This window comes from Taudactylus pleione, unplaced genomic scaffold (assembly GCF_031769625.1).
Source record: "Taudactylus pleione unplaced genomic scaffold, aTauple2 ptg000218l, whole genome shotgun sequence".
Classification (NCBI taxonomy): Eukaryota; Metazoa; Chordata; class Amphibia; order Anura; family Myobatrachidae; genus Taudactylus; species Taudactylus pleione.
The window spans coordinates 1,470,858-1,759,215 of record NW_028284620.1 but is presented as its reverse complement, the minus strand read 5'-3'; the positions used below and the strand labels follow the sequence as shown (position 1 = coordinate 1,759,215).

Below are 288,358 nucleotides of genomic sequence, written 5' to 3'. Positions count from 1 at the left end.
TAATGGTGAGGAGAAGGTATGCAGACTGGTAAATTGATCAATGGCAACAGTGCACACAGAGTGGACCAGCAGACAAAAATCTAGGTCTGAGCACAAGGTCTGTGGTCGTAAACTGGATGCTTGAGCAGAATAGAGAGTGGGCAACTTGTGCAGTCCCACAGACGGGCAAAAGTGCATCGAATTATAGATAATCTGAATCAGGGACCAATACAGATGTCCTCTCAACGAATAGTACGTGGAATATAATATCTGGGCTACAGAAGCAGAAGGCCTGTCCATTTACATTTAACATACCGAAAGTTAGTAGGATCCATGCCTAGTAGAATTCAAGCTGTGTTTAGGGCAAAAGGTGGCCCAACAAAATACTAACCCTGTGGTCATAATAATTTGGTCACTCAGTGTATATATATTTGTGCATTATATGAGGGGCGTTGGACTACATAAACATTGTAAAGTATATTGGGAGTTAAACAGATAATATTGGGGGAGATGTACTAAGCTCTGAAAAGTGATAAAGTGCAGAGTGATAAACTGCCAGCCACTCAGCTCCCAACTGTCATCTTACAGGCTGTGGGCCTGATTCAGAGCCGCTCGTAAGCGGCCATCTGCGCATGCGTATGGGTCGTAATGCGCATGCGCCAACCAGTCATTGCGGTCAGAAATCGAGCGCTCGCAAAATAGCGAGTGCCTGCTAATTTGAGTGACAGGATGAGGAGTTTGTGGGCGGTAACAGGGGAAGGTGCTTGAAAACGGGGAGTGGTGATCCGAACGCAGGCATGCCAAACGGTCAAAACGGGCATTTTAAGGGTGTACATAATTAACAAAGCAGCGTCATCGACCACGTCACTTGGTTGTTTCTTAGCCTGAACTGTTCGCATGATTGCGGTAGGAAAATCCTACCACAAGCACTGCGAGCAGTTCAGACGCCTTTCGATGTACACGATTAATCAAATAATTAGCGGAGATGACGTAAGATGCGAGCGGCCAGGGGGCGTCTTTACAAAATAGCGAGCGCATGTTTCGTTCGCTCGCTCAGACATAGAGGCGTCAACAGACCGCAAAGAGCGAGTGCTCAATTTAAACAGACGTTCAAGTAATATTTTCTTCATATATGGACTCATCAGAAAAAACATCCATGTGTTGTACTAGTGTTAAGGATACCATGCAGGGGGTGAGCTAGAAGTCCCTAATTTGTCCGCTTTCCATTCTGCATGTCTAATATCTCAAATAAGCGACTGGGTACTCCCTCCTAATTGTAAGCCATGGTTCGACCTAGAATGGACAATGTTACCCGTTTATGCTCTTAGTGACCTACTTTGGACACCCAAACAGTTGCATAACAGACAAATATTAGAAAAATTAGTTGTGTCAGAAAAGGCGCCTTGGCAGGATTCCCAATTGTTTATACTTTCTAGTGACCCAGCCAGTTGCGCGCCTTGCCCCCAAATGCCCCTAAAGCTGTATAGGACGTTTGGAGGAAAGGAGGAGGAGTGGCCCCTTAAGGTGTGGGATGCTATGGTATATACATCTGAATGCACCATCCTGCCTTCTAGTGCCATCTCACTGTCTGTGCTTTCTCGTTTGATTCCGTTCCTTGGGGTCTTGGCTTGGTGCTGTAGCGGGTTTACGTGTCGCAGACATTCTGTGTAGTGCTATTTGAAGCCCCTTTCCCACTTACAGTCTCAATACAATCTTTCCTGTAGTGAACTGTTCACAAACTATGGCATTATAGATAGGGTGTCCAGCTTGGTTAAGGTGAGCGGCCCAATACATATGACCGCACCTGAATTTCTTTCTAAGGTGATCTGTGATAACTCAAGGGGGGCACATCCGTTTTTGGTATTCCCATTGTCTCTGCAATAGTTCTGCAGACAAAACCAAACTCTGACCTGCAAACATCTTTCACTCCCCAGCAATGGGAATCCTCCGGCAGGCGCTGCTGGGATGGAGCCAGGCACCCGCTGGTAACAAAGGGCGTCCGGCAAATGGAGCCTCCCTGCGGTGCCAGGCTAAGGTGGGCGGAGGCGGAACTGGTTCCGTCTCCAAACAGAAGTGACGGAACGCAGTTCCACCCCACTTTAACCCCTGCTTATAGATACATTGCCTGGATCGCACATAGCCAACAGGTGCAGTGCTGGGGGTAGAGAGGGGGAAAGGGCAGACAGAAGTTGGGACAGTCCCGGTAGTCGGGTCAGGTGGTAGCTTGGGCACTGCTGGGGACAGGTAGCAGTTGGGGTATAGCTGGGGATGGAGGCAGGCAGCAGTTTCAGCAGAGAGGGGGACTTTAGGGGAGGCAATAGCTGGGGCAGTCCTGGTCAGGCAGCAGTTTTGGAAGCGTTGGGGACAGGCAGCAGTAGCGGTAAATGGGGTAGCGGCATGCAGCAGTTGGGGCCAGTAAGGAGTACGGGTAGATAGTAGTTGGAGCAGTACTGGTGGCAAGGAGGGAATTAGGGGAAGGCAGTACTGTGTCCTGTGCTGGGGTAGGGAGGGGGTGTCAGGACTGCGACTATTTCAGTAGATAGACTACTTTTGCCAAAGTTCCATTGTGGTCGTTGGAGGAGCTATCCTGCTTGCTGGCGTGCTTCTCATTCAGGGGATAGAGTGTTAAAGTGATCATCTGTTTTCCAGGTGTCGTCAGGTTGTGGGATTCCTAGATTGCTCATTATTTCAAACCTGATTCCATTTGGGTCACATGTTCTGAAACTTCCTATGGATCACAGACCTCTAGTATAAAGCCTGTTAATAACTGTGTCTCAGTGTCTGTGCAACGTTGTTTCAGGTCTTTTCTTGGACTCCTGCCAGATCCCCGCTGTGCCTGTGGATTGCTGTGGACTTTGTTGTATTCTAGATGAACTTCTGATGTCAGTCACCCGCTGCACTACAGGGCCCAGCATTCCTATTGGCTAAGTATTGCTGATTGCTCCATCACTGCAGTTTCACCATTTTTTTGCACTATTTACTTTGCCTGTTGTCTTTCCGTTCTGCATCCCGGGGCTCAACCCCGCTACAATCTTCTCCGCGTCACGGGGCTTAACCCCGCTATAATCTTCTCCACATCACGGGGCTCAACCCCAGTACAATCCTCTCTGCATCACGGGGCTCAACCCTGCTCCGAACTCTAGCCACGCCGCAGGGCTCAACCATGTCCTGGAATCTCAACGTCTTACAGGGCTTAACCCTGCTCCGACTTCACTACTCCACAAGGCTCAAGTTTGCTTCATCTCTCACTGCACCGCATGGCTCGGTCCTGTCCCGGAACTATATTATTCTGCAGGGCCCGCTCTGCTCCGGATTTCCATTACTACAGGGTTCTACCCTGGCAAAGGTCCTTAATGTCATCCTGAGGTGTTAGCCTCATTCTGGACTCGGGGTTCCCTACCACGTTAGTTCTTATATGCTAAAGACTGCTTATATATATTTGGGGATTCTCTCCTATACATATTATTGCATATGTGAACCTCTGTGCTGTTTGAGACTTTATTTGAGACCTTGCTGTTTATAATTCTTATGTGAATAAATTCTATTTTACTTTTATCCTGTGCTACTGAGTTTCATGGAAAGGTTATTCCTTAGATCACCCCAGTTTATTGTGCCCAGTAGGCCTGCCTCCCTCCAGGAGTCTCAAGTGTCGGCAGCCGTGACAAGGGGTAAGTGTAGATAGCAGTTGAGGCAATACTGGGGGCAAGGAGGGGGTTAGCCATGAGCTATCTATGCCACCAGATTACACAGGACACTCCCAGACCTGTACAATGCACAGTATAACAGACTGCCTTAGAATAAGCCAATACAGGTTGAGTCTCCCATATCCAAAATGCTGGGGACCAGGGGTATTTGGATATTGGATTTTTCCGTATTTTGGAATATTTGCATACCATAATGAAATATCTTGGAAATGGGACCCAAATCTAAACACAGTAAGCATTTGTGTTTTATATACACCTTATACACAGCCTGAAGATGATCTTCTACAATATTTATAATAATTTTGTGCATTGACCCATCAGAAAGCAAAGGTGTCACTATCTCAGTCATGCTAAAACAATTCAGTATTTTGGAATATCCCGTATTTTGGAATATTTGAATATGAGAGACTCAACCTGTACAATACATGTGTCCCATCACGGCAAATAAACTGGTTATTTACACTGGGCCTATTTACGAAGCAGCGGCTTACAATCGCGGCGGCGCACAGTCAGATCATATAGGTTCATCACAGTGCATCCTTATCTCTCACTGTCAACAGTGCGTAAAAGATGTGCTATAGTGCGTAGGTGCTATCCCTGGTGGTGGGTAATATTTACCATATAATCTGAGGGTGTCCTTATGGGGTACAGTTATCAACCTGATCTTTAAAGTTTAAGTATTGGAATACATCACTTCTCCCTCACTTCTTCTCCATGTCTATTCCGGTGATTTACTCAAATTGGACTGTTATGTATTGGGGCATATTCTGGTTGCGACCGAAACTGCTATAGCCCAGTTTTGGGAAAAACAATTTTCCACCTGCCCAATGTAAGATTGTCCATAAATCTGATGGAGACAATAATCGTCCCCTATTCTACATCTGCCTCATCACTATTGATGAAATAGTTTAAGTGGCACAAATTTACTGCTTACGGCGAAGGCGCGGCTTTAATGCTAAAGCCGGGTATACACTATACAATTATCAAAGCAAATCGCCCAATATCAGAGGACCCCCCCCCTGATAATTGTACTGTGTGTGCGGGCGACCAAGGGTAAAATATCGATCGGTCGGGCATGCCGGATTGTCCAGCATGCCCGTCCGATGCAATATTTTGTAAGTTAAATGTTGGCCACATCGGGCGGTGTATGCCCAGCCGCGGCCAACTGACAGACATTTCCCCTGTTCTTTCACAGAGAAGGAACGGGGAAATGTCTCCTCCCCTGGGGCTGAGCGCAGATATTGGGGCCAATACACTGTGAGATATCTCAGTGTATGCCTTTGGTATCTGCAGGGTGACAGGCTGCCAGATAAAATGTATTTCGGTCTGACAGGCATTTTAAGTGATTCCTCTCAGTCCTCCTGAATTTCGCTAATATGTCTCTACACCTGGACACAATTGTATAATTTGCCCTGTTGCCTTGCACACTATAAACTGCATAGGTTCCATATTGTGTTATATAAAAATATTTGCATATGTGGATTATGCACACATCCCCCTTCCCCTTCTCTTTCCTGTACCTTCCCTCCTCCCCCTCTTTTCTGCCTTCTGTTATTTCTTTTAAAAATATTCAATAAAAACTATTACTGAAAAAACACTAGCAGGAAAATAATGACAGTGGTATGAGGCAGCCCATGCACAGAGGTTCGTACACATTAAGGGCAGACATGGACGTAAGAAAAGGACATCATATATTTCCTCATTGTATAAAGTAATCCATATACAGTCAGGTCAATAAATATTGGGACATTGACAGAATTTTCATATTTTGTCCTCTATTCACCACTACAACGGCTTTGAAATGAAACAAACAAGATGTGATTTAACTGCAGACTTTCAGATTTAATTTGAGGGTAATTACATCCAAATCAGGTGAACGGTGCAGGAATTACAACGGTTTCTATATGTGCCTCCCACTTTTTAAGGGGCCAAAAGTAATGGGACAAACTAAACAATCCTAAATCTAACTTTCACTTTTTAATACTTTGTTGCAAATCCTTTGCAGGCAATTACAGCCTGAAGTCTGGAACGCATAGACATCACCAGACCCTGGGTTTCATCCCTGGTGATGCTCTGCCAGGCCTCTACTGCAAATGTCTTCAGTTCCTGCTTGTTCTTGGGGCATTTTCCCTTCAGTTTTGTCTTCATCAAGTGCGATGCATGCTCAATCGGATTCGGGTCAGGGGATTGACTTGGCCATTGCATAACATTCCACTTTTTAGCCTTAAAAAACTCTTTGGTTGCTTTTGCAGTATGCTTCGGGTCATTGTTCATCTGCACAGTGAAGCGCCGTCCAATGAGTTCTGAAGCATTTGACTGAATATGAGCATATAATATTGCCCGAAACACTTCAGAATTCATTCTGCTGCTTTTGTCAGCAGTCACATCATCAATAAATACAAGGGAACCAGTTCCATTGGCAGCCATACATGCCCACGCCATGACACTACCACCACCATGCTTCACTGATGAGGTGGTATGTTTTGGATCATGAGCAGTTCCTTTCCTTCTCTTCCCATCACTCTGGTACAAGTTGATCTTTGTCTCATCTGTCAATAGGATGTTGTTCCAGAACTGTAATGGCTTTTTTAGATGTTTGGCAAACTCTAATCTGGTCTTCCTGTTTTTGTGACTCACCAATGGTTTGAATCTTGTGATGAACCCTCTATATTCACTCTTGTGAAGTATTCTCTTGATTGTTGACTTTGACACATATACATCTACCTCCTGGAGAGTGTTCTTGATTTGGCCAACTGTTGTGAAGGGGTTTTTCTTCACCAGGGAAATAATTCTTCTGTCATCCACCACAGTTGTTTTCCGTTTTCTTCCGGGTCTTTTGGTGTTGCTGAGCTCTTCGGTGCGTTCTTTCTTTTTAAGAATGTTCCAAACAGTTGATTTGGCCACACCTAATGTTTTTGCTATCGCTCTGATGGGTTTGTTTTGATTTTTCAGCCTAATGATGGCTTGCTTTACTGATAGTGACAGCTCTTTGGATCTCATATTGAAAGCTGACAGCAACTGATTCCAAATGCAAATGTCACACCTAGAATCAACTCCAGACCTTTTACCTGCTTAATTGATAATGAAATAACGAGGGAATAGCCCACACTTGTCCATGAAATAGCTTTTGAGTTGATAGTCCCATTACTATTGGCCCCTTAAAAAGTGGGAGGCACATATTGAAACTGTTGTAATTCCTACATCGTTCACCCGATTTGGATGTAATTACCTTCAAATTAAATCTGAAAGTCTGCAGTTAAAGCACATCTTGTTTGTTTCATTTCAAAGCCATTGTGGTGGTGAATAGAGGCCAAAATATGAAAATTCTGTCAATGTCCCAATATTTATGGACCTGACTGTATGTATGGGTTCGGTTTTCCTTTTAAATATCAATGGCTCTTACAATGCCAGTATTTCTCCTCATCTACCACACATGGCATCACTGGTGGATTGTGCACTTAGCATCATGGCAGCCAAACTTTTCTGCTTCCTGAGGCTTCCTGTGAATGAGTGAATCACTGTGCTACTGGGAAATCCTCAACTCACATGGGTCGCTTCCCTTATTTTTATTTCAAACTGATGACAGTCCTATTTAAATCAAACTCACCATTATGGTGCATACACACGGTCAGACCTGTCAGATGAACGATTGAACAATTTCAGACAGTATTAACATTAATGAAATCGTCAAAATCTGAGTGCAAACACAGATGATGTCAGATATCGTTATCTGACATGCGGGAACACGCATCATTCATCGTTGCAGGCCCACATGTCAGATTTTCTTTCAGATATGAACCATTGAACGACTTTTAAAATCGCTATCGTTCATATCTGACAACAAATCTGACCGTGTGTATGCACCATGAGTTTTCAGGGAGGTCAGCATTTAAAGTCAGGTTTTATGGATATTTAGAAATGTACATGATAAAGACATCAAGGGATCTATTTACCACTCCCTCTGAACACTCTGTATCGCTGCATACCGTAGCAAAACAAAAAGTTATACTGCTGCAATTTAACAAAATAGACCTCCTGTGCTATGTGTAACAAAATAGACCTCCTGTGCTATGTGTAACAAAATAGACCTCCTGTGCTATGTGTAACAAAATAGACCTCCTGTGCTATGTGTAACAAAATAGACCTCCTGTGCTAAGTGTAACAAATAGGAAGGGGGTGTCTAAGCAAAGCCATGCAAGAGGTTTGTGAAGTATAATAAAGCTGCGTACACACGGAGCGATAAAACTGAACGATATGAACGATAACGATATCATTCATATCGTTATCGTTCATATTTATGTACTTACCAACCTGTCAACAACCAACGATGTGCGTTCCCGTATGGGCAATATCTTTCATCGTCCATGCATGCAGGCCAACCTGGATGATATCGTCAACTTTGCCTGTTCAGAGATGTGGCAGGATAACTTCACTGAAAGATATCTTTGAAGTCGTTGGTGGTACAGATAGTCCCATGTGTATGCAGCATTACGCTACCCATCCACTACTAGATGCGGCGACGGCACGATTACGTCATCGTAATGGTGCCGTCGTCCTCCTAGGGGTGAAGTGCATACACTGAACGTTCAGACGTTCAGTGTATGCAGATCAATCATCCCCGAACATGGCGACCTGACGACGGTCGTCAGGATGACCGTCATGTTCGGGTGATGATAGATGTTAAAAACGACCAGCGGGCACACACATCGCTGGTCGTTTTTAACATTTTACTGCCTGATTTGCAGGCGATTACTGAGCGATTGCACGATTACGATGTCGTAATCTGCATGGCAATAACCTAACAATTCCTTATTTGCATGGGTAAGCTGGGGCTGGGTATGTGAGCTGGACAGTTAAAATACTGACACCGTGAGTTCGAACCTGGCATACCGACATGCTAGTAATGCGATTTACAGCATATTATAACAGGGTCGGTTTTACAACTTCAAACATTATTCAAACTTATTATGCTGTAAATCGCATTATTAATATGTCAGCATAAGTGCCGACATTTCAACTGTCAAAACTGCCTACAACATATTGATAAACTAATGGTGCATACACACAGTCAGATTTGTCAGATATTTTATATCGTTTAGCGATTTTTTTATAAACGATAACGATGAACGATTTGACCAACGATCATGAACGGCCGTCGGCGGCTGTGTGTTTGTTATAGCAGCCAATGAGAGTCATACAGACTCTCATTGGCTGCTGCGTCCACGGAGGGAGCCGGCTGGAGCACACTGCGGAAGGCAGGAGTGGACGGCAACGGTCGCAGCAGGAGCGGGGATTCAGGTAAGTTTTTTTTTCTTTGTGTGTGTGTAAGGGGCCGCTACTGGGGGCACGGTATGGGGGGAGGGTCACTACTGGGGGAAATGCAGCATATGGGGACTACTAAGGGGGCAATGCAGCATAACGGGGACTACTAAGGGGGCAATGCAGCATAAGGGGGACTACTAAAGGGGCAATGCAGCATAAGGGTTATACTATGGGGCAATGCAGCATAATGGGGACTACTAAGGGGGCAATGCAGCATAAGGAGGACTACTAAGGGGGCAATGCAGCATAAGGGGGGCTACTAAGGGGGCAGCAATGCAGCATAGGAACATAAAGCGATACAACCAGGTTCAAAGTTTGACCCCATTTCGAATAACCACTCTATAAACACTTTTTCCAAATTCGGTACTAAAAGAGAAAAGTGATTATCATCATTCTAATTTGAATAAAACAGACCAACAAGCCCTTAAGGATCTGAGCAGCTACAGTGATATTGTCATTAGACCATCCGACAAGGGGTCATCCATTACAGTACAGGATATAACGGACTACAAAGAGGAGATATATAGTTAGCTTTCCGACTTGACAACCTATAAGAAACATAGGGGTGATCCCACACTTATTTTTAAAAAAGAACTGGATGGCATTAACAACACAAGCAGTGGCAGATGGCAGATTAAGTTCTGAGTTACAAAGAGCTATGACCCTGTATTTCCCGTTTTCGCCTCTACTATATACAGTTCCAAAAGTTCACAAGTCGCTGACAAAACCACCAGGGAAACCGATCATTTCGGACAAAGGCTCCCTTTATCAACCAGTCTCCATTTACCTGGACAGTCTGTTACAACCTTGTGTACAACACGAGAAAGCCTTTCTATAGGATACCACAACGTTATTACGGATTTTGCAAGATTTACCAGAATTACCCGAGTCCGTACTTCTGTGTACAGCAGACGTGAAAAGCTTGTACATGAGTATCCCCCACCAAAGTGGTTTAGCAGCAGTGATACAGCTTTTGACCAACAATTCCAAATATTGGGGACCTGACATCGACCTGGTTATCACCTTATTGGAACTGACTCCCACGCGGAACAACTTCTACTTCGATGGCAATTATTACCTTCAACTAGCTAGATGTGCAATGGGCTCATCGGTGGTACCGTCGTTTGCAAACTGCTATATAGAAAAAGATTTTTTTTTAGCCAGTAATGATATCAGTCAACATCTTTTTTTGTATTTAAGATACGTAGACGATCTATTGATATTTTGGGATGGTCCGTTAGACAAATTTTGTAACTTACTAACAGCTCATAATATTAGTGAACATCCAATTAAGTTCATCTTTGAACACCAATCTCAGTCAATTAGTTATCTAGATGTTACCATCCCCAAAAAACGGAACAAAGATTAAGACCTCTTTATTTACTAAAGTAGCGGGTAGAAATAATTTGTTACATTCTAAAAGCTTCCATTCATAAAGTCTCAAACAGGGGCTTCCCTATTCGCAGTTTTTGCGAGTCTGCATAATCACCAGCAATAGGGATGAAATAGAACCCCAACTAGATATTATGGTAACCAAGTTCTTGCAGAGGGGTTACAAATTATGCGATCTTTTGAAACAAAAAGAAAAGGCATTAAAACTGATGCGTTAGCTATTGCTAAAATCTAACCCAAAAAAACATACTGACAATCGGATTATTTGGGTTAATCATTTTATTCCTGAAAGTATTAATATCAAATGACATACTGCACGATTATGGCCCATTATTTCCAGTGACAAAAACCTCTTGAGCTTAAACAACAAGAAAGTTATGCCATGTTATAGAAGGGGAAGAAATCTAAAAGACATACTTGTCAAATCGGATGTCACTTCTAGTGTACATAGGGGGTCATTCAGACCCAGTCGCAAGCACCGATGTGCTCGCAACCAGGTCGATGGGTAGCCCTGCGCACGCTATTTGTAGGCGGGCCAGGGGGTGGTTTCCAAAACTGAGGCGTTCCTTAAGGAACGCCTACCGTTTTGTGGGCGGCCACATTGACATCATCAGTGATGTCAGCTGGGAACTTCCTGCTCCATCAGAGGAGAAAGCTCCCTGGGGCTTGCTAGTGCCCAGACCCAACCTTAGGGTCTGGTTGTAAGCCCCGATGGTCGCGATGGTGATCACCATCGCGACCATCACCCTGGTCGCTAGCTAAGCTGTGGGTGGTAACCCACAGCTCAGCTTGCGACCAGGAGGCCGCACCAAAAAAAAAGAAGCGCCATTCAGAGAGAGCAATCGCTTCTTGCGACCGCCTCTGAATGAGGTCCATAATCCTGTAGGCAATTTTCTGGGCATTAAAAAACAGGGCTGCTTCAAATGTGCCAACTGCATTACATGCAGATACTTGATTAGTGGTACATGCTTTCATCATCCCCTAACAGGTAAAATTTATTCTATTAGACATTTTTTGACCTGTACTACTAGATTCGTAATCTATGTAATAACATGTCCCTGCAGTAAGAACTATGTTGGCAAAACCGACAGGATGTTCAAAGAGCGGATGGCTCTCCATCGGAGTGCCATCAGGTTAGCTTTGGAAAGGGGGCATAGTGATCAACCGATGGCCAAACATTTCCTAGAGGCCAGGCACAATTTGGCATCTATTAGATACAGGACCATTGATCACGTACCCCGGAATTTAAGAGGGGGTGACCGCTAACGTCAATTATTAAAAATGGAGTCCAAATGGATATTTGTACTTGATACACTTGCCCCTAAGGGTTTAAATGAGCAGTTAGGCTTACAGAGCTTTTTATAACTATTTAGGGGTGTTACCTGGGTCTGTGTGACCGCTACCTAGATTTACCTTCTTTTAACTTAGTGCATTTCTAATGGTTATGTTATACAATTCAATGCAGCAAAGTGAGATTTGCATTGGCTTTTTATTTTAAGAAACCGTTATATAGTAGCAATGTACAGTGATGCTATTCTAACTTTACTCATTGTCTTTAACATTTGCTTAATGCACTACTGTGTACCCTTTAGGCTTCTGTATCTCTGTGTATGTACTGTTTTAATGGTGATGGGTTTGTCACATGTTGATGATGTCAGAGGCATCCCGCGTCTGCGACAGGCTCCCAGTGTTTGCTCACTCGTGGTGCAACGTATTTAAGGTAAGATGTGCTTGTTATTCTCTTTCTATATCCTGACGAAAGGGCCATTAAAGACCCTGAAACGTTGATACGCTACCAACGGGTTATTGCTTGTTTATTTAGTCGTCGTGAGTGCCGCCTTCCCTGTGTACATATGACCTCACCTGTCAAGGAGAGGTAAAACGGAGGACGCAAGTATTCTTTTACAGCACAGGAGTGCCAGCTATCCACAAGTATATATGGCATGGGACAACATCTCTCCAGACGTCTTCTGTCAACTTGTTGAATTGCGTCAAGTTGCTGCACTATGCAGAGGGAGTCCTACACGATACTCAGGCATCTATCCCATATAGTGCAATAAAAATTTATTTAATACAACACCTAAGCGCATCAAGGGAAAGCAGCCAACAGTGGGAACACTAGGGTACCTTAAACCCCTAAAGTGAAACTGGTGACAAAAATTGTAATACGTGTAACCACCATGTGGCGCTATAACCAACCAATCAAGAAAGAAACAAATGGTTAACTACTTTCCTTTCCTGCTCCCTCTTTAGACGGTGTGTCAGGAAAAATTCTCGCAATTATTGGTCGTCCTGGGGGTTTGGTTTCACTCTTGTGTATTTTAGGTAATACATAAATGGTGGGTACCAGAGGACTGGGAGTGTCTACAAAGTTCTTCTCATCTTTGGTTATCATAGTGACCCCCAGTACCGGTGTTCGTTGGTTAGTCACTGCTGGACTTGATCCGGACGGTCAGCATTGCACTTACAAACGCTTTTTTACATCTTGGATCTGGTACACAGGGCATATGGGCCCCCCTCTCTATTTTAAAGATAACTATACTATGTCCTAACAGGCATTGTTGTGGCTATATTAAGCCTATTTTATGTTTGTGTGTTTTGATGAATAAATTCACCCATTGTTTTCAATATCACACTATTGTGTGTATCTTTCTCCACATATTGAGAATTTTTCCTGACACACCGTCTAAAGAGGGAGCAGGAAAGGAAAGTAGTTAACCATTTGTTTCTTTCTTGATTGGTTGGTCATAGACCCACATGGTGGTTACACGTATTACAATTTTTGTCACCATCTATCCCATATATCCCGTAGAGCGGTACTCCAATAATGAAAAGTATCCAAGCCCGTTGCCCTCCGTAAGGACTGCCACAGGGAAGTCCCAATATATACCAGTCACGGCAGCACTCAGGTAAAGAAAATCTCGGCAGACTCACAGGATAAACACCAATGTTTTGGAGTCCTTTATTACTCTGTCTTCAAGGTCAAACATATACATAAATAACACATTACTTACTTTATACATGTACCACACCTCGTGCACCCAATCAGCCGTCAGGGAGCAGAGTCACACGCCGATGACGTCATCATCCCCCTGCCGCAGCCATAGCAACCTGCTAAGGAACTACGGAAGGAGGAGAGAGGCACCCGCTGCATCCCCGCCCCCACAGTCATGGCAACCATATCAAACAAAAACAATAACAATAAAACGCTAAAAAGTAGACATCATGCGGTTATGGAAATCCATGTACATGCTGCAGCATATATCTGATATCATCCTACATTATAATCAGACTCAGAACACCATATAGGACACGCCCCATATGCTATATGCAACATGTTATATCAAAACTATACACTACTAAAACACTAGAAAATAGTTATCTTCAAAAAGTTTTTTACATATCATGATCCTACCAACACAAGGTCTATAATCATGTAATCACTAACACCCCTACCACAATGCTACAAATACAGAGGTAGAAGACTCTTAATAAAACAGCAGCTAATAATATATAAAGGGAACAGCTATTGATATATGAAACCGTTATTAATATATAAATATATAAGCAGTTGTTAATACATGAGCAACTCTAATTTCAGGCCTAATATATCAATTCCTAATGTTATATCCTGTATACTAGTTTTCACAAAAAGCAGTGTAGACCTAAACAATCGTTCAACCCTCTTGGTGCCAGAGAGTCAAGTCTATAAATCCATCTATAAATCCTCTAAATTGAGGGACCTATTGCCCTCTCGTCTAAATTTTGGCACATGATCAATGATCATGTAGCGCAGGGTAGACAAATTATGTCCTTTTATGAAAAATGGCGCGCCACCGGCTGTTCACTTCCACCAGACTCAATAGCCACCCGAATGGCCGACCGGTGTAGCGCCATTCTCTCTCTTAAAGTCCTGTCCTTCTTGCCCACATATACCAGCGGACAGGAACCAGTAATCATGTAGACAATGAACCTCGTTGTACATGTGACTCGATGTCGTATGAAGAATTTCCTGCCACTATATGGATGACAAAAACTGTTACCAGTAGTAAGATAACGACACGTCAGGCAGTTGATGCATTTAAAACAGCCCAACTTGGGTCGCAGAAAATGTTCACTGGATTCCCGATTAAGGCCCGTAATGTTAGTTTTCATCACCCAGTCACGTATGTTCCGGCCTCTAGTATAACAGAACATTAGTCTCAACCCAGTTCGGGTCCACCCCTTCCAATATCTCGAGTTTGTACTGGCCACATGGATCCGTCTGGTACCTAGAGCCCTGGGCCTGGATCTGTACAGGATCTACTGAATCGCCTGGGTATACAATAGTCGGCTCAAGTGCAGTTGATGCAATATGTTCAGGATATATCTACTCGTCTGGATAATGTTCAAGCTCTCCGCTCAGGAATATCTAGAGCGGACCCCCAGTCCAGTAATCCTACTTCTGTAAACACTCCCGCGGTAGCCTCTGCCCCAGTGCCTCATCTTCAACTACCTCTTCCCAATAAATTCGATGGGAATCCAAAGCTCTGTTGTGGATTTTTAAATCAATGCGAGATTCATTTCAAGTTGCAGGCGGCGAGCTTCCCTACTTCCAGAACTCGAGTAGCATACATCATATCACTACTGACCGGTCAAGCCTTGGACTGGGTCTCTCCTCTCCGTCTAGGAAGCAGGACTGTCAGCCAATATGTGATTCAGTTTCGCACTTTAGCCTCAGAGCTGACCTGGAATGAGGATGCCCTACTTGCAGCCTTTTGGAATGGGTTGTTAGAGAGAATTAAGGATGACCTAGCTTCCCGTGAGCTGCCTTCATCATTGGACGCCTTGATTTCTTTATGTAATAAAGTCGACCTGTGCCACAGAGAGCGAGCCATGTAAAGAAGTTGTTTCGACCGCCCTAAAAATCGTTCTGTTCCTTGAGTTGCTTCGCCCTCTACTCCCCCTGATGAACCTATGCAAGTGAATCTTTCTCGACTCTCTGCTGAAGAACGTCAAAGGAGACGTCTAGAAAATCTCTGCCTGTACTGTGCTTCTTCGCACCACTACCTCAAGTCTTGTCCTTCCTGTCCGGAAACTGTCCCCTCCTAACCTATGACAGAGGGGTTAGGTTAGGAGTATCTATGGAATCACACAAGGAAACTGACCCTACTCTCACTGCCTTGTTGGAAGTGAACCAAGTCTTTCTAAGTATTCTCACCTTGTTTGACTCAGGAGCTGGCGGGAATTTCCTCACTTCGGACTTCGTTCACAGACATCGCATATCCACCGAGTGGCTACCACAACCAGTCTCTTTAACTGCTATAGATGGTAGTCGAATCATCGGTGGGAGAATTACTCATCGCACCCAACCTTTGAAGCTCAAAGTAGGGGTGCTTCACGTGGAAACCATGTCCTTCCTTCTCATTCCTAAAGCCTCTCATGAAATGATTATGGGCCTCCCATGAATCAAAGACATAACCCTCGTATCAATTGGACGTCCTTGCAAATTGTCTCCTGGAGTCCATTCTGTTTTCAGGACTGTCTTCCTCAAATTATTCCTATCCGAAATGCCTGTGTGAAATCTCTAGAAGGTCTTCCTGAGACCTATCAGGACTTCTCCGACGTCTTCAGTAAACAAGGAGCTGACACTCTCCCCCCACATCGTGAATGGGACTGTCCTATTGACTTGGTGCCTGGGAAAACTCCACCGCGTGGACGAGTCTATCCCCTCTCACTTCCAGAGACCCAATCCATGTCCGAGTATATTAGAACTTGGAGAAAGGGTTTATCCGTCCCTCCAGCTCGCCTGCGGGAGCAGGTTTCTTTTCGTGAAGAAAAAAGACGGTGGCCTTCGCCCCTGCATCAATTATCGTGGACTCAACGCCATTACCATCAAGAATCGTTATCCACTCCCACTCATTACAGAACTGTTCGATAGAGTGAAAGGTGCTTCTGTGTTCACCAAACTTGACCTAAGGGGTGCGTATAATCTGATCCGTATACACGAAGGAGATGAATGGAAGACTGCGTTCAAAACCAGGGACGGGCACTATGAATATCTAGTGATGCCCTTCGGCCTCAGCAATGCCCCGGCAGTCTTCCAACATTTCGTAAATGAGATCTTCCGAGACCTTTTGTACAAGTCAGTTGTAGTTTACTTGGATGATATTTTAATCTTCTCCCAAGACCTTCAGACGCAACGATCCCAAGTCAAGGAAGTTTTGCTTCGCCTAAGAAAAAAACCTGTTTTTCTGTAAGTTAGAGAAATGCACCTTCAAGACCTCAACCATTCCCTTCCTAGGATATATTATCTCTGGAACCGGTCTACAAATGGATCCACAGAAGTTGCAAGTCGTTCTCGACTGGTCTTTGCCTACCACCTTGAAATCCATTCAGCGGTTTTTGGGATTCGCAAACTACTAAAACAAGTTCATCAAGGGCTTCTCTTCGATGGTGGCTGCTATTACAGTTCTCACCCGAAAAGGTGCTAACCGCGGTGTGTGGTCTCCTGAGGCTATTTCGGCTTTCCACCAGCTGAAGCAAGCTTCCATCTCAGCGCCGGTGTTGAAACAGCCTGACGTGATCCGTGCCTTCATCCTTGAAGTAGATGCCTCTATGAAGGGGGTGGGAGCTGTTCTCTCGTAACGATCCGATGTTGGCAAGTTACAACCCTGCTGCTTCTCCTCTAGAAGATTCCTACCTGCAGAGAGGAATTACCCCATTGGAGACCAAGAACTCTTGGCGATTAAGCTGGCGCTAGAGGAATGGCGTTATTTGCTAGAAGGAGCCTCGTACCCCATTTCAGTCTTCGCAGACCATAAGAATCTGCTTTACCTACAGACAGCCCGGTGTCTAAACTCCAGACAGGTCAGATGGGCGCTGTTTTTCTGCCGTTTTGATTTTAAACTCTCCTACCGTCCAGGTCCTCAGAATACTAAGGCCGATGCCTTATCTCGCTCCCTGGATTCTGAACAAGAGAATATGTCGGAACCTCCTCCTCCAATTCTGGACCCCACATCCTTTTCCTCTACCAGGCTTACGTCTGATCCTCCACAGGGAAAGACCTTTGTGACTCTGGATCTTCATAAGAAGCTACTTAATTGGGCCCATGCTTCACGATTTTCTGGACATACGGGGGTAGAGAAGACTTTCAAGTTCATTTAATGGTCTTATTGGTGGCCTACGCTATAAACCGATGTCAAAGATTTTGTTGCTTCCTGCATCAAGTGTGCTCAACACAAAATTTCTAGAAGAACATCTCCCGGTCTTTTGCATCCGTTGACTGTCCCTCGACAGCCCTGGTCCCATTTATCCATGGACTTTATTACGGACTTGCCTCCATCTCAGGGCCACAATACCATATGGGTAGTCGTCGACAGGTTCTCTAAAATGTCTAAGTTTTTGCCTTTAACAGGTCTGCCTTCAGTGTCCCAGCTTGCACAGCTCTTCATTAAGGAGATTTTCCATTTGCACGGCCTACCTCAAGATATTGTCTCCAACAGAGGAGTCCAGTTCGTGGCCAAGTTTTGGAGGTCCCTGTGTTCAGCCCTGCAAGTGAAACTTAAATACTCAATGGCCTATCACCCTCAGACCAATGAGCAGTTCCTGCGTCTCTTCATTTCATGTTCACAAGACGACTAGTTGGAACTACTTCCTTGGGCCGAGTTTGCTCATAATGATCGCTATCACTCCTCCACTGAGAACACACCCTTTTATACTGTGTATGGTCAACACCCTCGTCTCCCTGAGTTTCCACTGGTTCCAACTATTGATGTACAGCTGTTAAAGACACTCTCCAGCATCTGACGGCTATCTGGGACAAGGTCCAGTCTTCATTGTTAAGGGCCTCCATACGCTACAAAAAGTTTGCAGACCGTAAGAGACGAGCCGTCCCGAAAATTCCAACCTGGGGACAGAGTATGGTTGTCTAAACCCGAAATCTGAGACTTCGCATTCCGTCTATGAAAGTTACCTCCTGTCTTACGAATCCCTAATTCGTTCCATGTATCTCTCCTGAAACCTCTGGTTTTGAATAAATTTCAAAGAGCTCTGTCTAAGACACGTAGTATCCACACTCAGCATGGACAGGAATTCGAGATCCAAAAGATTCTGGATTCCCGCTGTCGCTATGGACGACTTCAATACCTCATTGACTGGAAGGGCTATGGCCCAGAAGAAAGAACTTGGATTTTCTCTACTGATGTCCATGCCCCTGCTCTTCTGAAAACCTTCCACGTTAAGTTTCCTGACAAGCCTAGGAAGTGTCCGGAGTCCACTTTTAAAAGGGGGGGTACTGTCACAAACCATGCTAGAGACCTCCGGCTGAGACCCCTACAACTCCCCATGCACTTATGTCATCGCGCCTTGCTGAGTCGCCGGTCGCTCCTGTCAGTGGAATCCAGAGTGGGGCCTATGCCTGAAGGTGGTTTCCTGCATCCCCGCTGTTGCCTAGATGTCCCAGCCACACTTCCATGCACTTCCTGCACTTCAGTGTGTCAGACCTCCGGATCATAGGCGCAGCCATCTTGGATCAAGTCAGGTGGTCCAGATCCATCCAGTCAGCAGCACTCTCCAGTTGCTCCAGACAATCACCATCCCACCAGGGGGATAAAAGCCCTTCCCTGACTCTGTTTCATTGCCAGTACAATAGTGCTCTTTGCTACAGCAAGACCTATGTTCCTGAGCTCCACTGGTTTCCTTTCCAGTTTGCCTGCCTTAGGTTCCTGTATACTCCTGCACCCAATCCAGCACACTCCATCCCGGAGTCCTATTCAAAGTGCTTCACCCAATCCAGCACACTCCATCCCGGAGTCCTACTTAAGTGCTCATCCCATCCAGCGTACTCCGTCCCGGAGTCTGACTCAAGTTCATATAGCAATTCTGCATACTCCATCCAGGAGTTATTTTCAAATACCCTCCAGTATTGCTATCCTTCTTCAATACCTACAATTCCTCTCCACAGTACCCCCTGAACCTCAGAGACTTTTATCTTTTGTTTACAGTGTCTTCAGTTGTGGATCTCTGCACCAAAGACTATAATTATTATCTCACGTTAGTCCTCATTTTACTGTATGCAAAGGAATTACAGTAAACCATCTAAATTCCAACTCTCTCCTGGTCCTGGTGTCTTTGCATCTCAACCCAGTTCGGGTCCACCCCTTCCAATATCTCGAGCCGTGACACAATGTACATGCAGCAGCATATATCTGATATCATCCTACATTATAATCAGACTCAGAACACCATATAGGACACACTCCATATGCTATTTCCAACATGTTATATCAAAACTATAGACTACTAAAACACTTGAAAATAGTTATAATGTAGGATGATATCAGATATATGCTGCCACATGTACATTGATTTCTATAACCGCATGATGTTTACTTTTTAGTGTTTTATTGTTACTGTTTTAGTTTGATATGGTTGCCAGGAATTGATATATTAGGCCTGAAATTAGAGTTGCTCATGTATTAACAACTGCTTATATATTTATACATTAATAACTGTTTCATATATCAATAGCTGTTCCCTTTATATATTATTAGCTGCTGCTTTATTAAGAGTCTTCTACCTCTGTATTTGTAGTATTGTGGTAGGGGTGTTAGTGATTACATGATTATAGACCTTGTGTTGGTAGGATCATGATATGTAAAAAACTTTTTGAAGATAACTATTTTCTAGTGTTTTAGTAGTGTATAGTTTTGATATAACATGTTGCATATAGCATATGGGGCGTGTCCTATATGGTGTTCTGAGTCTGATTATAATGTAGGATGATATCAGATATATGCTGCAGCATGTACATGGATTTCCATAACCGCATGATGTCTACTTTCTAGCGTTTTATTGTTATTGTTTTTGTTTGATATGGTTGCCATGACTGTGGGGGCGGGGATGCAGCGGGTGCCTCTCTCCTCCTTCCGTAGTTCCTTAGCAGGTTGCTATGGCTGTGGCAGGGGGATTATGACGTCATCGGCGTGCAACTCTGCTCCCGGATGCTGGGCTGATTGGGTGCACGAGGTGTGGTACATGTATAAAGTAAATAATGTGTTATTTATGTATATGTTTGACCTTGAAGACGGAGTAATAAAGGACTCCAAAACGTTGTTGTTTATCCTGTGAGTCTGCAGAGATTTTCTTTACCTGAGTGCCTCCGCGACTGGTATATATATATATATATATATATATATATATATATATATATATATAACCAAAAGATAACTTCACGGGTTGTGGAGATTAAGGCACTCTCCAGACTTGTTTATTCACAATAATACACAAGCTTTATTAGCTTGTGTAGAAATAGTTGGAAAGTGCAGCAACTTGACGTGCGTGGCAATTCCACAAGTTGACAGAAGACCTCTGGAGAGATGTTGTCCCATGCCATCTGGATAGCTTCCCACAGCTCCCTGATATCTGTAGGTGCAAGATCTTGGGTGCGAATGGACCTCTCCATCATGTCCCATTAATGCTCAATTGGGTTCATGTCAGGCGAACGTGGTGGCCACACCATTCGTAACTCTCCAGAATGCTCCTTGAACCAATTCTGGACCACTTAGGCCTGATGACAAGGTGCATAATCCTGCTGGAATATTCTATCATTGTGGGGCTACATGAAGTTCATGAAGAGCTCCAAATGGTCATCAAGCAATGCAACGTAGTAGTTACCGGTCAATTACGTTGTCAGGCTGACCATTGGACCCAACCCATGCCATGTGAACACATCCCATACCATTATAGAAGCACCACCAGCCTACACGGTGCCTTGTTGACAACTGGGGTCCATGGCCTCATAGGGTCTGCACCACACTCGAACTCTACCATCAGCCCAAAATAACTGGAATCGATGACACAACATGTTGCCAGTCCTCCAGGGTCCAATTAGCGACATCACGTGCCCAGGTGAGGCGCTGTGTACGCACACAGCTCTGTCTATAGGAGTCCGCTGAACATATCTACACACATGCACACAGGTTTAGTACTTTACTATAAGATACAAATGGACTAGTTACCAACACATTCAGCCAAAAGCCTCAGCACATACATTAACAAAGTAAGAGGAGTATTTTGCAGTAAACTGTATATGACTTGAAAGAGTCTAAAAAGAAAACAACAACCAAAACAACAACAAGCCATCCCTGTGAAGGAAAGTAGAGCTTAAACAAACAATTTCTTTGCATTATGGTCAGGGGGCAACCAAGAAATGATTATTTTGTGTATATCTGTACTGTATGCTGCTAATGGCCTGTTACTGATATTTCTTGCGAGGTTCATGCAGAATTGCCAAATTATCTGTTTTCTGTAAAAAAGCTACATAAGAAAAATAATGTATATATATATATATTTTAGTATATTTATCTTTTACCCAGGAAATATATTATTTGATGAAGATCACTGCTCAGAATGCATAAGGTTGTATTAGAATACAGTTACTATTGTTCATGAGTATATTAGCATCCAGTGAAAGAATCCTTATAAATGTGTAGTAAACATCCCTTCTATACGGAGGTTTATGGGGAACACAAAGACGAGTTAATGAATTGAAAATTAGCAGAGGAATATTTACTAGCTGCCTTCCAGCCATAAACAGCACTTACCCTTTCTATCTGTCCACCCCCCTCCAAAACTCCCACTAGCAGATCAGTTTCCCAGCCATTATTGAGGAGGCATTAAATTTTCACAAAGCATGGAGGCAGATACTAGGTTTCTTTTAACTCTTTAGGTAGACACTGCTTCCAGTTACCCATTATAATGTGTCAACAAAACATTTCTTGCTTTTCTGTACAGCAGGCCCTTTTAATGATGGAGCCTACGACCCCTATTTATTCAGCGTAATAGTCTGCTATTGATCACACCAACTGCAGTATTATTTCATCCTCATCTCTTCTAGGTAAAATTCATCAATATTCACTGAGAAAATTATCATTTTTTGTAGCTACTGATAATAAACAAGTTCTTTGTACGTCTGTTTTTAGGACCTGTTCATCTCCTGGTAGCGCTCTGAAATAGTATACAATCATTTTATTTAAATATAGGTATTAAACATAATGAATATATATGGACTGAAAGGTTTGCTTGTTGTTAATGAATTCTATGCACCCACAGAATTCAGCGTGACAGGGTACAGAATGTACCCCTATGTGTTCAGAATGAAGTAGAGCTGAGTGGTTCGGTTCTACCCGGTTATTTTCGCCAAATTAGCACAAGTTCGGATTTATCTTATTGGCTATTTAAGGCTGGGAACACACTTGGTGATGTATCACTGGTTCTATCGATCAGCGATATATTACGAGTGCTTCGGCGGGTGTATACACCTGATATATCTGTGAACGACATCGTTCACAGACATATCATGTCGGCCCTACAGCACAGCCAATGCCATATATATATATATAGGACAGATATATCATTGTATCTGGCTGTATGTACGGGCGTCCTGCCGACCACCCGTACATGCTGACTGTTGTACACTGGCTGCAGACACCACCGACACTGACATCTCAATTGGGTCGGCAAATTTAAATACCCAGCCAATTGTGATGTCAGTTCAGACACATAAAGCCAGGGGCGTATCTATAATGGGTGCAGAGTATGCGGGGCACACAAGCCCCTGGGTCCAGGGGAGCACCGCACACTCTGCACCCATAGCATACTTACCTCTCCGGAGTCTCACGTCGGAGCGGGGGTCCGGCGCTCTAATAATGACTGGAAATTGGCCGCCGCGGCCATTTTCTAGTCGTTTGTGGATACGCAGTACAGGGAAAATGGCCGCCATGGCCATTTTCCCGGTGACCTGTGCATACTCTATAGACTCTGGGCGCACTCTAGTGCCCAGAGTCTATAACTCCGGCGCTGGCCGTGCACAGCTCAGTGCGCTGTCGGCTGCCGAACAGAGAGGAGGGGGCCCGTGTCGGAGACAGCACACGGGCCCCCTCCTCTCTAGAAACGCCCCTGCATAAGCGGCCAATTGGTAAGTGTGTATAGCTTACCAACCGGCCACTCTGATGGCACACTGGTCTGCTTACCGATCCGTCGTCAAAAGATGTGTACTAAGCAAAAACGTGAGAGTCGGATAGCCAATAAGATGCCATTTTTCAGATCCGAACGTAAACAAGTAGAACCAAACCACTCATCTCTAGAATAAAGGGCCTATATGTGAAGCAGTAAAAAGTTTATTCTCCAACAAAACCTCCTGCTCTTCAAAAATTTAACACAGGTGAAATCAGAGATTTCTCCAACCTTAACCCATTTACCTGCACTTACCCTCAATGTGGACGGCAGAATCAGGCAATTTACCAATCAGTTAAAAACCTAGCTTTTCAGCACTAAGTTAAGACAACATGAGATAGCGTCACCTATGCCCGGCAATGGGGAACAGCGAATCCGAAGAGGCTTTGCCGGATCCCTGCATGGTTAAACTATACATATGTACATTTCACATTAACCTGACTTAGAGAACAACCAAGGAGGGAGATACCACCGAACGTCACAGAACAGGTCAAATATGAGAAAGACTCTCAGTACCTGAGTATATATCCGCAGCGATAAAAAACTAGAAGGCACCGCCTCTTGAGGCTATATTGAAAAATATATCCCTAAACATAATATATAACATATGACTTGCTGGTAACCACTAGGTCAGGGGTGGGGAACGTTTTTTATGGCGAGGGCCATTTTGATATATATATAACTATATATATTATTCATGGGCCCGGTGCAGGCCATGCCCCTCCGTGTGATGTCACACGGGGCAAGGCCACAATCGACAGTGATTACAGCAATACCCGGAGCATCCAGAGGATGCTCCGGGGAGCTGTAAGGGCAGCAGTGTGACCGTCTGAAGCGTCCTAAGGACACTCCAGACAGCACTGCTGCATAGATTCTGGCTGCAGGGTTCCATTCTAGGCACCCTGCTAGCCAGATGAGGCTAGCAGGAAGAGCTCCGAGGGCCAATAAAATGATCCCGTCCGCCTTATACGACCCCCGGGCCTGAGGTTCCCCATCCCTGCACTAGGTTATGTACTTAAAAGCTACAGAGTCTTATCAGGTAAAAGAAAGAACATAGAAAATAAAAATATCTAGTTAAAAGCCAAATCCTTAGTTGTTACGTAAGTACACTTACAAATGGAAATATTCCCAGCTACAAATCCTTAGAGGGCTACTGCACTGACATGTACTGTATGCTGTATAAACAGTTAGTGACAGATAAAGATAATGCAATTCTGCTGAATATACAGTACTAAAGCTGCAAAGAACAACACATTTTAAATTCATCTCCCCCTGTGAACAGAAGAGAACTCCATTGCTGACAATGAATAGGAGCTATGAGAAAGCTATAATAGTGTGTAGCAGTTCCAAGGTTAGGAAGCCTGTGTCATTTGGGGGAAGCCTTGTGCTCACTACAAACCACTGCCGTCATCTGCAGCCTGCTCCAGCCCCAGCAATCACATAGATATACTAAATGCACACACCAGAGGAGGTGGATCCTATCAATGATTGTACACAATAGAATAATTCCAGCATACACTTGAATTAAACTCATTCAATAACAAAACATCATGCAGAGACCTCAGGACAGTTACCCCTATATAACCCCCATGCTCTGCACAAGGTTACAGTAAGAACAAATAGTACAAATCAGGAGGTGAAATTGATAATGGACATTAATGGCGAAAATATCCTATGCATTACTAACACAGCCTCAGCATAACGTTGCGAAGTGTCAGCTCCATTACAATAGCAGGCGTTCTAGCAGTCCCGATCTTATCTATGCAATCTATTGCTAAGGTGATGCATCTGAATGCATCCGGCGAGCAGACAACAAAGCAGCCGTCTCACATGGGGACATACAGGGAATGAAGCCATACACCTTGCACCGGGCATGTAATAAAGCAAGCCTACCGTGCATAGACGGGTGCAGCCAGGTCTCTGTTCACATAGATCTCCCGGCAGTCTGACTGCTGCTGCCTGCAGGAGCAGGGTGTCTCCAGTCTCCGTTCCTGTCTGTCATTGCTCTGCTTACAGCTGATGCTGGCTGCCACACCATGGCACTGTCAGAGCAGTCACATGGATCCCGCACATCTCCCCAGCCGGCACTAGCACACACCCAGTATACTCAGGCACCAATCTCACCCAGACCCCTTACCTCTCCTGGGGAAGTGTGTAATGCAGCAGCATCCATGTGTGAATGTGTCTGTGCACATAGGAATCTCTACATCAGCCCAGTAGAACCGAACCTCAATCGTTCGGTGACCATATTATTAACCTTGGTGTGGACTATCTGGGCAGCTAGAGGCATATATTATTAAAGTCCTCCCTGGTGCTATTATATATATTAGGGGTGTGCACCGTTTTGGATCTGGATTGGTTTTGCCAAAACCACCCTTCCGTGTTTTGGGTTCTGTGTTTTGGATCTGTATTTATTTATTTTTTTAATGCATAAAAACAGCTAAAATCACAGAATTTGTGGGTTTTTCTGCTCCTATGCTATTATTAACCTCAATAACCTTAATTTACACTCATTTCCAGTCTATTCTGAACACCTCACAATAGTGTTTTTATGTCCAAAAGGTTGCCCCGAGGTAGCTGGATGACTATGCTAAGCGACACGAGTGGGCGGCACAAACACGTGGCCCATCTAGGAGTGACATTGCAGTGGCAGTTTGAAAAACTAGGCCCCAAGCAGTACATAATGCAAAGAAAAAAAGAGGTGCAAGATGGAATTGTCCTTGGGCCCTCCCATCCACCCTTATGTTGTATAAACAGGACATGCACACTTTAGTAAACCAATCATTTCAGCGCCAGGGTCTGCCACACAACTGGCTGAAATGATTAGTTCGTTTGGGCCCCCACAAAACAAGCTGGCAATTAATCTGTCCCTGCACAAACTGGCTCTACGGAGGCAAGATGTCGTCCTCATCCACCGATTCCTCACCCTCTTCAGTGTTGTGTACATCCTCATCCTCACAGAGTATTAATTCGTCCCCACTGGAATCCACCACCACAGGTCCCTCTGTACATTCTGGAGGCTGGTCTCCCTGGAAGAGTTGATAATTAATTTTTATGAACATCATCTCCACATTTTGTGGAAGCAACCTCCTACGCCTTTCGCTGACAAGGTTCCCGACTGCACTAAACACTCTTTCGGAGTACACACTGGAGGGGGGGCAACTCAGGTAAAATAGAGCCAGGTTGTACAGGGGCCTCCAAATTGCCTCTTTTTCCTGCCAGTACAGGTACGGACTGGCTGACACGCCTACTTGGATGCTGTCACCGATGTAATCCTCCACCATTCTGTCAGTGGTGACAGTATCATATGCAGTGACAGTAGACATGTCAGAAATTGTTGCCAGGTCCTTCAGTCCTGACTAGATGTCCAAATAGGTCTTGCCTGCCCTGCATCACCGCCAGCGGGATGCTTAGGATACCTACGTTTTTTCTGGCAGCCCCAGTTGCGGGAGAAAATGAAGAAGGAGCTGTTGACGGGTCACGTTCCGCTTCAGCTGACAGTGTTTTCAACAGCAGGTCTTTGCACCTCTGCAGGCTTGTGTCGGCCGGAAAGAGAGACACCACATAGGCTTTAAACCTAGGATCGAGCACGGTGGCCAAAATGTAGTGGTCTGATTTCAACAGATTGACCACCCTGGAATCCTGGCAAAGCGAATGAAGGGCTTCATCCACAAGTCCCACATGCCGAGCGGAATCGCTCCGTCTTAGCTCCTCCTTCACTTTCTCCAGCGGCTTCTGCAAAAGCCTGATGAGGGGAATGACCTGACTCAAGCTGGCAGTGTCTGAACTGACTTCACGTGTGGCAAGTTCGAAGGGCTGGAGAACCTTGCACAACACGGAAATCATTCCCCACTGCGCTTGAGTCAGGTGCATATCCCCTCCTTTGCCTATGTCATAGGTGGATGTATAGGCTTGAATGGCCTTTTGCTGCTCCTCCATCCTCTGAAGCATATAGAGGGTTGAGTTCCACCGCGTCACAACCTCTTGCTTCAGGTGATGGTGGGGAAGGTTCAAGAGTGTTTGCTGGCGCTCCAGTCTTTGGCACGCAGTCGCTGAATGGCGAAAGTGGCCAGAAATTTTTCGGGCCACCCAAAGCATCTCCTGCACGCCCCTGTCGCTTTTCAGAAAATTCTTCACCACCAAGATTCGTGTGTGAGCAAAACATGGGACGTGCTGGAATTTGCCCAGATGTAATGCCCGCACAATATTGGTGGCATTGTCAGATATCACAAATCCCCAGGAGAGTCTAAGTGGGGTAAGCCAATGGGCGATGATTTCCCTCAGTTTCTCTAAGAGGTTGTCGGCAGTGTGCCTCTTACTGAAACTGGTGATACACAGCGTAGCCTGCCTTGGAACGAGCTGGTGTTTCTGAGATGCTGCTACTGGTGACGCTGCTGTTGTTGCTACGTAAGGTGATACATCTACCCAGTGGGCTGTCACAGTCATATAGTCCTTAGTTTGCCCTGTTCCACTTGTCCACATGTCCGTGGTTAAGTGGACATTGGGTATAACCGCATTTTTCAGGACACTGAGGACACTTTTTCTGACGTTTCTGTACAGTCTCGGTATCGCCTGCCTAGTGAAGTGGAATCTAGACGGGATTTGGAACCGGGGACACACTACCTCCATCAATTGTCTAAATCCCACTGCACTAATGGCGGATACCGGACGCACGTCTAACACCAACATAGCAGTCAAGGCCTCAGTTATACGTTTTGCTTCAGGATGACTGCTGTCGTACTTCAACCTCCTCGCTAAGGACTGTTGGAGGGTCAATTGTTTAGTAAAAGTAGTGGTGTTCCTACTTCCTCTCTGGGATGATGAACGACTCCCAGCAGCAGGAACAGCAGCAGCGGCAGCAGTAGGCGTAACAATGCAGGATCCTCCGGAGGAATCCCGGATAGGAGAGTCAGTCATGCCAGTGACATGGCCTGCTGGACTACTTCCGATCCTTACTAAGGAGGAAATTGACGAGGAGGGAGTTGACGGTGCGGTTTGCAGGCGCTTGGATACAACAGGACAACGGGATTTAGGTGTCCCTGGACTGCTTACGGTCTTAGCCAAAGTTTCTGAACTTGACAGTAACTTTTTATGAACGCGCTGCAGGTGCCGTATAAGGGAGGATGTTCCTAGGTGGTTAACGTCCCTTCCCCTACTTATTTCACCTTTACATATGGTACATATGGCAAGACAATTGTTGTCTGGATTTGGATAGAAATATTGCCAGACCAAAGAGGTGGAATGTTTGGTCTTCTGCCCAGGCATGACCGTGATGGGCTTTTTCATCCCACGGACAACAACTGTCTCCCCCGGAGCCTGATTTAAACAAACCACATCACCATCAGAATCCTCCTCGCCAACTTCCTCCTCAGCGCCAGCTACACCAGTACTGTTGTACTTCAACAGTGACATCTTCAATTTGCATATCAGCAAGTGGACTGTGGGTGCTCTTTTCAGCACTTGCAGGGGGCGTGCAAATGGTGGAAAGAGCCACCTCTTCCCGTCCAGTGCTGGGAAGGTCAGGCATCGCAACCGCCACCACACTTGGACTCTCCTTGGGGATTTGTGATATCTTCTTAGAACGCACAGTTCTTCGCTGTGCTTTTGCCAGCTTAACTTGTTTGATTTTTTTTAGCGGGAGGAGGGCTTCCATCGTCATGTGAAGCTGAACCACTAGTCATGAACATAGAGAAAGACCTTAGCCGTTCCTTGCCACTCCGTGTCGTAAATGGCATATTGGCAAGTTTATGTTTCTCCTCAGATGATTTAAATGTTTTTTTAAGGTCATTTTCCTGAACTTTGTCATTTGGGATTGTATGTGCCCTCTACTATGACACTGGGCATCGGCATTGGCAGACGACGTTGATGGCATATTATCGTGTCATGACTAGTGGCAGCAGCTTCAGCACTAGGAGGAAGTGGTTCTTGATCTTTCCCTATTTTATTTTTATCGGAGAAAGTTTGGTCCTCCATTTATGTTATATTGATGTATACGTGCGGCTAAGGCGCACACAAACAGAAAATAATTTTTTATTTTTGTTGGAGACTAGTGCACTTTGTGGGTTACACCACCCTTTAAGAAATGAGCCAGCCGGCTCTTTACTTATGGGACACAGGCGCACGCTTGGTGCTGCTCCTTTGTTGATGCACATGCAGCTACAGTGCACACAATTCACAAAGACAGAAAAAAAAAGAATTTTTTATTCTTTGTTGAGCGCACTTTGAGGGTTACACCACCCTTTAACAGACAAACGCACGCTTGGCGCTGCTGCTTTGAGGATGCAGGTGCGGCTATAGCCCACACAATTCACAAAGACAGAAAAAAAAGAATTTTTTATTCTTTGTGGAGCGCACTTTGAGGGTTACACCACCCTTTAACAGACAGACGCATGCTTGGCGCTGCTGCTGAGGATGCACGTACAGTGCAGACAATTCACAAACACAGAAGAAAATATTTTATTTTTGTTGGAGTGCACTTTGGGGGTTACAGCACCCTTTAACGGACAAGCCAGCTGGCCCTTTACTTATGGAACACAGGTGCACGCTTGGCGCTGCTCCTTTGTTGATGCACGTGCAGCCACAGTGCACACAATTCACACAGAAAATATATTTTTATTTGGTTTGGAGTGCACTTTGGGGGTTACAACACCCTTTAACGGTCAAGCCAGCCGGCCCTTTACCTATGACACAGGCGCACGCTTGGCACTACTTTGTTGATGCACGTGCGGCTACTGCACACACAATTCACAAACACAAAAAAATATATATTTTTATTTTGTTTGGAGTGCACTTTGGGGGTTACAGCACCCTTTAACGGACAAGCCAGCCGGCCCTTTACTTATCGGACACAGGCGCACGCTTGACGCTGCTCCTTTGTTGATGCACGTGCAGCCACAGTGCACACAATTCACAAACACAGAAGAAAATATTTTTTTATTTGGTTTGGAGTGCCCTTTGGGGGTTACAGCACCCTTTAACGGTCAAGCCAGCCAGCCCTTTACCTATGACACAGGCGCACGCTTGGCGCTACTTTGTTGATGCACGTGCGGCTACTGCACACACAATTCACAAACACAAAAAAATATATATTTTTATTTTGTTTGGAGTGCACTTTGGGGGTTACAGCACCCTTTAACGGACAAGCCAGCCGGCCCTTTACTTATGGGACACAGGCGCACGCTTGGCGCTGCTCCTTTGTTGATGCACTTGCAGCCACAGTGCACACAATTCACAAACACAGAAAAAAATTATTTTATTTGCACTTGGGGGGAGGACCCCTGATGGACAGAGCACCCCCTGGACAACACTACAGCACCCCTTTAGGACTGGGACACTACACAGGACTTTGGGGTGGACACAGCCCCTATGGACAACTGACTGCACAACACAGTACAGCCAGCCCCTATGGACTTTGGAGGAGTGGACACAGCCCCTATGGACAACAGCAACACAGCACAACACAGCCAGCCCCTATGGACTTTGGAGGGGTGGACACAGCCCCTATGGACAACAGCAGCACAGCACAACACAGCCAGCCCCTATGGACTTTGGAGGAGTGGACACAGGGCCTGATTCAGAGCCGCTCGTAAGCAGCCGCTCGTTCGCTCCGAGCGATGTTCGCACAACTGCGCATGCCTATGGGTTGTAATACGCATGCGCGAACCAGCCATTGCGGTCGGAAATTGTGTGCTCGCAAAATAGCGAATGCCTGCTAATTTGAGTGACAGAATGAGGCGTTTGTGGGTGGTAACAGGGGAAGGTGCTTGAAAACGGGGAGTGGCGATCCGAACGCAGGCGTGCCAAACGGTCAAAACGGGCGTTTTAAGGGTGTGCATAATTAACAAAGCAGCGTCATCGACCACGTCACTTGGTTGGTTGTCTTTTAGCCTGAACTGCTCGCATGATTGCGGTAGGAAAATCCTACCACAAGCACTGCGAGCAGTTCATACGCCTTTCGATGTACTCGATTAATCTAATAAATAGCGGAGATGACGTAGGATGTGAGCGGCCAGGGGGCATTTTTTTAAAAATAGCGAGCGCAAGTTTCGTTCGCTCGTTCAGACAGAGGCGTCAACAGACCGCAAAGAGCGAGTGCTCTATTTAAATATCCGGCCCCTTTTTCTGAACGAGCGAGCGCAAATAGTGTCCGGCTCTGAATCAGGCCCACAGCCCCTATGGACAACAGCAGCACAACACTACACTGCACTACACAGCCCAGCCAGCCCTAACTCCCACCCTCCCTCTTCACTGTCCACAGCCGAGTGAGAAAATGGCGCAGACGCGGGTACCTTATATAGAATCCAAAACCCGCGAGACCCGGAAGGCGGGATGATGACGTTTTGCCTCAATTTCAGATCCGAGTCAGGCGGGAAAAGTTGAGCCTGACTCAGATCGGCCTTGAAATCCGAACCCGCTCACCCCTAATATATATATATATATATATAGACAAAGATAAAAGAGGGGAACGATATATAGTGAAGTATAGTTTAAAACATTTAATGATAGTACATAAAAACATACATCAAAGTAAGAAAAATATGAGATATGGTATTTCTACGAAGTGCATAGGGTTCCACAGGATACCTTGGGGTATAGGTGATGACGTCAGGCATCGGGCACCATAGAGTTAAAGCTTTCAGCCTCCCAGGATGCACTAGGGTCCCCCTCCTATACCCCGCCCCCGAGCCAAGGCATCTCAGTTTCGTACCAAGCCATAGGCCGGAGGAGGAGAAGGAAGAGAGAGAAAAAAGATCTGGACACACACAAGAATCACATTCTCACCAAAGGGAGACGGAAAAACCGGTGACCAGAGCAAAGCCCATCTGCAGCACAGGTGCGACAGGGCGGGAGTCCTGTGGAACCCTATGGACTTCGTAGAAATAGAGATAACAAGGGTAAGTTCTTACCATATCTCATATTTTCTACTTCAGGGTCCATAGGGTATCCACAGGATACCTTGGGGATGTCCCAAAGCAGTATCCTTTAAGGGTGGGGACGCTCCTGTGCTGAAAGGAGAATCCGCCGCCCGAAGGAAGCATCCTGAGAGGCAAAGGTGTCAAATGTGTAATACCTCACAAAGGTGTGGACAGAGGACCACGCGGCCGCCTTGCAGATCTGGACTGCAGAGGCACCACGTCGAGCTGCCCACGAAGGACCCACAGACCTAGTGGAATGAGCCTTCACAGAAGGAGGAACTGGCAGGCCTTCATGAAGATAAGCTTCTGAAATCGCCATACGGATCCAGGTTGCCAAAGTTTGCTTTGAAGCAGGCCAACCCTTTTTACAGAACCCATAGAGGACAAACAAGGCGTTCGACTTCCTAAACGAAGTGCGGTCAACATAAGTCCTTAAGGCCCGCGCAACATCCAAAGTGGCCTCACCCACAGAAAGGCCAGGTGAGTTAAAAGCCGGTACAACTATTTCCTCATTAACATGAAACCGGGAAACAACTTTGGGAAGAAATTCAGGTCGAGTGCGTAGCACTGCCCTGTTCCCATGAAAAATCAAGAAAGGGGTTCTACAAGAGAGAGCTCCTAAATCAGAAACACGTCTGGCCGAAGCTATGGCCAGAAGGAAAACAGTCTTAGCTGTTAGCCATTTAAGATCCACTGAGCCCAGTGGTTCAAACGGCGGTCCCTGGAGAGCCCTCAGGACCACAGCCAAGTCCTAAGGCGCCACAGGTGGAACAAATGGCGGCTGAATTCGCAGAACACCTTGCATAAAGGTGCGCACATCAGGGATTGTAGCAATCCTATGATGAAACCAGACAGACAGAGCAGAAACCTGCACCTTCAAAGAAGCAAGGCGAAGCCCATGGTCTAGTCCCGCTTGTAGGAAGGCTAGCACTCTAGACAGACGAAACTCCCGCGGTGCATAACCTCTCGGTCGACACCACTGGAAGAAAGTATGCCACACGCGATGGTATATTCTCGTGGAAGACGGTTTCCGAGCTCTTAGCATGGTTCGCACTACAGAGCTGGAAAACCCCCTGGACCTCAACATGGTCGTCTCAACAGCCACGCCGTCAAAGACAGCCGAGTCAGGTCCGGGTGAAGACAAGGACCCTGTGACAGATGGTCCGGTCGTAACGGTAACTGCAGAGGACTGTCCATGGACAAACCCTGCAGGTCTGAGAACCAGTGCCGTCTGGGCCATGCGGGAGCTACCAACAGGAGCGTCCCTCCTTCCTGTTTCAATTTCCGGATCACTTGCGGAAGAAGGGAAACCGGAGGAAACAGATAAGCGAACCAGAACGTCCACCGGACGGACAGAGCATCCACCAGAGACGCCTTTTCGTCTCTTGTGCGAGACCCGTACACCGGTAACTTGTTGTTGTGCCGGGACGCCATGAGGTCGATCTCTGGAAGACCCCACCTGTCCACCAGTAGTTGAAAAACGTCCGGGTGCAGTGACCATTCCCCCGGATGAACGTCCTGGCGACTGAGAAAGTCCGCCTCCCAGTTTAGCACTCCCGGGATGAAGACTGCTGATATGGCCGGAAGATTGCGCTCCGCCCATACCAGGATTGGGGACACCTCTACGAGAGCCGCCCGACTTCGGGTTCCTCCTTGCCGATTTATGTAGGCCACGGTGGTAGCGTTGTCCGACTGGACCTGCACTGGGTGACCTTGGAGAATCCGGTGTGCCTGCTGGAGAGCATTGAATACCACTCGGAGTTCCAAGATGTTTATTGGAAGCTCTATTTCTGCCGGAGTCTACCTGCCCTGGAACAAGTGTGGACCCGAGACTGCTCCCCAGCCCCGAAGACTGGCGTCCGTTGTTAACAGGACCCAATTCGCCACCCAGAACGGATGACCCTCGTTGAGATGGGTCGTCTGCAACCACCAGGCAAGAGACAGGCGAACCTACGGAGTAAGCACCGTCTGGGACTTTAGGCTCTGAGGCAGTCCATTCCATTTGGACAGGATCAGGTGCTGCAGAGGTCTGGAGTGAAACTGGGCATATTCCACCATGTCGAAAACAGACACCATGGAACCCAGTAACCTCATCGCCGAGTGTAGAGACACCCGGCGGCTCTGCAGACAACTGCGCACCCGCAACTGCAAGGCAGAGATCTTTTCCCCCGTCACAAAGATCCTTTGCTGTCCGGAGTCCAATAAGGCTCCGAGGTGCAGAATCCGCTGAGATGGGATCAGGGTGGACTTCTGCCAGTTTATTAACCAGCCGTGCCGTTGCAGTACCGCAATGGTCAGGTCCAAGTGGCGTAGAAGGAGCTCCGGAGATCCTGCCACTAAGAGAAGGTCGTCCAAGTACGGCAACATGCGGACTCCCTGCAGCCGCAGGGAAGCCGCCATGACCGCCATCACCTTGGTGAAAACACGTGGTGCTGTCACCAGGCCAAAAGGTAACGCCCGGAACTGAAAGTGGTCGCTGCGGATTGCAAAACTGAGGGACTGTTGATGGCGCAAAAGAATAGGGACATGCAGGTAAGCGTCCTGTATGTCCAACGACACCATATAGTCCCCAGGTTCCAGCGCCAGAATGATGGACCGCAGGGTCTCCATCCGAAACTTTGGGACCCGCAAAGACTTGTTGAGAGTTTTGAGGTTGAGTATCGGACGATACGACCCATTGGGTTTCTGCACCAAAAAGAGATTGGAATAGAAACCTTGGCCCTTCTGGAAGAATGGAACAGGCACTATAACTCCAGCCTGGAGCATAGTGTGCAAAACTTTCCGCAGTTCCAAGGCTTTGTTCCGGTCTGATGGTAGACCCGTGGTGAAGAATCGAGATGGGGGTCTGTGCTGGAAGGAGAGGGCGTACCCGTGAGAAACCGCTAGCTGTGACCCCAGATGCTTACCAGCATCCCCGGATCGGTACCAGCGTTCTGGTACCGGCAGGGGTGTAGGGAAGACAGCATGGATGTCAGGACTGACTGTCCATGCTGTACTTCCAGATGTGCAGCCACAGCTGCAAAAACTTCAGGGGCTCTTCATGGCCCCCCTCTAACAGGTGCATCCGACTCCGGCCGGGCACCAAACTAAACTGAGATGCCTTGGCTCGGGGGCGGGGTATAGGAGGGGGACCCTAGTGCATTCTGGGAGGCTGAAAGCTTTAACTCTATGGTGCCCGATGCCTGATGTCATCACCTATACCCCAAGGTATCCTGTGGATACCCTATGGACCCTGAAGTAGAAATATCAGCATCAATGGATTGTTTGTCATCGGTCAGCGGCTAACCAAACATCACTCTGTCTTTCAATGAGTAGCACTTCTCTTTTCTGCCTCACCAGCACCTGTGTGGTCCCGCTTCCTGGTTCATGCGTGACGTAATGCATCACCGTACCACGCGCCATTATTTATTTATAAAGGGGCCCAGACCATGCACTTTCTAATGGTTAGCCTCTGTGGAGGCTGGCTACACCCTTAAAGCATGGGCCCCTAACACTGTATTACCCATATGGGCCCTTCATACCCCAGTTCAACATTGCTTGCAGCGTTGTCAGGCAGTCCTGATCCCCTCTCCACATAAGTGAACTGGCAGAGGGTACCAAGTGAAAAAGTGCAGCATCTTTTAAGTCTGTGTTCTCACACATTAGGAAATAATTAAAATCTTGTGACTAACAACCGCTTCCTACTACTCCTGCTGCTCTTTCTGAGAGGGAACTGCTGCCATCTTCTATGTGCTCCCGTAAGAGCACATAGAAGAGGTAATTGAAGCATAGCGTATAAGAACTCTTATGGCCTGTACACACGGGTCGATCAGACAATGGACAGATATCATTGTCTGATCAACCAGCATGTGCTGGATGATCGTTAACGAACATCCAACACATGCAGCATCCCCCAAACGACTTATCGAACCCGCAATCAACGATAGCGGGTCGCTATAGTAAACAGGTTAACCTGGTCAATATCGACCAGGTTGGCCTGCATGCACGGATGATGGTCGATATCGATCATCCGTGCCCACGTATCGGCCATTGTTTGGTCATTGATAGGAGATAATATTCTGGTCGATATAAACGATCGAACAATAAATTGTTAGTGACCAGAATATCTGAACGTGTGTACGCACTATTATAGTATACGATCATTATTTACAGATAGGACAATAGTCTAGGTCCCTTGACATTATATTTTAATAATACTAATAACAGCGCCATAACTAGTGGTCCCAGCGCTCGGTGCAGGCCATGCCTCCATCCATGTGATGTCATACAGAGGGGACCTCAATCGCTAGGAATTACAGCAATGCCCGGATGCTCCAGGGGGCTGTAAGGGCATCAGAGTGCACGTCTGAAGTGTCCTAAGGATGTTCTAGGCAGCACTGCTGCAGAGATGCTGGCTGCAGGTTGCCTTTTCAGACACCCTGCTAGCCAGACGCAGGGGGCGTGAGTGAGCAGCGGTGCTGTCCATAGAGCTCTGCGCTCTGTGTGGGGGCACCACTTTGCACACCCCTAGTTATGGTCCTGGCTAATAAAACTGTTTGCCTTTGCCCCTATGGTCCATTTACTTTTTAACCTAATTGCACAACTAGGGGTAAATTTACTAAGATGGAAGTTCTATTTAAGAAGTGATGTTGCCCATAGCAACCAATCAGATTCTACTTCTCATTTATCTAGCACCTTGTAGAAGATAATACCTGGAATCTGATTGGTTACTATGGGCAACATCACTTCTTAAATAGAACTCCCATCTTAGTAAATTTACCCTCTAGCCTTTATAATAGTGCTAATGTGTGTGTAACGTGTGTAATAGTGAGAGACTGTGCTGACATATACATGTTGTTTATGCCTGGATTCCAGCAAAATCTTTTAAATAAATCTGTAGGCAGAACTTGTACAATGACCGTAAAAAATTACAATATAAAAAAAAAAAAAATGGGATTAAACAATGTCGAACTATGTTTACAGTTTTAAACCAGTTTATGAATGGTGTCACATGCTAATGAGCATCCTACATTGCTTTAACAGGATAACAAAAGCACCAGTATTCTATTATATTCAATGTGGGAGGTTAAACAAGTGACTTACAGAACTGTTAACTTAACAAGTAATTTTGTATCATTTGCAACAATAAGGCATTCTATACATTCAAAGTAAATGTTTCAGGCTCCATTGAAAATGTTTCAAGCTCTGTTAAAACATACAGCCAGGTCCATAAATATTGGGACATTGACAGAATTTTCATATTTTGGCCTCTATTCACCACCACAATGGCTTTGAAATGAAACAAACAAGATGTGCTTTAACTGCAGGCTTTCAGATTTCATTTGAGGGTAATTACATCGAAATCAGGTGAACGGTGTAGGAATTACAACGGTTTCTATATGTGCCTCCCACTTTTTAAGGGGCCAAAAGTAATGGGACAAACTAAACAATCCTAACTCTAACTTTCACTTTTTAATACATTGTTGCAAATCCTTTGCAGGCAATTACAGCCTGAAGTCTGGAACGCATAGACATCACCCCCGCTGGGTTTCATCCCTTTTGATGCTCTGCCAGGCCTCTACTGCAAATGTCTTCAGTTCCTGCTTGTTCTTGGGGCATTTTCCCTTCAGTTTTGTCTTCATCAAGTGAAATGCATGCTCAGTCGGATTCAGGTCAGGGGATTGACTTGGCCATTGCATAACATTCCACTTTTTAGCCTTAAAAAACTCTTTGGTTGCTTTTGCAGTATGCTTCGGGTCATTGTCCATCTGCACTGTGAAGCGCCATCCAATGAGTTCTGAAGCATTTGACTGAATATGAGCATATAATATTGCCCAAAACACTTCAGAATTCATTCTGCTGCTTTTGTCAGCAGTCACATCATCAATAAATACAAGGGAACCAGTTCCATTGGCAGCCATACATGCCCACGCCATGACACTACCACCACCATGCTTCACTGATGAGGTGGTATGTTTTGGATCATGAGCAGTTCCTTTCCTTCTCCATACTCTTCTCTTTCCATCACTGTGGTACAAGTTGGTCTTTGTCTCATCTGTCCATAGGATGTTGTTCCAGAACTGTAATGGCTTTTTTAGATGTTGTTTGGCAAACTGTAATCTGGTCTTTCTGTTTTTGTGGCTCACCAATGGTTTACATCTTGTGATGAACCCTCTATATTCACTCTTGTGAAGTCTTCTCTTGATTGTTGACTTTGACACATATACACCTACCTCCTGGAGAGTGTTCTTGATTTGGCCAACTGTTGTGAAGGGGTTTTTCCTCACCAGGGAAATAATTCTTCTGTCATCCACCACAGTTGTTTTCCATGGTCTTCCGGGTCTTTTGGTGTTGCTGAGCTCTCTGATGCGTTCTTTCTTTTTAAGAATGTTCCAAACAGTTGATTTGGCCACACCTAATGTTTTTGCTATCTCTCTGATGGATTTGTTTTGATTTTTCAGCCTAATGATGGCTTGCTTCACTGATAGTGACAGCTCTTTGGATCTCATATTGAGAGTCGACAGCAACTGATTCCAAAAGCAAATGTCACACCTAGAATCAAGTCCAGACCTTTTACCTGCTTAATTGATAATGAAATAACGAGGGAATAGCCCACACCTGTCCATGCAATAGCTTTTGAGTTGATAGTCCCATTACTTTTGGCCACTTAAAAAGTGGGAGGCACCTATAGAAACCGTTGTAATTCCTACACCGTTCACATGATTTGGATGTAATTACCCTCAAATTAAATCTGAAAGTCTGCAGTTAAAGCACATCTTGTTTGTTTCATTTCAAAGCCATTGTGGTGGTGAATAGAGGCCAAAATATGAAAATTCTGTCAATATCCCAATATTTATGGACCTGACTGTACTTACAGTATGTGGGATGCATAAGCAACACTGTGCAGCACATCAAAGCAGGTGACTGTCGCTAGCGACTGCGGGAGCATGCAATCATGCGTACACACTGAGCGATGTAGGCGATATGTTGTTACGAAACGGCATATAGGCCTGACATCGGTCCAGTGTGTACCCAGCTTTGCTTTATTTGAATTCAAAGTGATAGCACTACAATTGCCAACAGTGAAAACTACCCCATGCCTCAGCCGAATCACTTTAAAGCAATAATTAACAGCTGTATATTCCTATTTATAATATATCATTATTTTTTAGTAAGTGCACCTATACTGTACCATTATTTATAGCTATTTATTGATGTGCATATTCATCACATGCATTTGTTTTACTACATGCTGCATATTTGTTAACACTTGTTTTATGTAAAATGCATTAATCATTGTTTTAATTTAATTGCATATTATCGCATTTTGGATATAGATAGAGCCCCCAACTGTAAATTGTCCAGATGAAGTCTGTAATGATGCAACCAGAAGGGCCCGCTATTGGGTTTCCGGATGGAAGATCTAAAGTGTCTAGATAGACAGTCAATAGGTGAACACCAGATGGTCAACAGACAATAAGTAGACAGGGTCAAATGGTCAACAATTAAAAGGTCAGTATGGACTTAGGTTGACAAGGTCAAATGGTCGATATGATCAAAAGGTAGACACAGACATGGGCGACACATAAAAGGTCAACAAATAGATTTTCATGCTTTATGGTTAGGCACTTGGTGGAGGGTTAGGGTTCGGCTGCAGAAGAGAACGGTTAGAGTTAGGCACCAGGGTGAGGGTGAGGCACTACAGGGAGGGTTATGGTTAGGCACCAGGGGGAGGGTTAGGATTAGGCACTAGGGGGAAGGTTAGGAAATTGAGTTAGGGTGAGAATTAGGGTTAAAATAAAAATAATGTCTCGACCATTTGACCCTGTAGGCCTTTTGACAGTGTCGAACTATTGCCTGTCGACGATCTGGTAGATCGGTTATCTATACACTGTTGTTCCTTTGTACCACACCCCCACTATTGAAACAAGGCAATATGCTGCTGGGGAGCTTGCCTAATAACCTTATGCTTATGTTTACCACATCATACTGTAACCAGGAAATACCCGTGAGCATGGAGAGGCATCATAATACCTAAAATTCTTACTATAACTACAATACTAGTTTTGATTTTTATGCCATTGCAGTTCCCGCCACAGATGTATTAAATAAATGATGTATATTTTGCATTAAATGCTCACAGCATGATGGAACTGCTCATCTTAGCATTACTTACACTGTATTGTACATTATATTTGTATTGTAAATTATTTCAATTTAAAGCATTCACTCTTTATACAACAGATGTTATAAATAAATATATAATTTTAGTTTGCAATTCAAGTCAGAGGCTATTTCATGTAGAAAATAGAGCAATTGCTCATCTTGAATGACGTTCATATTACTCATCACCCTGACTTGAGGAATATGTTTGGTGTATATGACATGGACTGTGCTCATGCTCCAGGATATATTATTGCTCATGTGTGTAATTAGCTTCATCTCCTAGCATAATACACTGCCATTTCCTTATTTACTGTAAATAGTACATCATTTAAAAACTTAAAAAAACAGAAACCACCATATAGATTTGCTTCACCAACCGTTGTATACTATATGGAAACCTGAATACATATACAGTATGAAATATTGACAACAAAGAAAAAGCAAGGTATCTTGTCTGGTGCACTCATGTTTGAGGGTTATAAATAATTAGTATTGATAAGGTTAACACATAAATCTGCGTATTTAGTGATGACAAGAATTATTACACTAATTAAAATAAAGATGCCATACTGATTTCTGTTGTAATACTACATAGTAATATAATAGGATATACACGAAAATGAGTGTCTGTTTACCTAATAAACAAATGAATCGGAGGGTATAATTAGAATCTAATATTCTTTTAATGAGAATATATGAAATATTGACATAATAGCGTAATCCATTATTTATTAGGATTTGTGTATTACTAACCAAGATATTTTAGAGTGGTGATAAAGTAAAAAATCCTAAATCTCAATTATTTATTGATAATTGATTGATTGATGAGATCGAATGGAACATATATCCTTACAGCTATATAAAACAGTATCCATATGATAATAAGAATATTAACAATGAGATTATGAGATCATTCATAAATAAAACAAAACTGATGCATTGGCAATTAATAACAAATCCACTTTTGTCTTTAAGTATGTTTAATTGACGGACACGCTAGTCCAGGTATGCTGCCATAGAAATGGTAGGAGAACCTATCAAATAGAAGTATAAAGCAGCTACATTAAAATTGACCTATGAGAGACACTAGCGGGGTATATCAACAGGATACGGGAGACATTCGGGTTGCACTGCTTTGATAAAGCCGCTTACAGGCGAAACACGCGTCAGCACCACACGCTGCCGCCGGTCTTAACAGCACAATTGTATGCTGTATATGCACAATATATATGTTGATTATTTAGCCTGGATGTATTTTTGCTGTCTGTATAACCTTGTGCACATATGCTAAGCGGCGTATTTAAAGCCGATATGAAGCAAAATTAGCGGGTACACGAGACTGTATAAGTTATACACAGTTGTATGTGACATCTGAAAGTAGATTCCGGGGACTGAGAATCCCTAACTCTCTGTGTAAATATACAGTAACTCCCAAAGGGAGCTGATTATTTGTATTAAAAACTAATGTATGTATGAATCAACACAAATGGAAACATAATTGTAGTATGATTGTTCCAATGATTGACACTATCGAATGGATTAAAACTTAGGGCCTGATTCAGAGCCACTCGTAAGTGGCAGCTCGTTCGCTCCGAGCGATGTTTGCCCAACTGCGCATGCGTACGGATCGTTATACGCATGCGCGAACCAGTCAGTGCGGCCGAAATTCATGTGCTCGCAAAATAGCGAATGCCTGCTAATTTGAGTGACAGGATGAGGCGTATGTGGGTGGTAACAGGGGAAGGTGCTTGAAAACGGGGAGTGGAGATCCGATCGCAGGCGTGCTTAAAGGTCTAAAATGGGCGTTTTATGGGTGTGCATATTTAAAACAGCAGCGTCATTGACCACGTCACTGGGTTATTTTATTGCCAGAACTGCTCGCAAAATTGTGGTAGCAAAAACCAACCCCAAGAATAGCGAGCAGTTCATACCCTGTTCGATGTACTCGATTAATCTAATAAATAGCGGACATGACGTAGGATGCGAGCGGACAGGGGGCGTAGTTTCCCAAAAAACGACCGCAAGTTTTGTTCGCTCGTTCAGACCTAGAGGCGTGAACAGACAGCAAACAGCGAACGGTTCATTTGAATAGCCACCCGTATTTTCTGGACGAGCGAGCGCAAATAGCGACCGGCTCTGAATCAGGCCCTTAGTCATTCTTTAAAGTGGCTAATGCTTATAGTGAAAATAAATAAAGATACATTTGAAACATTGTTGTTCCAGTGCGAATACACTGGTTGATTATAAGATCAGTTTGTGTGTTGAGCCTAAAGAGGTTTTTTTAACCGATTATTAATCGGTATGAGTAAGGTATTAAACCAATAATTAATTAAACTTCTTGAGATTTATACTAACTTACACACTTGTGGGATCTTATCTAATTGAAGAGAGATTAGTGTCAATTAATTGTAAACAAAGAACGGATATCTGATTTTAGACTGTGATATACAGTATTGATTCAGACAGCATTGAGAGAGATATTCCCTAAGATAATAAAATGTACTAAAAGAAATACAATACGTAAACGATTAGGGATAAATATATCATACATGAACCCCGGCTAATATTTATCCGCATACATTAGACTGACGACAGGTGATATTTTAATATCACTTTTTTCTTTCTATATATTCACTATATCTTACTCTATTCATTTTAAATACTTCGCCTCTTATTTTCTTGGACCAAAGATTACTTTTTAATCAATTAAAATAAAAGTTATATTTTATTATGTTATCAGAGACAAGAAATATAATTATTGTGATCCCCTAAGTGCACCAGACAAGATACCTTGCTTTTTCTTTGTCTGTTGTTAGTATCCACACATTCCCAAGAAGGTACGAATTTGCTGCTGGTTCTGCGGTAGTGTCATGTTCTGTATGGCCTGGATTCTGTCATTTGTGAGATGTCGTAACCCCTGAGTTAGGCAGTGTCCCAAATATTTTACTCTGGATTGGCACGTCTGTAGTTTGTCCTTAGCAACTTTGTGTCCTGTGTGCGAGAGGTGAAGCAACAAAAGTTTAGTATCATTCAGACATGACATAAACAAATCAGAACATAGCAATAAATCGTCCACATATTGAATTAGAACAGACCCATTGGCAGGTTGAAAATATTGTAAACAGTCGTGCAAGGCCTGGGAGAAGATACTGGGGCTGTCTATGAAACCTTGGGGCAACCGTGTCCATGTGTATTGTACACCTCTGTATGTGAATGCAAATAAATACTGACAGTCAGGGTGGAGAGGCACAGAGAAGAAAGCAGAACAGAGGTCAATGACAGTGAAATGGGTTGCATTTGGTGAGATCTGCATGAGAATGACAGCTGGATTTGGCACTACGGGGAATTGGCTCTCTACTACCTTATTAACACCTCTAAGGTCCTGTACCAGCCTATAACCCCTCCCACCACTCTTCTTCACTGGAAAGATGGGACTGTTGGCTACACTAGCTGTACGAACTAAAACTCCCCGATGCAATAATCGCTAATACCTTGCTTTTTCTTTGTCTGTTGTTAGTTTGAATTTAGGTTGTCAGGTAGCACCTTCATATACAATTACATGAATTTTGAGAAAATATGAATTAAGTCTTTTGGGGGTATTGGAGAATTATTAGTAACTCATCTCTGTAACATTCAAAATAATAGATATATTTTGGTGCGAGGTCATACTTTGTGTGTGTTTCAGTATGAAATATTGGTGTGTCCTTTTCTGGTGACATCATTATACCACAAACAATTTGATAGAATAGAAGTATTTCACAACATTCTCTTAAAAGTAACGTGAAAATGCTTGCTCATTATAAAATATAATAGAAGTAATATTAATAGGTTATTGAACTACAGACTGCGCTAATGTGGAACTCTTTACTGTGAGATGGCAGAACACACACAAATGAATATAACAGTCACGGCTCCGTAAAATATAAAAATGTATACATTTTTTAATCATAAGTCACTCCCAGGTACTTTGTATCCATATTACTGCGCCGATTCAGCTTGTCCATTACCATTGATACTTTTGGATATGTCTATGAAACTTTAACTGGACCAGTCAGTATACTATTGGAGCCAATTATCTATTCAATCCATTAGTTCAAACTAAGTGATGTGTGCACACACAAGAGACTTCTTAATTGGTGTTCTTAGTATGTAATATTGTTGTATTATTATTATTTTTAAATACAGGTTGAGTCTCCCATATCCAAATATTCCGAAATACGGAATAATTTTGGCATTACTGAGATAATGAAACCTTTGATTTTTAATGGTTCAATGTACACAAACTATTAAAAATATTGTATACAATTACCTTCAGGCTGTGTGTATAAGGTGTATATGAAACTTAAATTAATTTAATTTCTGTGCACAAACTTTGCTTGAGCCACAAAATTATTGAAAATATTGTATAAAATTACCTGCAGGCTGTGTGTATAAGGTGTATATAACACATTAATGCATTCTGTGTGTATATTGGGGTCCCATTCCCAAGATATTTTATTATGATATGCAATTATTCCAAAATACGGAATATTTCGTTATCCAAAATACCCCTGGTCCCAAGCATTTTGGATATGGGAGACTCAACCTGTATATATACAGCCAGGTCCATAAATATTGGGACATTGACAGAATTTTCATATTTTGGCCTCTATTCACCACCACAATGGCTTTGAAATGAAACAAACAAGATGTGCTTTAACTGCAGACTTTCAGATTTAATTTGAGGGCAATTACATCCAAATCAGGTGAACGGTGTAGAAATTACAACGGTTTCTATATGTGCCTCCCACTTTTTAAGAGGCCAAAAGTAATGGGACAAACTAAACAATCCTAACTTTCACTTTTTAATACATTGTTGCAAATCCTTTGCAGGCAATTACAGCCTGAAGTCTGGAATGCATAGACATCACCCCCGCTGGGTTTCATCCCTTTTGATGCTCTGCCAGGCCTCTACTGCAAATGTCTTCAGTTCCTGCTTGTTCTTGGGGCATTTTCCCTTCAGTTTTGTCTTCATCAAGTGAAATGCTTGCTCAATCGGATTCAGGTCAGGGGATTGACTTGGCCATTGCATAACATTCCACTTTTTAGCCTTAAAAAACTCTTTGGTTGCTTTTGCAGTATGCTTCGGATCATTGTCCATCTGCACTGTGAAGTGCCGTCCAACGAGTTCTGAAGCATTTCACTGAATATGAGCATATAATATTGCCCGAAACACTTCAGAATTCATTATGCTGCTTTTGTCAGCAGTCACATCATCAATAAATATAAGGGAACCAGTTCCATTGGCAGCCATACATGCCCACGCCATGACACTACCACCACCATGCTTCACTGATGAGGTGGTATGTTTTGGATCATGAGCAGTTCCTTTCCTTCTCTTCCCATGACTCTGGTACAAGTTGATCTTTGTCTCATCTGTCCATAGGATGTTGTTCCAGAACTGTAATTGCTTTTTTAGATGTTGTTTGGCAAACTCTAATCTGGTCTTCCTGTTTTTGTGGCTCACCAATGGTTTGCATCTTCTGGTGAACCCTCTATATTTACTCTTGTGAAGTCTTCTCTTGATTATTGACTTTGACACATATACACCTACCTCCTGGAGAGTGTTCTTGATTTGGCCAACTGTTGTGAAGGGGTTTTTCTTCACCAGGGAAATAATTCTTTTGTCAGCCACCACAGTTGTTTTCCGTGGTCTTCCGGGTCTTTTGGTGTTGCTGAGCTCTCCGGTGCATTCTTTCTTTTTAAGAATGTTCCAAACAGTTGATTTGGCCACACCTAATGTTTTTGCTATCTCTCTGATGGGTTTGTTTTGAATTTTCAGCCTAATGATGGCTTGCTTCACTGAAAGTGACAGCTCTTTGGATCTCATATTGAGAGTTGACAGCAACTGATTCCAAATGCAAATGTCACACCTAGAATCAAGTCCAGACCTTTTACCTGCTTAATTGATAATGAAATAACGAGGGAATAGCCCACACCTGTCCATGAAATAGCTTTTGAGTTGATAGTCCCATTACTTTTGGCCCCTTAAAAAGTGGGAGGCACATATTGAAACTGTTGTAATTCCTACACCGTTCACCCGATTTGGATGTAATTACCCTCAAATTAAATCTGAAAGTCTGCAGTTAAAGCACATCTTGTTTGTTTCATTTCAAAACCATTGTGGTGGTGAATAGAGGCCAAAATCTGAAAATTCTGTCAATGTCCCAATATTTATGGACCTGACTGTATATATATGTATATATATATATATATATATATATATATAAATATATATATATTAATTAGCACCCTTGTGAGATTATCAGTCCTGGACAGTCCTTTTTGTCCCAAAGTAAATGAGAAACAGCGCCTCCTAGTGCAATAAAACCAAAAAATATTATTCCACCACCAATAATTGAACACCCTTAAGATTAAAGGTGTACCTATTAAAGTGGTAAATACCACTATCTTGGTGACAATTGAAAATATCTTCCCTCCAATGATGTTCACATTCTCATAATGAATTATATGGTCCCAGTAAGGAAAAAAAGCATCATAGTGTGATATCGTTTAACCAAACAACATTTATTACACACAAAGCCAAAATAGAATGCCCGTACATAAAAATAAAGAATTTTTGCTTAACTGAAGGGAGACCTTCCCCTGAGCCCACAGAGTTTCCACTGTCTCCTGGACCAACCTCAACGCGTTTCGTCCTTGTATAGATAACTGGACTTCATCAGGAGGTATGAGGATATGTATGGAGGTTGCCTCTTAAATACCCTAACTCATTAACATTGTTGGGGGCGTGTGTACCGCCCAATTGTGATTGACACCTGACCCGGAAGTTACATCACTTTGCCCTCACATGGGCTACAGCACTTATGACGCTGGAAGTTACATCACTTTGCCCTCATATGGGCTATATCACAAGAAGCCGAAAGTGTATCGGTCGTGCATTTAACCAAGAATACCCGCGATCCGCCTTGTTCGCGGTCGCCGGATGTCCTTGATGCAGACGTTATAGTTAGGCGCCGGAAGTTTGACACCCGCCACTTTCGGGTTTCACCGCACATGTGTGGAGTTACCCAAGCACACCCGTGATCTGTCTTATTCGCGGTCGCCAGATGGCCTTATTGCAGACGTTATAACCAGGCGCCAGAAGTCTAACTCCCACGACTTTCAGGTTCCGCCGCACATGCGTGGAGAGGTCCAACTGGTCACACTGCCAGAATACCTATCCCACAAGTGCGGCATTCTCCGTTCCATCATTAGTTCTATTTAGTAGCAGCGCCATTTTGCTGTAGTCCATTTACAAATAGTCTGTATTTCTTACAGACGGTGGCCATTTTGTTGTGGTCAGGTAGCATCATGTATTTAATATAAATATAGTAAACTATTATTAAAAATCACAAAAAGGTTAAAGCATCAGAATATAAGCAGTAATATAATCATAATCCATAAAAAAGAAGAACAACTTTAAAAAAAGAAATTCATTACTAAAATTAACATTTGGCTAAAATCGACCTTCCATCTAAAATCTCAAACAATAACCATTTTGTTATAGTCTAAATTACCCTATTAATACGAAATTGCCCAGCTTACATATAGTGTGAATTAATTATCTTAATAAATAATCTTAATATCTAACACTACATTATATAGGCATACATATATTATAAAATGCAGTGACAAAAAATCATCTATTAGTACTAATAATAATGTTTGCAACATGGATATTGATATTTAAATATTAAAAAATCATAACTTATTAAAAACCTATTTAAAACGGTATAAATTAACTTAAAAATGGAGTGATCTCATAATTGTCATTCAGACCTCTAGGGACCAGGGTGTCTAATTCATAAATCCAGAACATCTCCCATCTAGATAATTTATTTTCCAAGTCACCACCTCGTTCACCTAGGGTGACATGCTCGATAGCTTTAAATTTTAAAAGTTCTGCATCCGAATTATGAAATAACTTAAAATGTCTAGGGACAATATGTGCTTCCAGCTAATTATTTATGTTACGAATATGCTCTTGTATTCTAATTTTTCTAATATATATATATTTCCATGTATACTGTGAGAGATTTATATATCTTTAAATATTTGACTTATGATTAAAATATGTATACATTTTTATATTTAACAGAGCCGTGACTGTTATATGCATTTGTGTGTGTTCTGCCATCTCACAGTAAAGAGTTCCATATTAGCGCAGTCTGTAGTTCAATAGAATTTTGTGTGTTTTATGGGTATTCACAAAGCCCATGTTTGAAGACTTTCTGCTATAATCTAATATATTTCTTTAAATTAGATTTTGTATTGGTTCATAGAGTATAATTCGATACATTTTTAATAAGCGCCGAGATCATTAGATTGTTTCGTAATATTAATGTATTTAAAAACTAGGAGTTGACGACAACCTTTGTCAGAAAGACAGGTGTCTCTTTATCAAACTCCTCTTCACTACATATACACTCTCAATAAATCAAGTTACAGCCTTCAGGGTTGTGGACACATCTTACCATCTGCTCTTATGGTTATGTCAGACCAATATTTCAGAAGGCTGCATTTCTCTCCCTAGTGCTTGCAGTAGACAGGGGCGTAGCTAGTGGAGCAGGAGCTCCAGGCGCCAGCAGCTGTTAGGGACAGGGCCTGCCCTGGGAATAGATGACCTATGCACTTGCCTAGGGTGACCTTGCTCCGGAGAGGGTGCCTCGGGTTACCACCTATTAAGGACTACTCTAGATATTCCAGATATCCACCAGACTGTCGGGAGTCTGGATGGGTGTAAAGATGTGCCCCGCATTTGTGGTTGGCGCTGGGATAGGGTATCAGATCCCATTGCCGTGGAAACGCTGCGGCTTTTCAAATTTGACGCCAGCCGTGAGCCACTCAGGAGCACCCGCAGCGAGTCAATAGCAGCTTGATGCGTCATCACTCTGCCTACTCGTTCTGGTTTTGATTAACAAGCGCACCAAATTGGTCAGGGCTGGTTCTGGGTGGGGGCACTGGAATGGATCCACCTGTATTTTTTATAGTGATCAGTCACTTTCACAAGCAACGATTTTGTGTCGTGTGTAACGTTAATGTTGTGTTTTCAATCTCTTTTCAATTTTTAAAACTGAAGACCGTGGACGGCAGCCATCCTAGTCAGTGGTTATCACAGCTGTAACACGGTGTGAAACCCCTAATGTATTTATAACGTCCACTGAAATTAAACAACGGAAAAAAAAATGTCAGGTTTTTTTCTCGGACGGATAAATCCATGGTGTGTGAAATTGCCTATTACTGCTAGGGCGGTTGAGACATCAGGGCATAAGTGGCAGCATGGTATTAACACAGACAGCGCAGATCTTCCTGTACTTATGCTGAGCCCCCTGACCTCACCTCTGATCCTACCCATGACCCCTCCCCCTCCTCCCCCAGTGACTGGTCTCTTAATTCCCCTACACATCTACTTAGGGAAGGCCATCGACCATCGATAAATCATAATCATCGATGGTTTATGGACGATGTCGAATGCTTTTGCCATCAATGGGGGAGAACCAGATGGTTTCCCTCCTTCGATGACTAGGCATAACTGAATGTGTTTTTTTATTTAACAAGGTGTCGGGACACGGAGCATAGCTCCGCCCTTGGCACTCGCGAAGCCCCATCCTCAGGTTCTGATTGGCCCAGTCACTAAAAAACACCAGGGATGACCATCGGTTGGTGAGACCATCGATGGTCATCCATTGAATAGTTTACCATCGATGGTTACTTACTATTTTGCCATCAATAGTAACACCACCGATGGCCATCCCTACTTCTGCTCCTCCCCCTGCTGTCTTATACTAGAGGAGCACTTGGCACTGTTCATAAGACTGATTGCTGCTTCTTACGCCAGTAAACTGATTGTTACCATCGATGATTACTTACTATTTTGCCATCGATAGTAATATCACCGATGGCCATCCCTACTTCTGCTCCTCCCCCTTTTTACTCTCATTTTCTATTACATGTCATTGCCGCTATTCAGAAAAACTGCCTGTTAAACAAGTACAGTATCATCTTTTTTATTTCTTACGCATTAATTAGCACCCGAGGCACTATACCAGTGGTCGGGGAAAAGGGGTAAATTACCCCATTTGGGGTAAAACTGAAATTCCTTGGGGTAATGGAAGGACAGCCGGGCCTGCATATGAATCATTGCATGCCCGGCTGTCTGTCCATTACCCCCAGGAATGGAGGTCACTGGCGCCGGGTGCAGCGGCGCACCCGCTGCACCCGATGTCAGTGACCTCCAGCCCGGAGCCGCAGGGAGGCTCTAAGCCGGATGCCCGCTGGGATATTATTACAAGCGGGTGCCCGGCTCCTTCCCTGCAGCGCCACATTAGCCGGAGGCTGGAGTTCTCTACTGAACTCCTGTTTCCGGCTCTATTCTAGCATACATATGCTCTATATGGACTTTTATCCTATCCCACTGTGATCCAGAGAATCCTGTGAAAATACCAGGTTTCACTCTTATGCACAAGGAGACTATCGTGGAGACATCTTTACCTACCACCAGCATTGCAGTGATCTGCACAGTGGATTTTATCCTGAGGGTTCTTCCTGTGGACTGAAGAATACATACCAGTCTCACCATATTACCATCGATCTCAATCTTGCAGTTATCTGCTAATTGGACTGCCAGCCCGAAGGACCATCAATTGGTAATTATCTGTGGGTATTGAACCCTAATAACATTGTCTCCTGACTCCACCGTCTGGACTTATAATTCACATCTATATCCAGGATATCCATAGATAGAGAATAATGTTTTGACTCACCATCGATGCTCCATTATCAGCGATTTTTATCGATATACTATTACATTTTTTGATGTAATTTTTATTTTATATATATTGTGTATGACGTGTATGTTTCATTTGTATTAAATGTGTTTAATTTGCTTAATAGAGTTCCGCTGCTTACTCCTATTTCTATAATCATCATATGATAGTAATATAGCGCCAGTTATTTCATTTTTTTTATACATTGGTTCAGAGGCTGACTACCTCTGTCTGGCTGCAATAGTGATAGCGCACCAAAATATTTTGCTTATTACTATTCATGCGCACAATGGGATGGACGTCATGATGTCTCTCCCATAGTGCAGAGGAGCAGCTGGGCGGACAGGATGGCGGCGGATGCAGGAGCGGGGATTAAGGTAAGTTTTTTTTTTGTACTACAGGGGCATAACTATGGGGGCACTGCTACAGGGGCATAACTATGGGGGCACTGCTACAGGGGCATAACTAGGGAGGCACTGCTACAGGGGCATAACTAGGGGGGCACTGCTACAGAAGCATAACTATGAGGGCACTACTACAGGGGCATAACTATGGGAGCACTGCTACAGAGGCATAACTATGGGGGCACTGCTACAGGGGCATAACTATGGGGGCACTGCTACAGGGGCATAACTATGGGGGCACTGCTACAGGGGCATAACTATGGGGGCACTGCTACAGGGGCATAACTATGGGGGCACTGCTACAGGGGCATAACTATGAGGGCACTGTTACAGGGGCATAACTATGAGGGCACTGCTACAGGGGCATTATATGGGGGCACTACTATAGGATTTCCTTCCTTTCAAATCAAGGGGGTAACGTCGGCGTATCTAAATATATTTTGGGGTAAAAGGTAAAAAAGTTCCGACCCCTGCACTATACTATTGTTTATTCACTACTTCATTTGTATCCACCTGGGATACGGGACATAAGACCTCATTCAGAGTCGGTCGCAAGCGTAACCGACTCGATGGTTAGTCCTGCGCATGCGCAGCGGCTGCACTGCGTGTGTGCAAGCCCCGGAGTGTCAGAGAAACACTGTCGCTCCGGAGCTCGCTACCAAAGGGGCGGCTGTCAATGTTGATCGACAGCTGCCCCCGTTTGGTAGGCGGGCTGGGGGGGGTGTGGTTTCCAAAACGGAGGCGTTCCTTTACGAACGCCTGCCGTTTTGTGGGCGGCCACACTGACATCATCAGTGATGTCAGTGGGGAGCTTCCTGCTCCATCAGAGCAGAAAGCTCCCTGGGGCTTACGAGTGCCCAGACCAAACCTTAGGGTCTGGTCGTAAGCCCCGATGGTTGCGATGGTGATCACCATCACGACCATCAACCTGGTCGGTCGTTAAGCTTAACGATCAACAAGGAGGCAGCCGTTCGGGATGCAAGCGGCCGCCCTGATTCAGGGCGACCGCTTGCAACTAACGACCACCTCTGAATGAGGTCCATAATACCCCTGGGCTGCTTTTTATTTTTGCGCACTTTTGATATTTAGCATACCTGTTATTTCAAACGCAGATCAGGAGTGACCAAAGACGCATTAAGGGTCACATAAGCCTTGAGCTGAAAATGATCAAGGGCATATTGGGCCTGATTCGGATTTGTATGTACAAATCTGATGGTTCTGGGTTTGTGCAGGCGCAGAATAGGTTCTGCATGATCGCTCGCAGTCCCTCCTTGGCCGTAGCATGATTGACATGCTGCTGCATTTGAGGGTCGGCGACCAGGACCATTCTAGGCGTTCTGAGCCCAGGGTCTGCGTCACCGGATGCAGACTTCCTAGACCCAGTAGAGGGGTTCTGATGGCCAAGCTCAGTAAGTTTCAGCTTAAGCAGACTGACAGAAGGCAGTGACCATCGTGACCAATGGTCACGATGGTCGCAATGGTGATCCAAAGCTGCGTCTTCGGATGCTGCACTCGGATCGCAGATGCATGCAGGAAATCTCTATTTCCTACAGACACCTAATGCTGCATATGCATTTTAGTTGGAAGGTATTGCACAGCTGCTGCTGTGGGTAATTACATTGCGAGTAGGGGGCAGGGCAGGCAGCACCGATAAGTGCAGCACTGATTGCAGCATCCTGAGGATGCTCCAGAATAGCTGCACACACTGCAGGGTGCCTGTCTGGAGTGCCTAAAGGACCCTCCGGTGGCACTGCAGCAGTGATCCTGGCTGAAGGATGCCAATCCAGACACCCTGCTAGCCAGAAGCAAGGGTGAATGTGCCACCCACAGAGTCCTGAGCTCTGTGCAGTGGCACCGGTCGCACACCCCTAGTTACGGCCCTGGTGGTGATCATTAAATGTAATGGGGTGGAGGAATGGGGCAAGTACTTATTTATAAGTGTGGTGGGGGCTAAATATTAAGTGTAATTGGGGTGGGGGCTGTTTTATCATACCTCCCAACTTTTGTAAAGGGGAGGTCAGGACTTTTGCATACGCAAGGGCATGGCCGCCTGACAAGGAGTGTGACCTCACATGAAATTGTGCCCTTGTTGAGAAGGGACAGCGCTACTGTGCAGACTTCATGTTGATCCTCCAGGAAGGCTTCATTCCCTATTCCAAGCTGGCCGCTGACCTAGGTACTGAGCATGTGCTTTGTCGTTTTGGTATTGTGTTTAGTGCCACAGTGGCAGACAGTTGTCTTTTACTTAGCTCCAGTGAACCCCAGTATCACCGCTAACCAGAAGGCTGTTCCAACATGTTTGCACAACTACCTGCATTCGCATACACTCACCGGCTGGTGAGCTGTATGTCAACTCTCTCGGCTCCATATACCGGAGTGTGTAACAGTATATTTCCAAAAGCACCCAATTTCGTTACTCTGGAGGCATTCCCAGCACTCCTGGAGCTGCTTAGCATGCCCCCAGTCCCTCTGTCCAAAAAATAGACGCTGAGTGCATGCACGCAGCATCTATTCACTGCTTGCCCTGCTAAGCAGAGCAGCCGATGAAAGAAAGTACCCCCCCCTCCCCCCCACCGGGGGAAACTGCTAGGAGGCATGTTTTATTTATTTGTGTGGTGGAGAATAATTAATTGTAAATGTTGCGAGGGCTGTTTTATTTATTTGTGTGGTGGGGTTTAATCATTAAACTTAATGGTGGTGGAGGATGTGTTATTTATTTAATAGTATGGTGAGGATTAATCATAAACTGCCATAGGTGTGGGTCTTAAGAGAGGAGGGGGCACGTGTGCAGTCTCTGGTTTTTATTACTTTATTGCCAGTTTTTAAAAAATGTAACAGTTAACAGTGGGTAGGAATTGTGTATTGGAGAGGGCTATTTAAAATAATAATGGCATCTTGGAGGTAAAATAAATATTAAATATGAATACTATTAATTAAATGTGCTGATTGCAGAGTTGGAGGCCATATTAAATATTATTGCTATTGAATTAATGTTGTACTGGTTAGTAGGAGAAAAATCTTCAAGATTCAGTGCTAGGATTTGCATATTTCATGCACCTATCGTTTTTCCAAACAGGGCCATAATATTCCAGATTAAGAGTCAAATAGCAGCTCTCATGGTCACTGGGGTTTTGCAGATTCGGATCAGGACCCCTGGAGTCAGCTTGAGTAGCAGGAAAGTAATGGAAGCTGGAAGCCTTGATTATGCTGCTTCTTATAAAGGGCCTGATTCAGCAAGGATCGCTATTGCGATTACGCAGGCAATTGGCTGATTGTTGAGTTCTGCGAAAGCATCGCAGTGCGCGAAGACTCCTATGCGATCGGAAATGCAATCACTGTGACTACGCAGACCCATCACAGAGTGATTGACAGGAAGCACCATTTGGGGGTGGTGACTGGGGGGGGGGTCGCCAAAATGCAGGCGTTCCAGTGTGTTTCAACGCAGTTGCAGGGGCGTGCATGAATTAGCCACCGCGATGCCATACGCAGCATGGGCTTCCATTGTGTGCAATGAGGTTTGCAATCTCTGAGTAAAGTCAGACCTTCGTGAAGGCTCCGATTGTACTCAGTGTTACCGATGGTTTTGCAGTTTTGCTAAGTATTACGGATGTGTGTATGGTGAGGTGGGCATCCTTATGTTAGGATGTGTGTGGCATTGCGATTGCAATCATTAGCATATTTTCGCAGCCAGACTGCATGCGTAATCACTATTGTGATTGCAATAGCAATCTTTGCTGAATCAGGCCCAGAGTCTGATCATGTCACGGTTTGGATGGCAGGCACTGGAATAACACCCTGAGCGGAGGATAAACACAGATACAGTCTGTAGTACCTGTGATGGCCTGCAGGGGGCTCAGAACTGGTATAGATGTGAAGCGCAAAACATCCCTGGAAGTGAAGGGCTGGAATGGATGCAGACTATGGGGGTGATTCAGCTTCGGACGGAATTTCAAAGCTGCATGCGGGCAGCTTGGCAATTCCGTCCTTGCTAATATGCAAATGCAGCAGGAGGTGTATGACACCCCCTGCTGCATTTGCAATCCCAGAACTGCGACCAAGGTCGCAGGCTGGGATCACCATCACCCCGCTCTGGGGGCTGAACACGCGATCTTGCGATGCTTGCGAGATCCTGCGGATGCCCAGTGGAGCTGGCCGGGAGTGAGAGACAGTGCATCAGCACTACGCTGATGCATTGTGGGCTCTAGCAGGGATTGCCAGAGGGGGGAGTTTTCACTCCCCTGTTCTGGCAGATGAGATGTTCTTACATCTCATCATTACTGCTTCCTGCTTCTCCTAGGTAAGAAGGCGAAGCAGGAAGAGTTATAGCGGCATGATAATGAGAGCTATGGTAAGAACTTACCTTTATTAACTATCTTTCTTCGAAGTCCATAGGGTCCAGAGGGAGACCTTGGGGTGTAGATGATAGAACTGAATCCGGGCACCACGCAGTTAAAGCTTTCAGCTCCCAGGATGCACTGGGTCCACTCTCCCTAAATCCCGCCCCCGAGCCAGAGGCCCCTCAGTTCGTATTAAATCATAAGGAAGACTGGTACACTCAAGAATCACATTCTCACACAGAAGACGAAAAACCGGTGACCAGCAACATAACCCATATGAAGCCAGGTGCATCAGGGCGGGTGCCCTGTGGACCCTATGGACCTCGAAGAAAGGGAGTTAACAAAGGCAAGTTCTTACCATGAATCTAATTTTCTTCTTCAGGTCCATAGGCTCCACAGGGAGAACTTGGGGATGTCCCAAAGCAGTCCTTTTAAGGGTGGGGATGCTCCAACACTGAGGAGAAACCGGCGCCCAAAGGAATCATCCTGAGAGGCGAAGGTATCAAAGGCATAGAACTTTAGAAAGGTCTGGACAGAAGACCACGTGGCCACCTTACACAGCTGAACAGTTGAGGCTCCATGGCGAGCTGCCCACGAGGGACCCACAGACCGAGCATTAACAGAAGCCGTAACAGGCAAGCCAACCTGCGCGTGAGCCTCTGAGATAGTCATACGAAGCCATCTAGCCAATGTTTGCTTATTGGCTGGCCATCCCTTTTTGTGAAATCCATAGAGCACAAATAAGGAGTCTGATTTCCGAAGGGATCTGGTATGGTCCACATAAATCCTGTGGGTGTGTACCACATCCAAGGAAGCCTCACCTGCCGAGAGGTCTGGTAATTGAAAGACCGGGACTATAATTTCCTCATTAACGTGGAAACTAGAAACAACTTTAGGAAGGGCGAGTATGAAGCACAGCCCTGTCCTGATGAAATATCAGGAAGGGGGAGTGACAGGAGAGCGCCCCCAACTCTGACACTCTCCTGGCAGATGCAATTGCCAGAAGAAAGAGTTTTAGCTGTTAACCACTTAAGATGTATCGAGCTAGTGGTTCAAATGGAGGACCCTGGAGCACCCGAAGAACTACTGCCAAATCCCTAGGAGCCACTGGGGGGACAAAGGGAGGTAGAATCCGGAAAACACCCTGGAGGAAGGTGTGAATATCTGGAAGTGGAGCAATTCTACGTTGGAACCACAGTGCAGAGATATGCACTTTCAGCAAAGCCAGGCGGAGTCAGAGGTCCAATCCAGCTTGAAGGAAGGCCAGGACTCTGGAGATCCGAAACACCTGGGGGTTGTAATTCCTAGGATGATATCACTGGAAATATGTATGCTACACTCTGTGGTAGATCCTAGTAGTAGCCGGTTTACGCACTCTAAGCATCATGTTGACGACAGAGCGAGAGAATCCTTTGGACCTTAGGAGGGTCAAAGACAGACGATCCATGTCCTGGTAAAGGCAAAGACACTGAGACAACAGGTCCGAACGTTGAGGCAATAGGAACGAAGAGTCGATGGAGACATCTGAGTACAATGACGCCTGGGCCAGGCCAGAGCCACCAGCAGGACAGTGCCTCCGTCTTGTTTGAACTTCCAAAGAACTCGAGGAAGAATGGAGAGTGGAGGAAACAGGTACGCAACTGGAAGGTCCACTTCACTGACAGAGCATCCACCAAGGTTGCCTCAGCATCTCTTGTTCTGGACCCGTACACTGTTAATTTGTGATTGTGTCGGGAGGCCATGGAGGTCCACCTCTGGGGGAGGCCCCATTTGTTCACTAGGAGTTGAAACACCTCTTGGTGAAGGGACCATTCCCCTGGATGTACGTCATGAAAGCTGAGGAAGTCTGCTTTCCAATTGAGAACTCCCGGAATGAACACTGCCCAAGTGGCCTGGAGGTGACACTCTGCCCATGTCAGAATGCGTGACATTGCTGCCCGACTTCGAGTGGCTCCTTGATGGTTGATGTAAGCTACTGTGGTGGCGTTGTCAGACTAAACCTGCACTAGTTTTCCGAGAAATATGTGTTTGGCCATCTCGAGGACCCTGTACACGGCGCGAAGTTCCAATATGTTGACTGGAAGTGTTGCTTCGACTGCTGTCTAATGACCCTGAAAAGAGTGCGGACCGCTAACTGCTCCCCAGCCCCGAAGACTGGCATCTGTTGTTATGAGTACTCCGTCTGGGATCCAAAAGGGGTGACCCTTGATTAGATGAGACGTCAGTAGCCACCAAGACAGAGACAGACGCACCTCCGGGGAGAGCACTATTGTCTAAGCTTTGATCCGGTGGGGCAATCCATTCCATCTGGAGAGAATCAGCCCCTGCAGAGGCCTGGAGTGAAATTGAGTATGTTCCACCATGTCGAAGGTGGACATCATGGATCCCAGAACCTGCATCGCCGAGTGTATTGACACCCGGTGACTGTGGAAGCACCTGTGTATCCGTAGTTGTAACGTGGAGATGTTGTCTGAAGTCAGAAAAATTCTCTGCTGTTGAGAATCCACGAGGGTCCCCAGATGAATCATCCTCTGCGAGGGATTCAGGGAGGACTTCTTCCAATTGATTAACCACCCGTGCACCTGTAGAAAAGCAATTGTCAGTTGCAAGTAGTGGCGAAGCACTTCTGTAGAAGCTGCCAACAGAAGGAGGTCGTCCAGGTATGGTAGTAGCCGGATACCCTGATTCCACAAATGGGCCGCCATGATGGCCATAACTTTAGTAAACACCCTTGGAGCTGTGGATAGGCCAAACGGTAGCACCCTGAACTGGAAGTGTTGCTGTAGTATAGCAAACCGGAGATAACACTGATGAGAAGGCGTCATAGGAACATGTAGGTATCTGTCCTGAATATCCAGTGATACCATAAAATCCCCAGGTTCCATAGCCAGTATGATGGAAAGTAAGGTTTCCATCCTGAACCTGGGTACACTGAGGAATCTGTTCAGGGATTTGAGGTTACGAATAGGCAGATGAGATCCATTCAGCTTCTGCATCAGAAAGATAGTAGAATAGTAACAAGTCCCTCGCTGGGATAGTGGGACTGGCACAATTACCCCTGCCTGCAGCAAGGACTGTATGGCTTTCTGGATCTGTAAGGCCTTGTTCTTGTCTGAAGAAGGGCCTGTGCAGAAAAACTGGTGAGGAGGTCTTCGAAGGAATGAGAGGGCGTATCCGTGAGAGACCACTTCTCTTACCCAAGCGTCCTTGGTGGTTTGACACCAGTACTGGACGAACTGAAGAAGTCGGCCTCCCACTCTTGGGGAGGTCCGCACGAGGGTTTATCCTCTGGTTTGGAGGCCGGACGTCTTGTGCTCCAGGCCTGTTTCTTAGGTTTGGCGGTCTTCTTGGCAGTGGACTAGGAAAGGACTGCCCTTTAAATTTACCTTGGGGACGAAAGGACCTAAAGGAGAAGAAGAAACGCAGATTTTGATTTTGCCAACGTGTCCACAATTTTGTCCAGGTCTGGACCAAACTAAGTGTCCCCACTATAGGGTAAGGCCTCCAGGCCTTATTTAGAATTGGCATCCGCACTCCAAGAGCGCAGCCACATGGAACAGCGAGCAGACACGGCTGCGGCCGAGACCCTGGAGGTCAGCAGACTAGTATCTAGAGCGGCCTCACCGATATATGCAGCCACATTCCGGATGTGATCAACCATCGACACCTGATTCTCTGGAGCTTCTGCTGGGAAGGAGTCCTCAAGTGCATCTGCCCAACACTCTATAGCCTTACCCAGGAGATAGCCATGGGATGGGTGGGCAACAGCTCCTGAAAGAGAGTATATTGATTTCAGGCAAGTTTCCACTTTCCTATCTGTAAGATCTTTCAAGGAACTAATGGAAGGCATAGGTAACTTTGCACTTCTAATCGATCTTGTAACGTGGGAATCCACTGCAGGGGGTGTTCCCACTTTTTACGATGAGCCTCAGGACATGGGTAACATGAGGCCATACGGTTTTGAGGTTGAAACCTCTTACCTGGCGATTGCCAGGCCTCAGCCATGTGATCCACTAGCTGATCTGACAGAGGGAATACTGCCGAAGTCACCTTTATCTGTTTAAACAGAGGTTGTTTGGATTTAGGGGCTGGCTCATCATCCTCTATAACCAATACGGATCTGGCCGCACGCACCAAGGCAGTAATATTAAACCTTGATTTAGTCTCCACCTCTTGCAAAGGGGAGTCTGGGTTAGATGGGTCAGCTACTTCTCCGTCATCAGATGACATTTCAGACTCTGGGCCTGATTCAGACCTGCTCGCGAGCGCTCAGCGCTCGCGAGCGGGTCGATGTTGGCCCAGTGCGCATGCGCACGACGGAGCTGGCTCTGTCGTGCGCATGCGCGAGACCCGGATAGCGATGGGCAAACCGTCACTCCAGGTCTCGTACCAAAGGGAGCGTGCTGTCGATGTTGAGTGACAGCACGCCCCCTTTGGTGGGTGTGCTGGGGGCGTGGCGGCCCATGGGAACGCCTACCATCTGGGGCCGGCCCCACTGACATCACCAGTGATGTCAGTGGGAGTGCTCTCGGCACTGCTTGAGCCGAAAGCATTCCAGGGCTTGCGGCAACGAGACCCTACCACAAGGTCTTGACCATCGCGACCATCTTCCTGGCTGCTCGTTATAGCTGTGGGTGGTAACCCACAGCTATACGAGTGGCCAGGAGGCCGCTCTAAAAATCCAGAAGGACGGCCCTGATTCAGAGCGAGCGCTCTGTCAGAGTGTCCGGCTCTGAATCAGGGCCTCTGATAGCTGAGTGGATTGAGATGACACCACAGTACACTTAGCTGGCGTACAGGTCTCTCACTCTGCAACATGGTCTGAATGGCCGTAGATGAAGCTGCCAGATTCTGCACTGAAGTAGAGAAAACATCCACCCATGGTGGAGATAAACCCTGTGGTAATCCCGGAGTGGGAATGACAGCCTGCTGTGACACAGGAGGGGTATGCATAATGAGCGGTAGTCCCTGTGATAGAATTACAGGCTGCTGTGGCAGTCCCATAGAAGGAAAAGCAGCCAGGACCGCTAGATGGCCCACAATGGAGGCCAACATCTGTGAAAAGACCGCTCAAGGTCGCTCCTGTACCGATGTCAGGGGGTTTGAGGTACCCGGTGGATTATAACACCTCACACAACCCATCCCGAACCAAATCCTCCTCACTGAAATCTGCAGTACATAATCTGCATTGCAGAATGGGTGCAGAAAGTGTACCCTTGTCTGACATCTCTGCAGAGTAAGATGACACGCAATATGGCACTGGGTACAATGCAACCACGAGTATGTAAAAATACTAGGAGTGAAGCAATATACTGGTCCTGTCTTATGCTTGGGTAAGCTGCAGGGAGCTGCTGCCTAAATATGGCACAGTGCAGCACGCAACAGTATGTGACCAACCTCACAAATATTGTTTATATGTATAAGGTTATTAATGAACCACCCTAACAACACCTGTATTAGGGCATGAAATAGAGAAAGGGTATAGCCATATGCTGACAGAAAAAAGAGACACAGACAGGCAGCGCTAGCACAAGTCACACACAACGCATGCAGGAATTACTGCAAATTGGCACAACATTCGACTACACAAACTCAGTGTCTGGTAGGAAATAGTGCTACATACGCTGACCCTGGGGAGAGGTATGTGGGGGGACCAGACCACGCGCTGTCCTGGGAGATCGGCGACTGCACCATGAAGAAAATGGCTACCAGAGACCTCAGAGGAGGCGTGGCCGGAGGAGGAGAACAGCTCAGAGAAGCCAGGCCTCAGAGGAAAGGTGCCTTGAGCTTAGAGGAGGAGCCGCTTAAACAGGGAAGCTGTCTCCCCATGCCGATTATTAACCCCTGGGACGTTGGTTTCCCGCACCAAAATGTCCTCGGTGGTCTAGTGGATCGCAATGGCTGGTGCCTGCGTCCACACTCAGCCACCTCCAATCCATCCCCGCGCCTTAACGTGAGGGTCACCGCAAGTGGCAACCCGCCTTACCTGTACCCTAAAGTCCGGTTGCAGTCTGGGTCCTCTCCGGGGGCCCTGGCTAGCGTGGACCACGGAATGCCCGCCGAGTTCCCCAGATCGGTACTGGGGTTGTGGCCTGGAGGGGTGACGGAGCGGCAGCGCAAACGTTCCTCGCCACAGTCTGCTGCTGCGTGGTTTATGAAGAAAAGATAAAAGAAATCAAATCATAAAAATAATAGCTTAAGGGCTGCTTAAGCAGCCCCCTGTGTAATGGTGACCCGACTCCGGCCGGGCACTAACGAAACTGAGGTGCCTCTGGCTCGGGGTATAGGGAGAGTGGACCCAGTCCATCCTGGGAGCTGAAAGTTTTAACTGTGTGGTGCCCGGATTCAGTTCCATCACCTACACCCCAAGGTCTCCCTGTGGAGCTTATGGACCCTGAAAAAGAAAAGTGCAGCTATAATACATCTCCCCTCCCTATGTCATACAGTCCAAGTGCTCTCATGAATCAGTACAGCAGGAACAGCATGTTTGCAGATGTGACACAAGTCTCAGGGATAACGCAGTGACGTGACACTGCCGGAACCGGGTGCTAATACCCCGATGTGTGACAGCAGCCTGATTCACTGCGGATCGCTATTGCGATCGTAGCTGCAATTACGCATGCAGTTCTGCTGCGAAAATATGCTAATGTCTGCAACTGCTCAGCTGGCATTGTCATGCCTCCAGCATAGGGTTTGTTATGTTGCACTAATTCACATTAGCAGCCCCACCTAGTGGTCAGGACAGCAGCAGTTAAATCTGATCTATTTTGTCCTTCTTAACATTCCATAGCAGTCTAGCAATGCATTCTGGGCTAAAGGAGCTGTAAGTTGCCATTTCCTTTTTCACATGGTCCTAGACAGTCATCATTACATATGCTCAACCTAGTACAGCATCCGATGGTGAGTTCTAAGCTTCAACTGTGCCATTATATTGTAGATCTGCTTAGTCAGTAATGCATGTTAGCTGTACTATGTGACATTGCAGCCTGTACTTTGCATACTGTATGTTTCATGTTGTTTGCATATCCCATGTTATGTATATGTTTGCCTTGCATTCCCATGTACATATAGTAATCACTTTTTATTGTTTGTTTACAGTTTTACCATTACTTATCATCACTCATCATCTCATTACTTATCATCACACACATGTGCACACTTGTTTATACGCATCGATCTGTGTACGTTCACGCAAGTTCCTCTATCGAATAATAAACTCAGTTCTTCAGATCACATCTGACTGGATTATTGGAAGATAGAGTATTGGTTATGCTGGCTGCTCCAAATTTGTCAGACACTTAGTGCAAGGCAGTACAGGCATAGAGACGCCAACTATCGCTTTTGCACATCTGTGAGACCTCACAATCCTGTGTATACATCGGAGCCTCATGCGGAATTACAGCAGGTCTGAGCTGACTCAGAAATTGCAACTGTTGTCGCACGCAGTGAGTAAGCTATGAATGCCGTTGCAGTGGTTAAATTATGCACACCCAGGAAAACGGCATTCAAATGGACAGGCACGCCATCCCCACCCACAAACGCAGACGTCCTGTCACTCACTCTGCGATGGCTTTCTATCTGCGTAAGAGATTGCAGTGAGATCGCAATGCTAACCCAAGCACACGCACTGCGACAATAGTGACAGTTGGGAGTACGGTTGCCACCTTTGTTCTGGGAAAATACAGGACCCCCCAAATACTATGCAGTGTTACACACTGCAATGGGAGACATTTGTCCCCCTCAGCATTCGACCCCCTTGGAGGGTGGAAGCCGATTTATGGAAGAGCATTACATGCTTAAGAAGGAAAAAGAAACCCATTGATAAGCAAATATACTGTACATCGGCATTGGATAAATTTATAGTGGTGGACACATTATAATTATATTTATAAAAAGACTACACACTAGATGGTGCTATCGTCTCACCTATTTCTACAGATATACATATTTATATAAATATATATATCTATATCTAGCTAGCTATGTTTGTATGTATGTACTGTATATAGATAGGTAAATAGATCTGAGGTAGATATATATGATGTAGATAGATATGATGTACTGTAGATAGATATGAGATAGATACAGGGGCAGAACTATAGGAGACAATGGAGGTGCCTGCACTGAAGGGGCACCTCCAGGGGCGTATCTATAATGGGTGCAGTGTGTGCTGGGCACACGGGCCCCTGGGTCTAGGGGGGTCCCACACTGCACACTCTGGGTCTGATTCAGACCCGCTCGCAAGCAGGTAGATGGTGGCCCAGTGCGCACGCGTGGCATGTGCACTGCGTGTGCCCCGGAGCGAGTGCAAAAAGCACTCGCTCCAGGACTCACTACAAAAGGGGCGACTAACGATGTTGATCGACAGCTCGCTCCATTTTGTAGGCGTGGCTTTGCAAACGGAGGCGTTCCCATGCGAACGCCTGCCATTTGTGGGCGGCCCCACTGACATCACCAGTGATATCAGTGGGAGAGCTTCCGGCTCTATTTGAGCCAGAAGCTCTCTGGGGCTTGCGGCCACGAGACCCTACCACAAGGGTCTCGTCGCAAGCCCGATGGTCGTGATGGTCTTGACCATCATCATGGCCGCTCGGTATAGCTGTGGGTCGTCACCCACAGCTATGCGAGCGGCCAGCGCCCGCCCTGATTCAGAACGAGCACTCGCTTTTTGCGAGCGCCTCTGAATCAGGCCTACTGCACCCATAGTATACTTACCTCTCGTCCGTCGGCGCGGGGAGCTGGCGCTGTAAAAACAGCTGGAAAATGGCCGCCACGGCCATTTTCCCGTCGTTTGTGCATGCGCTATAGACTCCAGGCACACTATAGTGCTCAGAGCCTATAAGTGCAGCTGCCGGCCGTTGGAGGGAGAGGTGGGGGCCCGTGTCGGACACGGGCCTACCCCTCTGTAGAAATGCCCCTGGGCACCTGCTCCACTGCCCACAATATATTCACCGCACTTAGGACTGTAAATATGTACCCAGAGTGTACTGTCACGGCCAGGGGCGTTTCTTCAGAGGAGTGGGCCCTTGTGCAGTCTCCGACACGGGCGCCCTCCTCTCTGTTCGGCGGCCAGCAGCACACTGAGCTGTGCGCGGCAAGCGCCGGAGTTATAGACTCTGGGCACTAGAGTGCGGCCAAAGTCTATAGAGTATGCTGCGCAGGTCACCGGGAAAAAGGCAGCGGCGGCCATTTTCCAGTCATTTTTACAGCGCCGACATGGGACTCCGGAGAGGTAATACTATGGGTGCAGGGTGTGCGATGCGGGGCCCCCCTGGACCCAGGGGTCTGTGTGCCCTGCACCCATTATAGATATGCCCCTGGTCACGGCCGCCCAATACATGGCACCTCTTCCTGGAACCTGAGAAGCTACCATAATCATATACTATGAGATAGTAGAAAGATAGATATGAGATGTATAGATATGCACCATATTTATTTTCCCTTTTTTGGGGGGGAGGGGGAGGCGGCACCAAATTATAACTCGCCTCCGGGATGAATTTACACCACTGGATAGATATAGCTATGAGATATAGCTAGATAAGAGATAGTTAGATAGATATGGGATAGATATATAGATATTAGATAGATATATAATGTTCAGGACTAATAAGCAATGTTTTGTGTGCAATGTGAAAAATATCGCTACTGCAGACGTTTTTTCCCGATGTCCCATCTCATACCCTCTGACACTCCCTGAGCCGGTAAGGGGGTGGGGGGCGGACCCGGAAGCGTTGCTATGAGGACCGTGGGCGCTGTGCAAGCTCTAGGCCCGGGTCGGGCTTCCTTCCTGCGCGCCATTTTCAAACCGCCTCCGTGCCCACCGCTGTTGCTCTGTGCGCCCTGACAACCATCATATTCCGTCATCCGCCCTCCATGTCCGTCTCGGGCCAGCTGGAGACATGAGGACGTAAGTGTGCGCTGGAGTTCGAGGAACGCAGTACGGAAGCCTCAGAGCCCTTCTCAGCAGTAAGTCCCCTGTGTCATTATAGCAGCAATCGTTCTTGTCGCCGTTACCCAGTGACAGGAGTGCTGGTGATATCTGTGACTTCACTGATGACGTCATGTGCAGCTCTCATGCAGTGATGCCATTTGGACACAGTGTGACACGTCAGTAGCGTCCTGTCAGGACGGGTGGGTTCTATCCGTATGATGGTTGTTTTGGGTCAATTGATACAATGTAATGGCCAGGGTATAGGTTATATAAATGTATGAGAAACCCCATATAACGTGCAGATTGCTGTATAAATTCATTAGGGCCAAATAGGGCTGGTAATGACGTATAACATCAGTTCCTATGGCTTTGTAGCTGTCACATTTGGCATTAGGTCAGGGGTGGGAAACCTCTGGCATGTCAGCTGTTGTGGAACTATACCTCCCAGCATGTCCTGCCACAGCACAGTAAGAATATACCGTAACTGCGACTGGGTATGCTGAGATGTGTAGTTCCACAGCAGCTGGAATTGCTTCAGATTACTGGCAAGCTCTCCACTTTGGCAGCAGCGCACAACCCTGGATTTTGCCCAGGACTGTGAGATGAGCCCATGTAAATTAAGCTGCATGAATTGGGTTTAAGAGAGGAAAAGGAATGTTTGTGGATCCATAGTAACATATCTCTAATGTAGATTAGTTTGTTAAATGTGAAAATTGTGTTATGAAAGTAGGGTTCAATAAAGTGAAAATAACAATGAAACAAAGATAGGATACTCTGTTTTGTTTGCGAAAATTTCTCGCTCATAGCCTGTGTATACTGAAGTAAGCATATTTAAATATAAATATTGTAAATACTTATGTAGTTTAGACAACTGTGCCCTCATATTAGCACAATGCAATCGGTATGTAATGCCGGCTTTCGGGATGCCTTTGGTCAAAATACTGACAGTGGCATCCCAATGATTGGTATCCTGACAGGGGTCGGGTAAGTATACTTACCCTCCCTCCTCTCCCTAACCCTCCCTTCTTAGCCGCACCCCAACCCTCCCCGTTAGTGTCTAAACTAAGTCTCCCCCTCCTCCTTTGTGCTTAACCCTAACCTCCCGACCCCTAAAACCTAACCCTGCTCTGCTGCCTAAACCCAATGGCTAACGCTAAGGGCTCTCCGAACTTACCTCGTTCGGGCTGGCATCCTTCTGGATTCCGGCATCAGGATTAAGATAGGTGACGGTATTTCGATGCCTTTAAGTCCCATGTCCGACTTTCAGCGTTGGGATTCAGACCGGCGGAATGCCGTCCGCTAGTCTGATAACTACATCCCAGCACAACATCCATTAATACATTTTAATTATTAGCTAACCCATATCAGGATACAGACTTTGAGCGTTATCCACTTAGCGCTAATTGACCCCCGCGGTCGGTTATAAATTGGGGTTTTTCGCCGATTATTCGTGATTTTTGCCAATGTATCTTTCCACCCTAGCCTGTTATTTCAGTTGAAGTAATAGGATGGTTCTCACGAAAACTCATATGTGCCGCGATAAGCTTGCGGACCTATGTGCTTTTGCCTTATTTCAGGTGAAAAAACGGCAGTTATCGTGGATTCTTCTTCGGGACACATCAGATCCCCAAAAAAATCCCCTGATAAGTGCTGTCGTGAGGACGACTTTGGGGCTAATTGGACACCCCGGGTGAGGTAATTAGCCGCGGCTATTGCATACCCCCTGTGACGGGAGAAGTCTGAATATCTTTTTATTCAGTACATGACCGTTACCAAGCTTAGGAACTGAAATTGTTAGGGCAAGTACTCTGAAAACGCACCCTTAACCTAACCCTCCCCCCCCCCCCCCCTTAGTGCCTAACCTTAACCCTCCCCCTAACCCCACTACTTACCTCCGGAATTCCGGCAAGTGGATGCAGGCACCTGGATTCTGACAGGTGGCAGGATTCCGGCACCATCATTCTGACCGCCGGAATGCCCTTTGTCGGTATATAAACCACATCCTGATACAGGATATGTTTGTGAAGTTACGTTATAATTGTTGATATTATCTAGGTAAGTTTATATTATTTTGAAGTGATGCTGGAGTTATGCTTTATTAAAAAGAGATTCATACCAAGAGCTGAAGCATCTGGTGGATGTGCAGGGAACGTAGATGGCTTTTCCTCTAGCAGGCAGCATCTTGCATGGACCAGATTCGGGTGGGTTGACTGGTCTACGTCCAATCTGTTCTGGTGGTTGCTGTCAGGTCTAATGTGACTTATCTTGGGTCATAGAAATTAAATAGCAGGAATTCATTACACAGTACCAATAGTTTTAAATTTGGGTTTCCAGTTGTAAAGTACACAAGCTGCCACTGGAGTGGCTGTACTCTTTCAGTTGTCATCATTTGATAGTGTAGCTGTCATAACTAACTAGTTACATTTGCTACAGTATTTTTTTTTTTTCTCCATAATGTCTATCTCATTCACAGTACACTAGATTAGTGACCATGTCTAATGGTGTGATATGAATTGAGTAGTGCTTTGGCAGGTCCAGAGATGCCTGGATATGTGACAGAACAGGCTTCCGGTGACAGTCACAACTCCGTGATCTGTTCTGTGCTTCAACTCAGCAGCAGATTGATGGAAAGTTTACCTTTTGGATCTGCTGCGGTATAGAGGTTTGAAATCCGATGGGTATTGACGTCTGGTTTCAAATTACAGTCAAAACAGATAATAGTAATGCTAGTTTATTAGACTGCAATCCGATATCCGTCTGTTTTGAAAACAATCCAAAACCAATCTTTAGTAAATTTACCCCTTAGTTCCTTGGTGCACTCTAGTCTGAAATCGGGCACAGTAATACCCTGCCTGTGTATACAGTATAAGGGCTTTATTTTGTAAAGGTATTCTTACTGTCTCAGGGAATAATACTGCCATAAAAATACCATAAATTTTAGGTAATCCCCTTTATGTAACTTAGTACAAGTTTTTGTCCTCTTGTATTAGCCTTTTTAGGCTCTAAAAGGCTTCATGTAAAATTATACCTCTATGTTTCAGGATCACCAGTAGCTTTTTTTTTTTTAATAATGAAAAGCAGCTTACACTTTCTTGTTGGTGGTACTCTACATTAAAGTATTACTATTTCTGTGTTAATACATCCTGCAGATATTCTGTCATCCTTTGAATCCCTCTGTAGGGGAAATTTGCACCAGAAAAATAATTACACCAGGGCTCCAAAAATGTTTTTGAAAATCTAGGAGCCAGCTTAAAAGTTTAGGAGCCAGACTATCGTCTGTAACCAAAATGACTGAACTTCTATATAACACCATTCATTCCCTTTCAATGCCCCTCAGTCTTCCCACTCATGCCCTCGGGCCCCAATATGGGCCCTTTTCTGACGCCCAATTCATAGTATGCCACACTACAGTGCCTCCAATACATAGTATGCCACACCACGGTGTCTCTAATACATAGAGCGGTATCCAATTAGCCCCGAACATTGTTCCAGCGCTAATTGACCCCCGCAATCGTTGAAAAACGGGGATTTTTTGCCGATTTTTTTTTTTTTTTTTTTTTAACCCTATCCTATTATTTTGGTCGAAATAATAGGATAGTTCTCCCGAAAACACGTAGGTGCTGCGGTAAGCTCACGGACCTCCAGTGCATCCGGGAAGTATTCACAACGCTTCACTTTTTTTCACATTTTGTTATGTTACAACCTTATTCCAAAAATGAATAAATTCATTTTTGTCCTCAAATTCTACACACAATACCCCATAATGACAACGTGTAAAATTTGTCTCAAGATTTTTGCAAATTTTAATAAAAAAAAAAAAAAGCTAGCCTCGGGCGAGGTAATTAGCCGTGGTAATTTACCACGGCTAATTGATACCCCCTTAAGTATGCTTCACCATATTGCTTCTAAAATTTGTCATTGTGTATAATTTAAATTAATGTGATCAGGGAGGTCAGACTGCTGTCCCTGCATCTCCTAACTGGACGGGGATCTGGGACACCAGCAGAATGACCTGGCTAGATCTCATTGTCACTTCATAAGTGGGCAAGTAACTTACTTGGAGCTGGGCAGCTGCAGAAACACCGGGGAGGAGATGATGTCAAGCTCATTTTGGTGAAGGCTTCTGTCATGGTTTATCAAGGAGTCCTGGGAGCTGGTCTCATTCAGCTGGCTCTGCCTCCGCTGTTGCTAGCAAGTGTACATTCGTGCAGTGCTGAAAGACCCCCTGCAGTATGAGCAGCCCAGAGAGCTCCCTGGCAAACCAGCCAACACTGTCCAGCAAGTGTGGAAGCGCAGCAAGCTGCATTTGGTCTGGTGAGTTACAATTGCACAGCACCCCCCCCCCCCTCCCCGCACAACAGGTCTCTGTGGTTCCAGCATATCTGGGACTCTGCACTGCTGTGATCCTCAGGGACCCTTCTGGGAAGCCCCACAATTACCTAGTTCAACACAGGTGTCTGCAATCATAAATTAGGTGGGAAGTCTGGGAACAGAGCATTTTGTACCTGGTGGAACGGGTCATGTTGGAGGGTAGGTAATTTGCGTGACTATAGCTGGATGCGATAGTCATGCCGTGTGCAGTGGACGGAGCAGAGTTTTGTTTCTTGTGGGGTCTCTACAAATCAAATCCGGTTGCCAGGTGTAAAATCTTAGTTGGTTTGGTGCCAGGTATTTGTCGATCCTTGTATTACCTTACTTATTACTTTTTATAATAAAGAAAACTAATGTCAATTGTTCATTTACATTTGGGTGGTGCACCCCAAATAGGGCGGTATCTCACAACCGCGAGTACGTGTGGCTGTATGTCGCACTTACAGTAGCTCCCATGCATAGAAAAATCAGTGAGTTCAGGGAGAGATCAGGGCGAGATAAGGTGCAGCTGCTGGCGTTTCCATGCTGTTGCCCTTCCCTCGTAGCTAATTAAATTAACCCCAATGGAAGCAAGATAAGACATTAGTGGAGGCACTTCTGGGGTTATTCGGTTTGAAACGTTTAAAATGTATTACTATGTTTAGTGTTGCCACTTACCTTAAGGCAAAATATTAAAATGATATGTGAATGAAGATTTAAAACCACTCTTATGTATGGCCTATTAATGCTCACATAAATATAATTTCTACATCAGCTTCCATAGGGTATCCACAGGATACCTTGGGGTATAGGTGATGACGTCAGGCATCGGGCACCATAGAGTTAAGTTTTCAGCCTCCCAGGATGCACTAGGGTCCCCCTCCTATACCCCGCCCCCGAGCCAATGCATCTCAGTTTCGTTGGTGCCCGGCTCGGAGTCGGAGCACCTGTTTAGAGGGGGCTAAGTATTAGCCCCTGAAGTTTTCTTCAAGGCAGCTGTGGCTGCCCATCTGGAAGTACAGCATGGACGGTCACTACTGACGTCCATGCTGTCTTCCCTACACCCCGCCAGTACCAGAACACCGGTACTGATCCGGGGATGCTGGTAAGCATCTGGGGTCACAGCTAGCGGTTACCCCAGATGTTTTGGACCATGGCCGGATTCAAGGGGGGCAGCAGGTAAGCAGCGGGGTCCTGCGGCGGGTCCCTGCTGAAACATGGTCCTGAGTCCCCAGGCAGGGGGCTCCCTGGGGACTGGCTGCAGCATGGAGCGAGGTAACAAACCTGCGCTTCCACTACCCCCCTTGGACAGCGGACCGCAGCTGAGCGGTAGCGCTGCGGCGTCCCAGGGGTTAATTGCATGCCAGGGGAGCGCACCTTCCATGTATACAGCCGGCGCCTCCCCCGCTGCACACAGCCCTCTCTGCACTGCCGATTGGCCCTGTGGCAGCGCTCCTCCCCCAGGTCGGCCTCCTCTCTGCTCCTCGGTGACTATCTTTATGGAAGCATGGTGAACGCTGCTGATCGGTGGCATCGTGGTCTGGGTCCCCCGGCATACCTGTCCTCCGTTGGAACAGGTCTGTGTATGCAGCACTGTGTCCTACCAGGCCCTGTGTCTGCGTAGTTGAGGATCAGCGCTGATAGTGCAGGGATTGATTTCTTTGCATTGTATGTGTCTGCTGCTAGCGTCTGCTGCCTGTACTTTCACTTTCTACTGTCAGCTTTTTCACTGTCCCTGCTCTGCTGCTAAATCCCTTGCGGTGCGGTGATTGCATGGCGGTTCTCCCACTATACTAACGAGTATCAGTGAGAGGGGTCACATACTTGCCATCATGTCTGAGAGTGATTTTCCTCTCCAGCTTCTGTGACTACGTGCAAGGTACCTACAGAGGAGGGGGAGGGTAGCGCGGAGGGGCTATGTCGGCAGTGTTTTTTTATTGGCTCGACCAATTACTGTCACGGCTCCGGTACAGGAACCGCCCTGGGCTTGTTTCGCCAAAGCGCTTACAACCCTAGTGGGCCAGTTAGCTCCGCAACCTGCGTTCTCTCAGATGGGATTGTCCCAGCAGTCAGTGGTGTCGTCACCCATGCAGGGGTTCCCGAGACAACTGATGGTACCCCACAGTCTCCCTATTTCCCCTTCTCAGGTCTCTCAGGAGCCTGCGTGGGTTAATTCGCTGACAAGCTCTGTACAACATTTGTCGGACGTGTTACAAGGGGAGTCTGTGTTGCGGCCTCACAAGCGGTCGGTGGTGTCTCTGTCTGCTCCTTATGAGGATGACGACGGGACGTCCGATGATGGGGAGATTCTGGATCTTTCTGACTAAGAACCTCTCTGTACTAAAGAGTCGGACGCTAAGTCTAAGGTTTATATTCCTGGCCTTATTCGGGCAGTCCGCACGGCTTTAGTTATTGAGGATGATGATCCTCCGGTGTCAAAGTCCAAATATGCCTTTTTCAAGGATATTAAGGGTGACGCCACAGTGTTTCCTCTTTCGGGTCAGTTAGTAGACCATTTAGAGGAGGCGTGGAAACATCCTGGCAAATGGTATCAGCCTCAAAGACGTTTAGCGGTGGCTCATCCGTTTGCGGACAATTATTTCTCTAAGTGGGAATCCCCTCAGGAGGATTCTCCTGTGACACGCCTAGTTCGAAGTGCCACATTGCCCATGCCCTCCATGTCCTCCTTGAAGGATGCTACGGACCGTAAGGTGGAGACCTGCCTGAAGTCCATTTATTCCCTTGCGGGGGGGGGGGGGGGGCATCCAGACCGGCTATGGCCGTATGTTGGGTAGCCAGAGCTATGGAGCGCTCGGCCGATAGTTTGGAGGCGTCTTTGGATTTCGACTGTTCGGCTGAACAGTCCGAGTTGATAGGCAATCTCCGGGATTCGGCCACTTACATCAATGAAGCGGCCTTGGATATTAGTACCCTCACTTCTCGCATTTCTGTGGCTGCTCGTCGCACCTTATGGTTGCGATCCTGGAAGACGGGCGCTGATTCCAAAAAGAGATTGGAAGCTTTGCCATTTAATGGAGAAGTCCTCTTTGGTCCGGGTCTGGACAAAATTGTGGCCACGCTGTCTTTGTGACGGGGGAAAAGATCTCTGCCTTGCAGTTGAGGGTGCGCAGTTGTCTGCAGAGTCGCCGTGTGTCTCTACACTCGGCGATGAGGTTACTGGGCTCCATGGTGTCTGTACTCAACATGGTGGAATATGCCCAGTTTCACTCCAGACCTCTACAGCAATTGATCCTGTCCAAATGGAATGGACTGCCTCAGAGTCTAAAATCCCAGACGATGCTGCTCACTCCGGAGGTTCACCTGCCCCTTACCTGGTGGTTGCAGACGACCCATCTCAACAAGGGTCGTCCGTTTTGGGTGGAGAACTGGGTCCTATTGACAACGGACGCCAGCCTGCGGGGCTGGGGAGCGGTCACGGGTCCACACTTGTTCCAGGGAAGATGGACTCAGGCGGAAACGGAGCTTCCAATAAACATCTTGGAACTCCGCGCCGTTTTCATTGCTCTCCAGCAGGCACAGCGGGTTCTTCAAGGTCACCCCGTGCAGGTCCAGTCGGACAACGCTATCACCGTGGCCTACATAAATCGACAAGGAGGAACCCGAAGTCGGGCGGCTCTCGTAGAGGTGTCCCGCATTCTGTTCTGGGCGGAGCACAATCTCCCGGCCATATCAGCAGTATTTATCCCGGGAGCTCTCAACTGGGAGGCGGACTTTCTCAGTCGTCAGGACGTTCATCCGGGGGAGTGGTCCCTGCACCAGGACGTCTTTCAACTTCTGGTGGACAGATGGGGTCTTCCAGAGATCGACCTCATGGCACAACAACAAGTTGCCGGTGTACGGGTCTCGCACAAGAGACGAAAAGGTGTCTCTGGTGGATGCTCTGGCTGTCCAGTGGACGTTCCGGGTTGCTTATGTATTTCTTCCGTTTTCCCTTCTTCCTCGGGTAATCCGGAAATTCAAACGGGAAGGAGGAACGCTCCTGTTGATAGCTCCCGCGTGGCCCAGTAGGCACTGGCCCTTCAGGGTCTGTCTGTGGACAGTCCTATGCGGTTGCCGCTGCGACCTGACCTACTGTCTCAGGGTCCTTGTCTTCACCCGGACCTGACTCGGCTGTCTTTGACAGCGTGGCTGTTGAGACGGCCATGTTAAGGTCCAGGGGGTTTTCCAGCTCTGTAGTACGAACTATGCTAAGAGCTCGGAAGCCTTCTTCTGCAAGAATATACCATCGTGTGTGGCATACGTTCTTCCAGTGGTGTTGACTGAGAGGTTATGCACCTCGGGAGTTCTGTCTGTCTAGAGCAGTGATTCCCAACCTCTGTCCTCAAGGCACACTAACAGTCCTGGTTTTGGTGATATCCATGCTAAAGCACAGATGGTTTAATCAAAATAACTGAGGTACTAATTAAGTTGCCTGTGCTTAAGTATGGCTATCCTTAAAACCTGGACTGTTAGTGTGCCTTGAGGACCGTGGTTGGGAATCCCTGGTCTAGAGTGTTGGCTTTCCTACAGGCAGGACTAGACCATGGGCTTCACCTTGCTTCTCTGAAGGTGCAGGTGTCTGCCCTGTCTGTCTGGTTCCATTGTAGGATTGCTACAATCCCTGATGTGCGCACCTTTATGCAAGGTGTTCTTCGAATTCAGCCGCCTTTTGTTCCACCTGTGGCGCCTTGGGATTTAGCTGTGGTCCTGAGGGCTCTCCAGGGACCGCCGTTTGAACCACTGGGCTCAGTGGACCTTAAATGGCTGACAGCTAAAACAATTTTCCTTCTGGCCATCGCTTCGGCTAGACGTGTTTCTGACTTAGGTACTCTATCCTGTAGACCCCTTTCCTGATTGTTCATGGGAACAGGGCAGTGCTGCGCACTCGTCCTGAGTTTCTTCCCAAAGTTGTTTCACGTTTCCATATCAACGAGGAAATCGTTGTGCCGGCTTTAACTCACCCGACCTTTCAGTGGGTGAGGCCACTTTGGACGTTGTGCGGGCCTTAAGGATTTATGTTGACCGCACTTCCTCGTTTCGGAATTCGGACGCCTTGTTTGTCCTCTATGGCTTCTGTAAAAAGGGTTGGCCTGCTTCAAAGCAAACTTTGGCAGGTTGGATTCGTATGGCAATTTCAGAAGTTTATCTTCATGAAGGCCTTCCGGTTCCATCCTCTGTGAGGGCTCATTCTACTAGGTCTGTGGGTCCTTCGTGGGCAGCTCGACGTGGTGCCTATGCAGTCCAGATCTGCAAGGCTGCCACGTGGTCCTCTGTCCATACCTTTTGTGAGGTATTACGCGTTTGACACCTTTGCCTCTCAGGATGTTTTCTTCGGGCGGCGGATTCTCCTTTCAGCACAGGAGCGTCCCCACCCTTGAAGGATACTGCTTTGGGACATGCCCAAGGTATCCTGTGGATACTCTATGGACCCTGATGTAGAAAATATGAGATATGGTAAGAACTTACCCTTGTTATCTCTCTTTCTACGAAGTCCATAGGGTTCCACAGGACTCCCGCCCTGTCGCACCTGTGCTGCAGATGGGCTTTACTCTGGTCACCGGTTTTTCCGTCTCCCTCTGGTGAGAATGTGATTCTTGTGTGTGTGTGTGTGTGTGTGTCCAGATCTTTTTTTCTCTCCCTTCCTTCTCCTCCTCCGGCCTATAGCTTGGTACGTAACTGAGATGCCTTGGCTCGGGGGCGGGGTATAGGAGGGGGACCCTAGTGCATCCTGGGAGGCTGAAAAGCTTAACTCTATGGTGCCCGATGCCTGACGTCATCACCTATACCCCAAGGCATCCTGTGGAACCCTATGGACTTCGTAGAAATAGAGATAACAAAGGTAAGTTCTTACCATATCTCATATGCTATGAGAAATCTCATAGCATAGACAACAGAGCAAGGGAAATACAATATACTGTATTTTTATCAAGCTCTCACGTATTTCCTAGATGTTTATTTGGATCGCGCTGAACCGAAAAAAAAAGTGCTACCCAGGGACCCCGCACTTTAAAAAATTGGCCTGACCTTTTCTGGGTCCCATATACATTATGCTTTTCTGTACATCTAACAACTGCGCAACTACAGCCTATTGGAGCATACACATGGTCAGATTTTTATTTTGAACGATATCGTTTGAACGATTTTTTTATTTGAACCATTTTGCTAACTATTTACGATTTGAACGATATTTGACAAATCTGACTGGAAACATGTCAGATAACGTTCTATAACAAACGCTCATCGTTCATGCTTGTACACATGAACGATTTTTTTCATCAGATTTGAACGATTTTTAAAATCGTTTTCGTTCAAATCTGATGAAAAATCTGACCGTGTGTATGCACCATATGAAGCATGTACTGCAGCTGATGACATTGGCCCAGATAGGAAAAAAAAACATACACATTGGCCCCCACATGCAGAAAAATACACACATTGGACCCCACATGCAGCAAAATACACACATTGGCCCCGATAGGATGATAAAAATAAAATAAGACAATTTGGTTCCCACAGGAAAAAATAAAAAACAATTGCCTTTAACAGGGAAAAAACCCCCACCAAACATCAGCTACATGATGTCATGTCACACGCATCATCATCTCTGGGTTCAGACTGCGCCTGAGCCACGTGGAATAGTCCAGCGCTGCCAGACTTACATGATGCAGCACAGTGGATAGACAATTAAAGCTCCCCAATCAGAGATACAGATAGGGGGAAGCGGGCAGATGCTCACAAAGGCTGGGTGGGCAGAGACATATAAGGGGAGGGTGGGAAGGGGGCATGCAGAAGCACACTGTGGGTGGGTGGACGCACAGGGGGGGTTGGGGCAGAGGCACACATTGGGGGTTGGGGCAGAGGGAGTTACAAGTAAATATATAAAAAAAAAATGTAAGCATTAACAGACATACCTGGTGGTGAGAATGGGGGTGGGGAAGTCAAAGAAATAATTTTATATACTACCAGCTGCAGGGAGTGTGTTGGGGGCAGCTCCATATATTCATCAGGGCTCGGCAGTAACATCAGATTGGCTGCCTGTCATTATAGTGCGCCGGCTGCAGGGAGCTCTCAGTTGACTCTGCAGTACTTTATAAATCAGTGTGGTGAGCAGTCTCGGGACCTTCCCTGCTCACCACACTTAGCTCCGCACAGCCGCCGCACTGAAATGACAGACAGCCAACCTGATTCACAGGCTGCCTGTCACACAATGCTGCCAGGCTGGCGAGTATGGTCGGGTATATTATTTATGTAAAGCAACCAGTCACTACAAGCACTTAGGTCACACATACATATGAGTGGGCTTGTGGAATAGTCCTGATATAATCCTAAAACAGATAGTCATGGGTGCCCTCCCTATAATGTCAACTACAGATATTGGCGGTGACCATCATACTGATTTTCCCCCCATGGGTGTCAGCACTCACACTCACCACAGGCAGGGGTGAGGGACCCCACATCTAGTAGACAGGCAGGGGTGAGGGACCCCACATCTAGTAGACAGGCAGGGGTGAGGGACCCCACATCTAGTAGACAGGCAGGGGTGAGGGTCCCCACATACAATACAGTACACACATAGGGCGCCCCCTCCCACCTGTACCGGACTGTATATGTGCTCTGGGCCAGTCTTTCACCTCCGCCTATTGACTCCACTGGATGAGGAGGTCACCAACCAGGGGTCCAGGATGTATATGCAGCGCACACAGCGCGACACCCGCATGGAGGCCTGCAGAGCCAGATTATCATGCAGCTGCAGCTCCTTCTGGAACTGGTGTACCAAGCTCCCCGCAGGGGTGTATGTACCGGACCTGCGCTGCTGTGAACCGGGCGGTGTACCAAGTATCTGGGATCCATGCTGTGTATGTTCCGGTCGTTGCACCTGACAGTTGTCGGGTACCACTCCTTCCCCCGGTACAGATACCAGTGGAGTTCCCACTCAGGCCGCTTACACATCCTGATGGCCCTGGGTGCGGGTCCCGGCAGCAGCTCTGTGCTCACTACTGTACTGTACAGTAGTGAGTGCTGTGCTGCTGCCGGGACCCGCACCCAGGGCCATCAGGATGTGTGCCACCCGACAATTCCGGGCGTTGCACCTGGCAGCATACACAGCATGGATCCCCGGTGCACAACATACACCTGACACTGTCTTAATTCCGGGTGCAGGGCGCCGGGTCACCGTGACGCATATGTAGTAGTGCCGCTGGCTGGCCTGACTCCGCCCTCTATTTTTATCATAGCCTGCAGCTGGCCAGTCTCTTCGATCCCTTAATGAGGAGACGGGATTGGTTGCAGCGGAGCGTGTTCCCTGGACCCGCCCATTCTAGAAAAGTGTGTCCTTGGTCCTTAATACTGGGTAAAATACGCGCTGTAGCGCGTATTTGCGAACACTGACAAATGCGCTGATGTCTCCACAGTCGCCGGGTGTCTCCACTCAGCAATGCAGGTTCTGGGATCCAAGGTGTCAACCTTCGACATGGTGGAGTATGCTCCGTTCCACTCCAGGACTTTGCAAAGGCTGATCCTCTCCAGGTGGAACGGGTTACCCCATCAAAGCGAAGACCATGGTACTCTCTCCGGAGGTGCGTCTGTCCCTCTCTTGGTGGCTACAGACCTCTCATCTAACCAATGGTCGCTCCTTTTGGATCCCGGACTGGGTAATCCTAACAACGGACGCCAGTCTCCGGGGTTGGGGTGTAGTGACCGGTCCACACTCCTTTCAGGGCCGCTGGTCATCGGTCGATCAACCCTGCCAATTAACATATTGGAACTTCTAGCTGTCTACAGGCCCCTCATACTGGCCCAGAACATACTTCACGGAAAACCTGTCCAGGTACAGTCCGACAATGCCACAACAGTGGCTTACGTCAACAATCAAGGAGGCACTCGAAGTCTGGCAGCAATGACAGAAGTGTCATGTATTCTGACAAGGGCCGAGGGTCACCTCCCGTCCATCTCTGCAGTGTTCATTCCGGGAGTTCTCAATTGGGAAGCAGACTTTATCAGTCGTCATGACATGCATCCCTGGGAATGGTCTCTTCACCAAGAGGTTTTTCGACTCATAGTGAGCAGATGGGGCCTCCCAAAGGGGGACCTCATGGCCTCCTGACACAATCACAAACTGCCCATTCTGTCACATGGAATGGCCCAAAAGCATCCAGGGGACGTCTTTCTACTAGAGATGCCTCCTGTGGTTTTTTTTTTTGTCTTTTTATTGAAGTTTCACCTTTTTATAAACATAGAGGAAACAATCTTCAATGCACAAGCATAAAGGGTAAGAAAAATATTCATGACAAATAAATAAGAGCAGTAAATTTTCATTGTATCAGAATGACATAAGAAGGTCTGAAAGCGATAAGCCGCAAGAGAAAGGTCTGTTTACCTTTTCTAGGCACACTGACAAAAGAGAAAAAATATATGGTCCTTAATTACAAATGGTGAAGAAGGAAAAAAAAAAAAAAGAAGTACGAACTAACAGGGAAATTAAGACTGTGACACATGAGGAGAGGATAAGGTGGGTAGCAAGGAAAACTAGAAGAAAAGAAATGCAACATATTCAAATAAACAAATTAACCAATGGAAAAATAAGAGTTATGGTAGACTTAACATGGTGTTGGAGAGATCCAGGCACCAAACAGTTAAAGCTTTCAGCTCCCAGGATGCCTCGGGTCCTCCTCCATATATGCCACAGGCCTTCAGTTTTGTAAACAAGCCTCAAGGCAGGAGAAGGAAGAACAATTGTACACCAGAAGCACTCTCTCACAAGATGAGCGAATTTCTTGACCGAAAGGAAAAAATACGCAATGCAGCCAGTTGTGTCAGGATGGGTGCCCTGTGGACCCTATGAACCTCAAAGAAAAATAGTTATCAATGGTAAGTCTACCATAACTCCTACTTTTCTTCTTCAGAGTCCATAGGGATCCACAGGGATACCATGGGGATGTCCTAAAGCAGTACTTTTAATGGTGGGGATGCTTCTGCGATGCGAGGAGAATCCGGCGCCCAAATGAAGCATCCTGAGAGGCGAAGGTATCAAGGGCCTAGAACCTTAGAAAGGTCTCGACAGAAGATCACATATTCGCCTTACACAGCTGAACAGCTGAGGCTCCACGGCGAACTGCACGAGGGACCCACAGACAGAGTAGTATGAGCATTAACAGAAGCCGGAACAGACAGGCCAACCTGCGCGTAAGCCTCTGAGATAGTCAGTCATACGAAGCCATCTAGCCAATGTTTGCTTATTGGCTGGCCATCCCTTCTTGTGAAATCCATAGGGTGGGGGACACTCCTGAGCAGAAAGGAGAACTCTTTGCCCAAAGGAAGCATCCTTGGAGGCAAAATTAGCAAAGGTGTAGAAGCTAAGAGAAGTGTGGACAGAAGACCACGTGGCTACCTTGCACAATTGTTCAGCAGAGGCACCACGACTAAATGCCCACGATGAAGCTACAGACTGAATAGAATGTGCTGTCACCGTGTTTGGGACAGGGAGATTAGTCTTTGTGTACACCTGAGAGATGTCACAACCGGGCACTAGGAATACCTCTGTTGGGTTCCAGACTATAGACAGACAGTAATTAGTAAGACAATGACTAGATAGACACCAGATTTTAGACAGTTAATAGTTAGACAAGGATAAAAGTTCGACACAGACAAAAGTTAGACATGTAAAAAGTTTGACAGGTTCAAAAGATCGACATGAAAAAGATCGACACAATTTTTTTTTTTGGTTAGGGTTAGGCACTTACCCCCACGGTTAGGGTTAGGCACTTAACCAGACGGGTTAGGGTTAGGCAGCAGGAGGGAGTGTTAGCGTGAAGATTAGGGCTAAAAAAAGAAAATAATTATCGACCTTTTGTACCTGTCGACCTTTAATGTGTCTGACTTTTGTTTGTCGAACTTTTATCCTTGTCTAACTATTTACTGTCTAACATCTGGTGTCTATCTAGACATTGTCTAACTAATTACTGTCTATCTCTTATACCACACCCACCTCTGCTGAGGTCAAGACCCGGGGGGGGGGGGGTGTTAGGATAGCCGTGAAGCAATGACAGGGGTGACAGACGAAGACTTCTAATTGCGGCCAAACCCAGGTTTGGCTAGACCTGCCCAGAGGCGTGGAGTCTAACTCACTGGTTTTCTCCAGTGATGCCTCCAGTTGGTGCAGCGAAAACCAAATCCCAAGTGAGCAGGTTGCGGCCCTCTGGACAGGTACCTAGGAGTGACAGAAGACTCCTACAAATATAACGAGAAAATCACTAACCTTGGGAACACTAGAAATAACACAGGGAGACTGGGGCTGGATTAACACTACAAAGGAACTGAAATAAAGAGGCACTAGAAGCACTGGGAGAGGATGATCCAGAGGTAGGCTAGCTAAGGAAAACACAGGGAATAACCTCAGAGTTGCACTTGAGACACATTGGAGCTCTTGACACAAACTGGTAAAGGTACACGGGGGTGAGTACGCTGGAATACACTTGAGATGCACGGGAGGAGCAGGGATGAACTTGTTCTGTGATCCGGGTATTGAGTACACAAAGATACACTGGGGGTGCAGAGACAAACTTGTACAGAGGTCCGGGTAATGAGTACACAAAGATGCATTGGGGACATACTGGAGGTGCAGATATGAACTTGTACTGAGACACAGGAACTGAGTACACAAAGTTGCTACTTGAGACGCATCGGACATGCGGACACATACTGGTACAGGAACACAGGTAGTGAGTACACGGAGGTCACAGAAGACAATATGAAGCCAGGAACACTGAGAAAAGTAATACAGCCTCTGGAACATAAGAAGGTTGTCACAGGGAAACAGTGACATAAAGTCATACAGTGATGTTGATCAGGCAACTTCCTGTTGCAGGAGTGAGACCTAAAAACCCCTAGGCATTTGGTTATTGGATCGTGAGATCAATTGATAGACCACAGGACTGCCATTGGAGGAGACTGATCAGGTGAGATGGACCAACATGGCTGCGCCCATGCCCAGCACCCCGGGAACCAGGACACACGCACAGAAGCCCTAGCAGACCCCGGGGAGACTACTCAGCCACCTTTCACCTCCACTCCCAGCGACTGAACACCTAAACCCAAGGACGCCGGCGCGGAGGTGAGTAGCAGCTGATCCCAGGCCGCATCCAGACAAAAGATGGTGATACGTAACCAACGAGCCAGGGTCTGCTTGTTAGCTGGTCATCCTCATTTGTGAAAACCATATAATACGTGTTATGATATCCAATGCCTACTCCATGTGAAAAATCTAGAACCAGGCTAGCGAGATCTTCTGCCAATAACATCCGCCAGTTGTTCCCTTAGAACTGGGATACGTTCACAGTTACTTGCAGGTCGAGGTAGTAGCAGTTCACTTGGAGGAGCAAAAGGATACAATGGTGAGAGCAGTAGTTGGAATGGAGACTAAATCGTGGATAGTAGATATGAGAATAGAACCAGAGCAGAAAGTGGTACTCTATAAATGCGGCAAGAAGCTGGTTCAGGATGCTGTTGGTAGTAAATGTGGTATGGTTATAAGAATAGAAAAGGCGGCTTGAGGCCCGAACTGAAGAGTCAAATAATTGATTTGGCTTTGAGAGCCGTTGTTGTGGCTTGGAGCCCGTGCTGAGGAGTGGAAGATATTTGAGTTGGCTTTGAGAGCCGATGGTGCGGCTTGGAGCCGATGCTGAATAGTTTGACAATTGATTTGGTTTGGAGAGCCGATGTTGTGGCTTGAGCACTGAACTAGATACAATGTCCTGATGAACTCAAATCTGTGTACTATTCGAGTTTGTGTATAAATTAGCATCCAAAGTCCTGATGGACAATACATAAATTTGAGTACAAATTAGCGTCCACTGACCTGCCGAGAAATGCGATTCGGCTTGGAGGGCCGTCACTGCCAGTAGAGCTAGGAAGCTGCTGGTGGAATAACAAAGTTGATGGTGCGGCTAGGGAGCCATAGGGGGAGGCCACAAGAGCCGGAGACAAAACCAAGGAGACTGAGATCCTTCCAGCAGAGTCGACAAGATACTGCTCGCGCCGCTGAGCCTAAAGAACCCACAGGAACGTGTGTACAAATAGACGGACGGACTAATCAAGCTGCACTGAGGATAATGTATCGCTTCCTGAGGCATGCCAATCGCCTAGCAACAGAAGAAACTGGAGTAACCCCGTCCTGACTGGTTAATCTGCTTGAAGGAGACAAGTCATGACCGCGACTTGTAACCGTTTTAACGCTCCACATATATACAGAGAGCATGAACTACATCCAGGGAGGCTTCACCTACAGAGAGGTATGGATCCTGAACAGCTGGAACTACAATTTCTTCATTTACATGAAAATGGGACACTACCTTAGGAAGGTAACCCTCCCTTGTACGAAGAATCGTTCTATCCTGGTGAAAAATCAAAAATTGGGAGCGACAAAGCGCTGCCAAATCAGAGACTCAGCGTGCAGATAGCACGGAGAAAGTGTCTTCACTGTCAACCATTTCAAGTCTACAGAGTCCAGAGGTTCAAATGGGGGAGCTTGTAGCCCCTTAAGGACCAAACACAGATCACATGGTGCTACCAGTGGGACAAAAGGAGGCTGAACTTGCAGAACTCCCTGGAAAAAAAAATTGTAACATCTGGTAATGAAGCAATCTTTCACTGGAACCAGACTGACAATGCAGAAACCTGCATTCTGAGTGGACAGACGGAGACCAAAGTCTAAACCAGCCTGGAGAAAAGCCAGTGCCTGGGAAACCCTAAACGCCTTGGCGTCAAGGCTAGACTAGTTTAATCCGGATGCCAGCAGGTACCCTGCGGTAGCAGATCCTGCCATAGAGGAAGAGGTTATGGACTGTCTATGGATAGACTCTATATGTCTGTGAATCAATTATGTCTAGGCCAAGCCGGAGCCACTAGTATTACAGTTCCGCCTTCCTGCTTGAATTTCCTGAGGACTCTTTGGAGGAGGGAAATTGGAGGAAAGCGATACGCCAGCTTGAAGTCCCATCTTGCTGCCAGTGTGTCCACGAATGCTGCTGATGGGTCCCTGGACCAGTATTTGGGGACCTTGTAGTTGTGATGTGATGCCATGAGGTCTATGTCTGGTAGACCCCATATGTTCACCAAGAGCTGAAACACTCCCGGGTGGAGAGACCACTCCAGCGTGTATGTCCTGACAACTGCTTCCCAATTGAGGTGTTTTGGTATGAATATTGCAGATATGGCTGGAAGACGTTCTACCCAAATCAGAACCTTTGTCACTTTCTTCATGGCTGCATGACTTCTCGTGACTCCCTGATGATTGAGATGGGCCACTGTAGTTGCACTGTCGGACTGGACCGGCTTGCCTTGGAGCAGGTCCTGTGCCTGTGCCTAAAAGTGCTTTGTATAGTGCTCGCAGTTCCAGAATGTTTATTGGCAGATGACTTTCTTGATTTGTCCATCTTCCCTGAAAGGTGTGATGACCTGTCACTGCCCCCCATCCGCGAAGACTGACGTCCGTAGTGAGGAGCACCCAATTTGAAATCCGGAATAAGCGCCCTTTGTCCAGATCTTTTTTCATCCACCACGGGAGTGAGAAGGATCCTCTGGGACCTTATTAGCTGATACTGTCCGTTCCACCTGGAGAGAATCAATCTTTGCAGAGGCTTGGAATGGAACTGAGCATTCCCCACCAAGTCGAAGGTGGATATCATTGATCCCAGGACCTGCATCGCTGATAGAATGGATACCCTTTGCTTGCGTAGCAGATTGCGTACTTGCAATGATAGGGCCGCAATCTTGTCCTCTGGTAGAAACTCCCTTTGTACCTGAGAATCCAGATGTGCTCCCAGATGTATCATCTGCTGTGTTTGAGAAAGAGAAGATTTCTTCCAATTGATGATCCAGCCGTGCTTTTGTAGGCAGGCTATGGTCTATTGAAGATGGTTTTGTAAAATAACTGGAGTTTGTGCCAATATCAGAAGATCGTACAGATATGGTAGTATTCTGATTTCCCGATGCCTGAGAGAGGCCGTCATGACTGCCATTATCTCATTATCTTGGTAAATACCCGGGGGGCTGTTGATAGGCCAAAGGGCAGTGCCTGAAATTGGTAATGTTGTTTTAGGACAGCAAACCATAGAAATTGTTGGTGGGATGGCGTAATAAGAACATGCAGATATGCATCCTGAATGTCCAGGGAAACCATAAAATCCCCAGGCTCCATTGTCAAAATAATTGACCGGAGAGTTTCCGTACGGCACTTTGGTACATGGATAAACCCCTGTTGAGGGTATTTAGATTTTAGAATAGGGCGATGAGACCAATTTTGGTTTCTGAACCAAAAATAGATTGAAATAATAACCCTCTCCTGCAGCAGGGAGTAAATGGCCTCCTGAAGAGCCAAGCCCTTGGCCGCACCTGATGAAGGATCTGTGCAAAAAAACTTTTGGGGAGGACGCCTCTGGAAAGTGATGGCATATCCCTGAGAGACCATTTCTCACACCCAGGCATCTGTTTGATGTCCGTTATCCGCTAACTGAAGAAGTCTGCCTTCCACCCTGGGATCCACAAGGAGGAGGCCTGCCCCATCAAGCTGAGGGTTTATCTGGCTTAGAAGCTGGACATCTTGCCGGCCCAGACCTCTTAGTTTGTCGCCTGGATGTCCTGCAAAAACTAGACGGCTTGGAGGAAGATTGTTCCTTTGTTCGTCCCTGTGGACGAAAGGACCGAAAAAAGAAAAAAAAAAACTGCCTAGATTTTATTGTACCTGTAGATGGCAGACCTGCAGAGTTTGAGGCCGCCAGAGTAGCTATTATCTTAAGGTAAGGTTTCCAGAGCTGCCTTTTGATCCTGTATCAGCTTTTCAGGATCTTAACCAAAGGACCCTGTGCACCACCACTGAAGCTGCTAAAGCCTCTGATTCTTTAGACACTAAAATACCAGTATCTGCTGCATCTCATCCCAAATAGGAGGCCGCTTCCCGTATGTGGGAGATATATACATCATCTGGTACAGAGTCTTCCAATGCCTCCATCCATTCTTCAACAGCTTTGGCAACCAAGGCTCCAGCCATAGCTGGACGAGTAATAGCTCCCGATGCTGAAAATATTGTCTTTTAAAACATGCTTCAATTTTCCTATCTGTAGAATCCTTAAGAGAAGATGCTGACTGAATAGGCAACGTAGCATTTCTAACTAAGTGCGTCATGTGAGCATCCACGGTAGGAGGTACCTCCCACTTAGTACATTCAGAAGCTGGGAAAGGATACAACGATGTTAATATTTTATTCACATAAAACAGTTTATCCGGTTTACCCCATGCATCTTCCATAAGCTCAGTGAGCTGCTCGGATTTAGGAAACTCCGTTTTGGCCACCTTCCGGCGGTGATTAAACACTGGATCTTTCTTACTAGGGGCTGGTTCATCATCCTGCATATCTGGGATTGATTTAACCGCCTTCACCAAGGAAGGAACATCCACTGAGGACTGATGGTCCTCCTCTCCCGAGCTAGACGCTGGAGAAGAACCCTGTGCGTCATATGATTCCCCTGATGATGCGACTGAATCCATATGCTGAACAGACCGATTAAAAAGATAACTTTCGCTTAGGCGTCTTAGTAACTACCGTTCTGCTTGCAACAGCTGACTGAGATATACTCTGACTTGAGTGGGCATAAGCATCCATCCAGGAAGGATGTATAGGAGGTGCAAAAATAGCATGCTGTGGATATCCCATACAAGGAGGCAGTATGGGAGTAGCCATATGATCCACAAACTGCTTCATAACCTGAAACAAGGAGAACAGCCAAGATGGATCTTGTACAGGGACTGGTATACTGGACTGGGGAGGTGGTTCTTTGTAAAGGATGGTTTGTGTGCTGTCTGTTATACAGGGACCTCCCCCTCCTGATTCCCTTTTACTTTTTGACATATCAATTATAAAGTTATCAATGTAATGTGACAACCTTCGCAAATAAATGTGAAGTATAAAGAAAAACCCCACCCACCTGCAACAGAGTGAGAAGAAAAACTGTGATAGTTATATCTGAAAGTCAGATATAAAAGGCAGTATTAACACAGCAGCTAGCAAACAGTCCCATACAATACATATGCAAATTTAGTTGCACTGGGCTCTGAATCAACTACTCAAAACACAATGCTTGGTAGGATATAGAGCACTATATACCTGGCCCAAAGGCAAGGTATACAGGGAGACTGACCCAAAACCTCCTGTGACCAATCGCTACAGCAGCGCACTGTAAGCGTCTGATATACACAAGGTGGGTAGGAGGAGCGACCCAGACGTACAAAAACCTTTTTGAAGGGGCTGGGTCGGGGGAGGAGCTGCTGGGGGAGTGCCTACCTACCCTAAGCTGCGTCAAGGTCCGGGTACGCTGGCCTCGTGGCAGACGAAGTGTCTGTTGCCGATTTTCTGGCATCACACGATAAAGCCCTGGTGGTCTAGTGAGGACGTGGATTCTCCTGGACCTGACTGCAGTGGCTTCCGGAGCGTCTCAAGAAAGGACTGCCGCGCGTGACTCCCCGTAAGTGAGGAATTTCCTTACCTGACATTCCGTGCGTCCTGTTGCAGCGCAGGTCCCAGCATAGCTGCTAGCAAGCTCAGCCAAGACCCGCCAAAATAACCAGCCCTGTTACTGGTGTTGCTGCCCCGGCGGAGGTAAACTGAGTTGCAGTACATGCGTCTTAATTCAGACACTCAGTACTGCCAACCCAAAAAAATAGAAAACAAAATAAAACATAGAATATAAGAGCTTAGGAATGCCTGAGCAGTCCCCTGTTACAAAGGTGCGTCTTTATCCTGTCACACCAAATGAACAACTGATGGCCTGGGCGTGGGGTATATATGGAGGAGGACCCAAGGCATCCTGGGAGCTGAAAGATTTAATGGTTTGGTGTCTGGATCTCTCCATCCACATTACCCATGGTATCCCTGTGGATCCCTATGGACCCTGAAGAAGAAATAGTGGTGTAAAATCTGACAAAACACAAGTGAATTACATCAAACTTAATTCATCTAGAGTTTTTGATGTATATACCACTCAGTGGACTCAAATTGTCTGAGTATGTATAGCTGGTCATTAGGATCCATATGTTCAATGTAGGTGCCCCACTTTCTGTAGACATTTGTCACTTCTGTCTCTATATTAGGCAGGGAGGTACGTCTATCACAATAAATCGGCTGTAGTTTGACCTCATTAATAGATGGAGCAGATCTAGATGTCCAATGACTGAGAATCCTTTTTTTTTTTGCAAATGTCACAAGTGAGAATTGGGATGAGATTGATTTTGTCTGGACCTAATGGCCAATTAGAAAAATTCAAGCATAAACAATCCGGGGCAGGTGTAAAGCGAGGGTGACCGTCCTGCTGCTTTTACATCTTTCGCACAGCAGCAGCTGTGTGTACTGCGTCCAACTCTTAAGGTGCCTACACAATAAGCGATATTTTACACGATTTGCCCGATTCCGACTCATCGTGACAACAAATCGTGTAAAATATCACGATGCCGATACTCGTCCCCGCAGGTCGTACATTGCATCTTCAGATCTGCTGTGCTGTAGGGCAGATTTGACAATCTCGGTCACAATGCACTGGAATAGTTAGGAGGCACGATAGATCGTTTGTCACATTGGACAGTTTTTTTTTAACACCAAATCGTGCCCACAACTGCTGGGGAGCTGCTGGGAAGAGTTCAAGGGGAAATCAGACACAATGTCTGATCGTGAGCACATCGCCAAGTGTGTAGGCACCTTTAGTCCAGCCCAGAGATGGAGATATCTAGGTGTTCCTAAAACGGGTTAAGTACTAATAGTGAACCCAGTTGTCTGTATTACATTTCTATTCACCATCATTTGTCATTCATGTATACATAAGATTATGCATAACTCACCCATTATGTTTTGAATCCCTTTAGAAACACTATTTCTCTTCATTGGTGAGAACTTAGTACAGGTTGAGTATCCCATATCCAAAATGCTTGGGACCAGGGGTATTTTGGATATCGGAAAGTCCGTATTTTGGAATAATTGCATACCATATTGAAATGTCTTCGGAATAAGGCCCAAATCTAAACACAGAATGCATTTATGATTCATCTACACATTATACACACAGCCTGAAGGTAATTTTATAAGATACTTTCAATAATTTTGTGCATCAAAGTTTGTGTACATACATGAAATTCATTTGTTTCATATACACATTGTAAACACAGCCTATGTCATTTTATACTTTATTTTAAATAATTTGTGCCTTAAACAAAGTTTATGTACATTGAACCATCAAAAATCAAAGATTTCACTATCTCAGTCATGCTAAAAATATTCCGTATTTTGGAATATTTGGATATAGGAGACTCAACCTGTATTTACCTTTTTATATCTATATGTTTGCATAGAAATGTTGTTATTGTTTGAGGTGGGAGGAGTATTTGCATGTGGAAGTGAAAGCTGTGATGTTACAGGGCACTTCCTGTGTAAAGACTTGCCGTTTAGCATGTCCTCTGTCTACAAAGAGAAAGCATTATACAGATTTTCTGAAGGGTCTTGTGTAGGAGTGACTGGCATAAAAATGGTTTATCTTGTTGTAAATTAATTTGGTTTATTGCAGCACACACTATTTTTGTAATTATGGACTGTTAGTTTTGCTCTAAGATGTGTGAAAGCTGATTAATCTTGTACCAGCAACATGTTACATTTGACATCATGCAATAGTTACAATTTGTAATGACAAGACCTTATTAACCATGTGTTCTTGTTTGTATTCATGTACAGGCACTGAATCTAGATTCTAGAAGTTGCTACAATGAGTACTGCTGCAGAAAGAAAATTCATCAAACTGCGTAAACGCCTTGACCAGCTGGGCTACAAGCAGCCGCTGGGCATCGAGTCGTTGCCACTTGTTGAAAAACTGTTCAGGTATTTTGGAACTGGATAGGAGATGAAATGTGATGTAATCCTAGGTGGTATTAACTACACTATTTTTTTTCAGTTGCAGCAACTTGTGTTCTTTCATCATTTCCTGGCTTACCTCATATATTGTTACTGTACTGCCATACGAGCTAGCCTATGCTATATGAGCTACCATGCTGTACCTTGGGGTTCAGAGGGTGCTGGAGCAGAGTACAACTACACTACAGACTTCTGTACTCATGGAGTAAGGCATGGTTTTCTCCTGTGTAGAATTCTTTTACATTTTTTATTATTCACTACATTAGGGTGTAATTCCTGCACTGAGAGCGCGGGCTCCGGCGCTGATGGCAGCTGTTCTGCCTCTCATGCTCTCCATCAATAGACTCCCGGCAGTTTAGGTCACCAGGCCCACAAAGTGAGTTGGAACTGGGGACCTGTGGTTGGTAATAGCATCTGGCCATGCAGACCATGCTTAGGGAGTGAGGCAAGTGTATAATCAGCTGTCTGTCATCCCCCAAGCATGGCGGGGACAGGACTTGTAAGCGGTCCGCTTGGCGCAGTGGCTATATCCCTCTGTGAAGAGAAGAAGCGCATACTGAAAAGGTAACCGACATTAACATAACATGAGTGCTGCTCTTACACCTAAGGAAGGTGAGAGCTGTACACTTTTGCTGATTTTGAGTCAGAAGTTCAGTGCATAGCAACTGTTGAGAGTACCCTCCCCTAGGGGTAGCTTTAGAACGTCCCCCAAGGTACAACAGTGATCCCCAAAATGGATGAAAAAGAAAATAAGATTTTTATACTTCACATAAAATCTGTTTCTCTGAACCCATTTAGGAGGCACTGCGATCTCTCCCCGGTTTGTCTAATATTTTATTTGGTCTGGTTGTTTGATTGTGTAATGGTTTAAGTCCTTCTCATGGGTTTTGTTAGTGAGAAACTGAAGCCTTTCCAGGGAAGGGGAATAGATGGGGGGAGGAGTCGGGGACCAACAAATCTGTAGTGTATTTGCGGCCTGCCCTAGCGTCCTCTATACCCCATTTTACAGCAGTGTTCCCTAAATGGATTCAGAGAAACAGATTTTATGGTCTGTACAAAAATCCTATTGCCTTTTTTTTTTACCGCTTAAATTGTCATGGTGGCTCTAATGTTTGTGTAAATGTCTCATATCTTGAAGTCATTAAATCCTCTCAGCTACTTTTATTGACATTTATAGGTGAATTTTATTTTCATTATGTGGTGTTTCAACCGATGTCATGACATTCTGGTTTGTCTGCCTTCAGTGACCTGGTTCATACTACAGAAAGCCTACGCAATGCAAAGTTAAGTGCTGGCAAGCAGGAGAAGGAGAACAAGAATGTTGACTCCGTAATAGAGCCTTACAAAGCAGAAAATGCCAGGCTTGTCAGGGAAAACAATGACCTGCACTTGGAGCTGTTAAAGATCAAAGAAGAATCTGATCGTCACATTAAAGGTCAGACACCTTGCTTTAGTATTTGAGTAGTATTCACAGCAATGACTCTTAAGAACAATTATAATTTGTCTCTTAGCTTGGTGGGCCAGAATAATATGGGCAAGAATTTACATTAATCGAAAAGACTCATTTAAAAAACCTATTATTCTTGAACATATTTTCTTATAGTGCGTGTTTGGGGTTGACTTTGAATATTTGCGATTAGCTCATATGTTTTTTGTGTGTAGAAGTAGGTTGTGTAAAATTATGGATTTTATATTGAAATTTTGCATTTTTGGAGAAGTAACTGATATAATATTAATTATTATAATTAATAACTATTTAGAATAACCACAATAACACTTGCTTCATTTTTCCTGAAGACTTGAAAGCTTCTCTAAGAAAACTTGAACATCAAACTGCCGACCTGAAATTCTTAAATAACCAGTATGTCCATAAAATCCGGTCAATGGAAAAAGAAACCAAAGCAAAGACTGACAGAATTCAGCAACTTCAAGAGAAGAACCTGCAAGCTGTGGTACAAACTCCAGGTCAGTTCCTGCTCATGCACAATGTAGATTGGTCTGCTGTCCTTTTCTGCAAATGTAGTCGCCCTTCTTCTCAGTGTTGTGTACTATAGATGAGGTATTTTGGGGAACACATGAGCTATTGGTCCTGCAACTGGGAAGTTGAACATAGAGTTGAGGAAAGTAGGCCATACCCAAACTATGCTGGACGGTTTTAGCTTAGTGTCCTTTGGAAGTGGGACTTTTTTTTTAACATCTTCATTAAATTTAGTAATTGGTTAGTGTTCCATTCAGCAAGCATTAAAACCTATAGATTACATTTTATTTATAGGGCGCCACAAGTGCTTCGCAGCGGTGTACAGAGAGCAAAACAATAAGACAATACAGGTTAAAACAGTACAGTATAAATAGCACTACAAATTTCGACACAGCCACTGATGCAATTGAAAAGTACAGAATCACCTGAAACCTGTAGCTGTCAGATTGAATGCAAATGGTAGGTCTAGTTCGACTGAAAAAACAAAAACAGATGATTGGGGTCCAGGGGCAGACAGCCCAAGGAGGACGTGTAGCTGGTGTGCAAGAGAAGTAGTTGATGAGAACAGGAGGAAGAAGGCCCTGCTCATGGAGCTTACAGTCTAGAGGGACGGGGGAGACAAACGGAAGACATGAGGAGTGAGCCAGTGCAAGGGGAATTAAGAGGTGTAGACTATGTGGTGGCATGGTTAAGTGGTAGACGGATATGTTCTTATGAATAGGTGGGTTTTCAGCTCCCCTTTGAAGCAATGCAGGCTGGGGGACAGTCTGATGGAACGAGGGAGATCGTTCCAATGGTGGGGGCAGCTCGGGAGAAATCTTGAGTTCTGGAGTGAGATCTCTTTTAGTGCTGGATAAAATACTTTTTATGTGCCCTGAAAGGTTATGGGAAATGTGATGGTCAGGGCACTGTAGAGTGGTAAATATCTTCGGTAATATTTCAACTATTGCTCAAAGGATAATTGTTTATATGAACTGGCTTTTGCAAATGTAAGGTCATTGAGGTCAGGTAATCTGAATGTTTCATATTATTAGGGGTATTCAATATGGGTGCGATAAGTCAGTTTTTGCGTTAATATCGCACTTTTTAACATTTTTGCGTTAATATCACTGATTTTAGTTTTATACCGTATTCAATTTCAAAGACTTATCGCAGTTTTGAAAAGTCTTTGCTAAAAAACGGGGATAAGTTTTCACCATTGAATAGGTGTCGAAAAAAAGTGCAGAATTGGGGTTTAGGGGTGCAGGCTTAAAAAAAATAGCCTGCACCCTTCAGAATGACCCCTTGAAATGATCTGTGTCAAAAAAAAAAAAATCGGGACACCCCAAAAAAAGCACTTTGAATTTGGGGGCCAAAAAAAAAAATGTTGGGGAAAGTTAAAAAATAGCGAACTTGACTCTGGGGGGGTCCCCAAGTATGCCCCAGGTGTTTTTTTTCATTGCAGCTCCTTGCGCAAGTGGGTTTTTCACGATTTTTTCAAGTCTGTTTAGCAACTTTAAAATATGCTGACCCCCATTTTCAAGTACCCCAAATTTGCTGGGCATAGTTATTTTTCCCCAAAAAAACTCTAAATGCTCTTCTGCACCACTTTCTTCAAAGTCGCATTTATGCACTTGCCGCGGCTATTAGAAAGCCCGACTTCCTTCAGGAGTTAAAAATGGGGGTACCCATAGTGATCCCCCATGTCTAGACATCATTAGGGGGGTCCCTAGAATATTTCCCGAAAATTCCCGTTTTGTTAACCTTTTAAAAATTTAGAAAAAAAATGACATCCCCCCCCCCCCCCCCAAAAGCCAAACCAGCCCCAGGCTAGCCAGCCAGTGGTGGTTTCTAAAAATACGGGGAACAAAATGTGTAGGGTTCCACCGTATTTTAGAAACCAACACCAGGCTGCAGGGACTAGTGCTGGTTTTAAATATAGGGGGCAAAAACGACGTGGGGTACCCCCTATATTTAAGACCAGCACCAGACCCAACCGACCGACACACCAAGTCTGTCAGCGCAAGCCGGTGATCTCGGGGGAGTTTGGGACCCCCCCAAAAAAGGGTCCCCCCTCTCCCGAGCACCACAGGCTTACGCTGAAGCCTGGGGCTCATCCCCATACCCCTGGAGCGGTGGGTATGGGGGTATGGGGATGGGGCTGACTCACCCACGTGGGAACTGTCAGTTGCCGGAGCCTATCAGCGGCCGCGCTACAGTCAGCGCTGCCGCTGATTGGCTGATGGGACTGCAATACCCCATGAAGTCCCGGCAGCGGCCATTCGGGAGCTATGTGTATGTGTGACAACACACATACACATAGCTAGTAGTGTGGATCGGGTAACACGTTTTTTTGTTTTAAAACACCCATGGATTACTGCGGAGACCAGCGCAGGATGTAGGGGAGTATGAAATCTTCCTTGCAGGGCCAAGTTGTAAGGATCTACTGGACAAGGGGACAGAAACTTCTGGTATAGGTAAGTATGTGTGAATGGGTAGGTGTATGTAATAAACTTATACTGGGCACGGTGTGTGTGTTTTGTCTTTTTTTAACTATTTATTTTACAGTGAAATTACAGGTGCCGCATGTCTGCTGGCACTTGTAGTTCCACAAGTACAAAATGGCAGGCATGCTGGCACTTGTAGTTCCACTGTAAAGTACAATAGTCTTACATTATTTGGCCCCCCCTATTTCCCCCATACCCACCGCTCCAGGGGTATGGGGATGAGCCCCAGGCTTCAGCGTAAGCCTGTGGTGCTCGGGAGAGGGGGGACCCTTTTTTGGGGGGTCCCCAACTCCCCCGAGATCACCGGCTTGCGCTGACCGACTTGGGGTGTAATGCTTTGGACCTGGAGCCCCGGTGATTGGGTCTCCGAGCTGTGGCATTAAACCCCGGTCGGTTGGGTCTGGTGCTGGCCTTAAATATAGGGGGTACCCCACGTCGTTTTTGCCCCCTATATTTAAAACCTGCACTAGTCCCTGCAGCCTGGTGTTGGTTTCTAAAATACGGTGGAACCCTACACATTTTGTTCCCCGTATTTTTAGAAACCACAACTGGCTGGCTAGCCTGGGGCTGGTTTGGCTTTTGGGGGGGACTTTGTCATTTTTTTTCTAAATTTTTACAATTTTTTTTTTTTTTTTAAAGGTTAACAAAAACGGGAATTTTCGGGAAATATTCTAGGGACCCCCCTAATGATGTCTAGACATGGGGGATCACTATGGGTACCCCCATTTTTAACTCCTAAAGGAAGTCAGGCTTTCTAATAGCCGCGGCAGGGAAAAACACCTTGCAAAGCTATTTAAAAACCCGACTTTCTTAAGCAGGCAATAACGGGGTTTCCCATAGTGATCCCCCATGTCAGGACATCTTTAGGGGGGTCCCAGGCATATTTCCCGAAAATTCCTGTTTTTTTCCTTTAAATGGGCTCAAGGGTCATTTTTTGAAAAACAGGGATAATTTTTCTAAGCACTAATATAGCAAGTGAAAAAAAATGCAGAATAGGGGTTTGGGGGTGTAGGCTTATAAAAAATATCCTGTAGTTTTGGGAATGTCCCCTTAAAAGGAAATGTTCAAAAAAAAATGTCCTACAAAAAATCGGGACACCCTTTAAAAAATAAACTTGGGTTTAAAAAAAAAAATAGGGACACCCCAAAAAATTAATTTAAAAATAGGGGTGAAAAAAAATAAATGGGAAAAAATTGTTTAACAATAGGGAAATAGGTTCAGGGCTGTTCTGCAAGTATGCGGCAGATGTTTTGAAGAATAGATTTATAGCGGCAGGTGCACAAATGCAGAATTTTTAAAAACTTACTTTAGGGACTTAAAAATATACTAGTACCCATTTTCACGTACCCCAAATTTGATGGGACCACTTAAAAAAACGAAAAAAATAACCTAAGTGCTCTTCTGCAACACTTCTTCAATGTCGGGAAAAAAACACCTGCTGCGGCTATTTAAATCCCCGACTTTCATTTAAAGGCTAAAACGGGGGTACCCATAGTGATCCCCCATGTTTTTACAACTTTAGGGGGGTCTTACAAATTTTTTATGGAAAAAATCGTAACTTTACGCAAATCCAACTTCGGAGGTTCCCGTTTTCGACTGTTTCAAATTGAATACGGGGATACGCGGGAGCGCGCCCGATACTTTACCGCAGAGAAAAAACTCCGATATGAAACGTTAACTTCGGCAGTGAAGTTAACGTTTCATATTGAATACCCCTCTATATTGTTATGATGTTATCACATTTGTCTTACGAGCAGTAACGTGTGTGTGTGTGTGTGTGTATATATAAACAAGTGCTTTCCTGTATGTGTGTATGTGGTTAATGTGTTTTGGGGTTCACGATAAATGCAATGCATAAAATTCCTTTTACTATGAAACCAGTGTGTTTATAGCCCTATTAAAGGGGTTGATGGAGAGTCCATTCCGTTATGATCGTGGCAGCCAATGTTAACTATAATGGAGTCTGGTGATGGAGGTGCTGCCTTTCCCTAGACTCTCCCTGTCTTACCTCCTGGCATCCTGTGCTTGTCAGTATGTCTTCTGGTTGCTGCTGCGATCGTGAGTTCCAGGTCCGACTAACCGCGCTGCTAGCGGCCCGGGAAGACGTCACTTAGGAGCGCCTGGACACGGGACTCCTCTATTAACTCCAGTGCGTTTAAGTATCTTAACTGATACTTTGTCTAGATGTTTAGGCTCTCAGTTGGAGTTGTATTTATCTTGAAAAACAAGGTTGAAAAACATTTGTTTTTATTACAGATTTGTCCAGAAATTAGTTTTAAAAAGAGCGGCATGCTCATGGTAAAAACGTCTATGCAAAGCATGTTTATGGAATCTTATAAAATGTAAAATTGTGTGTATAAAAATATATATAGTAAAATGTATAAAAGTGTGGAGTGTATTTGTAAAATACAGATATATATAATCTAATATGTAAAACTGTCACTTTAAATATATAGAATAATATATCTAGAGTTATACATAAAAACAATTGTCCCCATATTTGAGAGAGAGAGAGAGAGATATATATATATATATATCTCTCTCTCTAAGTGGCTTTTATGGAGGAAAATCTAAACCAACATATAGGTATGGACATACATATATGTTGATGTGTATATTTGTTGATGTTAAGAGATTAAACTTCTCTTATATTGTATTTGGGTTGTGTAACTTGTATGTGTTTGTTTGCTTTGTAAAGGTAGAAGCCACAGCAGGGGAGCAGCACTCAAGGGAGATATAACTTTAGCATGGGGGAAGAAGCTGCTGGTGAGATATATACTAGGAGTTACTAGAAGTGCACGAGCTGCTCTGAGTGGCAGTTGATGTAGTTCGTGCGGCAGGGGGAGAGGCTATATAGGGGCGTAGTCTATTAGGGGAAACAGTCGGGAAGCCGATAGACGGAATGCCGACCGCCGGCTTCCCGACTGTACAATCCTGGCAAGGGTTAAATGACAGGCGTCGAAATCCCGACTCCTGTCAATTTCCCTACAACAGGAGACCGACACCCGGCTTACCGTTCAAAGGTAAGCCTGGTGCGGAGAGCCGCGCAGGGGGGAGGGTTAGGTTTAGGGTTCCCCGGGGGGGGGACTTGGGGTTAGGCACCCTCCCCGGGAGGTTGGGGTCAGGCTAGGGGAAGGAGGGGATTAGGCCTCCCTGGGGGGAGGTTAGGGTTAGGCCCCCCCCCCCCCTGGGGACTTGAATTTAGGCGGCGGGGAAGGGGGGATTAGGTCTGTAAAACCTGTGTGTTTTCGCGATCGCCGCCACAAAATGGGGTCTGTTTTCGGGGATTTTGTTTTGCCTGCCTGAGGCAGGTGAAACACAATCTCCGATAAGTGCCAGCTTTCGGGGGGCTAATTGGTTCGCCCCGGGCGATCCGTTAGTGCCGCATAATGTTCGGGGCTAATAGGATACTGGTCAAAGAATTGCATCCAAATTTTTCTCCTAAAGAAAAAATTTGAAGAATGATAACGTATGTAAATGGAATGAATATATCTAATGGGTATAAACATGCTGTGTATAACCACTTTACCATTATTCACCATGTGGACACCACTAGATGGAACTATCACTTAAATGTGTTCATTCGACTTCTGTATCTCATGGACCATGAAAAATATAATGTGCAGAGTGAAGGGCCTTAGTTGGTCTCCTAAATTGCACACTTAGTCATAGAGCATCAAACAAGCATGTACTGTAGTGGTGTCTTTGATCATCAAATGTATTCCTCCTGCAGTCAGGAGAAGAGCTCCAATATTTGACCAAACGAGCACATCTAGTGCATTTTCCTTAAAATATTTATTATCCACATAAATAAGTGTAATGCAGTAAAAAGATTGAACTGTAGTTTCCAAATTTTCCCTTATTGCGGAAAAGTTGGCTTCTCGCCAGAAACTCGCTGATGTGAACATATCGGATACAATGTCAGTTGCTTAAGCTGGGTACACACTATACAATATCGTATACATCGTATAGTGTGTACGGCTGATTCGTCATTCACCGCATCGCCCCATCCGCTGTTCTGCATGGCAGATGGGATGATGCAATGAGCGACGCCATGCCGTTACATGCAGCATGTAAACTTTTATATTGAGCCATTGTACGCCGGCTCGTGCAGTGTGTACAGCGCTTGATGTATAGTTACATCGCATTGTTCCATCTGCTCGCTTACACCATTGTATGGTGTGTACCCAGCTTTAGAGTCCCAGGAGGCGACAAAGAATATCAGCAGCTCGTCAGATGGTGAAACGATACCTGAGCTAGGTCCGTCCTCAAAGATAGTTCTACATTCTGCATGTAAGGGACAGATCCGGGTTACAGAGATCGATATACATAGATCAATCCTTATATATAAACCATACGGGATAGCCGATTGTACAGTGTCCACAAGTATATAACAATATGAAACCTATGAAAGAACCATGAATAAGTATTGATGTGAAACGTCTCAATGCAATTATAAAGTAATGTCTATCTACTGATCCTTTCAGTAACCACTAACAATGGGTGGTGGGGGTGGCTTACAGGCAACATCTTGGGGTGTATTTACTATGGTTCAATTTTGATTTTAGAGTGATCTCACATTCGATTTTCTTTCTATTTTTCATTCGATTTTACATTTTGAAGATTTACTAAAGGCAAAATCAAAAGTCAAATCGAACATAAAACCGCGTAGGGTTCCCCAGTAATTCCCACAACCAGCACCGGACCCTATCACCGGGTTCCCCAGCTGAAATATTACTCCTGGCCGCTAGTCAACCCAGGCTGGGGATCCCCGGTGAGTTGGAGCCCCCCTCACCAGGCCTAGGATGATAAGCCAGGGGTTATCCCCGCCACCCGTGGGCGGTGGGTTGATGGTGTAAGTGTAGTGTAATAAAGATAAGTGTAAACATTGTCTTTACGAGTAGAAGTGCAGATCCCAGCAAGCGTCCCCCGCATGCTGGTACTTGGAGAACCACAAGTACCAGCATGTGGGGCATTAAGGGCCCGCTGGTACCTGTAGTTCACCTGTAAAGAAATGTTTAAATAAACACAATACACACACACTGTGATAGTAAAGTTTTATTACATACATACACTCACACATACTCCTACATTACCTGGACTGGTTCACTTCTCCCTATAGGCATTCTAGGTCTTCGTAAAATAAAAAAATGCGAAAACCTTAGCCACGCAACAGGTAACAACCACGATGGTTGTTACCTCCCGAATGAAGAGCTCAGACGTGGCTCTTCCCTTTTGTAGGCCTGTGACTGAGTGTTCATTGGCTGAGAGAGGTCAGCCCCCGCCTCTCAGCCAATGATCGGCTCCCACCATTGAACTCAATGGTGAGAGACGCAGGGTTACTAAAGGTGATTCTAAGGTTCCCACCAATTTCTTCAATGGTGGGAGCCGTTCATTGGCTGAGAGAGGCGGGGGTTAACCTCTTTCAGCCAATGAACGCTCAGATACGGCCCTACAAAAGGGAAGAGCCGCGTCTGAGCTCTTCATTCGGGAGGCAACAGCCATCATGGTTGTTACCTGTTGCGTTGGTCAGATTTTCGCATTTTTTTATTTTATGCAGACCTAGGTTGCCTACAGAGAGAAGTGGACCAGTCCATGTAATGTAGGTGAGTATGTATATATGTATGTATTAAACCTATACTGTCACGGGGTGTGTGTGTATTGTGTTTATTTAAACATTTCTTTACAGGTGAACTACAGGTACCAGCATGCGGGGGAGGCTTGCTGAGACCTGCAGTTCTACTCATAAAGACAATGTTTACACTTATCTTTTTTTACACTATCAGCCTGGGCTGTCCTGGCGAGGGGGACCCCTTTTTTGGGGTGACTAGCGGTCAGGAGTAATGTTTTGGCTGGGGAACCTGGTGATAGGGTTTCCCTAGCTGTGACATTATCCCCACGCTAGAAAGGGTCCGGTGCTGGTTGTGGGAATTACAGGGGAACCCTACGCATTTTTTTCCCCTGTAATTCCAGAACCAGGACCCGATCTGAGCCTGGTGCTGGTTGTGCAAAAGTGCAGGGATACGCTACGCAATTTTTTTCCCTGTACTTACACAACCAGGACTGGCCATGCAAAGTCTGGGGCTGTTCGTGTATTTAGGGAGGGGGGGTTCCACGTAATTTTTTTAAAAATGAACACTTAACAAGCATTTTACATTAAGATACATGCATGCATCTCACTGATGTATGCATGTATCTATGTCAAAATGAACTGCTCATGCTGAAAATTAAAGCATTAAGCAGTTCTATTCATTTAGGGCTTTGAAGTTCGTTTTAAGTGGGATTTGGTGTTCGATTTGTACATGAACATGCAAAATCGAACATCAAATCACTGTTCAAAATCGAACCAAATTGAATTCGATTTTAGAAAAGGCTTCTAAAATCGAATTTTAGTAAATGTGGGATTTGAAGAGGGATTTGTACATTCGATTTGAGGAGTTAAATTGAACATGAGATCGAAAGTAAAAATTAACTTTGATAAATATACGCCCTAGTCTCAGGTGCCATATGTACGAATGCAGGACATTTCTTTGGTATTCCATGTAGAGGCGGCCAGTGATGAGTCCTCCCTGGAGAAACCTCACAGCGTTTCAGGCAAGAGTCTGTTGTGCTGAGTGAACCAGGGTTCCCATACCTTATGACACGCTGCAACATTGTTATGGAGGAGAGCTTTTATGTATTCTATTGAAGAAATATTCCGTACTTTGACTAGGGCAGAGAGAGTGGGCTTGGCAGGCTGCCTCCAATTCGTGGCAATGTGAAGTTTAACCACATTACAAGCATGTCCAAAAAGTTTATTGCGTGGTTTAGAGACACCGTGCTGCAGTTTACAAAGCAGGACATTTGGGTAGCATTGATCATTCTACCTATCGAGTTTCGGGACCATATCCCAGAATTTCGACATGTACGGACATTCCGAACACCAGATGTGTAAGAAGGTACCTTTGTGTCCACATTGTCGCCAACAAAGGTCAGATGACACTGGGTATATCAACTGTAGTTTCGTAGGGACCAAGGGGTCTATGTACAAATCCTTGGAGAGAGAGAAAATACCAACCAATCTGCTCCTAACTGTCATTTTTTTTTAAACACGGCATGTAACGTGACAGGAGCCGATTGGTTGGTACTTTATCTTAATCCACTTTCTCTCTAACGCTTACTACATCAAATAGATGGCAAAGGGGACGGGTATGGTGCCAAATCCATGCATTTGTTCACTTTATCCCATACAGTCAATGTAAACCGTACGCAGGCAACCATTTGTACAAAGGCTGGTCTTAGGTGTGGTGGAAACCAAGGGAAGAACCCAACCTGCTGATCCCAGAATCAGAACACACACAATATTTACCAATTATTTGGAGTCCCGAGTCAACGTGACTCAACTGAGTAGCATGGTAATACCTTTCAAAGATGGGTAGGCCTAAACCTCCATCAACCGTAGATTTATCAAGACAAGGTCTGTGGTTCTTCCCCTGCCATACAAACGTACTACTTTTTTTTTTTTTTTAGCAGTTGTCTAAAACTATACTCACTGCGCACAATAAAGCACCCATTTCCACTGTGTAATACACTCATAACTTTATCTAGGTGGAAAAAAGAGAAACATTCCCTTTAGACGTCAACGCATGCAGATTGACCAGCCCCTCCCACCATCTGGCATGTGCAACCACCCTGTACCTCAGCCAGATGATCCTTATGTAGCTGATCTTCTTCAAGTGGCTGATGATAGGTATGTCCGGTCTATATTACTTTAAATGTAGTTAAGTCCATATTAAATATAATGTAAAAAACCCAATCAAAACACATTACACTTGTCTTGCGTGTTCTGCTGTTGCATACACTACTTTTACTTTCAAATGGGCAAACGTTCAGGTAACCAATGTTCTCCTTTATTTTGCGAATATTAGAATTCGAGAGCTTCGGCAAGATGTGACTACTCTACAGGAAAAACTGGAACTTTCCGAGAGAGCAGTAAAACACCTTACCAATCAGGTTTTTATTTTATTTATATTTTTGTTTACTCTTTAATGATAAAAGCACCTTTAATGTGCAGTTGCTGTGGGTGTGATGCTAGGATCTATTCTATTTACAGTACAGATCTAACCCACCCCATTTACTATTGATTAACTCTGTTCCCTTCCATCCTCTAACATTTCCAATATTTAAGTTTTCACATTGTAACAGATGGTCAACAACATTATTCCCTCATAGATTATTAGACTTATTGTTTGTGTGTCTACGTTTATATTTATTTATTGTATTATGAAGGTTGAAGTGAGAGACAAGGAAGTTGAGCGTTTGGCACTTGCTCTGGATGGTGGGCGTTCTCACGATGTTATTTCCCTTGAAGCCAGATACAGAAGTAATGAGAAGATTGTTGCCCATCTAAATATTCAGGTAACATTGCACTATATTTTAGGCTCATTTACACAGCTTGAAAGCATTGCAGGACTTTATAATGGATCTTGCACAAAGCAATTAAGGTTCTTAAGTAGACAAACAAACTAGAAAGCGATGCACAGGGGCACTGCACTGCAACTGCTAAATTAAAATATAAAGAAATGTTTTAATAATATAGGGTTGTTCCCCATCTAAGACTCATATAATACAAAGACCAATAAAACACTACAGAGATCTGTCTATAAATATGCAAATGCTGTCTAAACATCTGTGGCCGAAGAACCCATATAAAGTCCAATAAATTGTATAGAGCAGGGATAACATGTAATTTTTTTTTTTTTTAAATAAACCAATTGTGTTAGTGGCAGTTTTTAGGGACTCCGACACTGTGAAAGCAGGATGAAATTATTGACAGTGATGGAGGAATGCTTATGTTGGATAATGAGTAAATCTGTTTTTAGATACTGTATGTATTTTTTGATGTCTCTCTACCAGCCATTTTGAAATGGCTGAGAGGAAAGAAGGTATAAGCAGTTGTAATGAAGAAGAGCAGATAGTTATGCAATATCTGATCTACAAGTAAAGGAGGGTAGAGATTGTACATGTCAGAAAGTTTTATCTTCTGGTCAGTTCCTCAACCTCCTGCACCGTAGCATGCACCTTAAGTTATCAGCAACTTTATATTACAATATTGGTGAAAATTTTTCTCTATCATTCATAGGGGACTTTGGGAACCGTGGGTATAGAGTGGAGAAGGGTAGCCTGGTCACCAACTAGTTAAAATGTTTTATGCCGCAGCACAGCTCCTTCTCTCCTATATTCCGCTCCCTCTGCTTGAGAGCCAGTTTTAGTTTGGTGCCTAAGTAGTGGCCACGTTTTTAGGGGCTGCTACTGCAGCCTCTGGTTAGTTTGTTTCATTTTATTTTCATCTATTAAGCAGGCAGCCAGTCATTGTTAAAGACACCCCTGTCACTGCTTCTCCTGTTCTGGTTGGCGGAGCACTGGCGACAGGGTCAATGACCCTGGTCGACCGTGATACACAGAGACCGGAACCCAACCGCGACCAACTCCGGTGACAAATAAGGCAGCTCTTTGCTTGCAGAGAGCCGCATCTTAGTGGCTACTCGTCTAGCTGGTCAGGGAGTTGGATGTCTATGGGGTCCCGGTCGTCTTCCACTAAACCACCGGGGAAGCGGCTATAACGGGAGGTTCTCTTTCTGAGCAGTACACATTTCTTGTGGTTGGCCAGAGAGGGGGAGACCATCTTAACCCGTTAGCCCCCCCCACACCCCTGGCACGTCTCCTGCTCTAGGATTCCTGCTTCTCCTAGTCTCTTCCCCTTTGCAGACGCTGGGCAGCCATTTCCATATTGCCTGCCTAGCAAGGAGAGAGAGAGAGAGCGAGAGAGACAGACACGGGCTACTGCCTCCCCTATACCTCACAACCAGGTGCCAGATTATAATAGACTTCTTTCTCCCCTGTTGCCCTGTTGGTAGTGTACCCACTAGGCTGTTTTAGCGGGGCGCAGTGCCCTGTCTGATTTTTAGAGTGGCAAAACGCACCCTGGCCATATGGCTGCACCGAGCCCTGTGCCACCCCCACCCATGGCAATCAAAACCACAACGTGGGAAAAGTTGTGGTTTTGATTGCTGCTGGGTGAATAGATGCCATGTGCATGCGCAAGGTATCTATTCACAGTGAGGGGAGCGCTTGGGGGAAGCCCAGCACCTCCGTAAGTGCTGGGCACGCCCCAAGAGTGATGAATTGGGGTTTCATTGCTGAGCACTCATTGCCCATTATTTGCATTGTTGCATTTATCATAATACCAGTATAATCTCTGTGGTTAGTTGAGTTTGGAGTACACATTTATTTATAAGGTTCCCATTATTTCAATGTTTAACTGCGCTTAACTGTGTTATACTGTAGGGTACCACTTATTTTCTTTGGTGGTCCTTTAAACATTGTGTATTTTCCCTCAATTACACACACTTATTGTTGTGGTGGTTGTTCCAAATTGTGTTGGGGTATTTCCTGGAACACATTCCTATGTCTTCCAAAGGTCGGGCAGCGAAAGTCTCTAGGGAGGGGGGGAGCTGCTGTTTTGCGCACACTTTCATGTCAGAACTGCTCTGTCTTTCTCCTCTGTCCCAAGATCACAATGGTTTGTGTGAGACTTACTTTGTAGGGACGCAGTGTGGAAGCACTTCGGCTGTGGGTTCACTTCAAGAACCAGCATGGACATCCACCCTGTCACAGGCTATGTTACAATTGGCCACCCAGCTGCAGGCCTCTTGGCCCCCTCCTCCTTTCCTTTGCCTACAGCAGCATTACCTGAACTGGCATGGGTTCAAGGTTTGTCTCAGTTGGTCCAGGGCTTATTGCAGGTATCAATCTCGCTACAACAGAGGCTGGATCAACCGTCTACACTGTAGTCGTCTAGGCAAGAACCATCTGTTCCTCTCCTTTGAGGCTTCCACTCAGTCAGGTGACTCCTCGTGTCCTGAGGATGATGTGTCTGTGACATTGAATGTGGAAACCTTGTCTGTTCCAGAGTACTAATATTGCCAGGTAGATGTGGATGCTTTGGTCAAGGCAGTCAAGTCTGCTCTCTTACTTAAGGCGTTTTTAAACGGAAGAAAAAGGAGGCGGCAGTATTTCCTCCTTCCTTCTCAATTGGAGTATCTCCTGGCAGAGGCTTTGACACACCCTAACAAGCATATTTTAATTACCCAAACGCGTTTTTAACCTTTATCCACTCTCGGCTGCGGATAGGGCTAAGTGGGAGTCCCCACCTCTGATGGATGCCCACATTGCCCGTTTGGTCAAGTCCACTATCCTACCTATCCCGAATGCAGCTTCTCTTAAGGAACCTAAAGAAATTTTTTTGAAATCCATATTTTCCAAAGCAGGTGAAGTTTTTCGTTCAGCTCTCGCTACTGCTTGGGTGGCCAGTTGGATAGACTCTCTTGAGGAAGGTCTTCTTAATACGGGTACCCACTGATCTGAATTGCTATCCAGGGTGCACCTCATTCGTGAGGCCAGTGTTTATCTGGAGGAAGCAGCCATTGACTCTGGCCTCCTTTCCTTCAAGGTCTCTGCTTCCGCAGTAGTTGCTAGCTGAGCACTCTGGATGTCTACTTGGTGGGCGGACCCGGAATCCAAAAAGGTTCTGGAAGCCTTTCCTTTCTCAGGTAATATCTTGTTCAGGCCTGAACTGGATAAAGTTGTGTCTACAGTAGCTGCTTCCAAGACAGCGCCTAAGTCCAAAGGGTTTTTCCTTTTGTGCGCAGGACAAAGCCAAGGGACAGTCCTACTCAAGGTCACAGGGCCCCTCCTCTAAAGGTTCCAGGTGTGGAGGCCACTAGTCCTCTTCGACCCATCGTCCAGCTTCCAAGCCAACTGACAAACCAGTGGCTTGATGGGCGGGCCCCCTCCTGGTACATTCCGGCATGGGGGGGGCCATCTTCTGCTCTTTGCAAAGACCTGGCTGTTGACCACTTTACACGCTTGGGTTAGAGGCGTAATTTCCCAGGCATACACTCACTTTCCGTGTTCGTCCTCAAAGCCAGTTCTTTTCCACAGGTCTTCGATCAGAACCCAGAAATGCAGTGGCTTTGAGGAACTCAATCTGGTCTCTGCTGGCCTCCCATGTCATCCTACAGCCATGGCCAAAAGTATTGAGAATGACGCAAGTATTGGTTTTCACAAAGTCTGCTGCTTCAGTTTGCATCTGGAAAAACGCTTGTCCGGAGAAGGAAATGTGAGCGCTACCATCAGTCCTGTGTCATGCCAACAATAAAGCATCCCGAGACCATTCATGTGTGGGGTTGCTTCTCCGGCAAAATTGTGAGTGAGCCCGCTCCCTTGGCTAACAACACAGCCATGAATAAAGAATGGTACCAAAACATCCTCCAAGAGCAACTTCTCCCAAACATCCAAGAACAGTTTGGTGAGGAACAATGCCTTTTCCAGCATGATGGAGCACCTTGCCATAAGGCCAAAGTGATAACTAAGTGGCTCGGGGAACAAAACATCAACATTTTGGGTCCATGGCCAGGAAACTCCCCAGACCTTAATCCCGTTTAGAACTTGTGGTCAATCCTCAAGAGGTGGGTGGACAAACAAAAACCAACAAATTCTGACAAACTCCAAGCATTAGGCAAGAATGAGTGGCCATCAGTCAGTATGTGGCCCAGAAGTTGATTGACAGGATGTCAAGGCGAATTGCAGAGGTCTTGAAAAAGAAGGGTCAACACTGCAAATATTGACTCTTAGCATATACTTAATGTAATTGTCAATATAAGCCTCTGGTACTTATGAAATGCTAGTTTTACTTCAGTATACCATAGTAACGTACGACAAAAAGGTCTAAAAATACTGAAGCAGTAAACTTTGTGAAAACCAATACTTGTGTCATTCTCAAAACTTTCGGCCATGGCTGTAGTTGCTCCTCTTCAAATAGGAACAAGTTTCTATACTAACCTGCTTCTCGTTCAGAAGCCGGACGGCCCCTTATGCTCAATCTGCAACTGGAAATCGCCCAGCAGGTACCTACCAAGTTCGATGATTCCAGATGAAATCTCTTCTCTCTTTCATTCTGGAAATGAAACCTGGAGACTAAATGGCCTCCTTGGATATCCAAGATATCTATTTGCACTTTCCCATACAACTGAATCATCAGCATTTCCTCAGGTTTGCGGTGTGCAAGGATCACTACCAATTCCGAACAGTGCCCGCTTGTGCTTTCTACGGCTTCTCGAGTGTAATGGCAGCGCAAGGAGTCCCGTATCCTTCCTTCCTTACATGGACAACCTTCTTCTAGCGCAGTCTCGGGATATCTCTGGCTAATGATCGGCCTCCTTCACTCTCACATATGGCTGATCAACTGGAAGAAGTCCCCACACGCCATCTCAGGAGATGCTTCACTTGGAAGCCGTGCTGGACTCGAGACAACATCTTAGAGTTCTGGTAGGATACAGTTCTTTCTCCAGCACAAACCTGTGAAGGTTCAGTCCGAAAATGCAATGGCTGTTGCATATGTAAACCCTCATGGTGGAACCTGCAGCAAAAGAGCCATGAGAGTGGAAAGACCTGGAAGGAAGCAGTTCCTTCCAGCTCTGTCGGCAGTTCACATCCCAGGGATCCACAATTGGGAAGTGGTCTTCCTAAGCCACCAGGATTTGCACTCTGGATGTGTGGTCTCTTCACCCAGAAGTGTTCCAGATGTTTGTGCGTCAATGTGATTGTCTGGACATCAACATGATTGTCTCTCATCACAACACCAAACTTCCTCTATATTGCTCCTGCACCAGGATCTGGGAGCTTTTCTGGTGGACACCCTAGCAGGCACGTGGACCATGCTGTTCCTCTACATCTTACTTCCGATCTTGCTGATCCTGTGTTTTTCCGCGAACTGAATTTGGAAGGTGGCACCACAATTCTTGTCGCTCCAGATTGGCCATAGCGAACTTGATATTCCGACGTTTCTTCTGTCCACAAACTCACTGTGGCATCTCCCTCTATGGCCGAACCTTCTGTCTCAGGGTCAGTGTCTGCACCCAGACCTTGTCCTTTTTACTAGTGGGATTAGATTTGGGCCTTTGGCTTTCGTCCCTTAAGGTTGAGGTCTCCACGCTCTTTCTATTTTAGAAAAAAAGCCTCTTTGCTGGATGTCCAACCTTTCTACATGGTGTGCTTCACCTTCAACCACCATTTTGTTCCTCTCGTGGCCTTGTGGGATTTGGCTTTGGTGTTGACGGCCCTTAAGGCTTTCCCCTTTGAGCTTTGGAAATGATGGACCTCCATTGGCTTACCTTTTAAAAACTCTTTCTTCTTACTCGCCATTGCCTCGCCTGGCGAGTATCTGATTTGAGTGAGTTTTTTTTAATTGATTATTCCTTCCTTGTCTTCCACCCGGATCAGGCGGTTCTCAGGATGCACCTTGGCTTCCTGCGGAAGTTAGTGTCCCATTTCCACATTAATTACACTTCTCTGGAGTTCTCCCTAGATGTGGTTTGGGCCCTTCATTTTTACATGAAAACCTGATTTCCTCTTTGTCCTTTATGACTTCAGCAAATGCTGTTGGCCTGCCTCCAAACAGACATTGGACCTCCTGGCTTCTCTTCACTATCCGTTATGCCTACCTTTTGGCGGACCAACTGGCCCCGGCCTCGGTGTGTGCCCATCCCATCAAGTCAGTGGGGATTTCATGGGCAGCTTGGTGTGGTGCCTTTGCTGAGCTGCTTTGTAGGGCGGCCAAGTGGTTTTCCACTCACATTCATAGTCTTATTGCATTTGGTATTTTTGTCTCCTTGGATGTTGGGTTCGGGCATAGAGTATTGAGCGTAGCACTAGAGCGTCATCTCCTTTTTAGATGGAGTACTTTTGGGATGTGTCCTATGGTTCCTAGTGTCCCCCATAGTTGATAGACAAAATTATTGTTTTCCTTATTTGTAAAATCCTTTTCTCTGAGTCCATGGGGGACACTGGACGCCCACCCTGACGCCCCTGGCTGGTGGCGGTTTTCTTTGGTTCTTTCCTGCCTCTCTACTCAACAGCTGTTTGTGTGCTTGAGGTGTGTCCTGGTTTTCCTTCTCCCTCTTCTTGGGGTTATCAACTAAACTGGCTCTGGCTGAGGTTGCAGGGTATAGCGGAGAGGAAGAATGTGCTGCTGGGTAGAACATTTTAACTAGTTGGTGCCCAGGCTTCACTCTTTACCCACGATTCCCAGAATCCCCCATGGACTCTGAGAGAAGGATTTATCAGGTAAGGACAAATATATCTTTCTTTTTTTTTGGGGGGGGGGGGGGGGGGGGGAGGGGTCGTTTTTTAATTTTAATCTTTTTTGCAAAAACCACAATAAACACATTTCAAAACACATGTATAAATACATTTGTAGATCGAATATCTTCAACAAGCCAATCAAGATCTTGAAAAACGAGTACAAGGTCTCCTAGAGACAAGACAAAATGTCACCAGTGAAGTGGTAAATCTAAGCACCAAAAATGAAGAACTCTGTAAAGAACTCTCTGAGATAGACCAAATGGCACAGCAGCTGGAGCGAGACAAAGAAATGGTACTGGAAACAGCAGATGCTGAAATTGAAGAAGCAAAGGTAAGTGTCATTGCTCCATCATGAGAGAACTAAATAAAAACAAAATATCTAGTATGTTAGATGCACATTACTCCCACTTTATAGCTTAATAAATAATGTTCAAGGTAACTATTATATTGATTGAGCAATTATAATAAGCTCTATAGGAGTCATATGGCATCAGTATGTTAATATATACATTTCTCTTGCATCCTATGAACAGCATGGATGATGGGGATATAGTTTGTTAGAAGTTTTGCACTTCAGTCTACACAAAACTATTGAGCCCCTTGTGTGTTGTAATACCGCGGTAATTAGCTTATATAACTATGCAGCATCAAGATAAAATTGCATTCTGCTTTTTCTATCGGACACAAGGGGCTTATTGGCCATTCTTCTAGGTGGAATTAGTTTGGCTGGTAATTTGGCTTAACAATAATATGTTGAATGTGTTCTCCATCTTGGTTTATTCACTTCCGGTCGGATGATGCCTGTTTTTACTGGAATAGACTTAAATTCTATGGTGGTCACTGGAGTACTCTGGGGTATATGAGGAAATTTGAGGAGCCTTGGGCACTTTAAAAAAATAAAAAAAAAATGCAGCAGCTTAGGCTCCTCCACCTCTAAAATTCCACTGGCCCAACCGCTCCTCAGTTGTTTTTAGTGCCCGTTGGAACCAGGTGTCTGCAAACTACGGTAAGTACTCTGCTCCTATCGGTGCAGAGACTATTATTTTTTAAAGTCGCGGTTTGCCCCTGCACCATTAAGGAGAAGAGACTTGGTCAAAGTGTCAAAGCCTTCGGTCACACAGGAGATTACCGAGCGGCCAACATTTCCCTTGTTCCTTCACAGGGGAGGAGCACAGATATTTTGTGGCCATACACTGTGAGAAATATGTCTGTTGGTCTGACTGACATTTTATCTGACATTTATGCGTCGTTTAAGATTTTCAGATTGAAGCTGTTTTTTTTTTTTCTCCTCTTCTACTCCCTCTCTATACTGCTAGTCAGGGACAAAGGGTTATTATAGATAAATCATGTTAATCTTGTAGTGAATATTTAAAAACATACAACCAAAAAAACCCCAGCTTTTACTCTGTATCTAAGGAAAGGGACTGTGACAGATTATCTCACTCAATGTGTGTATTTTGCTCTCTGCCTATTTTCTTTCTTATTATGGGGGCCATTCAATGCAATGTTGCATAGCTCTGGGAGGGAGCTCCCCAAGTTATTCAATTCAACGCAATGTATGGGCGGGCTAAAGAATTTCTTCTTGCACCCTCCTGGGATGTGAGGAGAAATCCGCCAAAACTGTTAGCCGCGCGGCTGTTTTTATGGCTCCTCGCGGCTGGCACTTTAGTTGGAGAATGCCGGTTATTGCCACTAGACACCCAGGTTAAGTCGCAAGAACCGGCATTCTCCGACTTAACAGCGCACTGAATTGCATAGCTCCGGGGGCTTCCTCCCGGGGCTATTCAACATCGCATTGAATTGGATCACTCTCATTGTGTCCCTTCTTTCCAAATGTCTGGGAAGGGTAATACCACTTAGAGCCTGCTGGAAAACATTTTGTCTGTAAAAAATGTCAGACAAAATTGTCAAGTACCAGAATAGACCAGAGGGCTCTTGGCAAGGCTTGTAAGGTGGGTGCCCAGACTGCGTGTCTGCCGGCCACACACGAGCTAGCCTGGGTTAACTCTATTACCCAGGCCATGTTATAGCTTGCTAAGCAACTTGCTGCTAATAAGTAACTTTTATGTCAGCTGCTCCTCAGGCTCCTATTACCATGTCCTCGCCTCTGGCTGACAATCTGGAACAGATAGTTCCAACACCGACCACCAATGAAACTAGTTGGGTTCATGGTTTTAACCCGTTCTCTAGAAGGTTTAGTTAACTTATCTTTCCTACAGATAATTAGGGATGTGCGCCGGACCATTTTTGCCGGAATTGGATTTGGTTCTAATTCGTCGTCTGGATTTGGATTTGCCAAACTGCAGTGACTGGATTTGGATTTTTTTACAAAAATTGAGAAAAACAAAGCTAAAATCACATAAATTGGTCTTTTTTTTTTTTTTTTTTTTCTTCCTAGAGTATTATTAACCTCAATAACATTAATTTCCAGTCAACCGGTCAATTTAGAACACCTCACAGCTTATAATATTGTTTTCAACATAATTGGCCAAAGGTTGCAGTGAGCTGAATGGTTACTAAGCGACAGAGCAGCGGCACAACGACACAGACACCACAGTATAAAGCACATCTATGACACATTGCCACACAGCAGTGGCAGAAATTAAAAGTAGTGCACCCACCCAGTGGGGTACGGCCAGCAGAATCACAGTAATTGTTTACAAAGTGGGCTACGGCCCAAGGAGCCACAGTGCACAATCTTATTCACATTACACCGCACATAGTGCCCCTGATTCACATTGCACCATAAAGTAGTGTCTCTTATTTATGTTACGACACACAGTAGTGACCCTTTTACACAATGCCCCCAGCAGTGGTGTCCCTTACACAGTGCCCCCAGCAGTGGTGTCCCTTACACAGTGCCCCCAGCAGTGGTGTCCCTTACACAGTGCCCCCAGCAGTGGTGTCCCTTACACAGTGCCCCCAGCAGTGGTGTCCCTTACACAGTGCCCCCAGCAGTGGTGTCCCTTACACAGTGCCCCCAGCAGTGGTGTCCCTTACACAGTGCCCCCAGCAGTGGTGTCCCTTACGCAATGCCCCCAGCAGTGGTGTCCCTTACGCAATGCCCCCAGCAGAGGTGTCCCTTACGCAATGCCCCCAGCAGAGGTGTCCCTTACGCAATGCCCCCCAGCAGTGGTGTCCCTTACGCAATGCCCCCCAGCAGTGGTGTCCCTTACACTATGCCCCCCAGCAGTAGTATGCCCCCCCCAGTAGTAGGCCCCCCCCCAGTAGTATGCCCCCCCCAGTAGTATGCCCCCCTATTAGCAGGCCCCCATACACACATAAAAAACAAAAACTTACCTGTATCCCCGCTCCAGCCGCCGTCCGCTCTGCTGCCACGCGACGAGTAGGGAGCCGGAAGACTGAGCTCCTGAGTGAGCTCCAGCCGGCTCCCTCCGTGCAGCAGCCAATGAGAGTCTGTGTGACTCTCATTGGCTGCTGTAACAAACACACAGCCGCTGGCGGCTGCGTGTTTGTTCTGTGTAGGGCAGACCGCTATCAAAGCGGTCTGCCCTACACTCGAGGAGCCCTCATGTCGGATTCTCTAGCGAGAATCCGACATCGGGCGGCCATCGTTCGGCCCCGAACGGGGATCCGAGTCAGGCGGGGAACACCCGAACAGGGTTCGGGTGGACTCGGATCCCCTATGTTCGGAGTGGTTCGAATTCCACAGAATCCGTACCGCTCGTCTCTACAGATAATACTAGAAGCACTTTCCACATCTAGGGCACAGGAACGCCAGCTCCCTGATGTTTTACAGTCTTGGTATGAATCTGCTTCTGATGTTGAAGACTATTTTTCTCATGACTCTCATATCGCCCCTATTAGTACTATGAGGCATTAATACATGCCGTTAAGAAGATCCTAATATTACAGATGCCAAACAGGCAGAAACTCCTGATATAGCTCTTTTTAAGATGAAAAAGAAGCAAATTGTCTCTGTTCCCTCCTCTCCACAATTAGAGGCCTTATTAACAGAAGTGTGGCCTAAGCTGACTAAGAGATTTCAGATTTCCAAAAAATTTAATTCTATTGATCTTTTACCTGATAAAGACAGATCTAGATGGGGAGTCTTATCCTCTATTAGACATCCCTTATTGCCTGCCTTTCTACCATTCCACTTCCCAATGTGGGGCTGAAGAAAGATAGAAACTATTTTAAAGTCCATAGAGTGTTTCAGCTCCTCTTCACTTTAGGTTATAACGAATGTGCGCGTAAAAATCTGGGAAGGCTACAAATGCCTCAGATTTGCAGTAGAATGCATCATTTAAAATTTCAGGCTGTATCTGGCGAAAGCTTACAGAGACAATGGTGGTTATGGCTGCTGTTGTAGGTGCTAGGGGGATGACTACTATTCCTTACTTGGACAATCTGTCCATAGACAGCTTAGACTATAAAAACTCAAGGGTGACTCATCAACAACCAAAAATCCAAGCTAGTACCATCCCAGATTGTTTGCAGGTGTTCTTCGTGGAAGACAAATAGATTTATTACAGAGACTAGTAAAATCTCTATTGACTCTAAGATAGACGTCTGTTCCATTTCGCACAAAGATCTTTGCAAATCTCAAAACCTTTAAAGGTCAAGCCTATATGCCCACAGTGCCACAAAAGCAATCAGAACAAGATCATATTGAAATAGAATAAGTCTGGCCATCAATTGATCAGCCAGTTCAACAGTCTCTCTACAGGGATGCGACGGTAGCTTCTCTGGTAGCTGATACTCAACAAAGGTTTCTCCTTTGTGATTATGGGACTGGAAAATTGTAATGCTGAGGCTAAACATACATTCTGGAAGGGAGTAAAATGTCATACAGGTTTTTATTGTATCATGGTAAATAACAGAGTGTGCACCTGAGATAGGGGTGGGTAGGGTAAGTAGTTGAAAGATGCTTGGATAATAAATGGCTCATTAGAGAGTGCCCATGCACTGCAAAACTCAGGTGCATGAGGTGGGGGGTAACGAGCTCATAGAAGAATAATTGAATTTTGTGCTAGCAGTATTTTTCTTCCTCAGTGGGGAACACTGAAAACCATGGTATATAATGGAGCTGCAGGAATCCTGGGCATCAAAGCGTTAACATCTTTTTGGACAGCAGTAGCACAGGTTCCTCCTTCCCTATACTCCGCCCCCAGCCCAGGGAAGCCATTTTTGTCTCTGGTGCCCAAGCAGCTGGGCACGTTTTCATGGGCTGCCTGAAACAGCCTGACTTTTTTTTTTATTTTAACTTTATTATTTTACATTCACTTTTGGGCTGTCAGGCGGTCCTCGCTGCCGGCTCCATAACCCTGTTCCAGTGGCTGGCACACTGGTGAGCGGGTCAGTGCTCACCTCCTGCACAGGAACTGGGAGCAGCCGGATCAAGGAACAGGTAAGTGGCTCACTGCACTCCGGGGACTGCAGTGGCTGACACCACCAGCAGATCTGGACAGTGGTGCTCGGTCTTCTCAGCTCTACCACTAGACCACCAGGGATGCGGACTGCAATAGGGTGCCATTACGATGGCGAAAGGTCCCTGTTCCCTATAATCCTCAGCATTTGAATAATTCTTGTGCCTGTTTGTTTGATTCTTGCATACTTAGTTATCTTAACTCTGCTAGATAGGTTTGGCATAGCCTCACTGCAAGGTTGATTACTTCACATAATTATCCTGTTATATATTTTAAACTATGGCTTCCTGCTAAATTAGTTTAATTCTGCAGACTGTTATTTTTCTTGTGTGCGTACTTATTTGTTTGTTAGTTATTGCACTGTAATTGGTGTCTTACAGTAACAAAACCACAGGACCACTTATTCTTTTATTTGTGGACTCACAGTATTCATTGCTCTTGCCCCCGCACTACTTGGGCCACAATCGCTGGCGTATCAGCTAGCAGTATCCCGGTCTTCTCTGCCATTATTCTCGCAACCGCTCAGTCAATTCCAGTGGAACCCCAGCCACCTCTCTCAGAACCAGCTTGGGTTCAGGGTTTGTCCCACTCCGTCCAGGGCCTGGTTTAGGTTTCTAGCTCCCTAGAATCTTCGGCTAAGTGCATTCCTCCAGGCAGGATTGCTCCACACTTCTGCATTCAGGTGACGACCCTTAGTCAGACAAGTCTTCAGACCTAGAGGATGACTTGTCAACTCTTCCTCAGCACAGGAAGATCGCTTGACCCAGGTCAATGTTGATTCCTTAGTAAAGGCAGTTCGAGCTGCATTACTTATCAAGGATACCGAAGTCTCCCCGACTCCAGAAGCGCCTCTCTTTAAACAAAAGCAGGGGCTGGCAATTTTCCCTTCCTCTGCTTAGTTAAATATCCTAGCGGAGGCCCGGTCGCATCCGACAAGAAGTTCTTTGTTTCTAAACAATCTTTGCTAATGCAGGTGCTGCCTTACTCCCGACCCTTGCTTCTGCCTCTCTTCGCTTGAGAACCCGTAGGTCCGATATAGTGTCTGTTTTGGACAATATCTGGGAGGCTTGTGTGTACCCGGGTGAGGCCCCTGTTGACTGGCGTACTCTCTAAGGTGTCTGCTTCGGCCGTAGCAGCCAGACAGGCACTATGGCTTCACACCTGGTTGGGCGGACAGCAAGTCCAAAAAGACCCTAGGTGCTCCCCCTTTCTCTGGTGAGGTTCTCTACCCCTACGTGGGTAGGAGGGTACGCCCTCTTTACAAGGGCCTTACAGATCCAGAAAGCTATGCAGTTGTTGCGGTAAGCGGAGCTAATTAGGCCATCCCCACTATCTCAGTGAGGGACTGGTTGTTCTGCTTTCTTTCTGGTGCAGTGGCTGAATGGTCCTCTTTGGCCTATTCTCTGTCTCAATTCCCTGAACCAGTTCCTAAAGCTACCTGGGCTCAGGAGGAAATCCCTATGCTCCATCATACGATGTTTGGAACCTGGGGACTTTATGGTATCACTGGATATACAGGACGAGTGCCTACGGGTACTTACAGAGACCTTTCCTCAGCATGGGCTGAGGTTTGCTGTATCACAGCAACACTTACAATTTTTCGGGCTCTGCCTGTTGGGACTGTCCTCAGCCCCACAGGGGTTTACCAGCGTTTTGGATTTTCTGACAGTTCTTCTGTTCAGTATATCCCAATGCTCCTGTACCTGGACGGCCTCCTGCTCTTAGCGGGATGACCGGGGTACTTTACGGCCAGGTCAGGATGACTGTGGCTTCTTCAGGGTGCAGACGTTTAATCAACGGGGAAAAAGTCCTCCCTGCATCCCTCTCTGGGTATTCTTCATCTAGGATCCCTGCTGGATTCTCAGAATCTGAGAATTCTTCTGGCGTAAGACAGAATCTCCTCTCTTCCATTAGGAGTACATGGTTGTCTGCGCAGTCGACAGATGTCTTTACACTCTGGGATGCATGGTGGAATGGGCTCAGTTCCATTCCAGGCCTTTCCATAATTGGCTCATCTCCAGATGGAACGAGTTTTTTCTGTCGGATAACTGTTCAAACGATGATGCTCTCTCCGGAGGCAAATCGGTCCCTGTCCGGGTGGCTATGGCCATCTCGTCCAGGGTTTTCTTTGCTATGGACAGTGTCTGGATCGAATCCTTTTCAGTGCAGTTGGACGTCTGTCGATTCCACCCTGTCAATTAACTTACTCTGGCATAACTCTTGTTTCCCGGTGAACCTGAAAAGGTTCAGTCCGACAGGGTCAGGACAGTGGCTTCCTTTTTAGCAACACTGTTCGTTGGGTGGCAATGACAGGTATGTCACATATTCGGACATAGTCCGAGGGTCTCCTCCCGACCATCTCGGCAGCGTTCATTTCAGGAGCTCTCCATTGGGAAGCGGGAGTCCTCAGCCGTCACGACGTGCATCCCGGGAACTAGTCTCTTCTCCAAGAGAGGTTTCATCTCCTGGTGAGCAGGGGGGGCCCCCCTGAGGTGACCCTCATGGCCTTCTGACTTTATCACACTATGGTGTTACAGTCCAGCTCTGGGGATTCTGAAGCAACCTTCAGCGACTCTTTGTCGGTGAAGTGGTCCTTCCACTTTGTGTACCTGTGTTCTCCGGTCTCCCTTCTTCCTCGAGGTCTTTGGAAGTGTTTTCAATCGAGACGGAGATGCTTTCCTGCTGATGGCTCCTGATTGCCCCAGATGTCAGGGGTACTTGGATCTTTGGAGTCTCTACATCGATACTCCATCCCTGATGCTTCACTGCCCGGACCTGTTGTCTCAGGGTCCTTGGTTTTGCCTTGGACCTGGGTCGTTTGTCTTTGACTGTGTCCTTACAGTGGTCTTACGGCTTCCCTGGCTTTGTCATCGTTGGAATGATTAGAGCACATGGATCAGCTTTTGCTGGGACCTACCACAAACTGTGGCAGCCATAAATCTTATGGTATTGTACCTGTCGATACAATCCTCCGGTGTCCAGGATTTCCAGATATTCTGGCATTCCTTCCGGCTGGCTTGGGTTTCACACTTGGCCTGGTCTTCCTGACAGTGCGGATCTCTACACTGTCAGTATGGTTAAGATATGGAATTGCTCCACTCTGGTATCCAGTTCATCCTTTGGAGTGTTTTCTTGATTATGCCTCCATTTGTCCTCCCTAGGGACTCCTTGGGAGTAAGTAGTGGTTCTTCGTTACCTCCGGGGACAGTCAATGGAACCGCTGGTTGTGATAGACATTACATGGTCTATTGCTTAGGCTCTCTCTTTCTCTCAGGGTGTTTATATCAACCAGGAGAGTGTCTGAATTGGGAGCGTTCTCATGTGGCTCCCTCTTCTGGAGGGCATCATGTCAGGGTGGGAGTTGCTCTCGCCCTGTGTTTCTTCTTAGTGGTTTTCAGGTTCCATATTATTCTGGAACTTAGGGTACGGCCATTCTGTCCCCAGTCCTCTCGGCTGGTGTGGCCTCATTGACTGTGGTCTGGCCTCTTTGGATTTATGTGATCCGTTCAGGTTCCTTACGGAAATCGGACTCCTTATTGGTGGTCTGAGATTTCTGGTTTTCACAGGAAAGGATGGCCGGCCTATAACCAAATGTTGGCTGGATGGCCTCGTAGGTCTTCCTCAGGGGCCTACCCATGGGTAGGCCTTCCTGTTGTTGATGCTTGTTTTTTCTCGGGCCATGTGACCCTCGTGTGCGGCTCGCTGTGGCGCCTCGGCTGTTTTGCCTTACTAGGTGGCCACGTGGTCTTCTGTCCACACCTTTTTAAGGTTCTAGGCATTGGTTTCCTTTGCCTCTCAGGATGCTTCCTTTTTGGCGACGGATTCTCCTCTCAGCACAGGAGCGTCCCCACCCTTGGTTGAACTGCTTTGGGACATCCCCAAGGTCAACCCTGTGGACCCCCTATGGACCCTGAAGTAGAAAACAAGAGATATGGTAAGAACTTACCTTTGTTATCTCTGTTTCTACGAAGTCCATAGGGTCCACAGGGCGCCCGCCCTGACGCACCTGGCTTCATATGGGCTGTGTGGCTGGTCACCGGTTTTCCGTCTCCCATTTCTGTGAGTATGGTTATTGAGTGTTCCAGTTTTCTCTCTCTTTTTCTCTCCTCCTCCGGCCTTTGGCTACTTACAAACTGAGGTGCCTCTGGCTTGGGGGTGGGGTTATAGGGAGAGTGGACCCAGTGCATCCTGGGAGCTAAAAGCTTTAACTGCGTGGTGCCCGGATTTGGTTCCCAACCTATACCCCAAGGTCAACCCTGTGGACCCTATGGACTTCGTAGAAACAGAGATAACAAAGGTAAGTTCTTACCATATCTCTTGTTTTTCCCTCCCCAGAGAGGAACAGTGTTTTATTCCAACCTGTTTCTCATTCAGAAACCATATTCCTTTCTTCCCATCCTTGACCTGAAGACTCTCAACCTGTTCCTCAGGGTTCCCAGATCATGAAACCAGGTGATTTCATGGCCTCCTTGGATATTCAGGATGCCTACTTACATATTCCCATTCGGCAGGATAATCAATGGCTTCTTCAGTTTGCGGTACAGATGGATCACTCCCAGTTTTGTGTGTTTGTGCTTTTTGGCACCTCATGTCTTCACATATATCTTGACAGTGATGACAGACGCCCAACCTTCGCTGCGGAGGGATCCGAATTCTGCCATACTTGGATGATCTTCTACTGGCCCAGTCTCTGGACATTCTTAAAGAGCATCTGGACTTCACCGTCACCTTGCTGCAAACCCACGGCTGGCTGACATATTGGTGCAAGTGCAGCCTTGCTTCGTTTCGGGAAATACTCCATCTAGGTGCTCTTCTGTACTCCAAAGCTCAGAGGGTTTTACTTCTCACGGACAAGCTGTTCTCCACCTTTGATATGGTGGAATATGCTCCGTTCCATTTGAGGCCATGCTACTGGAACTCTTGAAGCAGTGGTCGGCTTTCCCCTCCATCTCAAGTCTCAGACAACTGTTCTGTCTTGGGAAGTGCAGCACTCTCTCTTGTGGTGTCTCGAGTTCTCCCACCTGGGCAAGCGTCTCTTTCCAATCCAGAATTTGGTTCTTCTCAACATGGATGCAAGTCTCCGCGTTAGGGATGCTGTGACTGGATGCCAGACATTCTAGTGGCATTGGTCAGATGAGGAAGCAACTCTACCGATAAACTGTCTGGAACTTCAGGAAGTTTACTGCGTGCTTTGCCAAGTATGGCCCTTAATTCAGCACAAATCAGTGAAGGTACAGTCAGACCACTTCACAGTCGCTTATATCAACCATCATGGCAGTACCAAAAGGTGCCATGCGAGAAGTCAGCCGCCACCCTCGGTGGGTGTATAGTAGATTAGCGAGAACGTCCCGCCCAAAGCAATAAATTATTGCGGATATGCCATCGTCCAGGAGGGAAAGAAGGACAGGAACACCCGCTGAATTACGTTGAAGCAAATTGTCCAAACCGGAGTGCACCTCTGCTGTGCAATTGGTTACCCATTTTTCTGACAAGACAGTGGTGTACAGGAGTTGTTGAGTAGTGTCCAGCTCGCAAGATGGAGAGCCAAAAGCCTGAGAAATCTTTATCCTGTAATAAAACTATAAGTTTCACAAGCAGGCATGCCACAGTCGGGCAGCACCGAAAACCTAACACTAACTCCCGACATAAAAGTAGAAGACTGTACTGGCGGGTGGAGAATCCCACAACAGCAGACTGGTAAGTATTACTCCTCCTGAGCAGCTGGTAAAGCGAGGAACGTAAGGGACCGAATACCACAGAATGGCACCCAAGGCAGTAATGGTGTACATCAAAGGGCCTGGGTGTCCAGAGGATGAGCAGGCCTAGACCCTCCAACACAGCAGTCCGGAAAACCGATGAGACTCCACAAGACCAAAACCCCACAGTGGAAGGAAATCTCACAAATAGTTGAAGGTTTAAGCTTGTTTTCCTGATGTATATCTCACAAACCCGCATCCTATTATGTGCCTGACCAGACCACGCCCAAATTTTGCCAAAATTGTAACAAACACTCACTAAGCTACATCTGCAATGCACCCTACAATTTATTTTGTACAAGCTGTAGTTTAAGAGAATATTATAAGGGTCCAATATTGTGTATTTAAAATTGACTCAGGTCATGAAGGTGCACAATACCCTAGTCATGAACAGATTACTGCATGGCTATAAGACTTGATTTCTAAGCTTTTCTAACCAAAACCATATCTGTGTTTCAGAGTGAAATAAAAAGGCTACACCTGGAAGTCCACAAACTTGAATGCACCATATCTCAGTATAAAGTTGTAAGTAACTTCCTCATATTATGCAACATTTTATGTCTGTCTGCATAGGCTTTTTTGTAACTATAAATGACAGAAAAACACAAATAATATCACCCACTTCCCCAGCCCCACCCAAGATGCATTTAGGTTTTTTTTATAGCCTCAATTATTGTTGCATTGTAGCGGGGAATAACTGCCATTTTCTAACAATCTTCACTGACCTCTATGTCACACTCTTGTACAACTGCACATTTACCTACAGAATATTCTGTATTTGGCACTCTAGTACATGAAATATATTTATAGCAGAGATGGAGTGTTTGGGGGATTGTGTTATTTCTTGTTTGTTTTGTTTTTTTATTTAACTTCTCATCTCAAATAATATATGGGAATGTTTTGGTCCGTTCTTTTATTTATTTTTAAATGCAAACAATTTAGCTTAAAAGTCCACTAACAATGCAATTAACATGTTTTTTTTTTTTCCTCAGGACCTAAGTACATGTGAATTTGAGAAGAACAAGCTGGCTGATGAACTAGAAACTAGAAAAGATGAAGGCCGCAAGTTGGAATCCCTCTTGAGCCATGTAGAGAATGAAAAACAGAGGTTTTCAAATAAACTTGAAAAACAGATGGTGACAGGTCATTCTTTTGTGCATATCTTTAATGTTTTGTAAGGGGAGAATTTCTAAGAATCGTGTTTTTACTTCAGATCCAAAATGTATGATATTGTCGGAACGTTTTGCTCTCAATCTCAAATTTACTATGAATCGTGTTTGCCTGCTGTTCTTGACTATAAGCGTATTGGGTTGTTTTTTTTTTTTAATTTAACTTTCAAATCAAGCAATTCTCCCGAAGCAAATTCAGTTCAGAATTGAATCCATTTCAGGCAAGTTGTTGGATTTGCTAGTTCAAATTAAAAAGACAAATATGATTGTAATCCCAACACTTTTTCAAAAAAGTATCCTTATTGCTCCTGCGTCCTATCAGTCCAAATCTAAAATAGAGCTTTGCCCAAATACCGCAAAATGGCCTGTTTCTGCCATGTTTAAATCCAACACTGATGCAGCTGCATTTTGTCTCCTTATTATAAGCATCATGATAAAAGCTAGAGGAATAGAAAAACTTTCCACATCCAAACACTACTGATTTGGTCGTCTATTGATTTTGCATTTTGAGAAGTGATTTAGATGCGATTTAAAAGATCCAAAAGTTTTGTATAGATAAAAGTGGGGTCCCTCTTAGTGGAGCGGGTTAAAAGGTGAACAGAAAGGGTATACGTGTAACTAAATATATGGCTAGTTTTCGGTAGTTTAGTAACACTAATCTGCTCCTTACCATCTTCAGAAAGAGAGCTGGTGTTGGAAGTGGAGAGAATGAGGACACAATATGGCATTTTGCGCACTGATCGCTCACCTTCTCGACTGGACTCTTTTGTAAAATCCCTGGAGGAAGAAAGGGATCATTATAGAACAGAGATGGAGAAACTGGAGCGGACAGTTAATCTAAAATCCAGCTTTCAAAATCGATCCAGACAGGACACCAGCAAAATGCACAGTTCCTCAGATAAGGTATTTGGGCTTGTTATATTGGTATAAATTCCCTTCTCCAAGACAGATAAATAGATAACTGCTTATTTAAACCAAAAAAATACAATTAAAATGTTTTGACTTTTATTAGTGTACTTCTACCAGAATGCTAAAAGCGATTTATATGTTGCTTTATTTTACTACCCATTTATGCTCTTTACTATATGTTTTTAAACTGGCACAAGTGATTGGTAGCCATCTAGTATTCCTAAATAAAATTGCATGGTTATTAAAAATATTTGTAGCTTATATCCTTTGTGTTTGTGAGCTGTAACTAGTAAATATTTAACTTCACCAGTATTTGTGTAATTTTACTTCTTATTTGTCCACGCCAATGCTTAGAAATCTATCTGACGGAAACTATTGAATAAGAGAGATTCATGTTGGTGCAAGTCTATAAGGTGGGACAGACTATGGTCAGGGAACCTTTTTCTTCATCTTCTGCATGTTAACATGTCAGAGTTTTGATGTGTCTGAGGCAGTGGCGTCACTAGGGTATTTGGAGCCCAGGACAAGATGGAAAATGGAGCCCCCTTCCCCCATCTGCTCACATCAAAGTGGGCATGTCAACTTGACACCTTGTTTCTCATCACTCTGGGAACATTCCATTCCATATGCACCTTAATGCCCCCAGTAATAGTGCCCCTCTTGCAATGCCACTGTAGTAGTGCCCCTTATGCAATGTCCCCAGTAGTGCACTTTATACAAAGTAGTGGCGCAAGTCTTCTTTCACACTAATGCAGGAAAATGATGATGTGAAGCTCTCTTCTATACTCATGGGTCTAATTCAAAGTAGGCAGCAAAGCAAAAACAGCAAATCCCTTTGCACCTTGGTAAAAACATGTTCAACTGCAGTTGGGTTAGATTTAAATTGTGCAGAGAGATTTAGATTTGGGAGGAACGTGTCCAAACGTATTTAAATTGCAATGTAAAAAAGTTGTCCAGGATTTGAGAGCTACATGCAAAAGCAGCCAGTATTTACCACATCTGCAAAAAAAAGAAATGTATTTGTACACCTTGTATTGCAATATGGTTTCCTCCAGGTTACTTGCTGTTTTTGCTTTGCTACCAACTCAGAATCATCTCCAATATATCCAGCTTTAAACCTTAGTGACTCTAGGTTTGTGATGTATTTATGAATTTGTAATGTTATTAAATGACATTTAGGGCCATATTCAATTTGCGACGAAAACTGTTTATTTCGCCATTGGTGAAATTGTCCGTTTTCCTTTAAAAAAAAAAAAAAAGTTGCATACTTCGGTGAAAAACAACCGCGCAAATTTTTTTGCCAAAAATTTTGCAGTTTTTTGGCGAAAACGTCCGTTTCGTGGCTAATTGAATACGGCCCTTAGTTTCAATTTCATCATTTTTAGTGTTAAGCTTTTAGGGGTCTACAAAAAACAAATTTTTATAGATTATTTTCAAGCCGTTAGTGTGAGATATCCTAAAATATGGTTCCATACTTCAGAAAATTACACACATTAGCAATGAAAAAAAATCTGAAGTTTAGGAAACATTATAGTATCTGAAATGGTGCTTTAACCGACTCTGCAGCAAGGTACGCTGCTAAATCTAAGACCACCACATACAGTATTAAGATTTATGCCATAACCTGCTCTAGTTGACACTCACAGATGTGTCCAAATACATCTAGCCTCAATATTCCACTCAGCGCAACTTGCCAAGTGTGTGCGCCACCAGGTCCCATTGAACTCTGCTAACATATGTCATCTTTTTTTGCCGAAAATGTGTCTAAGTCGCAGTGCGATGCAGCTAGGATGCACCAGCAGACTGTGCTGATTAATTTGATATGTGACACTTCTATATCTGTGTGCCCCTGATTCTGTCTTTGAAGCACAACTAAACTTGGAATGAAAAAAGCTGCAGTTGCTAAATTGTATCTCTTTGTATACAGATTCAGAGGGGGCTTTTTAGCACGACTGCAGCAAATATTTGTAAGGACACATCTGTACAACAAACTTTGGTATGTATGAAAGCAGATAACGTAGAGAAAAGTGATTTTTCTCTACGTTATCTGGAAACCTGGTTGGTTAGTTGCGGTAACTGGCATTCTCTGACTGCTGTTGGCACCATGCTGAGCCGGAAAACAGCCTCGTGGCTGGCACTAAGGAGGGTGCAAGAAGAAATCCTTTAGTCGGCTTAACAGCGCACTAAATTGACTAGCTCCAGGACCAACTTCCCGGAGATATTCACAGCACGCTGAATTGAATCTGCCCCTTTGTTTCTTATGCTGGGTACACACTAAACTGTGTGTACCTAGCACGATCTAGATACACACTTGCCGATGCCGGGAGTGATGGTGGGGGCCTTGCTGCCAAATGCACACTGACCATATTGGCCGTCGTATGTCGCTGACTACACGCGGTAGCACTCATCGTCTGCAACATAGCCGGTACACACTGGCCGATGTTGAAGAAATGTCATGCGATCCTCATATCGTCTAGTGTGTACATGGCTTTAGCATATTTTTCAAATTACTGACAAGATTCTTGCCGGTAAATGTACATAGCTACGTTGGCTGGGCGGCATATCCAGGGGTCTCAGGCTGCACACAAGATCTTGCGGTGTTCTGGCTAGGAGAAAAGAGACAGCGCACCAGCATTAGGCTGAAGTGCTGTGGGTCTTAAACCGATTGCCTCCTACTGTGGCTCCAGAGATGTTAATACATCTCTGTGTTGGGGCGTGGCTTAGAGGCCTAAGATGGTGGACGCTTTTCCCTGTGCTCCACATTGACTTCTCCATCTGTGGGCTTTACTTGCTTGCTATCTGGGCATATATTATCCAGTCGCTACCTGGTGCCCTGCTGACGGCGTGGCCGACTGGTTGAGCCTGTTTGGGGAGCTCCGTGTGCCCTGCTGACGCCAGCGCTGTGGTTCCCCTGACTGAGACCTCTCCTGGGAGGCCTCCACCGCCATCTCCCTCACTGCCTGGCCCTGACCGGCGCGGCTTACCACTCCTGCGAGGATTGATTCCCCTGCTCGCGGCTGATACCTCAGACGCTGCCGGGGATCCTGCTGCAGCATCTCCGACCCGGCGCGTGTCCTCCTCCGCTGCCTCTCACTACTCGTCCAGTGTCCAGACGCTGCCGCGTACTGTGGCCGCACCAACACTTACCCCGCAGCGGGTCCCGCAGCCGGCACATGACCGCATCCTCTTCCTGCAGATCCGCTGCCTCCCGCTGACACAGCAGCCTCAGCTATACCAGCAAATACCTGAGGTAATCTCCCTCATACTGGTTCCCCTTGAATTACAAGCATCCTAACTTGCTGCATGACTGTTCCCCCTCTGCCAGTGCTGGAGCTCCATCTGGTGGCCAAATATAACTACATCCCCACTGCACACTTACAGTTCTGCAAATATTGCTGTGGATATTAGTGGGATCAAATTTCCATATGCTACAACTGCGGGGCCTATAAGGTGCGGCCGCACATTATACTATTTGATCTAGTGACTTTGTTGCTACAGTACTAGATATATGTAGTTTTCACTTACAATGGGTTAACTCATACCAATCAAGTTCCAGGTGTGCCTCGTTAAGAAGTTACAACACATCCTCCTACGCTTTAATATACATACATATTTACTCTCTGACCTCATTCGCCATCATGCCTGGTAAGCACAAGAAATCAGGTTCTCAAGCCTTGTATCCTACTTTAAAGCAGCCCAAGCAAATGACTCTCAGAAACCGCCCTCTACTCTGTCACTAGGCGATGTCTCTTAGGTGAATTCAGAAGTGGAAGACTCGGCAGCCCCATCTACCGAAGCAGATATCGCTGCTATCCTAGTTGAGATGCGAGGCTTCCGTCAAGCTATTCACGATGAGGTCCACAAAGCTCTCTCCGGCCTCCAGGCAGAGGTCACTGACCTAGGTTCCCGTGTAGATGCTCTCGAGAGGAAACAAGAAGAGATCATCAGTTTTCAACAGATGTCTGAACAGGACAACATCCAACTAACTCGGGATCTTGTGTTGATTGCTGACAAACAAGAAGACCTTGATAACAGGTGACGTAGAAATAATATCCGGATTCGTAATATTCCTGAGTCTGTGGAGTCTACTCATCTTGAGGATTATCTTTTACGTCTCTTCCGCTCTCTTGCCCCTTCCATTCCGGATGATATGCTTCTCCTCGACCGAGCCCACCGGGCCTTTCGACCTCGCTCTCAAGTTTCGGGCTCGCCAAGAGACGTAATACTTAGGTTCCACTACTTTAAGGCGAAAGACCAGGTCTACTCCCAGGCGAGGCGTTCTCCCGACATTGCCTTTGAGGGTGCCAACCTTTTGATCTTCCAAGACCTCTCCCCTCTTACCCTGGCTAAGAGACGTGAAATGAGACCACCAAGATACTACGGGATCATGACATCCGCTATCGCTGGGGCTTCCCCTTTAGTTTACAGATTCGAGCAGATGGCAAGCTCCTTTCAGCAAGGTCCCCAGATGAGGCTTTACAACTGCTTTCGCAATTGCATCTTCCATTTCCTGCCACGAATAGCTCTCCCAAGGATGGCACGAGACCCTCACCCTCAAAGGCCGCTGGTCCTCCGGAAACTAGTGTGAGGTCCCTCCCTCAACGAGCTCCGAAGAACGTCTGGCGCACAGTTGGTGCTAGTCCTCATCCTGCTGCAATAACCTGATTTACCTACTGTTCCCCCTTTTTGTCACTAATATTTTTCCCTTTGTGGGAACTAGGTCCCTTTATTGGACTTCTTTTTCTACTGTTCAATTGTTTGCTCTTGCTGATACTGATTTTAGTTTCAAATTGATATTTGGTTACCTTACACTGTGTAATGCTTTGTAACAATGTTTCCATTTCCTTACTTTTTCTAACTCCATAGGTCACCAATTTGTCCTCCCATCTTTGGTGTTGACTATTTTCCTGACCTGGTCCGCCCAACGTCTTATCTCGTATTAATTAAATTATTAATATAGACGCTAGGGCAATGTATAGTTTTTATGCTAGTTGCTTTATATACCTTGTTGTTAACACTGTGGTATGCTAAATTCTATTTTACTGTATTTTATGCTATACCTTAACACACTCTATGTTTACTTAACATGGTAAATGACCTTTTTTCACCATCCTTTCTATGGAGGTTGCATTGCCTTCCTTCTTTCCTTAACCTACATACATGCCCCCTCTTCTCCTCCTCCTTTTAAGTAACTTCTTGTCACCACGATGTTTTCTTGTATTGTTTTTACTACTAGTTCACACCTGGAGCTTGTCTTCTCCTCTATTGTATCCCTCTAACATTGCGCTCCCCCTTGGCATCTTTGACTACTCACCCCCGTGCGGTCATAATGACCGGCCTCGGACGCTCTAGGCTTCTTAGCCAACTTCTTCCATGGGTCCGACCACAAGGACGGGGCCTTCCCCGTTCTTTACCCTCTTTTTTCCTCCTTTTTCTCTCTTCTCTCTTTTCTCTTTTTTGTTTTCCTGAGGCTGAAATCCGGGCCTTTTGGTTTATTACTCGCCTATTCACTTTTGACCACTTTTTCGCTCGTCACTCTCTATAACCCTCCATGACTACCAAATTTATAACATTTAATGTTAGAAGTCTAAATAGCCCGCAGCGGCGATCCACTCTATTTCACACTCTCCGCCAACTTCAAGGCAATATTATATTTTTACAGGAGACCCATTTTGCTGGTACTCATCACTCAGAACTTAAATCTAAATACTTCCCCTCCACTTATCATGCATGTGACCCTACACGTAAAAAGAAGGGTGTTTCTATACTATTCTCTCGTCGTGTCACCTTTGTTCCCTCCTCAGTCATTAGGGACCCAGAGGGGCGCTATCTTCTTTTGATTGGGGAATTAGATGGTATTCTTTTTACGTTTGATAATGTGTACGCCCCCAACTCTGCCCAACCATGTTTTTTTCGCACTCAGTTCGTTGTTGTCCCAACATAGAGGAGGTAGAGTGGTCGTGGCAGGTGATTTTAACACTACCCTAGATTCTCGCCTTGATAGATCTAAACCTCCCCCACGCTCATCTGTTAGCGCTATCCGTGCTAATTCGGAAGCCTTACAACAATTCCTTTCTCAACACCTCCTATTTGATGCATGGCGCGTAAAAGAGCCTACTGCTAAGGACTATACCTTTTACTCACCTGTCCATGTCGTCCACACAAGACTAGACATGATTTTTCTTGGTATTGACCCTGCACAATTAATATTAGATGTCAGTTTTCACCCCAGCACCTGGTCAGACCACTCCCCACTCATAGTAGATATTGAATCTCCTGTCCCTCGTAATAGCTCTTATGTTTGGCGCCTTAATGATAGGCTCCTTGTAAATCCGGCCCTACGATCACAGCTGACCTCTGAGATTACAGAGTATTTCTCTCTTAACTCAGTCCTACTGTATCTCCACAGCTTCTCTGGGATGCCCATAAGGCCGTGATACCGGGATCCCTGATTAAGTCAGCAGCTTTTGCCAGGAAGACTAGGACTAAGAGGCTTCTTGAACTCATGGACCTCATTGCCCAATTAGATAGAACTCATAAAGCCTCAGGCGCAGCGGATGATTATCATAAACTTGTGGCTGCCAGAGGAGAGTTGGGCCTCCTTCTTACGGCAAAAGCTGAGACTTCTCTTAAATGGCTTAACCAAACATTTTATGAAAAAGGAGACAAAGCCGATAGAATACTGGCGTCTAGATTGCGATCTAAACTCTCACAGAACAATGTTTTGTTGATTAACTCTCGCGCTGGCGACCCTATTAAAGATCCCTTACGTATCACTGAAGAGTTTCGTAAATTTTATAACAAGCTGTATAATCTCTCATCTTCTTTGAATAGTCCCCTCCCTACTGAGGACTCTCTACAAAATTTTTTAACCAGCTGTAATTTACCTAAACTATCTTCCTCGGCCCTTGAATCCATAAGTGTTGAAATTGAGGCGCAGGAGATCTCAGAAGTGATAAAGAACCTTAAGGCCAATAAGGCTCCTGGCCCAGACGGCTTTAAGGCCACATATTATAAATCCTTGAACTCCTTACTGTCCCCCTATCTTGCTAAGGTGTTCAATGGTGTGATGTCGGGAGGCTCTTTCTCCAAAGAGGCACTGGAAGCTAGGATTTTTGTCATTCCCAAAGAGGGAAAAGATCACTCCAGCTGTGCCCATTATAGACCTATCTCGCTGTTGAACACTGACGCTAAGATTTATGCTAAGATGCTTGCAAACCGCCTGAACTCTGTATTGCCCAGCTTAGTTCATAACGATCACGTTGACTTTATACCGGGGAGACAGGCCAGGGACAATACTAGACGGGTTATTAGCCTCATTCACTCCATTAATTCTACTCGTACCCTAGCCCTGGTGCTTTCCCTAGACGCTGAGAAGGCCTTTGACCGGATTTGTTGGCCCTTTATGATCCAAACACTAAGGGCCTTTGGCTTAGGTGGTAATTTTCTCCAGGGCATCCAGGCCCTATATACTACCCCTTCAGCTAGGGTCTCCGTGAACGGCCTTCTCTCGTCCCCCTTCCCCATAACCAATGGCACTAGACAGGGGTGCCCTTTGTCACCCCTGATCTTTGCTTTGGTTATTGAACCTCTTGCAGCTCAAATTCGCCTTAATTCAAATATTAGAGGTACCTTACTAGGAAAGGCAGAATATAAAGTGTCCCTTTTTGCCGATGACGTTCTTTTAACTTTAACTTCTCCCCATACGTCTCTTCCGAAACTCTTTCAAGTTTTGTCTGAATACGGATCTCTTTCGGGCTGCAAGATTAACCTTTCTAAAACGGAATCTCTTGCGCTTAATATATCACCTACGGCCCTGGATCTCCTGCGTCACAATTATAACTTTGCCTGGCGCCCCTTTAAAATTAAATATCTAGGAGTATATATTACAAGCAGATATGACACCTTATTTTCTGCAAACTTTCCCCCTTTGCTCAAAACAATTAAACTAGATCTCCTCCGATGGCGAGATCTAATTATTTCCTGGTTAGGTAGAATAGTGGCAGTTAAGATGAACCTCGTACCTAGACTACTCTACCTCTTTCAGACCCTCTCTGTTGCTGTTCCCAAATCGACTTTAGTACAATTACACAGGTGGTTTGTTCAATTTGTATGGAAATCCAAGCCTCCCCGTATTAGTTTTCTCACTCTTTGTTGCCCCACTACCAATGGGGGCAACGGGTTTCCTGATGTTAGTCTCTATTATTACGCTACCCATTTAAGCCAGGCAATAACAAGAGATATGGTAAGAACTTACCTTTGTTATCTCTGTTTCTACGAAGTCCATAGGGTCCACAGGGTTGACCTTGGGGTATAGGTTGGGAACCAAATCCGGGCACCACGCAGTTAAAGCTTTTAGCTCCCAGGATGCACTTGGGTCCACTCTCCCTATAACCCCACCCCCCAGCCAGAGGCACCTCAGTTTGTAAGTAGCCAAAGGCCGGAGGAGGAGAGAAAAAGAGAGAGAAAACTGGAACACTCTAGAACCATACTCACAGAAAAGGAGACGGGAAACCGGTGACCAGTAACACAGCCCATATGAAGCCAGGTGCGTCAGGGCGGGCGCCCTGTGGACCCTATGGACTTCGTAGAAACAGAGATAACAAAGGTAAGTTCTTACCATATCTCTTGTTTTCTACTTCAGGGTCCATAGGGGGTCCACAGGGTTGACCTTGGGGATGTCCCAAAGCAGTTCAACCAAGGGTGGGGACGCTCCTGTGCTGAGAGGAGAATCCGTCGCCAAAAAGGAAGCATCCTGAGAGGCAAAGGAAACCAATGCCTAGAACCTTAAAAAAAAAGGTTTGGACAGAAGACCACGTGGACACCTAGTAAGGCAAAACAGCCGAGGCGCCACAACGAGCCGCCCACGAGGGTTACATGACCCGAGAAAAAACAAGCCTCAACGACAGAAATGCCTACCTATGGGTAGGCCCCTGAGGAAGACATACGAGGCCATCCAGCCAACATTTCATTATAGGCCGGCCATCGTTTCCTGTGAAAACCAGAAACCGCAGACCACCAATAAGGAGTCCGATTACCATAAGGAACTTGAACGGATCATATAAAGCCAAAGAGGCCGGACCACAGTCAATGAGGCCACACCAGCCGAGAAGACTGGGGACTGAATGGCCGTACCATAAGTTCCAGAATAATATGGAACCTAAAAACCACTCTAAGAAGAAATACAGGGCGAGAGCAATTCGCACCCTGACATGATGCCCTCCAGAAGAGGGAGCCACATGAGAACGCTCCCAATTCAGACACTCTCCTGGTTGATTTAAACACCCTGAGAGAGAGAGAGCTTAAACAATAGACCATGTAATGGCTATCACAACCAGCAGTTCCATTGACTGTCCCCGGACGGAACAAAGAACCACTACTAACTCCCCAGGAGTCCCTAGGGAGGACAAGTGGAGGCATAATCCAGAAAACACTCCAAAGGATGAACTGGATACCAGAGCGGAGCAATTCCATATCTTAACCATACCGACAGTGTAGAGATCCGCACTGTCAGGAAGGCCAGGCCAAGGGTGAAACCCAAGCCAGCCGGAAGGAATGCCAGAATATCTGAAAATCCTGGACACCGGAGGATCGTATCGACAGGTACGATACCATAAGAATTATGTATGCCACAGTCCGTGGCAGATCCCAGCAAAGTCTGGCCTATCTGCTCTAAACATCTCAATGAAGACAGAGCCAGGGAAGCCCTAGGACCACAGTAGGGGCGCAGTCAAAGACAAACGATCCAGGTCCAGGGAAAAACAAGGACCCTGAGACAACAGGTCCAGATAGTGAAGCAGTAGGAACGGAGTATCGATGAGGAGACTCCGAAAATCTCAGTACCAGTGATGTCTGGGACGAACTGGAGCCCCCAGAAGGAAAGCCTCTCCGTCTCGAATTAAACTTCCGAAGACCTCGAGGAAGAAGGGAGACCGGAGGACACAGGTACACAAAGTGGAAGGACCACTTCACTGACAAAGAGTCACTGAAGGTAGCTTCAGTACTCCTGGAGCTGGACTGTAATGTGTGATCAAGTCAGAAGGCCATGAGGATCAATCCCCTCAGGGAGGCCCCCTCTGCTCACCAGGAGTTGAAACCTCTCTTGGAGAAGAGACTAGTCCCCGGGATGCACGTCGCAACAGCTGAGGAAGCCCGCTTCCCAATGGAGAGCTCCGGGAATAAACACTGCAGAGTTGGCCAGGAGAAGACCCTTGGACTATGCCAGAATGGATGACATACCTGACATTGCCACCCAACTACCAGTGTTGCCTAGATGGAAGTCACTGTTGTGACACTGTCGGACTGAACCTATTCAGGTTTACCGTGACATATGGGTTAGGCCAGAGTGAAGGTTCAAGACAGCCTAAAGTATCAACAAGTTAAGTGGCAGGACAGAAACGACAGACGTCCAACTGCCCCGAAACGAATGCGGACCAGACACTGTCTGTAGCAAAGAACACCCTGGACGAGATGGCCATAGCCACCCGGACAGAGACCAACTCGCCTCTGGAGAAAGTATCATCGTTCGAACATCGATCCGATGGGAAAAACTCGATCCATCTGGAGGGGAGTCAATTATGGCAAGGTCTGGAATGGAACTGAGCACATTCCACCCTACCAAAAGGTAGACACTCTGGTAGACCGCGCATCACAAAGAGTAATGACATATGTCGAATGCGTAGATATCCGCACACTCCAAGTTGAAGAGTGGAAATCTTGTCTTACGCCAGAAAAATTCTCAGAGTCTGAGAATCCAGCAGTGCTCCCAGATGAAGAAAACCCTGTGAGGGATGTAGGGAGGACTTTTTCTCCGTTGACTAATTATCTGTGCCGAGAAGAAGCCACGGTTATCCTGACCTGGCGGTAAAGTACCTTGGTGATCCTGCTAAAAGCAGGAGACCGTCCAGAGAAAGGAGCATTCGGATACCCTGAACAGGTGAACTGTCAGAAAATCCATAAGGCTGGTAAACCCCGGTGGAGTTGAGGACAGTCCCAAAAGGCAGAGCCCGAAACTTACAAGTGTTGCTGTGGCACAGCAAACCTGAACCCCTGCTGATGAGATGGCTCTGTACGTACCCGTAGGTACGTATCCTGAATACTCAGATATACCCTAAAATCCCCAGGTTCCAAACGTCGGATGATGGAGCATGGACGATTCCACCTGAGTCCAGGCACCGTTGGAATCTGATTCAGGGATTTGAGACAGAGTATAGGCAAATGAGGACCAGTCGGTCACCGCCCCAGAAAGAAAGTAGAACAACCAGTCCCTCACTGAGATAGTGAGGTTGGCCGAAATAGCTCTGCTTACCACAAAGACTGTATAGCTTTCTGGGATTGTAAGGCCCTGATCAGGTCTGAAGAAGGGCCCGTGTAACAATGCCTGTGAGGAGGCTGCCTGAGCAATGAGAGGCCGTTGAGAATCAGTACCTGACTCTGGAAATTCCCCAGATGTAGACCTGTCCCGTCAGGCTGAGGGTATATCCTCAGGTGTAGAAACAGGGTCGTCCGGAAGTCCAGGACTGCTCGGTACTGGATATGGTGGCCCCCATGGAGGCCGACAGCCTAGGAAAAAACAGGCCTTTAGGCTGACCCTGAGGACAAAAAGACTTAACAGAGTTAGTCCGAATGTAGTGGGAGTAGCTAAAGACAGTATCTCCCCATTAGTGATACTGCCAATGATGCAACGATCTTGTCAAGGTCAGGACCAAACAAGATCTTCCCCATGGAAGGAGTGTGCACCTCTGCTTTCCCATAACGCAGCCATAGGGTACTGCGGCGGATACAGACGCCGCCGCAACCCTGAAAGTTAGAAGACCGGCATCCCATGAGGTAATCCCACATATGACCACTGCATATTTTATGTGAGCGGCAAAAGATATTTGAACCTCAGGACGTGTTGGAGGGGAAAAACGTCACAAAAGCATCACCATGCGATGGCCATGGTAGGACAGGCAACAGGCCCTGAAAACGAGTACATTGATTTCAGGCAAAGTTACCACCTACGGATCCGTAAAATCCGTCCAGGCCGGGATGGGAGGCGTATTAATGCCTGTAACCCGATGATTAACATACAAATCCATCCCAGAAGGGGATTTCCATTACTTGTGAGGACCCTCAGGGAATGGGAAACAGGAGGCCTTTGTGACTCCTCGTATCTGGCGACAGCCAGACTCCCGCTATGAGATCCACCCGCTGGGCAGAAAACGGGAGATGTATGATACAGGTGCAGGATCGACATGCTCTATATCCAGAATGAACCTGGCTACCAGCCCCAAAGCAGGGATAATAATACTTGAAATCGGCTCCCCCCATGTGAGAGGGAAAGAGCCGAATATACCATCCAGTTCACGGCAGAGCCACTGGTCAGTAACCACAGGGCATATATCACGCCAATTAGTATTTCTATAAAACAACATCCACCAGGGTGGCCGTTGTGGTAATCCCTGCAAGGGGAATGACAGACCGATGTGGTATCAGAGGTAATTCATGTACTGTGAAAAACCCCGGCGGGGAGCGACAGTCTGTTGCACAGGGGTAAATTGCAAGAAATTGCGAGATACCCCGAGTTCAAAAGGGCAGTATGGTGAAGTAACTCCAAGCGAGTGACGACAATGGGGCCCGCCCGGCGATCCTCAAAGGAGAGGATCCTGAGAAACAAACCGCCCTTTAAGGGGGTCGTGCAAGGGGCCCCGCACCAGATGGTGCCGCATACATAAACCTTTCTGAGTTAAAATCCTCCGCACTAATTCCTGCAGGCTATGACTTGCAGGATCGCAATAATGGGTGCAGTATCGTGTGCAATCTCCTGGTCAGATATATCTGACTATCTTGACGGAAATATTAAGCAGCGCCATACCGGTCCTGACTGACGCTAAGATTAGCTGCAGGGACCCATTATCAGCGTATGCAACTCACAGTTCCATCTAAAATATGGCAACGTGCAGCACGTAACAGTATGTGACAAACCTCACAGATATTAACAAATATATATATGTGAGGTCTCAGAACCACCCCAGGTACACCTGTATTAGGGCAGATAAAGAAAAGGGATAGATATACACTGACAGGTGAGAGAAAAAGCAGACAGTCAGCACTAGCAAAAGTCACATACAATGCAGAAAAATATATATACATACATAAGCATGACATATAATATACTGCACAATGTCGCTACATTCAACTGCCCAGATTCAGTGTCTGGGAAGGCTATAGCGCTGTGTACACTCACCCAAATGGCCAGGTACGCAGGGGGACTGGGCTCACTGACATCCTAGGAGTTCTGCAGCACCACAGAGAGAAAATGGCCGCTGGAGACCTCAGAAGAAGCGTGGCCCGCGGAGGAAGCAGCTCAGCGACACCAGACTGTAGTATTGAAAGGCGCGCTGAGCTGAGGGGAGGATCCGCTAGACAGGGAAGGCTTCCTCCCCTGGCTAGCAATTAACCCCCCGGGATGCCGGCTCCCGCTGCCGCTATAATCCCTGGTGGGCTAGTGGACACGCGGGGTATGCCTCCATGGAGGGGGAGCCCGCCGCCACCGCTAGCGCCTCCGGTCTGTCCCCAGAGACCGGAGGCATAAGGCTGCATATTCACACGTGGATCACCGCAAGCGGTGACCACGCGACTTACCTGTCCCCGTCGATCCGGCAGCAGCCCAGGGATTCCTCCAGAGCCCGGCTAGTACAGACTCTGGGGTCCCGCTGCGATCCCCAGATCTGTACTGGCGTCGCAGCGCCGGCGGGGTGTAGGAGCGGCAGCTCAGACGTCCATTGGACAGTCTGATGCTGCCGCTCTGAAGAGTAGTAAAAAATAATAAAATAAAACTCTTTTAAGCTTAGGGGCTGCTAAGCAGCCCCCCTGCAGTAACGGTGACCCGACTCCGGCCGGGCACCAGCTTAAACTGAGGTGCCTCTGGCTGGGGGGTGGGGTTATAGGGAGAGTGGACCCAAGTGCATCCTGGGAGCTAAAAGCTTTAACTGCGTGGTGCCCGGATTTGGTTCCCAACCTATACCCCAAGGTCAACCCTGTGGACCCCCTATGGACCCTGAAGTAGAAAGCTTGGTTTGCTCCCTCCCAGGTACCTAGGTGGCTAGAAGTCGAAGCTAACTCGTGCAATATCCCTTTTATGTCCGCTATCGTAGGTTTGGCTGCACCTGACAGACCTCAATCTGTTCGCTTACATCCGGTTATTTCATTTACATGCTCCATTTGGGATCACTGTACATCTCACTATAATATTACTTCCTACCCATCCCCTGTTACCCCTATATGGTTTAATCCGTCGTTTTCCCCGGGTTTTAATCTCGCCCGCTTCTCTCCATGGATTAAAGGTGGGATTAGGGTGGTATCTGATATCCTCGACTCGGGTGGGTGCGCCTCTCTGGGTTCCTTACAGAATAAATTCAACATATCTTCTATCAACACTTTTACCTATATTCAAGTCCGACATTTTATCAATTCCCTCCCTCCTAATTCAATTGATAGATCTTTAACGTAATTTGAGTCTTTGTGTCTCCATAACCCCCTCATGAAAGGTATCATATCTGTTGTTTATAACTCTTTGCTTTCTGTTAAACTCCCAGATACGCCAAATAATGAACTTCAATGGGAAAAAGATTTAGGGAGTTCACCAGATGAGAATACATGGTCTGTGGTGTGGGAGAGGGTGTCCAAGTCTTCTGTCTCTTTCTTAATTAAGGAAAATGCCTACAAGGTGTATTATAGATGGTACCTGGTACCTGCCCGTTTGCACAAAATGTATCATTTGGCCTCTGATCAATGTTGGAGAGGTTGTGGCGAGATAGGTACTTTCATACACGTGGTGGTCATGCCCTAAAATAGTCCAATTCTGGGATGGGGTTACCAGCCTCCTCTCGGAAATTTTTAAAATACCACTGATTAAGTCTCCCTGGTCTTTCCTCCTTGGCGATCCACTTGAGGGCCTAAATAATCATGCCGATAAGCTCTCTTCACACATTTTAAATGCTGCCCGATGTCTAATTGCTAGACACTGGAAGGATATTGACCCTCCCCCTCCCCAACAGCTCATAAATAAAATCTGGCACGTGGCGGCCATGGAGAAGATATCAGCTTATATCCACAATACCTCTCCTAGGTTCCTCATGATTTGGTGTGACTGGTTCCTCTACAACAACACCACGCCACATGGGACCCTGCCCTCAGGCTTTTCGAACCTCCTACTCTAACGTTCATAATTGATTTATATTAGTTATTTGTTTATTTTCTCTCCATTTTACTATGACGACTTCTATTTAAGTTTTTCCAATATACAACGTAGACCCGGATTCAGCCTCTTTCTCACTTACCCTGTTCCCCATCTTATTCTTCCTCCTTTTTCTTACTTTTCTTTCTCTCCATTTCTCCCTTCTCTCTTTTACATGTTTTTCTGTTTCTTACTTGTTCTCTTGTGTATTTTGTACTATTATTTGCAAGGTATTTTGAAAATGTGCTATGATATATAGCAATGTTTTTATCTTTTCAGTTTCATCTGTTTTCAGATTGGTTTATTGCTATATGTGTACTTTGGATACGTTATTATCCTATATTTCTGCCTCTGTAATAGGCTAAATATTTCTCTTATTCATGCATATACTGTTGTACCTTATTTATGTAAAATTCAAAATAAATTCCGTTAAAAAAAAAAATACATCTCGGTGTTAATGCTTCTCCTTCGCCTCAAAGCAGGAAGAGCTATAGTGGCACGATAGTACATTTCCCACTATATGTCCAAAGACTGTGTATTCTGGAAGTGAATATTAACTGGAGTGTTAATACTTAACCCTATAGCATGTCTGATTAGGGTTAATATATTACAGTCCTTGTTCTTGTCTGAGAAATTTTGGAGGTGATAATTGGTCCTCTTAAAGTCAGCATCTAAAGCTTTGCCGAAAAGGTAATGTGTTGCACTAATCTGTTTCCAGTTCTTATCCTACATAGGGAGTTGTATTGTGGTACTGACTAGCAAAATTGCAGAAAGTAACATTTTCTAAAAGAAAATAAGTTTGCTATAGTACTGACCCATTGGCAAGCCTAATTTTTTAAATATACAATTATATATTGTTTTTTTTTCCTTTTTTGATTGCTTGCTCTATTCTTGAATGTTGTTCTGTTTTTCTGTAGAGCGTGGAGTACAGTTCGGATATTCGACGTATCACCAGGGAAAGGGATGATCTCCAGATTATGTTAGATAGATTTGAAAAACACATGGTGGAGATCCAGTCCAATGTTAAAGTGCTAACAAAGGAGCGAGACAAGCAGCGTTTTCTATACGAGCAGGTAAGATGTATATTTCACTTTGTAACTCACTGTAAGCCATTTCCAGTCTTATAAGATGCTTATATGGAAATCCACAGCAACAAAAGACACCAGTTATCTCTTATGCACTTTTTCTCAGTAGCTTTCCCTGATGTTACACCTGGCAAATCATGTCATCTAGAATTTTTGAAGTGAGAATTTGCATAAATTCGCCAATTTTCTATTCCGTTGCTGCCCTACATGAATGGGTTAAAACTTTCTAGTTGGCTGAGTAAAGTCCAGAAAGAGAAACTCCTTCGGAAGTTAAGCCGCATACACACTGGCCGATAAAGTGAATGATAACTAAATCGTTATCGTTCATACCATTCAATATCGTTCTGTGTGTATGCAAGACATCGTTAACGATGCGCTCTCCCGCGGATCGTTAAGGATATCTTTCATCTCAATACTCAGGGCCATGTAGAGAAAAGCAGCAGGTCTCATTATCAATCATAGTATATTTGAAGCATGTGACAAGCCTTTGCCTGAGAATTGGGGTGGCTTTCTTTGTGATCTGTATTCCTCAACCCAAAGCAACCACTCCTGAACAGTTTGCTGAATAATGTCTTTGATTAGACTATGGAGGATTATCAGTCCTCCATAATGACACTACGGAGGATTTATATACCATTTGGGGTCAAAGTCAGATCAGAATGTGGAGCTGAATGATGTATGTATTGGTACTTCTGCTTGGGGAGTCCTTGGGTTCTCTTGTTTAACCTAAATGGGCATTTAGCAGAGGAATTAAAGGAAGATCCTTTAACCCTGACAGAGTTTATATCCTCCTCAAACACATTAAGAAAACCATGCGGATTGATGACGCACACTATCGCACTCCTTGGAACAACCTTGGCCTCTTCCACTTCGTTTAGAGCTTCTGCGCCATGTACCACGTCCAGATGGCCATTCTTTGATGGTGTGAAAATTGATTGTTCAATGATTGTTGAGCTGCAAGGGAAGGGTGATTTGATGTTCTTTGTCAAGCTAGGAAGCAAAACTCTTCCAATGTTTACTATAGTATTTGCAATAGTATCATCCCTAACTGGATTATCATACTTTTCCAGTGTTCAGCATATTATTGTTTTTATTGAGGATGACTTCTGCAGGGGTTTTGCTCTGATTACAGTGAAGGTTTAGATGTCTGCATTTAGTGATTTTCTTTGTCACCCAATTATTAAAGAGAATTGATCCTTTGTATCAAGCCATTTGTGGCACCTTGGGATCTCACCGGTGTCCTGGATACCTTAATGTCTGATCCCTTTGAGCATTTACAAGATGTCGTTTTTTTTTTTTTTTTTTTAAGTGGCTCACACTTAATGTGTTATGGAGCGTACACACGGTCAGATTTGTCAGACTTGTCAGATTTGTCAGATGAACGACTGAACGATTTTACCAAAGTTTTGAACGATTTGAACGATTGAACGATTTTTGCCTGCATTAAAATGAATGGAATCGTCCAAGTCTGACTGCAAACCCATCAGATGTCAGATATCGTTATCTGACAAACGGGAACGCGCATCGTTGATCGTCCATCGTTCAGGCATGTCAGATATATCAGATTTTCCTTCAGATATGAACGACTGAACGATTTTTAAATCGTTATCGTTCATATCTGAAGGAAAAATCTGACCGTGTGTATGCACCATTACTGGAAACAAAAACGTCTGGAGTTATATTCCCTGTGTATGGAGCCATTTCTTTACATCTATATGGACAAGTGTCCTAATCCTACTTTCTCTATCATTCATTGGGGAGACTGGAACTGTGAGTATAGGTAGAGCTGAAGGGGTCTGGGCAGTAAAGAGTAATGTTTGTAGCAGCAGGCACTGCTCCTCCCCTATACCCACCCCCTGCCTACTGCAATCAGTTTTTTCTTTGATGCCCAAGTAGCTGAAAACGTTTTTCTGCTGCAGTTATACAGCTATTTCTGTGTCCTCTGACACACAGCAGGGACCCAGCCACAGCAGGAGAGAGGCTCCCTGCACTCAGGGGCTGTTCACCTCCGGCGGGTGAAGTCACCGGATGGGTTGGCTCAATAGTGCCTGGTTATCTCCACTCTCCCACTGAACCACCAGGAACAATATTTGTAATGTGGACGTGGGAATAACTGCAGCTAGTCCATGGGGCCAGCCTTGGGGGAGGAGTATTAGCCCGGTTACCTCCTCCCCCAACCTTTGGCACGTTCCCTGTTTTAGGCTGCTCGCCAGAGCTCCCTCTTCTCACAGACGCCTCTTCAAAAACTCCTCTCCTCTCTATCTACCATGGTAGTGATAGTACACTGCATGAAGCAAACTTCAGCATATGAATTGAAGGTTTGACAAGGGGGAGTCCCAAATAACAAGGTGATCATGTGCACAGTTGTATAGGTCTCCTGGAATCTTTGTGAATTGCTGTGTCCCATATTGAAGCTGGGGAGCAGTGGTGAGCGTATTAAGCAGTTGATGATAAAATAGATGCAATCCTCATAGATTCCAGGAGAACTATACAACTGTGCAAAGGATCACCTTGCTAATTTGCGATTCCCCCTTGTCATGCCTGGTAATATCCCTTTAATTTATATGCTGCCGTTGGCTTCATGCGGTGTACTGTGAGCCCCAATCCATTAACGTTCAAAAGAGTCACTGGGCTCCTTTTCCATAGAAAAGGGAATGGGGAGTTGCCAGATGAATAAAAGCTGTGAGCCTCTGATGAAGCTGTCTGGTACAGGGACACGCTTAGGCTCATGTTCCACTGAGCTTTGATGTATATACTTATGTGGCTGTGACTACTCTTTTTTCACCGCTGGATCATTGGAATATTGGTATATCCTCAAAGAACTTTTCTTGCTTCACGAAGGTCCTAATCACAGGTATTCTACCATTCGCCTGGGGATTTCTCAACACCCTCATGGGACTGCACATAGCTGCTTGAAAGCTTTTATTCATCTTTCAATTAACCATTGCCTTTTCTATGGACTGCGTATGTTGAACTAGTATTTTATTAGTATATTTCCTTTTGGTTTTATGATCTGCATAGTATTAGTTACATTGTATTGTGCTGTTATTGTTTGTTCTAAACCAGTGGTTCTCAAACTCTGCCCTCAGGACCCCACACAGGTCACGTTTTCCAGGTCACCCAGCAGGTGTACAGATGTAGTCATTACTCACGGACACATTTTAAAAGATCCACAGGTGGAGATAATTATTTAACTTGTAATTCTGTGAGGAGACCTGGAAAACATGCACTGTTTGGGGTCCTGAGGACCGAGTTTGAGAACCTGTGTTCTTCCAATTCAGTTTTCTTCTAGTGACACGTGACTATCCTGTATCCAACGGCAGCAGTCTGTGCGCCCACAATTTTTTTTTTTTTAACTTGTAGAATTGTATTAGACCTTTTGAGTCAACTTGTCAATTACAGCATCGGTACAATATAAACAAAAGGCAAGAAAGGAGGAGGGGATAGGGGTACAATCCAGATTCATCCGAGCTAAAAAGATGGGCAAAAATTAACATCATATCTTATATATTAGGTACAGTATACAATAAAGGCAATATAACAGAAATGGCTAGAAAAATTCCTGTATAATTCTGTAAATCAAGGGCCCCAAAACATTATAAGGACACACAATTTTTAACAAATATTTGTTAGTATTTTTATCTCATTTTTATATCTGATTAGTACAATTTTTAACATTAACTATGTATACATCTATTTTTTAATTTGTTTGACCTACACTGTAATACCTATTGCATTGAAACTAGAAACCTTTAATTTCATATAACTTTGTTTTAGTCTTGATACATTTTCTGTACTTTTAGCCTTTTACCAGACATTTTGTGGATGTGATGTATTTTGCAGATGCTCATATTACAAGAATAAATAATTACAGCAGCTATTCAATACATTTACTTTGCACAGTCGATGCCCTCTTTTTGTATAGATTGGGTAATTTTATGTCTTTATTAGTTAATATCTACCATGGAATATCATTTCCTTGAAACACTTTGTGTCAACCCAATATTATAATAGTATGTACTGTTTTTTTGTTAGGGACTTCTTGGGATGGCGACCAGGGGAATGAGTCACAGCATTATACATGCATACATAATACCTTTCAGTATTTATTTTCCCTGTCTTTGCTCTGCTTAGCTAGGGAGTTAACTTCTTCACTGCAAAGGACGCTGTGAAGTTGGACTGTCTTCCACAATCTACCTGTTTTATCTGGAGAACAAGTGGTTCTTGTTCTCCAGATAAAAGAGCTAGATTGTGGAAGACAAGTCCAACTTCACAGCATCGGGTATAGCTCCCTTAAACTATCAATTGCCTTGTCCCCATTGGTCCAAGTGGCCGGTGGGAACTCCCTGCAGTCAATGGCTCGATTATTGGAAACTCAGCTGTGTGCGCATGCACTGTTTAAAAAAAATAAATTTAAACTGGTGGTGGGACAGACTTTGTCCCTCTAGCTCACCCACCGTATACTGTAAAGTAAAAACATGAGGATACCCTTCTTTGAAAGAGGGGTATGCCCACATAAAGGTTAATGTCTGGTGATCACACTGAAAAAATCATTTTCATTGTCAGTGCAAATTTTTTTTGTAAAAACCTACACATAGAATTTTGCTGTTTACTACTTCGGAAAAGGTGAATTTTTTAGCAAAACAAAAAATAAAGACAAAAAAAAAAATGTTTACTTTTGGTATCCCTTCTTGAAATTTCAGCAAAAAATTTTTTTTTTACCATTTGTATTATATTTATTTTGATGATAGAATGAGTTAAAAGAGTAATGGTGCATTATTTTCTAGAAACACAAACTACAATTTGTATGGGTAATGCCTAAAAAAATTTATATTGATTTTGAAATGTGACGAGAACAAGTGAAAAAATGACCTTGGCACAAGGGGGAGAAAAACCTCGTCAGCAAAGGGGTTACCCTATTCGTGTACAACTGCCATGGAGCTTTTCAAGAAAACAAAATTAATGGTTAAACTGTAATTTCTCCAGTTTAATATTTACATGGACCACTGTACCCACCCCAATTTTAAGACCATCAACACCTATATTCAATAGGATCAACAGGTTGAAAAATGAAATGGAATGTTCCAATCTTGGAAAATCGCCAATGTTTTATCAGATTTGCTGTTCAGTCCCACCAGGGCTCTCCCTTTACGTTTGGCAACAACTTCACTGGTGTTCATAAATATGGATGCTCTTTTGAGGTTCAGTGATTATTATTCCCTACCTGGATGACCTCTTGCTTAATGTAGCATCTCTGACTTTTGCTTCAGCTGTATTACTGAGAGAGAGCACAGATTTTTGAAGCCCCATGGTTGAATTGTTAACTTCCAGAAATTCAGTCTGGTTCCTTACTCCTCAGACTGGTCTTCCTTGGTCTGCTGTTCAGCACTTGACAGATGTTTTTTTTTTTTAGACAAAATAGACTCCTTACAGATTAGTATGGTGTTTACTGGTTCTCAGACAGACATCTGCTTTTTTCTAAGACCTGGGTAGGATGGTTTGGATTTTCAAGGCCTCACAGTTTGTGTAGTTCCATTTGGGAGCATTACAGTTCTACTGCCTCTCATATTGTGATCGGTCAACTCGTCATTTGACCATATAACACAGCACTTTGTCTCCAAGAACATATCGGCTGCGTCTTTGACTTAAGGAAGACTACCAAATGCTCCAGTTAAATAACATATTCAGCATCTGGGAAATCCTCATAAGAATTCAGTTCAACCATGCCATCGCGGTAACATACATTAACCATTGCACAAACAGCAGGATCATGCGTTAGTCAGGACAAAATGTTACTTCGATATCTGCAGTTTTAATCCCAGAGGTGGAAAATTGGGAGGCCAGTTGACTCTGAGGGCACACCCTGCATCCAGAAGATTGGTCTCTCAACCTGGGCATTTTTACAGCATATTGGGTAGAGATGAGGTCAGCCAGACATTGACAAGATTGCATCCCAGTTTATCCGTAAGTTGGAGCAATGCTGATACAGAACAATGTAACAACAAGTGTTCTTATCAACACTATGGGCCTGATTCGGAGGTGGACGCAATGCCGATATTTACGGATTTGATTAGACTGTGGTCACATTGAGGATTTGGATGCAAAGTGAGTACTTCCTTGTGAATCTCCACGTTACCACATGGTTTTATATGATTTTATAAACTTGTAGCCTAATGCCAGAGTTTTTATATCGTTTGGTCAGAGGATTGAATGTATGGTGCATCTTTATACGCAAGTGGCGGTTCATAGATGCCATTGATGGGTGTCTCTGCAAAAATCCCAGAGGCAACAACATTTTGTATATATTTGCAGTTTTTCTGTGTACGGTAATGCAATCACAACAGGACTTGCTCTCACCTCTGAATCAGGCCCTATGTTCTGTGGGATTTTTTCCTGTTTCCTCCAGTTGTGATGCTTCTGTGCTTTTCGCAAAAAGGCAAAATGAAAAGAGGTGCAGTGCTGTTGGTGTCACCAGGTTATGCTGCAAGGACAAGCTAGGAATGGCTCCATCTGCCATGAACCCCCCACCCCCCCAAGATTGGATCCTGTTCTCTCCAACAACTTTACTACCCTGGATTTACCCTGGCTACCTTTAACAGTTTGGCAATTGAAGCTAAGATCTCTAAGAAAATGGGGCTCTCTGACCATGCTCAGAGCTGAAAAAAAAAAAAAAAGGCCGATCTCTGCAAAGTTTTGGAGGGCAGTGTAAAAAGAAAGTTTCCTGCAGCTTCTTCCCAGTTAGCCCACTTGCTCTTAGTTTTTTAATACATTATCCAAACTATAGTGCAAAAATTAGTTAATTAAATGTCTTTTTCTGTCTTCTGTTTTCTTTCAGAATAGGGTGAGCGCTCTAACCTGAGGGGCAGACTATTTTTGTGACGTATTTTCAACCAATATTATCCTCCATCAGTGACTTGAAATTAGTGTTTACTGCATTGCAACAGCCCTTTTTTCAACCCTTCGAGGACACTGCGTTTCAGACATAATACTGGAATCTTTCTACAAAAGAAGCAGGAACTCTTCACTCATTTAAGGGCATATTTCATTAGCTGGTAGCTCGCATTGCGCATTTTTCAACCCATTACAGTACTGTCTTCTGTTCGCAGTGAAATAGGCTGCGAGCATAATCTGTCTTCTGCGGCTTCCGCACCCTTTTGAATCTGCCTCCTAATGTTGCTAAGGCATTGAAAATTTGTCTGCAACATCTTAAATTCTTTGTTTGCTTATATCTAATGGTTAAGATTCTCTTTTGTCAAAGCTTTAATTCACTGCACAAGCGGCGGTTATCCGTCTCCACTTTCCACCAGCATAAAGCTAATATTGTGGCCTTACAAGAGACGCATTTTTCATCTTCAGCAGCACCCTATATTTAAAGGTGATACCCCATATGGTATACTGCCAACGGCCCTTCCATAACGTAATGGTGTTGTCATTTTGTTCCATGCAAACACCTTGAACTTCAAAATTGAGGATAAAAATGGTAGATTTCTTATTCTCATGGATATAGTTGAAGACACCCCGGCTGCCTTAGTCTCCCTATATGCTCCCAACTCCGATCAGGTCCCCTTTCTACGAGAAGCTTTTGAAGAAATACAGAAAGTTTGCCATGGCGCACTTATCATCTTGGGTGATTTTGATTTGGTCCTCGACCCCAAAATTGATACAACCTCTCCCTGAGACTACACCCTTTCCTCATGTTATAGGTCCTTCCCTTACTTTAAAAAAAAAAAAAAAAGACTGACAGAATTTGATTCCCTATCACACTTAGGAATTCATATCCTTTCTAATATTCAAACTGTCTATGATGATAATTACATCCCTCAATTGACTCTGGTAACGTCTTTAGTCACTACCTGGATGAATTACAAGGCATCTTGGTTGGGCCGGTTGGTGGAATTTAAGATGTTGTTGCCAAAGTTGATGTACTTATTTCATGCTATTCCATATGTAATTCCCTGTAAACTATGGGATTTGATAAAACGGTTGATGCTTTCTTATGTCTGGAAACGTAAAGCTCCCAGAACTAATTTATGGTCATATGAGTCGCTCTACAATGCAGGGGGGGGGGGGGGTCTCGTGCTTCCTGACCTGCCCAGGTACCATGAGGCAACCTTGCTTGCTTTCTTAAGTAACTGGCTTCTCCCCTTCCACCTCCCCTTTCTAAACCCTGTGTAGACCTGGAGTGAGCCTTCCTTAATGGTTTCCTCTATCTTACCTTCTTTGGCTACCTAGTCAGCTTCACCCAAGTAGTTACCTGCAGCTGTTTTAGATATTCTAAAAGTTTGGGATATTAAGCTCCCAATTCATTTTGATTTTACCCTTCCTACTAGAACTGTGGGCCTGATTCAGCAAGGATTGCAACTGCGATTGCGCGCGCAATCGACTGATTGTCGCGTTCTACGCATGCTTCACCATGCACGTGTGCGAACACTGTACTGAGTTCGGGACTGAGCTCGCAGTCACCATGCAGACCCATCGCAGAGTGATTTATAGGAAGTACCGTTTGGGGGTGGTGACGGGGGTTTATGTTGGCAAAATGTAGGTGTGCCAGTGCGTTTGAACGCTGTTGCATGGGCGTGCATAAATTATCCATTGCGCTGCCATGTGCAGCTTGTGTACTCTGTGCGCTGAAGTTAGCAATTTCTGAGTAAGATCAGACCTTGGGCAAGTGTGCGTGAGGCTGCGATGGTAATCGATGTTACCGATGGTTTCACAGTTTTGCTAAGGATTACAGATGTGTGTAAGGTAAGGAGTGCGTACTTATGTTGTGCTACTACTGCATTGCCATCGCCATGGTTTAGAATATAGTGAGACTGCGTGCGTATTCGCTATTGCAATCGCTGTTGTGATCCGTACTGAATCGGTCCCTGGAACTCTTAAGGCTCTATATAGGCGCACTACCTAATCTGGATATTTCCTATTGGATGCGCCTAGGAATTGTCTTTAGCAGATTTATTTTCCCCATCCTCTATTCTATCTTTCACTGATCTCTGTAATAAATTTGCGTCACTCAGCTTGGTTTTATTACCTTCAACTTAAATGTTGGATTGACCGAACGACCACTGCTCCTACTACTTTCCAGATACCCCCAAACCGAATTTTAGATTGTCTATAACTTCCTCCCATGGTGCTATATCCTATTATTACTGCTTACTGTTGCCACTGGACCTGACCGATAAGTCTGTATGTAGCTATGCAAGTCTGTATAAATAGTTTATCTCCTTATTTTCAGGCCCAAAATGAGCTGATCATGGCAAAGCGAGACTTGTCTCCCCTACGCAAGAATGCCGCCTCAACCAGTGAGTTCTGCCATCTGGAGGAGGAAAGAGATCTTGTGAAGTCTGACTTGCAGAGATTTCATAATGAAAATGAAGGGCTGAGAGACCAAATAAAGGTTTAAATACTTTTCAGTGCCTTATTACATTTGTATTAAAGATTGTCTTTTATTAATGTCTGATATGTAGGCAGAGCATTGTTATGTCTTGTGGTGGCATGCGGACAATATGCTGACTTGGGGATTCCGGTGCTCAGAATGCACTTGGCAGCATCCTGGAGCCGGCATCCCCACCGCTGGAATCCCAAAGGCAAGTAGCAGTGTTGGTGGGGTGAGCTTTTACAGAAAGGGGTTAGGCACTAGGGAGGGAGGTTAGGGTCAGGCACTAGGGGAGGGTTAGGGTAGGGAGAGGGGGAGGGTTAGAATACTGACCGACAAGTGACGGTATTCTAAACCCGTTGGGAATCTGACCGCCGGGATCCCGAGCGCCGGCATCCCGTACCTATCCCCTTGTGGTGTGTCTTCATAATGCTGTGATACCTAAGGCTTTCTTCACTCGCTCCCCATGACAATGTTTAGGGACACACTGTTACATCAGAGGGGAAATGTATGGTTCCAACCCAACCCTCTTTTTGCAAAAACACTCGTAACTGTCATTGGAATGTGTAAGTCTTGTCATATAAGCCAGATCTTGTTTAAAAGTTACAAAATCAATAACTAGGGACATTGACAGATATTGGTTTTCCTCTGTATGTGGAGTACATTTCACCAATGCTATGTAGTGAAACGCAAGTCCTTACTATTAAATTGTGTTACTTCGTAATATGTATGTTGTCTATACTTAAGCGCTCAATTGCTGTGATTTGTACAGGTTGGTACTATGGGCTAAAGGGTTTTGCACACTGTAGAATGGATTTCCACTCTTTTCAGTTTCTCCGGATGTGCATTGGCTGAGACAACCTCTCTTTATAATCAGCAGTTAGGCACCTCATATCAGATTGTCGAGGGCTCCAGTGCTTTGGTGTCGAGGCTTTTGCTCTTCCTAGAACCTTGTAACAAATTGGCAAGTTACAGTACTGATTATATTGAATCAGCCAAACTGAAAGATCATAGTGTTATAATTATAGGGGGCGATTCAATTCAACGCCAATTGAATAGCATCGGGAGCGAGTTCCCGGAGCTATTCAATTCAGTGCGCTGTGTGGTCAGAGAATGCCGGTTATCGCGCCTTAACAAGGGTATTAAGGCGCGTTAACCGGTATTCTCTGACCAAAGTGCCGGGCGGACGGCTGTTAACGCCACGCTAACCAGAAAAACAGCTGTGCGCCCGGCACTTTGGTTGGATTTCTCCTTGCATTCCCAGGGGGGTGCGAGAAGAAATCCTTTAGCGCGCCCAAACAGCGCGGTGTATTGAATAGCTGCGGGAGCTCCCTCCCGCGGCTATTCAACATCGCGTTGAATTGAATTCCCCCCGTTGAGACAATTCTGCAAAACAAGTAAGCGGAGATACCGAATTGCATTATGTTCAGGACTGTTTTTAGCCAATGAGCTGCAGAGTTGGGGGAAAACAGTCTTGAACATAATGTAACTGTCAAGTTCTCTGTTAGCTACTCTTTTATAAGTGCATTACCTTGCATTATAGGTGCACAAGCCTGTCCTACGATCTGAGAAAGATGTTATCTCCGTTGGCTTCATTAATGAAAAATTTTGATTGCACATGTGACTGAAAAGCTTCTTTCTTTCGTGAATTTATTTACAGGTTCAGCAGGAAGCATCAGCCTCTGAAATGTTGAAGCTTTCCCAAAAAATGACTGAGCTAGAAAGCTCAATTCAAATGGCAAGTAATCATGTATAAATGTCTGAAATGTAAATATATTGGTTTTTCTTCAAAATGCTGTATTAACATGGCTTCTATCCACTCGCTCCCCATTACAGTGTTTAGTGACAAACTGTTACATCAGAGGGGGAATGTATGGTTCCAGCCCAGCCCTCTTTTTGCAAAAACACCCAGAACTGTCACAGAAATGTATAAGTATTGTCATATAAGACAGATTATTTTTTTTAGAAGCTTCTATATAATAAGAAAACTACCAGTTGCATGACCTTCATGAGGCTTAGACAATGACTAGTTAAGTCCGTGTCATGTGATGACCACCAGATTAAAGTAAGCTGTAAATATCAGTACTCAGTGATTCAGTGAATGTTTTCAACTAGATGAACTGCCTAAATACAAAGGAGGGCAGGGGTATTCCATCCTAAAGCTGATGTACAACATGAAAAATCTGTGCTCTTAGGCCATGCTTATTTCTGTTTTATCACACACCTTATTTGGAATTACTGTAGTGGTTTGGTGATTACCGGCACACAGACTTTCATTATCAACTATATTTGCAATCGCTAGATGTTCTAATACTTCAGACAGATCTTGGGCTATGCATATGACAAATAGTAAGTGCCTAGACACTTACTGATCACTACCAGCTTCAAGCATAATATGTGGCTACTATGGGAATGCATGAATACGGAGAAATGTTTGCATCACCTGTAAATGTTATACATTGGGTGCTATTGACCAAGCTTCCTTATTGTGGTTTGATATTTAGCTTGAAAGAGAACGCTGTGAATTAAGATTGACGATTTCTGAGCTCAAGGAAAATATATCATCTCTAGAGAAAATAAATCAATCACAGTCTGTTACTCTGGCCCAAACTCTGGATGACTCTTCACAGTATAAAGCCGATTTCAGTTCTTTAAGGTTAGTTTGCTCAAGCAGTATATATTTAATGTTCAACTTTGTTGCTATTTCTTCTTTACACTAGTTACTGTGAATTTGTGGTATAGAATGCATTCTTCCACAATGTCCATATTCAGTAAGTTGCACATATGCGATGAACATATTTTAGGGTACTGGCATTATAATAGTATTAATGGGGCTAAACAATGATCCAGCTTGGTTAGAGTTTGTGTCATTTTTAGTTCATCTAAATCATAAGGTGTCTAAGTAAATAGTATTAAACTAGTCATTTAGTTAGACCAGATAACTACTGCAGTGGCAGATTGCTGTCAAGCAATATTAATCCATCATCTTAAAACCCTATTGTGTGCTCTGTGGTATAGGTTACTGAATGAACAACTTCAGAAGTCAATGGAAGATCTCCAGCATCGGCTCTCTGTAACCTCAAATGAGTTGCAGTTATCACAAGAAGAAATTGCAACACTGGAAGAAAGAATAGGTACATTGCCAATTTAAGTCTAACTTCAATATATTGAATTTGCATTCACTGAATTACATTTAAAGAAGTCTTAAACTGTAACATGAAAGGGTCCCTGTTGGCCTTATGTAAAAGTGAAATGTTTTCTTTCATCCACTGCTGGACACTGGGACTGGCAGGGGGTGGGTATAGGTGGAGCTGCTGGAGTCTGGGCACAAAAGAGTTAACTTCTTTGGGAGCAGCATGGTTTTTTAGGGGCTGCAGTCCCTGCTAACTTCTAATTTTATTTTTTTTTCTCTCTGTGCTGTCAGTGGTGAGCGTTACACACGCTACCGCTGACCGCTCCATCACCTTTCTCCGGTACAGCGCATTGGCTTCTGTGTCAGTGCCGCCGGCCACCTCCTTCTCGCAGGTGCAAAGGAGCAGCCATGGCCGGAAGTAGGGTCAAGTAAGCCGCTTCCCACACTGTGGGAAAGCTAGTCCTTTTATAGCAACAATTGCCGCCGATGGTTCCAGCCTTGTTTGTGTTATAACTAGACCACCAGGGATGCAGCTGCAACAGGGATGTCATTAACGGCAGGTCCCTGGGTTTGGTCAAATGGGGGTGGAGCTTTTCCCTGTTCTCTCCATCTCCCCACCCTTTGGCTGGTTCCAGTCCTGGGCTGCCCACCAGAAGCTCCTCTTTTCTCCTACTCCCAGACGCTGAGCAGCCTCACAGCACTGTCTGTCTGCACGTACAGGGGATCTCCTGTCTCCCCTATACCGCTCTCGTGTGGTGCCAGGTTTTTCTAATCCCCTTCCTCATCTGTTGGTGCTGGTTTCTGGGAATATTGTGCCTTTTATGTATATATGTTTCTCTCTATATGAGCACTTGAACTGTTCTTTCTGCTTGTATGTTACTAGCCTGTTAGATTAGTTTCACTTTCTCAGCTATGTTTCTAGCCTGTTAGTCTAGCTTCAGATTGACAAGCTGTTTGTTAGTTCTCAAATATAGATAAATATAAGAAAAATATCTCTGTTTGTACACTCATTGCTTATTGTTAGCATAGTTTTTTCACATTACTGCCTACATTTTTTATTCAGTAGTCAGCGGTTTGTTAGTTTCTCATTGTACCTACTTATTTGTTGGTAGCCACTACACTATACTTGGGGCTTACAGTAATTTGAGTATCACTAGACCACTTATTCTTTTATTTGTGGCTTCTTAGTTCAATGCTCTTGCCCTCACTCACCATGTAGTTTGTTTACTGTGTGTCTGTGCTGTTTCTTTTGCAGCTGAACTGTAGCCTCTAAAGGTTTCCAAGGAGAGGGGTGCTCCTGTGCTACACGCTTTGCAGGTATAAGCGTGCAAGGAAAAATTTTTGTGTTCGGCTCGGGATCACACTGGCCTTTGTGACCAGTGTTCTGCGGTGGCACAGGATGAGTCCCTCTCGGAGGTGGTGCCTGCCCCCAAAGGAACCTACGTGGGCAGCCTCACTGTTGCTTGCATGTAGGAGTTGTCATCTTAGCTGGTGACCTCTCGGACTTCCCCCCTCCCCCTCAACCTCATCTGTGGCCTCCAGAGAACCTCAGCTGGCCTCTTCTTAGCCTACTCTTGGGGACCAACAGCCAGCCCTCTCGGAGCTCGCTTGAGTTTAAGGTTTGTCCTAATCGGTCCAGGGTTTGGTGCAGGTCACAGAGAAAGGCGAGTGGTCAGTCCTCTTCAAGATTTCAGGGCTCTTCCTCTAAAGTCCAGAAGCAGTCTGGTCGCTGTCAAGCTTCTAAACCAGCGGCATGACTGGACTGGTCCCAACGGATGACTGATCAATTAGCGCAAGTCCAGCCTGACTGGGGGAATAATTTTACAGGCAAGTCAAAAATCCTCATTTACCTGATTTGTAAATAAGGGTTTTTTTTGTTTTTTTTTAACTTCGTTGCACAATCGCCAAGGAAAATATTTACCTAGTTTCTCCTAGCCGTCAGCCCAGGGGATACTGCTAGCATGGAGTTTTGCTGTGGGTGCTAAAGATGGGCACTTATTAAAGGGTTAACTTACTTGAAGACTCTCCACTTTCTCAAGCCCTGTCTCTGTAGTTTAGTTTGTATCCGAGAAGTTGTGTTCTTTATGGGGCTGGGGGCAACCCTATTAGAAGTTATATTTTATTTATCTTTGTTTTATTTTTAATGTTCATACATGCTATTATGCTAGTCTGGATTGGGGAGCATGCACTGTAGTTTAGTTTAGGAGGAGGTGTCACCTCTCTCCTTGGTACCATTCCAAAGGGTCTGCGGGCAGGCGGGTTGTGGCTTTCTTGTAGCAGGTTTTTCTGTACCAACATTGCTCTGTTTAGCAGCATCTAACTCTAGGATGTTATAAACCTGGATTGTACTTGACGGGGAACCTATGTTTAGCTGGCACTGGTATTTTTAAGATGGCATATGCCAGAGCTGTGGTTTACTTCTCTCACCCCCTCCCCCACCAGACAGACAGATACACACACATGCGCTCACACATTCACATTTCCAGAGAAGTTTGTGAGGTTGTCAAAGACTGCAATCAGCTGGTACATGCCAGGTGGCACCCCTCTTACAGCTGATGCCTCTGTGGTAAGTGTGAGCCAGCAGAGACATGTCTTATAGACACTCACATTGCTCTGTTGAGAAGGTATAAACCCCAGTATGAGTTTCCTCTGAGGAGGTAAAACTGACCACCTGGAAAAGCTAATTCAGCCTGTGATGTTCCTGTGGCTAAGACCCAAGTTCTGCTTCTTTTGGACTGAAGCCTCTATCTGCAGCGATTCTACTTTAGGACAGTGGTCACTACACTCTAGTTTGGTGTTGGATTCCATCATAATCAGGAGATTTTCAATCCTCTTGATAGGGTTACAATATCCTTTTGTCTAAGGACAGCTTGCTTTACTTATAGTAGTTCGAGCTGTAAACATTTTCCCAGGGAAGAGTTCCAGTAATAGTAGAAACGCCACTCTGCTGTTTCTCTAGGACGCACAGAGAAGAGGTTGCCTAGCAGCAAAACAGAATATAGTAACATGGCTCACGGGCGTCTGGTTCCAGGCTGCTGGTTCTGATAGGTATATCTGTTCACTCTACCAGATTGGTGAATGTTTCCTTGGTGGCGCAGCATGGAGCCTCCACTAAGCAACTATGTCGGGCAGTCACCTGGTTCTCTGTTCACATGTTTGCCAAAATTGCTGGTTTTTCCACCAAAGACTGCTAGCTTTTAGTGCATAGTTTTGTGTTCGGCTTTCCCTGAGCATACCCTCCTCCTAGGTGTACCTTTGGAATGTCCCCCATGGTAGTAGTGTCCTCTAGATTGGGCTACAGTTACATTTATTTATCTAAGTCCCTCTGGGGATATACTGTGCTCCCACCTTTTATAGGTCATTGACCAGTTCTGTTACCTTTTGTTTACCCTGTCTTTTGGACTTTGCAAGGTATTAACTGAAAATATGGGAGGAGCTGCAATCTTCAATAGTTGACCCTTTAAGACTCAGGGGTTCCCAACCATGGTCCTCAAGGCACACTAACAGTCCAGGTTTTAGGGATAGCCATACTTGAGCACAAGTGACTTAATTAGTACCTCAGTTATTTTGATTTAAGCATCTGTGCACAATTATGGATATCACTAAAACCAGGACTGTTAGTGTGCCTTGAGGGCCGAGGTTGCCCAGCTCCTTTGTCCTCAACACAGACTGAGAAATGAATATAACTATGACTAACAGAAGTGTTATTATTAATTTCCCAGTTTTCAAACTGTATAAGCCTTCTAAAGAGACAGTAGTTCTATAATAAAGAGAACTTCGAAAAGCTGCAACGTAGCTCAATGAATACAAATAATTGCTTTAGTGCTGAGATAAAGACCCATCATTTTTGGAGCATAGCCAGAAATCTAAAAGAAAAAAAAAAATGTTCCCTATAACCCTTGTTTCAGTTAGCAGATATGAATTGGAGTGGATGACCTTTATTGTAGACTTAAAACATTTTTTTTTTTTTTTCTTAAAGGTGAATTAAATCACAAGGTGTCTGCACAGGCAACTGAAATGACCATGCTCAGAAACACGATTTCTGTCTTGGACAAAGAAAAAGATAATCTGCAGGAAACAGTGGATGAGAAGACCGAGCGGGTTGCTTGTTTAGATGATAACCTGGAAAACAAAGTATGTTGTGCATCTCCTGCAGGTCGCTATGCCTTTAGTACTCGTTATACCATTCATTTAAAAAAAATAAAAGTTGCAGTGGTTTATTTAGGAACCATAATCCTCTGTCTCATACTTTCACATGAAAATTCTTTCTGTTAAATCACTGTTCACGTTTCTGTATTTTTCTTCTGTAATTACAAACTGAATGTGTAAATGAATGGTACTACAGGTAGTATAGTTGCATCTCCAAACTCATTTGTTGTTCTGTGTTATTGCTTACCTCTATAAATGTTTCATGTGTGTTACGCATGTTTCAGTTTTAATGTCTTGTTTCCCTTCTAGGAAAAGACTATTACTAATTTAAGGCTTACTGTTTCCGAGCTTGATGCCACTGTTGAGTAAGTCTTTCACTGATTATAAAAAGTTTTGTGTAGCACAAAGTTTGTTGGAAAACCGAGCAGAGTTCACAAAACTGTTCAACTAAATATTCATTTCATTCTGTATTTTATTAGGGGAGTTTTATTTGTTTGGTTGACAGCATTAGGCTTATGCGTTTGAGCAGAATAACCTGTAATTATTGTTTTAGCTTGAAATGTAAACGCTTCCCCAGAGCAGCATTGGCAGTCTCTCCCATTTCTATGTATAGATTATACATTCTGCAGCATTTGTACAAAACCTGTGTATAATGTCGGTTCAAGGGAACCGCAATGGGAAGATTGTCTGTGAAACTTAGTTTGTGTTAAACTTTGCTACGTATTTGCTCATCTTATTTTTCCCATCCTATGAGGCCATTTGGGGGACACTGGACGTCCACTCCTTAGGCTCTAGTTTTCCCCTTTTAGGCTCTTGTTTTCTCCCAAGTGTATTATTGTTGACAGACCTGTCCTTCCTTTCTTTTTGAATGTCTCTATAGGGTAGATGTACTAAGCCATGGAAAGAGAAAGTACCAACCAATCGGCTTCTAATGGTCCTTTTTCAAACACAGCCTGTAACATGGCAGTTAGGAGCTGATTGGCTTAGTACATCTTCCCCTATATCCCACTTCCTTTTCTGTGGGACTGTGTTAGTAAAATAATGATTTCCCTGCAGTCTAGTGCACATAAAGGGGTAGGAGTTCAGACTTGAATCAAATTAGTTCAGTACTCAGCTCCTGCCTGAGCCTCTATAGTCCTGTGGTTCCAGTGTCTCCCAATGTATTCAGAGAAAATTATTTAATGTAATTACAAATAACCTTTTATTTTAGTTTATACAGTAAATAAACCCACTAGGTGGAAGTTCTCCTGTATTTGTACCCTTAACACGTGTGCAGTCTGAATCCACGTTATGATTTTATGAAGGAAAAAAATTATTGCAATATAAGGTTTACTTGTATATTGGTGTAATGCCGGGTGTCTAGTGTGTACAACATTGTCATCGGCGTTGCATACACACTTGCCGATGCCTGCAGCAACGGAACGACGGCGGGGGCCATCCTGCAATCGGCAGCATGTCCCCCTGCTAAATATCGCTTGTCCTCCAACGGAGGATGTAGCTGACTACACACGGGAGTGTGCATAGTCAGCGACATAATGGGTACACACTGGACGATATGTCGGCCTGATCCACCAGATCGAGCGACATATTGTCTAGTGTGTACTAGGGGTGAGCGGGTTCGGTTTTACTCGGTTCTTATCGCCACTTTACCGCAAATTCGGCTCGATTTTATTCGCTATCCAAAACACGTGTTCGGCGATAGCCAATAAAAAGATCCGAGTAAAACCGAACCCGCTCACCCCTAGTGTGTACCCAGCTTTAGATCATAAGAGGCATTTCAAAATATAAATACACTGTATACAAATGTACAATACAATTTTGCATACATATCCAAATCTGAGCTGTACTTTGCATATTATAGTAAGGCAGAAGCCCAAATGAAATTCCGGGTTGATGCGTGTTCATGTGCATCAACCCAGGATTTTTCATCCAGTATAAAAGGGGTATATAGAATAGAATTCTGAATTCACTGTAATTCTTCTTTAAGAACTGGTGATAGTAAGAAACAAAACAACAATTTTTAAACAGTCCTAATTATACAAGTTACTTGACTTCATTTGCAGCCAGCTGAAAGATACCTTGAGTAACAAAGACCGGGAGTTATCCAGTCTTCACCGCCAGCTCAATTCTGCCCATACCGAACTTGCAGAAAATGTGAGATTGAGAGAAATTTCACTGAAGGAGAATAGAAGATTGCAGGATGATTTGAGCACCATGACTAGAGAGAATCAGGCATGTATTTTGGTTGTATAAGGTCAAAATGTCATTAACTTATTTAATATTTACTAGTAGGAAATAAAATGTTTGCAAAGGCGGCTGTTCATGCCTTCCTCAGTGATCCTCTTCAGGAGCTCTTTAGCGGCCTCCTGCTGGACTCTCTTGGTCATGGCACCAACCTGTCGGAGGCTGCCGTCATTAGCATTCAAAGCATAATGACGCAGGCTGTAAGTCTTTCAGGCAATGTCTCCTCCCATGAACTGAAGTTTGTACAATATGAGTGTGGAACTCTCTTCATGTGTAAGGACAAGGTCATTAGTTATTGGTATGGCACCACCAAGGGAGGTTGCAGGTCTGGTAAAGTCAGATTGCAATAAAATGTGTTTATCAATGGGGGTAGTGCGAGGGAAAACTTGCGGTGCCAGCAGGTGCAATGTGCGGTTCCAGAACGGCACATCACGTACAATTAAATTCCCCCCCTTCCAATATCTGAATTCCATATTTCAGTGTTGAGGTTTATCGAACAGAAAACCCTTACTCTTCCAATTAAGTTTTGGTGTCCGTAACTAAAATAATAAAGAATCTCTATGGTTGATAGGGTGGTTATGAGGGCAGTTTTGGATTGGCTGTTTGTATGTATATTAATGTTGAATAAAAGTTTCTCAACCAGTTTATGTTAAACACAGATTTAAGGGGGGTAACTCAGTTAGAGGTGTTTACATATCATGGGTGAAAAAGGGAGGTAGCCTCGGGCTTCATCGCGTAAAACTTTTCAGTTAGTCTCCCTTTTTCACCGTGCCCCTTTTTTTTAATGAGTGTTTGAAAAGGTGCGTTAAGTGCATTAATGAGTGTTAGCTCATGGTCTATGAAAGTTCACGCTTTATGCACATTAAACAGGGATTTCTGTTTGGATCTCAGGAGAGCCCAACCGAACCTCCACTAACTCGGGTTAATTTGGACACAATTCCACAAACCATGATAAAGCAGATGATACTGGGGTTAGGGTGCCTCACTTATTCCTTACACAAAGTTGTATTGTGTTTCAGTGATATATTTTTTCTTTCATTAGACTGTTACCCTGGAATTAGAAACTGCAATGCATGAAAAAGAAGAATTAAAACAAAGAGTCCATAGTTACATATCGGAGGTTGCTAGAATTGAGAAGTTAATGGCTGCTAAGGTAAGTGGGGTTTTTTTTTGCACTTTTGAGAATTTTGTTACTGGTTTTTGATTACTGTGCTGAGCAATATGCTCACACACATATATTTTTTAATAAATTATTATTATAGATAGGGTCTCAGTCTGTGTATGTGCGTCAATGGATCATTTCATATGCTGCTTCTGGGATGGATGCAATATTCAGGCACAGAAACAGACAAATCTCAGGTGCACAACTCCAAATTATTAATAATATATATAAATGCAATAAAATTTTGCAATCAATAGAGGTTTTTAGCATAATCATGGCCAAGGTTATGGGCCTACCCACCATATCCAGGTAACCTCTTTCGGGTAACATACTAGGGTTCAAATCCAGAGCGTAGGACCCCCCAAAACTGGCCCAGCCAAGCTGTCCCAGGGCACCACCATAGTAAGAAAAGTGCAGTGTAAAGAGAGAGGAGCAGCTGCATATAAAGAATGAAAATAAAAGTGAAGTACATATACAGTCAGATGCATAAATATTGGGACATTGACAGAATTTTCATATTTTGGCCTCTATTCACCACCACAATGGCTTAGCAATGAAACAAACAAGATGTGCTTTAACTGCAGACTTTCAGATTTAATTTGAGGGTAATTACATCCAAATCAGGTGAACGGTGTAGGAATTACAACAGTTTCTATATGTGCCTCCCACTTTTTAAGGGGCCAAAAGTAATGGGACAAACTAAACAATCCTAAATCAAACTTTCACTTTTTAATACTTTTTTGCATTTCCTTTGCAGGCAATTACAGCCTGAAGTCTGGAACGCATAGACCTCACCAGATGCTGGGTTTCATCCCTGGTGATGCTTTGCCAGGCCTCTACTGCAAATGTCTTCAGTTCCTGCTTGTTCTTGGGGCATTTTCCCTTCAGTTTTGTCTTCATCAAGTGAAATGCATGCTCAGTCGGATTCAGGTCAGGGGATTGACTTGGCCATTGCATAACATTCCACTTTTTAGCCTTAAAAACTCTTTGGTTGCTTTTGCAGTATGCTTCGGGTCATTGTCCATCTGCTCTGTGAAGCGCCGTCCAATGAGTTCTGAAGCATTTGACTGAATATGAGCATATAATATTGCCCGAAACACTTCAGAATTCATTCTGCTACTTTTTTCAGCAGTCACATCATCAATAAATACAAGGGAACCAGTTCCATTGGCAGCCATACATGCCCACGCCATGACACTACCACCACCATGCTTCACTGATGAGGTGGTATGTTTTGGATCATGAGCAGTTCCTTTCCTTCTCCATACTCTTCTCTTCCCATCACTCTGGTACAAGTTAATCTTTGTCTCATCTGTCCATAGGATGTTGTTTGGCGAACTCTAATCTGGTCTTCCTGTTTTTGAGGCTCACTACTAATGGTTTACATCTTGTGGTGAACCCTCTATATTCACTCTTGTGAAGTCTTCTCTTGATTGTTGACTTTGACACATATACACCTACCTCCTGGAGAGTGTTCTTGATTTGGCCAACTGTTGTGAAGGGGTTTTTCTTCACCAGGGAAATAATTCTTCTGTCATCCACCACAGTTGTTTTCCGTGGTCTTCCGGGTCTTTTGGTGTTGCTGAGCTCTCTGGTGCGTTCTTTCTTTTTAAGAATGTTCCAAACAGTTGATTTGGCCACACTTAATGTTTTTGCTATGATGGATTTGTTTTGATTTTTCAGCCTAATGATGGCTTGCTTCACTGATAGTGACAGCTCTTTGGATCTCATATTGAGAGTCGACAGCAACTGATTCCAAATGCAAATGTCACACCTAGAATCAACTCCAGACCTTTTACCTGCTTAATTGATAATGAAATAACGAGGGAATAGCCCAGACCTGTCCATGAAATAGCTTTTGAGTTGATAGTCCCATTACTTTTGGCCCCTTAAAAAGTGGGAGGCACATGTAGAAACCGACGCCCCAAAAATGGGGATTAGCACCCTTCATTATTGGTTTAAAAGCATGGAGTCTGGTAATGTATATGCACACTGTATTAGGCACAATTCTAGGTAAGTCCTACAATTTATATACTGTAGTGCAACTTTGGTTCATTTTTGGGGCGTGGGTCCCCCTGGATTGCATTGGTTGATCTGTCTCAGGGCACCGTATTAGAACACATATTTTCCTTTATAACACATTTTAACCCTTCACTGTGTGTTTAATATATATGTACTTCACTTTTTTATTTTCATTCTTTATATGTAGCTGCAGCTGCTCCTAACTATCTCTTTACACTGCACTTTTCTTACTATGGTGGTGCCCTGGGGCAGCTTGGCTAGGCCAGTTTTGGGGGGTCCTACGCTCTGGATTTGAACCCTAGTATGTTAGGGACCTACCCGAATGAGGTTACCTGGATATGGTGGGTAAGCCCATAACCTTGGCCATGATTATGCTAACAACCTATATTGATTGCAAAATTTTATTGCATTTATATATATTATTAATAATTTGGAGTTGTGCACCTGAGATTTGTCTGTTTCTGTGCCTGCAATTTGTCTCATCAGGTAGCACCTCCCATCATATCATTTATTGATGATGTGACTGCTGAAAAAAGTAGCAGAATGAATTCTGAAGTGTTTCGGGCAATATTATATGCTCATATTCAGTCAAATGCTTCAGAACTCATTGGACGGCGCTTCACAGAGCAGATGGACAATGACCCGAAGCATACTGCAAAAGCAACCAAAGAGTTTTTAAGGCTAAAAAGTGGAATGTTATGCAATGGCCAAGTCAATCCCCTGACCTGAATCCGATTAAGCATGCATTTCACTTGATGAAGACAAAACTGAAGGGAAAATGCCCCAAGAACAAGCAGGAACTGAAGACATTTGCAGTAGAGGCCTGGCAAAGCATCACCAGGGATGAAACCCAGCATCTGGTGAGGTCTATGCTTTCCAGACTTCAGGCTGTAATTGCCTGCAAAGGATTTGCAACAAAGTATTAAAAAGTGAAAGTTTGATTTAGGATTGTTTAGTTTGTCCCATTACTTTTGGCCCCTTAAAAAGTGGGAGGCACATATAGAAACTGTTGTAATTCCTACACCGTTCACCTGATTTGGATGTAATTACCCTCAAATTAAATCTGAAAGTCTGCAGTTAAAGCACATCTTTTTTGTTTAATTTCAAAGCCATTGTGGTGGTGAATAGAGGCCAAAATATGAAAATTCTGTCAATGTCCCAATATTTATGCATCTGACTGTATATGTACTTCACTTTTATTTTCATTCTTTATATGCAGCTGCTCCTCTCTCTTTACACTGCACTTTTCTTACTATGGTGGTGCCCTGGGGCAGCTTGGCTGGGCCAGTTTTGGGGGGTCCTGCGCTCTGGATTTGAACCCTAGTATGTTACCCGAAAGAGGTTACCTGGATATGGTGGGTAGGCCCATAACCTTGGCCATGATTATGCTAAAAACCTCTATTGATTGCAAAATTTTATTGCATTTATATATATTATTAATAATTTGGAGTTGTGCACCTGAGATTTGTCTGTTTCTGTGCCTGCAATTAGTCTCATCAGGTAGCACCTCCCATCATATATATAGTCAGGTTGTGCAGTCCAGAAATCTTTCCCATGGATGCAATATTCACCATCTTTGGAAGTCTGGATGCAGAGCCAAGGAAGAGAGCAGGGGGGGGGGGGGGCAATCAGTCGGAGACAAAGAGCCAACAAATATCTGTAGTCAAGCTAAAGAGTCGACCACATGCGTGCGCCAAAGGTGTATGTGCAAAAATGGAGTGAAGCCTAGCTGTCACAAGGCAACACCCCATTTTTTTGTACGCACGCCTTTGGTATGACACTTGCAGGAGCATGACCTTGTGTCACAACCCCGTTTTTAGTCACGCTGTGGGTGAACCCTGCACGTTGAAAATACACAATTTACATTATCTTCCCAACATAAATTTTTTATTAGTGGGACTTTTGACACTCCTTGTTTTCAATCATTTTTGAATGCCCCTCATGCAATACCCCCTGTAGTAGTGCCCCTTATGCAGTGCCCCCTGTAGTAGTTCCCATTATGCAGTACCTCCTGTAGTAGTACCCATTATGCAGTGCCCCTTGTAGTACTGCCCATTATACAATACCCCCTGGTAGTGCCCATTATACAGTGCTTTCTGTAGTAGTTCCCATTATGCAGTGCCCCCAGTAGTTGTATCCCATATGCAGGGCCCCCTAAAGTAGTGCCCCCAGTACTTACCTCATCGCAATTGTTCGATGTCATTGACATTGAGAACTCTCAATCTTCCACATATAATATCTTTAAGAAATTGAGGAAGATTATCTTCTTTCCCTTTTCAGCTCAATTATCTGATATAGTAGAAGAACCTTGGCTGCGACCAGCTAACAAGTACCTTATCCCATTTCTTTTTCCTGTAATGTTCCTTTACCATTAGAAATGGTTAATAGCAAACAACTGCCTGGAGTTGATATTTCATTAACAAGATTGTCCATGGCTACCACGCTTCCAATGGAATCTGTATGAAATACGGTTCGATTCCCAACAGCGGCAGCCCGACAGATGAACAGATCCCGGCAGCGGCAGCCAGACAGCGCTGGAAATCCCGATCGTCCTCAGCTAAGTAATTAACCTAACCTAGCCCTCCTTAGGGGTGCTTAACCCTAACCTCCCGCCCAAGTGCCTAACCCCCCCCCCCCCCCCCCTTCCACGCTGCCTAAACCTCCCCCCCCCCCCCCACGGCTGTCTGCTCGCGGCGCCCGGCATCCCTTCGATCGGGATGCTGAGCGCCTGTCTCCCGGCGTCGGGAAAGTGACAGCCTGTCATTTAACCCACGCCGGGATAAAGCAGTCGGGAAGCCGGCTGTCGGGTTCACGTCAGCCGTTTTCCGATTGCATCCACTTCCAATACCAGGTTCTGCTAGTTCCAAAGATTCATTGCACTGTAAGTGTGAGAGTATTTTCGAAACCTATCTGTGTGGCATCATTAGACCTTACCTGTCCCTTGCTTTGGTTTTGAAAGTTTTGGAGAAACGTTCTGAACTTTAGTAGGGATTAAAAAGAAAAAAAAAAGCGCAGATAATACAGATTCATTTTATAACACAATTGTAAATATACCGGCCGGCACAGATAAAAAATTGTTAAAATATGGATAATCTCTATTTTTCTTAGCTACCAGTCTACTGAGCAAATATATTCAGTGTGACAAATCCCATGTTGGTTAACAGCTTAGGAATTCGTTGTTAGTCATCAGAAGCGTATATAAAGATACTATAGTGCAACCATCAGTTCGTTAGCGGCAGTCTTATTGCACCTTATAATAAATTTGCATTTAGTTGTCAAAAAGCACGTGCATGAAACTAGCAAGGAAAGTTGACACTATGTTAATAACAATCTTGTCACAACTACTTGTTTATAATTGATTCCATAAATCACCAGCAACATATGTAAATTTTCATAAGGCTGTTCTGAAAATCAATGTTATGCAATCAATCGATCAACACCAGCACATGCAAATGTTTGTAAAAATCATTGGCATGCAGTCATAACTTATTTTTCTCTTGAACAAGGCTGGGGAACACTGGACCATGGGAATTGTAGGTTTTGGCTGGAACTGGCACTTAAATGAAACTGTAGCTTTAAAACCTAAGCTCCTCCCCCCTGCAATCCCACAATTCCAGTGTTCTTTAACTGCTCTGTGTTAGCTACCTAGGTATTCGCAGGCTCGGTCACACGGTTTCACCGCTGCTTTCTTTACAGGTAATTGCAGCTGCGGTCTGTTATACTAGGGCCAGCGCAGACGGTGTAATGGTTAGCATTGCTGCCCGGCCACATGCGGTCGTGGGTTCGTTTCCTGCTGTAGCCCTAACTGTGGAGTTTGGATGCTGGGACTTGGCTGTAATTTTAGTGATGTTTGCGCTCATGCACAGGGTACCGGGCAGTTGCCCTCGGGGGCAGTGTGTGTGTATATAGGGCCTGGTGACGTGCAGGCATCTGTGGTGCTGCGTCCACCGGAGGGGACCTATGTGGGTTCCGCCTCTTGGCAGGTCAGGTACGCCCTAGTGGTGCTGGTTGCACTTAACAGAGAAACAAAGTTCACGGCCCGGGTATTCCCTCGATCCTGGCGCATGCTTCTTTCCGTCTATAGGGTTAAGTTCCCGGCCACTGTATGTCCTGCTCTGGCTCCATGCTTTGCAGTGTCAGCATTCCGACAGGTTCCTACGAGATACCTCGTGGCACAAGCTAGTGTCTGACTCCAGCTCAGCCAGTTGTGTGTTCAGACCATTTTTTTTATTTTGCATGCCTTTTCAGCATATCCTCTGCCATGCGAGGCGCAGGTGGAGGGTGGTCTTGGTGGGGTCTTCCACCTTCCAGGGCTCCATTAGACATTTTTGCATGCGATGGAGCTTGTGTGGGTTTGCGCTGTCCATGGGGTGAGGGCCTACGGTCTTTTTTCGACACATTGCTGCTGGGCGCCGCTATCTAGACTGTTAGATATGGATTCCCTAGCACTGGCTATGGATCTGGCCAAGCATTGACGATGGAGGAAAGTCATTACTTTCCCTGCTGCAAATCTCTCCGGTCTCATCAGGAAGGAAAGTAGACGCCGGCTTACGAACTCTCCATTCCAATCCGAGTGGAAGCACCTCCACAATTGTCGCTGCAGTAGATTTTCACACGTCCCTTCCTGTGCAGGGCTCAGCTTGCTTTACGGATCCACCTTTGAAGGGTTGTTGTAATAGGTTATGGGGTCATTATCCAGCCTTGGAAAGCCTTGACACGGGTGGCATGGTCACTTCTGCTGACTATTTTGTTGCGGGGCCTCACAGTGATTTGCCCTGGGATCCCCTGCTGACTTGACATGACATTTCTGGCAGCCTTTGCGTGGGAGGCCAGGCAAGACTGGGCACAAGTTACTTATAATCATTCAGCTACAGACTGATTGGCTTGTAGGGACCTTTTTGGCTCTGCGCTTTGCGTGCGCATTCCTTACCAAATTGTTCCTTACACTATCTTCTGTTTAGTGAGGAAGTTCTCTTTTAACCACACCTGGTTTTCCCCACCGGTCGGGAAAGTATTTTTCTTCCGGAGGCCGTCCCTAACTGTGTGGTCTACGTTTCCAAGATTTCGCTCCTCCCTCTTGGGCCCGTCATTGGAAGGTCAGTCTGATTCTTCCTCGGCAGGGGTCCGATTTCCGCTGGCAGGTTTTCTTGTCCCATTCACCGTTCGGGGGACACCGCTCCAATGAAGCCTAAGGCCTAACAGAATCTCTCCCTCTCCCCAGTTCGCGTGCAAGTGGTAGGGCGGTTGCTTGACCATTGAGTAAAGTCTTTAGACAGCTGGGTGCTTGGCATCATTCGCTAGGGTTACATTTTGCACCTTGAAGTTGTTTGGTTTTTAACATCGCTTTTCCCCAGGAAGCGGCGAACGCGGTGAAAATGGGCTGTTATCACTCTACTCCTCTTGGCCTCTCTTAGGTTTTCTCTCTTCGTGCCTTGAGCACCAGGTGGTGGATGGTTGAGTTCGCATGAACTCTCTCTGATCGGGACACAACAGAGGCCAACAAATCCTTGCTAGCTGTCTGGAATGCATATCTTCAGGTTCCGCTTCGGGCGGGTCGTACTTCTTCCTCATGTGCAATCTGCTCTGTTCCCTGTCTATTCCGGGCCCTACCGTTCGTTGGCACCCCGACTTTGTGTGTTTGCAACACAATATGGTCAGTGACGCCGTGCGTATTGCGCACAGACGTTCTCACAATTCTGCCCTCTTCGTTTGTGACGGAGGCATCGGCGTCACTGTTAGACTTTCCTAGGTAGCATGTCATCAATTTTTTTAGAACAACTTTACTACTATTTGCATATGCTGCTGATACACTGTCTGCATGATATTGACTTTCAGAACCGCTTTACTGACATTTGCATACACTACTGGTGATCAAATACTAATAAAGCTGGAAACAAAAAATAAGTCTTGCGACTGCATGTCATCGTTTTTACAAACATTTGCATGTGCTGTTGGTGACCTAATGACTGCATAACATCGATTCTTAGCCTTATTATTTATATATGCTCCTGGTAGTTAAAATAGGATTTTTGGTCAACTTACCATTGAATCCTTTTCTCTTAAGCATGCTGGGGAACACGACCATGGGGATTGTAGGTAGGGGCTGGAGCTAGCACTTAAATTAAACTGTAGCTTTAAAACCTGAGCTCCTCCCCCCTGCAATCCCACAATACCAGTACGTCTTTAAAAGAGTTCGGAGAGGAGTAGCAGGAAACCTGTGAAACTGTTAAAGCAACCAAACAACCCAGTAAGGAATCATAAGCCTTAAGGTGGGTACACACGTAAGCGATATATCTGCAGAAGATGATCGTTCATACACACTGAGCGGCCATCATCTGTTTCTGCCAGTGGGTACCGGCAGTCGCGGGAGTGACCCGGCGGACGGGGGGCGGGTACCCGCCCCTCTCCCCGCGGCTGCCGCTGTGTGTGTATGGGCGGTTTGCAGACCGCCCGTACACACCTGCCGATGGACAGATATGTCTGCAGATATATCTGTCCATCGGCTGTGCAGCGCAACCAATGCGATATGTCTGTGGACGATGCCGTTCAGACATATCGCTGGTACACACTGGCCGACAGGCAGCAGATATATTGGCCTATCAATTGATTGGCCAATATATCTGTCAGTGTGTACCCAGCATTAGTTGTAAAATCCCAGCTTTCTGATTAGTATTTCTTAATAAACATTCCTGGCCAGGCAATGCATTGTAATACTGGGTAAAAAACTGTAATCCTTATCAGGACAGATAAGTAATATACAAACATAGGATGGTGCACCTCCCGGCTGTTAGTCAGAACTTGCTCCGTAATTATGCTCTGGGGTGATAATACATACAAAAAGTACATAGGACAACTCCTTTAAGTGTTACCCAGGAACAACTAGGGGCTCCAGCTGGTATAATACTCTGTACAGGATTCAATTCCAAAATTTCAACATTGGCTGTAGTCACTATAAAAGTGATGTGGTTTAAATCTTGTACTGCTGATTTACATACCAAAAGGTCCTTGGGAGCACTGTTGAATGATTAGTTCATTTTGGATAGGAGCTTGACAGGATTATCAGTCACGCAACTTGGGTTAAAAGCACTGTACTGTACTTCCAGGCTGTGCCAGTCTAAATCGCCACCGTCCCTTTTGGGCATCGTTTTGTCAACATGTCTTGTTGGCTGGTATCTGAAACCAAAGAACTAGGCCAGCCTTTTTCAGCAAGAGGGGGTTTGAGGATAATCAGAAAGACCTGACACTTCATGCCAGTCCCCTGAACCCTCAGAGAAGCAAACTGCATGACGAGGTCTGGAAACATCCAGCTCTAGCTGTGGTGGGACGCCCAACTTTTTTGTGTTTACAGGATAAATTGAAAAACTTCTCTTCAGATCGGAGGGTAATGGGTAGTCAGATTCAAGATGGATACATTAATATCAGTTATGGCATAGAAGCCAACAAATGTTTAGCAATCGACAGGACTTGTATCTACACATTGATAAGATCATCATTCCTTACTAAAGTTTGCAATCCAAGACACCCCTTGTCAATTCGGGCCAAAGCGCTGAGCTGCTTTTATGAAAACAGTGGTAGTAATGGCAGCTTTGATATGATCTGTGTGCAATTCTCATCCTGTATTCAGATTACTTTTGCTGCCGTACAGTATCTTTTGGAAAACTATGATTTCCAGACAGAGGATGCTTTTATTCTAGGATTAATTTTTAACACCAGTCAACAAAATCAGGACTCTGCAGGCATTGGTAAACAGAGTAATCGGTCTGCTAAGTCCATCATTACTTATTGGTATGAAACTGGGGGGAAAGATGGTCTTTTTCCTTCTAAGTGATACAGTATGCACAAATCATTCAAATAAATTATATATGTTTCTGGCTGTACCTTTAGCGAACTTTCCTCTCATCCTATGGTAGACTTGGTGTGTCCTCCCTTTTCATCCACTTCTGTGGCTCACAGTGAAATTTTACAGGGCTTCCAACACTAAATTCTCAGTTGAAGCGGGCTTCGGGTGCCTGGATCCCGATGCTGTCAGGATTTCGGCGCCCTCATTTCGTCCGTTGGCATCCCGGACACTGGGATGTTGACTACATCCCGATTTAGATAAGTTGGGGCAGAATGATCGGACAATTTTAGGTAATTTGTGGTCTTGTTTAATGGTGTCTCCTAGCCATAGGACTTTACTGTCTTTGAGGCTAAGGCCATTTGCTGGCGGCAACCAAGGTTCCTGTGCCCAGTTAGTTTGTATGCGTTTTTTGTCATGTGTAGAGTTGTGAGTTTTATTCTTTGGCCTCAAGCAGTGTTGGTCAGGTGATGGGGAGGGGGTAGCGGGTAGTCTATTCCAGGGCTATAATTTGAGTTGCAGGAGTGTGTCTGCACTAGATTTTCAGTGTCCCAGAGACAGTGGCTCAAGACACAGTACACCATCTCTGGTTTTGTATCTGAGACTCCTGCATGGGGGGGTGTTTGCAGCTGTCCAGCACTTGCAGTGGTTGCTCTTCGTTGGGCTGATGAGTACAGTGCTCCTGCACCAAGCCTGGGCAACTTCTGGATAGTTGCGTTTTCTGATCTTTTGGGCACAAGAAGTCTGCCATGCCTGAAATGTAGACCTTTCTTCAGGGAGTTCTCTATATCCAATCACATTATGTTCATGTGGTCCTTTTAGTGCTACAGAAACCACGTTTTGAAACTCTGGATTAGGTGAATCTTACATTTTCTGTCCTGGAAGGTTTAACTTTTGCTGGACAGTTTTTCTGACAGGTGGGTTTTGGAGTTTACATCCTTTTCTTGTAGGTCGTCATTTCTAGTTTTTCATCAGGGCAGAGCAGTCTTTCTTTAAAATATCTTCTTTTAAACCAAAGGTCAGTTCCCATTTTCATCTCGAACAGGAGATTGATTCCTACTCTGGGCCAAGACACGGCATCTGGAGTGGCGATTCTCTTGGTATTCTTGACGTTGTCCAAACTCTGCAGATCTATGTTGATAGATTTGCCATGTTCCGTAACATTGAAAGTTTCTTGGTGCTCCAATGCACACAATCAAGGTTGGCCAACGACCAAACAGTTGGTGGCCAAGCATATGTGCTGGGCAGGGCCCCATATAGACCCATGGCTCATGTCACTAGATTGGTGTTCAACTTTAGGGTGGTGCAACACAAAGCTTCTGTAGGCAAGTTGTACAATGTGGCTACCTGGTCATCTGCTCATGATTTTATGCTTTTGTAGCTAGAGAGTTTTGGGAGTAAAGTTTTTATACACAACCATAGCTGAACATACCCTTTCTTTGAGGCCACCCCATGGTATTTCAGTGTTCCCAGATTGTCACAGAGAAGATGAGATTTTGGTGCTCACAGTTTCTGTATTACTGTATTGTGCTTTCTCCTTCATCCACTAGGGGACACTGGAGTTCAAGACAGTGGGGTATAGACGGTGGTAGAGTAGAGCCTGGCACTTTAAATAATCTAGAAGTGTGACTGGCTCCTCCCCCTCTATGCCCCATCAGCCCCAGTTTTTAGAATGTGCCCGAGAGAGCCGGTCGCACATCAGGCTGTCTCCAGCCTTTCTCATATAATCATATTTTAAGCTTTTATACAAGCAATGAGGACAGGCAGGCTGCTTACTGTGGCAGTCTGCCTGCTACGTGGGAGCCGCCGGGAGGGCACCACACGGCTACTGCAGTCTGTGTCCGGTGACCCTGAGGGGGGACTTTAAACAGAGTCATCGGACTCCATGAGGACCCGCCACAACTGAAACCGGTTCGTGTCCGGGTTTCCTCATTTGGCCCCCAGCCCAGCAACCCGGCCGCAGCAGTCCGTAAGTATATCCCACTACTCCTGACTAGCTGGAGTGGTGGGCCAAAACGCTGGGCTCAGGGACAGCGCACACTGCATGGCTGTCACACACTGCTCCTTCCCCCTGCCAGTGAAAGTGGTAGTGTCGGAGCTGCTGACTGACTTATTCCTAGCCATCCCCCTCCTATTAACGAGGGGATGGAGTCGGGCTCGTGCTCTAAGCCCTCATCTGAGAGCAGCGCGGTCTGCCGGTCCGTTAGCGCTGCTGCGCTGACATACTCTGCATTAGTCCCCCCGGGAAGGGACCTCAGAGGTACCTGGGAGGGCATCCTGCCGCGTCTAGAGCGGGCAGCAGCAGCCCCCCCATTATTAAAATGGCGGCCGCACTCGGGGAAAAGCCACGCCCCCCTTTGCGGCCCTAATTGCGGGGCAGCCCAACCAGCGGGGCAGCCAGGTGTGAGTAAGACAGACGCCGCACCGCTGCTCACTAAATAGTGCAGCACAGGCGAGGTCCTGCCATCTGGTGTAATGGCCGGCTTCAGGAGGCCAGACGCGTCCCTCTACAGAGGCAGTTGCAGCGCTGACAAGCAGCGCGATTCTTGGTAAGGAGTACCCGCGTAAAGAGGCTTCCCTTATTGAGCGGCCCAGCCTTATAAATGTATCTGCTGGTCCCGCACCCCGTTCTGCAGGGCCGGGAGGAAGGTTGTGTTCCCTACATTACGCCCAGCCCACTCTTTCCTAGTAAGTGGGCAGAGGCGAGCATAACAGTGCACGCGCGCGCGCACACACTGATAGCCGGGATTTTAGGGAAGGGCGCGTCATGCATAATAGCCGCGCCATCTGTACCACTGCCTGCCGCTGGTTAAAGGTGCGCGACTCCCTCCTTCTCCCACGCTGGGAGTGCTGCTAGCACAAAAGTAGAGATAGGAGTATAGGGCTGGCTACAAATAAGTATCAGCGCAGGGCTCGGATCTCTCCACGGCTCTTGCTGTGTGGAGTTTGTATGTTCTCCCGGTGCAGGCAGCACTGTCTTTGCTTAGGCTGGTTTTAAAAAATTAGCAACGCTCCTCATCTAGATCTCAGGAGGAGATGCCGCGTCCCGCAGCTCCTGGCTGGGCTGAGCAGGCTTCCCTGTTAGCTATAACATAGGGCTAATAGCCTTACGTTATACCAGCACAATGCGGCTCCCCGATGCAGTGCTGTATGACCTTCACACTCCTGTCACAGCAGGACAGCATCACCGCTTTATACTATTAAGGGGGCTAGCAGCGCTGTGCTAACTGGAGTGTAGCAGTTTGCACACGTACAGCGCGGTATTCATGTACAAACAGCGCCCCCTGTTTCCCTTTTAAGGACTGTAGTTACTACTGCACACAAGCATGATAGCTCAGTGCACTACCTGCAGCAGGGAGTGCTTTAGCGTGGGTCTCTTACGCCTTCCACACTGGGAGTGCTTCAGCGCAAAGGGTAGGGGAGGCCCTGTCCTTGTATGACAGGAGTTTAGTGCTAGCTACAGTGCATAGCTGGTTGCTAGCTGTATGGGAACTAGCCCAATTCCCTTTTGCACCATAACACCACGTTAGGCGGTTCTGAAAGAGGCCAGTTCAGTCGATGCATCACAGCTAGAAGCGAGGGATTGACGAGACAGTCCCGCCAATGCAGCGCCGCTTGGCAGGCTTCCCTTCGTTCTATAACAAAGGGCGCCTAGCTTAATCTAATGGCTTGGTATCTTAGCTTGTGAAGTATCATAGCCTCATGGTGTACTAGCTCTACTGTTCTGGTGCTGCTGCCAGAACTTATGGTTATAGCATACCCTTCACCCAGGGTTAGCACATTTTGGCGTCCCATCCCCAGGCTTATGCCTCACATGGGCTCGCCTTAAAGAGGGGCAGTATCTTCCCATGCATATATGTGGCAGCACATATACTACATTACTACATATACTACATTATAGGCTGGTCTTAAAACCTTTCACCAGTTTTCTGTGCTTACTTTAGAAGGTATGCATATGTGCATCTATTTATTTCTCATGTGTTCCCTTCGGCAGCACATACAGGAAGAGGTTAGTAACGTGGCATTGCTGCCTCACAGCACTGAGGTGGTCTTTTTGATTCCCACTTCGAAAAATGGGTTAATCTGGCGCTAAAATGGCTCACCTGCTAAGGCGAGTACACCTGTAACAGAAGGGTCCCAGGATTGAAACCAGTCTGGGACAGCACGCAGCTAACATACCCTGCCCCTGCGCAGTAGCAGAGTGACGGCCACACGCGGTACATGAGCAGTTCCCCTGCGTGGGGGTAAGCCACGTGTATGGTATGTATATGTGTGTGTGTGTATATATATATATATGTAATATGTATATTGTATTTTATACTAGCCCTGCAGTAGAACATATACATGCTGGAGTGAATTTTGTCCTTGGGCTCAGTTCCTTCCATGGCTTTAATTTTTGCTCATGTTCTAATTTTACAATATTATTGTCACCTACTAAATTTGTATGTAGGTATGCATATGCATATGTGGATATCGCTTCTTATCCTTACCATAAGAGCAGGGGTAGGATCTGTTGTTATCAGTTTTATGTCTGATACCTTGCATATTGATAGAAGGCTGCGATTGGAGGCTGGACTCCTGATGCGGTAGATGGTACAATAACTCCGCTTAACACGATCTCTCCCGGGGGATTGGGTTGTGTGTATATACATGTATATGTGTAGGAGGCCTATACTTCTACAAGCATTAGGTTACCTATAATACCACGCATGGGAAGCCGCCAGGGATTACCAGAAGCTGTAGGCTATATCCATACATATTATATGGTGGCTCTATAATCTAAAGTCATGTGCTGCAGCTTACATAGTGATAGTCACAATTCCCTAAGGCATTGCTTCTAGTATGGACCCTAGCCATGTCACATGTATATAAGGATATATACTTATATAGCTCGGTTCATGTTAGTCTATATCTATGGCGCCCCGTTTCGGGGGACCTATTATCATTACAGTGATGCACTTGGTAGCAAACTGGTAAGACGCTCATTCCTTGTATGTATATTTCCTAATAATTGGGAAACAAAAACCTGTTTTCTGTTTAACCCTACTGGGGTTATCACTACTGCTATCTCCCTTCTTTGCTTGGGATAACTAACGAGTTCTATGTCTAAGTACAGGTACCCTTCTCAGTATCGATTCCGATACTCCATATTATTGTCGTATATCTCAATAGAATGAGTCTAAAGGGCCCTTAGGTACAATTCATATCTTGAAGGCCTAGGGCCACCTACCGATTTAGGCAGGGACAGACCTGGGTTATATTAGATTGGTGGGCATAATACACATTGTAAATATTTATGTAAGGATACTTAAACTAGCAGACCGTTTTTGGGGTATAAGTATAATCTTCAGATACACGTCTCTAATGGAACAGGCTCAGGTATAGAGTCCTGTTTTACGACCTTCTTGTCTCCACTAACATTCTGCTAGTTTCCACAGTATTTTCTACTGCACATCTCCAGATTGAAGTACGTGCTGTAGGGCATTGGTCTTAGCCCACTGAAGCTACTCTCTATTCCTAATGTGGCGGGTTGCTTTGCGATACAACAGGTCAGTGACATTCTACATTTCGGGCCAGAGGGCTTCTGGTCGCTCACAGGTGAGAGCTTACCCACTAATGCCTCGGTAGAGGCTCCTATTTCATGTAAACTGACATACATAGAGTTCTTCTCCCTTACTGCCTCCTAGCAGCCATCCGCTCTTTTAATCAGTTGGCTCTACACTTTAGAATTTTCCTGGAGTGTGGGTGCATAGTTACAACATTGAGAACCAATTCTACTAGAATCTGTTGGCGTTATGGACCAAAGCACATCTCTGGGCTACTGCACATCTTTACATAGAAGTGTGACAGTCACTATGTTCCACTCAGGGGGCCTGGTGGGTTTCCTGTTCAGTAGCTGTTGATATTTTTATCATACTGACAGGTACCTGACTGGTATCTTCCTGGTTGTTTTCATGCTATGTTCAGGCCAGCAGTTACTACTACCTATGCACTTCCATCATGTTGGAAGTTGTCCGTTGTTTTCTCTTTAGCGTCAGGGTTTCAGTTGCTGGTTTATTCCTGTTCTCAGAAGGGGTTGTACTGCGGTCTGACCCTCTGGAAGGTATTGTAATCTCAATCTTCTCGAAGCCGCCTCGGCCTCATGCCCAGGGTGATCTCCACTCGTTGGAGATTTCTATGGTCTCATCCTTCCGCTGGTTCACAACTTTGTAGTAGTTGGACTTTCGGAAGGGTTCAGGGCGACTGTGCGGCCTTGACTTTTACCTTATACTTTTTGTGAGGAGTCTGTGGACTCTCTGTTTTTGTAGATTGGTATCGTTATACTTCTATCTATATGAGTTATGTCCAGCAGTGCTGGTATTCTGCTATCTGCAAAATGTGGCAGCTTCCTGTTTCCGAATCTGGTACGGTTTCCTCGAGGTTTCTTCTCGGGTTACTGCCCTTCTCCTATGGATTCGGGTAGGAGTTCTCTGCTCCCAACAGTCTGGCTTGGTCTGTTTTCAGCTGAGTTTACAGTGTTCTGATGCTTCTCATCTGAGGGTGTTTTCTCGCTAGCCGCTTATTCCATTCGATTACTGTACGTTGTGGTATTCTGTGTCTGTTCCGCACGGAGTTCTGGTTGTCTCCTGGCTCACGACACTTGATTCTCAGCTCTTGCCTTCCGTTGAACCTCCGGTTCTATGCGGTCCCTGTTCGGTTGCCTGAAGGGTCGGCATGTTCTCCGCGCTTCCCACCCGGGAGGTTGGCTTTGGGACGTCCCCACTGTCTTGAACTCCAGTGTCCCCTAGTGGATGAAGGAGAAAACAGGATTTTGGTACTTACCGATAAATCCCTTTCTCCGATTCCACAGGGGACACTGGACGCCCGCCCGGCGCGGCGTACCTGCCTGTTGTGGGTCTTTATATAGTTGTGTGGCTGCATGTGTTCCCTGCAGTGGTTTCCTCTGTTCTCCTTCAGTCGGTATTGTTCCGTTCTGTGGTCTTCTCCTTCTCCTCGTTTTCCTGTTGTCCTCCGTCTCCTCTCGGGCTCAGTTCTTAAACTGGGGCTGATGGGGCATAGAGGGGGAGGAGCCAGTCACACTTCTAGATTATTTAAAGTGCCAGGCTCTACTCTACCACCGTCTATACCCCACTGTCTTGAACTCCAGTGTCCCCTGTGGAATCGGAGAAAGGGATTTATCGGTAAGTACCAAAATCCTGTTTTCATTACATTGTTTGAGTGGTTACAGTCTCCTATGGCCTTAAAGAATTAGGAAATTAAAGGGAGAGCACTGGACAAAGGTATATTGTATTTAATATCGCTTAAGACACATACATAGAATACAGTTTACAAAATATAAATGCCAATATGAAGAAATAATATTATTAAAACCAGGATCAACCAAATAAGTGCATGCTGAAAAGTTCAATTTGATACCGAGCACTTCAAAGATTTGGGCATAGTCAGGTTGTTAGTGCAGATCGGTTTGCATAGAATGACAATGGCAGCAGATGTTAGTAGAAGCAAGGTTTAAATGAGAAAGCATCATGCACTTAAAGCATCTATTCAGCCACAATTGTGTAGGTAAAACTGCATAGGTATAAAAGCAACAGGTCCTGCATAAATAGCCAAACTCCAGTTGTATAGATATAAACTCCTACAGGTAGGAGAGCGGGGTTTGATAAGAGTCACACAGTCATGTCCCCCTGACTGGAACTAAACTTGCTCTGTGTGTAGCCACTGTGTGCCGGCGTCCCGGTCAGAAACAGTGATGGGATATCTACCTGCGTTCCTGGAGTCTCCGGCACCGTGACTGCTCTCTGTGAACCCGAAGGGGAGAGCCGTACTGACAGCGTGCCCGGCAGAGTGTATCCAGGCGCCGGAGGAGCAGTCCGTACCTCCGTATGCCGCGACAGATGAGGGAGGAGGCTGAGGGAGGAAAGCAGCGCCCCCATCACGGGGGCTCTGGTAGCTCCAGCTGGAGTAGGTAGAGTGGAACTCACTCGCAGGACTGTTGCGACCAATCAGGTGCTCTCTGGATCCTGGGAATATCACCTGACGCGTTTCTCGGCCAATGGGGAAGGCCGTTTCATCAGAGGTGGCTAAAGGAAAAAGGAATTTAATATAGTTTTAATTGAATTTGACATAGTTAAAATTTTTACTTTAGATTAGATTCAGATGTCTTCAAAGAAAATAGGTTGCAAAGTAGAAAAAATGATGATATAGCCCAAACAGTCTAATCTCATTAATACTGTAAGGACATTTCCCACAGAGGAGGAAGCCTCATTGCTAGATTGCTAGCTCTGCTAGATATAGTGTATTAGGTAAACGGGCTAAACTAAGAAAAACCCTAGATGTACCATAATATTCAATCTAATATTGTGAAGCCCAAATATTACATAATCATATTAATAACGACAATACTGATATAAATATTACAATAATGGTAATAATGGTAGTAATAATCTTTGGCAAATTATTCTATATATAATACATAAAAAAATACCTAACAACAAGATAGATGGGTGGCCAAATAGGCCCTTTAGAACTGGGTTGGTTGATAGTCCAGAGTATAGAGAGATATAGTGAACTATGACAGAAAAGGACCGATGGGGACCCAAAGTGTCGCTACCTACTCAATCCGTATACAGATGTCAAACATATCAATTTCCTAGATCTACCTAAAAATGATTCAATTCTACTGTATCATTCAACCCAATTGCCTTACTAAAGTCAAAACGGACACAGCCAGCATCCTGTGATATAGAGGGGGAGGTGGCAGCCCACATTTAGTTTGAAGATTGTTCCTCCTAGAACATTGCACTGCTACAACCTATGGCAGGGGTTCACAAACTCTGCCATTACGGTCCCAGTTTCAAGGATATCCATGCTTGAGCACAGGTGACTTATTTAACCAACTGGACTGGAGCCTGGATATCCTTAAAACCTGGTCTGTTATGGCGGAGTTTGGGACCCTCTGCCCTATGGTATACTAGTGTCCCTCAGATAACTTCTATAACACACTGCCAAGTTTAAAAAAAATAAATAAATATATTTCAGTGCGGGACAGACTCATTCTATCCACTATTTCTGCTTTAAAACAACTCATATTAAATTGCATTTGGTGATTTATTTATTTGAATTATGAACTATAGGTATAAATCTGTAGAAGATAATTTAAAGGCCCATTATGTAATCCAATTTTTACTTCTCTGCGATGGTATTTGTAGCTTTATGATGTGATTATAATATTTGTTTTATAAATCCAGGCCATCAAAGTAATTGTCATTTGTTTATATTTTGTTTAATTGTGCATTTTGCTCAATGCAGCTCTTTCATTTGTTGATAGTTTTTTGTCTGACATGATCTCCTGTGGAAATGCAGCAGTACAATATATTGAATACATTTTGATTTAAAGTATTAACACTAGATATACAATCTCTGTTCCCGTACCTTTCTTTGTTTTAATTATGTTAAGGCACAGAAAATGGGATACAGGAGGATCATTTTCTTTCACTCTTAAGCCGGGTACACGCTCGTCCACATCGACCAGTGTGTACCGGTTATGTCGCTTATGATGCGCGCTCCCGAGCGTCGTCAGCGACATAGTCTGTTGGACCTGCATGCTAGTCCGACGGGCGATATGGTCAGCGGGGCCATGCTGCCGAATGCAGTATGGCTCCTGCTGACGCTTCCGGTCCCGTCGCAAACTGGATCGTGCAGGGTACCCAGTGTGTATCCAGCATAAGTTTTAACACTGGGATGGATAATCTCTATAACACAGTGCCAACTTTTTTTCCGCAATAGGGATGTGCTTATAGACTTGCCTGCTAATAAACACTGTTTAATTCAGACCATGTGGAAAAGCACATTGGGCTTAATCCTGTATGCCTCACTAATTACAGTACCTCTCACATTTTTGTTTGTAGCCACATAGGGTTGTGAGCAATAATGCGTGACTCCAGGGAGAGATCGGGCCGCCATGGGGCAAATTGCCGTGCTCTTGCCAGCGTTTCTATACCATGGCAATGGCAATTCGCCCCCTTCGCGGCTAATTGGATGGAGCCCATAGAGTAGTGACGCTGTGGAGCACTCATTTGTCCATTATATCGTCCTTTATTTGTACACCTGTTTCCAAGCAAATTAGGATTTCATGATCAAATAAATCCATTATCGTTTTTTTGTGTGTTGCCTGGAGCCCTAGTTTTACAGATATGATTTTATTATGTATTATATCTATGTAGGTTTAATTATTTTACTTTCAAGGAACAAGAGAATCGGGATCTTTTGGATCAGTTCCGGATGGTTCATAGCCAAGCTGAGGAATGGGAAGTTAAGGCACAAAATGCTGTGGGCGAGAGCAGTTCTATAAAAATGGAGCTACTCTCTGTGGATACTGACAGAAGACATCTTCGAGAACGACTGGAGGATCTGGAAAATGAAGTTCAAGAGGTTAGCCTTATAATTAATGCAGTTCTCAGACTTTAACCAAATATGTCCAGATCAGAGGTTTTTTTTTTTTTTTGTGGGGGCCTGATTCAGAGCCGGACGCAATTAGCGCTCGCTCGTCCAGAAAATAAGGGTGGCTATGCAAATGAACCGTTCGCTCTTTGCGGTCTGTTCACGCCTCTAGGTCTGAACGAGCGAACAAAACTTGCGGTCGTTTTTTGGAAAACTATGCCCCCTGGCCGCTCGCATCCTACATCATGTCCGCTATTTATTAGATTAATCGAGTACATCGACCAGCGTATGAACTGCTCGCTATTCTTGTGGTTGGTTTTTGCTACCACAATCTTGCGAGCAGTTCTGGCTATAAAATAACCCAGTGACGTGGCCAATGACGGTGCTGTATTAATTATGCACACCCATAAAACGCCCGTTTTGACCTTTAAGAACGCCTGCGATCGGATCTCCACTCCCCGTTTTCAAGCACCTTCCCGTTACCACCCACATACGACTCTTTCTGTCACTCAAATTTTCAGGCATTCGCTATTTTGCGAGCACATGAATTTCGACCGCACTGACTGGTTCGCGCATGCGTATAACGATCCGTACGCATGCGCAAACATCGCTCGGAGCGAACGAGCGGCCCTGAATCAGGCCCTTTGATTGTTATTGAGGTTTAGCAGTCCAGTCGGCTCTCCATTGCTGTTGCCCTGCTATATCTTGTGACCAGTGTGCGTGTTTGCCTAGCCACTGGTCAGTCATAAGGGTTCTTCTACAGGACGTTGGCTGTGGTGGGTATTGAAGGAGGTACAACCCTGGTCTGCATAGTGTTTCCTCTTTGGTGAGCTTTGATTCATTAACTAAAGCCAGCCAAAACACACTGGTATTTGCTGTGCCAGCTATGTCATTCCTAGCTGCAGGGAATTATTCCTTGGTGTTTTTATTTTCTTTTGTTTTTTTTATCTCTCAGTAGGTTTTTAATTTCACTCTTGTATTGCCAGGTTCTGTATCGGCTACCTAGGGTTCATTCTTTTGTGTACTCTGCCTATCTCTCTTCCTTGTTGGCCATCTTTGAAAATGGGAGATGGGCATTATGGATCCAAGTATATATCATGGATCTCATCAAATCGCCATCCAGATGTTTTTCACTATTGCTATTCTGGCGGACTTTGTATAAACAACTGACCCTAAAAGTGGTTATTTAAGCTGGCTTTCTTTTGAAACCTGTTTTGATTTAGAAACCAGATTTCTTTTTTGTCCCACTTTGAACCTCAAGACCATTGATACCTATGTTCGGATGGCAAGCTCAAGATTGGATCATTTGAGTTCTGTTGTCGACAGCAAGGAATGGGATAAGTTTGTGGTGTCCATGGATATCAAGGAAGCTTTATTGCATGTTCCATCTGATAGGGTCACCATTTGTCTTTTCAGATTTTCATTTCAGTACCACGATATCGAGTTTTGGGCCCTGCCTCTTGGATTGGCGACTTCTCTTTTGAGTTAACAATGATAATGATCATCTGCGCTGCTGAGATCCATGGGGTTAATGATTATATCTTCCCTGGATATATTTTTTATCCAGACAGAGTCCCTTGCTGCAGTCCCATTACCAACTGGTTTTAACAGTGCAGTAGATGAAGCCTGATTGTTAAGAAGAGATCTTCTGACTGAGTTATTGAACCATTCTCTGTACTGAAATCCTTCTTGACAAAAAATTATTATACAGATGTGCCCACATGCATCTTACCTCCGAGAGCTACAAGTCGCGTAAAAATAGAACGCGTGAGCACTGTGCAAGTCGGTAGCGCCAAGCTTCTTTTTGTGCAACTTTTTTCATTAAATGCATCTTATCCGCAAAGTGATGCCAAAACCAGCTTCTGCTGATAAAAATATGCAGCATGTCTATATTCTCTGTGCAACTGCTAGTGTGTCTGCATGCAAAATACTATGTTAGTGTCAGCGGCTGTGACTCATTTGAAGGTAAAAAAGACGCTCAGCGCTACCGAGTCACACCATTGCATGATGCGACTAGAAGGGCTGTTTAACACGCAAGGAAGTAAGATGCATGTGGACACATCTTTAGGTTTTGGAAGACACAGGTTTCTTGATGCGAGCCTATAAAATTTCTAATTCCCTCCAGCTGGCCTGTTTCCTGCTGTTTCTACAGAATGGTTTGTATAGTAGTTTAAGTGGAGTTCAAGGTTCAAATCTCTGCACTCTGCTTTATTACAGAAGAATCCATCACTCTAGCTGATGCATTTGAGGTCACTATTCCCTCCTCCTTGAGGCCCTTGAATTTTAATGTTGAAGACATTACAACAAGCTTCTTTTCAAACAATGGACCGGATGATGGAACTGGGGGGCTCTATTTTACATCTTTCCCTATCTGGTTTTTCATACTCTGCGCGAAACCATTTCACCCTAAGGCAGTTTTTAAATTCCACTTAAGATACTGTGATTCCAGTATCAGTCCTCGGTGAAAATTTTTATCTTCACTTATTTGATGTTGCGGGGCATTAAAGACATACAGCGTGTCAAAGGAACACTTCACTGTTGGAAGACTGAAGATCATCTAACAGACTAGATGGATAAATCACTTCTGTGATTTGTCGTGCTTACATTGGACCAGGGAAACCTGTTCCCTATAAGGTGAAGGCTCATTCTATCATATTAGAGAGTGCTTGTAGGATGATATAGCACAGAGCTTTGTGGGCAGCCACATGGTCTTCTGTACATATTTTTTATGGCATTTTCAAGTTCAGTACTTGTACTTCCAAGGTTGCCCACTTTGGTAAAAATATATTTTACACTACAGCTCTATGAACTTTCCCACCCGGCATCAGTAGGTCCCAATGGTGTCGGTGTCTTGATATTGGTTAAGTGCCCAACCTTGTTACGCTCTACTGTAGTTCTCCTTTTAAAATAAACTTTAGTTAACTTCTAATGAGAGTTTTGATGATCCTCTATCATCCATCTGGGGACGCTCCATTACTCTGGGATATGCTTATGACCTATTAGAGTCTGGCACTAAAACAGTTAAATACTGTCTCCCTCCCACTTCTGGCAGCCCCCAGTTTAGCAAGTACTAACAGAGTGGGGACAGTTAGTTAGGGCTGGAACCTCAATTCCCAATCTAAATAGTCTCTGCAGATGTCCCAAACTCAGCAGTCACTAGGGCTCTGTAATAGCAGTCTACATTCAAGGGGTAAGGTAAGGCACTTGGGAGTCTTTTCATAGAGCAGAGAAAAGTTCTGTTTTGCGGATAACAGGGCTTTTCCCTGCTTCGTGCATCACCATACTTTCCACTTTTCCTTTGTGTTCAGATTTCGCCATCTCGGGATCTGAACACCGCCACGAAGCGGGCAGGGAAGTTGCTTACCTCCCTGTCTTCTTTCCACAGTCCTCAGCGCTGGCTCCGCCCCCTTGATGTCCCAACAGCCACTGCATCCTCCCCTGACCTCAGCCGCCAGCGCATGCGCAGGGAGGGCCTGACTTCGCTTCCCGGCTGCTCACCCAGGATCGCAGTCGAAGACAGGACTGTCGGACCCCTGGACTGAATATGACGACATCGGAGAGATAAGTATACATGAATTTCAACTTAAAGCTATATACAGATGCAATATATAGTGAAAAGTAACAATTCATTTCTTCTTCGGGCTCCATAGGGATCTCCAGGGAAACCATGGGGATATTATGGTTGGAAGACCAGGCACCAAACAGTTAAAGCTTCAGCTCCGAGGATGCCTCGAGTCGTCCTCCATATATTCCCCGCCCCCAGCCATAGGACTTCAGTTGTTCGTTTGGTGTGGCAGGATCAAGACGCCCCTTTGTAACGGTACTGCCCAGGCAGTCCTAAGCTTTTATTTTAGGTTTTGTTTTTGTGTTAGCAGTACTGAGCGTTTGGATTAAGATGCATGTACTGCGACTCCACCTACCTCCGCCTACCTGCAACACCAGTAACTAAGCTTGTGATTCCGGTGGGTCGCGGCTGAGCTTGCTAGCAGCGACGCTGCGACCCAGACTGCAACTGGAAGTATGGAAATGTCGGGTAAGGCAATTCCTCGCTTACGAGGAATCACGCGTGGAAGTCCTTACTTCTGGTGTCGGAGACTCACCAGAAGCCGCTGCTGTCAAGGCCCAGGATTGTCCGTGTCTTCACTACACCACCGGGCCTCAATGTCTGATGCCGGGGATCGGCAGCAGATGCCTCTGCTGCCACAAGGCCAGCGTGGCCGGCTGGTTAACGCAGCTATGGGGTGGTAGGCACTTCTCCCCAGATGCAGTCCCTACGAAGGGTTTCACGCGTCTGGGTTGCTCCGCCTACCCTCCACTTGTATAAGAGACTCTCCCCTTGTATACCTCTCCCGTGGTAAAGGTATACAGGTCTCTGTAGCCTACCATTCCTGGTGTTTGTGTAGTTGATTTAGAGTCCATTGTAATTATATTACATATGCATTGTATGTGACTGTTTGCTAGCTGCTGCATTGACACTGTCTTTTATAACTGTCTGTCAATTATAACTCACTGTTTTTCTCTGCATCCTCTTGGGGTGGAGGTTTCTTTTGAGTACGTCACATTCATTTAAGATTTTGCGAGGGCTGTCACATAACTTTGCAATTATTGCCTTTACTTTGATCATGTCAAAATATAAAGGGAAAAAGGAGGGGGAGCCACCTATGCTGGTTTCATGTATATCCTGTTTGGCCTATGTGTCCCCTCAGGACGTAAAGGATGGTTTGTGTGCTGTCTGTTATAAAGAGCCACCTCACCAGTCCACTTTTACCTGTCTTTGGACAAGAGCCATCTTGGGTATCCTCTTTGTCCCAGGTACTGAAGCAGGTTGTTGATCGTACAGCTGCTCCCACGATACCTTCTTAGTTGGGGTGTCCACAGTATGCTATGATTGAACCCTCCTATGCATCCTCCTGGAAGGATGTTTATGGCCATTCTAGTCAGAGTATGGAACCATTTAATGTTGATAACAGACCAGTAGTGACTAAGGCGCCTAAGTGCAAGTTATCTTTTTATCAGTCTGCCCAACATATGGATTCAGACGCATCATCAGAGGAATCAGATGATGCGCAGGGTTCCTCTCCAGAGTCTAGCTCGAGGGAGGAGGAACATCCATCCACAGTGGATGTTCCTTCCTTAGTAAGGGCGGTTAAATCAGTCCTAGATATTCAGGATGATGAACCAGCTCCTAATAAAAAGGCTCCAATGTTTAATCAGCACCGGAAGGTGGCCAAAACGGGAGTTTCATGTGTCTGAACAGCTCACTGAGCTTATGGATGAGGTATGGGGTAACCCGGATAAACTATTTATATGTGAATAAAAGAATAACATGGTTATATCCTTTTCCAGCTTCTGTATGTGCTAAGAAGGAGGTACTTACTTCCTCTGTGGATGCTCATGTAACTCATTTAATCAGAAATGCTATATTACCTATTCCCTCTGCATCTTCTCTGAAGGATTCCACAGATTAGAAAAATTTAAACATGTATTAAGACAATATTTTCATCATCTGGAGCTGTTACTCGTCCAGCTATGGCTGGAGCCTGTATAGCTAAACCTGTTGAAGAATGGCTGGGGGGCATTGGAGGACTCTCTACCAGAGGCTACCAGAGAACAGATGATGTATATCTCCCACGTATGAGAAGCGGCTTCCTATTTGGGAGGAGCTGCAGTAGATGCTGGAATTTTAGCCTCTAAAGCATCAGCAGCTTCAATAGTGGCATGCAGGGCCCTCTGGTTAAGATCCTAGAAAGCTGATACAGGATCAAAGAGGGCTCTGGAAGTTTTGCTCCAAAAAGTACCTTTCCATAGAGAGGCAGAGTTGGTTAAAATAATAGCTACTCTGTCTGCTTCAAATCAGCAGGTCTGCCATCTATGGCTATAAAGTCTAAGCAGGTTTCTTTTCGGTCCTTCCTTCCTCAGGGACGAGCAAGGGAACAGTCTTCCTCTAAACCAACTAGTTTTCGCAAGACTACAAGGTGACAAACGAAGAGGTCTGGTCCGGCAAGACGTCCAGCTTCTAAACCGGACTACAAACCCTCTGCCTGATGGGGCAGGCCTCCTCCTGGGGGATCCCAGGGTGGGAGGCCGACTTCTTCAGTTTTGTGGATTATTGGCCTCAAACAACAGATATTCAATATAAAGAAGTAGAGTAATGCTATTGGGTGCTCCTAAGTTTCAGCAGCCTGGTTCTCCTCCTATGGTTTTGGACCCCTCAAAAAACCAATAAAGACAATCAAAATAGTATAATTTAAGGTGGGACCTTGGCACAAAAAACAATATACATCTAATAAATATAAAAACAGGATATCAAATAGATGCAATGTGTTGGAATGATACTTTCCTTCAGAGGTCTTTTCACGATGGTTCTCTTAATTTCTTCCTACACGCATCCTTCAGGATGGGGAATGTTCAGTGTGTGTCTATAGATAGCAAATAAGAAGGGAGAGAGTCCGCACAAGTAATGTAATGTTAAATTGTTAGGTTATAATAGAATAGACTTAGAAAATACCAACATAATAGTCTATCACATCAAATAAATTCTGGATGACATTGGGTTGGTGGTGCACCCCAAATTTGTGCAAAACACATATGACAAAGTTTGGGTGGAGAACGAAAACTTAGAAAAAAGACAAATATGTCTGACTGGGCGCACTCTTATAACAGTATATATAAAGAGAAATAGAAAAATAGGAATTAATTAAAACTTAACTTTTAATGAAAATCAATTACGAAGGCAAAATCTCTTCACCGTATTAGATCACGCTTATTTATGGGCCTACGTATAGATACAATGATCAATATATGTAGATGTTGAGTCAAGGTGATACATACACAATAATTGTTGTGTTTCCTGCGAGGAAAGTCTAGGCACAGAAAGCATGGGGTGATATACAATATATGAGATATGTCTATTATAATTAGTCCATGCTAAAAGGCATAATGCAGGAAAGGATGGCGAAAATAAGTGTTTAAGTGAAAGGATCTCTAAAGTCCTGTTTTGTGATTGAAGTCCACAATGGACACAGGAACACCACACATAACACACATCAAATATGACTGACAAAAAATAATAAATAATGAATCAATTCTATACGAATGATATGTACAGTGTCAGTCAATATGATCGCTACTGACACTAGTTATCGTTGATTGGTGAAGTCTGCAATGGACACGGAGACACCATACACAAAAAGCATCAAACATAAAATGAATCAATGCAGTGCGTTTGATATATATGAAGTCAAACGGTAGGATCGCCACCGATGCCAATCACTGTTAAATTCTCCCAATATTAATAGTTATTATTAACACAGATAATTGTAAAACTATTAATTAACAAGACCAGGCTAGACCTCAAAACAAAGGGGTCTAAAACATGGGTGTATAGGAATCACATGAGTGGAGAGAAACAGTAAAGTCTGAGGTGAGAGAAACGCTCTAAGTCTCTTCTGCTGTTCCCAGTCAATCAAACTGGAAATGAGAGAGTGACAATGGCGTACCCTCAGATGAAACAACAGAAAGGCACTTCTGCTTTCTGAGGTGTAGCTGTGTCTGAGCCCTGATACCGCTGGGCATTGCAGGGGGTCACTTGCTAAGAACTCAGATGAGAGAGCGCATCTGAGCGATAGTGAAAATACCTGTGTCAGAGGTGATTTGGCTGAAGTGTGGTGTGTGTGAGATCCAGGAGCTGAATGCTGTCACCGCAGGACGCGCGTTTCGCCGGGAGGGCTTGATCACCTCCCGGCGAAACGCGCGTCCTGCGGTGACAGCTTTCAGCTCCTGGATCTCACACACACCACACTTCAGCCAAATCACCTCTGACACAGGTATTTTCACTATCGCTCAGATGCGCTCTCTCATCTGAGTTCTTAGCAAGTGACTCCCCCTGCAATGCCCAGCGGTATCAGGGCTCAGACACAGCTACACCTCAGAAAGCAGAAGTGCCTTTCTGTTGTTTCATCTGAGGGTACGCCATTGTCACTCTCTCATTTCCAGTTTGATTGACTGGGAACAGCAGAAGAGACTTAGAGCGTTTCTCTCACCTCAGACTTTACTGTTTCTCTCCACTCATGTGATTCCTATACACCCATGTTTTAGACCCCTTTGTTTTGAGGTCTAGCCTGGTCTTGTTAATTAATAGTTTTACAATTATCTGTGTTAATAATAACTATTAATATTGGGAGAATTTAACAGTGATTGGCATCGGTGGCGATCCTACCGTTTGACTTCATATATATCAAACGCACTGCATTGATTCATTTTATGTTTGATGCTTTTTGTGTATGGTGTCTCCGTGTCCATTGCAGACTTCACCAATCAACGATAACTAGTGTCAGTAGCGATCATATTGACTGACACTGTACATATCATTCGTATAGAATTGATTCATTATTTATTATTTTTTGTCAGTCATATTTGATGTGTGTTATGTGTGGTGTTCCTGTGTCCATTGTGGACTTCAATCACAAAACAGGACTTTAGAGATCCTTTCACTTAAACACTTATTTTCGCCATCCTTTCCTGCATTATGCCTTTTAGCATGGACTAATTATAATAGACATATCTCATATATTGTATATCACCCCATGCTTTCTGTGCCTAGACTTTCCTCGCAGGAAACACAACAATTATTGTGTATGTATCACCTTGACTCAACATCTACATATATTGATCATTGTATCTATACGTAGGCCCATAAATAAGCGTGATCTAATACGGTGAAGAGATTTTGCCTTCGCAATTGATTTTCATTAAAAGTTAAGTTTTAATTAATTCCTATTTTTCTATTTCTCTTTATATATACTGTTATAAGAGTGCGCCCAGTCAGACATATTTGTCTTTTTTCTAAGTTTTCGTTCTCCACCCAAACTTTGTCATATGTGTCTATAGATAGATAGATAGATATATCTATCTATATCAATCTATATCTCGCTCTGTGTGTGTATATACAGTACCATTCAAAAGTTTGGACACACCTTCTCATTCAATAGTTTTTGTTTATTTAAATTCTTTTCAACTATGAAAGAACACACATGGAATTATGTTGTAAACAAAAAAGTGTAAAACAAATCAAAATGTTTTATATTTTAGATTCCTCAAAGTAGCCCCCTTTTGCTTTGATGACAGCTTTGCACACTCTTGGCATTCTCTCAATCAGCAGTGGCTTACATCAACAAACAGGGTGGCACACACAGTTGGCAGATAATGCAGGAGGTGGCATACATACTCAGGTGTGTAGGGGTTTATATTCTGGCAATTTCAGCAATTCACATATCAGCTGTAGAACACTGGAAAGCTGACTTCCTAAATTGCCACAAGGTTCACCCAGAAGAATGGGGATTACACCAGGAAGTGTTTGCGGAGCTTGTATCCAGATGGGGGTCACCAGACATCGACTTTATGGCCTTGCGTCTAAACAAGAAGCTTTCTCGATACGGGGCTCAGTCACGGGACCTGGGTGCTTTTCTGGTGAATGCCATGACAGCCCCTTGGACTTTCCACTTGGGGTACATTTTTCTGCTCCTGGCCATGCTTCCTCGAGTAATTCAGCGGATCCATCTGCAGGCCAGGCCAGTCATTCTCCTAGCACGTTACTGGCCATGCCGTCAATGGTTCACCATGCTGCAGGGCATGTTGGTCGACTATCCTATCCATCTTCCTACTGCGTATCTTTGTCAAGGTCCGTGTCTGCACCCCGATTTGCATTGGTTAGATTTGACGGCTTGGTTCTTGAAACCAAAATCCTGAGAGCTAAAGGGTTTTTCAGTCCTGTGAATGAGACCATGAGCCAGTTACTTCCCGGATTTATCATATTTATCATAGAGTGTGGAAGTTATATATATTCTGAGCAGCAAAAATCGTGTGTCTCGCATTTTGTCTTTTCTACAGGAAGGTTTATCGAAGGGTCTGCACCTATCTTTTCTTAAGGGACAGATCTCTGCGCTATCTGTCCTTTTTCAAAGGAGGTTGGCGAACATTCCAGAGGTTCAAACTTTCTTTCAGGGTGGTGTTCGTATTCAACCACCTTACGTCCCAACGGTCATACCCCTGTCATACTTTCTCCCCCCCCCCACTTGAATTTGTGACATTTCATTGCCTTGCCTTAAAGGTTGTGTCTTTTGGCTATTTCATCAGCAAGTAGAGTTTTAAAGCTGGTGGCTTTATCCTGTAAGCCTCCACTGCTCATATTTCATTCGGATAGGGTGGTTTTACGCTCAAAGCCATCTTTTCTTCCAAAAGTAGTGTCAAGATTTCATATGAATCAGGATATTGTCCCTCCAGCATTTAGACAGGCTCGAGTTCCAAGGAGGGTTCATCATGGGACCTTTTGGATGTGGTACGTATTTATCTGAAATGTATGGCGCCTTTACGACATACGGATTCTTTATTGGTTCTAATGGTTGCATCCAAACGAGGTTGGACAGCCTCAAAAGCATCTATCGCTAGATGGGTCACTTCAGCCATTCGTTGAGCATATATATCTTCAAATGTGATAGTTCCTGGCGCCATTCGAGCCCACTCAACTCGTGCTGTGGGAGCATCTCGGACTGTGAGACATGTTCACCTTTGGAGCAGTTGTCCAGGGCAGCAACCTGATCATCCGTACGCACCTTCACCAAATTCTAGTTTCCATACATTTGGAAAGGATGATGCCAGCATTGGGCGTAAGATTCTACGAGCAGCTGGTTCTGAGGCCCCCACCCTGATAAACTTGCTTTGGTAAATCCCAGAGTAATGGCGCATCCCCCCAGATGCATGATAGAGGAAATTGGATATTTTACTCACTCTAAAATCCCTTTTACTCAGAATTCATCTGGGGGACACTAAGCTCCCTCCCTGTTTGTCTGGTCTCATACCAACTTTGCCTATTATCATGGCAGATATTATTTTTCTTTTTTCGGGTGGCTCTGCTTAATGTAGACTAGGGGGCTGCCGGACGTGGGAGGGGTTATGTAGGGGAGTTAGTCAGCAGTTAACTGTTTTAGTGCTAGACTCCAATAGGTCATAAGCGTAACCCAGAGTAATGGAGCGTCCCCCAGATGGATTCCGAGGAAGGGATTTTACAGTGAGTAAAAAAAATCCAATTTTTTTTTCTCTCAACTTTGCGTTCTTTTGATTTCAGTCCTTCGGCAGACTTCCTGCAGGATTAGGATATGAAGGACGGAAGAGCTTAAGTTTAATTCTATTGAAGTGTCAATATGCTTAAGGAGGCTCCGTATCTCTGACTATAGTCAGTGAAAAAGATTTAATGAAAGTAAACAGTTTTTAGATACAACATTGTTTTTTCTGTTTTTGGCCATGTATTCGCACTTTTTTTCTTTTGTTCACATTCCTTGATCCTAAGCACAAAGTTGTTGTCATTCTCTCTTACAGCACATGACTGCTCATCAGGTTTATGAAGATCAAATATCTTCCATGACAAAGGCGAGGTCCAAACTAGAGGAGCAACTCGGACGTGAGCAAGATGAAAAGGCTTTCCTTCAGTCTGACCTGGCCTCAGTGAGAGAGCTGTGCGTAAAACTGGGCTCCAGCAAGGAGCAGTTCTCTAGGCATCTAAACTCCAGAAACATGGAGTATGAGAGAGTAAGTAGCACAGCTCAGCTTTGGACTGACTGAAGCAATTGAAAAACACAATGGTAATTTTATCTGTGGTCTGTCGGCCTTTTTTGACTGTTAAAGGTAAAATTATTCAGTTAGTTTAATAAACATTCAAAAACAGTTTGTTTGAGATCCAATTATAATATATTTTTACATTTGCCTGCGGCAACCTTCACCAATCCTAATATGGGATTACTTTACTGTTGATAGGATTTCTTTTAGATGGCTAATATTTTATTAAATGAACGTATTTTAAAAAGTTATTTAAACTGGAGGAGTATAATTTTATTAAGAATGCAGGTTTGTTAATAAAATTATACTGAGTAAGGATAATATTGTCTATATATACATGTGTGTATGGGATCGGTATGAAATACTGTCGGACCGGTTCAAATCCCGACGCCGGAAGACCGGCAGCTAATAAGGCAGGTATTTACTAACCCAACTCTTCTCCCCCCCCCCTTCCCCTAGCGTGACCCTCCCGGGGGGTGCCTAATCCTAAATCCCCCATGGGAGCCCCTAACCTATAGAGCTGAATTGATGAATTAGATAACCTATTTAGGTTTGTATGTATATTTAAACTGTACCATATACGCGATTGTCTTTGTAATTGAATGTGGAATACATGATTTAAATTGTGCCGGCCGGCAATGACATTTTAATGATTCGAAAGTGTGTTTTAAATAAACTTGTTTTGACAATCAGCGCATTTTTTTTTTTTTTTTTAAGGGGATTAAATGCATTCCTCCCAACTGTTCTGCTTTAGTCCTCGGGTAAGGGGACTGTTCTGCTTTTTCTATTATCAAGACTTTGGAGGGGCTGAAACACGCTGCACAGTGACATGGAGAATTGGTTCCCTGCACTATCTTTATCTTAGTTACATGTAGAGTTCTGCGAGTTAAACATGCACTGGAATATTTGTCCATCAATTAGTTATTTGCAGTTTACAGTTCAGAAATATGCTCCTTGTATATATTTCTCAAGGTTGTACATGATCTGGAAGATATGAAGTCCGAAGCTGAGCTTTTGAAGAAACAGTTGTCTAGTGAGAGACTCACTATTAAGAACCTGGAGACATTGCTGGCAACCAACCGGGAGAAAGAGTTCCAGAGTCATCTCACAACCCATGAGAAGGATTCAGAAATTCAGCTACTGAAAGATAAACTGACCCTTTCAGAGAGTAAACTGTGAGTATCCATCTGCTGACCTATCATTTATTTATGTCATTTTTTCTTGTTCAAGAATGGTAATACTCATGTACTTTTTGCATTGTCTATTTGACACTCATCCTTTTGAAACGACATTGATACATTGGGGTATAAAGGCATATCCTGGAGTTTAGGCACTGCATAGCCTGCTGCAGATTATTTGGCAGAGTTTTGGTGCCCTCTGTTATTAGCAGCCATTTTTTTAAGTTATTTTTAATTGTTGAGCATTGTGGTCTTCAAGAAACCGGATGTGCGCCTCCGTACACTTCCGGTTTTGGCATAGATAGATCTCAGGACTCGCCAACGTATGCCAAAACCGGAAGTGCATGGAGACGCACTTCCAGTTTCTCGAAGACCACACAGCTTAACAACTTAAGTGCCCTATGACTCTCTATCTTGGCCTCCAGTGACGATTAACACATTAGGAGTCACTAGAAGCATGAGGGGATAGAAACTTATCTGAGGGACTGACAGCGACAAAAACCGGAAGTCGCGGGATGACACATCAGCCATCTGCTATTTAAAGGGCAGACACAGGACTGCATACAGCTAGCCTTGAGGAAGACAGACCTGCTCGAAACACGTTGGCCTCCTGTGTGCAGCTATCTAAAATACCAGGACCCTCTTTCATGTTTGTGAGTGTCCAGCAAGGGTACAGTATATTCCAGAACCCCTGCTGCTTTTTTACCTAAGGTGACACTAACCACCAGAGACTGGTATGCTCTATTATTTTTCTGATACCTTGTGTGATACGTGTATATAATTTTATTTCTGCGTTGAATAAATCTGCTATTGTTTATATCTCCCAGTGGAGTCTATATTGTGTTCAGCGCCCAGGTCACTATACACTGTTAAGCTATTTATACATTTTGGAGTAAAGGGTCCCCCTAATAGTGACTCCAGGCAGCAGACCAATTTTTATTTGCTCTTTAGAGCCCACCATTTGTTCAATTTATCTTCGTGGTTCTGTCTGTCTGTGTCTCTCCCTCCTCCTTCTCCATCTTCTCCTCCATCTCCATCCTCACTGCACATTACCTGTAGGCGAGTGGAGACTCTGCTTTCTCTTTGTAAGCCTTTGGGGTGTGACACTTCTCTGTCTGGAATGCTCAACCATGGGCCTTTTGGGTCCTTAGCTACCTCACCCAAAGAGTCAGATTGACCCCAGTGTCTATCAAAATTTAAACCAGGATTGTTCATGGTCTCTTTCTTTTTTTTTTTTGGTAAGAATCATTGACTCTGGCTCCATGACTAAACCACAGAGGCATTAGAATCCTGCTCTACTTCAGTCCTGGGGAGGGTTGAGACTCATTGAGGACTCCAGTAGTAAGGAGAGAGCCAAGGCAAGAACTAAATATTCAGGGCAGTGAGGAATTTGATGTGCCCAACAATTCTCTCTTTAAGAGCTAGTAGAATCAAATAATTTCTTTATTGCCTTCTTTTGGGCAACTTTGGCCCACGCCTCAGGTATAATCTGATGGTTGGTTCCAGGTATCACACAGGTTGCAGACACTTCTCCCAGCAAAGACACCATGAATTGTGAGACTCTGCCTAAGGGGGATGCTCCCATAGAACTCTTGGCTACATTCTCCCATCATGCAGAGTACTGTGACCCTAAAAGATAGCACAGAGCGCAAGCAACACTTAAATTTGCCTTCATTGCAATAAAGGGCCTCCATTAGTTTGAATGAAGTTTAAATGCAAGCAACTACTTTTGCACCCTTTGGACGCATTTTTGTGTCCTAGTGAAACACTCCAGCACAGTGTGCGCACAATCCCCTTCCTAGTGCACCTACAAAGTGAAATCTATACTACCAGTTCTAGCTCCAGAAGGTACTAGTGCCATCTGTAGTGTAATGCTCTTGTTGATTGGCTGTTACCACTAAAAAGGTAAAAGTGTGAATGGACTCTTTCTTCCCCTGTGATATAGTTCCAAATACTTCACATTGTATAATTTCTCATTTTGCAGCAACAGTCACTCTCGAGAAGCAACCATGCTCCGCAACAAACTCACACAGCTGCAATCTGATTATGATGTTGCAAAAAGACAACTTACCACAGAGCGATTTGAACGGTAAGGCTAAAGTGAAACTATTTTTCATTTTAACTGATTCTTTGCCAACAGAAAACCACTATAAGGAGCACAATCAAATCAGCCTTTGAAAAGTTTCTCATTCTTGTGTCATCAGTATCCCATCGACTGGATCCAGTCACATTGTTGACATTCATAATGTCGACACTAGAATATTAGTATGGTTCAGCATGTCGACATCCTCAAAATGTTGCATTATGAAGTTAGGGTTAGGCTGCGGATGAGAAGGGGCTGTTAGGGGTTAGGCTCCAGGGTGAGGGGTGAAAGGATAGGGTTAAAATACCAAAACCCTGGCTTCCTCATGCCTAGTCAGAATGGTGTGCGGGGGGCAGTCTGTGAGTCATGTGCTGCAGATCCTCGGAGTTGTGCATCGCCTGCGAGTGTATCCCCGACGATGTGCAGGCCAGGGAAATGTCAGAGTTGTCGCAACTGATTCAGGGTGGTTGTCCCGGTCCTGATTGGCTAGAAGTCAGAGGCTTTTTATTCAAGCTAGTTTATAGTACTGAAATGGGGGGGCTCAGCGCGACTCATCCTGAACCTCTTGGAGAGGGGGGTGGGTGGCGTTGGACCATGGCCCCTCCAACAAGCCAGGCCTGGGTAATTACTTCCCCTCTCTGCGCAACTTTATTTTCTTTTTCAAAAGCTCAGCAGCCTCCGAAAAAAAATGTCCGATAACCATCTGTTTTCGGGCAGGAGCCAGCGTTAACACACAGGATCCATGAACCTATCACTGATCCTATGTGTATTCGCCTGAAAACAGATTATTTTTTTTTTTTTTCCGGGCGCATAAGACAGGATCCAATTGAATTGCCCGAAGGAATTCAAGCGTTAAAATCCTGTTTTATTCGCCCGAAAAAATATTGGGTCTAATTGAATTACACCCTAAATATTTTGGAATATGTGTGGAGCAAATCCTCAACTGAGGAAAATGAAGGATGCGGGAAGGAGCTTTACACTGGAAGGGGGGGGGGGGGTTGGGGATGGGGGGTTGGGTATGTGGGCAGGAACTGTATACCGAGGATGGGTGGGGCAGGTAGGAGCTGTACACCAGGGATGGGTGGGACGGAGAGATGGAGGAAGTGGGTAGGAACTGTATTCCGGGGGGTAGGGGGGTGGATGGAGGATGCCGGCAGGAGCTGGACACTGGTGGGTAAGATGGAGCAGGCTCTAGCCACTGAGTCGCAGCCAGAACACAGCGGGAGGGATCTGTATAGGTTCCCCTCCTGCACAAGCTGCTGTGTAAAAGGGATGCGTTCGGAATGCCGACGGTAAGTAGCGCGGTTGGGGGGAAGGGTAAGGGTTAGGCACTAAGGGGGAGGTTAGGTTCAGGCACTAAGGGGGGAGGTTAGGTTCAGGCACTAAAGAGGGAGAGTTGGGAGAGGGGGAGGGTTAGCATACCGACCAACAAATGTCTGTATGTTAACCACGTCGGGATCCTGGTGTCGGGATTCTGACCACCGGGATCCCAACTGTTGGCATTTCTTACCCAACCCTTGTAAACGGCAGCTTGTGATAGGATTCAGGTGCTGTACGCAATCTCAGAATGGCGTATAAAAACACTCAAAAGTTCTGAAAAAAATGCTTTTTCCGAACTTGATAATTGACATAATTTCCACAGTTCCCTTTACTTATCGGGGGAGCATTGTAACTAGGTGGAAATGTTAATTTTCACCTACTTTTTAAAGTAATTAAGGAATGTTGAAAGTGCTAAATGTGCTGCATAAATCAGCCAAACATTCTGTAATATTACAACAGCAGGTTGTAATTTCTCTCTTCCTTACATCAGGGAGCGTGCAGTTCAGGAATTGCGTCGGCATGGTCTGTCCACATCATCCGTGCATATGTCATCGCCACTAACCTCAACGATGAAATCACCTCTCTCTCCAGAGCGCTCTATTTTAAGATCGGTGGATCGAGCTGATAAATCAGCTGAGAAGTAGGTATTTCTTACTTTTCACTTGCATTAACGTGAAAGTTGTACATGCACTTGTCTTCCTGCAAAGTAGTGATGACTTTGCTGACCAGTCATTATTTGGGAGGGCCAGTTTATACTCTTATTTCTACTTCAGGTTCCATAGAAGGTCCACAGGATGACCTTGGGGTATAGGTGATGCAGAGTCATCCGGCACCCTACGCAGTAAATTTTCTCTTCCAGGATGCAACGGGTCTCCCTCTATACCCCGCCCCCAGCCCAGAGGCTCCTCCGTTTCGTTGGGTGTCCGGCCGGAGTCGGGTCACTGAACACGCAGTGGGGCTGTTACAAACAGCCCCTGAAGTATGAAGATTAGAAGAATGCTTTTCTTCTAGTGCGGACAGTCCAGTGGAAGTTCGCACTGCCGTGTCATCACCCCGCTGGCGCCGAGATGCCAGTACTGATCCAGGGATCTCGGCGGGCTTCTGGGATCTTGACTAGCAGGGACCCTGGAGGATCCCTAGACTGCTACGGGGCAGTAGGTAAGCGACAGGCACCGCGCTGGTGCGCGCAGAATCACGTTATTTTTACTCAAGGGCTGGGGACTCCCTGTGGTTGACAGTGTGTGGAGCCAGGCACTGAGTCCTGTGCTTCCACAAAGCTGCCTGAGACAGCAGGCTGGAGTTTTGCGGGAACGCTCCAGCATCCTAGGGGTTAATCGCTGGCCAGGGGAGGCATCCTTCCCTGTTTTACAGCCGGCTCCTTCCCGCTGCACAGCGTGCCTTTCCACCGCGGTCTGGCTGGGCTGTAACCGCTTAATTCTTCCGGCTTCACCCCCCCTGAGTTCTTCAGCGGCCATTTCTACTGGCTGCGTGTCACAGATCTCGGTGGGCGGTGCGGAGTCCGGGTCCCCCTACATACCTCTCCTCCTGGTGGTGGTCAGTGTATGTAGCGCTTTCTTCTACTAGACGCTAAGTCTGTGTAGTGACCAGTAAGTGCAGGTATTTGTTATTATTCTGCATTCTCTGCGATTTTATGCTAGCGCTGTCTGTCTGAGTTTCTTATTGTACTGTCAGACATTTTGCTATTGAGCCACAATACTGGTGTTGTGCGGGTGCAGCTAAAGTCGCAGTCTGTGACCTTGCTACACAGTCACATCTAAAGAGTAGTATCCTCTTCACTATTTCTTGGGAGCTCTATTGGATTCACAACCGCAAAGGATTTTTTTGACAAAGTATCTCCACTTTGCAGACGCGTGTACGCAGTTGCCTTCGCAGTCGCCAAATGTCAGTCCATTCAGCAATGCAGTTACAGGGATCTATTATGTCGACGTTCGACATGGTGGAGTATGTCCAGTTTCATTCCCGGCCCCTGCAGAAATCGATCCTCTCCAAGTGGGACGGATTACCCCATCATATACGGACTCAAACGATGGTGCTCTCTCCAGAGGTGCGCCTGTCTCTTACTTGGCTACAGACGGTTCACTTCTCCAGGGGCATCCCTTTTGGTTCTCTGACTGGGTCCTTCTGACGACGGATGCTAGTCTTTGAGGTTGGGGCGCAGTGACAGGTCCACACTCCTTTCAGGGGCAGTGTACCGCAGAGGAATCTGCGCTACCAATCAACATATTGGAACTTTAGGCAGTTTTCAGGGCCCTGCAACAAGCCAGGCTGCTGCTTCATGGAAAGCCCGTGCAAGTGCAGTCAGACGACGCCATGACGGTAGCTTACTTAAACCATCAAGGAGGAACTCGAAGTCAGGCGGCAATGACAGAGGTGTCACGCATTCTGACATGGGCGGAAGGCCATCTCCCAGCCATATCGGCAGTGTTCATTCCAGGAGTGCTGAATTGGGAAGCGGACTTCCTCAGCCATCATGACGTGCATCCCAGGGAATGGTCTCTTTACTTAGAAGTGTTTCAGCTCCTAGTGGACAAGTGGGGGCCTTCTACACGTGGACCTCATGGCCTCTCGACTAAATCACAAGCTGCCGCAGTACAGGTCCAGGACAAGAGAAGCCAGGGCTCTCCTGGTGGACACACTGTCAGTCAAGTGGACCTTCCAGTTTGTCTACCTGTTTCCTCCGTTCTCCCTTCTTCCTCGCGTTCTTCGAAAGTTCAAGCAAGAGGGAGGCATGGTCCTGCTGGTGTCTCCAGTGTGGCCCAGACGCCCCTGGTATTCAGATATTCAGAGTCTCTTCATGGACACTCAGTTGCTGTTGCCTCAACATCCGGACCTGTTGTCTCAAGGTACTTTCCTCTACCCGGATCTGGGTTGTCTGTCTTTGACGGCATGGCTCTTGAGACATCCCTCCTAAGGTCCAAGAGTTTTTCCGGCTCTGTGGTTAACACCATGCTCAGAGCACGTAAACCTGCTTCTGCTAGAATTTACCACGGGGTGTGGCATTCCTATTTTGAATGGTGTCGTCCAAATGGTTACGACCCCCAGGTGTTTAGAATATCCAGAGTTTTGGCTTTCCTGCAGGCAGGTTTGGACCTGGGTCTCTGCCTTGCTTCACTGAAGGTCCATGTCTCTGCCCTTTTCAGTGTGGTTCCAGCATAGGATTGCTCCTCTTCCTGATATTCGCACGTTCTTTCGTATCCATCCACCCTTTGTCCCTCCTTTAGCGCTTTGGCTGTTGTCCTTAGGGCCCTCCCTTTGAACCACTGGGCTCAGTGGACCTCAAATTGCTGACTGCCAAATAGGGGTTTGCATCGGCCACTTTTCGTGTTTGGTGTTTTTGTTTTGGATCTGGATTGGTTTTGCCAAAACCACCTTTCGGTGTTTTGGGTTTTGTGTTTTGGATCTGTATTTTAAAAAAAAAAAAAAAAGCATACAAACCGCTAAAATCACAGAATGTGTTGATTTTTCTGCTCCTATGCTATTATTAACCTCAAAAACCTTAATTTCCACTCATTTCCAGTCTATTCTGAACACCTCACACCTCACAATAGTGTTTTTTTTTTTTTTTTTTTCATCATTAAATTTTTATTGAATATAGTACAAAATTTTTATGGGGTACAGAAAGAGAAAAAAAAAAGAGAAAAAAAAAAAAAAAAGGGGGGGGAACATACATAAAATAAAAGGATGTGGCAGTACACTTGAAGACATCAAACAAACAAAAAAAAAAAAAAAAAAAAGGAACCAATAAAGGAACCATAGCTGCCTGAACATGTACTTAGATGTGCTAGTCCCGCTCTGGAGTCTCATTTAGATTAAAAGGAGAGGCACCCTGAGGAACCGGAGAGGGTAGGGATAGGGGTGGCGGTCCTCCATTTGTGACATACAGATACCAAGGATACCATTTTACAGTAGGGGATGAAATAGTCATAGAGTGAGGAGCCTCCCTCGTCTCCATTTCAAAATGGGATTGTGTTTTAGTTATGACTTTGGCAAATGGGGGAGGGGAAGGGGATTTCCAACTCTGAGCGATAGTAGCTTTAGCAGAAATCAGAATATGGCCAAGAACATATCGGTCAGATTTGGGTACAGAGATTGGGTACCAGTGGAGAAGGGCGAGGGAAGGATCTGGGATTAAGGTGAGACCCAGGACATCTTTAATAAGATTGAACACTTCCTCCCAAAAGGGGCGTATTACAGGGCAATCCCAGAAGACATGAAAAATAGATCCTTCAGAATGACAGAGACGCCAACAGAACTTTGAGACTGTAGGCCAAATTTTATGCAATCTAGAGGGTGTCAAATATAATCTATTTAAAAGTTTTACATACATCTCAATATGGTTAGTGCATTTAGATATAGAGAAGGTAGAGAAATAGATAGTCTCCCATTGGGAGAAGGTAAAGGTACGTTGAAGATCTGCCTCCCACCGGAGCTGAGCAGGGGACTTAACCGTCGGGGCTATGGGGGAGAGTACGGAATACCAAAAAGATATTGCACCCCTAGAGGAGGGGTTATTAAATTTACTCAGAATTAGATGTGGTGGAGTCTGGAATACGGTAGGGCCGGTGTTCATCAGAGCATACCAATGTGTGAGTTGGAGATAGTAAAACCAGGCTGATGATCCCAATGGGTACTTAATGCACAAATCTGTGTATGATATTAAAGAGGACGGGGAAAGAAAGTCTGCGAAAGACACCATGCCCAAGGACATCCAGTAGGACAAATTGAGATTAGGCAAGATCCTGCTCAGCGCCCGAAGGGAAACATTTCTGGTAGGTAAGGCAAAATCGAAATGGGCCAAGAGACTGTTATCCCAAACTTTTAAAGTGTCCAATATTGTTTTAGGGAATAAAGGGGGTTGTGGTCGCAATCTATAAGGTATCCATAAAAGGTCAGGGAGGGGAAAGTGCCGCAGGAGTGCATGCTCCAGATCAACCCAGGGTTTGACTGCAGGAGGGAGAGACCAGTCACATATTTGAGAAAGAAGGGCCGCTTCATGATATCTAGTCAGGTCAGGGAGATTAAGGCCTCCCTGAGGTTTAGGACGAACCATGCGACTATAAGCCATTTTATGAGCTTTGCCTTTCCAGATATATGAAACCATCAAGCGGCGCATCTGTTGCAGTAGCCTCCCTGGGACATCATATGGAATAGCACGGAATAGGTACATCAGTTTTGGTAAGAGCATCATTTTGAACGCCGCTATACGGCCCAACCAGGAGATCTCGTGGCTCATCCAGGCAGTGGCTAGAGAGGACAATTGCAGCAAAAGGGGAGCATAATTTTCAGTAAAGACACCATCAATAGAGGAAGGTATATTAATTCCCAAATAGGATAGGGAAGACTTTTTCCAAATAAAAGGATAACGACTCTTTAATGATCGTAAATAAGAAGGTGAAATATTAATAGGTAAAGCTTCAGTTTTTGTAACATTCAATTTATAATAGGATGCTGCGCTGTAAGTATCTAAAATGCCTTGGAGCGATGGCAGCGAAATCTCCGGGTCGGTGACAAACAACAAAACGTCATCTGCAAACAGACATAACTTATGGGAGGTATCATAAACAGAGAGCCCTGGGAACTCAGATGATTGTCGAATCTTTTGCGCAAGAGGTTCTATGGCCAACACGTATATTAGTGGAGAGAGTGGGCACCCCTGTCTTGTGCCGTTAGAGATTGAGAAGGGTGAGGAGAGAAATCCATTACTAAAGACACGAGCAGAGGGATCAGAGTAAAGGGCATTAATGGATCGGAGAATATCGCCCCGAAATCCATACCGATGTAAAACCTGACGCATATAGTCCCAGTGAAGCCGATCAAACGCCTTCTCAGCGTCAAGGGATAAAAGAAGGCATTGTCCCTTATTGAACGATACCCATTCCACTAAATCCAAAACCCTTCGGGTGTTATCAGGAGCCTGGCGCCCATGGACAAACCCAACTTGATCAGGATGTATCAGACGGGGGAGCAGTGGGTTTAAACGATTGGCGATTAATTTAGCAAAAATTTTCACATCCGTATTAAGGAGCGCGATGGGTCTATAATTTTTACTCTCAGAGGGGTCTTTACCAGGCTTCGGGATGGTGACTATTTGAGCTTCTACCATTTCGGGTGGGAAGGATCCAATATCGGAAGCTTCCGTAAATAAATTTAGCAAAATTGGGGAGAGGGCTTCAGTAAATACAGAGTAAAAGGAGTTTGAAAAGCCATCAGGACCAGGGGCTTTGCCCCTGGGTAGTTTCTGAATGACTTCCTGAATTTCCTTCAAGGACCAAGGGGCGTTCAGAGACTCCAGGTCGTCCGCATCCAGGGAGGGAAAAGATAGGTTATCTAAGAAAGAGGATATAACAGTAGCTGAAGGTTGGGGGATTGAGGGATCCTCACGTAGATTATATAATTTTGCATAATAATCCGAAAATAAATTGGCAATGTCAAGAGGATTAAGGCATTTCGCTCCCGAGGGGGTTAATAAACATTTAATTCTATTGCGAGCTTGCTGGCCCCTCAGCTTCCGGGCTAGTAGGCGGGAGGCTTTATTACCGGCCGTATAGAACTTGTGTCGTAAACGTGAAAAAGCCGCCTGCATACGTGAGATAAAGAGCTTTTGGAGTTGCGTTCGCACTTCTTGGAGTTGTTTGCGCAATGCTCTAGTGGGATGATTTTGATTTTGGGACTCTAAGGACCGAAGGGACGTTTCCAGATTATTCTGTAATTCACGAGAGCGAGCCTTAAATTGAGCTCCTTTTTGAATGGAAGTACCACGGAGTACTGCTTTTAAGGCACACCAATGTGTGAAAACAGAAGTATCGGTAGGGGAATTAGTTTGAATATATAATTGAAGAGAATCTGTTAGGGCCTGCCGAGTCTCTGAGTCTTTTAATTGATACTCAGGAAGGCGCCAGGGACGCTTAGAGGAAATGTGTTTGCCTATACTCCAAATCCACAGGACAGGCGCGTGGTCAGACCAAGCAATAGGGAGGATTTTAACCTTTTTAGTAGATTGTAGAGTTCGTTTATCCAGAAGGACTAAATCGATTCTGGAGTAACTATTGTGGACCGAAGAGTAAAAGGTATAATCCCTCTCATCAGGTAGATAAGTACGCCAAGCGTCATACAAATCATATTCCGCCAATAATTTCTTAAAGGCCAGCGATGGGCCCGTTACACGAGGGGAAGAGGAATGTCCCTGCGGCGAGGACCTGTCTAGTTTAGGACACAATAGTGTTTTTATGTCCAAAAGGTTGCACCGAGGTAGATGGATGACTATGCTAAGCGACACGAGTGGGCGGCACAAACACGTGGCCCATCTAGGAGTGACACTGCAGTGGCAGACAGGATGGCAGTTTGCATTATGTACTGTTTGGGGCCTAGTTTTTCAAAGAAAAAAAAGAGGTGCAAGATGGAATTGTCCTTGGGCCCTCCCACCCACCCTTATGTTGTATAAACAGGACATGCACACTTTAACAAACCAATCATTTCAGCACCAGGGTCTGCCACACGACTGTGGCTGAAATGATTGGTTCGTTTGGGCCCCCACAAAACAAGCTGGCAATTAATCTGGCCCTGCACAAACTGGCTCTACGGAGGCAAGATGTCATCATCATCCTCCTCATTCACCGATTCCTCACCCTCTTCAGTGTTGTGTACATGCTCATCCTCACAGAGTATTAATTCGTCCCCACTGGAATCCACCACCACAGGTCCCTCTGTACGTTCTGGAGGCTGGTCTCCCTGGAAGAGTTGATAATTCATTTTTATGAACATCATCTTCTCCACATTTTGTGGAAGCAACCTCCTACGCCTTTTGCTGACAAGGTTCTCGGCTGCACTAAACACTCTTTCGGAGTGCACACTGGAGGGGAGGCAACTCAGATAAAATAGAGCCAGTTTGTACAGGGGCCTCCAAATTGCCTCTTTTTCCTGCCAGTACATGTACGGACTGTCTGACATGCCTACTTGGATGCTGTCACCGATGTAATCCTTTAACAGACAGACGCACGCTTGTCGCTGCTGCTTTGAGGATGCAGGTGTGGCTACAGCCCACACAATTCACAAAGACATTTGTTTGTGGAACGCACTTTGAGGGTTACACCACCCTATAACAGACAGACACACGCTTGTCGCTGCTGCTTTGAGGATGCAGGTGGAATCTAGACGGGATTTGGAACCGGGGACACACTACCTCCATCAATTGTCTAAATCCCACTGCACTAATGGTGGATACCGGACGCACGTCTAACACCAACATAGCAGTCAAGGCCTCAGTTATACGTTTTGCTTCAGGATGACTGCTGTCGTACTTCATCCTCCTCGCTAGGGACTGTTGGAGGGTCAATTGTTTAGTAAAAGTGGTGGTGTTCCTACTTCCTCTCTGGGATGATGAACAACTCCCAGCAGCAGCAACAGCACTAGGAGGAAGTGGTCATTGATCTTTCCCTATTTTATTTTTATCGGAGAAAGTTTGGTCCTCCATTTATGTTATATTGATATATACGTGCGGCTAAGGCGCACACAAACACAGAAAATATTTTTTTATTTTTGCTGGAGAGTAGTGTACCTTGTGGGTTACACCACCCTTTAAGAAATGAGCCAGCCGGCCCTTTACTTATGGGACACAGGCGCATGCTTGGCGCTGCTCCTTTGTTGATGCACGTGCAGCCACAGTGCACACAATTCACCAAACAAAATAAAAAATATTTTCTGTGTTTGAGTGCACTTTGGGGGTTACAGCACCCTTTAACGGTCAAGCCAGCCGGCCCTTTACTTATGACACAGGCGCACGCTTGGCACTACTTTGTTGATGCACGTGCGGCTACTGTGCACACAATTCACACACACAGAAAAAAAAATATATTTTTTTTTTGCACTTGGGGGGGAGCACCCCTGATGGACAGAGCACCCCCTGGACAACACTACAGCACCCCTTTAGGACTGGGACACTGCACAGGACTTTGGAGTGGACACAGCCCCTATGGACAACAGCAGCACAGCACAACACTACACTGCACTACAGTACACTACACAGCCCAGCCAGCCCTAACTCCCACCCTCCCTCTTCACTGTCCAGAGCCAAGTGAGAAAATGGCGCCGACGCGGGTACCTTATATAGAATCCAAACCCCGTGAGACCCGGAAGGCGAGATGATGACGTTTTGCCTCGATTTCAGATCCGAGTCAGGCGGGAAAAGTTGAGCCTGACTCGGATCGGCCTCGGATCGGGGGGTCTCGGGGGGGTTCGGATTTCAGAAATCCGAACCCGCTCACCCCTACTGCCAAGACTGTTCTTCTTCCGGCCATTGCTTCGGCCAGACGGTGTCCCGTTTGGGGGCTCTCTTGTCGTTCCCCCATATCTGGTTTTTCATCAGGACAGGGCGGTGCATCGGACTCGCCCTAGTTTCCTTCCAAAGGTGGTCTCTAGTTTCCACATTAATGAGGAAATTATTACGCCGGCCTTTAATTCACCAGACCGGGCAGCGGATTCTCCTTTCTGCACAGGAGTGTCCCCACCCTTGAAGGTACTGCTTTGGGACATCCCCAAGGTCACCCTGTGGACCTTCTATGGACCCTGAAGTAGAAAAGTAGAGATATGGTAAGAACTTACCCTTGTTATCTCTTTTTCTACAATGTCCATAGGGTCAACCGGGCATCTGTGCTTCAGTTGGGCTTCGCTCTGGTCACCGGTTTTCCATCTCCTTCTGTGTGAGAATGTGATTCTTGAGTGTTCCAGACTTTGTTTTTTCTCTTTTATCCTCATCTGGCCTTTGGTTTGCCATGTAACTGAGGAGCCTCTGGGGTGGGGTATAGAGGGAGACCCGTTGCATCTTTGAAGAGAAAATTTACTGCGTAGGGTGCCTGGATGAGACTGCATCACCTAAACCCCAAGGTCACCCTGTGGACCCTATGGACTTTGTAGAAAAAGAGATAACAAGGGTAAGTTCTTACCATATCTCCTACTTATTTTTAGTCTGGTTTTTGAGCCTAACCGCATTCTCCAGACTCAGGCACTTGGTTAAACTGTTAATATTAGTGACCGATTACAGTCTTACTGTATTTAGTAGAGATTAGAGCACTGTAGATTGACTGCTCATGGTAAATTGGGAAAAGTATTCAGATAATATCGTAAATGAATGTTGGCACCACAGACTGTTATACTTAGTTTGGATGCTGTATTCCTGGCCTTAAGTTTACAATTGTTTCTTTCTTCCCATATAGAAGTGTGAGTTTCAAGGAATAATTGTGAAGACGTAAACCACAAAAGCAAAAAACACTATAACATTATTTTTCTTTCTTTATAAACAATATTTTCAGGCAAGTCAGCCAAAATAATACGAGTGTTATTTATATTCATGTTGTCCTCACCTAAAGCATGTTTGTAATACCTCAATCTCGTTCTTGTGTAAAGACATACTTGAAAAACAATGCCTGGTCCAATAGAAAAATTACTTTTTGAAAACCTGTTTCACCTATGTAACCCTACAATTACTGGCCAGGTCTATTATGGGCTGTACGTAACTCTGTGGTAATTGAACATGGTGCTCAATTGTCCCTGTGTGCTTGGTCTCCAAGAAGTGACCTGCAATGTTGCATGCTTATAAGTGCCAGCCACATTATACAAACTTTCTTCTTTGTGACCTGCAGGACAACTGCTGGGGACATTAACAAAGTTTCTACGAGAAACGTGTGCCACAGCATGTACTTTTAATTGGAGAAGTTCACTATATTATATAAATATATATCAAGTTTCTGTAGTCTACACTTTCACATTTGGAAGAGAATAATGCAGTGTAGTGCATTGATGTTAATCAGTGTACGCTATAATTCAATATTGTAATTCTCATTACATTTTATCTGATTTCAGTAGAAGTGGTAACAAATATGTATAAAATATTTCTGTGGTTTAAAAAAATAAAGAAATGGTGCCTAATTTTGCACTTTAAAAGTATGCAATTATAATTGTCTTGGTGGAAATGTTCTACAAGTTGATAGTGTCAAAGAGCCTTGTCTTTGAGCAGAATTCATAGTACTTGAAATTAAGTTTACAGTTTTCTGTTAGGACTTAGTCAACTTTAAAAGAGGTAGAAAAATAAGCCTGGAAACTTACTTATAGTCTTAAAATTGAGGTAAGAAGTTATAGTTAACCCACAAAAACATTGCCTCTTTTACATATGTATTTATTTTTTAATGTTAATCATTGTTGTTTTATACAAGTCATATTACAAATGATAATAGAAATTTTGTGGTTCTTTCTATGTCACACTTTTTTTTTTTTTTAATTTCTTATCTATCTTCACCCTGGTTTCACACTATGTAATATACTGTTGTAAAAAGTGTTATATTCAGATGTTGCTCAGATGTGAATTTTTGTGTCATTGTAGGATGCTCCGTATAGTGTTTCCATGTATATTTATTTTTATATAAAATACTATTTATAACAAGCAAAATAAATGTAACTTTTTTTAAAAGCTGTTTTTGTGTTTTCACTTTTACACTAACTGATAACAGCTATGTGGTGTGTTCTATATTGCATTCATAACCCAAGTCATGGACTACAATCTGTAGCCCTCTAGCACAGTGGTTCTCAAACTCGGTCCTCAGGATCCCACACAGTTCTCATTTTCCAGGTCACCCAGCAGGTGCACAGGTGTACTCATTAATCACTGACACATTTTAAAAGATTCACAGATGGAGCTAATTATTTCACTTGTGATTCTGTGAGGAGACCTGGAAAACATGCACTGTGTGGGGTCCTGAGGACCGAGTTTGAGAACCTGTGCTCTAGCAGTTATAATAAATGGCAAGTGAACTATGGGACCTGAACATGGGAAGCAATTTGTTCTACTTTCCACATCCGTGAGCATACCGGGTATAGGTTTGTGTTATTTTCACCTATTGCCAGCCACTGCCTTGAGCAAGACAGTGGTTCTAGCTTTCGTACGGTACCCCGGTTCCTTTAGGAGTCCCTTGGATCTCAATAAAGACACAATAGCAAAGGTACAATGATACCTTTTAATTTACACAGCACACTACAGTCATGTGAAAATAGTTACAACAAACTATATACAATATACACAGAAATGCCAGTAGTATTAGCCAGAGTCTGAGAGTCCTTCACCCTTTAAACAGTGATCGAATTAAGGGGCACATCCACTAGACTATCTACTCCCTATCCAATCTCTAAACGATTTTCCCTTGATTTTTTTCCTTTGAAATTTTATCTTTTAGTCTGAATGATTTGCAAACTATTTGCAAACTATCTTTAATAGATCAAGTGAAATTGACCTGCATGTTCAGTCGACTGGCGAGATGATCAAACGACCAGCGGGAGCGCCCATTGTTGATCGTTGACGACCAAACACTGCACGATTTATAAACTATTTTTGAACGATAACAACGTCGTTATCGTTCAATCGCCTGCTAAAATCGTGTAGTGGATGCCCCCCTTTAGTGAGTCACGCTGGGATCTGGATGAAAAATAAACAATGAATACAAGCGGATGGTCAACAGGGTTTACAGGTTGACATGTTGAAATGGTCCACAGGTTCACATTGTCGACACATTTGTTTGTTAATGGTTTTTCAATATTTTTAGAGTGAGTGTTAGGTACTTGGGGGGAGGGTTAGGGTTAGGCTGCCAGAGGGGGAGGGTTAGGCTACAGTTAGGTTTTAACACAGACAACAGGAGGAGGGTTAGGCACTAGTGGCAGGGTTGGAATTAGGGTTAAAATACAAAAAAAAAGTCATCCATTCTTGTCTCGAACTATTTACCCTGTCAACCTTTAGTCCATGTTAACTTATTACATGTCAACCAACTGTTGTCGTCCTATTGATTGAAGAACTTCTTCTTCTTGTCGATTTTCTTTATACTGCACCCAGTCACACTTACTTGCCCTGACTGGGTGAAAATACCACTGTAAGGGAGACTGATGAGCAGGGTCCCGCTGAGAGAGATGCCGCTGGGCGATCTCATGCTTCTCAAGAAGTGGCTACTCCTAATCCAGCCCACTAGGCCTGTGACTTGCTGATCTTGTCTGCTCAGCCTGATTTACCCTTTACCAATGTGAGAGGTGCCAGCTACTACCAGCCATCCCACTCCTGCAGGCATACTGGGTTCACATATCCATGGGCTTCTCCTGATAGACTGGAGCTGAGCTCTCCTTTTCTGGCAGTCCCTCAGCTGTTTCTGGCTCATTGCCGCTGGAGCTACCTGGTAGGAACTGAAATTCCACCTCCCAGGTTATCCCATGTCAAGAACTGAGGAAAAGGTACTGTGTTCTTTTATAACCTGTTCTTTTCCCACGATGAGGTGGGACCAATCGTTATGCGTTACAAAGGCCTAAGCCCTGGTATTGGGTACTTAACTGTTCTGTAGCAGTCCCTTCATTTAGTGAGCCTGTGTTCTTCCCTATTTTAAAATAAGAGCACGCGAACTGTTTCACCCGTACATGGTACCAGCTGCAAGGCAGTATTAATGCCATATATGCATACAAAACAGAGACTTTTGCTATTGGAGCTAATAATATACTGCAAATCTGTGTGTATCTAACAAATAAAAGCATGGAGATTTTGTTCATATTTTGTCTGTCATATTTGTGACCGTCGTTACGGCAAGGGATCCCAATTCTCTGCAAGTTCCTACACTAGTATATTATTGTTAGAGCCGATGGCAAAAGTTTTTGTTTTCACTCTATGCCCCTGCTGATTTCGGGGCCAGAACATCTATCAAAATCTCCTCTGGGAGAATACCCACTCAATCATGTTGACGAGAGGGTTGGCTTTCCAGGTACAATAGATATCCACTTTATTCCCCTGTAGGCATTTGTGATGTCCCAGTGCATTCAGCTGATCCTGACTCCTATGTGGTCTTGAGAGGCCAAGCTAATGCTGTGATGGGAGCAACAACCGTGGAGTAGCCTTGCATGAATTTCTGTTAGTAGTTAGCGAACTCTAAGAAACGTATTGTTAGCAACGTAGATGGCTGTGACTAATTCAGAATTGCTTGCTCTTTCTAAGGATCCATAGCCAGACCGGTACCGGAAATAATATATCCCAGGAATGGAATGGATGTGGTCTCAAAGGTGCATTTCTCCATTTTGCAATACAATTGATTTTGACAAAGTCTCTGAAGTACTTCCTTCACATGATAACGATGGCTTTGAAGGTCAGAAGAAAAACTTCATATTGTCCAGATATACTACAAGAGTTTTGTACAAGAGGTCACGAGAAGTTTCATTCACAAGGTTCTGAAAAACTGCAGATGCACTACTCAGACCGAATGGCATCACAAGATACTCATAATGACAGTCTCTGGTATTGAATGCAGTCTTCAGTTAATCACCTTGCAAGATATGTATCAAATTGTATGCCCCCGGTGGTCCAGTCTGGTAAAGATTGTGGCTCCTTCGACTCAGTGTTATTCGACAGAGTGGCAAGGGGTACCTGTTTTTCACTTATCTTGTTGAGACCTCGATAGTCAATGCATGGACGCAGTCCTCCATCCATTTTCTTTACAAAAAAGAAACCTGCTCCAGCTGGAGATGAAGGATGAATGAATTCATGTTCCAAGTTCTCTTTGATGTAATCTGACATGGCTTGTGTCTGGATAAACCCAGCCAAGAGGAGGAATCTTCCCAGGTATGAGATCATTTGGGCAGTCCCATGGCCTGGGGGTGGCAAAGTCTCTGCTGCTTGCTTACTGAAGACATCGTTAACAATCTGTAAGGACCCAGGCAATCCATACGCTCCATCTTCAGAAGTAGAACGATGTGGTAACACCATGTGAAGACAGGTTTTAACACAGTTGGGATACCAGGACAGAACATGTGGAGACGACCAGTCAATGTGTGGGTTATGATACTGCAACCATGGATAGCCCAGGACGATTGGACTAGTCGATTCAGGAATCACTAGGAAGGATATAGTATATGTAATACTCCAACCAGAACAGTATGGTATTATGACCTTCAAGAATCCAGCTACCATCCACAGCCGTGAGAGAAGCATGAATGGGTAATTCCTGTAAAGGTATGGAAAGTTTTTTTTTTTAACCAGTTCGGCAGACTTAAAATTTTTGCGCGACAGCATTGATTAGCATATTTTCACAGCAGACCTGCATGCATATTCGCAGATGTGATCACAATAGCTCTTTTCCTTCTCAAATATTGTCTCCACCCAATCCATTCTGAAAATGTGGTCACTTTGGATCTTATGTACCTAACAACATAACATCTGACCTGTCCCCCTGCCACGCAACTACTGTTGGAGGGGGGATTCTAGCACATTTTTTATAGCCTCATTTCTGAGACCAGTCATATAGATTATCAATCTAATTTTTAAATAAATTATTTGTATTTCTTCTTCAGGGTCCATAGGGAGACAATGTGGTGTAGGTGGGACCTGGAGGACCGGACACCAACAGTAAACTTTTTCAATCCCAGGATGCTCCGGTCCTTCCCCCTATACCCCGCTCACAGCCTGAGGGCAACTCTGTGTCGTTGGTGTCCAGCAGGAGCTGAATCAACATTTTTAACAGTGGGGCTGCTTCAAGCAGTCCAAGCTTATTTTTATTTCTAGTGTTTTGACTACTGAGCAGCAACAAAAGACTGTCCCTTGGACGTCTGCGCTGCTGCTCCATCACCCCTCCGTGGCGGCGTGACACCAAGCCACGGCTAGGTACTCCTGGCGGGGCTCTGAGGGGGACTAGCTAGCAGGCTCCCCGGGCCCCATACTGCAGGCCGGAATCCAGGGGACAGGTAAGACGGACCCCCGCTTGCAGGCGCTCATGTCTTTACGCGGTCTAGCCTACGGTCTCAGGAGATGGACCAGAGGCGCTGATGTGGACACTGGTGCGCCCATCACTCCCCTAGACTACCAGGGCATTAATATACTGGTGCAGGGCATATTTAGAGGCCAGTGGACCCGGTGGTTAACGTTGGCATGGGAAAAAGACGCTCTCCCTGCAGCCCCTCCCCCAGGGTGCCAGTCCACTGCGGTCTAGCAGTTTCCTGAGCTGCTCTTCCCTCCCCCTCAGACACATGTGGCAGCCATTTTCTGCTTCACAGGTCTCTGGGAACACTGGGTCCAATCTCCCTGTATACCTCTCCCATGGGCATGGTTATACAGCGCTATATTCTACCAGCCACTGCGGTCTGTGTAGTTGATGTCATGCCAATTGCAACATACAGTGGTTTTCTGCATTTGTATGTGACTTGTGCTAGCGCTGATCTCTACTTTCTATACTGTCAGTTTATACCTTTCCCTTTATTCTGATATACCCTGATATACTAAGTATAGGGGTTCATTGTGCCTCACATCTCCTATATATTTGTGAGGGCTATCACATATATAGCACGGTTGCACACTACACTGTGCCATATTACACATACTGCAGGGTGTTCACTGCACTGTATCATACTATGTATTTTATTATTCTTGTGGCTATGTCTTGCAGAGGAAAGAATAACAAGCAGGCTGATGCTGCTGCTCCTACTCTGGTGTCTTGTAAGTCCTGCTGTAAAGGTGCGTACACACTGGGCGATCAGGAAAGACAGTACGATTACGACATTGTAATCGTACAGTCGTTCCTGATCCCCCTGTAGTGTCTACACTGAACGATCAGTCGTTCAGTGTAGGCTCCCTCCCTCATCCGTGAACATGGCCAATCTGTCGTTTCCGACAATGTTCATCGCCTAAACATGCAGGACAGTGTCGGAAATGACCAGCAGGAGTGCGCATCGCTGGTAGTTTCCATCCGCCTCCCCCCCACCCCACCCCCTCTTAACTCATCCAGCTACATGGAACAGGGATTGGACTGGGGTAAAGTTATTTTCTCTGATGAATCCCCTTTCAGATTGTTTGGGGAATCTGTGAAAAACGCTTGTCCGGAGCAGGAAAGATGAGCGCTACCATCAGTCCTGTATCGTGCCAACAGTAAAGCATCCTGAGACCGTTCATGTGTGGGGTTGCTTCTCAGCCAAGGGAGTGGGCTCACTCACAATTTTGTCTAAGAACACAGCCATAAATAAAGAATGGTACCAAAACATCCTCCAAGAGCAACTTCTCCCAACCATTCAAGAACAGTTTGGTGGCAAACATTGCCTTTTCCAGCATGATTGAGCACCTTGCAATAAGGCAAAAATGATAACTAAGTGGCTCGGGGAACAAAACATCGACATTTTGGATCCATGGCCAGGAGCAGGAAACTCCAGCAAACTCCCCAGACCTTAAGGATTGTCCACAAGTTCTCAATGGGATTAAGAGGCAGGTGGACAAACAAAAACCCACAAATTCTGACAAACTCCAAGCATTGATTAGCCAAAAATGGGTGGCCATCAGTCAGTATGTGGCCCAGAAGTTGATTGGCAGCATGCCAGGGTGAATTGCAGAGGTCTTGAAAAAGAAGGGTCAACACTGGAAATATTGACTCTTTGCATAAACTTAATGTAATTGTCAATAAAAGCCTTTGACACTTATGAAATGCTTGTCATTTTACTTCAGTATAGCAAAGGTCTAAAAACACTTAAGCAGGGGCGTGGCCTGGCAGGCATAGCAGCAGGACGTGTTTTATGGCAGCTCCTGTCTGACCACCTTGAAAGACGTCTTTCACAGCCCTTCCTGTAGCCTTCCTGGCACCCCTGTCTGCCCTCACATCGGCTCTCTACCAGCCCACACTGAGGGACAAGGTCCGCAGAATCGGAAGGCATTTCAAAGTGCCTTTGCGGATTGCGGCCTTCCCACCCTCCTGAAGCCGGGGACTTTATTTACACACTGCCCGTCGCGGTACTTCCGGGTCGCGGCGTCTGGTCCCTCCGCTCCACCCGCTGATTCCTGAACCTCCTCCCGCGTTGGGGACATCCAGATGACCTACTCACTCCTACCTCCGGCTGCTTGAAGTGCCGTCCTCACCCGCCGGGGACTCCGCGCTCTACTCCCGCCCTTCTGCAGTTGACGTGATCTGCCTGGAGCTCTGTGCTGCAAGAGGCAGCTGACCGGCCTGCTGACTGCTGGCTCCTGCTCTGGGGGTCGTGACTGCGGCTCTGCGGGGTCCTGCTGGTGCCTCCTCTGTGCCTGGTCTGGAAGTGGTGAGCTTGTGTGTAGCTCCATCAGCTCAGTCCCCATTATACTGCTCACATCATGTATGCCTTGGGGGTTGTTACACTGCCCACTCCTTCGCTCTGATTACAGGTTACCATATTATGCCCTCTGAAGTGGTTTCTAGGGGTTACAGCACATCTACAAATTTGGTACACAGTCCTTAACTTACAGGATAAAAAAAACCCTTATCTCTGTGGGTTTTGCTCCCTCCTGTGGCAAGTCCCTTTCACTACATAATTTTTGGAACTACCTGTTTTTTTTTTTTCTTACACACCCATTAAAGGCTGGCAGTTCTCTATCCCCCTTGTCGGTGGGGTTATAATGTGAAACTCGAGGCTCGCTGTGACCGTTTCATGCTTGCTATGTAGCCTCACTAACAGGGGAATGTGTCATCCGCCATCCATTTATCTAACACACTACATGACCTCATGACTCCTTCTCAAGTCTATTCCTGATGGGCAAGACCAAGAGAGTTGCGCAGAAAAAGGATCCTCGGACACCAAAGGCTGATTCGTCTCAACCTAACCTTCGTTCATATTTATCCATCTCACACATTGCTGACTCCCCTGTAACTGGTTCCACACCTTTGTCGACCACCTCTCCCACCATGGCTCTATCTCCTTCATCTGGCGACCTTCATGCTCAATTGTCCCAATTGCGAGGGGAAATTACGGAAGTTTTAACCCATGTTCGATCTCTCCCCTCTACACAAGACATGCAGGCTCTGGAGTCGCGAATCCAGGATTCTATGCAGACTCAGATCTCTTCAGTACAAGCTGATGTTAAACATTTGGGATCCCGCATGGTTGTCCTTGAAGAAGAGAAAGAGTCAGTTGACAACCAGTTATCTCATCTTCATGAGTTAATCTCCCAACAAACCTTAGATATGAGGACAATGCAAAACAGACTGGACGACCTAGACAACAGAGGCCGCAGGAATAATATTCGCGTTCGGGGGCTTCCTGAGGATGTCCCTCCATCTGGTCTGTCTGATGCCCTGAATAAAATTTTGGAGAAATCCTGGAGCTTGACCCCAACGACCCTATTGAATTTGATCGTGTTCACAGGGCTCTCCGTCCGAAGGGTCTTGCAACTGATCGTCCAAGAGACGTTATTTGCCGGGTCCATTATTTCTCACAAAAAGAGGAGCTCCTCCGTAAAGTCCGCAACCTGGAAGGTGTGGAGTTCAACGGTACTCGTCTACAGATTTTCCAGGACCTTTCTTGGCGGACCCTCCAACAACGACGATTATTGAAACCCCTAACAGACTCCTTGCATAAACAAGAAATCAAATATAGATGGGGGTTCCCGTTTTCTCTCCAGGTCACACATGCCGGTAAACACCTGGTACTCCAGTCTCCCGAGAATTTACCTGATTTCTGTTCTGCTCTGGACATGGAGCTTATTACACTTCCCAATTGGCAGGCCTTTTCACTTCCTCTACCTGTACCTCCTGGCCGTCCGAGGAGAGACAATTGGCAACAAGTACAGCACCATAAAAAGAAACCTAAAGGAGCTGATCCCACTTGATATACTGTATGCTCAGTTTGTGTTTGAGGTTTTCCTTGATTGAGGTTGTATTCATTAGTTGTACTTCTAATTGTTTAGAGAAATATTTGGAATTAGGCCTCTTGGACCTCCTAAATTACTAGAGGCTTATTAGCCTTATTTTATTTAATTACTTATTTTTCTCTCAAGGTCCATTTATAGTCAGATGTATTAGATAAATTAAGTTGCCCTCACTACAATTTTTTCTGTTGATTGCTATTATATGCCATTTTTCTTTTTGTCTGCTTATGTGGATATTCCAATTACATTTAAAATATTCTTATGAGGAGTTATGTGATTACGTTTATTCAATTTATATTATTAATATTGTGTGTTTTCTATTATATAGTGATTTTTTTTTTCTATAAAGATGGCGGGGTCACTCCACCCCTGTGAGCCCCCTACCGCTAATTTTTTCCGTGACATGGGTTCCCTGGTGGTCCCCATACTGTCCGGCAGCGGTTCTTTTTTCCTCTCATTAATGTTTTGTTGTATCATTATAATTTTTGTCTTTTGTGTCTCCCCCCCCCCCATCCCTTCTTGTTTTTTCCTTTTCCCCTCTTCTCTATTTTTTCTTATGTTTAGTCCCTCTATTAATTTTCTATTTTTTTTTTTCTTTTATTGTTTTCTCGGATCTATTCTACTGCACCGTGTAACTTTAACTCTACTTTTCACCTATGGCTGCTTCACTCTGTATAGTCTCTGTTAATGCTAGAGGGTTAAATGTCCCAGAAAAGAGAACCCAGGCCCTTCGCTCTTTCCATGCTGATAGAGCAGATATCGTCTTTGTTCAGGAAACCCACTTCCGCCAGTCCCCCTCTGCTCCACGACTTGGCAATCAATTTTACCCCATAACACATTATAGTAACTATCCCCAATTGAAATCTAAGGGAGTTGCTATTTTATTCGCTAAACGTTTGCCAGTCACACACTCTGAAGTACATAATTTGGAGGAAGGGAGATGCCTACTGGTTAAATGCTCCATTTTTAATCAACCTTTCACATTTGTTAATATTTATGCCCCAAACCAGGGCCAGCCAACTTTTCTTAAGAGGGTTCTGGATAAAATTGACACACTCCAACAGGGGATCTTGATAGTAGGTGGAGACTTCAACTGGGCATTGGATCATCTCCTGGACACCTTCCTCAACAGTCCCTTCTCGAACATCAAGGAAGGTAAGATGGTTGCTTTATACTCCCCAGCTGTCCGACGTCTGGCGTATTTCACATCCCTCAGATAGAGATTATTCATATTATTCTAGCTCCCATCAGTCATACTCCAGGATAGACTATATATTAGTTGTCCATAGATTTCTTCACCTGGTACAGGACACTTCTATAGGAGTGACAACCTGGTCTGATCATGCCCCAGTGAGGGTAGACATCTCTCTCGGATTTTCTGATCCTATCACTAGATCTTGGCGTTTTAATGAGTCCCTTCTGTCCGACCCTTACTGTAGATCTCAGTTGGAAGAGGCTATTTATATATAGAATGTAATACCACCCCGGATGTATCTAGCCTCACTATATGGGAAGCACACAAATGTGTCCTTAGAGGAAAATGTATCCAACTTGGTTCCTACTTAAAGAAACAGAGGATGGGACAGATAGAAGACTTATTGCAGAGAATACAGGTTTTGGAGTCTTCCCACAAAACCTCCCTTTCCTCTGATGTTTATGTGGAATTAGTCCAAGCCTGCTCAGCCTTGAACAAACTTTTATTGGAAAAGGTCAAACATTCTTTTCGAAAATGTACAATACCTCCAAAATCATAGCCCTCATTCATTATATCTCGTCTACAGATACCCCAGCTATCCTGCTGTCTACTGATGCCGAGAAGGCGTTTGATAGGGTAGATTGGAGTTTTATGTCTGGAATACTGAGACACCTGGGACTGGGCCCTGTTTGCCTTCAACGCATCCTTGCTCTTTATCGTTCCCCCTCTGCCCGCATTAGGGTTAACGGTTCCCTTTCTGACTCCTTCTCCATTAACAATGGAACTAGACAAGGTTGTCCCTTATCCCCCCTGATTTTTATTATTTGTATGGAGGCTCTGGCAAGGTCGATCAGGCTGAATCCGAACATATCTGGCTTTAGGTTACATAGTGATGAATACAAATTAGCCCTATTTGCCGATGATTTATTGGCCACAATTACAAATCCCATTATTTCACTACCGAATCTACTAGAGGAATTCAAGATTTTTGGAGATCTCTCCAATTTTAAAGTTAAGTATTCTAAATCGGTGGCCTTGAATATTACGGCACCTCCACAGATGGTTACAGGCCTTAAATCAGCATTCCCTTTTACCTGGCACTCTTCCCAGCTTACATATCTGGGAGTTAATCTTACTAGAGACCTCTCCCGCCTGTTTGAGGCCAGTTTTACTCCCTCCTAAACAAGATATGCTCAGACTTGAGATTATGGAAATCAGGACCCTTCTCATGGGTTGGGAGGCTGGGCATCCTCAAAATGAATTCTCTCCCTAGGATCCTCTACTTGTTACAAACCCTCCCAATTAAATTGCCTCCTAGATGGTTTTTGGAAGTCCAGGCTCTTATTAGAGAATTTGTATGGAGAGGTGGCAGGCCCCGTTTGAAATTTAGATATTATGTTTCGTCATAAAGATCGAGGGGGTTTACGCCTCCCAAATATTAAAGGTTACTATCAGGCCTGTATCCTCCACAGAATTTTGTCCTGGTCCAGACCTGACACCCCTAAACAATGGGTGCAAATTGAGAACCAGATGCTGACGATCCTCTTATCGATAGCTCCATGGCTTCCTGTCCTTCCCAAAATTTCTCATCCTACCATTGGCCCTACCTTAAGTTCTTGGAAAACATTACGGAAGTCCCCCTCGATATCTTCATCTCATTCCTCTCTCACCTCATTCCTTTTTAACAAACAATTTCTTCCAGGTATGGATGTTAAGATCTTCCACCCCTGGTTAGCGGTAGGACTTTTTAGGTTCGGACAGCTGGTGAGTGGCGGTAGCTTTATGCCCTTTGATGAGGTTTGTAGGAAGTGGAATTTACCTTCACGAGAATACTGGCACTACCTTCAGTTGCGTCACTTTCTGCAATCTCTTGGTCCCCCTAAGACTCTGTTTGCCTTTATACTCCATTTGAACAATTATGTATTAGCCCTATCCCTCCGACCCACACTATCTCGCTGATTTATAATTTCTTGTCGGCGGACGCTAGCCTCTCTCCCCAATTTTACTAAGGTTTGGGACCAGGAGCTTGGAGTCGGCCTAACTGATGACGAGTGGGAGAAAATATTTAAGTTGGCCCACGCTTGCTCTCCTAGTGTTGGTTGTCAGGGAAACCCAATATAAATTGTTATCACATTGGTATAGATGCCCAGAAACCCTTTCTAAGATGGGGATTGGGGTTCCGAATATATGTTGGCGCTGCTCTGGGGCCCTAGGTAACCCACTACATATCTGGTGGCAATGCCCTATCCTTCAGCCCTTTTGGAACGAAGTCCTCGACCTTTCTGCTAAAATTTTAGATTAACCGGTCCCTACAGATCCAACGTTTTGGTTGTTTCATCTTTCATCCAGACCCCTCTCGAAATATAAGAAAACTTTGTTATGTCATTTGAATAATGCTGCTAAAGCAGTTATTCCGGTGAAATGGCGCTCCTCCTCTCCTCCAACAGTTATGGAATGGTTCACTAGGCTGGATCTATATATGGAAATGGATGATATACTATCCTCTGCTGATGGCGATTATGAGTCTTTCAGGAATACCTGGCTTCACTGGATAGATTTCAAAGACTCTGTGATCTTCAAAAATATCTTATCCTCTTCCCGTCCTTCAATTTCCTAGACCTGTCCCAAATAGTGATAAAAACTATGCCCTTTTATTTGGCTCAAAAGTTCAATAACAGCTATACTTAACTTTTCTCATTATTTTTCTCCCAACCCTTTTTAATGGGTAGTGATGAAGCCGAGACTATACTACTTGAACTGAGGTGACTTCTCTCTTTCCCCGATCTATTATATCTATTACTTTCCCCTTCTTCCCTCCCCCCTTCTTACCTTGTTGTCTAGTTATGTCTTTGTCTGTTTTTTTTTTTTCTCTTTCTCTTTTTCTCCTTTTTATTATTTTATTTTAATTTTATATTTTTCCATATCTAAGGGCTTGTTTTGATATTTTATGATGTCACTGGCAATTTTTGTTCTTGATTATTCACGTTTTCCGGTGTCTTGCTATTTTTGTATTGTCTTTCCGCAATGACCCGGATACTGTTTATAAGTATTTGTACTGTTATTCTATTGATTTTTGTCTTCTAATAAAATACAATTTGCTCTAAAAACACTTAAGCAGCAAACTTTGTGAAAACAAATACTTGTCATTCTCAAAACTTTTGGCCATGGCTGTACTTGTACCTCCACTCAGCTGATCAAGTGCAAGACCAAACAGTCTCCAATATCATCTTGAATTCAGTATCCGCCTGCCAGGGCCACAACCAGAGGGTCCTTCTGACAGAAATGGACAATGCAGACATACCAGAAAGGAGTGAAATCACAGCCAAAGAAGCATGACTAACATCGATGGAGGTTTGCTTCAAGTTGTTGAGGACAAGATGTCCGCTCTAGTCTGTATAACTTGTGCTAGTTGGCCTTACCAGGCCTCTATAGTCTTGGTTGTCCAGGCCCATGAGAAAACCGTGCCTTAAGTAATGCTTCACACTTATTGTCCGTGGTGTTCTGCTGGTCGTGGGAAGAACCATGCCCTCTGCCAGGCAGGCAATAGGGTAATCCACTAAAGAGAGAACCTACCGCCTTATCTTGTCTGCCTCTGCAAAGGGGTAGGTGTACTGCAACCCTGCAGGAAGCTTATTCGCCTGTCAGGCATAAGCCCAGCTTCCTCTAGCACATCTGCAAAAGGGAACATAATAATCTGGGGGCAGAGGGAACGAGGAAACTTTCCAAGTTGAAACATACTTTGGACAGTCTACCTGTTGGGCCATGCCAGGATCTACTGTGGTGCCTGCATTCCTAGGAGGAGGAGGGGTTGGAATAGGTGGGGCTAAGTCGGCTGAGAACCAAGGCAGGGAAACACTCACCTCCAATTGGTAGCAGGTGTCACGTACCTCATTGGCCAGAGCCAAAATAGACTGAGCAATGACCTTTGCTCCTGCCAATAACACTTCCTCAGGTGGTGTATCTTCAGATGTGCACTGACTAAGTGCCACAAGCGTTCTGCCCCGTTTGAATTTGGAATGTCTATCTTCCTTTCTGGACACACTGAGGGGTGGTAATAGAAACAAATGTATATAGCCCAGCTGCAGCACTGGGCTACTATTATGCCTGGGGCTAAATATTATAAATTGTCATTAATAAAAGTAAACTAAGCTGTAATCTAAACACTCCTAAGCTAAATCTACAGGCTAGGTGAAGTAGCCTGGCTTCACAGCACTCCCCCTGTGCATATGTACATCACTTAGTTGTGCAAATCCCGAGGACATCTGATGTCACTGCCCGGGAAGAGGAGCCAAGACCCTCCCCCCGCCATTGTAAATTGCCGTCTGTGGACAAACTGGTGAAAAACGGGGGCCAGCTGCCCGCGATCCCCCACCCTGTAACGTTATCTGTTCCAGTTACAGAATCCATGTCTGCCGCCCAACACCTGCGGGTACCTGGTGACCCTCTGCCAGTAGTGGGCTGCAGTCAGAGGATACAGCGGCTGGTTGTTGGTGCTGTTCTACTGCCCACTCCTATACTAAGCCTGATCCCAGAAGTGGGATTCAGGCTACTGTACTGAAAAAAAAATAAAATAAGAATGCAGCTCCTAAATCTTCGTGTCTTGTGCAGGAACTAAATTAAGGTGGAGGAGGTGGGAGAGTTTAGTGGTGGGGCAGTTTCATCTCCAATAGTTAACTAGTTAGTGCCTACTCCTGAGCCTCCCCACTAAACCCTGAGTCACAGTATCCCCCAGATGAGACAAAATAGGAATGTGTTTGTTGCGCGTAAGTGAAGCGTTCTGAAACATGGGCACATCTCAGTTGAGAGTCTGTAATGTCTTCCTATTGTAAAGCAGGCGCATATATATATCCGATGCAGAGAGGAACGCATCTCAGTCACAGCTGAAACTATGCACACAAATATAGCCATTTTCAGCACAACTTATGCCCATTTTACTATGCATCAGCCCCAGTGTGTCTTAAATCCTACCTAAAAAAGCAGATAATGTCTAAGCTCGTACAGCAATAAATTTTACCTCCTAGTATAATAAAATGTTTTTGCTTTGGTTATGATTTTAAAGGAGAATTTAGGAAAGTTGTTTTCAAATACTGTACAGGTTGAGTCTCCCATATCCAAAATGCTTGGGACCAGGGGGATTTTGGATATCAGAATATTCCGTATTTTGGAATATTTGCATACTATAATGAAATATCTTGGGAATAGGACCCAAATCTAAACACAGAATGCTTTTATGTTTTATATACACAGAACCTGCAGTTCAATTTATACATTATTTTTAATAATATTGTGCATCAAAAAAAGTGTGTGTACATAAATGAAATTCATTTGTTTCATCTACACCTTATACACACAGCCTGAAGGTTATTTTATACTATATTTTTTAATAATTTTGTACTTTAAACAAAGTTTGTGTACATTAAACCATCAAAAATCAAAGGTTTCACTTTCTCAGTCATGCTAAAAATATTCCGTATTTCGGAATATTTGGATATGGGAGACTCAACCTGTACTCATGTGCACAGAATTAGAGCATTCACATAAAGACTAGACAGTCCAATATATCTTAAATAAATGTGTTTCATTGAAATAAACAATACAACATTATAACAGCCACATTATGTGAAAAAATTAGTTTAGACAAATTTATTGTAGTCCCTTTTTTAATATATATAGAATAATCCACATGATACAAATCCCACAAAAAATACTGTATATTTAAATAATTACATCTATTTTTCCATCATTGGAAGTTAAAATCAGGTTTTGTTTTTCCATTGTCCGTGTTCAGATCATACCTTAAGAAACAAGCTATAAGGAGATAACCATATTAGACATATGTTTAACACATATCAACTTCTTCCTGTAGTTTCCTCAATTTAGAGGACCCCCATAATTAGCTCCACCCCCACTGTCCCTTGTGTATGCCATTCAGTATTTTGGAGTTCAAATTTAAAAAAAAAACAAAAAAAACTTTTGTCCTTTATTTGTATTCCCTTTTATTTCAGTGCTAGTAACCGGCTTCTGACACCGATTGGGCAGCAAAAGTCCTCTATGCCATAAGTGACGGAGACTGACCAACAGGCCAGATATTATGATTGATAAACAGTTAGATCTATTTGCATAAACATGAAGATGGATATGGTAACTAAAACGGACACTCTGGGGGCGATTCAATTGTTTTTTTGGGGCGTGATAATTAATGAGCGCCCAGATTGCTATTCAATTGTTCTAGGCACTCATTAATTATCACCCTCTTCGTTGCCTAAAGGACTAGGTTTAGCCGTCTAAAACCACCATAATTCCTGGTTAGGGCGTGCAGTCTTCGGTTAGCACGCCGTAACCAGGGTGTTTTAGACACATTTCTGCTTGCGCACTCCTGAGTGCGTGCAGAAACGCCGGCGGCTATCGTGCACCGACAGAGCAACAATTGAATTGCTCTGTCCGGCGTCTAAAAAAAAACAACAAGCCGCCGACTAAACATTTGAATTCCCCCCTCTGCCTTTTGGCATTGTTGTACTAAATAACACAGGAACCAGAAGACAGTAATCAAGCCTACGAGCCAGTTGAATGTTCTAGTAAGCCAAAATATGACTGGCAAAAATTAGGTGTCAAAAAAATGGTTTTCTCCTAGGAATCACCCAGCCCTGCCTTCTAGCAAATCATGTTTAAAAATGAAAATTTATACAAAGATAATATACTATTCAAATGTCTGTGTCAAGTTCACATATCTTCCCATTTTAAAGGGGTATATTTATTAAAGTGCAGGTTTTTAGAAATGGAGTTGTTGCCCATAGGAACCAAAAAGATTCTAGCTAGAAAGTGCTAGATAAATGAATAGAATCTGATTGGTTGCTATGGGCAACAACTCCATTTCTAAAAACCTGCACTTTAGGAAGACTCTTAGGGGTATATTTACTATCTATTCTTATTCCACTTCATTGTATTAAACTTGCTTCATAAGGCATACCCGTCACAAAGTTTTAAAATTCTAGTAGTACAGACTGAGTAATTAAAGCCTCACAACAATGCTGAGAGAAATGAGTTCTAAAATTCTGCCGCACCTTAATGTAATAAATTGGCTCTTGCTGTGAGCTGAAGTTATACTGAGCTCATGTGATCACTCAGAACCAATGTACTGAAGGCTGGCTGTATGATGATGTCACAGGATGTGTCTCAGGAGCACATGATCATGCCTCTGCCAGCAGATGGTTTGTTTACATTAAAGTTAATACTCATAAATCTGCCAACAAGATGGCTGACTTCATGTGGAAAAGGGATTACAGAGAAAACTATACAGCTGCAACATACAGGAAGTGTAACTTTTTTAGTTGGGTGATGTTTGTTCAGATATATCTTTAATGTGGCGCTGTGTTTTGGGGTCAGATTCGTTTAAAAGGTAGGAAGTTCTGATCCTCAGGTTACAAACACATTCATCTGTGGTTTCAAAATCAGATGTATAAAGAAGCCTCTGATCGCTTCAGAGGTCAGCGTTCCCAGTGACGCAGGTGACATCATCGGTATGTGAGGAGCCTGTGCGCCTGCTGAATCTAGTTAGATCCAGTCAGCATGGTCAGGTAAGTACTGGGCTGGGGGCACTATATAAGGGGCACTACTTGCATGCGAGCTGGGGAGGATGATGCTTGCTTCCATGATTATGGGGCAGAGTGTGGCTGTTGGGGGGTGGGGGGAGTGGCTGGAGTGACACGAGGGGCCGCTGCAGTGGCATGGGGGGGGGGGGGACCTGCAATGAGTGACATATGGAGGAAATGAAGTGTGTATTATGAGAATCTTGCTTTTTCAATGTATTTTATGTGGTTATGGATTTTATGTGGATCGGGCTTGTATCAGTGTAACATGGCTTTTTCAATGTTATCTATATTGCTCTGGCTTTTTCTTACATTTATTTTCAATGTGCTGGGTTCACCCCCAGCGTGACTAAAAACAGGGCAGTGACACATGGTCATGCTCCTGCAAATAATATACCAAAGGTGTGTGCAGAAAAATAGGGTGTGGTCTTCTGACAGCTAGCCCATGCCCCATTTTGCATGCACGCATGCTATTGGCTCTTTACCTCGACTACAGATATTTTTTGGCTCTGCCTCTGACTGGTTGACCACCCCTGCTTTACAGAAAATATTTTTTTTGTAGTATACGGATTGTTAGAACTAAGGGCCTGATTCAGCAAGGAAGGAAGAAATGCACGCATTCTGTCGATTAATTTGCACTGCGCATGCGCGAGCCAGACTCTGCGGTCAGAACTGCGTATGCAGATGAACAAAGTGATTAACAGGAAGTGCAGTTTGTGGGTGGTGACCGTGCGAACGCAGGCGTGCCAGTGCGTTTCAACACCGTGCATAAATTATCCACTGTGACACCAGATGCCTCCTGAGTACTCATATCGTGCACAGAAGTCAGCAGTTCCTGAGTGAGGTCTGGGCTTCCTTATCTCTGTGTCTGGGTCCGATGTTACCGATTGTTTCACTAAGTCAGGCTGTATCCGCAATGCATATGCAAACATTTAAATAGCACCGCTGATATTAGCAACGCGTGCGTATAAGCAGAATAGCGTTCCTTGCCGAATCAGGCCCTAAATCATTAATATCAATCTAGTTGCCCCCCAAAAAAACAAGGTACATTTTAGAAATCACTTTGACACAATAATCACTACAAAAAACATTTTACAAGTATTTAAGATGTGCATGTGAACGTGCACTACCAGTAATATTCCCCCCAGATTCTATATACACATTTTTAAGAAAATCTGTGACGTACTGTATTCCAAGGATAAATCCATGTCCACTGCTCTATCAGAGAAAAATAGCAGACATATCATTAAAAGGGGGCGGCCATCTTTGTTTGTATATACATTCCTTACTCTTTCCTCATCTTTCTGGCTACCTTCTGTAATTTTCAGAGAAGCTCTTTGCATATGGGAAATGAACATTACAAATTAAAATCCACTTTAATGATATAAAGACCTGCTGAAAAACACAGAACAAAGCATGGTAACTAAATGTAAGTACAAGCTAAACAAGTTATAATAGCTTGAGAGTAGAAAAAAAATCTCTTTAAAAATGAAAAATAATAAATAAAAAAATGAGACTTAAGATTTCATCTTGGCAAAAACTTCTTGTTACGAATGCTTACATCATTACACGGAGCAATCCCATTGCCCCCACACACTTATGTGTAATGTTTGTGCTATGTAAACCTGTAGACAGATAACAGTAATGCGTATACACCTAATAGCAGGGTTTGCAGAAATAATGTGTATCACTAGATCTGATATGTTAAGGGACAATTCATTTGTCATTGTTATCAGAGACAGTTACAATACGCCATTACACTTATTACCACTGAGACTGAGACAGAACATACAAAATATAACCACATTTACTAAGAGAAAGGCAGAATATGGCAGAGATAAATAACATTAGTTCTTCCTCTCACTGCGGTAAATTACCACCGACTATAACGTTAGCTGCAGAAGTCCAACTAATAGAGGTGACGGCGTCTGAGCTAAGAGGCTTTAATGGCGAATTTTGTCATTTGTCTTTCCATGTAAGTGACACGTAAAGTGCTTCTCTCCTCCTCTGCACATTCTGTTTGGCTAATGAGACTGAGCAATACTAGAGAAATACTCCAGGATGTCCTGAATGGTGAATTCCATAGTGATACCAGCTCCAGTATAACATTTCTCAATCAAACCCTCAAAGTGCTTATACTGACGGATGAATTCATCCTGCATAGTGTGCCACACCACCTGGTGGAGAGAACAGACAAGACATGTAACACTCACTGTAGCAAAACACAAATCGTTATTGGAAGCAGCAGTTGTGATGTCATCTCATAACGTTTGCAGATCACATTTTGAACGTTAATATAATTTTTTCATAATAAAAAAATGAATTTCTTATAGAGTAGCAGACTTCAGTTCATCATAGACCAGGCTATAGAAGCTCTGTGATATACAAATTATTATAAATGTCTAATGCAGTTTGTCATATAGGGGTCACGTTTTTGCAATTCCCAACCAGGACGCTACCGCCTTGGAGATTCTTCTCTGTGTTTGTGTGGTGTTCCTCTGGGTGCTCCAATTTATTCCTACCCATAATATATTGCCAGATTCATTGGCTGCTAACTAAAATGGATCCTAGTGTGTGATAGGGAATTTATACTGTAAGCCTCAATGAGGCGGGGACTTGTGTAAGTAACAAATATTCTCTGTGCAGTGCTATGTAATATGGTGGGGCTATATAAACTAAACCATAAGAATTTGGCACATTGTTACATCAGAACACACCTGGTTCTTCTCACTGTACAATCCTTTGCATATGGCCTACTCACAGGCCTCTTCCCTTGTGCAACCTCCAATATTGTCTGAGTGTACATATCACTTTGTGACTTATATAATCCTTCTGGAACCAGCTACAACCAAATAGACACCTTACACAGTCTGTTTTTTTGGCGGCGGGGGGTGTGTGTGTGTATAAATATATATATATTACACACACGCGATTTCTAATACTGCCTTGTATCTTACTAGTGTTGATTTTGCATGTGTCAAATGCTGTAACTACTTTGTAAATGTACCCTTTGCTTGCTTAGAAATCCTATATACATATATAAATCGTGGGTGTGTGAGTATGTATATATATATATATATATATATATATATATATATATCTAGCTCCATAAGCCTCAGTTCTTCGTATTTTTGACATTGGAGTAAAATTAAGTGTCAGGAACAGTATCATGTGGGGAATACACCTCTCAGTATAGTCACCTGTAACAGGTTCTCCTCCTCACACAGGTGCTTATCAACTTTTTTGTAAAGGTTATCCAGACCCTTCTTCACCTCTTTACCAGGATAGTCCTTTATAACTTTGCGCAATTCTTGCTTACTGAATGCTAACTGGTAGCTCACTTCATCATAGCCAATTCCTTGGGCAACACGAGCTTTCACCCCTTCAAAGAATATCTAGGTAGACAAAGTAAATTGTAAACAAAATTATAATCCATATACTTACTATATTTATATTATTACAATGGTGAGCTGACAATCTTGTGATCATCTCTAGGCAAATGTAGGATTTTTACAGGGGGATTTACACACACACACACCTTACACACACACTTACCTTGCAGCAGCTGCGGGTTGTAGACCTGATAAGGATGGGACCTGACAGGCTGGCACCATGTAATTAGGCCCCTCCCCCTAGCATTAAAATTATGCAATTTGCAGGTCAATTGGGAGCCAACTTATGCGATTCTAATGGAATCCCGTCATATTGGCTCTGCCTCCTCACGATTGACCCACGAATCACGGCAGTTTGCCGCGAGGGGGTGGGGCTTAAAAAGATGGGGCCTGCTCTCCAGTCTGTCAAGGTGGGGTTTCTGGGTACTCAGAAACCATCCCCCCCCTGCGCTAGTTATTTCACCACTACAAGACAATTACTAGTACAAACTACTTACAGGATGGTTTACAAACTTCCCCAGCTGAGAGGTTACTGAGGTGAACACAGACTGCAAACAATTTTCATTTGTACTCTGAACATATTCAATGAGATGTGATTTAATACAACCCTGGTCAATTCAGTATGTTTCAAGATATACCTGTATATTCTCAGTTTGAGGCACCCTTAGGGTCTCCATAATATTTTCAAGGCACCCCCTAAGCCAGACAATTACCGAGCAGTAACATTTTTTTTATGTAGTTGGGTCAAAATGTGATGTATATTTGCTTTGTAAGCAACTAAAAAAAATGGTTGCAATTATTTATGTATATCACTTTGCTTGTCCCTCCAATAGACCCCGTTACCAACAGCTTTATTAAAATGTACAAGTGTCAACATGTACAGCCGGTGTATGTCTGCAGAGTCACGGGTCCCAAACTAATCCTTGTTTTAGTTATTTCGTTTTCATTACACTAAACCTACTGACCATTCCAGAAGGTTTAGCAGTCTAACACACAGAGTATCACGTGTGTGACATGTATCACATGTACGCCTGCATGCAACTAATGAAGTGGAAGAGAAAATCAATGTTACATTTAATTTCTCCAGTGGATGCCCCAGGGAGTAGATGACGTATGACTGCAGATGGTCGCCATATTTCTGCTTGGCCTCCCGTTTCTCCATTTCCAGGCAGGAAATCTTTAAGCGAGATAAAGTAGCGAAGATACGGTGGAAGTTTTCCATCAAGACCACGTCCCGGGGAGTCTTCTGACTTTCATTCGCAACTTTTTCAACTGGGGGGTGAAAGTGAGGACAAGATTTATCTTTACTGTATGCACGGCCAACTACGGGGCATGTACACTGCATTTCTATGTACAGATACCTACATTATACCTGCCTGCTATATTCCAATGCTGTTGTCAATAGAGATATATCTAAATATAAAAAGAAACTCCGTGCCTAGACAATAGTGTTTGCTTGTCACAAGCTCTACCACCAACACACATGTACACTAGGATATGACCAGCATACACAACCAACTAAACTGGTGTCAGTCTGAGGATTACCAAATCCCCACCCAGCACTAGTACTTTGGTAAGAATCCCCTCCCTATGGACTCCACCATTCATTGTAGGTACCAGCACTTGCATATAGCCAGGACCTTTGTTACCTGTATTAGGTGTCGCCTGTTTTTCTGGTATGCAGTCAGGATGCCGACCGTCGCCTTCCCGACTGTCTAATCCCGGCAAGTGTCTAATGACAGGTGTCGAAATCCCGACACCTGCCATTTTACCTACGCTGGGAGCCCGACATCCTGATCGAAGGTAAGCCGGGCGTGGACAGCCACTGGGGGAGGGGGGATTGAGGGTTAGGGGCTCCCGGGGGGGGCTTAGGTTTAGGCACCAATGGGGGAGGTTAGGGTCAGGCATCCCCCCGGGAGACTTCGGGTTATGCAGCGAGGAGGGGGGGGGGGTTAGGCTAGATCTTTCCTCCCATGGACAAAAGCTGTACCAAGGGCAATAGCAGAGGTCCTGGCTACAGATAAATTGTCTGGTACCAGGTTCCCGGCTCTTATGTATGAATTGTTCCCCACACCTCTAAGACTGTACACTCATTTTATCAGGGCCGGCTTTACCTTTTATTTCAGGTCATTGTGTGTGATTAGACAAGATCATGGTTCCCTTAATTTACAGCACTGTATAATAGGTCTGTGCTGTTATCAATAAAGCATAATAATAAAACTACTAGGGCTCCCACCATAGTGCCTTTATTGGGGGGATAAAAGTAAAATAGGTCAATTGGAAAAGATAACCACAAGTGACGACTCTGACAGCCTAAATTTACCAGATGCTGCAGTGCCCTAATGACTGATGTGATTGCCAAACATCCTATGTGTATTTGTGGTCACTGACTGTCTGCACCATGAATTGTTGGCCGTCAAGCCAAACAACTATATATTAATATCTTCTGGCCGAATTTAGTCTGGTGTAATTTGTGGTGAAAATAAAGGTTTTCCCCTACATTTTACCATGTGTGATACCGAATGATATACAGTCTAAGGTACATGAAGAACACCAAATGGGTATCGCTGATTCAAAAACATGACGTGAGTCCGTCACCTCCGTGTCACTAGAAATGGTGGCTCCATCCTCCCACACATCTGTACCAGGCTGAAAGCGCTCTAGTATTACACTGTAAGACATGGTTTATGGACAGCTGAATCGGTTCTCTACTCTGCACTTACCATTTATAAAGACGTTTTTTATCAGTTTTATATAAGCTTTATCTAAATCCCCTCTTCTCTCGGCTATTCGGAAGATGGACTCTGCCAGCTCGGCAAACTCCTCAAACCCGGACACAAATGGGAGAATGCCGACTTTGCTCTTCTTCGAGATCTTTACGTCCTCCATCTGCTTGATCTGGCTACTCTGAGAGGTGGAGAATATAGTGTCACACTTGCAGCATCATAAACAGCTACCACATTAATGTAAGTCATTCGGCAAATAAAATTAGTTACAGCAAAAAAATTATTTAGATTAAGATCCATTCTTTCCCTCTCATACAGGGATGTGTTATTTCTCATTATTAGAACTAGATTACTAATATTGCACAATATTGTGATGTTAAAGTGTAATTATTTTTTCAGCATTTATTGTGCCAACGTGAACTTGAACTACTGGCAGATGCTCTATTCCGTTGGCTTTTATCTTCAGTGCAATATCGCTTGAAGCCTGCACGGGTTTCATTTACACAGGAAGCACAGTGCATGGCTGAGAAACACTGTGTGCGCCAAGCATGCCATGATTGCATTTATAGACAGAGTTGGGATCCCCATTTCCACTTACGATGCACTTATCAAAGTTTCTCTTGACTGTAACCAGGACATTGCCCAGTGTAGTACTCAGGAAGGAGGCCGGGTCTATGTTCTCTGCTGTCCACACATGGTGGCTCATCTTCACCAGCATGTACATAGAGTTAAAGCTGTCAATCTTGTCTCCCAAGGCAATAAGATTGTTCAGTTCTGGTTCAATGCAGTGAAATATATTAATCATCATCTTTCGGATGGAATCCTTCCTACAAAGAAGATATGAAGCCAAACAGGTCTTTAAGCAATAAAGAGATATGAAGTATAATTTGGAAATAGAATTATCTCTAGCCACGTAAGCAGAAGTGTTCCATGGGGGTTACTTATTTGTGAAACTAATTAGGATACCCACTTAGGGCCTAACTCAGAGGTGGAGGAAGTGTGGATGTCGGATTGGAGGTATCAGACTGTGCATACGTCCCAGAGACGATGTGCATGTGTTTCTATGGTTACTGCAGAATGAATTTTCATGCAGAGAGGCAATTTCGGTGGGTGTTTCTAGGTAGTAACAGAGGGTGGCTAGCCAGAAGCAGGCGTGTTGTGATCAGCAAATAACAAGAGATATGGTAAGAACTTACCTTTGTTATCTCTGTTTCTACGAAGTCCATAGGGTCCACAGGGTTGACCTTGGGGTATAGGTTGGGAACCAAATCCGGGCACCACGCAGTTAAAGCTTTTAGCTCCCAGGATGCACTTGGGTCCACTCTCCCTATAACCCCGCCCCCCAGCCAGAGACACCTCAGTTTGTAAGTAGCCAAAGGCCGGAGGAGGAGAGAAAAAGAGATAGAAAACTGGAACACTCAAGAACCATACTCACAGAAAAGGAGACGGGAAACCGGTGACCAGTAACACAGCCCATATGAAGCCAGGTGCGTCAGGGCGGGCGCCCTGTGGACCCTATGGACTTCGTAGAAACAGAGATAACAAAGGTAAGTTCTTACCATATCTCTTGTTTTCTACTTCAGGGTCCATAGGGGGTCCACAGGGTTGACCTTGGGGATGTCCCAAAGTAGTTCAACCAAGGGTGGGGACGCTCCTGTGCTGAGAGGAGAATCCGTCGCCAAAATGGAAGCATCCTGAGAGGCAAAGGAAACCAATGCCTAGAACCTTAAAAAGGTGTGGACAGAAGACCACGTGGTCACCTAGTAAGGCAAAACAGTCGAGGCGCCACAGCGAGCCGCCCACGAGGGTTACATGGCCCGAGAAAAAACAAGCATCAACAACAGAAAGGCCTACCCATGGGTAGGCCCCTGAGGAAGACATACGAGGCCATCCAGCCAACATTCCATTATAGGCCTGCCATCCTTTCCTGTGAAAACCAGAAATCTCAGACCACCAATAAGGAGTCCGATTTCCATAAGGAACCCGAACGGATCACATAAAGCCAAAGAGGCCGGACCACAGTCAATGAGACCACCCCAGCCGAGAGGACTGGGGAACTGAATGGCCGTACCATAAGTTCCAGAATAATATGGAACCTAAAAACCACTCTAAGAAAAAACACAGGGCGAGAGCAACACACACCCTGATATGATGCCCTCCAGAAGAGGGAGCCACATGAGAACGCTCCCAATTCAGACACTCTCCTGGTTGATATAAACACCCTGAGAGAGCTTAAACAATAGACCATGTAATGGCTATCACAACCAGCGGTTCCATTGACTGTCCCCGGAAGGAACAAAGAACCACTACTAACTCCCAAGGAGTCCCTAAGGAGGACAAATGGAGACATAATCCAGAAAACACTCCAAATGATGAACTGGATACCAGAGTGGAGCCATTCCATATCTTAACCATACCGAAAGCGCAGAGATCCGCACTGTCAGGAAGGCCAGGCCGAGGGTGAAACCCAAGCCAGCCGGAAGGAATGCCAGAATATCTGGAAATCCTGGACACCGGAGGATCGTATCGACAGGTACGATACCATAAGAATTATGTATGCCACAGTCCGTAGCAGATCCCAGCCCAGTCTGGCCTATCTGCTCTAAACATCTCAATGAAGACAGAGCCAGGGAAGCCCTAGGACCACAGTAGGGGCGCAGTCAAAGACAAATTATCCAGGTCCAGGAATAAACAAGGACCCTGAGACAACAGGTCCAGATAGTGAAGCAGTAGGAACGGAGCATCGATGAGGAGACTCCGAAAATCTTAGTACCAGTGATGTCTGGGACGAACTGGAGCCCCCAGAAGGAAAGCCCCTCCGTCTCTAATTAAAATTCCGAAGACCTCGAGGAAGAAGGGAGACTGGAGGACACAGGTACACAAAGTGGAAGGACCACTTCACTGACAAAGAGTCACTGAAGGTAGCTTCAGTACTCCTATAGCTGGACTGTAACACCGGTAATTTGTGATAGAGTCAGAAGGCCATGAGGATCAATCACCTCAGGGAGGCCCCCTCTGCTCACCAGGAGATGAAACCTCTCTTGGAGAAGAGACTAGTTCCCGGGATGCACGTCGTGACGGCTGAGGAAGCCCGCTTCCCAATGGAGAGCTCCGGGAATGAACACTGCAGAGTTGGCCAGGAGAAGACCCTTGGACTATGTCAGAATGTATGACATTCCTGTCATTGCCACCCAACTACCAGTGTTGCCTAGATGGAAGCCACTGTTGTGACACTGTCAGACTGAACCTATTCAGGTTTACCCTGACATATGGGTTAGGCCAGAGTGAAGGCCCAAGACAGCCTAAAGTACCAACAAGTTAAGTGGCAGGGCGGAAGCGACAGACGTCCAACTGCCCCGAAACGAATGCAGACCAGACACTGTCTGTAGCAAAGAATACCCTGGACGAGATGGCCATAGCCACCCGGACAGAGACCGACACGCCTCCGGATAAAGCATCATCGTTCGAACAGCGACCCAATGGAAAAAACTCGATCCATCTGGAGAGGAGTCAATTATGACAAGGCCTGGAATGGAACTGAGCACATTCCACCCTACCAAAAGGTAGACCACTCATCACAAAGAGTAATGACATTTCGACTGCGTAGACATCCGCACACTCCAAGTTGAAGAGTGGAGATCTTGTCTTACGCCAGAAAAATTCTCAGATTCTGAGATTCCAGCAGTGCTCCCAGATGACGAAAACCCTGTGAGGGATGCAGGGAGGACTAATTATCTGTGCCAAGAAGAAGCCACGGTTATCCTGACCTGGCGGTAAAGTACCTTGGTGATCCTGCTAAAAGCAGGAGGCCGTCCAGAGAAAGGAGCATTCGGATACACTGAACAGGTGAACTGTCAGAAAATCCATAAAGCTGGTAAACCCCGGTGGAGTTGAAGACAGGCCCAAAAGGCAGAGCCCGAAACTTACAAGTGTTGCTGTGGCACAGCAAACCTGAACTCATGCTGATGAGAGGGCTCTGTACGTACCCGTAGGTACGTATCCTGAATACTCAGATATACCCTAAAATCCCCAGGTTCCAAACGTCGGATGATGGAGCATGGAGGATTTCACCTGAGTCCAGGTACCCTTGGAATCTGATTCAGGGGTTTGAGACAGAGTATAGGCAAATGAGGACCAGTCGGTCACTGCCCCAGAAAGAAAGTAGAACAACCAGTCCCTCGCTGAGATAGTGAGGCTGGCCGAAATAGCTCTGCTTACCGCAAAGACTGTATAGCTTTCTGGGATTGTAAGGCCCTGATCAGGTCTGAAGAAGGGCCCGTGTAACAACGCCTGTGAGGAGGCCGCCTGAGCAATGAGAGGCCGTTGAGAATCAGTACCTCACTCTGGAATCCCCCAGATGTAGACCTGTCCTGTCAGGCTGAAGGTTTATCCTCAGGCGTAGAAGCAGGGTCATCCGGAAGTCCAGGACTGCTCGGTACTGGATATGGTGGCCCCCGTGGAGGTCGACAGCCTAGGAAAAAACAGGCCTTTAGGCTGACCCTGAGGACAAAAAGACTTACCAGAGTTAGTCCGAAAGTAGTGGGAGTAGCTAAAGACGGTATCTCTCCATTAGTGATACTGCCAAGGTTGCAACAATCTTGTCAAGGTCAGGACCAAACAAGATCTTCCCCATGGAAGGAGTCTGCACCTCTGCTTTCCCATAACGCAGCCATAGGGTATTGCGGCGGATACAGTCGCAGCCGAAACCCTGAAAGTTAGAAGACCGGCATCCAATGTAGGTAATCCCACATATGACCACTGCATATTTTATGTGAACGGCAAAAGATATTTGAACCCCAGACGTGTTGGAGGGGAAAAACGTTACAAAAGCATCACCCTGCGATGGCCATGGTAGGACGGGCAACAGGCCCTGAAAACGAGTACATTGATTTCAGGCAAAGTTACCACCTACGGATCCGTAAAATCCGTCCAGGCCGGGATGGGAGGCGGATTAATGCCTGTAACCCGACGAATAACATACAAATCCACCCCAGAAGGAGATTTCCATTACTTGTGAGGACCCCCAGGGAATGGGAAACAGGAGGCCTTTGTGACTCCTCGTATCCGGCGACAGCCAGACTCCCACCATGAGATCCACCCGCTGGGCAGAAACGGGAAATGTATGATACAGGTGCAGGATCGACATTCTCTATATCCAGAATGAACCTGGCTACCAGCCCCAAAGCAGGGATAATAATACTTGAAATCGGCTCCCCCCATGTGAGAGGGAAAGAGCCGAATACACCATCCAGTTCGCGGCAGAGCCACTGGGAAGTAACCACAGGGAGTATATCACGCCATTTAGTATTTCGTAGAAAACGACATCCACCAGGGTGGCAAGGGGAACGACAGACCGATGTGGTATCGGAGGTAATTCATGTACTGTGAAAAACCCCGGCAGGGAGCGATAGTCTGTGACACAGGGGTAAATTGCGAGATACCCAGAGTTGAAAAGGGCAGTATGGTGAAGTAACTCCAAGCGAGTGACGACAATGGGGCCCGCCCGGCGATCCTCAAAGGAGAGGATCCTGAGAAATAAACCGCCCTTTAAGGGGGTAGTGCAAGGGGCCCGGCGCCAGATGGCGCCGCATACATAAACCTTTCTGAGTTAAAATCCTCTGCACTATTACCTGCAGGCTATGACTTGCAGGATAGCAATAATGGGTGCAGTATCATGTGCAATCTCCTGGTCAGATATATTTTACTATCTTGATGGAAATATTAAGCAGCGCCATACCGGTCCTGACTGATGCTAAGATTAGCTGCAGGGACCCATTATCAGCGTATGCAACTCACAGTTCCACCTAAAATATGGCAACGTGCAGCACGCAACAGTATGTGACAAACCTCACAAATATTAACAAGTATATATATGTGAGGTCTCAGAACCACCCCAGGTACACCTGTATTAGGGCAGATAAAGAAAAGGGATAGATATACACTGACAGGTGAGAGAAAAAGCAGACAGTCAGCACTAGCATAAGTCACATACAATGCAGAAAAATATATATACATAAGCATGACATATAATATACTGCACAATGTCGCTACATTCAACTGCCCAGATTCAGTGTCTGGGAAGGCTATAGCGCTGTGTACACTCACCCAAAATGGCCAGGTACGCAGGGGGACTGGGCTCACTACTATCCTAGGAGTTCTGCAGCACCACCGAGAGATAATGGCCGCCGGAGACCTCAGAAGAAGTGTGGCCCGCGGAGGAAGCAGCTCAGCGACGCCAGACTGTAGCATTGAAAGGCACGCTGAGCTGAGGGGAGGAGCCGCTAGACAGGGAAGGCTTCCTCCCCTGGCTAGCAATTAACCCCCCGGGATGCCGGCTCCCGCTATAATCCATGGTGGGCTAGTGGACACGCAGGGTATGCCTCCATGGAGGGGGAGCCCGCCGCCACCGCTAGCGCCTCCGGTCTGTCCCCAGAGACCGGAGGCATAAGGCTGCATGTACACGCGGGTCACCGCAAGCGGTGACCACACGACTTACCTGTCCCCGTCGATCTGGCAGCAGCCCAGGGATTCCTCCAGAGTCCGGCTAGTACAGACTCTGGGGTCCCGCTGCGATCCCCAGATCTGTACTGGCGTCGCAGCGCCGGCGGGGTGTAGGAGCGGCAGCTTAGACGTCCATTGGACAGTCTGATGCTGCCGCTCTGAAGAGTAGTAAAAAAATAATAAAATAAAACTCTTTAAATAAAATTTAAGCTATGGGGCTGCTAAGCAGCCCCCTGCAGTAACGGCGACCCGACTCCGGCCGGGCACCAACTTAAACTGAGGTGCCTCTGGCTGGGGGGCGGGGTTATAGGGAGAGTGGACCCAAGTGCATCCTGGGAGCTAAAAGCTTTAACTGCGTGGTGCCCGGATTTGGTTCCAACCTATACCCCAAGGTCAACCCTGTGGACCCCCTAAGGACCCTGAAGTAGAAACAACTTTTTCCGCAGTTGCACCCCTTCTGGCAGCCATATTCAGACAAACATTCTGCGCCTCCATAAGGTTGGTGCAATGTTCGATGCTGCGACCAATGTGTGTTTCTCTGTACAAATCTTATCCACTGCGTAAAAAGTCACAGTCATGGCTGCATCCACTTCTGTATTAGGGGCTCGATCAGACCCGCTCGCTAGATGCGTATGCAAATCCGGCTAACTAACAGCCAGGCAGGCGATCGTACGGCAAGGCATAAGCACACCCACTATGTCTTTCCGTGCGATTACTCTGTGTATGCAGACGCCCACCAGCCTGTCTTAAGAGGCACACTTGCGCACGTCATCTCCAGGAAGTGTATGCAACAATTGGTACCATCGAGTACCATCGGAAGTGAACACAGCGCTTGTGGCTGACCATACCCTACCACAAGCACTGCGAGCACTTCAGTGTAAAATTCTGCCAGGTGACGTGTACTATGACGCTGAATCCTAATTATGCACGCCTCTGAAACGGCTTTAAGATGCTCGGACACACCTGCGTTTGCATCTCCACTCCCCCCAATTTCATTGACCAACCCCTGTCACCACCCACAAATGGCTCGTCCTGTCACTCATTCAGCTGGGCCGTCTATGTGCAGCGAGCGCTTCTCGATCGCTCAGACTGGTTCGCGCACTGCAATGCGTACGCACGAGCAGAATGCAAACATCGGCTGGCTGCGTGCGAACGCATCCTAGCGAGCGGGTCTGAATCGGGTCCTAGGTCCCTAAACTGCACACAGTGGAGGCAATCAATTTGTGGACTGAACTAATACACACAGGGGGTCATTCAGACCCGCTCGCAAGCGGGTCGATGTTGTGCGAATGCGCACGACGGAGGGAGCTCCGTCGTGCGCTTGCGTGAGACCCGGCGAGCGACGAGGAATACGTCGCTCGGGGTCTCGCACCAAAGGGGACGTGCTGTCGTTGGTGAGTGACAGCACGCCCCCTTTGGTGGGCGTGCCGGGGGCATGGCTGCCAGACGGAGGCGTTCCCGTCTGAAGCCGGCCCCACTGACATCAATAATGATGTCAGTGGGAGTGATTTTGACTCTGATAGAGCCAAAATCACTCCTGGGCTTGCGGCAGCGAGACCCTACCGCAGTGTCTCGTCGCAAGCCCGATGGTCTTGACCATTGCAACCATCTTTTTGCCCGCTCGCATATGCTGTGGGTGGTCACCCACAGCTATGCGAGCAGCCAGGAGGCCGCTCCATTTTCAAGGAGGAGGGCACTGATTCAGAGCGTTCGGCTCTGAATCAGGCCCACAGTGCAGCCTATGTATTCATTAGAAGCTAGTGATTTATCTGAGGCATTTTAAAAGAGACAGTGTTAAAAACTGTACACACTGAACTACAATAATGTATCTGTAAAGTTGTACTACCCCCTAAAGTAGTGAAAAGTTTTGTTTACTACTTTAAAAATGACTACAAACACCTGATTGCGAGCTGGAGGACCAATGACAGCCATAATGTTCATGGTTACGGCTTCTCATTGGTTGTTCCTCCTCAAACCCCCCAAAACAACACCCAGCCTTGGGTTATGTGCTGGGTAACATAATTGCGTCCCAGCAATGAAGGCTCTCCATCAGTTGGACAGATGAGCATGCAACTGCACACTCAGCTGTCCAGACTGTAATGCCCACCCAGCTTACAGGTTCTAGATTAGGAGGAGGGCATAGTAACACATGGCAGACGCTACAGGACAACTATTCTGTGGTGTAACAGGAAACAAGCAGGCATGTCAAGTAGCTCAGCCAAGCTGGCACTTGTCACTTGGTTCTCCAACCAAAAGTGACAGTGGTACAGAATAGCTATGGGATAGAAATAATATTACCGCTACCTTATCACCTACTGTAGCATTTTACTAGCATCCCCCTTCCCATAGCCTCAACCCAGGGGCTGATCCTTACATCAATTGATTGCGGCTTACACCCACCACCCTGGTTCTCAGCAGAGGCAATGGGGGGAGAAATATGTAAACATTTTCAGTAGGTGGTAGAGCAACTGTAAGTGACTAAAGCAACAATTTCTACCAACTGAGGCTCCGTTTCTGTACAAGGCCCTATGTAGAAAGACAGCTTACCAGTGCACATCAGAAAAGCATTTAGCTGACATTATCATTTTGGAGACTTTTGCAGCAATGATCAAATGATAGAGGACACATCCCTATTTTAAAAGCATGTCATGTAAAAATATGTTGCTTGGTTAGTGATTGTAAGCCTTAATTAAATGAAAAGACCTACTCTGAGGACACTGTGGGTAACATTCCGGTATTTTGAGTTCGGGATGAAACACCACCATCATAGACATCCACCTACAATAAAAACAGAAATTTAGATGATACAAGGGAGCTTGTCTGTGAAGGGAACTCAAGAATGTGTAGAACTGAAAGCAATACATACACATTAAATTGAATTAATATGTTCCAAACTCTTGTGACTTAGTACAAAATTATGGCTTTGTCAATGCTCTAATTCCCCTCTCTTCTGATTGGCTGCATGCTTACACATTATGGGGGCAAAAAGCATCCCTTGATAAATTCCCTCCATGGTTTTTACCATTTTAAAAATATAAATCGTTGATCTGCATCAAAAACAGTTAAGTGGGAAATGTATTCACATGGCACAGACCTGTGTCTGCCACAGATTAACATGGAAGCCATATACATCTTCTATTATGAGTCTTTGCTTAAAGACTCTTGACCCGTAGTGGTTCAGGCAGTTGTTATGCCAGTCAGGCTGTAAAGTATGCCAACTACTCTGGCTAGCATGAAAAATAATGCCAATAGCACTTCCTTTCTCTAGGTCTGCTCACAAGACCACAGAGAACTGCTGGTGATTAAGATACAACACACTGCTGGATAGTAAATGGAGATACAGAGTGTTTCCTAGCAATTATTGGGTGACCAGTATTAGTGGTGGGAGGACTTTGTACTTTACACACCAGGCTTTAAGGCACAACCAAATATGCACTGCATTGTATTGTCTTGTATATAAGAAAAACGCTTGGGAAAGAGACGTATATACATGTACAGATGTGACCACATACTATCTATCCTCTATGTGCGCTACAAGTCGCGTTACACATAACGCATGACAGCTGTGTGACTCGATAGCGCATAGTGTCTTTTTACCTTCAAATGTGTTTTATTCACACAGCAATGTAAATTGGACGCATAAATCAGCTTCTGGTGATTACAATGATATGCAGCATGTCGATATTCTGTGTGCGACTGCGGGTGTATCTGCATGCAAAATGCTACGTTAGTGTCAGTGGCTGTGACACTGTATCGTAGCATTACGCATGCAGATAAACCCGAAGTCGCACACAGAATATGGGCATGCTGCATATCATTTTAATCATCAGAAGCTGATTGTGCGTCCAATACACACGGCTGTGCGATTAAGACACGTTTGAAGGTAAAAAGTCGGACAAAAAGATGCTCAGCGATGTAGGAGGAAACATCTGTAACATAACATATGCGTCTGCATAGGCTTCCAAAGGAATGTTGCAACTGTAACAAATATAACAAGCAAAACCTATTGTGTGCAATGAGCCCTTACAAGAGCGTCATAAACAAACACACGGATAATGATAAAACAACTATGATAGCATTTTATGTTTTTGTTATAATAAATGGCTTCTTTCCTGACTAGACCGATCAAATGGAGCTCATCATGCTTCACTCCTAATCCATTACCTTTTTTAAGTCAGTTAGACAAAACCACAACAGATGAGTGAAATTAATTATTTATAGTGTTATAATTTCGATTTACTGATCAGTCCCTCTGTGTTCCCTTAAAAACATTACTTTCTGATTTTGTGGTTTATTCATCTGTACGTCCTGACATAAAAGCTTTGCTTAGAGACTTTTTAATTGATAAACATTATCTTGTTTTGTTTTTTTTTGTAGACAAGAAATTTGATGGTGATTTTATTGGTGTAATGTTACCAGAAAGGCTGCTATGGGAAAAGATACCTGTATCTCAGGAGTTATGCAAAGACCTATAAATTGCGTTACGCCTTCCCTCTGTAATATGTTTATTGAGCCACATGCCTAACTGAGACATTGCTATTGGTGCCACTGTATTATGTTTTTGCTCTTTTTTTATTTCTATTTTTGTTTTGTATTTGCTGAAAAATCAATAAAAAAAAAATAAAAAATGTAAATTTAAAAGAAAATTGCATCACGCTTAATCATTTTTGCAATCATCTTTAAAATGGTAATTTGTTTGTACCTACCGCAGCTTTACATAAATGAAACTAGGTAGCAAAAATAAATATATACATAAAAACGTAAAGTAACATGAATTAATTAGTAGTGCTTCGTACCATGGGTGTCCGAGGCATGGTCTGATGCTGGGATAGATTAAAGAATTTACTGATGAAATCTTGCTCTGCCAGACAGAGCGGCTCCAGTTCACTTAAGACTTGTTCGAAGATCTGGGGGGAAAAGAAAAAAAAATAAATAAGACGATTATACTGAGTGTCCATATTTTATTAAGCACATTTAAGCATTTAAAACTCTATAAGGTGATTACACAAGATACAAAGGTCAGTAATTGAGTAACAAATCTAAAATAAATTTTAACTCGGAAGGAACTCACTAAAAAGTTTCAGGTACGATGGGCCCTAAAATGACCCAATATAACAGCATGGCATAGTTTATATTGCCATGTTACAACACACATCTGAATAACCTACTCTCTCTGTTGAGAGTGTAATGTTTTAGATCTGTAACATTTTGTGAAGGTGTACATCAAAGACAAGGTGGCTGCCCGATGCAACTGCTTAAAGGGGCCATGACGCGCAGCGGCTTCCAACAATTTGGTGGAATGTGTCACCACATTGGAATCCTGGCAAATGACCATACTCCATTTGCCAAAAGGTATGTTTGGAAGCTGGACAGCCTCTCTTGCGGTCATTGTAAAGAAACAACAGGTTATCCCTCCTGCAAAAGTCTTGGAACCTTTGGACATAGCCTCTCAATGCCCTTACAATGTCTAGAGAACAAAGACAGCCCGCTTCATCTTTAGGCTTATCCCGTCTAAGGGCCTGATTCAGATGTGAACGCAATGCCGGTATTTACGCAGATTGAGTGATCGTTAGCCATTGCGCATACATGTAAGCCGCACTGCACACGCACAGCGATTGATTTGCTATTACGCTCACACAGGTAGTCAGCATTTGGCGGACGTAACGGAGACAGGATAGAAAATGCAGGCAATGTCGGACCATTTAAACAGTGTTTTCTGGGCATCCATAAATTAGTCACTGCCTCCTTGCTTGCAGCAGTAAAGCCCTCTGCGTGTCTGGAGACCCGCTATGTCTGCGACAGCTTAGACTTACATAGAAGAATGATGGCCACCTGACCTGCGTTCAATATTTCCAGTTTTGTGCCTAAGCATCGGATGTGAGATGCTTTCAGTAAGCGTCTCTAAGCACTGGGCGGAGAGTAAGTCATTAGCATATTTTAGCAATTGCGATCCGTAAGAGATGGCAGCTGAATCAGGCTCCAAGGCCGAGATCACAAAATATGAATTTAGATGTAACTGGAAGACCACGTTCGGCTGCATGAAAGGTTTGGCTCTAATAACAGCCCTGTCATCATGGAAGATGAGATAAGGAGACCTACAAGACAGAGCCCCTAGCACCAATACTCCCCAAGCAGTGGAGATAGCCAACAGGAAGGCAGGTTTCCATGTAAGGAATTTCACTGAATTCACTGGTTTGAAAGGAGGATGCTACAAAGCTGTCAGAGATCCCAAAGGTTTAAGCTATTGGGGGGATGTATGAAGGCTGCACAAAAATCATTCCCTGTAAGATGTACAGTATGCAGAAAAGAAAACCATAAGTGCCACAACTTGAACCTTCAAAGACCTGAGTTTTAAACCCTATTCCAGACTGTCCTTCAGAAACAGCAGCAACCAGTCTAAGTGAAATTAGTGGTAGTAAACCACTTTGTTTCACAGCATGTGAAATACAGCATCCATGCCTTTGATAATTCTTGGATGAAACGGGCTTTTGAACCTTGTTCATGGTACTAAGGACCATGGTTTTATCTTTGCCATTAAAGACCGTCAAGGTAAACTCCTGTTGATGGAAGGCGCCCTGACTTAGATTAGATAGAAGCTCCACATGGCATCTTCCAGAAACGCCAGATGATCCCTCATCCTGGAGCAGTAGCACTCCACCTTGTGGTTCAACAAGATGCCATCATGACGACATCTGGTTTCCGTCCACCAGCTGAGGATGAAGGGGCAGGTTGGGTACGGGATCCCAGCAGTCGGGATGCTGGCGGTCAGAATATCGACAGCAGCATCCCCACAGTCAAAATCCCAACACCTGAAGGTAAGTAGACTAACCCTAAACCTCCCCCTAACCAACCCTTCCCATAGCCTAACCCTCCCCCTAACCAACCTTTCCCGCAGCCTAACCCTAACCTCCCCCCACCCCCTCAATATAAGCCTTACTATCGGGATTCTGGCGGTCGGGATTCCGACTGGTATCGGGATTCTGGTGCCGGTATTCTGAGTGCCACCATCCCAACTGCCGGGATGGTAACTACATCCAGAAGGGGCAATTTGCCCAGGCTGAAGGGCTTGTCTGCTCCAGAATTTTCCAGCTGCAGGTGAGGAATACCATCCAAAGTCACAGAAAATAAAATTAAGTGAAGTGGCCATTATAACTAGCAACCAAGAACAAAGTGCCCAGCTCCAGTAGGCACTTATCACAACTGAAGGTAGTCAATGTGAGTATAAAAAAGGAGAAGCCTGAGCTTTCTGCAGCTAGATTTAAAGTGCCCAAGCTCCTGTCACATCACTCTATACCCCACTGTCCCCCAATTTGATGCTGGAGAAAAAAAAAATATATGTCACGTTAAGCTACCGAACACAAATAAAGGACAAACTGAACATACCTTGTCAAATTTAGTACGGTCCGCCACATCCAGATCAGAGGCAGACATGTTGCCCATATCCAACAGTGAGGATGACTGAGATCTACGGCTCCCCGAGCTCTGCACTGACAGTTTATTCAGACTGGACGTGGATCCTGTCAGCTTTCCAGAGCTCCCATGAAGACCTTAAAGCCAAAAGAGGGATAGACTTTGTAAAACAGGAGAACAGATATATTTAAAATAAAAGCACCACACAGGGAGCGGGTTTCCACTTTCAAACTGAGCACTAATGTCTGTCTTCAAATTGTCACTATATATACAGTACATATAATAATATTACTAAGCCATGAGTGGCTTCACATCCTAGTAGATGGAATGAGAACACTAGTAGTTTAACAAGTCCTCTTTTCAATGTGCATTTCTGGATATTGGCCTAAACCAGTTCAGTTGCACATATTCTGAGCAGCCTTCCAATATCAATCGGGAATTCTTGTGATCATATTTTACTCCTTAAGATTTTAGAAAAGGAGAGCGGATGTTCTTCCTAGAGATGTGCGGTTCGGTTTCCCTGAAAACTGAACACACCAGAACTTTGGGGTTCAGAGTCATATCTATTCTGGCTCGGAGGAATTTTGGGGTTCCGAGTAGAACAGAGTCCCAGCTCGGGTCTGCTGTAAGTTCTCAACTCAGATTTAAAAACCGAAACTTGGGTTTCGGATTGCATTTAAGCAGGTCCAAATTACAGGATTTTAGCTGTTTTAATCAAATTTAAGAGAAATCCAAAATCAAAACCGAATCAAAACACTTGAGGGTGGTTCTGCTAAAGCCAAAACATGTCTGCGCACATCTCTAGTTCTTCCTGCAAATCTTCACAGATTGTTTTGAAGTCTGGAGTCACTGGTAGCAGTCATCATATTGGCTACAGCTGCTCCATAGTGAAACAGATTTGCACCAGGACACAAAATAGAATTTAACTCAATTTGATTTTCGGGTTTATTTTTGCTTTTTAATAAGGACCATGCTTTTCTAGGGAATAATGTGGGTGGTTTAAAGAAGTACCAAAATAACACCTGTAATAAAGACAGTCCACTCAGTGATTGTTTCCAAATAATGATTTAGGGATGCCCATGGCCTTTCACTGTCTTACAATGGGTAAATATTTCCATGGGAAGATGATCTCAGAACACATAGCAACCATCCAGAGATTTGGGAACCTTGAAATAGAAGTCTGTAAAAGGCATCTTTTATCCCCCTTTTTATTTATTTTGTACCTTTCGGGGTTTACATTCCTGAATGACTCCTGCCAGCTTTACAGTCTCTTTGTTGTGAGTCCAAGCTATGCAGTTATAGCAGGTAGGGCCTTGCTTCTTCCTAGAGCAGTAAACATTGTTCCCTATTGTAGCTAAATAGGACTCCAGTGAACACTGCACAATTACATAATCACCCGCTGCTCTTCCCTTTACCTCCCCTTCTATTCCTTCTATCTCTCTCTTTCTCTCCCTTGTTCGTCTTTTTATTTTATATATTTTTCTAATATCATATCCCGCCCTCTCTCTTTTATATAAAATTGATAAAAAAAAAATAAACTTAGACGTGAGCCAATTATGTTCTTTGTCTAACATATCTCTAAATTCAATGCAACAATTTAGTTCCACTGTTTGTTTTTTCCATTTACAAAAAAAACCCAAAAACTTAATGTCACCTCTAAAATTATGAGGTCGCACTACTCTGTTAATTATAATAAGGCAAAATTGGGTTGAGCTTAGACTCTCTATTTTAATTTTCAAAATATTAATAACATAGCAAAAGAATATTTGAGCTGTTTCACTCTTATCCTGAATTGCTTGTGATTTGAAGCCTATTATTGTTATGTTCACCCTTGATTTGTCGCCAAACTATATATATTATATCCTCATATGTATCTGTACTTTAATCTTTGTCTCAATAAAAAATATTGTTACAAAAAAAATTGCTGTAGGAATATGTTCACATAGAGTCGCCAGCAGAAGGCGACCATGTCATACTTACTTTCGGTCTCCTGTTTGACGGCAGTCTCTTTTCGAGGTAGCGTAGCTGGGATGTATTAAAGTTGCAAGCACCAAAGACAAAGATGCATTAGAAAACAGGCATTTAGCGAAGACCATGCAAACAGAGGCAAGTTAGGCACTAGTTGAAAAGAAATATGCAGGAGACTATATTAAGCAGTTACGGTTATCTTAAGCTGCAAAATGTTACATGGACAATCCAACGTATTACTCTCATAAGAAACACACAGAGGGACGTCTTGTATTAGAACAGTCCAGTCATTCATGATATGATGTTATAGGTTTATACATATTTCAGGCATGTGAGATGTATTAGCTAAGACAGGGACACGATTGGAGGTACACGTTTAAATGCCCGTTTATAGAACCAATGCAAATTCATTTGGAGGCACAATATACAATAAATTGACTTGTTCTTCGTCAAAACTTTGTTTTGGGTTGTACAATATTACTGACCAATGTATATTTGTGGTGGTCGCTATTTCAGCAACATAAGAACGGATTTGAGAATGGTCAATTTTTATTCTCCAGAATACTCTATGTTCAGGGTTACGTTTGGTCATTAATAACAATATTCTTAATAAAGGGTAGTCCGACATAAGGCGGAGGTAAGAGATATCAGTGATGTTTAGTGATAATAATGTTATTTACTTTCTCCTTTACCGTGCTTATAGATTATTCTTGTTGGAACAACATTATCTGTATGAAAATGAGAAAAACAAACGTGTAGTGTGAGGAAGCCTCAGACCATGTAACGTGGATTCCCCAAGGCCACCTTAAAGCATCTTCATGCCAAGCCACACACCTCCAATCAGCAAGCAAGTCTTCATCACACAAAGAGTCACTGAAGTAATAGCGCTGAGGGTATATTATAACAATATAATTATAATTATATATATATATATATATATATATATATATCTCTATCTCTATATCATACACACTCGATACTCGGCACTTGTGCTGCTGAAAACAAATTTCACCGGGTGCCTTCCTTCATGGATAATGTATACACTGGGTGATAAGGGAGCCTGCTCCAGGAGTCGGTGAAATTAGGTGCCGAGTTGGAGGGGTTCCGGAGCCTTTATATACACCAGTATATCTATATGCATCTAATGAATTTACTTCTGGTAAAAGCCTCCATTCTATACCAATATGGAATGCGATTTTATGCTGTAATAGTTAAATAAAATTCTGTTATAAACTATATCACACGATGGGATATTTTCCCCTTTATATAATTTTTCATATATTTAATAATCCATGTGCAAAAAGGCCGTTTGAGCTTCCCATGAACAAAAGACTACAAGCTCCATTATTTGAACCATATTGCGTATCATTAATCATGTGACTTAGTTTGCAGTAAAATGCACACACACCATGTGCTGCGTTGTAGATGATACAGAACAGAGGCGGTCACTTGAACATATGCTAAAACGATCCATAGAAATCCTTATTACATGTCATTTAGTCACAAGGCTTACCAAACTTCTTCCCCTCCTTAGTAGCACCAGTCATCTTGTTTTTTGCCACCTCAAAGAAGTCCCTGATCTCTCTGTCATACAAGCGCACAATGTTTTCAGTGTAATTCTGTAATATAAAATACACGTTCATTTAGGGAATTATTTGAAAGAAAAATCCAATGCTTCAAAGGGGGCAATGATTGCACATTTCATTTTACAGTATAATAATGCACTATATTATAGCAATGTACCATATTCTTACTGTAGTGTAAAATAAAATGTTTTCATTCCTCCATTATTTCATATATATAATGCTTAATGTACAGATGTGTTCTCATACACCTAGCCTCAATACACCATGCTGCGCGCGAGAGGGCTGTGCCAGGCAGTGTACCGTCTTTTTACATCTTTATCGCCCAAAACTGCGTCTTAGTCGCTAACGGATGAGACAATCCGCTTCACGAGACGGCACCGATTCATTTGAGTCTGTATACAAAGCACAACGGAACTTGGCTGGAAAAAGGCTGCGGCCGCTGCATTGTAGCACTTCATATATTCAGATTCAGACTCAGTCACTCACAAGTGTCACATAGCAAATGAATCAGTGCAGTCTCGTGAAGCAGTTGTCGCATCTGTATGATGTGTATTTATATTCTATCTATCCACATCTCTCTCTAGAGCAGTGATTCCCAACCTCGGTCCTCAAGGCACACTAACAGTCCTGGTTTTAATGATAACCATGCTTAAGCACAGAGGGTTAAATCAAAATAACTAAGGTACTAATTAAGTCACCTGTGCTCAACTATGGCTATCCTTAAAACCTGGACTGTTAGTGTGCCTTGAGGACCGTGGTTGGGAACTCCTGCTCTAGATAAATTTGAAATGCATTAAAAAACTGGAGCTGCGATAACTGTAACTGTTGTACCAATCTCTTCCCATCTCTCTCCCTCCAGGTGTGTCCCCCTCTCTGATTCCATCTTCTTCCCTCCTCATCTCTCTGCCCCTTCCCCATCTGTATTTTCCCCCTCTGTCACTGCATCTCTTCCCTCCGAGTCCCCTCTTCCAGCTTTGGGATGCAAGATAGACAGCCGCTATGTTATCAGGGGATGTAGTTGGTATCCCGGCTGTGATGCTGGCACTCAGAATGCCTGAGCCGGAATCCCGACACCAGTCAGAATCCCGGCGCCAGCATCCCAACAGTAAGTATTAGGCTTAAGCTGCGTGGGAGGTGGGGAGGGTTAGGTTTAGGCTGCAGGTGTCGGCATTCTCACCTAGGCGGGATTCTGAGCGCCTGAATACCGTACCTAAACCCATTGTCAGTGATGATGCCAATCCCTGAAAGCAGACATATTCACCGGATCGGCAATACAATTGTAAAGATGCTGAGAAAGCTGCACATTGACAGTTGTAATGACGATCTGGTTAACAAGCTGTTAAGTAACATATTAACCTTGTCGGCATGCCGGCGCCTGCATTCTGCATTGTCATGGTCAACATAGTGACTGTTGATCACATTACTACCCAGTTTCTCACTGTAACAAGCTTCAAACTGGATGGGGAAGCTCAGGCCTGGGGGCCGTATAAGTCCCCGGGAATCATTTGGTCTGGCCCTCTGAGCTTTTTTCTTCTAGCCGCATCTGGCTAGCAGGGTGCCTAGAATGGCACCCTGCAGCCAGAATCTATGTAGCAGTGCCGCCTGGAGTGTCCTTAGGACGCTTCAGACGGTCACACCCCTGCCCTACAGCTCCCCAGAGCATCCTCAGGATACTCCGGGCATTACTGTGATCACCACCGATTGTGGCCCCGCCCTTGTGTGCCTTCACGCGGAGGGGGCGTGACCTGCACCGGGCCCGCAAATAATGTTCTATATATCAAAATGGCCCTCGGCAGAAAAAAGGTTCCCCACCCCTGCTTTAAAATAATCAGATTACAATATGTACAAAGACTTTGTACTATATAAATATAATACACTTGTTGTTACTTTCTCAATTCACACAATCACTAGCTTGACATACATAAGCCTACGTTTGATATAAACTGTAGTAGAAAAAAAAATAATAGTGGATTGTGGTGCAAAATGATACCTACTAAAAGCAGACAATGTAAGGGAAATAACATTATTGATTGGGTAACCTGAAAGCTTGCATGCATACATGCTTCACCACATCCATATTATTGCACTTCCTGATTTTCTAAATGTGCTGTAAGAGCCTGAGGATGTGACAAAGTATTGTTACAGACACCAGCAATGAAATAAATAATAGATAGATACATAGAAAGGATATAACTTACATAATCATTTATTCTATAAATAACAGGACAAGGATTGCTGATCTATGGACCCTATTACAGTACACAAGTGATGTAACAGAGCATAAAACAGCATTTACTTTATATATTTCTGTGTTGGGGTTGTACAAGAATCTCATGAACACACGATAGCTGTCAGAGGCAGACTCACAATGACAGTGTGATGATGCTAGGGAGGAGTCTGTAAGTAAGCCTGGTCAATGTTAAAGAAACGCAGGTCACCCCAACATGCCTGTCCCTAAGGAATACGCACTAGTGGTTACGGTAACATCAACCAAGAAGGTTAGGGGCTTATAATTATACATTCATATGCTGTATACATACACACATTCTCCTGTTCTAAGTATTCCAGACATTTGTGTATTATGTACTCTTACTATAGAATAGGACTTTTTCACCAGAGTATCAAAACAATTATTACTAATATATTGTAGCCCAGCATTTGCAAGTTCAAGGTTCCCCCTCCCTACACTTACCCTGGCCACACTATCCTGTAGTCCCTTTTCTCTGTCCTCCCTGCGGTGGGACCCATTAGCAGAGGTGGGATGAGTGAGGGAACAAATCTGTTCTGAGTCAGAAATGCTCCCACTGTGCATATCTGACTCGGGACAGACTTTGTAGAATTATTATATAGATTATAATAGACAGTTTTAAAAGTACAGCAACGAGAACAATGGATCACAATTACCATGCTCAAAACAAAAAAAAACACACACTATACTTATGTAATAAACCAAAAGTTTAAGAACATTCCAAGATCCCAGTACACAATTTCCTGCATTCTCAGCCCCAAGAGAGTTTTTTTTTACATTATTCGGGTTCCAGCTAGGAATCTGAAGTATTCAAATTGACAATGTTATTTCTCTGTGTTAAGTATTCTACCCACATTCCATATGGTCTCTCCAACCACGAGAACTTTTTACTTTTCATCAACAACCCACTAAGCCAATGTTTTCAACATTTCAAGGGTTACCAGGAAGTATATACGGTGGTAGCCTTGGCTACATGTCTCCAGGAAATAACACAAAGGCAGAACATAGCATCACACACCTTTGCAAGTCCTTCATATCTGTTACGTTCTGTGTTTTTGAGCCACTCCATCAACTTTGTGTATCGTTGAAGGTCACGGTGAAATGGGTGGTGGTTTGGTAGTGTAATTTCAACAGACAGGGTTGAAGTCTGGTCATGGCCCTTGGAAAACACCATAAAGAGAAAAAAAAAAAAAAAGTTACCTTTCTGACAACTAGTTCAATTGAATTCTATTGTCATTTTCAGCAAGCAGACAAATCTATAGAAGACACAGAGTTCTATATCTAGGTTATTCATGCATAGCAAATTATAAAACAATTCTGTGTTCCATTGCTAAAAATTTCTTCTTTAGCAGTAGGAGGGTACAGATGGTGGGTTACATTTGCCACAGACAGCACTCTATAAACAAGCCTTATGTGCCTCCTGATGCATGGTAAAGAGGTGAAGTTCATCTGCTGCACTTCATGCTTCTAACATGGGAGCCCTTTACCCCTAACATCTACCTCCATCCTCTGCCGATGGTCAACTGGACCCTTGTCCATTTCAGCTGATAAGGGTTTATCAGTCACCAGTTCTGAACGTTGGCGTCTTTCCAAGATAGTGATGTAAAAGTAGAACAGTTCCTTACCCAAAATCCAAACTCAAAAATGGGATGTCCCCATGTGATGGTACAGTAGGTAGACTCTTTTCAGTCCCAGCAAATGCCCATGATATTCATAAAAGTCCTGAAGTTTTTTTTTTTTTTTTAGAATTATGTACAGATCTGGGAGTCCCCTGAAATAGATTTATTATGGATGCATTTAGTACACAAGCTGCCCCACTATGGAGCCAGGAGCTAGTGGGCATTTCTCCTAGATGAGTTGATGGCCCTTTGGCCTTCCATTTTATATATATTTAAAAAAAAATAATAATTATATTATATTATAATATATATATATATATATATATATATATATATATCCCCGCAAAGGACAGATAGTGTAGGTGTCACCAATTAGCCCAGATGATCCATGTGCTCTTGCTAATCTCTCATTCAGTTAGCTTGGACAACTCACAATTTGGAAGGACCATTTCTTTTTCATGGTGTAACAATATTGGCTTTGATGACATTAGTTCATGATTCTTAACCAAACTGACCCTATTATTGTTTCCATGCTGCTAGCACAGAAGCCCTCTTCTCTCCTAGTCTATCGTAGGGTGTGGAATTACTTCTTAGCCTGGTGTGATGAATGGTGTAAGCATCTCCCAATTTCCAACCGACTGCACATGCATCTGATCAGCAAAACTGGGTTATGGCCAGATAGTGTTCGATATAACCCATCTTTGTCTCTCTATTGCCTCAGAGACTTCACCTTTAGGTTCCCCTTTCCCTCCATATAACTGCTTAGCAAACACAGGACAACATCTCATAAATTAGTCAGCGTTTGCTACAATAAGTGGATTTACAGTTACATCCGTAAAATGGGATTAAATATGTAATACCTGTCATATGCATTATGCTTTTGACATAAATTATGTATCACTGTAGACTGGTCAGGATAAAGTAAGTATTAATCACATGTAGATGTGCCTAACAAGCCATTTTATGTAAGGAGGTACCAATAAATTTTGTTGAATAATTAAATGAGATTTTAAGTGAAAGCATACAAGTAGTAAACCATCCACAAATAGACCTTACAGAGAAAGACAAGAACATGTACATACAGCTCCATACCCAAACACAGCATATAAAAAGCTACCTAGTTATGGGTGAAGACTACGAGATGGAATTCCAGGTTACAGCTGCTCTAAGCTCTACAGCTGGGTACACACTAGACAATGTGTGTACCCAACGACGGCAGATGCGACTGGATGATATATCGGGCAGCCCATACACACTGCACGATCTGGTGTATGACCACCCAATATGTCGCTCCCCCGCCGCATCCAGAACCATGGTGTCGGCCGTCAGATCTTCAGATTTGCCTGCATTAGTGTGTACACACTGGACGATTTGACATTTTCGATTCGCCTCACAACGACAAATCGTCCAATATATCAGCCATCGTGTACCCAGCTTAAGGATTGTTGAGGGCTATTTTATATGGCATTTGATACATTGGCCCTACTTCCTGTAAGTTATGCCTACAAACTGGTATCTGACCAGCTAACCATCATGGGCAGTCATTGGAGTTTGGCAGAAATGGAACCTTCTTCTTATCCACTTTCATGGCAGCACAGTTTGTACACTGTGATACAAGCCACCGTCAATGTGCAAAAGCTTCCATGACAGAATACATCATCAACCCTATATTCTTAAATGGTCATTGTGCACAGTCTGCTTCTCACAGTCACATTACAGTAAGAGTATCTTCAAAATGCCGTAACTAATAGGATCCACACCTAACCAATTAGAGTTATACCCTTTTATAGTAGTGCATGGTCCCTTATCTTGTTTTGTATTTTGCAGGCTGTGGATATACACCTATTTACATAGGGTCAAATCTGCCAATTTATATTGCCCACAGGACAATCAGCATGCATATCCAGATTCGCTCGAGAGAGGAGATGGGGGAGCTAAGGGGCAGTATAATGCAGGATGAGCACGATAGTGGCATGTTTGTGTAATTGCAGACAAATATACACCTGCCTGCAGCTTCATCGATTGTGCATATTTTATACCATTTGGTGAGTATATTTTAAACTATGGGCCCCATTTAATAACGAGTCTTAATACCAGCAGTATATTTCGCTTAGCATAGCAGTGATACTAACAAATATGCCACACGTATACTTACCCCTCTGGCAAGGTCCAGCGACGTCCCCCCTCCTCGGCGGCATCCTCTGCTCTGCTGCTGGCAGTCTACCGCTGCCAGCAACAGGCTGCGGTGTCATGCGCATGACAATATCACCCAGTGGGTACACAGCAAAATCTGGAAGGCCTGGCTGAAGCCAGAAAGGTTGTTGCTGACTCCCCATTGCTGGCATTGGGGACTGTATTGTTCTTGCCATTTAAAGATGGCGTAAGCAATATAGTGACAAACAGCAGTACATTTTAGATCACCGCTGATTGTAAAATATTGAATGGAGGACATAACACCATTAGCGAGTGCTAAAGGGGTTATGTCTTGTTGTTAAATGGGGCCCTAGATGTTTTTGGTGACTTTCAGCTCTACAAGATAAGGAAATATCTGCTGATTTATGGAGGTTTTTTATTTATTATACAAAAAAATCTTGTCTATGATGTATCTTAGTATAACTATTACAGAATTGGGTTTAAAAGCCATTAAAATTAAAAAACACTGCTAATCAGCAGCATATAGAAACGTTCTGAGCAACAGGCCCCCTAAGGCTGCATGCAGCCCCCAGTGCTTCCGCTGTTACCGCTAGATTTGTTGGTTACAACTTGTAACACTTGTTTAAAATACCTGCAGATATGCTATATTACAGGTAGTTTCTCTTTCTTTGATTAAACTGATTGGTTGAGCTGATTACTGAGATTAAATAATGTTCGGCCATTTTGAAGTATTGAGGGGTCATCGGAGCATCAGGTTGACGATCACGGATATAAAGGCTGTGACATGTGCACCATCCACCACAAGAAGTTCCTCACAACATCTGCAGCATTATTAAAAGCTTAACACTTATGTAACTGCAAAGGCAGTTATTATTATTATTTTTATTACCTGCAAAGGTAGTCATTATCCCTTGTGGTAAATTTTTGGGTAAAAGTTCATACCAAAAAAATGCTGCATACAATATCAAACAGGTGATGAGTAGATGAGAAAGTATTATTTACTATCTTCTTACTTCTGAAGCTTACAAGCAGTGATGACGGAGGATAGAAATGGACCATAGATGTAGGATTGTATCCTGCTTTATGATGGTACTTTCATTTTGACTGCATTATCTGTAAACGACTTATGCTGGCCATATACGCTGCAATTATCGGGATGATCCGCCCGATATCGGCGGATCGACGCGATAATTGTAGCGTGGGAGGGGGGGGGGGCGACCGAGGGTTAAATATTGCTCGGTCGGGCATGCTGGATTGTCCAGCATGCCCGTCCGATGCGAAATTTACCCGGTAACTGTCGGCCGCATCGGGCAGTGTATGCCCAGCGCGGCCGACAGACAGACATTTCCTGTGTTCCTTCCTACGGAAATGTCTCCTCCCCCGGGGGCGGAGCGCAGATGTCGGGCTATACACTGAGATTTCTCTCACAGTGTATGCCGCGGACATCTGCGGCTGGCAGCTGGCCAGATAAAATGTCTGTCGGTCTGACAGACATTTTATCTTGCCGTGTATGCCCAGCATTACAGATGGATCAGATAGATGAGATGCACCAACAGTAGAAAGCTTAAAACACAATACTAACTGAAAGTACCCGTATTTGTTATCTCCATTCAGTAGATGTTGCCAGTTACTGAAACTACTTAAATGCAGAAAACCATTAATAGCACTATATTTACCTCATTGTTCATCAGACACAAAGCGATTTCAGGAAAAACAAGTTAGTGTGCGAGAGACATATTATATTGCTCACCACAATAATAAATATGATGAATGGGCAATGAGAAAGCAATAAGGTAGAAGTCAATTCCCCACTTGCCCTTGCATCCAGTACACTGATAAGCAACGGTAGCTAGACATACCATTAATATTATATTAACAGGCACATCAACTCGACAGTTACCATAAACATGCTTTATAAACAGGCTTACTGTATCTCGCCAGCTCTTGTGGAACTACAAATCTCAGAAAGTCATGCCAGTCAGCACTGAGATTTGAAGATCCATAACAGCGTTACCAACACTTATCATAAGAATGTAAATGAATGCATAATTACGTCATATTACGCTAAACCGCAAGCAGCTCTACAGGTCACATTTCAGGACTGCATGTTAGTGGGGGGACAGCTTACATACTCTTAAGTCATATGGAAATAGACAAGCATTGTGCTGTCACAACCACACTCAGTGTACTCACTGCCATAGAGAGATAGTAGGACCTGCTATACAAGTGAGGGAACATCTGAGTGAACTAGTGGGAGATAAAATATAGAAATACCAGCAATCACATAGAAATACAGGGAAAAAGCCTGGAAGAGCAAATCAATCTAAAGGTGCGCATCCACTAGACGATTAAAATGAGCGATTGAACGATTACAACATCGTTATCGTTCAATCGCTCATTAGTCGTTCACAAATTGTGAATTCAAATGCTGAAAACGACCAGCGATGCTCGCTCCCGCTGGTCGTTTTCGACATCCATCATTGCCTGAACATGGAGGCCAACCTGCTGATATCGACACGTTGTGCATGTTTGGGGATGAGGGAGGGTGCCTGCACTGAGCGACATATCGTTCAGTGTGGACACATTATCCACTGCACAGGATGGAGAACGATTGTACGATTACAATGTTGTAATCGCACAGTCGTTCCACTCTCGTGTAGTGGATACGCACCTTAACACTCTGTACACCTGGAAAAGCAAAAATACAAAAGAATCTCTGTTTTTAATTTAGAATAAGCTACAAATTACTTGCTAATAAATGTTAATTTGCGAGGGTGGGCATACGTACTACATACTGTATGCAAGGTATACATGTGACTACCACTGACAATGTCAATTCTCTCCAATGGTAGCCACACAAATGATGCAGAGATCAGACAACTGGCCCATTACACAGTATGTATGGCTTGAAAAATGACGACAGGCCCTGAATCAGAGACGGACGCTCTGAAAGAGCGCTCGCTCTGAATCTGGGCTTCTTTTCTGTTTTTTTTGTGCGGCCTTCTGGCCGCTCGCATAGCTGTGGGTGACGACCAGCTATTGCGAGCGGCCAGGATGATGGTCGCGATGGTCAAGACCATCGGGCTTGCAACGAGACCCTTGTAGTAGGGTCTCGTGGCTGCAAGCCCCAGAGAGCTTCTGGCTCTAATAGAGCCAGAAGTTCTCTCACTGACATCACTGGTGATGTCAGTGGGGCCGCCCACAAACGGCAGGCGTTCGCTTGGGAACGCCTCCGTTTGTGAAGCCACCCCCTCGCCACGCCTACAAAACGGGGCGAGCTGTCGATCAACATCGACAGCCGCTCCTTTTGTAGTGAGCCATGGAGCGAGAGATTTTCTCTCTCGCTACGGGGCTTGCGCACATACACAATGCGGACCCTGCGTGTGCGCAAAGCACACCATCGTCCCGCTCGCGAGCGGATCTGAATCAGGCCCACAGTGCACAATAATAATCTAATCTAGTCAGACTGGAATATCATTGGAACATATTGGTAAATGTGGTTGGAGTGACCAAAGCTACATGTGTGACCAGTTTGGTTGTATGGGTTTATGGACCTGACTCAGAGATGTACACTATGCAGACATTTACGGATTTGTGCCGTTATCTAACCAATGCATGCGTCAAGGTACTTTACCGTAGTCTTACACAGCGACTTTTTACTCGCAGTGTGATTGACAGTCAGGGAGCGTTTGGGATTGCATTTAATGAAAACATGGCATTCAGCACTGCCCTGTTGTATAGCACACTATTAGTAATCTATTTTACACCTTAAATAGTGAAACTAATGATCTGCTTTAGTGAAGCAATATAAATTCCAGATCTCCAAAGGAATAAAAAAGCCATGTAATGTTATTCTGAAAATAGGATTAAATAAAATACATAAAATTACAAAATTAGCAACAGTCACCAAACAATATCCATATAGGCTCTCTCTCTTTCACAGTTATACATTACTCATCTCTGACTTCTATGGATTAGGATTTCAGTGCTTGTACAAGAGTTCATAGACGTGATTGGCAAGAACAGACTCTGATAGGAGTACCTGCTGGACAAACACGTTGTTCAAGTGACTAGCCAGTCTGCCAGCAAACTTCTCCCGAAGGTCAATAAACAGCTGTCGCTGCTGCTTTACAGCCTGGAGCATGGAGTGTCCTAAGTAAGAGATTAATATGGCAGGACAGGGTTACTTACAGCATAGACAACCAACATAATGGGAACCCAATGGATAAACACGTAGCAATAAATAAATAAGGACTGTGCCCAATAGTCTGGTATTTTGCATGTTTTCACTCTGCGCACATTGCGGAACCAAGCGTACATGACAACAGGGGATGCAGAGCCGTACGCAAACCGAACTAGCAACTGAAGGGGCGTAACTGAAGGGGCGTAACTGGGCTTTAATGAATGGTTTCATGCACGCATTGTAGACTACATAGATATTATATATTATTGTGCATGGTGTAATTATGCCTGTTTTCAGATTGATCATTTGCGACAGGGATGGGGCTGCTACAAATGTGCCCTGATAATGGAGAGGTCTATGAAACCAAATGTACGGATAGGGGCAGTTCAGGCACAGAGATTCATACAACTCTACGTATAGTATAGGCGAATATATGCAATTAGATCATCACGCATTACAAGAACAATTAGGGATCAACGCTGCATCTAGTGTTCATCCTAGCACCCTGCCCCTGTCACAACCCGTGCAGTTCCTCTTTCCTGCCTGGGGTGTCGCTCTCTGCTGAGATACAGACCAGTGGGTCTCATTCAGACCCGCTCGCGAGCGCAGGGCGCTCGCAAGCGGGTCGATGTTACCCAAATGCGCATGCGCATGACAGAGGGAGCTCCGTCGTGCGCATGCGCGAGACCCTGCTAGCGACAGCCAAGCTGTTGCTCCGGGTCTCGCACCAAAGGGGGCGTGCTGTCGATGGTGAGTGACAGCACGCCCTCTTTGGTGGGCGTGCCGGTGGCGTGGCTGCCAGACGGAGGCGTTCCCATGGGAACGCCTACCGTCTTGGTCCGGGCCGGACCAGTGAGGTCAGTGGGAGTGATTTTGGCTCTGATAGAGCCAAAATCACTCCAGGGCTTGCGGCAGCGAGACCCTACCGCAGGCTCTCGTCACAAGCCCGATGGTCTTGACCATCATCATGGACGCTCGCATAAGCTGTGGGTGGTAACCCACAGCTATGCGAGCGTCCAAAAGGCAGCTCCAAATTTAAATAGGACGGCCCTTATTCAGAGCGAGCGCTCTGGTCAGAGCGTCCGGCTCTGAATCAGGGCCAGAGTGTGCTAGAAGCACCAGAGCAGTTTGTGCATTCAGTTCTCAAACTTATTCCTAACTTATATACTACAGTTAAGAAATTGTGTATTGTAGGTGATGTTTCCAAGTGTTTAACATGTAACATTTAGTGTACAATGCGGATACCTGGTTGAAGAGATACATTCATACACTGCAGAAGTGCCTCCGCTGCATTAGTGCAAGCCTCAATGCCGCAAGGGGAGGAAAGATCGGCCTCCTGGAGAGCCCTAATGTGACCCTTCGATAAGTCCATATGGTTCTAGAACATAGTGCAAAATTCTCAATAACATTGTAATGCAGATATGAGCAGTAATTTAAATAACTTCATACTTTATGAGCTTTAATGTAAAATGTTATAAAACGACATATCATTAAAATTGCTTTCAAAATAAGTTTGACGCATTAAATAGATTTTCTATAGAGACGCTCTTTCCCATGATAACCATTTATTCATTTAATCCCGCTTTAAACCGAGTCCATGTCCGGCATCCCAACAATGCATTTCTACAGTGTACTCACAACAAGGAACTCAATTTCTCCCAGCAGGGTCTCGCTGTTGGCTTTGCTGAGCTCGATTAGATGGTTACTTTCAGAGATGTGATCCATTTGCTCTTTCACGCTCTGGAGCATCTCTTCATAACTGCTCAACTTCCCCTCAATCTGATCCACCTCCTGCAGCGCCTCGTCCAGTAGCTGCATCAGGATGTTCACTTGCTTCTCCGAGGCCATGATGGACTGGATGTTTGCCTGGAATAAATCGGGGAGTAGATCAACTTTCACTCTCAGTAAATCAAACAAAAGGACCTCATTCAGAGCAAAATGCGAGCGCTCACTCTGAATGAGGGCGGCTACATCTCTAAAAAGAGCCGGCCTCCTGGCCGCTCGTTAAGCTGTGGGTGGCCAGGTTGATGGTCGCGATGGTCTTGACCATCGCGACCATCGGGGCTTGCGACGAGACCATTGTGGTAGGTTCTCGTCTGCCGCAAGCTCCCACTGACATCACTGGTGATGTCAGTGGGGCCGTCCACAAACGGCAGTCGTTCGTTTGGGGACGCCTCCGTTTGTGAAGCCACCCCCCCGCCACGCCTACAAAACGGGGCGAGCTGTCGATCACCATCGACAGCCGCCCCCATTTGTAGTAAGCCCCGGAGCGATAGAATTTCTCTCTTGCTCCGGGGCTTGCGCACACGCAGTGTGGCAGCTGCGCGTGTGCAGAGCCCAACATGCGAGCGGATCTGAATGAGACCCAAAGTGTTAACAGTAACTCTTTATAATTGATTTTACAGTATCCGTTTAAAAAAAAAAAAAAAAAAAAAGAGAGCAGAATCCTCTATGTGACCGCAACGCCCCCAGCCCTGGGTTTGTGAGAGCAGCCGTAATAACTATCATTTGCACCAGCCCACAGAAATCTGAATACGCTCACCTCAAAATAGGATGCAACCGTCTACACGCCCACTGCACATTTATTCAACATGCAAACAACACATTACCGCCTCATAGTGACCCAGTAACGCTCTTCCAGCCGCAAGCGAGAAGTGGCTGAGAAATGTACGGCTCAGTATTGCTTGTGAGTACACTAAGTATATACAGCCTGCGTCACATGCACAATCTGCTAATAATCACTGATTCCTCCACATTCGGAAATGCCTAAAAGGTACACGTGTGTTTCAGCATTACTCAGACGCCTACCAAAGTGGTCAGTTTATGCTATTTTACATATAAATACTGTGATCTTTGTTTTTCTCTTGACAAACAATTGTATTTTCTTTATTAAAAACACATTACTGTGATAAACAGCGTTAACATAATCCTAAATCTTACCCCATCCAGAACCTGCAGCTCCCTAGACAACTTCTCTGCAAAGGCCTCTGCATTGGAAATGGCATATTTACAGCCTTCCATCATGAACTCAATGTCCTGCTTCTCCCTGGCATTCAGCTCCTGGTACTCGGCTGCTGCCTCTTCCTCTCCCCCGGCCACACTCTGGTTCTCTCCGCTAGGGACGGATTCTTCAACATTCACAGGAAAATAAAAATAAAAGGAACGTGTAAATCAACAAAGCACTTGTCTACAGTCATATGTATAGCATGTCATGGTCACACAGGCAATGAGGAGGCAGGTGCGCAAAGAGAAGCCATTCAGCTGACAGGGTTTCCGTATTTGACGAAACGCGTAAGTTCCCGAAAGGACGACCAGGAGAATGAATAGAAATGTACAATCACAGACAGGGATGTTTTAGGAAATGAATAAAGAAAAATGAGACAAAAACCCATAAAATAACTGTTATATATGTATACGAGTCAAGGGGAAGTAATATGTACTGTATATTCTAGTCCTTATTGCAAAATGCGGTGATGTGGATTGGTTCTAAATGGTGTTGTTCTTCTGCCCATACAATTGGGAAATTTACTGTCTGAGTAGACAGTTGACTTAAACCAACGTCTGAAGCTTCCCTAAATTAATGTACAGAGTAAAGTGCATGTTAATGATTTCTTAAGTCATTTTTAATCTGTTCTTTCGCCGCAATTGGAAACAAGCTAAAAAGGTCCGTATTCAATTGAGACGAAAAGTCCAGACTTTTCGCCTCCTTCGCCTGTTCTCCAGGCGGAAAAGTATCGCGCGCATGCCCGATATTCCCCGTAATCAATTTCAAAGGACGCGAAAACGGGACCCGGCAAAACTTGGAGCGGTGAAAAAAAACAGGAATTTTCAGGAAATCATCCTTGGACCCCCTAAAGATGTCCAGACATGGGGGATCACTATGGGTACCCCCGATTTTGCATGCTGAAGGGAAGTCGGGTTTTTAAATAGCCGCGGCAGGTGCATAAATGTGGCTTTGAAGAAGGTGATGAAGAAGAGCATTTAGCAATTTTTTTGGGGGAAAAATAACTATGCCCATCAAATTTGGGTACATGAATATGGGTGCAAGCATATATTTAAGTCCCTAAAATTATTTTTTTTAATTTTTCAAAAAAAATGCACCTGCCGTTACTACCCGTAATGAAGAAACCACACGTCGCATACTTGGGAACCCCTCTGGATTTATTTTAGAAGTGTGCTCCCGTTTTTTATTTTTTTTTTACTTTGACATACATTAATTTTAGTGGGCATTCCTGGGGGTGCAGGCTATTTTTTTTTTTTTTTTTTAAACCCTGCACCCCTAAACCCCAATTCTGCCGTTTTTTCCGCCAGCTGAAGGCTGGAGAAAAGTTATCCCCGTATTTTTACATTTATTTGTAATTGAATACGGGGATAATGACAATAGGCGAAAATTACGTCATCGGCGATAACTTATCGCCGATAACAGGTTTTCACCTGGAATTGAATATGGACCGATAAACAAATTTTTCCACAGTTGTGCCCGTAATAGTTTTACATTCTCTGCGGTGTGTACTGGCAGAAACGTATGGGCCCAAGTTCAGGCCTGAAGTCACATAATGACAGAAAGGGTTTCATTAACATCCTACTTTTATTTCAAAGAACATAAAAAGAACATAGGTGATTTAGTGAGTGAAAGTAGAAAGATAAATCAGGTCACCCACCTTCAGCAACTTTAGGCAGTTCTGGAGAGTAATAAGTGGGGGAAAAAGAGCAGAGGACAGTAAGCCAAGGAGCATTAAAGCAAGACTGACGTAGAGCGAATGCATAAAGCTGCTATACAGAACATTGCACATTATCAGTATAGTATCCAAAAGACACCTCATGCCATTAGGCAACCTTACACAATAACTGGGAAGTCTTCAACAAGGAAAATATTTCTTGCCAAGCACGTGTTATATAAATACAAAGCATTCATTATCGTCATTAGGAAACTCCCTACGAGCCAGGCATGAACGTGAACTGCTGCTATGTCAGACAAACACGACAAGCTAGACATGGAGGTGTCAACTTCATATATTGCCCTATTGTATATGGTACAGTGCTCTGGGTTTATCTTATTTTTTTACTGTTTTCTTTACCAACCGGAGACCTGGAGGATTGTTGTTTGTATGGTACATAGAGATCTGTCTCTACCAGCCAATCAGGGCTTGAGAACATTTTTTTTTCCTTCCCCATCGTTGTGCTCTGCTGAGATGAATGTACCTGCTCTAATCCACTCCAAGAGGAGCCGCCCAGTGCCTCACACCCCCACTACGAGCACAATTTCACAACCTTTTTTGTATGCTCCCTTACTAGTCCCTATTTTGTGCACATTTATCCTATTTGCTCAGAGTTAATCAAAAGCAAAGTGTCCAAAGTGTCTATAAAGGGAAAAATATATCCCTAATACTGTTATGTTTATAGATTATTCATTACTATTATATTATGCTGTTATTTTGAATTACAAATAACAGGTATGATTATCCCTTTATTCTGTAGGAGTTATTCCCCTGGGTATAGGTACCAAGGATAAGAAACTTGGCCTAGGGAACCGGAGCTTCCTACTACAGATGTGTCCTCATACACCACTGCTGCAGTCGTGCTGATTTACCGCCGGACCCCTGGCTGGCGGTTCAAATCCCGACAGCGGCTGGCCGAACAGGATGAAAATTCCGATCGTCCCAGGTAAGTATTCACTAACCTAACCCTCCTTTAGGGTGCCTAACCCTAACATTTGCCCCCAGTGCCTAACCCTAATCGCCCCTCTAAGAGCTTAAACCTAACCCCCCCCCTTCCCCACCACCTAAACCCAAGTCCACCAGGAGGGTGCTTAACCCTAACCTCCCTCCCCCTAGCCTACTCTAACCTCCCGGGTAGGTGCCTAACCCCAAGTTCCCCCCAGGAGCCCTAAACCTAACCCCCCCCCCCCCCCCCGCGGCTGTCCGCAGCGGCGCCCAGCATCACTTCGAAACGGGATGCCGGGCGCCAGTCTCCCGGCGTCGGTAAAATGACAGGCGTCTAGATGTAGACGCCAGTCATTTAACCCTCGCCGGGATAGAGCAGTCGGGAAGCCGGCTGTCGGGATTAGGTCCGCTGGCTTCCCGACTGCATACCGTGCCAAACAGCCCTTCTCAGCATGCCAGGACCCGTGAGACTTGGCTTGTGCCGAGCTTCATTTTCGGCTGAAAATGCATCGTAGTTGCAATTCGGATGTGATAAACCGCTTCACAAGAAAGAAGTGTATCATTTGAAATGCGACACTAGTATATCTGTGTGCGACTGAGTCTCTGATTCTGTACACGAAGTGCTATTGTGCAGCAGCCACGGCCATTTTCCACGCCAAGTTCCCTTTATATACAGACTCTGTTGCGCACAGATATAGAAGTGTCGCATATCAAATTAATCAGTGCAATCTCTTGAAGCTGTTTGATGCATTTTCGGTTGAAAAAGACAATAGGTGCAAATCGAGCCGCACTGGAAATGGTGGCTCACTTGCGCCAGGCGTCTCACGCTGCATGGCGTATTGAGGCTAGGTGTATGAGGACACAACTATAGGTGACAGGAAAACACATAGAACTCTGCAATAGAACAGAGTTGGAGAAACACAATGCAGAGATCTCTATCTGTTGGGAGTACTTTCAGCACTTTTCAAGATCTGGCCTGTAGATGATGAAAGCCCTGGTATTTTGTGACCTGTGATTGCATTCTGCGTCTTTATGTGCCCGAGTGCCAGGCTGCGTTGGCCAAGTGAGAGAAGAACATAAAAGACATATTGGTGACCGGCAAATTCACTTCCAAGACACAAACCCTGCTTGAATTGTATTTAGCAATATGGAACAATTTGGTGAGGAAATTTGTCATCATGTGTCTCTGTGATTAATCTCCATCACTGTATGCTGGAGATTTACATAGTTTGTCTAGAGATTTATCAAACTTTATGGGGTAAATTTACTAGGTGGCGGTTTTTCAAAGTGGTCGATGATCGGCGGCTTTGACCGATGTATTTCAAAAGGCAATAGTAATTAATGCTATACATGCCTGATTTAGCATTAATTACTGCTGAACTTCGCAAATCCATTGGTGGCTTTGAAAAACCACTTCGGAAATCTATACATACAAATGTGTCCTCATACATCTAGCCGCCTTGCGCGCTAAACAGCCCTTCTAGCCCCGCCATGTCGTGGTATGACTCTGTAGCGCTGAGCATCTTTTCGTGCAACTTTCTACCTTCAATTGAGTCTTATTCGCAATGCGATGCAAATATTTAGCACACTGTGGGTGTATCTGCGTGCAAAATGCTACGTTATAGTGTTACAGCTGCTGACACTGTAACGTAGTGTTTCACCTGCAGATACACCCACAGTCACACACAGAATATAGGCATGCTGCATATCATTTTATTCAGCAGAAGCCGCTTGTGCTAAATAAGACGCAGTTGAAGGTAAAAAGTTGCATGTAGAGACGCTCAGCGCTACAGAGTCACACGGAGCTCTCACGTTATGTGTAGCGCGACTTGTAGCGCACGGAGGATAGATGTAGGTGGACACATCTGTATAAATGGAACTAGAATTGAACCTGATACTTCAAGACTCAAGATACTATAACATTTTAGAGAGTGGAGGTTGTATGAGTATTATCTTGTCCTGCAATAAAAACCATGTGGGGAAAACAAGCGTGCACCTCTAGGAAACGTGAAATGTAACTGCGAGGCATTATTGGGGAGTGCACAGGGAAGATCTTTGGAATGACTGATGGTCACTGCAAGCAGAAGATTTTTGGATCACTACACTGAACAATTTATATAGAGAACATAATATTTAAATGACAACTTTATCATCCAATGTTGCTAACTTGTGTCCTTATTACTTACTTTCCTAGATGGGCCTCTAGAGACAGAGCAATGACCCCCAGCAACACGCACAATGTTTACAGTAAATATTATTTTCAGATAGTGAAAGGCTATGACCCGCGGTGGCCTTGAATACCGCCGTACCGCATTGTTCATTCTCATTACTTGTTTTTTTTTTTTAAATCTCTTAATGTATTTTTTTTTTTATAAATGCATTATTTAATATCTAGGTTATGCTAACCAATTTTTTAAGTAATGTGTTTATTCATTTGTAAATAGATGTTTACAATATATATGTAACAATAACAGTTATATTTTTGTGAATATGAAGCCAGGACAATGTGAGCAGCCTATTTTCTCCATCACCTCTCTAGGGGGTATATTTACTAAAGTGAGAGTTTTTAGAAATGGAGATGTTGCCCATAGCAACCAATCAGATTCTACATAACATTTAACTAGCACCTTCTAGAAGAGAATAGCTAGAATCTGATTGGTTGCTATGGGCAACATCTCCACTTTAGTAAATATACCCCTAGGTGTTAATCTGGCATGCTAACACCACTGCCATGGCTTATCTGAGTTACCAGGAAAGCAATACATTGTATGAGATTTGTTTCAATAAATCATTCTACTGCCTGGTGACATATAAGCTTTCAGTTGTAAACATTTTTGATCATCATAATCATTTATATTTTCCTAGGAAAGTACTATTGTTTTCCATGGAAAATCTGTTCTTCTACCTGGTTGCAAAAGACAATTTGCAGGGCATCCAGACTTTGACATTACTTTTCCTATTCCCTTAGATACAATGCACAAACCACTGTCATCAATCTGTAATTAGGGGGAAAGGTTACTAGGCTTAGCTGAGCGTGAGCCTCCCTGTAGGGCTTACCTTCCAAAAGCTGGGCACTGACATTGGAAAAGTCGATTTTCTTTCTCAGATATCTTTGGTTCAGCTTCCAGATACAGGAAATGAATGTGTTCTTTTCAGCGGGGCTGCTGGCTACCCACTTATAGATTTTGTCAAAATGTAAATCAAAATCTGGGTTCTCCTGTAAGAAAACGTAGTCAAGTCAGCTGAACCGTTCTGCGCGTTGTAGGTCTATAGAGTAGAACAGTGCAGTGCATGAAAATGTAGCTGTCCAAATCCATGCGGCTATGTGATTCACAGATATGCTCACTGCCAGTTATCCCATAACATTGTAACATCTCATAAGCAGCGCTATTTATTTTGCTTTAATACTCCTATCTTCATAATTTACAACTCTGCATATAACTTTAGCACCTTACACACCACTGCCGGCACGTTCGGCTAATATTCCACCTTTCTATGGTGGAGCTGAAAACTAAACTCTACTTCTTGTAGGCAGTCCTGCACCGGGACAGAAGTAATTACTGCAGATGTTGCCTTTTGTTCTTTTGTCTTTTCACCATTTCAATTTGTTTTAACCAATTGTAAAATGCGTTCCTGACTGTGCATCATCGCAGGCAGACTCCAGATCAACAACCAGGGGTGTAATGGAGTTTCAGGAGACACATAGCTTTGTGAAACTGCTCACTTGTACAATAACAATTACCGGATGAAATGAGCTTACCTTATGTGACACTAACATAAGTTATTTTATTCACTATACTTTACATCTGTAAGAATTCTGCAGTTACAGAATATACACATTCATGTGTTCTCTGCTACTTTTCTCTATATTGCTAGAGAAAACCATGGATTGTAAACTACACTGTTTTCATTTTGAATTGAACCCCTCCGCCAGCCTATGGCAGACAGTCAGTCAGGTAAAGAGCCGTCCAATCTGAAGTCAAACAGCGGAAGTCTATAGCCGTGCATGACAACCAGTGAGAGCAGGAGTGGGAATGGGGCAAGTGATACAGAGTGGGACATACAGATGTGTCCTCATACATCTAGCCTCAATACCCCTTGCAGCGCGACTTGCCTGACGTGAGTGAGCGAGCCACCAGGTCCCGAGACTCCGCTAGCACAGGGCGTCTTTTTTTGCCAAATACGCGTCGCAATGTGATGTGACTAGGACGCACCAGCAGACTGTGCTAATTTGATATGCAAAAAAGACGCCCAACGCTCGCAGAGTCTCACGGGACCTGACGCGCCGAGAGGGGCAACTGCAGCAAAGATGTATAAGGACACATCTGTATACCGTAACCACTGAACTATTTCCACTGGGTATTTAAAAGTCTATGTTATTTCTTTTGTGTTTTAGTAAAATGGATTTGGCCTTGGATTTATGTACTTACTTCCCATGATGTTTTGTTCCCTCATTTAAATTTTGCTTAACCAATTTATTTTTCATTTATATATTAAATAAATGTAAATCAGTGTTTCCAAAACTTGGTCCTCGAGGTACCTAACAATCCAGGTTTTAAAGGATATCCATGCTTTAGCACAGGTGACTTAATTAGTACCTCAGTCAGTTTGATTATACCATATCTGCACAAGCTTGGATATCCTTGAAAGCTGGACTGTTAGTTTACATCCTTAAAGCACCCTATCAAACAGCCCAGGGACCAGTTCATGTAGAGTAAATCACAGGAGGTCCAGCCTCCAGGCATTAAAGACAAATCTTACTTTGAGAGCATCTTTGGCATCCACCATAGTCAGGCCCTGGAGCGGCCAGGAAGTCTGTGCTTTGTAGAAATCCCCTTTGTCAGATTTCTTGACTTTCACCACTTTCACACATACAGGACGTTCCGTGGTTACTTTATAAAGAAAGACAGATTATTTAGGATGTTAAACCCCCCAAAAAACAACAATTGATAGAAAATGAAGTAGAAAGTGCCAGTTCAGATTACATAAAAGACAATAACTAATCTAAGGCGCTCACCAGTCTCCCTTAAATTACCACCTATAGTACAGGAAGTTTCTGTAATGGTTCCTGGATGATCAAGGTAACCCCATGCTGTTAGTAGGAATCCCCTGCAGTAGCAGGTACCCACCTAAACTCTTGTAGATAACCATCCAATGTCACACTGTATGTCTGCTGGTGCAGGCGATATAGTCCATTAGCATCGCATTACAAAACAGACGGGTTACCAGGGAACCACATGCAGCCATAATCAACCAGTGAACCATTATAGTTACCGGATGATAGCGCTACATGGTAAACTAAAAAGGTATCAACAATTGAATATTTTATTGATAGTGAAATTATTAACTACTATTAAAACCACAAAGATCATAGATTAGGCAAGTTGCCTTAAAGTGAAAGTATCCTATAAAATGGCAAAGTAGCCAGTGGCAATTGTTTTGTGATCATTAGCAATCTTGGTTTTTATATAAACAAAATGTGACAAAACTAGTTGGAAAAACAGCAAAAAAAATAAAATAAATAAATCAATCAAGTAACTTTGCAACTTGGCAGGTCCGTTCCCAACTCAAATCTAAATTGCAGTGCAAAAATAGACCTACCCATTATTTGTGGGCTACAGTATATGCAAAAGGCAGCCAGTATATACCCTGCATGCAAAAAATATATATATATTTGCCGCCCCTTACAATGCTACTTGGTTTGTTCCAGGTGCGAAGTTACTTGTTTTTGTTTATTTTTGCTTTGTCCCCCAATCGGAATCAGCCCCAATGTTTTAAATTGAAACCACACATACAAACATAATTGCCTACCATCCTAATGAAAGGGTCAAAACTACAAAGTACTTGATAGTACAAACTCCGCACTGCTAATTGCATTCAATATTTTGGTTTTAAGTTAAGCATGGCAGTTCATGCATTAGCATATAACATCACAGGCTGTTAGTTTGTGCCGCACAACTATTTTGCAATTTATACACCTGCTTGTGAAACTAATTCATAAAAGCATCAGAGTTAAAAAAGCAACTAACAATGGAACAACATGTATTAATGTAATGCAACCCACAGCAACCAAATGATTATTGTTGTAATTTTTCGAATGTTGTTTAGAAAACTGGTTGCCATAAATTGCAGCATATTTCTGCACATTGTACTATTTTACTGTATAATCTGACACGTTTTATACAAAACATTCATAATAGGATTTTTGGTCAATTTACCGTTGAATCGTTTTCTCTTAAGCAGGCTGAGGAATACTGGACAATGGGATTGTAGGTTGTTGCTGGAGCTGGCCCTTAATAAAATTGTAGCTTTAAATCCTAACCTCTTCCCCCCTGCAATCCCACAATTCCAGTACTTATTTAAAAGAGTCCATAGAGGAGTAGCAGGAACCACGTGAAACAGTTTAGAACAACCAAACTAGTAGGGAAAACAGACTGTCAACAACCAAAACCTCGCACGACTGAGCGTGAGGGAGGGATCACAGTGTTCCCCAGCCTGCTTAAGAGAAAAGGATTCAACGGGAAGTTGACCAAAAATCCTATTTTCTCTTGCAGCAATGCTGGGGAACACTGGACAATGGGACGTACCAAAGCCACCCCCAGGGGAAGGAACGGTCAGGCAGCCTGAGCGGAGAACTGTACGCCCAAAGTGGGTGTCGCCGATGGCAAAAAACACCTGAAAACATAAAAATAGCAAACATTCGGATAGGGGACCAGATAGCCACACGACGGACCTGTGCTGCTAAAGTTCCTTGGCGCGCTGCCCATAAGATCGCCACCGCCCTAGCAGAAGCCGCTGGCGCCCCGGCCTGGTGGCGGTCGCCCCGCCCCAGAGTAGGCTTCAGTGAGGGTCGAGCTGATCCAACGCTCAAGGGTCCGCTGAGTGGCTGGCCAACCATGTTCATGCGCATCAAAAAGAACTTGCAGAGAACAGTACAGCGCACCAAAGAAGACGTGTCCAAGAAACTTGCAGAGCTCAGCACAACTGGCAGAGCCAGATCATCCCAGTCCCAGGAATGTTCCGAAGAAAGAATGTTCTGGTGTAAGCACAAGGCCGAAACAAGTGCCGTTGGAACGTAAAACCTGTACGGAGAACCGTCCAATCTTCGTGAAAGACTAGAAAAGGCGCCTTGCAAACACCACACACGGATCTATGTCGAGGGAAGGCAATCACCACAAGGAACACCATCTTCCAACCAACTAACTGAAGGTCACCAAAACGCAACGACTACCAATGGAGCCTGTGTGAGAGCCGGTAGGACTAGATTAAGATTCCACAGCTCCACATGCAGACGAAACAGTGGCTGGATAAGCAGCTAACCTTGGAAATAAACGGTTTGGACCTGTGGAAGAAAAAACAGATGCCGCTGGAAGAAAATGACAGGGCCAAAGCCAGTATAGTGACAAAAGGCAGACAGCAACCGCTCTCCAAACCCTCCAAAAGGAAGGCCAAGAAATGTGGGGCGAGAAAACGTTAAATGTTTACTCCCCACGAGGAAGAGTTTCCAAACTCTGAGGTGAGAGAGTATAATATGGCGTCCGGGCTCGCAGCCTGGGAAGGGCCAGCAAGAGAGAAAACATTGCAGCTTCTCACACTCGGTCACATGATCCGGTTGTAAAAACAAACCAAGGAAAGTGCCCCTGTAAAAAACGTTCCTTGTTGCAGCAGGTCTGGATGAGGTGGAAGACGCCCCACCGGACCTACTGCCCGTAGGAGAAAGACTGTGTACCAGCCTGTAGCCTCTAGGATTAACCTTATTTGGGAAGCCTGTGGGGCCAGCGGAAACAGATTCTCTAGATCAGTGGTGTCAAACTCGGGTCCTCCAGCTGCAGTGGAACTACACATCCCAGCATGCAGTGTCACTGTTTTGCTATTAGGGCATGCAAAAACTGTGGCAGGGCATGCTGGGATATGTAGTCCCACAAAAGGGCCCGAGTTTGACACCACTGCTCTAGATGAAACAAAAATTCCACAGAATAGCTAAGCATCCACTGCGGAAGCCAGTGAATACCCGGATCACACTCAGAACTCCTGTAAAACGTGTTGAGAGGCCCTGAGATGCCCCTGCTGAGGGCCTCACATCCGAACGAACAGTAGGAAGATCACTGTAAGGCGAGACCACAGAAGTCACATAATTAGTGAAATGAAGTCCACCTGTGTGAAATCTAAGTGTCACATGATCTGTCAGTATAAACACACCGTTTCTGAAATGTCCCAGAGGCTCCAACACCACTAAGCAAGAGGCATCACACCATGAAGACTAAGGAGCTCTCCAAACAAGTCAGGGACAAAGTTGTAGGAGGAGTACAATTCTGGGTTGGGTTATAAAAAAAAATATCCAAATCTTTGATGATCCCCCGAAGCACCATCAAATCCATCATCATGAAATGGAAAGAACATGGTACCACAACAAACCTACCAAGAGAGGGCCGCCCACCAAAACTCACAGACCGGGCAAGGAGGGCATTAATCAGAGAGGCAGCACAGAGACCAAAGGTAACCCTGAAGGAGCTGCAGAGTTCCACAGCAGAGACTGGCGTATCTGTGCATGTGACCACAATAAGCCATACACTCCAGAGAGCTGGGCTTTATGGAAGAGTGGCCAGAAAAAAGCCATTACTTAGTGATAAAAATAAGAAGACACGATTTGAGTTTGCCAAAAGGCATGTGGGCGACTCCCCAAATGTATGGAGGAAGGTGCACTGGTCAGATGAGACTAAAATTTAACTTTTCATCCACCAAGGAAAACGCTAGGTCTGGCGCAAACCCAACACATCCCATCACCCCAAGAAGACAATCCCCACAGTGAAACATGGTGGTGGCAGCATCATGTTGTGGGGATGTTTTTCAGCAGCAGGGACTGGGAAACTGATTTGAGTCGAGGGAAAGATGGATAGTGCTAAATACAGGGATATTCTTGAGCAAAACCTTTTTCAGTCTGTCTGTGCTTTGAGACTGGGACGGAGGTTCACCTTCCAGCAGGACAATGACCCGAAGCATACTGCAAAAGCAACACTCGAGTGGTTTGAGGAGAAACATTTAAATGTGTTGGAATGGCCTAGTCAAAGCCAGATCTCAATCCAATTGAGAATCTGTGGGCAGACTTGAAGATTGCTGTTCACAAGCAAAAACCATCCAACATGAAGGAGCTGGAGCAGTTTTGCCTTGAGGAATGGGCAAAAATCCCAGGGGCAAGATGTGGCAAGCTCATAGAGACTTCTCCAAAGCGACTTGCAGCTATAATTGCGGCAAAAGGTGGCTCGACAAAGTACTGACTTTAGGGGGGTGATAGTTATGCACGCTGAAGTTTTCTGTTATGTTGTCCTATATGTTGTTTGATTCACAATATAAAAAAAACACAAATTCACAGTTGTAGGCATGTTCTGTGAATGAAATGATGCACACCTTCAAACAATCCATTTTATTCCAGGTTGTGAGGCAACAAAACATGAAAAATGCAAAGGGGGTGAATACTTTTGCAAGTCACTGTATGCCTCCGCCGGGTCGTTGTTGGACCGACTTCGTCCAGTCTGCCCATGAGGACGGACAGGACCTCCCAGAGCCTGAAAGATGGCTTGGTGCTCGAGCCTAGCGATCCGCCGTAGACGGTGACCCAAGGCCCTGGAGCCGAAAAGGCAATTTCACAGAACCTCACCCCAGATCATAATGAGCCAATCCGGAAGGACCGAAGATTGGACCTAGGGGAAAAGAATGGGAACCCTCCAATAATGGATGAGTGCATGTGGGCAAAATGAAAAACCGAGACTCAGGGGATGGCGAGCAACCCTTCCCAGTTTGGAGAAGTACCCTCTGGAATTCCTGCGAGTAGAATCTGGTCCACTGAATGATCCCTAAGTGGAGACCATCATGCATAACAACCAAATGTACCACAAGGTCAACGGACGAGGCATTGACCGACCCGATAAAACCAAGTTCGAATGGTAGGGCCCGGAACAGACAAAGAACGGCATTGATTGTCCTGAAGATACGCGTTTCAGATGCCTAGCAAGGATTTGTTTGCCTCCGTGCAGTGGATCACTGATCTTAGAGAAAAACAACACAATGAGGGGCGCACCAAATACTATATGTGTATATACAAACAGCAGCTCACCTAAGGATAGGCTAATCCATGTACTAGGCAGAGAAAACAACTGTTGATTTATTGTTCCTTTACCAGTGTCAATGTACTATATTAGGTATATTTATTTTTAGATCATTTTTAATAATTTATGTGTTTATATTAATCTATCAAGATATTAAATCATCTAATTTTTCAACCTATTCAGGTTCATTATTGCTATACAAAGTAGCGCTCCCTGTTCCCTTGTTTTCTCTGATCTTAGAGAGCTCATGCGAACTGAACTACCCACCCCTTGGTGCTGAAGGCACTAAGAGACAAGATCAGCTGGAATGAGCCGGTTAGCTTTCAACTAGGAAGGAGAGAGAACCCCAGGTTCCATTCCTGCAGCGGAGCTGGAGCAGAAACTGCCAGCTGAGTGGAGTGGAAGCATGGTCCAATGGCACAGTGTTCGCTGCTTCCTGGGGAAGAGCAATGTTGAAAAACCAAAAAGAAAAAAAAAAACGCCCTGGTGGTGGACCTCTGAGGTCAAGGATGGAACCATAGTGAAAGATGCCTAGCACCCAGGTGTCCAACGTCAATGGTCTTTGAACTGGATTAACTACACTACTCCCTTGCCAGCAAACTGGGGAGAGAGGGAGATACCCTGTTAGGCCCTAGGCTTACCAGGAGCCGTGTCCCCGAAATGGCGAGTGGTACTATAAAAACAGTCCCTGGAAACCGAACCCCTACCGGGGAAGAACCGCTTTGTGGCAGACTGACATTCTTAGGACGTACCACCCAGAAAAGAGGAACAAAAATCTGGAAACACGGACCACTCTGTGAGATACAGCCACCGGAAGAAAAGTGCGTTCCTGACCGGTGTAGAATATGGTATCCAGTTCTGGCTAACAGAAGATACTGTAAGGAACAAATTGTTATGAATGTGAAGCATAGAGTATATATTTTGTGGGAGAGGGGGTCCCTGATTGCCCAGGAGTTTGGATTCTGAATATCATCTCATAGTCCATCTCTAGATACAAGAAGTCTCTCTTGCGCCATATAAACAGTGCAGCTAAAGTGGTTATACCAATTAAATGTAGATCAACGTCTCCCACTACTATCAAAGAAATGTTCACCCGTCTAGACATGTATATGAATATAGAAGGAGATTTCGCGGTCGGCATGAGATTGTCTCTCTACATTTACCACAACATGGTTCTATTGGTTTGAATTTAAATAATCTGCTAAATATAAGGCCCTAATGGCCTGAATTGACTTGTGTTAACCCTTCTTGATTTAAATTGTAATTGTTATATTTTGTAGGAGACCTAGGAGGCCCCCTTTTTCCCCTCCCCATCTTTCTTTGTAGTGTCTTTGTAATTGATTTTTTTGTTTTTAATTATTGATGCATCCGTACATGGTGTGTTGTTGATGTAATATTTTTATTGTATGTTTAATCTATTTTTTTGCATCTCATATATAATAAGATTGCCCAAATAGATGGAAAAAAAGATACATAGGCTGTGTCCAACAGATGCGAATGGAACACAATTACGAAAATAATCCAATAAATGCAAGACAACTATAGTAAAGCAAAATTTGCCTGAATAAAGCATTAAAGACCCATAAGTGAGAAATAGTCATTTCTCATACTTCTTTTACATCTGAAGGTCGGTTCGCATGCAGGATTATGTTCACACGCCCGTCCCGTGTGCGACCCAGCTGAGACCCCTTTCAGACTGGTGGCCCGACCCGGCACTAATGGCGGGTCGATGACATCATCGGCATCACGTAATGAGCTGACACTTGGAGATGATCTCATCTCCAAGCACCGCCTCTTCCTATGCAGTGAACGGGACGAATCAACCCAGGTTACCTGTTCACACTGCACAACGAGCAGGGTTGAACACGCTTTCAACCCTTCACGTGACCAGGGTTGAAATGCCGCCTTATTTCAACCTGGCCCATTCACACTGCACAGTAACCCGGGTTGCTGCATCTTCACGTGCAATAACCCGGGTTATTGCTGCAAGTGTAAAAGGGGCATCAGTAAGCACTGCCAAGTGTATGGTACAATAAACAGCTGAATTTGAGAGTAATTTTCTTCTTGGTTTATGCTACTTGCACTTTGGTGACGTATCAGTTCACCTACCGACCGTCTAGCCCAAACTTTCTCAAACGCCGCCATTACAGTCCAGGTTTTCAGGATATCCATGCTTGAGCACCGATGATTTAATTAGTACCCCAGTAAAATTGATTTCACCATCTGGACTCAAGCATGGATATCCTTAAAACTTGTGCTGTAATGGTGGAGTTTGGGAAACTCTGCTCTAGCACGTGTATACGGATTTTAAAAAACTCTTAAAAAGTATACAAACACCGGTATGTGCGGCGGAAAATGCTTCTTTACCTTTGATTGGTAAAAGTATTAGGAAATAAGTGTTGAACTGTGCAATATGTAAGCACAATGGTGGCTCCCCGACTTACCAGTGGCACACAAGAAGCAGTTTTTCTTCTTTTTTCCAGCCTTGCACACATTCACAATGCTCAGGAGACGTTCATCATTAGGTGTAAAGATGTCCCTCTGCAGGGCATGCTTTATCGCAGTCATCTTCTTAGAATTTATTTTACATCGATACCAACCTATAGAACAACGTAAAGGTTTGAATGCAATGAGAGGTCAATTACAATGGACAAGAGTAATATCTGACATTTCCAATATTTATTGTGTGAATAAACCAAGGCAGAAGCTGTTTGTATGCGAAGATTGTGTGGTTTGTGGAGATGCAAAAGAACTGACTGAAAGACTGGTAGAGCAGAGTGACCATACAAATATACATGGCATGGGCACATGAATGTACTAGGCTGATTCATTCACCCTAGGTTACTGCATTAGGAAATACCTGAGAATACAATCTTAGCAGTGCTTTTATCATTGGATATGTAACAGTCTAATACTTTAAAATTAATAGTGGCCCTCCGAAGTATTATGGATACCAAAGTATTGTTTATCCCCCCTCGCAAATTACACAGCATTGGCTTTCAAACCCCAAGCATGTCTGTATAGGAGGTATGAAGCCTTTCTGTTGAATCTACAAAAAGTGGTTTATACCATCTGACCTGAATAGGTAGCATTTACTAACTTCAGGGGGGGGGGGGGGGAGCAAAGGTGCCACGTGCTTGGGTTGTTAGCAGCAGCAGATTGCCACAGACATCCACGTGCCTTGCCCAGCTTCCAAGGATGGGCTGATGCGGGCAAAGTGCCAAGGATGTGCATACACGTGGAGTCATGTGTGCCAATTTCTGGGCACGGGGAGGAACATTTTTGCAGTGCTTACATGTAGGCAGAACACACCTCAGTTGAGATGGGTAAATAGGAAAGCCTTATGCTTTTCCTGCACATGTTGATTATGAATAAAGCTGTGACCATTTTTACCAATTCCTGGCCACAATGCCTATGTTGCCCTACAGATCAATTTTTGTACATGAGATGGGATCATTGAATTGATTTCACACAAGTCTCTTATGTAGTAGAAATGCTGCTCATGTACAAGAAATCAGAGCTAACTTTCAATACAATGGTCTAATATAGAGTTGAATGCAAGCCGGGGGTAATTGCTCCTGCATGGTACTATATGCATAAATGGTTATGCAGAGCTGTACACATCTCTATGGCTGGACTGTAACTATCCATATGCTTGGTGTTATAGCCATCACCATCATCGCAGTGCGCACTTGCACCTCCCATATCCTGTGTGCAAAGATCTGTCTGAAAATAGGAGCAATTATGCATAGCCCGCAATTCTGTCACCACTAACTGAGCTTTTCCTACATGAGTATGCTCTGCCTAATACAACCCAGTTACCTCCCTTCAATCGCAAATGGGGATGTGTTTAATCTGCGTACGACTCTGCATTGCCCCTAGTTGCGTATACTTTGTCCCAGAGCTAGCTCAGTGCATAAACGCAAGATACTCTCCGTAAACGGAAATTGCGTTCAACTACACATCAGCCCCCTGTGTGCAGTTATATAGCTTCTATACATCATCATAATGGGTGGAAATATAACTGTGAAGCAGGAAGCACAAACATCACGCTAGCCTTATACAATACACAATTTAAAAAGCATGAATACAAATGTAGTGAAATCTCACAACAAGTACCGGAAAGCGATTTGTGTTTAATTAGAAATCTATCAGAGCTTACTGAATAGTCAAATGTCCAGGTACAGAACACTCGTTTTAACTATAGACAATCATACATGAATGTACTTTTGCTAACACTGACAACTATTAGTTTGCATAGAGTCTAGGGAAAATAAATACTTTAATAAAATCAATTGGTCCTGTCAGAGGTTCCCTGTTTTATGATGCAGTCTACAATATACTATATGCTCCACATCCCTTCCAACAATAACAAAGTACAGGGTGACAGAGGCCATCAGAAGACTACTGGTGGGATGAGATAAACTAGTAAAGTGGAAAATAGTCTTACTTATTATTAGCCTTTGTTAGTAAGGTGTAATGGTGCGCTACTAGTCATTAGTCCGTGGTGACATACACACAGCGCAGGAAGGCCAGAGGTATAAATAAACAAGGGTGGTCCATCAGCCCCTACACTGCCCCGCCTGCAAACACACACAACAGACCCGCACCGTATCGCCGCTGTGCACATACAATAAGGCAGCAGACGCCCTGACACTTACCGGACAGCAGCGGCGGCCCCTGGCAGCAGACACTACGCTGCACACACCTCTCCCCGCAGCTCCGAGACACACACCAAGGCCAGGGAAGCGATAAGACTACATCTCCCAGAAAGCCCTTGCCAGGGGAAGTACACATTCAAATATGAAGAACTTTATTTGTAATGGTGTACAGATGAAAATGCTGCTGTCATTTATTGGCTGGGGTGCTGCTATTATTACAGTATGTCCTTTCTGAGATCAAAAGGGCTGATGTAGCTCCGGTCCAGGATCCTCTATAACTCTGAGGTTACAGAATAGACCCTAATTATTTTTTTGGCAAGGATTCATTAGTATGCATTGTTTATTTCTACCACCGAGGCCAAAAGCTGAAGCACAACAATACGCAGGATACCTTTATATATCTATACACAGCCGAGTCACATTATTATGACCACCTCCTACATTTGACGTCGGCAGTGCGTAGCCCATGAAGTACGTCACATGCCGTGCGCTGGCTTGGTGGGTATATAAGGTGTACGATATGCCGTCTGCACACATCACTCCGTGCTGTCATGGGTAAAGGGCGATTTATCCCAGCTGCAAAAAGGGATGATTATTGGCTTTAAAGGGTGGCAGTATTTCTGAAACAGCGCCGTCTGTGAACTGTTCGCGTGCTGCTGTGGTGAAGGTATATAGTGACTAGACAAATGGCACCATTGCGAATGACCGACGTGGAAACTGGAGCACCATGTGCCATTGATGTGAGAGGTGAACGTCGGCTACGAAGGTGCGTGAGGGCTGACTGACACGATCCAGTGGAGCAGCTCACCGTCAAAATAAACCTTGGGGCCATCAGATGTGTGTCTAAAACGACAGTTCAGCGAACCCTGTTGCATATGGGGCTCGGAAGCAAATGGATGGTCATTGCAGCTGGTGGTCATAATAATGTGACTCGACTGTGCATATATACATACACAGTACCTTGCAAAAGTATTCACCCCCCTTTGCATTTTTCATGTTTTGTTGCCTCACAACCTGGAAATAAAATGGATTGTTTGAAGGTGTGCATCATTTCATTCACAGAACATGCCTACAACTGTGAAGTTGTTTTTTTTTGTTATATTGTGAATCAAACAACATTTAGGACAACATAACAGAAAACTTCAGCGTGCATAACTATTCACCCCTCTAAAGTCAGTACTTTGTCGAGCCACCTTTTGCAGCAATTACAGCTGCAAGTCGCTTTGGATAAGTCTCTATGAGCTTGCCACATCTTGCCCTTGGGATTTTTTGCCCATTCCTCAAGGCAAAACTGCTCCAGCTCCTTCATGTTGGATGGTTTTCGCTTGTGAACAGCAATCTTCAAGTCTGACCACAGATTTTCAATTGGATTGAGATCTGGCTTTGACTAGGCCATTCCAACACATTTAAATGTTTCTCCTTAAACCACTCGAGTGTTGCTTTAGCAGTATACTTCGGGTCATTGTCCTGCTGGAAGGTGAACCTACGTCCCAGTCTCAAATCACAGGTAGACTGAAACAGGGTTTGCTCAAGAATATCCCTGTATTTAGCACCATCCATCTTTCCCTCGACTTGAATCAGTTTCCCAGTCCCTACTGCTGAAAAACATCCCCACAGCATGATGCTGCCGCCACCATGTTTCACTGTGGGGATGGTGTTCTTGGGGTGATGGGATGTGTTGGGTTTGCGCCAGACATAGGATTTGTCTTGGTGGCCAAAAAGTTAAGTTTTAGTCTCATCTGACCAGAGCACCTTCCTCCATACATTTGGGGAGTCGCCCACATGCCTTTTGGCAAACTCAAATCGTGTTATTTTTATCACTAAGTAATGACTTTTTTTCGGTCCACTCTTCTATAAAGCCCAGCTCTATGGCATGTACGGCTTATTGTGGTCACATGCACAGATACACCAGTCTCTGCTGTGGAACTCTGCAGCTCCTTCAGGGTCACCTTTGGTCTCTGTGCTGCCTCTCTGATTAATGCCCTCCTTGCCCGGTCTCTGAGTTTTGGTGGGCGGCCCTCTCGGCAGATTTGTTGTGGTACCATGTTCTTTCCATTTCATGATGATGTATTTGATGGTGCTTCGGGGATCATCAAAGATTTGGATATTTTTTTATAACCCAACACAGAATTGTACTTCTCAACAACATTGTCCCTGACTTGTTTGGAGAGCTCCTTGGTCTTCATGGTGTGATGCCTCTTACTTAGTGGTGTTGCAGCCTCTGGGGCCTTTCAGAAACGGTGTGTTTATACTGACTGATCATGTGACACTAGATTTCACACAGGTGGACTTCACTTCACTAATTATGTGACTTTTGAAGGTAATTGGTTGCACCAGAACATTTGAGGGGCTTCATAGCAAAGGGGGTGATTACATATGCGCATGCCAATGTTCAGAATTTTATTTATAAATATTCTTTTTTATATATATTTTTCTCATTTCACTTCACCAAAAAGGACTATTTTGTGCAGATCCATCACATAAAATTCAGTTTAAAAAAATAAATAAATTACAGGTTGTAATGTAACAAAAAAGGTAAAAAGCCGGGGGGGGTGAATACTTTTGTAAGGCACTGTGTGTATGTATATATATATATATATATATATATATATAATATATATGTACACTAATATTATAAGAGTGCTATGTCTGTCAGTTCCAAGTTGTTGCAAAAACGACTGAACAGATTTTCATCATTTTGTAGTGGAAACTCCTAGAAATAACCAGCACTTTGCTTCATCTCCATCCCTCAAGTTAAGGTAGTGTCTAGTTGCCCTTCATGGAGAGGACCCTGACGTCATCAGCTAGGAAATATAACCCTGTGGCGAGCCCGAAGGTGGACTTTATGGGCATGGAATCGCACTTCTGCCCTCACTGCTCGTCACTTCTAGGTCCATAGCGCGAAGGGGAAATAAGTTCTGCCGTCAAGTTAAAGCTGAGCAATAACAACAACAAACTTTATTGACATCATCAATGCAAGTGTGGCACCATGTTAAGGGGTGGGGGGAGAGGTGCATTGGGCCCAAATTCACTTGAACAAGGCTGTATAGCGCTGCTGGTCACACGTGCCACACCCGCGTCAGAGCCTCTATGCAAAGTAATACAACTAGAACACCTCAAATAAAAAAAATGTTTGGCAGAAGCAATTTCATTGTTGACGAAGCTGCGGGCAACAGCTAGTATCATATATATATCGACAGGGGCGTTGGAACGATTTTATGTTGGGGCAGCAACATAAAATTGTTCCGGTGCCGCTCCCCCTCCCTTTACCTTCATCTTACCTAAGCGGCGGCCACGGACTCTCAGGGGCTGTTCTTTATAGTAATGGGCTTCACAGCCCCTGCACCGCACAGAAGAGGAAGTGTAATGTGCTGGGTTTTAACTTAAAGACTGCACCTCCTCCATGTTGTGCAGGTGCTGTGCAGTCTATTACTATAAAGCTGCACAGTCCGCGCCCGTTGATCTTTTTAAATGTTTTTTTTTGTTCAGGGGGGTACGAGCCCATGTATATCGGCACACTTACCCCATCCGTCAAGATAAAAAAGCACAGACCAACACTCAAATTTATCTTGATGATATTGCAGAACAAACATAGCATAGTACCACATAGCAGATGCCCGACAGCCGATTCAACCACTCTCTGGCAATTTTCTTCAAGGGCCTATGATTATTTGCTACTGTGCATGCCCTGCTCTATGGGGAATATGGCTGAAATAGGCAAAGACCACAATTAGCCTGGATCTGGATGACAGATATTTGAAGTTAAGGCTAATAAATGAGAAATTCTGAAATTAATTTACACTTGCTGACTTTTAACTGCCCCCCTCCCCCTCCCTCGGCAGAGTTCTGGTTGAGGCATCCACATTCGATGTCTGATGGGAACAGCATCCCATTTGACCCTCGCCCCCTACAATTAAAAGCTCCAAATCACAGCATTGCACAGCGGGTACAGGGGCACAAAGATGTGATTCAATACATCCAGTGGCGTAACTAGGGCAGGGCGGACGGGGTTCGTGCCCTGGGCGCCGTTGGACCGGCGGCGCGGGGGGGCACCGCCGGCCACGGTACCGGCCCGCCCTAGTTAGCCAGTGTAGCGCCGACCGCAATGAGTGAGGTCAGCGCTACACATGTACACAGGACCGGCGCTAGGCTTCCAGCGCCGGTCCTGTGCTGCACGCCTGAGCCCGTTCCCTCCCCCAGGAGGCGGGCTCAGGCTGTGCATAACACACGCATCGCCGCCAGCGCTGGCGGCGATGCGTGTGTTAAACAGCAGCCAATGAGAGTCAGATAGATTCTCATTGACTGCTGCAGCACCCACTGCAAGAGCCGGACTTCCGTCCGGCTCCTGCAGTGGGTAATGGGACTGACGTCATGACGTCTGTCCCATAATGCTGAGCGCGCCCGGGCGGGAGCGGCGTCGCGATCAGGAGCAGAGATTCAGGTAAGTATATTTTTATAGATATATATATATATTTTTTGTAACCTATCTGCACAACGGGGGAGGGGGGTGGCTACCACCGGGGGGACCTTTACTGGGGGAGGGGTGGCTACTACTGGTGGGACCTCTACTGGGGGAGGGGTGGCTACTACTGGGGGCACCATTGGGAGCACCTACTCTACTGGGGACTACTACTTGGGGGGGAACTACCACTGGGGGCATTATGAAAGGGGCCTACTAGAGGCACTGCACTCGGGGGACCACTACTGGGGGCAATAATAGGAAGGGCCACTACAGGGGGGACTGGATAGGGGGGATCACTACAGGGTGCCTGCATAAGGGGACCACTACTGGGAAAACTGCATGGGGGGGTTGGGACTACTGCTGGGGGCACTATATAAAGGGCACTGCATAGGGGGGGACTACTACTGGGGGCACCATATAAAGGGCACTGCATAAGGGGATACTGCTACTGGGCGCACTGCATTGTGGGGACTGCTACTGGGGGCACTGCATAAGGGGAACACTACGTGGGGCACTGCATTTGGGGGGGCCACTACTGGGGGTACTGTATAAGGGGCACTACTATGGGCCTGCATAAGAGGGACCACAACTGCATACTGGGGGTACTGTATAAGGGGTACTACTGGGGTTAAGGTGCATATGGATAGGAATGTTCAGCGTGAAAATAAAGGGGTGTGTCATGTTGACACGCCCATTTTTAAGTGACCACGCCCATTTTTTTTCCTGCGCGCATATTGGTGTGTTAGGGGGGGGGCTCCGTTTTCAAATTTGCCCTGGGCTCCAAATACCCTAGTTACGCCACTGAATACATCCCCCTGGACCCTCATTTCACTGGAGAAGTGGACGGCATACTAATGATAGGCCAACTCTGTCGGGAGTCCGGGAGAGCCCCTCGAAATTCTGCACTCTCCTGAACATTCCAGGAAACTTGGTAAGTTTAATTAATTATGAGAAGTTATAAAAATAATACAGGATTAGTAAAATACATGGATAGATTGGATTTATTTAGCAGAAGCAAAAAAAAACGAGAATTAAATATTCTAACAGCTGCAAAACTAGAAGTATCAATAATAATGGTTTATTAATAGACTTAGAAGAGATTTCAAACGAGCTATAAATGTAAATTATGAATATAATACTTCATAGATGCCACTTTAATATTCAAAAATTTACCTTAACTAACACCTGAAGGAAGGGCCACACAACCTCATGTATTTTCTCCAATCCTCCTGTAATAAACACTACTCTTGGAGTTTATACAATGTTCCTGTCTGCAACTTGTGATTTCCTTTGCATAGGGTGGTGTATCCAGGAAGCATTCAGGATATCCCTTGCTGTCGCTGTAATGTATACCTCATTACTCTTTCTGGCAAAAGTAATTCTCTTGTAATTTTGTTTTCAAGAGAAATGTTGTATATCCATAGTATGAAAAAATAAGCAGTGACTGCAGTCAGGAATATCAATTTTTTTTCTCAAGTATAATTCTGTTAAATTATGATTATGGGGCTGATTCATCATTGCACATAAGGAGGACCCATTCTGCAAATGTGCAGAGCAGGTCCTGCGTGATCGCACGCAGACCCTTAAATTCCTCTGCCTGATTGATAGGCAAAAGCCATTAAAGGGGTGATGCAGGGACGGGGACAGCCTGCGTTCCTGGAAACAGGGTGTGTCGGCCCTATTTTCCAGAAGTGGCAAGGCCAGGATCTGCTTCCACGGACGCAGTTTCCTGGCCTCGCAAGCCGGCCAGCCTGCGTAAGCTGAGGCTTGCTCAGCTGGCCGGCGGCCTGTCGCTGTCCACCATCACGACCAATGGTCACAATGGTGATGCCTCGGTCGCAGTGCTGGGATCGCAAATGTAGCAGGGGGTGCCATAAACCTTGTGTTGCATTTGCGTATTAGCAAGGATGGAATTGCGTGCGTGCAGCTTTGAAATTTCGTCCTAAGCTGAACCACCCCCTATGTCCTTATATTTTCACCTGAAGGTACTCCATGTGGGGTGTGGTATGATATGTAGACAGTCAGTATGTCAACATAGCATTTTTCACTATTTTAGCCTAACCGTAGGGGATAGATTTGCTAAAGGTTGATTTTAATCAATTGTGATCAATTTTAATCAATTTCAATTTAATCTAAATCAATGTTGTGTTTCTGGGGCTAAATTACACATTTACTAATAATGATTTAGCCGCAGAAACACAAAATCGATGTAGATCGATTTGGAATGTTTGAAATCGACATTTAGTCAATTTACACCTAAACCTAAATTTAGCACTAAAATGCTATCTCAACATTTTGGGTGTTGACATGCACACTGTCGACATGAGGAAAATCTCAACATTATGACCGTGATGCCATTCAACATGTTACACGTCAACATAACGTCCATATCAACATTCTGACTGACGGCATTCTGACCGGATGCCCCCGATGTGATGTATTCTACAACGAATCCTAACATTCAAATTGTTTTGTGTACAAAGGTTACTAACTAACAATATTTACCTATGTATATGTAACAGTTTCTGTACATTAACAGAACTTTAGATGCTTTAAGATGGCCATACACATTAGTGCTAGGGTAATAGACACTCTATGCAAGGTTGCAATCCTTGCCCCCTCAGTGCCGGAGGGGGATTGGACGTGCCCAGGGGCGCCGAGAGGGGGGGGAGCGGGTACAGATTACCCGGGCCCGGGCTTCCTGAGGGGCCCGGCGGGGGCCCGGGTCCGGCGCCGCTCCCCCCTCACAGCAGCCTAGCACACAGCGTGTGGTGAGCTGCAGTTGGAGACTGCTTGTGGCTGCTGAGCAGCAGCCACAAGCAGTCTCCTATGCCTGTGCGGGGGAGCGATCACACTGATCACGCCCCCCCTGGCTTTGCGCCGGGCTGAGGGGGCTCAGAGCGCCCCCCCTCCCCGAAGCGGTGCTGCAAATCTTTTTTTTTTTTTTCGGCAAGGTGGCGTGGCCACGCCTCCCGCGATTAGTCCACGCCCCCTATTACCGGGGCCCGCCACGGCTCTTGGCGGGCCTGGACGTGCCATGAAATGGGCATCGGTATTATATGCTCTGATTGATGTTGCTCTGCTTTTGCTTTCCATTTCCAACCACACTTCCCTGTAATTGCCCCCATCACCCCCCTAAAAGCCATGAGACAGCAATTAACACTTATTTTTGCTTGCACCTCCCGCAAATCTGAGAAGAAATAAGGGTTAACTACTGCCTTGGGGGCTGCTCGTACAGTGATCAGAGGTCTCTAATTACATAGTACTGGGCACATGCCCAGGAGAAGGAGACAGTGCAACACCACCCTGCCCCCTGTAGTCAGATTTTTTTTTCATCAACCAGAAGCAAAATACACATGGCATCACTATATATGTGCGCCTTCAATAGTTATTCAAAGTTCTCCGTTATAGTCCCCAGTGATCTCCAAGATAGCAGTAAATATCCAGATCAAGGCTGTATTTGGCCACACACATAATGGGCATATTGCAGTTACAGGGTCTGATTCAGCAAGGATCACAATTGCAAAACTGCACGCAGGCTATAGATATGATGTATGCACACAGGCTATAGATATGATGTATGCATGCAGGCTATAGATACAGTCAGTGCATAAATATTGGGACATTGACAGAATTTTCATATTTTGGCCTCTGTTCACCACCACAATGGCTTAGCAATGAAACAAACAAGATGTGCTTTACCTGCAGACTTTCAGATTTAATTTGAGGGTAATTACATCCAAATCAGGTGAACGGTGTAGGAATTACAATGGTTTCTATATGTGCCTCCCACTTTTTAAGATGCCAAAAGTAATGGGACAAACTAAACAATCCTAAATCGAACTGTCACTTTTTAATACTTTGTTGCAAATCCTTTGCAGGCAATTACAGCCTGAAGTCTGGAACGCATAGACATCACCAGATGCTGGGTTTCATCCCTGGTGATACTCTGCCAGGCCTCTACTGCAAATGTCTTCAGTTCCTGCTTGTTCTTGGGGCATTTTCCCTTCAGTGTTGTCTTCATCAAGTGAAATGCATGCTCAATCGGATTCAGCTCAGGGGATTGACTTGGCCATTGCATAACATTCCACTTTTTAGCCTTAAAAAACTCTTTGGTTGCTTTTGCAGTATGCTTCGGGTCATTGTCCATCTGCACTGTGAAGCGCCGTCCAATGAGTTCTGAAGCATTTGACTGAATGTGAGCATATAATATTGCCCGAAACACTTCAGAATTCATTCTGCTGCTTTTGTCAGCAGTCACATCATCAATAAATACAAGGGAATCAGTTCCATTGGCAGCCATACATGCCCACGCCATGACACTACCACCACCATGCTTCACTGATGAGGTGGTATGTTTTGGATCATGAGCAGTTCCTTTCCTTCTCCATACTCTTCTCTTCCCATCACTCTGGTACAAGTTGATCTTTGTCTCATCTGTTCATAGGATGTTGTTCCAGAACTGTAATGGCTATTTTAGATGTTTTTTGGCAAACTCTAATCTGGTCTTCCTGTTTTTGTGGCTCACCAATGGTTTACATCTTGTGGTGAACCCTCTATACTCACTCTTGTGAAGTCTTCTCTTGATTGTTGACTTTGACACATATACACCTACCTCCTGGAGAGTGTTCTTGATTTGGCCAACTGTTGTGAAGGGGTTTTTCTTCACCAGGGAAATAATTCTTCTGTCATCCACCACAGTTGTTTTCCATGGTCTTCCGGGTCTTTTGGTGTTGCTGATCTCTCCGGTGCGTTCTTTCTTTTTTACGAATGTTCCAAACAGTTGATTTGGCCACACCTAATGTTTTTGCTATCTCTCTGATGGATTTGTTTTGATTTTTCAGCCTAATGATGGCTTGCTTCACTGATAGTGACAGCTCTTTGGATCTCATATTGAGAGTCGACAGCAACTGATTCCAAATGCAAATGTCACACCTAGAATCAACTCCAGACCTTTTACCTGCTTAATTGATTATGAAATAACAAAGGAATAGCCCACACCTGTCCATGAAATAGCTTTTGAGTTGATAGTCCCATTACTTTTGGCCCCTTAAAAAGTGGGAGGCACATATAGAAACCGTTGTAATTCCTACACCGTTCACCTGATTTGCATGTAATTACCCTCAAATTAAATCTGAAAGTCTGCAGTTAAAGCACATCTTGTTTGTTTCATTTCAAAGCCATTGTGATGGTGAATATTCAAAGCCATTGTGATGGCCAAAATATGAAAATTCTGTCAATGTCTCAATATTTATGCACCTGACTGTATATGATGTA

General features: G+C 44.7%; 2 protein-coding genes across 9 annotated transcripts; one reads left to right on the top strand and one right to left on the bottom strand.

Annotated features, from left to right (window-relative positions):
- The first annotated feature begins 65,778 nt into the window (after nucleotides 1-65,778).
- Nucleotides 65,779-207,400, top strand: CEP135 (centrosomal protein 135). Of its 2 annotated transcripts, none has more exons than XM_088478723.1 (26): nucleotides 65,779-65,968; nucleotides 90,046-90,189; nucleotides 91,467-91,657; nucleotides 92,020-92,187; nucleotides 102,274-102,415; nucleotides 102,594-102,678; nucleotides 102,955-103,083; nucleotides 109,985-110,200; nucleotides 121,475-121,540; nucleotides 122,008-122,158; nucleotides 122,864-123,087; nucleotides 139,231-139,386; nucleotides 148,631-148,792; nucleotides 150,432-150,509; nucleotides 151,276-151,427; nucleotides 151,790-151,905; nucleotides 155,884-156,038; nucleotides 156,363-156,418; nucleotides 158,117-158,285; nucleotides 159,340-159,450; nucleotides 179,564-179,749; nucleotides 191,132-191,341; nucleotides 192,341-192,543; nucleotides 194,531-194,635; nucleotides 196,440-196,589; nucleotides 206,179-207,400. In XM_088478723.1, exons 2-26 carry the CDS (start codon nucleotides 90,077-90,079, stop codon nucleotides 206,198-206,200), a joined length of 3,516 nt encoding a protein of 1,171 aa, XP_088334849.1. In that variant the 5' UTR covers nucleotides 65,779-65,968; nucleotides 90,046-90,076; the 3' UTR covers nucleotides 206,201-207,400. The 2 variants fall into 2 exon arrangements, with proteins under 2 accessions (XP_088334849.1, XP_088334850.1); XM_088478724.1 differs by lacking the exon at nucleotides 65,779-65,968 and adding an exon at nucleotides 89,803-89,857.
- A 15,061-nt stretch (nucleotides 207,401-222,461) lies between these two features.
- EXOC1 (exocyst complex component 1) lies at nucleotides 222,462-278,742 on the bottom strand. Of its 7 annotated transcripts, XM_088478716.1 has the most exons (21): nucleotides 278,620-278,742; nucleotides 276,403-276,558; nucleotides 268,617-268,747; nucleotides 266,913-267,072; nucleotides 262,854-262,874; nucleotides 261,133-261,320; nucleotides 259,831-260,058; nucleotides 259,438-259,570; nucleotides 258,052-258,161; nucleotides 256,203-256,256; nucleotides 251,255-251,395; nucleotides 247,916-248,021; nucleotides 246,415-246,459; nucleotides 244,408-244,571; nucleotides 241,821-241,931; nucleotides 239,732-239,802; nucleotides 231,122-231,350; nucleotides 230,521-230,704; nucleotides 228,870-229,069; nucleotides 227,606-227,800; nucleotides 222,462-226,582 (listed from the first exon to the last, which is right to left on the bottom strand). In XM_088478716.1, the coding sequence occupies exons 2-21, from the start codon at nucleotides 276,524-276,526 to the stop codon at nucleotides 226,430-226,432; spliced, it is 2,748 nt and encodes a 915-aa protein (XP_088334842.1). In that variant the 5' UTR covers nucleotides 276,527-276,558; nucleotides 278,620-278,742; the 3' UTR covers nucleotides 222,462-226,429. The 7 variants fall into 7 exon arrangements, with proteins under 7 accessions (XP_088334842.1, XP_088334844.1, XP_088334845.1 ...); XM_088478718.1 differs by lacking the exon at nucleotides 246,415-246,459; XM_088478719.1 differs by lacking the exon at nucleotides 256,203-256,256.
- Nucleotides 278,743-288,358: the final 9,616 nt, after the last annotated feature.

Coding starts and splice junctions, on each gene's coding strand:
- CEP135 (XM_088478723.1), top strand. CDS start 90,077: ATGAGTACTGCTGCAGAAAGAAAATTCATCAAACTGCGTAAACGCCTT. Junction 103,084..109,984: donor TTGCCCATCTAAATATTCAG/GTAACATTGCAC, acceptor ATACATTTGTAG/ATCGAATATCTTCAACAAGC. Junction 139,387..148,630: donor AGCGTTTTCTATACGAGCAG/GTAAGATGTATA, acceptor CCTTATTTTCAG/GCCCAAAATGAGCTGATCAT.
- EXOC1 (XM_088478716.1), bottom strand. CDS start 276,526: ATGACTGCGATAAAGCATGCCCTGCAGAGGGACATCTTTACACCTAAT. Junction 259,571..259,830: donor GAGAAATTGAGTTCCTTGTT/GTGAGTACACTG, acceptor ACTATGTTCTAG/AACCATATGGACTTATCGAA. Junction 227,801..228,869: donor ATCCACTGGAGAAATTAAAT/GTAACATTGATT, acceptor TTGTCTACCTAG/ATATTCTTTGAAGGGGTGAA.